This window comes from Callithrix jacchus, chromosome 7, assembly GCF_049354715.1.
Source record: "Callithrix jacchus isolate 240 chromosome 7, calJac240_pri, whole genome shotgun sequence".
Lineage (NCBI taxonomy): Eukaryota > Metazoa > Chordata > Mammalia > Primates > Cebidae > Callithrix > Callithrix jacchus.
In genome coordinates, this window is record NC_133508.1 from 24878701 (window position 1) to 25167058 (window position 288358).

At 40.8% G+C, this 288358-nt stretch overlaps 3 protein-coding genes and 1 long non-coding RNA gene across 15 annotated transcripts in view; 1 reads left to right on the top strand and 3 right to left on the bottom strand.

The window, feature by feature from the left end:
• Positions 1-73696, top strand: part of KIAA1217 (KIAA1217 ortholog) — an 820488-nt gene extending 746792 nt beyond the window's left edge. Inside the window, 14 exon segments of the mRNA XM_009000044.5 lie at positions 19016-19065; positions 25464-25630; positions 36996-37171; positions 42559-42689; positions 44051-44198; positions 49199-49676; positions 53387-53570; positions 57597-57760; positions 58831-58998; positions 63274-63393; positions 68559-68636; positions 68748-70346; positions 70842-70964; positions 71691-73696. Of these exon segments, the coding sequence (XP_008998292.5) occupies positions 19016-19065; positions 25464-25630; positions 36996-37171; positions 42559-42689; positions 44051-44198; positions 49199-49676; positions 53387-53570; positions 57597-57760; positions 58831-58998; positions 63274-63393; positions 68559-68636; positions 68748-70346; positions 70842-70964; positions 71691-72188 (4084 nt within the window). The 3' untranslated portion in view covers positions 72189-73696.
• Positions 37080-54062, bottom strand: LOC118143166 (uncharacterized). 2 transcript variants are annotated; one of them, XR_008482491.2, is made up of 4 exons: positions 53992-54062; positions 46862-46944; positions 38304-38485; positions 37080-37207 (listed from the first exon to the last, which is right to left on the bottom strand). It is a non-coding gene; the product is annotated as an uncharacterized LOC118143166 (long non-coding RNA). The 2 variants fall into 2 exon arrangements; XR_004727358.3 differs by lacking the exon at positions 53992-54062 and adding an exon at positions 47847-49203.
• A 35761-nt stretch (positions 73697-109457) lies between the features above and the next one.
• ARHGAP21 (Rho GTPase activating protein 21) lies at positions 109458-238113 on the bottom strand. 11 transcript variants are annotated; one of them, XR_013519590.1, is made up of 26 exons: positions 237683-238113; positions 188425-188604; positions 184478-184502; positions 158847-158939; positions 156888-156966; positions 150279-150333; positions 143244-143273; positions 140049-141945; positions 132875-133033; positions 132631-132733; positions 129576-129612; positions 127262-127387; positions 125976-126260; positions 123628-123692; positions 123129-123265; positions 122428-122570; positions 121557-121712; positions 121385-121463; positions 120802-120875; positions 120639-120728; positions 117498-117623; positions 117274-117315; positions 116856-116961; positions 115866-116139; positions 114938-114969; positions 109458-111936 (listed from the first exon to the last, which is right to left on the bottom strand). XR_013519590.1 is itself a non-coding variant. In XM_035306956.3 (25 exons), exons 1-25 carry the CDS (start codon positions 237743-237745, stop codon positions 110257-110259), a joined length of 5862 nt encoding a protein of 1953 aa, XP_035162847.1. In that variant the 5' UTR covers positions 237746-238113; the 3' UTR covers positions 109458-110256. The 11 variants fall into 11 exon arrangements, 10 of the variants coding, with proteins under 10 accessions (XP_035162847.1, XP_035162844.1, XP_035162853.2 ...); XM_035306956.3 differs by lacking the exon at positions 115866-116139; XM_035306953.2 differs by lacking the exons at positions 115866-116139; positions 237683-238113 and adding an exon at positions 221069-221185.
• LOC144577183 (uncharacterized) lies at positions 237983-240866 on the bottom strand. The gene is made up of 4 exons (XM_078333089.1): positions 240672-240866; positions 240042-240240; positions 239416-239992; positions 237983-238122 (listed from the first exon to the last, which is right to left on the bottom strand). Exons 1-4 carry the CDS (start codon positions 240864-240866, stop codon positions 238056-238058), a joined length of 1038 nt encoding a protein of 345 aa, XP_078189215.1. The 3' UTR covers positions 237983-238055.
• Positions 240867-288358: the final 47492 nt, after the last annotated feature.

Consider the following 288358-nt stretch of genomic DNA (forward strand, 5'->3'; position numbering starts at 1 on the left):
TTGATTTTGCCATGCTCATATTGAACTGTTTCCACCCTAATTCTTGGATGATAAAAACCTGAATTTGCATGAAAACAGAATAGTTTAGATGTAATATTCTTTGGGGAGTAGTGCTGAAATTAGCAAAATTTTTGGCCAACGATGGTGTCCACCTTCTTCCCAGAACCTAGCTCAGTGTCACCCATGTAATTACCACATATACACAACTTAATGTATATCCTTGAGCCTCACTTATCAAGAGATTTAGTTATGGAGAGAATAAAACAAAGAAACCGTCTGCTGACCTGTGGCATCTTCTCTGTATGGGCTCAAAGTCCTGAAGGATTTTAGCTTTTGGTACTATAGCTATTCTTTTAGGGCCTCCACTCCTTTTTTTAAAAAAGATCTGCCAACGTCAGAGGCTTCCATTTTATAAAATTTTGGAAAATTATTTGGATTTCAGTTTTACATATTAGAAAACCTTTTTAGAAAATATAAATTATTGTATCTCCAGATTAATAAATATAAGAAAAACTAACTAAATAGATGAATGTTCACCTAAAATACACTGTCATTATCACCACTGTATTCTGACATATGATTATAATTATGAATATAATTTTACATGTTCACATTTTTCTTTCCCCATAATGTGCAATAGCAGAGGAAGAATTTTATCTCATACATCTTGCCAAGGTGACTCCTCACCTATTAATCAGCTTATCTCCAGAGGGTGGAATTGGAGTGCTTGGGTGTATGTGGGCTGGTTAGATTCTCTTTTCCTAGAGACCTGCACATAGACACATAGACACACAAAGACACACACATACCACATGGACACACAAAGAGACACAGAGACACACATGCCACACACGAGACAGACACACCTACACATACCCCCATGCAGACACGTACACACACTCACTCTCTCTACATTTAGAATCAGTATTGTGGAAAGACATAAACACTCCCCACTAACTCCACCCAGGTGCATGTCAAAGGTAAAGAATAATTCTCCAGTCAAAAGAACTTGAGTCTGGAACTTTTGCCCTTAGCACTCCCATATGCTTCCCCCATTGTTTCTTACATGGGACAAAGTGACAAGGGTAGAGTTCATGCCATACTTCCTACTCCAAGGACAGCTCAGAATCTGGCCCTGAACTCTTTTAGATATCTTGGTAATTAGGCTGATGTGTAGTATTCCTGGGGAATGTGTATGAAGGAGGTGAATGGCATCTATCATTCATTGAGAGCCTTTTATGAGCCAAGCACCATGTGAAGTGATTTCTATATATTATAAGATGTAATCATTATGACAACCTAGTGAGGCCTGTACTATCATCATCTCTATTTTACAGATGGAGAAACTGAGGCTCAGAGAGGTTAAGTAACTTGCCTAAGGCCACAAAGCCAGTAAGTGGCATAAAATGTCCAGGTCTATTAATGAATCCTAAATATTCCGTACTGTTCACCACTGTGCACTATTCTGCCTTGCAAATAAGAATTATGAGCCACACTTTCATACAGCAGAGCAGTTAATTCAGGAGTGAATTCTGAACATTTTAACCAGAATTCTTCAAAAATTGTTTCAGGACTAGATGCTAAGTAACTGCTCCTAAAGGATGTTTACAATCATAAACACAGTAAAATTTGCATAATTATGCTGCTAAATATATACATGCCATTTTCAATATCACTGCCCTAGCTAGTGTATTAGCACAATTATGCAAAAATAGGGAAGAAAGAGGACAACATTCTTGATGGACTTTCCTTTCTAATGCATCTGAGTACTATGTCAAAGAAAAATGTTAAAATCAGGAACATCAGAAACAATTACAGAAGCACAAAACTGTAGTCCATTGTCTCATCAATACCATGATGTTGTTTAGAAATACTTAATCTGTGTAAGTATTGTTAAAGAGTTTTCAAGTTACGCTTTAAAGGTTAACTTCATGAGCACAGGGCCCTATAAAGAACCAATCCAATTTCTGTTGCAATTTCATAACATTAAAAAGCAAATAAATCTGAGAGTGTTTTTTATATGAGACTCTCAAATGACATTTTACATCGAAGATGTGAAGCTGCAGAAACACAGGAGGGAAGCTGAGAAATCAGTGGCTGTGCTTTCTGTTGGCACCGCTGGGTTCCTCTGCTGTTCTGAAGAGCACTTCAATGTAATAGCCCAAATAACTGCGGGACGTCAGAAATCAGAGGGAAAAATTCTTCCTTCCACATTCATACTTAGAAGACATCCAATGGTAGCTATTTTGAAGGAATATGATTTGGTAACAGCTCTATTGACTTGAAAATAGCTTGCTCAAGACTAAGTAATTGAGTCTTGAGTCATATATAGTCGCGTACCTTGTGCTAATGAATTTGGCATCTCTTCCTTTTTAAAGATGCTTCAATGAGCATCTAGTAATAATAAATTGCATCGAGACTATCTGGAGAACACGATGTCTGTGGTATAACATTCACATGATGGTAGAGGTCTCCACCCAGGAATACCAGGGACTTTGGGGTACAGTGACAGATGCTGTGACTTTCAGAACAGCCATACTAGTGTCTGAGCTTCTAGAAAAGAAAAGAATCTTGAGTAATAAAGTGGCTTTACCCAAGTGACTTCCATTCAGCTAGGACTGCAAGGAGAGAATAGTCCTAGTGACTAGGAGAGACTGCCCAAGGAGGCCATGTGTGACAAAGGGCTTAGCGTCTGAGGCTCTGTCTTCTCTAGGTTGTAAAATCACTTCATTAAACAGCATCATTATTTCTATTCATGGCACAAAAAACAGCCCTTAAGAATTGGAAAATTCTGGGACATTTATGCTTTGCTATTTTCTATTTGAAGTTTGGATCGTATATTGTATTGTAAAAGATCTTTAGTGAAATAACACTCAAAATTCAAGAGTGCTCATTGCAAAGTGACTTCAAAATGTATAGCAGATTCCTCCAAATTGACTTTTCAGGGCACAGTAAACTTGAAATTAGATTGTATTTTTACACTATTCTATAGATAGGGCAGCTAAATGCAACAAATTAGTATAGAGTTACACTAGGTAGAAAAATTTTGCCCCAGCTGGGCACCTATATATAGAGAAAAAACAAGCAACTTGAGTTTTGTTGTGATGTTTGAGGCTTGGTAGACTTAGAGGGCAGAACCTTCTGTATACTGGAGGAGGCCCGTATGGCAACTGGAAGCTTGTGTCTGCTTTTAATCATTTCCCATCACATTCTCATTTTATTAGGATTCAGTGTTACCGTGTTGGTAACATTTAGGGAGGAGACGAATCCTTGGTTAAACAGTTCATCGAATGAATGTCTAAATTCGGATTTATGTCATTGAAAAATGTTCACTGTGACTGAAAGACTTTGAAGATTTTCTAAATCACATTTTATCCTCCTAGAGGACAGTCAGTTTGAATGATGGGAAAAGAAGGATTAATTGTTTTTCTTTCTTGCTGGTGTGTAGTAAAAAGTGAGCCACATCAGAGATATCCTAAGTAGTTAGACTTAGTATCTCGGTAAAGCAGGGTTTCTTAACCTCTGCACTGTTGACATTTTGGGCCTGATAAGTTGCTGTAGGGAATGTTCTGTGCATTGTAGGATGTTGTCTTAGTCCATTCTGTGTTGTTAGAAAAAATACCTCAGACTGGTTACTTTGTAAAGAGAAGAGGCTTATTTAGCTCATGGTTCTAGAGGCTGAGAAGTTCTAGGGCATGGTCTAGCTTCTGGCAAGGGCTTTCGTGCTGCATCACAGCATGGCAGAGAAGGTCAAGGGAGAAGTGGACCCATGCGAAGAGGGAGAAACCTGAGGGTGGTCTGGTTTCATAACAACCCATTCTCGGAAGAACGAATTCATTACTGTGAGAATAAATCCAGTCTTTCAAGAGCGATAGTGAGAAATCACTCACTTGAGAACAGCATGAGGCCCTTCTTGAGGGATCTGCCCCCATAACCCAAACACCTCCCACTAGGCCCCACCTCCCAACTTTGCCACATGGGGTATCACATTTCAACATGAGTTTTAGTGGGGACAAACAAACCATATTCAAACCAGAGCAGATGTTTAGCAGCATCTCTAGCCTCTACCCACTAGATGCCAGTAGCAAATACCCACCACCAGTCCTGCCCTCGCCAGAGTCATCAAAGACATTTGTAAATATTGTAATGGCCTGCCCAGGGAGGCAAAATGCCCCAGATTAGAAACGTTGCTCTAAAGGAAATTTAAACTTTTTCTTCTTTTAATAAAATAGAGAAATGAAAGAATACCCCATGTTCAAGCAATGTAAATTCTAACATTCATAAGGCAAGGATCAGGACAGTTATTACCTCCATTCTGCCTCTTCCTCTTGGTAAAGCAACTCATTATTGATAGAACTTGCTATGACTACCTTCGGGTCAGTCAATCTGCTCACCAACCAATTGTTCACAGGCAGTAACTCGTAGTGGACTTCCAAGCCAGACTACCCGGGTTCAAATCCCAGTTCTAACACTTGCTGGCAGCTGGGACCTTTGACAAACTATTGAATCTTGCACTGCCTCCATTTGCTCATCTGTGACATGGAGATGATAATAGTGTCTACCCCGTAGGATGCAATGACTTGTTACAGGTCAGTGTGTTATACCAGCCTGGGATATATCAAGTGGTCGAGAGTTTCTAGTTGAAGCAAAGCACTCTAAGTGCTACTAAACAGGAATGTAAATACACAGAGTCGGCTAGGATGAAGAACTGCCTGAAGAAGCAGGGAGAGACGTTTTTGAATATAATATCAGAAAACACATAAAGGGAGTGAGGGTGAAAAAATTAAACTAAATGTGAACACAGAGTAGAGTTAGCTGGGCTCACAGATCCAAATCAGAATGTTTAGAGTATCAAAGCTGCTTTTAAGTTCATTTCAGGAAAGGCATCAGGGTTGCGCATCCACTCAGGTTCAGGGACAGAAAGACAAGCTGGGTTCAGGGCATCCTTTTAAAACTGCCTCTGAGCTATAAGACTGGAGATAAAGGCAGCTAAACCAGGTATGCTTCAAATCATTAGGTTATCCATGTTGATGCCTAACAGTGCCTGACTGATTCAGCTCTTGTCTGAATTGCTTTTTCATGTAGCTGTAATTATGGATCAATAAATGTTTATTGAGCTGCTCTTATGTGCTTAGCTGTGCACTGGATGATTTGCTGCACATAAAGAAACTTAGATATGGTTCCCGTGCACCAGGAACATAAACCATGAAGACAGTCATAAAATATTAAAAGCTTAATATAAACATATCAGCTTTGTCACAGTTAAGTACAGGAAGCTTCTGAGTTACAGATGCCTGCTGAATACCTGTTTTTCAGAAACAAACACAACCACAGAATTTCACTCCTGATACTTCCTTAGCTTTGGTAATGCCTAGGGATGCTCTTGTCTTCCGAGAGTGACAACGTCTCCTTGTGAGTTGTGGGGGGGCAGGGAAGGGCACATGCCAAGTCACATGTCTCCCACAGAGGCTTGAGCTCCGGAGAAAGAGCTCTTCCCAGCTTCCCGAAGTCCGGCTTGGAAGTCAGGACACGTTTTCCTTGAAAACAATGAGAAACGACGATAGGACTAATAATACATTGTAGGTTAAAGAGGCCTCCATGGGCCAGCTGGAAATCCAACTACCATTTATTCCAAGTTCTAAACAATGAAAGTACAAGTAAACTTTTCAGTGATGAGCCTGCCATAATTTGGGGTCTGCTTGTACATAATTAATTCCAAAGAAGTGATACAAACTGTAATTGCTATGAATTCAGAAAAGGGAACATTTTCCCAAAGTTACGTGGGTCTGAGAGCCTTCACAGGAACACTGAGATGGTCTAGAATTTAGGGCATGTATATAATGAAATGAAAAGATGTCATTTGGGAAAGGCCAAGTAGTCTTTATCCAAAATTTGCTATTCTTTTACCATCATGGCACCTATATAAATGACATCTTGATATGATGTTTTGCCAGTCTCAGAAATGAAGTGCTGATCAATTGAATTGTTATTTCATTCACAGGAATTGAATTTCATGGTTAAGTGATATTTGCTAGTTATTCCTTAGACTGCTGAGTTCAGGCAACAGTTGTTTAATAAACATACTTGACCAACTAACAAATTTATGAAGCTAGCTCTATGCTTGCACCAGGGATAGTCTGTCAAAAATGCCAGTGGAATGGCAGCCACAAGGTCTGTGTGCTACTTTAAACGAACCAGTCTCTCAAAAGGAAAAGCCATCATCTGTCACTAATTAGATCAAATTAAAATGTGCCTCCGTATTTCCTTTGAATATTCACGAGGTGCTGTCAATCGGAAGCCTTAAGTCTGAAGCCAGAAACTAAGCCAGAAAAACCTAAATACTGTGAGATTCAGATAACTCCTTCCTTTGCCAACTAGAACTTCAAAGAGAAGAGGAATAGCTTAGGTTCAGAGTCAGCCTCCTTAAAAGATGGCAAAGTCTACTTAATGCAGAGTCGTGGGGTTTCCACCCAACCTAAAGATGGGGTCGTCACAATAGCCCAGGAGCTCATAATCCTAGGCTCTGTTGATGCACAGGCCACGCAGTGTAGCCTCTCTTGGGATTTAGTTGTCCTTCTGTCTGGCGGAAACCGTGGAGATTATACTCGTCCTTATTTGAAGTCTGGACTTCATTTTTTCATGAACGAAGTGATTCAAAAAATATAGCTAGGTCTAAGCATGAATTCTAACTTTCAAAAATCGCAGATCTTGAAAAGGCTGTGTTGAACTGAGTACAGTAAGTAGCTCATGCCTATAATTCCAGCATGTTAGGAGGCGGGGGCGGGAGGGTCACTTGAGCCCAGGCCTTCGAGACCAGCCTGGACAACCTAGTGAGATCCCATCTCTACAAAAAAATTTTTTTAATTATCCAGGTGTGGCGGTCTGCCTGTAGTCCCAGGTGCTAGGGAGGCTGAGATGGAAGGATTACTTGAGCCCAGGAGTTGGGGGCTGCAGTGAGCTATGACTGCATGACGGCACCCCAGCCTGGGTAACAGAGTGAGAGCCTGTCTCAAAAAAAAAAAGAAAAGTCTATATTGCCCATTATATTCATGCAGGGCCAACTTGTTCCTTGTCCATCGTCAAAGCTAAAAAGACCTTAGAGAACACTGTGTCCTAATACCTGGCTTTACAGAAGGGGAAACAGCAAGGAGACTTCCCGAGGGTTCAAGGACTGGAGCTAGTCCAGTTAAATGACATTTTGCTATCATGCTGCCAGAATGGCGGCTCCAGCCATTGCTCTCGACCTCACAGCCACTGGCTGGGCCAAGCCACCTCCATGTCTCACCTGATGAGCCACAGTGGTCTCCCAGGAGGTCTCCTCACTCAGTCCCTGCCCACCTTCCGACTGTTCTCAGTGGGGAGGCGAGAGTGACCCTGTTAAAAAGTGAGACCTTTCATGTCCAACCTCAGCTCAGACCTCCTCATGGCTCCTCTCACATTGTCGTTGTAAACACAAATAACTAAGAAGACAAAACAAAAAAGAAATCTACTAGACCAGATATAGCAAATGTTTTCCTTCTTTTCCCTAAGAGTCATTATTTTATTTCCTTTGTGTCTACCCTAAGATTTACAGCCCTAAAGCAGCCAGGATTAGGGGTGTTTATTTCCACAGTCACCTTGAGATCCATTCAAAAGACAGTCTCTCCACAGCTTCTGATGCCATCTCTCATTTAAAGGTAAATTAGCCGGCCGTGTTCAGGTAGCCCGTAACATTAACCAACTGCTATTCCTACCCGTTTATACCTATGCAAAAAAATGAGATGTCACGTCCAGAACGTGAATGTTCCAGATTATCCTCAGGGAAGAGAAAGAAAATGCAAAACAGGTGATTTCATAGAGCAGGGTGTAGGCTTGCCCTGGGGAGTGGCGTTTCTAGTCACCCAGCAGAGACCCAGCAGGAAGTGAAATGCCTCACCCAGATGTGAGTCACAAAGGGAGGCAGCTCAGTGCCACAGAGCCCTGGATCTGAGAGGCCTGCAGGCTAATTTTCTCTGATTCCCTAGGAAAGGCCCCGCCTGGCTACACCTCAGTGTCTTTTGTAAGGGGATGATAATCTACTCTAGAGTTCCATGCAATTTTATATTTTTATAAATTTTTTTTCTTTTTTTTTTTGTTTTGAGGTAGTCTCACTCTGTTGCCCAGGCTAGAGTGTAGTGGCATGATATCAGCTCACTGTAACCTCCATGTCCCGGGTTCAAGCAATTCTCGTGCCTTAGCCTCCCAAGTAGCTGGGATTATAGATGCCCACCACCACACTCAGCTAATTTTTTTAGGAGAGACAGGGTTTCACCATGTTGGCCAGGCTGGTTTCAAACTCCTGAACTCTAGTGATCCGCCCTCCTCAGCCTCCTAAAGTGCTGGAATTACAGGTGTGAGCCACTGTTCCCGGCCTGTTTTTATTTTTTAATGTTTTATTATTTTACAGACAGGGTCTTGCTCTGTCACCAAGGCTGGAGCGCAGTGGTGCAATCATAGCTCACTATAGCTTCGAGCTCCTAAATTTAAGCAAGCCTCCCACCTCGGCCTCCCAAAATTTGGGGATTACAAGTGTGAGCCACTGTGCCTGGCAGAAGGCTAAGTTCTGCGCAATTTGATGAAAATCACTATTAGATCACTTTGTGTACTGGTAAGTTTTCTATGAATAAATGTCTCATTGACATAAAACCATGAAGCCATGTAGTTGTGCCAGGCCTTTGGATCTGAGGGTGGTTGTGTCCTTATTCCTGACTTGGGACTGTTTCCTGGTTCCAATCAGAACAGCCTACACAGAGAGTGAATTGTGAAATAGATGAAAGGCTGCCTGGAGCCTTCCCCAGGTGCGTTTGCTGTGCTGGGCAGAGCGCTGCTGGAACCTCGGAAACCAATTGTACATGTGGAGAACACCAGGCCTGGGCGGAACTGAGCTTGGCCCTCCTAGTTGGATCTGCCAGCCTGTTTTTTTTTTTTAATTGCTTCAGTCAAGATCACAGACCCAGAATGGGAAGAACTATAGGGTTTACATAAATCCCTTCCAACCAGAAACTTATATAATTCCAGAATTCTAAGTGAGGCTGGATTTCTGTGGGTAGTGGGTGTGAGAGAATGGGAACCCCTGCTTAACAGGGGGTGGGAGCCTTCTGAGACTGTTTCCTCTAAAGAGTAAGGGTTCCTTCAGCCTTTTCCATGGCCTGCCAAGAACTCAACTCCATGTTCCCTCACTTCCTGTCATTGACCTTGTCCGGGACTTTCTGACCTTTGAAAATTTGCCTTTGCTCATTCTTCTGCCTCGTGCATTCTTCCACTAAATGTCTACCTGACTGGCTCCTCTCCAACTTCAAGGTTTTGCCAACTCAGGCAGGCCTTTCCCGGCCATGACACTTGAAGTTGCAATACTCCCCTGCAGTCTCCCATGCCCCAAATGTAGGTTCCCTGAGGGCAGACCCTGTGCTTTTACCACTATATCCCCAGCATCTTGAACTGTGCCTGACCCAAGAAATATTTGTTGAATGAACGAATTTAAAGGGATATCATGAAGGCTTACACATCCACAGTGGTTTACAGGTTATAATGTGCTTCCCTGCACATTTTTCTCATTCCCCTCATTTCAGTGTCTCTGTATGATGATAGCCTTTGGGACAGGGAAGGCAGTTGTTTGCCCAGCTTGATGGTTAAGGAAGCGGAGAGACTCAGAGATGTTAAGTGACTTCTGAGTAGAGATTTGTATCTCCCCATGGATGTCTGTTGATGAACTTGAATTCAGCATACCCAAAATAAAGTCCTGTCTTCTTTCTATCAGGTAATGATAGCTTCATTCATCCAGTCACTCAGGTCAAAAGCCTTGATGTCCTCTTGATTCCTATCTCCCCAATTCTGCATTTGGACACCAGACCCAGAGAACAGTTAGATTGTATTTGGAGGTTTCTTGGCTCCAGCCATTGCTCTCAAGTTCACAGCTACCTGCTGAGACAAGCCACCTCCGTCTCTTACCTGACTTGCTGCAATGGCCTCCCAAGAAGTCTCCCCACTCAGTCCCTGCTCATCTTCAGTCTGTTCTCAGTAGAGGGGCCAGAGGGACCCTATTAAAACATGAGACTTTTCATGTCTAACCTCAGCTCAGACCTCCCCATGGCTCCCATCACACCCATCACACTCAGAGTCCAAGCAAGAGTTCCTAAGATGATGCATGAGTGGGGAGAATGCCCTTCTGAGCTGGACTGGGACAGCTCCAGGGTATCCCTGTTGTCCTTATACAATACTTGCAATGACCGGTGGCTCCCCTGTCCATTTTCTGAGGTGTCCTCGTGTGGAGGATAAATGATGCTATTCCCTGCCCCTGAAGCCCTGGCCAGGTCAACCCTCTGCCACTCTGACATAATGAGGACTTGTTCTCCCCAGCCTATTGCTCTGTCTCCATCATCCAGGGCACCTTATTGATAGCACTGAGCACAGAGGAACCGCACAGAATCCTGGCTGGGCTGTAGCCACTGTGCCCACCCAAGCCAAATCATCAGAAGCCTGGAATCAGGAAGAAAGGCATCGGCATCACTGACCCTCAGCGCCCATCGTGGTGCTCACACACAAAGTGATGGTGGAAGTGAACTGAAATTGCCATGATAATCAATTGTCTCCTGAGGCCTTGAAGAAAATAAACAACATCCCTAGGAGCATGTGAAGAACTATTTATTAGAGAGAATTTCATCTCCACAGCATTCCCTTTTCACATCTCATTGTCAATTTTCATTCTCTCCACACTTCAGTGAATTTATGAAGAAAGATTAGAAATAGCTTTTTCCTCCAGATCCTTGTAAATGGAGGAATTTTTGCCTGTACTTTTACAGGTATTCTTAAATTGTCTATCTTCATGCATCATAAGTTAAATACAGAACATTTAGATTAGCCCCTCTTGTTGGGTTACAGTCTCTTTCCTGACTTGGGAAAAGTGCCTAATAAGAAAATCTCCCCCAACTCTGTCTTCTTGAAGATTACCAGAAGGAGAGGACATAGGAAGAAATCAAAGGAGCACAGGGGGCCTTTTCTTCTCCTTTATTGCCCTTGTCTGTCATTCAGAAAGCAATGTCCATGTAGCATGGGAATAGCAAGGCTGAAAAAGAGCCCAGATGCAATGGGGTCCAGTCGGGATAATGTTGAAAGTATTTGGGGTCCAACCTGGGTAAGAGGCAGGAGAAATGACAGAGACTCTCTAGACAGTTTCAAAGGTGGAGAAAGTAAGGCCAGGCTGCAGATAAAGAAATGGTTTGTATGAATAAGAGAACTGAAGACAACAAAACATTGCTATACTTAGAGGTGATCTTGGAGTTTCAGATCGTGATTACACCATTTGGAGTTAGAATTCAAGGTCAGAGGCTGGCTGTGAAGATTTTGAGGCTCTATAGTGCCAAATTTCTGCAGGGTTTGTAAGCACGGACGTTGAAGCTCCGAAGGATGGCAACTGGGGTGTGGTAGATGGGAATAGAGTTCCATGCTGGAGCCATCCAGGGATGGGAGGGGATTTCCTGGATAATCGTAGAGAATTTAGGGATGAGATAGTCAAGAATTCCAGATGGGTGCGGTGGCTCATGCCGGTAATCCCAGCACTTTGGGAAGCTTAGGCGGGTGGATCACAAGGTCAGGAGATCAAGACCATCCTGGCTAAGACGGTGAGACCCAGTCTCTACTAAAAATGTAAAAAATTAGCCAGGGGTGGTGGCAGGTGCCTGTAGTCCTAGCTACTCGAGAGGCTGAGGCAGGAGAATCGCTTGAACCCAGGAGGCAGAGGTTGCAGTGAACCGAGATCGCACCACTGCACTCCAGCCTGGGAGACAGAGTGAGACTCTGTCTCAAAAAAAAAAAATAGTAATCCCAAAGCAGGGGAGATGCTGAGACATTAGACAGAACACAAGATTGAAGTGCTTCTTAGGGGAGACAGAACATACCCAGTCTTCTTGCTCATGCCATGAGCATAGGACCCAAGGAGAAGAAATGGCATCACTGACCGCCAGCTACACCAACATCTCCCCAATAGATCTAAAGGCCTCAATGAGAAGTTAAGTGTGTTGGGAGTTTGGAGAACAATGTCTTTAGTTACACAGCTTTTCCACCAAAAGGTTAACATCAGGCAGAAATAGAAAGTTCATTGCTCAGAGTCACATTTGAAGCTTTACCACAAATTCAGACAATTTGAATTCCATTGTTTTGTTGAACTCATCTGCAAACAGAATCTTTAATTACGTTGGGGTTTTTTTTTCCTCATACCGAAGAGTCAGGGCATGAACAAACAAGGGCATAGCCTCACTTTAAACCTGTTCACTATTGCATTCTGGAAAATGCCTTCGGCACTGCCAAGACTAAAGAGTTTAGTTCAGATAGACTTCTCCCAGAAAAAAAAGAAATAGAAATTGTGGGAAAAAAGACACTGCCTGGGAAAGGCGATGCTGTGTCCACAGGGCCTTGCATGTTACCCAGCACGTATTAAAGGCTCAAAAATATTTGTTGATTGGCTCATTGACCATGCTACACTTTGTGGGGGGAGAGAGATGAGAGGGAATGAGGAGGAATACAAAGAAAAAAATGCAAAATTTAGAACTAGAAGCAAATGGAGGAACCACCTAGGAGGGACTCTCAGAAGGCCAGAATACTGTCGTTACTGACTATAGTGGGTTGAGGCCACAGTGAGCTATGATCATGCTCACTGTACTCCAGCCTGGGGACAGAATGAGTCCCTGTCTAAAAAAAAAAAAAAGTTCTATAAATGGAGTCACTGGCTAAAAACCATCCCCTAACTGGTTAGGAAGGTTAATGCTTCAGACTAGGGGCTGGTCACATCAGCTCAGCTAGCTGGTTTCAGCCACCTCCTCTTATATGTCTTTGGATATTTAAGAACAAATTCTTTGGGATTCTTAATAGGGAAATCGCCAGCCTCATGCGTGTTATGCTATTGACTTGTTTCTTAATAGCCGTTCATTTACTTAGGTATACAATAAGGACTTAATTCAGGCTTAGTGAAGCCTCCGTCAGTACAAAGTCCCTAGTCCAAAAAAAAAAAAAAAAAAAAAAATCAAAGGTGAAACTTGAATCAAAAAATTATATAAATGGGCCAGGCATGGTGGCTTACACCTGTAATTCCAACACTTTGGGAGGCCAAGGAAGGCTGATCGCTTGAGTCCAGGAGATTAAGATCAGCCTGGACAACATGGCAAAGCCCCATCTCTACTAAAAATATAAAAGAACCAGCCAGGTGTGGTGGTGCATGTCTGTGATCCCAGCTACTTGAGGGGGCTGAGGCAAAAGAATCTCTTGAGCTTGGTGATTTGAAGCTGTCATGAGCTATGATCATGCCACTGTACTCCAGCCTGGGGACAGAATGAGTCCCTGTCTAAAAAAAAAAAAAAAAAAAAGTTCTATAAATGGAGTCACTGGCTAAAAATCATCCCCTAAACACAGAATTGTATTGCCCTCCCTGTGTTCCAAAGGCAGAGAGAACAGACCAACACAGTATGAAGTTTGCTTCAGCTTCACAGACCGACATGGAGCCTGCAGGAAAGTTGTAGCTGGACTTTTAACACTGGAAACAGCACTTCCTGAATTGGACTTGCGTTTTTTTATTAATGTTGTGTTTGGATCATAAGAAGACTCAATTCAGCCAGGCTGACTTAAGACATTAAATGACTAGTTAACCATATACACTGATCACATAAACATGGTTTGTGGAATGATAGAAAATGGTTTATGAAATCATTTTTAAGCCATCTTTTCAACAGTAATTGTATCAGTCCTGTCATACTTTAAACCAAGCGATATTGGCAAGAATGAGCCTGAGGGTCTTTAATATTCCGATGATCATCATGCAAAATTGCCACTGCAATAAAATGACAGGGTCGTGTTCATTTCCTTCTTCCATTGCACTTTGCGTTCTTCCCTTTCAACATTACAACACGCTTCCTAACATTTCATCATGGGAGAAGGCTGCATAAGTTTCCAGTTGCTGTAATTCAGTTAAACCATAAAATTGTTTCCAGATTACCAACCATTAAACGGAAAGACAATCTTATTTATGAATTTATAAATCAGATAATGTTCCCAAAATGAATCCTGAAACCAGACACACTTTGACCATTAAATAGGGAAAATGTTTTCTCATTACCATGTGTCAAAAGAATTGCAGTTTTGTAAAGTGGCTTTGGCCAAAACAATAGAGCATACACATGTATTCAGTGCTCTGTGTACTGCCTGCTCCCACCGTGGAGAGAACTGCCCTCCTCTACTGTCAAGCATCTGAACTCTCCAGCGGGGATGTCAGATGAGAAGCCACCTGACTCAGTATCTCTGATGCATTGTCTTTTTCCAGGTGACCTTGCAGGTGACATCCCCTGCAAGAGGCCACTAAGGGAGCTTTTGCTCCCTTCCTCACAGATAAAAACTGAAGAGCCAAGCATGTGGGTAGCTGGAGTGGATTTAGCCCTTTTGATCTAAAAGCATCAAAACTCTTATCCCAGGCAGTTCTGCAACTCTGTCAATATCAGTCCTAAAGAAGAATAGGATGTTGTTTGGGGGTTGTCTCTCTCTCCATCCTAAAACTGTTATCTCGTGGGAACCCAGGGTAGAAGCTGAATACTCAGAGCCAAGGAATATGCCAAAGGCGTGTCTGCAGCCCCATGGACTCCCACGTGCAGATGACGTGGTCTGTGTTGTAACATTCTATAGTTCTAACCTTGAGGATGAATCGGAGGACCAATGTTCTTTTCTTTATCCAGAATGATTCAGGTGCTTTGTTTTCTTTTTTCTTTTTTTTTTTTTTTTTTTGATACAAAGTCTTACTGTTGACCAGGCTGGAGTGCAGTGGGGCAACCTTCGCTTACTGCCACTTCTGCCTCCCCAATTCAAGTGATTCTCCTGCCTCAGCCTCCTGAGTAGCTGGGATTACGGGTGCCTGCTACCACACCCAGCTAATTTTTGTATTTTTAGCAGTGACGGGGTTTCACCATGTTGGCCAGGCTGGTCTTGAACTCCTGACCTTAAGTGATCTGCCATTTTGGTCTCCCAAATTGCCCCAATTATGAATGTGAGTCACCGCACCCAGTTTTGATTTTTAATACTGTTGCTCTCCTTTCTTGGACAACATAATGAAATCTGTTGACCAGCCTGGGAGGAGAAAGAAGGCTGACCTAGCTCTAACCAGCCTTGTTCTTCTGGCCAGCAATGGAAACCCAGGACTCCCCTCTGCCATTTCTCTCTTAGCAGAGTCTCATTTAGTCTCTACATAAATGAGACCTACCAGCGGGGCGTGGTGGCTCATGCCTGTAATCCCAGCACTTTGGGAGGCTGAGACAGACAGATCACGAGGTCAAGAGATCAAGACCATCCTGGACAATGTGGTTAAACCCCATCTCTACTAAAAATGCAAAAATTAGCTGGGCATGGGGGCGCATGCCTATAGTCCCAGTCACTTAGGAGGCTGAGACAGAATAGCTTGAGCCCAGGATGTAGAAGTTGCAGTGAGCAGAGATTGTGCCACTGCACTCCAGCTTGGGCAACAGAGTGAGACTCTATCTCAAAAAAAAAAAAAAAAAAAAAAAAAAAAGAGGCCTACCTATTTCTCTCATCTCTTAATATTACTGTCTTCTGCATGTGCTAAGGTTGTCATCATGCCTTCCTATCCCACACTCCAGCTGTACAGAACCCTTTAAGCCACTTCCTTACCAAAGCTGTCTAGACTCTAAAAATGCCATGTTACCTTTTTTATTCTTAAAGAAATATCCTTTGCATTTGCCTGGGATTGAAGAAGAGCAGTAAACTAGTGCATCTCAAGGTAGCTCTGAATGCAACTCTGTTCTTAGGGTCATTCATTTTATTTCAGCACCACTGTGGATAGAGTCCCTGTGGGATGGATGAGGGCACTGGGCAACTTTCACCTGGGACTGAGCATTCTCCTGAGGAAATCATTCATATCTCAAGATATGAATGTGCAAGTCTGTGTCTCCCATGTGGTAGGAAGAGTGAGCACCACCACCCCCATTTTTTCTGCCATACCATTGTGACTTGGGCCAATCAGGTTGAGATTTCCAATGGATATTTACTAACCTGCTTTCCTTATTTGAATTTCTTACAATTTTTTTCCTTGTCATGTGGACTGTTTTATGGCAAAGAGGACACCAAGGTATGACTGAAATGCTGTATGGCTGAGAGGTTTAGCATCAGCTGGTATACCTGGAAACATTTGCAAGTCACTTCGTGGAGATACGTTTCCATTTGAGATTTGAGATTTCTTCCATTTATTTCTCACAATTTGAGATCTCTTCTTTCCACTTTATTACAGCAGCGGGATCATACTGTAAATACTTAAATTATTTGGGTTTCTTTTTCCTCTTTGGTGGATTTGCAACCTTTAACTATCCAGACTGTATGACTTACATACAAGAAACTTGGTATTGTGACAGACCATCAGTTTTAAACTAAAGAAAATGCATGGAGTCCTGACATCAGAAGCTTGCAATTACAAAATTAAGATCAGTGTTACATGTAGCACTGAGAGTTACATTCCAAAGGCAAAACTCAAGGCCTCAGTGCTTGAGTTGGACACAATTACCCTTGAATATCACCTTGATTGTCATAAAGTTCAGGATACAGATGCACCGTCTCTCAAAAAGAGCCCAACTAAATCAGTTGGCTTTTTGTAGTGAAAGAACAGACCATCATTACTTTTTTTTTTTTGAGACCAAGTCTCATATTGTCACCCAGGCTGGAGTGCAGTGGCACAATCTTGGCTCACTGAAGCCTCCGCCTCCTGGGTTCTGGCAATTCTCCTCCCTCAGCCTCCCAAGTAGCTGGGATTACAGGCATGCACCACCATGCCCAGCTAATTTTTGTATTTTTAGTAGAGACGGGGTTTCACCATGATGACCAGGCTGGTCTTGAACTCCTGACCTCAGGTAATTCACGCACCTCGGCCTCCCAAAGTGCTAAGATTACAGGCATGAGCCACCATGCCCAGCCAGACAGGCCATCATTACTTTTTTTTACTAAGTATCAGATAAACTTGCCAGCTTGTATTTAATAGTGTAAGAATATACTGTTTGCAGCACGGGAATCCCATCACTCACATACCCAGAGGCCTGTGAGACTGAGACCCACAGTGAGGAGTGAGGTCCCCTCTCCTATCTCAGGCTCCTGCAAGGACGCTCACTCATGAGGGATATCAGCACAGGCGATGCCACAGGCCATTTAAATTTTTCTCTCTCTCCTTTTCCTGTTTTAAACTACAAGTAGGCAGGACTGAATTCACTCAGGTGACATAGGACTCCTCTCTTCACTTAGTTGTATTGTTATGTTTAACAATGTGTTGAAAACAATGACAATAGTTCAGTGAAAAAACGTCCATTGTCTGAGGTCTAGAAATGTGAGCCTTTTTCCAATGCCAGTTAAACTGTAAAGAAGCATCGGAGAACCCTGAAGCGAGGAATGGTATCTGTACATAGGAAATCATTGGGAAATCTTCCATTCACATCTTCAGACGACCAAGCTGTTAGGGATATTCATTTTCCTGTGTGATTCTGTGAAAGCCTCCAGGCCCAAGCTCCTATGACATTAGATCCAACATCATCTACCTTCGATACATGTGTTTCCTTTGTTGGTTGGTTGGTTGGTTGGTTGGTTTTTTTGGTTGTTTTTTTTTTTTTTTTTTTTTTTTGAGACAGATTCTCACTCTGTTACCCAGTCTATTGTTCAGTGGCGTGATCTTGGTAGTAGAGAGAGAGTTTTACCATGTTAGCCATGCTGATCTCAAACTCCTGACCTCAGGTGATCCACCCACCTTGGCTTCCCAAAGTGCTGAGATCACAGGGTGAACCACCATGCCCAGCCAGATTTCAGTCATATTTCTCCATGGTCTAAAGAAGAGATGTGTTTGTGTTGCCCTTCAGCCGTAACACAAGTGTTGCAATCCACACAGCAAACATCTTCACCATTTACACCAAAACCACTCAGCAGCCTTCCAGCTGTGGTATATAGCATAGAAATGTGTGCAGCTAGGCAAGACCTGGCCTGGGACACCACCATGCTAGGGAACAGCCCTGTTGTGCAAGGTGAAATAAAGAAAGCGGGGCAGAAAGACTCAAAAACACAGGATGCGCAAACAGGAGTGCTTCCGAGGGAGATGGGGTTTTCATTTTTCCCAGAGGCCCCTGTTGGTCCATGCTGTCTTTTCAGGGAAGTTACTTGCTTGATACAGAGCAGTGATCATGAATCCTGACCTCAGCTGGGGATGTGCAGGTTCTTCATGTTCCTGAGCCAGGTTAGGTGAACTTCCATGGCCTTCTAGATGGTACCTTTTATAACCCTCAGGTGGTTCATTCACCTGGACAAACCGGTCTGAAAGTCAATAGAGCTTTAACAAACGATTCTCTTGTTTTACAGAGAGAGGATGCAAGCCATGGAGAAACAGATTGCCAGTTTAACTGGCCTTGTTCAGTCTGCGCTTTTTAAAGGGCCCATTACAAGTTATAGCAAAGATGCATCTAGGTAAAAAAGAAGAAAGCCAATGAAAAAAGCAATTCAATCTGTTTCTCTTTTAATCATTAAGATAATTCATTCATTCAAATCTGTTTCCTTGTAATCATTTCAAGGCTGAAAATATTCACATCTCTAGGAATCATGGGCATTTTGTTTTTGTTTTTGTTTTGTTTTTTTTCCTCCTTCTGGTAATTCTTGGTCGAAGGTAACACTTTGGCCCAAGAAGGTAAAGGGGCTTCCCAGTGCATGTGGCTTCATGGACCACTCACCGTGCAGTGCCTGCAACCACCAGCCTTGCGTGTCCATGTCGCCATCATCTGAAAGTCACGAGTGAGCCTGGCTGCATTCCACCCTCAGTGTCAGGTGCACACCTGGGAAGCCTTTTCCATCCTGGCCAGTTGTGATGCTGATGCTAAAAGACCTTCATTGCTTAATCCCATCACTGCCAATTGCTTCAAATAGTGAACGGAATGGGTTTTAAAAAAAGGCATTTTGGAAACTGCATAGCTGACTCTCTTTTTCTTTTATTCAGCGAGAAAATGATGAAAACCACAGCCAACAGGAACCACACAGATAGTGCAGGTAAGTGTTTTTGGAGCTGTAGGAGACCCGTGGGCTGCCTGGGATGAGCCGTGGCTGGTCTCAGAAATGTTTAACATTTCCCGAAGTCACTTCTTTGGTATGATGTCAGAGGATTCCTGGATGCCCACACCTTTCCTGCGAATGCCAAAATTCCAGATGTATTCATTACTTCAGGGGGCAAAGCACTGTCTTCTTCCTTCAGTTTTCATTCATTCACTCACTTACTCATTTGTTCATTGACATGGCCATACAATGGACATCTTGCAGACACAGGGTGGCCTACCTAGAACTTGGATTCAATGGGGAAGAGGAAAATGGGACAAGTAGTTTTATGTGTGTTGAGTGTTTAAAATTGCAGGATAAATATTTCAGCAATAGGACTAGCCTATACTGAGGACATTCCCTGGAGGAAGTGACACAAACTGAGCCCTGAAGAGGACTTAAGGGAAAGAAGCGGTGGCCAGTCAAGGGAATTTAAAATTGTTCTAAGTGCAAAGTGCAGCCCTTGGAAGGTTGTACACTGGGGAGGGACATCAGCCCAACTGCAGTATGGGGTTGAATGAGAAGGGACAGTAGCAATAAAGAATGACCAGTGTCCAGATGGGAGAAGAAGAACTACTTGGTCTAGGGTCTGCTTTTTTTTTTTTTTTTTGAGACAGAGTTTCACTCTTGTTACCCAGGCTGGAGTGCGATGGCACAATCTCGGCTCACCGCAACCTCCGCCTCCTGGGTTCAGGCAATTCTCCTGCCTCAGCCTCCTGAGTAGCTGGGATTACAGGCACATGCCACCATGCCCAGCTAATTTTTTATATTTTTAGTAGAGACAGGGTTTCACCATGTTGACCAGGATGGTCTCAATGTCTAGACCTTGCGATCCACCTGCCTCGGCCTCCCAAAGTGCTGGGATTACAGGCTTGAGCCACCGCGCCTAGGGTCTGCTTTTTATTTTATCTCTTTAATGTCATGACAGATGATCAGGCCTGCTTTTTAAATGCCAGCATTCCCCAAAAAGAGAACTCAGTTCCATTAGTAGTGGCGTTCACTCATATCCAGGTCTTTGCAATGAAAGTTTCATCTTGCAGTCTCAAGCCAGGCCTCTGCAAGAAGATGAGGTCTTCCCTCCCATCGGGTTAGAAATAGAAATCCTTAACAGGAACACATTCAGATACTAAATTACACAGAAAGCATATGGCAAGTTGGGTGAAACCCCAAATTTAGGGAAGCCACGTGTACTGGTTTTGTGCAGCATGGTAGAGTAGACAGAATTTGTGACTTAAGTTTAGGGTGCTGTTGGTCGTGGTTCTCCTCTGGCTGAGCACAGTTTAGCTACAAGGCCAACAGGGCCGCTCTGCCAGCACTCCTGATCCTGACAGGATTTGTTGTTTTGCTTAGAAATCAATCAGTGGCCTTGGCCGAAGCCAGAGAATTATTTCACGGAAATTGCTAAACTTGTCTTCAGAGCAATTGCCAGTTTGTTTTGGAGATACTTAATTCATTCATTTTTTAAAATTTATTGTAAACTTAGGGAGAAGAAAGGAAACTACTAAATACGAAAACCTCCCATCCTTCTGTAATCCCTTCTAGAAATGATTCATATGGGAGCGCACTGCTCTCATCAATATGTACGTGATATTTTTCCTTTTTTTCTTCTTGCTTTTTAGAAAATAATAATAAATATGTAGTGAGTGCTTCCTGTGCACTTTTCATGCATTCACTCATGAACCCCTTACCGCCAGCATCCAGGGAACGGTACAGTTTTTATCCTCACTTTCCAGAGGAATAAACTGAACACAGGCCAATACACGTGACACACATCATCACAGTCCACATGCCTGTCATTTTAACTCCTCCTTTTGTGTTAAGATGCCCTAGTCCCTTTAAAGATATATAGGTTGTTTCATTTCTTTGTTCTAAAAAATCTTGTCAATTTCTTTTGAAATGTGGAGAAAGGAGCCAGTGTCATTTCCTCAGATACATTTCCCAAAGTGGAATCGGTGAGTTCAAGGGGACAGTTCGGTGACACCAGCGACACGCTGCTGGTTTCCTCCTCTGAATGGCTGGGCTGATTTGCAGCGCCGCTGGCAACATGCCCATGGACTCACTCCCCACGTCCCTTCTAGGTTTGGACTTTCTTACTCTAACAGATCAGGGCGAGATACTGTCCACAGGGGCTTCGTTGCCATAGCAGCCTTGTATAGTGCACAAAATATAATACTTCCAGAATCCTAGGAAGTAAGCTACAAGACAAGTATTATCCCTGTTCTGTAGACAAGTAAACGGAATTATATAGAAGTCAAGGAACTCATTTGGCCGAGGGTAAAGGAAAACCCAGACTTTCTGGTTACTGTAGGAATGTGAGGTTTACTGTGGAAAGAGAACAGAAGAAACCTCCCATCTCAAAGGCTTTTATACTGTGCATTAGATCATTTAACACAAAAAACCCTATAAGGAAGATGTCATTACCCATATTTTACCTATATTTTACTTGAAAGGAAACAGAAACTCAGGGAGATTAGATTAGTTATCCAAAGCTACATAGCTAGTAAGAGTGACAGCCAGGCCAGGCATGGTGGCTCATGCCTATAATCCCAGAACCTTGGAAGGCTCAGGTAGGAGGGTTGCTTGAAGCCAGGAGTTTGAGACCAGCCCTGACAGCATTGCAAGACCCCGTCTCTCCAAAAAATAGGCGTGGCAGTACATATTTGTAGTTCCACGTACTTGGGAGGCTGAGGTGGGAGGATTCCTTGAGCCTGAGAAGTCAAGGCTGCAGTGAGCCAAGATTACTGCACTCCAGCCTGAGTGACAGAGCAAGACTTTGTCTCAAAAAAAAAAAAAAAAAAAAAAAAAAGACAGGCTGACTGGCTGATGCTTGAGTAGATGCTGATGTCATTGGCTAAAATTAGGCCCATATTATAATGCACATTGGAGACTCAGAAGCAGGGAGGGCAGGACGGGGTGAGGAACAGAAAACTACAAATGGGTTACAAGGTACACTATTCGGATGATGGGTGCAGTAACATCTCAGACTTCACCACTATACAATTCATCCATGTAACCAAAAACTACTTGTACCTCAAAAGCTGTTGAAATTAAAAAAAAAAAAAAAAAAAAAAAAAAAATTTATATATATATATATATATATATAAAATAAAATAAAATAAAATAAAATTAGGCCCATAGAGACAGAAAGGTTTTTTTGGGAAGACAAGCAGAAATATGAATTTGACTTGCTAATGGAGAAGTTCAGTAGTGAGGTGAAGGCACTGGCACATGGATCTGAAGATAATTGTGTGCTGCAGACGAGGATGCGGGAGACTTTGGCAGGTGGTGGTAGCAGAAGTGACCTCCCCATGTCCACCAAGAAAAGAAGCAGACCCAGGGACACAACACAGCAGGACTTAAAAGGTTAGCAGAGGAAGGAGTTAGAAGAGAGTGACCAAGATGGAGCGGCAGAGAGGGAAGAAGATGATGGAAAGTTTCAAAGTGACTGAAAAGAAAAGAAGTGGCTGACAAAGCTCAGTTTCACATTGAAGCAAAGTCACGTCAGGCCAGGGGACAGTCCACACGGTTGTCAACCAAAATATCGCTGAAATGAACATAAAGAGTCATTTCAGAAAATTATGGAGCTATTACCTGAAATATAGTGGATTCAGAGGATGTGCACGTGAAATGAGTGTAGATTCCATAAGGAAATTTGGTTGTTGGCTGGACATGGTGGCCTATGCCTGTAATCCCAGAACTTTGGGAGACCGAGGCAGGAGGATCGCTTGAGGCCAGGAGTTCAAGACTAGCCTGGGAAACATAGCAAAACCCTGTCTCTACAAAAAATACAAAAAAATTAGCCAAGCGTGGTGGCACATGCCCATAGTCCCAGCTTTGGGAGGCTGAGGTAGGAGAATGACCAGAACCCAGGGAGATTGAGGCCCAGAGGATTGCTCCACTGCACTTAAGCCTGGATGACAGAGTGAAACTGTGTCTCAAAAAAAAAAAAAAAAAAAAAATGGGGTCGTGAAAGATATTTTCTCAAACCAGTTATCAGAATTCAAAAACAACTGGTTCCCAGTCTTCAGCCTTCCCTCCATGGATAAAAGATTGAAGGGAAGGAGGGACCTTGGTGCTCTCAGGAGAAAGAGGTAAAGTAAGAATGCGTGACTTCCTTTGGCTGAGGGATTAGCAGAACAGATCTTAGTGGCAGACAGAAGGTAGCACAGTGTCAGCTTTGTTGGAGAAATACCTTGTTATCAGAAATGATGTGGCATGTTGTGAGTGTGTGTGCACACACACATATTTGCACACACCCACATGTGCCTATGCCTCTCTGTATAAGGAGTGATGATAAAGTAATTTGACTGATTCTATAAGGAAACTTCCAATGGAGTGTGGTGAGAATCACTGACGTTGGAAGGCACTGTTAATTCTAACATGCAGCTGTCATTGGAAATGTTACCAGACTTGTTTTGCATGTTTTGCTCGGTACTTTCACAGTTAGAGAAAATCCTTTTTAACAATGGCAGAGATGGCAAACCTTGTTCTTTTGAGAATGATTTTGATTTGAGGGTGGAGGAACTGCCAAAAGTTGGTCAGAGCCATGACTGCTGATGATATCAGTGACCATTTATGCTTAGAAACATAACATGGCCAGGCACTGTGGCTCATGCCTGTAATCCCAGCACTTTGGGAGGCCAAGGCGGGAGGATCACCTGAGGTCAGGAGTTCGAAACTAGCCTGGCCAACATGGTGAAACCCCATCTCTACTAAAAATACAAAATTAGCCGGGTGTGGTGGTACACACTTGTAGTCCCAGCTACTAGGGAGGCTGAGACAGGAGAATCTGTGGCCGAGATAGTACCACTGCACTCCAGCCTGGGAGAGAAAGAATGAAACTCCATCGGAAGAAAGGGAGGGGAGGGGAGGGAAGGGAAGAAGGGAGGGAGAGGAAGGAAAGGAAAGAAGGAAAGAAAGAAAACAAAAAGCTTGCAATCGGTCTCCTGGAGCTCCATTGTCAGCCCTTTAAAGTGCCTTCTGGCCTGCTGCTCTGCTTGCTCCCCAACGGGACCATTAGAGGGGCTGGAGACTGGCCCTATTCCGATGGTCACTCAAGGATGAAGAGCATGGGGCACGAGCAGCATCAGTGTTGCCAAGGCCAAGCAAGAAAGAGGACAGTTGCAGGGAACTCCCTGGCTCATGAGTGCACCACTATGAGCTCCACTGAGGCCTGGCTGAGTTGTGTGTGCTGGGGAGGGAAAGGTTCCCGAAATGGCTGAGGCAGGATAGAAAAACAGGCTACCACCACGCTATAACCACTCCAGGGTCTGCAAGTGACCAGCAGTGCTCTGTCCTGCAAGGCCAGCTTGTCCTGTGACAAAGCTTCCACTTGACTATTCTTGACTATTTACAGGAAAGGGAACTGGAGTGGGAGAGTTTATTAGTAACATAGATCCAGCCTTTACTCTGGGCACCTGTTCCATAAAATCACATTGTCCTTTCTAGAATCTAGCCTTTTTTTTTCTTACCAAAGGAGTGTGTGCAGATGCCCTCCTTCTTTTGATTTTGGAAATCTGAAGGAATTTGGGACAGTACCCAGTTTTTACTAATTTCCCCTTGGTGATTGGCCAAATCTCTGCCCAGAAATAAGTTGCATGTTCTTAGGTTACATTTGCCACACAGGAAATAGTCGCATAAGCATCCTATATTAGGTTTCAGAATTTTAAAATTATTTTCTTCTATTATAATATTGCAGATATTCAGTGTGCAGATTTTAAAAATACAAAAAGTGGCCGAGTGCAGTGGCTCACGCCTGTAATCCTAGCTCTTAGGGAGGCAGAGGCAGGAGGATAGCTTGAGCCCAGGAGTTCGAGACCTGCCTGGGTAATACAGTGAAACCTTGTTCTCAAAAAACTGAATAAGTAAATAAATAAAAATTAGTTTAAAATAAACCCTCATATTGGGATACCGCAGGAGGAGATACCTTTAACACTTTCGTTTTATACACTTCTAAGCTTTTATCTGTGCACACCTGTGTGCACAAGAACACACTCTTCTTCCAGAGGTTAAGAAAATTTAAAAAATTTAAAAAAAACAAAAGAGATTGATCAATTGATAGATCAATCCATCAATAGATAGGGGCATAGGCAGCTCTGCGGCCTGCCTTCCTATGGCACTTTCTTACTAAACTTCTGGATTTTTTTATTTTTTCCGCACTGCATACTATAATACTATATGATTGATACATATATATATATATATATATATATATATATATATATATATATATGCATACTTTTTGTAATGAGAGAGGTGGGCCTTTTTAGAGTTACCAGCTACCTGTATTGGGATGGGACGTATAGCTTAGACTTTCCTTTGCAGCCTCTGAGTTCTGTGCTGCACTCTTCTCATAGGAACTCCCCATGTGTCTGGTGGGAAGACGCTCAGTGCTCTGGAGTCCACGGTGCCTCCCAGCCAGCCTCCACCTGCGGGCACCTCGGCCATCCACATGAGCCTGATTGAGATGAGGCGGAGCGTGGCGGAACTCAGGCTCCAGCTCCAGCAGATGCGGCAGCTCCAGGTATTCCTCATGCATGGCGGCCTCTGTCTCAGTTGCCCTGGGCTCTTCCTACCTTCCTTTTCCTAGGGGCTCCACAAAGACCTAGAAAATGTAGAACCATAAGAGCATAGCTTCCTCTCACACACACAGTCCAGGTCTAGAGCCTTCCACTGCAACTACAGTCAATCTGTAACCACTTCTTTAAGCTGGGCGTGCTTTTACGCAGGAAAAGACTCTTGGGCATCTCCTTTTGGAGAAGAGCCGAAAGGAGAGGGACCCCAGGGAGCGCCGACAGCCAGTGAAGGCTGCCTTCTGACAGCTTGTAGGCTCCATCCGCCTCCACACCAAACAGCCACAAAGGTGGATAGTCAGCCAAGCTTTTTCTTTTCTTTTCTTTCTTTTTTTTTGCAAGGATCTGTGATGTATTTAGAACTATGAGTTTAGAATAGAAGATGAATTCTTAAGGAAGGAAGCCACCATGGTGACTTGTTAAGAAAAACATCTGCATTTCATTTGGATGTGGCCATCCTTCCCTTGCTCTGTTCCATTTTTAAGGAATATATAAACTCCAAGGAATCAGAGTAAATGACCCTTCAGGTCACGAATCTTGGTCAATAAATCCCATAAATCTTCCAAAGCAGAATAAGCTGTCTCCTGGTTCTGGGTAATAAGGAGATAGAGATGGGCATCCCTGCGTGAGACCACTCATTTGCTCTGTGCACCTCCTCCCACCTCCCTGCCCTGGATGGTAGGTTGGGCATGGAGGATATGGCACTGGCCTGGGCTCTATGCAGGCATCCTCCCTGATTTCCAGAAGCTCATAATCCAAATATTGCTAGAGGATAGGGCCAGGTGCTGTGGCTCACACCTGTAATCTCAGCACTTTGGGAGGGCAGGTGGATCATTTGAGGTTAGGACTTCAAGACCAGCCTGGTCAACATGGTGAAACCTCATTTCTACTAAAAATACAAAAATTAGCCAGGCATGGTAGTGTGAACCTGTAGTCCCAGCTACTGAGACGCCTGACACACCAGAATCACTTGAACATGGGAGGCGGAGATTGCAGTGAGCCGAGATAGCACTGCTGTACTCGAGCCTAGGAAATAGACTAGGACTATGTCAAAAAAAAAAAAAAAGAAGAAGAAGAAGAAGAATAAAAAGGAGGAGGAGGACAGAGAAGAGAGAAGAGGAAGAAAAATATATTCAGAATCTTGGAGCAGCCACGGGATGCAACCTCCTGAGCCCTTTCCTCTAATAGGAAGAAGACTTCCAGTCAAAGTTCTTCTTCAGCACAGCGATGACACAAGCCCCCTGTTGTTTAACCACCTAATGAAGGCTAAGAAAACAATTTCCCCTTGCCCTCTGCCTACCAGAGAACACACAGAAAGGCAGCTGGTTTGAGAGACCCAAGGCCCCAGCATGGCTTATGAGTGTTGCTAGAATAGCGAGTGCTCAGATCTCCAAGGGCTGCTCTGTCTCTTAGGCAACATCACAGACACCTTGGACATCCAATGCAAATTCATTTGAATCTCCTATCGAATTGCATCATCTGTGGTGGACCCGTCCTTTGCATTTGCTTTTCCTCGCTTTGCAATTTTAAAGACACATTGCAATGACGTGAAGTGTACAGGTTGGGCTGGGTTGTGTCAGGGGGTGACAAAGTCACATGTCTTCAGTGTCCAGGCAGTAACAGCAAGCGAAGTGGAGGAGAGACCATAGTAAATTGGCCCCTTTAAAGGATAGTTGCCACTCAGTTCCAACTGGCTCTTAACCTGATAGAATTAGTCTCCATTGTTTCTAGAGGTATCAATATTTCAAAGGAATTTGCAGATACAGGTTTTATATGAATTGCTGCTATTTTAAAATGTTAGAAAGTTATTAAAAACCAATTACCGAGTACACTGCAGGCCAAAGGACACAACTGCAGTTCAGAGGGGGCCTGTCCCTCCCATGTTCCTTCTTAGCTGGGACTCCCAGAGGTTAAGCCCCTCCTCCCACTGCTCCTGCCTTTTGGCACCATCTGCTGGCCATTTGAAAATTGTCAACTACTCATTGCACCCCTATAAGAAAAACATACATATCATTTGTATGGAAGTAGCTAACTGCTCTCAAAAGTGAGCATTTGTTGGCTTGGGGACGGGGATGGAATTGCTTTAGCATGAATGCCACACTTCCCCTGGGAATTTCACAGGCATTAGAGGTGAATTTCACGCCAAGGCCGTGATGTTTACAGCTGTAGTATCACCCTGTCAGTGGCAGGCGTAGTTTGGTCCTCTAGCCGGCTGGGAGGGATCTCCCACAACATGTCTGTCCTTGCAACCCTTGAAACTGTGCAGCTTTGTGAAAAAGAGTGGTTTTCTTAAACAAAGAAGGTCTTCAGTCAAGGTCTAGGAATGCTGTGTTAACCACACAAGTTTTTTTATTGTTCCAGAACTACTCAACTTTTCTGGCTTTCTGGGAATAAGGAACAGTGAGCAAATGAGCTTTTGAGCATAGGAGGCTGGGCAGTTCTGAAGTGCAGACTCGCGGGGAAAAATAAAGCACGGTGTTTCCTAACCTGGCTGTTACTGTTTCTGCCTCTGTCTTTGGAAAGATCCCATTCAACTTTCCTCCCCCTCACACTCCTATCTTTTCAATCAGGGGAGTCTATTGAAGACAAAAACAGTTTAGAATAATTAAGCTATCTCGGCATCAATTCTCCTTCAACATATGCATTATTATATACCAAAAATGAACTGCAACCCCAGAGCGGTTATAAGTCCAATAATGGAGCTATCATTAGAGATACGCGAAGCACCAGACTAGTCTCCAAAGAACAAAAATTGAATTAGAAATTCAAATGTTCTTTGAACTGTGTTATAAAATAGTGAAACTGAATAAAACCATTTGTGCTTGGCAGCCAGCTCCAGTAATTAGATAATTAAATCATTGGAAAATCCTAGACTGTAGAGCATATCCTATTTGAGCATTTCATTTTCAAAATTGATGGATTATTCTCAGGAATAGAAATTTGTTGCAGACACAGTGGGGTGCGTCGATTTCAATGGGACAAAGGGAATCTAAGCAGAAGATCAAGGAAACCACTAAAAGCCTGTTCGTGTTATCTTCTGCTCTCAGATTTCACAGGAGTTATCAGTCCAAGAGTGGCTCTCAGTCCTGGCTACTCATTAGAATCACCTGAAACCCTTGACAAAAATATCCAGGCCCAGGCTCACTACCAGAGTCTGACTTCACCGATATGGACTAAAGGCTAGACACTGGTGACTCTAGAACATTCCAGGGTAAAAACGACTGCTCTTGGGTAATATGAATGCTTAGTCCATGAAGACACCTCCTGAAAATGTTGAGATAGCCAAGTATTGCAAATGACTTAAAGCCCTAACCTCAAACAATACACCTCATTCCCAGTGGCTAATCTGATATGTTCTCCGCTAGCTCCGATCGGTGCAAGAGCCATAGGGAACCTTTATACTGTGATATTCCCATTCCCCAATAACAGTTGAGTCTGTAATTAGTTAGCAACAATGGGAAAGGGTTTTGTCAAGGTTTTGTACCTAACAGATGTTTTCCTCCAATGATGATTATGTTTGCCTGTTACCTTTCCTGGTGTGATTTTGGGGGGAAAAAAGCCCCACTTTTTCTAAATAATGAACATCTTTTTCTCAAAATGCCACAGTACTTGGATTTTACCAAAGTCATTCTGTGTCTACAGAAGTGACTGCACTTCTGCCCATGCCTGTGGGTGGCAGAGAAGAGAGAAAAGCTTCTGGAAGAGATGGTACAGATTCTGTGGAGACTGGATAAGATTTGGCCTAAAGAGAGGCTGGAGACCTCCTACCTTTTTAATCCCCACAATTTTTTCCGAGGATCCAATCTCTTTATTCTTCTTCCTGATAAATTAAAAAAAAAATGGGTTGTTCTAAACTTAGTATTACATTTTTAGGACTCCTGAGGATTTACAATCTCTTCCCAGGAGAAGGAGGTAGAATATCAACATAAAAAATAAACATAGCAGTGCATAGAGCTCTTGTATTTAAAATGATAAAATTCAACACAGTTTCCTTAATGTGTCTTTTTATAAGATAGTGCCTCATGGAAATATTCCAGGGTCTCATTTATCTTCTGACATACATAGCAATGGTCATGGGAATGCGTATCCCTGAGAAAAGCACGTTGGAGTTTCCCATGTGTAACAGAACCGTTCCCCCTGCCAAGCAGAAATAATAAACAGAACTAGTACAGGGCTTGACATTTAGGCTACTTACAGTGTACCAAGCTCCAGTCAGATCTTCGGACAATGAGAGGCTAAGATGGGGAGACAGGACCCCAATAACATGGGTTATATAGCTGTGACCAGGCATCCCTTGTCTTTTTCCCTGAAGCCTGAATGAATGCATCCAGGTAGGATTGGGAGTCATTCTGAGGTCTGGCTTTCCTCCTGAAACTTCCTGATTTGTGGTATAACCACTGCTCCATGTCACTGCTACACAGCAAAATCGGTCCAATTACATTAGCCATTGTTGATAAAACTGATAGTCTTAGATTTTACCTAAGAAATCAAAATTGAGTATGTGAGACATAGGTCTGTTTTCATGCGGGTAGAATCAGGTTTAGGCAGTTTTCTAGTTTCTCCATGAAGTGATTTGGATAACTTATTTGGTCCAATTAAAATTTTAATGACAAATAGCATTATTTCTGTCTTAGAGTGCTTTTTAAAATGTCAAGGCGTTTTCATAAATTATGTTTCCAGCTATGAGGAATAACTACAGCTCTACTTGCCCTCCTACTACTGACAACTAGAAAACGGAAAAATAAGCAAATGTATGAAACAAGTATTTTCAGAAATTAGACAACACAAGACCGTGATCCTTAGGAGAATGGAAACAAATCTACAGTTGACCCAGTTTTCTGCCTAGAGGCACTTTTCAGATCTTGGTACAGGACGGAAAAACCCAAGCATGGCACTGACAGTGAGTCGGGGAGATAAGACCAAAGTTTAGAGAGCTGACACGGCTAGAATTAGTGGACCAGAGTACCAAATACAAGAAAACTCTGCAGAGAAAGAACTACATCAACAAATGGGTCCATTATTGGATCTTAATTAAGCCAAGCATGTACAATATGAAAGCAACCGCTAAGCCAGGCAAAACCAAGTCAGAAGGGGGCTGTAAGTCAGAAAGTTTCTGAAGTTCACACAGGCCTGGGAGATGTGCAGGTTTTGAAAAGCAAAAGTAAAGAGACCTTGTTGAGCAACTGGGCATTTAGTAGAGATTGGAAAAAGACTATGCCTCAGTCTTAGGACTAAATTAGCCCCAGAGTAAAGACTACCCTAGATTCAACCTAAGAGCTTATAAATAAGCCTTTAAAGGGCAAAGTTGATCCATGAATAACTGGACTGTCTGCCAGAGAAAGGCCAAAATCTGTAAAGGAAAACAACAAAATTCAAAGCTCCATGCCCAACATCCACTCAAAAATTACTAGACGTGTGATTATGCTGAAAACTGTAATCTATAACCTTAAGAAAAATTTCTCAAGAGAAACCAACCAGAAATGACAGCAATAATGAAATCAGTAACAAGGACTTCAAAACAGCTATTATAATTATCATCAAGGATGTAAAGGAAAACATAAACATAATGAGGCAAGAAATGGAAGATATAAAAAATATCCAAGTGGAGCCTTCATGAGCTGGAAAACAGTATCTGAATGTGCTTACCAGAAGATTAATCACTGCCCAAGCAAAATGTCAGTCAACCTGAACAAAAGCAACGAAACTGTTCAAACTGAAGTATAGAGAGACAAGAAACTAAAGCAAATGAATAAAACATACTGACCAGTGAGACAGTATTAATAAAAGACCAAGTAGAAAGAGAAATATATTCAAAAAGAGAATGACAAGAGTTTTTCCAAATTGATGAAAGCTATAAATCCACAGACCAAAAAAGTTCAATGAACCCCTAGAATGGCAAGCACAATGGAAACTATGCCAAAGCACATGGTAATCAAATTGCTGAAAACCGGGGATAACTGGAAAAATCTTCAAAGCAGCTGGAGGTGGAGAGAAACCTCATTACATACAGGGAATAATAATTTAAGAATTAATTCCAACTTCTCATCAGAAATAAAAGGCAATTCAGAAGACAACAAAATGACATTTTTAAAGTATTGAAAGGAAGAAACTCTTTTAGAAAACAGAGAGTACTTCCTAACTTATTTTATGAAGCCAGCATTACCTTAAGAGCAAAACCAGACAAAGATATTATAAGAAAAAAAAAAAACCCACAAACCAATATCCCTCATGAAAATATATGTAACAAATCCTTAACAAAACATTAGTAACTGAATCCAGCAATATATAAAAAAGATAATACATTTTCCTGGGGTTTTATTCCAGGAAGGCAGGATTGTTTTAATATGAAAAAAATCAATGTATTTGACCTTATGAACAGAAAAAAAATCATATCATTTCAATGAATGCAGAAAAAGCTTGTGACAAAATTAAACATCAATGATAAAAACAGCAGTCTAGAAGTAGAAGAAATCTTTGTTACCCTGATAAACAACGTTTGTGAATGCCCTACAGAAAACATAGTTAATGGTGAAACACTAAACACACTCCCCATAAAAGCAGGAACAAGGCCAAGGAACCTACTCTCATGTCTGTTTAACACTGTACTGGGGATCCCAGCAAGCTCAGTAAGGCTAGAGAGAGAAACAGAGGCATGCAAATGGAAAAGTAAAATGTCTAGTTGGCTTTACTCACAAATGGCATGATTGTGTACATGTAAGATTAAATGGAATCAACAAAACATGCTACTAGAAATAAGTGACTTGAGCAAGATCATAAGAATCAAGTCAATATACAGAAATAGGAAAATTTTGGCATATCCATTTGTACAATGAAATACCACTCAGCAATAAAAAGGTTGAATCACTGGAAAACTCAGTAACGGGACTGGATCTCAGAAAACAGTATTCTGAACAAAAGAAGCTGGACACAAACGAGCACATATTGTATAACTCCATCTGTATAATGTTCTAGAACACAAAAGAACTCATCTACAATGACAGCAGGCAGGTAGTTTCTTCCGGCAAGGTTATAAAATATTTAACTGTCTTTTCAGCAGTGGTTACACCAGTGTATACATTTGTGAAAACTCATTGAGCTGTGCACTTAAGATGGATATGTTTTATTGTTTTTAAACTGTGCCTCAAGACAGCTGATTTTAACTATTAAATGCAGATAGCACCTCCTAAGCAAAAAACCAACTTAATAATTTGAGTTTCCAATAACTAATTTGCTTGAAGCATTTCAAGAAAGATGTTGATCCACATCCTATCTTTAGCACTTTTTTTACACTCTGCCCAGTGGCAAGAATACCAGGCAGGGAGGGTGGAGGAACTGGGAAAGCGGACGGAGAACCTATGCAGACCTCGCTCATTCATGACTCACTCCTCATTGCCCACGTGCCAGCCGGTGAGCTATGACAACTTCCCTCTTTAGTGATAGAGGGAAGTACCCTCAGCAGGATCCTGTAAAGCCCCTCTTTCTAGACAGGAGGCTAATAAGGCCTAGAATTGAAACAGAGCCTTTCCCTCTCCTTCTCTTCTAGTGGAATAAGTCTAGTTGCATTTAAACATTATGCCCGGTTGTATTCTTCCAATATGTTCTTACCCTTCACAGAAATGTTATATTTCAATTTATTCATAGAGCAAATACAATGCCCCCTGAATAACATTGGGGTCAGCAAATACAGCTGACCCCTCACATAGTCAAAAATTCATAACTTTTGGTTCCCCAAAACTTAGCTACTAATAGCCTACTATTGAGTGGAAGCCTTACCAATAATATAAACAGTTGATTAACAATGTTTCGTATGTTGTATGTATTTTATACTGTATTTGTTTTTTCACATGTGTGCTATGTCAAATATACACTGTATTGCGACAGTAAAGTAAATTGAAGAACATGTTATTTAAAAAAAATCATAAAGAAGGGAAAATATATTTACTATTCATTAAGTGGAAGTGGATCATCATAAAGGTCTTTCTTCATCCTCATCATCTTCTCACTGAATAGATTGAGGAAGAGAAGAGGTTGGTCTTGCTGTCTCAGTGGTGGCAGAAGAGGCAGAAAATCTACATATAAGTGGACTCATGCATGCAGTTCTAACTTGTGTTGTTCAATGTCAACTGTATATGTTAGGTACCTACCATGTGCCAGAAAATGTGCTTGTAGCTGTGAACAAAATGGCATGCTCCTGGCCTTGATAGAACAACTTGGGGTGGTGGAGAAATTGATGAGTTGAATTCAGAGACCTGGTTCGAATCCTAACTGTGCCCTGTAATTGCCAAGCAGACCCTCAATGTGTCCTTTGACTTCTCAGAGTCTCACTTTTCCCATCTTTCAATTTTATGAATTCTAAATATTCCAGCAATGATTTCTAGCATGATATCATTGTTAATCTCCACTATCTAACCAAACCCCAGCTTTATGTAAGCTTGTTTTAGGATTTGGGCAGGAGGGTTAGGTGCCCCTTAGCCCATGGCATAGTGACATCATCTGTCTATTCAAAAGCCCTTTTCTTAGGCCATGAAATCATCCTTGGTTGCAAATCAGAATCATCTGAGGAGTTTAAAAAATTTCTAGCCACCAGACAGTACCTCACAGCAGTGAAATGAGAATCTCTCAGTTGGGACCCAGGCATTGGTAACTCTTAGACCCATTTAATTATCTACTCATTTTCCTTCACACACCTGTCATCACTCATATCCCCTCCCCTTCAAAGGTGGGAGCTCTGTGGGACTGGACTCAAGGACTGAAGTTGAGCATACCATCTTGATAGCATGTACTGTTGCTGTGTGTGGTTAATTGACCTATGTGAACAGTGCTGACACATCCCTGCACTGAGAGCAAGACAAGGCACAGGGAGAGCTGATCCTAACGTGTATCTGAGCCCATGGGGCACAGCAGATTTCAACCATTTAGAGAAGAATTTTAGATTCTTCATTGTTGCCTGTTCTTATCAATGTTACTGTTTCATTCAGTTCATTCATTCAATAGCTGTATTTTGAGTTTTCTGCTAATGCCAGACATACTGTCCCAGAGACTCTGCAGAATGCAGAAACTAACCAAGTGGAGGGAAGAGCATTCGGGGAGGTGGGAATAGCAGGTGCAAAAGCCTGCCAAAAAGGAGTCTGGCGGAGGTCGCAGTGAGCAGCAATCGCGCCACTGCACTCCAGCCTGGGTGACAGAGTGAGACTCTGTCTTAAAAAAAAAAAAAAAAGAGAGAGAGAGAGCTTGGTCCCTGGTCCCCTGTCCCTAAGAAGAACTGAAATGATGTTGTATGGCTGGAGCAGAATGCCAGGGACATGCAGGGAGGGAGATTAGCTACAAGGGAAGGGATCAGACTGCCCAGGGCCTGGAGGATAGGCTGTCACCAGAGAGAACTTGGGAGGATGTTGTTCCCTGTGCACCGTCTCTAAAAATGGTGCTTTTTGGCCAGACGCGGTGGTTCATGCCTGTAATCCCAGCATTTTGGGAGGCAGAGGCAGGCAGATCACCTGAGGTCAGGAGTTCCAGACCAGCCTGACCAACATGGCGAAACCCCGTCTCCACTAAAAATACAAAATTAGCCAGGCATGGTGGCACATGCCTGTAACTGGGAGGCTGAGGCAGAAGAATTGCTTGAACCCGAGAGGCGGAGGTTGCGGTGAGCCAAGATCATGCCATTGTACTCCAGCCTGGGCAACAAGAGCGAAACTCCTTCTAAAAAAAAAAAAAATGTTACCTTGTAGCAAAATAGTGACTGACTGCGGTTTTTAAAGACCACAGTAAAAAGACATTAGCAAAAGTGGTGTGAGAGCATGGTCATAAGTCCTATAGAGAACGTAACCAAAAGTGGCACATTTCTATGTGGTTCCCACCCAGACAAAACCGCAGGCTCCACCCGCTAGTTCACGCTGCCTGACCGCCAGGGCTGGTATATACTGAGGTCTAGATGGGTGCCAGACACTTTATGTTATTGTCTCACTGAGTCTCCGTGACCAACCTGCGAGCTCTGGGATATTACTTCCCCTTTTTTGGAGAGACACAGAGGTTTTTGGATAGACACGCCCATGGTCACACATCTATTAAGTGGTGAAACTGGAAATTGAACCCAGGCAGTCTCTCCCCGCAGGCCAGTTCATCGCCATGCAGTGCTGATGTTGGGACTTAATGGTGGTTCTGCTTGTGGCCTGTGTTGAAATGTTTTATCTTCATTTGGGGAAAACGGAAAGCATGATGTGGTTTTAAGCAGCAGTGACATGGTCAGATTGCATTTCCCCTCAATTTACGTGGATAATGGACAGCTGACAAAGATATCATCACCCCCATGAGATGATTTATGTTTGTTGTAAACCAGTCCATGAAGCCAGAAAACAAAGGAAACCGTTGAAATTTGTTAAATGATATTTCAGGGGAACTTTAGGGCTAATACACTAGTCATAATATAATTAGTGTTATGAAGGCTGATTGAGTGAATTCACTTGATGGATTTGCTGTTAGAAAACTGTCCAGCTCCAGGGACTCAAGTAGTCAGCTAGACTCCTGTGAAGCCTGAATAAAACTCCCACCTCCTATATTCCCTGGGATGAGAAACAAGAATGTTCTGGGAATGGTACGGAAATTGCGAGCCTCTCTATACAGGTAGCCTACCGCCAATCTAGAGAAATTCATGAATTGCCAAGAGCCCTGGGCTTATAGAATCATTATCATTGCCAACATCAAAGTCCTGTGTTTTAAGGGTCTGTGATTTTGTGGTACTTGGTACATGGAACCATATGAATGAAAAGGACATGGACCCTCTGTGAACTGATACTGATGTATTTCATAGCCAAATCACCACGTGTTGAGTTCCCATTCTATACCAAGTGATATTTCATGTAACCCTCAAGAATGGCCAAGGAAAGTAGATTCCCCATCCTCAGAAGTAAGAAAACAAAGACCAAGGGAGTCTATATAATGGGCCCAAAGTCTCACAGTGGGCCAGGGAAAGAGTATGGGATTTGACCTAAAGTCTTCTTGGCTCCAGAGCAGGTGCCCTGTGCTGCTCCCAGTAAAGATACGTCAATGAGAGCTTATACCTGTTGTCCATGATGCATTGACCAGAGTAGATCCTTTGTCTTGCAGGCAAAGTCTGGCTGTCAGTTGGCTGCTAAAACTCAGATGTTGGTGAAGAAGCAATATATGTACAATCTTTGCTTCCTTTCCTTTCTCACTGAAATAAGTAAAGATTCAGCTGCAGGACTGTCTACCCAAAGTGCTCTGAAGACTTCAAGGCATTCAGTCACCTCGATGTCAGGCAGGCAGAGCCCACTGAGGTTCATTTCTTTCCATTCACAGCTGCAGAACCAGGAGCTGCTGAGAGCGATGATGAAGAAGGCTGAGCTGGAAATCAGTGGCAAAGTCATGGAAACGATGAAGAGACTGGAGGATCCCGTGCAGCGACAGCGCGTTTTCGTGGAGCAAGAGAGACAGAAATATCTTCACGAGGAAGAAAAGATCGTCAAGAAGTTGCGGTGAGTGCCAGGCACTTGCGTGTTGAGCTGTTTCACCTGCAGAGGAAAACAATCCTTGCTGAGAAGGAGGTTCTTCCCTGTTGGTGATCTTGCCCTCTCATTATTAAGCACCTACTGTGTATAAGTTAGAGTTCTGCTGATGCTGGTACACGTGGACACTTCAGCTCTTGTCCATGGAGGCCCAGGAAATTCAGGGGTCCTCAGGTGATGGAGTTTTTTTAAACGTTGCAGCATTGCTGGTCATGGTCATTTACACCTGTAGTCCCAGTTACTCGGGAGGCTGAGGCAGGAGGATTGCTTGAGTCCAGAAGTTTGAGACCAGTCTAGGTAACAAAGTGAGACCCTGTCTCTTAAAAAAATAAAATAGGCCGGGCGCGGTGGCTCAAGCCTGTAATCCCAGCACTTTGGGAGGCCGAGGCGGGTGGATCACGAGGTAAAGAGATCGAGACCATCCTGGTCAACATGGTAAAACCCCGTCTCTACTAAAAATGCAAAAAATTAGCTGGGCATGGTGGCGCGTGCCTGTAATCCCAGCTACTCAGGAGGCTGAGGCAGGAGAATTGCCTGAACCCAGGAGGCAGAGGTTGTGGTGAGCCGAGATGGCACCATTGCACTCCAGCCTGGGTAACAAGAGCAAAATTCTGTCTCAAAAAATAAAATAAAATAAATAAAATAGAGAGAGAGAGAGAGAGAGTTGCAGCTTTATACTCTCCTCCAGGGCTCAGCAACACAAAATTAAAAGGAGTAAATGGCAAAACCCAGTGAAAAATGGAAAGCCTATATTTCATCTCAATAAATTAAAACTAATGGCCAAAATAACACAGCACTAAAATTATCTTCCTGTTAATCAACTGTAGTTAAAATCGCAAAAGAAGAATGTAAATGTAAAGTGTATCTGGCCCAGAATGAAAGATGCTTCCTCGGCTGTTACAAATGCTATTTAAGGTTCTTATTGAAAGCATCTATCCAGTCCTATTATTGAAACGAGCAGAGCTTTATAACTGCCCCCCCCCCCCGTCACCAGGCAGCCACATCTTTGATGGTAACTGTATGTTCTGTGATGCAATGAAGATTTATCATAGAACCATCTCACCTTTTAGTATAATGAAGATTTATCATAGAACCATCTCACCTTTTAGTATAACGAATAGCAATTTTGAGGGCTTTCTCCAGTGTTGATGATTCTCTTGTTTCTTGGAAAACTTAAATCTCTCAAATTGGGATTATAAGGGAGCAGTTTGTGAACTCTTCTCATGGCCATAATGAGCGTTGTCTTCTGTCACCTCTCCCATTGGAGCTGTGGCTCATATCGTCCTGGATGCCAACACAATGTGTTTGATTAAAATTAGAGTGTCCCTCTCAGTAGTCTGGAGGGATAAAAACATCAATTTGAGTTATTCTTTTCCTAATAAATTAAATTAGGCCGCTGTTCATCCCAATCTCAAAATAGCTTCCAAAATTTGACTTAGTTCACACATTTATAGACAGAGCTAATCACCCACCATGAGTGGGTAAGGCTGTTATTTGTCTGAAATGTTTTTGTGACAGCCCAATTATCTAAAACTAGGTCTCCAGATTCTTCTTTAAAACTTCTTTAAAATACATATCCTGGCCGGGCACAGTGGCTCACACCTGTAATCCCAGCACTTTGGGAGGCCGAGGTAGGTGGATCACCTGAGGTCAGGAGTTTGAGACTAGCCTGGCCAACATGGTGAAACCCTGTCTCTTTTAAAAATACAAAAAAGATTAGCCGGCCATGGTGATGTGTGCCTGTAATCTTTAAAACACCTTTTGAAATATATATCCTTTTGGCTAGGTGCAGTGGCTCATGCCTGTAACCCCAGCACTTTGGGAGGCTGTCAGGGGAAGGATCACTTGAGCCCAGGAATTCAAGACCAGCCTGGGCAATATAGAAACCTAGGGAGACCTCATGTCTACAAAATAAAAATTAAGAATAAAAATAAACCCTAGCCAGGCATGGTGGCACACACCTGTGGTCCCAGCTACTCAGGAGGCTGAGGTAGGAGGATGGCTTCAGCCTGACAGATGAAGGCTGCATGATTGCACCACTGCACCTCAGCCTGGGTCACAGAGCAAAACCCTGCCTCAAAAAAAGTTAAACACATCTATGTACACACATATCCTTTTAATAATAGTAGTGTAAATTTCATTCTATGATATAAAGTAGGTTAACTGATTGGATGGATAGGTCTGAATGGCAAGAGAGCAGTTTATAAAAGACAGCTGGAAATAGCTAGAAGAGAAGAACTAGAATGTTTCCAGCATGAAGAAAAGACAAATATTTAAGGTGACAGATAGCCCAAGTACACTGATTTGATCTGTACAAATTACATGTACTAAATTATCACAAGTACCCCAAAATTCACATCTGTTGTGTATTGATATTTAAAAAGAGCTTATTTTTAAAAAGCCAGAAATTTCAACTCTGAAATATCAGAACAGCAATATCTCTCTTTCCTTCCCCTCTCCCTCGTTCTCCTTTTCCTCCTTCTCCTCCTTCTTCTTCTTCCAGGCCCTAGAATATAAATCTTCTTGTGGAGCATGTTAGGTTGAATTACTGGGAGCCATTCAGAAGACAGAGAGATAATATTTGGGTCTAAAACTATGAAGAGATGAGGGCTGAGATTATAGGCATGGTGGTTCACGCCTATAATCTCAATATTTTGGGAGGCTGAGGTGGGTGGATCACTTGAGGTCAGAAGTTCGAGACCAGCCTGGCCAACATGGCAAAACCCCATCTCTACGGAAAATACAAAAATTGGCCAGGCATGGTGGTGGGTACCTATAATCCCAACTATTCAGGAGGCTGAGGCAAGAGAATCACTTGATCCAGAGAGATGGAGGTTGCAGTGAGCTAAGATCAGGCCACTGCACTCCAGCCTGGGTGACAGAGAGAGACTCTGTCTGCAAAAAATAAAACTATGAAAAGAAATTGGGTCTAGATAATTTCTACATGAAAATAATAATTGGTCTTCTAATAATAGTCAGGAAATATATTCCAACAAACTATGTTCTGCTTTTTAAAAAGCTAGGATGAAAAGCAATTTAAACAAATAGAATGCTATAAACTCTCATCTGTGACTATTTGACATTCTGTGGTGTGTAGTTGATATTTCAAAAGTCTTACTGATCACCATGTTAAAAATGTATTTCCAGCATTCATTTTAGCCCCATGTCTCTTTTAATGTTTGAATTAACAAATTTGATTTGTAGTGTTTTATCTAAGGTAAGTATCACAAACATTTGCATAGAGGTGGCATGGTTGTATACAGTCATGTCAGTATACATTTCTGTACATTCCATAAAGCTGTGACATTTAAGAGTCTCTGTGTGCAGGGTTATGAAGCCCAAGAAGCATATTGTGTAGAAGAGATGACAGCAGAATTCTAGGTAGACTGACTCTGAGTCAGATGACAGCTTCTTGAAGTATTAATTACACACTGACAGACATGCTGGTTGTTAACGGAACCAGGATAATATTTGGATCTTAGCTCTTCCAGCAAAGCTTTGCAAGACTGGACACTGTGTCGGGTCAATGCAGGGAAGTCATTCTGTTTGGTCATGCAATGGAAAAGAACTTTTCCACGTGATGTTACCATATTCAGAGCCCTTCCATGGGGTAGCACAATCTCTTCATGTCAAGAATGCATTAGCTGTAGGAAGTTTCCCATGGGTGGGCTCACAGGACATTGGACCCCTTTCCATAGTTCACACACGTGGACAGTGGGCAGATGAGGCTTTCCCCCTCTGGTCCTGAAGTAGCATCATTTCATCTGAAATGGCCACAAGCAATTTTGGTTGATTTTTCATAGCAGAACGAAAGGCAACACCAAAAACTCCATCCCACTTCTTGCAAGGGAGGAATTTGTCATCTTCCCTCGGATCCTGTTGAACACATGTGGCATCCTGCCTGAACCCCTCCCGCAGCTGCCATGCGATCCTGAGCTCCATCCACTTGCCCACCTAAGTGAAAGGGGCCTTTGAGGGCCATCTGTTTGCAGATGACACCATGCGTTTCTTTTTCTCTTGCTGTTTCTGGCTGCGCACTCTGGGCTCCAGGAGGTGGAATCGCTGTTCAGCTACTGCCCCCTAGTGGTTTGCATTTCCGAAAGTTCTTTTTTTTTTTTTTTTTTTTTTTTTTTCTTTTTTTTTTGAGACGGAGTTTTGCTCTTGTTACCCAGGCTGGAGTGCAATGGCGCGATCTCGGCTCACCGCAACCTCCGCCTCCTGGGTTCAGGCAATTCTCCTGCCTCAGCCTCCTGAATAGCTAGGATTACAGGCACGGGCCACCATGCCCAGCTAATTTTTGTATCTTTAGTAGAGACGGGATTTCACCATGTTGACCAGGATGGTCTCGATCTCTTAACCTCATGATCCACCCGCCTCGGCCTCCCAAAGTGCTGAGATTACAGGCTTGGGCCACCGCACCCGGCCTTGAAAGTTCTTTTTCCTTGTTTCCTTGAGAGATTTTCTCTTCGTAGATTTATAGGTGTTTAGGATGGGGTTAATAATGCACCCAAGGAGATGGTTGTTTTCTCAAGGGTGAGACCTCGAGCTCTTCTCTTAGAGCTAGCATCCCCCTCTATCCACAGACACTACATCTGTCGTCATTTTTATTTTCTGCAGTCATTCTTCTCTTGGAAGCTTGGAGAAGAAAGTTCGTCCTTGTTGATGGGACAGTCAGTGTAAACCAGAGGTTCTCATTCAGGGGCAGCTTTGCTCCCCATTCCCCAGGGACACTGGACAGTGTCTGGGTCTGGAAACATTCTGGTTTGTCACAAGCTGGGGTTGGTAAAGTTGCTACTGGCATCTAGTTGATGAAAGCCAAAGGTGCTGCTAAAGATCCCACCATGCACAGGTTTCCCACACCCCAACAAAGAACTACGCGGCCCCAAAATGTCAAATGCCAAAGTCGAGAAGCCTGATATTAACTAATATGGGCTGCTCATTTTGCTGCACCGCAGGTCGGTCTATTTCTCTCTCTCTCTCTCTCTCTCTCTCTCTCTCTCTCTCTCTCTCTCTCTCTCCCCCCCCCTTCCTCCCTCCCTCCCTCCCCCTCCCCTTTTTCCCCCACCCCACCTATCCATCCACTGAATATAAAGACTGAGTCCTCTGTTAGCCAGGCACAATCATCCCTTGGGCCAATGTAGAAGATTCCCTGGAAAACCCTCCTTGTACCTGCCCCACACCACTGCAAAATGTTCCAAGCCACTGTGCCAAGATGAGCACCTGCCCCTCCATGTGAAAGGCAGGGGAGGGGCTGGGGCACTGTACAGAATCAGAGGCTGAGATGGGCACTTGGCCCCTGCACTTCCCCTGTGAGGCCTCATGTTCACCTTTACGTGCTGGTGTCCTTTCTCCCGCAGTGAGTTGGAAGAATTTGTTGAAGACTTGAAGAAGGACTCCACATCAGCCAGCCGAGCAGTTACTCTGAAAGACGTGGAAGATGGGGCTTTCCTCCTGCGTCAAGTGGGAGAGGCTGTAGCTACCCTGAAAGGTAAGCTTTCTGCTAGGGGTGAGGAGTCTGAACTTCCTTTCCTGGGGTGTTTAAAAGTGTGTCACATAAAGAAGGATTCATTCATGTAACTATTTACTAAACACCTTCGCATGCCAGGTACTGTTCTGGGTACTTGGGATAACTCACAGCACAAAGTAGGCAAACATCTCCATCTTCTTAGAGCTGATAAGATAGTGGGTGTTATAAGATTTCACACAAAATGATTCTCGTAACAGTTTCTATTTGCGAGGCTCTTGCACGGGTTGCACGGTTGCGAGGCTCTTGCACGGGTTGCACATGCCAAACTAATCAGAAACACGAGGAGGGAGGATCACTTGAGCCCAGGAGTTCAAGACCAGCCTAGGCAACATGGAGAGACCCCCCCCCCATCTCTACAAAAGAAAAATAAAAAAGTTAGCTGGGCATAGTGGTGCATGCCTGTGGTCCCAGATACTCAGGAGACTGAAGTGGTAGGATCTCTTGAGCCTGGGAGGGCAAGGCTGTGGTGAGCCATTCTTGTACCACTGCACTCCAGCCTGGCAGCCTGGGTAACAGAGTGAGACCCTGTCTCCAAAAAATAAACAAAAAACCTATAGCCAGGCATAGTGGTTCACACCTGCAATCCTAGCTCTTTGGGAGGTCAAGGCAGGAGAATTGCCTGAGGCCAGGTGTTCAAGACCAGCCGAGGCAACATAACAAGGCCCCATCCCTAAAAAAAGAAAAAAAGATTTTTTTTGCCAGGTGCAGTGTCTTTATGCCTGTAATTCCACAAAAATTAGCTGGGCATGGTGGCGCACACCTGTAGTCCCAGCTATTCAGGAGGCTGAGGCAGGAGAATTTCTTGAACCCAGGAGACAGAGGTTACAGTAAGCCAAGATTGTGCCACTACACTCCAGCCTGGGTGACAAAGCAAGACTCCATCTCAAAAAAAAAAAAACTAATTAGCTGGGCATGGGGGAGTGCAGCACCTAAATCATCCCAGCTATCCAGGAGGCTGAGGCAAGAGGATTGCTTGAGCCCAGGTGTTTGAGGCTCCAGTGAGCTCTGATCACACCACTGCACTCCAGCCTGAATGACAGAGTAAGACCTCATCAATCCGTCAAATGAAAAAGTAATAATAACCCTAAGGGTCAATTGGCTTTATCCCAAATACACAGACAGGAAACAGGTCTAGAAGAGCTTTTGCTCTTACCCAAGGGGACTGTCCAGTGTTCTGTGCTCTAAGCCACTGCCACCTGGAGATATGCGAGCCGCCCTGTGGCCTGTGAACTCGGCATCTCTCTGTCCAGCATCGGAGCGTGGGATGAGGTGGTTGTTCTGGCTTTTTCTCCTCCAACTCACCTGCTGGTTTGGGCCTGCAGGAGAATTTCCAACCTTGCAAAACAAGATGCGAGCAATCCTGCGCATAGAAGTGGAGGCCGTGCGGTTTCTGAAGGAGGAGCCACACAAGCTGGACAGTCTCCTGAAGCGTGTGCGCAGCATGACAGATGTCCTGACCATGTTGCGGAGGTGACCGGGCCCTTATTGTGCTGGGGGTGGCCTGCAGAGGGGCGTGCTGGGAAAGCGAGAGCGGAGGGTTTGGACTTCAGGCTTCCACCATGCTCCCGGGACCTGTTCTCCTTGTTGTGACGCCATCACCAGTGTCCTGAGGAAAAGCCACAAGTCCTCCTCACCCTGGAACTTTATTGCAATATGGCTTGAGGTTCTGATTCTTCAACACAGGCTAGCTAGGTGGAGCTCATCCTAGGGTTTCAAATTAATAGACACAGTAAGCATTGTTTTAAAATCATCTGAAAGGCCAGGCGTGGTGGCCCCTCAGGAGGTAGAGGCAGGAGGATTCCTTGAGCCCAGAAGTATGAGGCTGTAGCGAGCTATGATTGAGCCACTACACTCCAGCCTGGGCAAAAGAGAAAGACTCCATTCTTAAAAAAAAAAATCAGCTGGGCACAGTGGAATAATCCTAGCACTTTGGCAGGCCGAGGCGGGTGGATTACCTGAGGTCGAGTTCAAGACCAGCCTGACCAACATGGTGAAACCCCGTCTCTACTAAAAATACAAAAAAAGTAGCCGAGTGCAGTGGCGTGCACCTGTAATCCCAGCTAGTCAGGAGGCTAAGCCAGGAAAATTGCTTGAACCTGGAAGGCGGAGGTTGTGGTGAGCCGAGATCATGCCACAGCACTCCAGCCTGGGTAACAGAGCAAGACTTCATCTCAAAAAAAATAAAAAATCATTTGAAGGTGGATTTTTGAAAGCAACATTTTGAAGCCACAAAATGGATTGAAATAGTTTATTAGCCTCCTTCACTTCAGGGGCATAGATGGCATCAGTTCAAAGAAATTGAATAGAAATAAACAGTCTTTCTTAAATTAACTCCTGAAGGAGTTTCTGTGAGATTTTGTTGGTCCCACCTAGAAAAGACAAACAAAGCCTTTTGAGTGGCCTGGGCCAGGCTCCCTTACTAAGGACAAACCTGCTCATCAGAGAGGTCACAGTGGAGGAAAAACCAAAAGAAATCCAGGACTTTCACTGAAAAGAGAATTCCAGAACTCCACACTCACTGAAAACACATATGTGTGCAAAATTTGTGTCGTCAAAAGCACCTCATGGGCCAAGCGTAGTGGCTCATGCCTGTAATCCCAGCACTGTGGGAGGCCGATGCAGGTGGATCACTTGAGGTCAGGAGTTCAAGACCAGCGTGGCCGACATAGTGAATTCCCATAGTAATTACAGGCAGTGGCGCATCTGTAATCTCAGCTACTTGGGAAGCTGAGGCAGGAGAATCACTTGAACCCAGGGGGTGGAGGCTGCAGTGAGCTGAGGTCGTACCACTGCACTCCAGCCTGGGAGACAGAGTGAGACTTCATCTCAAAAAAAGAAAGAAAGAAAGTCCCTTTGTAAATAGCATCTCATACTATGATATGCTCTGTATTTTGGTTACAGTTAGATGTCTTTCCTCTCAACATGATAGTAATAGTAACTCCCCTGTGAACTCTTTCCATGTGTCAGGCACTGAACTAAACACTCTGCATTTATTTGCTCCTTGAGACTTCTCCTTGAGACTTTATAGAAAGCCCTATAGGGCAGACCTGGTTTTCATATTTTATAGGTAGAATCTGAGGCTTTAGGATATTCACTGCATGTCAGAGGTGGAGCTGGGATATGAACTGACAGTTTGACTCCAGAGTTTTTATTGGTGCTTGTTCCAAAGCCAGGCAGTTGGTAATAGTTAGAAATCTTCTCTGTGCCAGCCCTGGTGCTGTGTATTCAGAATACCATAATAAACAAGACAGACGGGAACCATGCCCTCTGTAAGTTGCTGTCTAGCATGGGAAACAGACACCAGATAATGACCAAAAATAAACCACTTCCCAACAGTGGCAGGCCTGAGTCTTCAGTTCTTTAATAGACTAGGAAATTGCACGGAGTTTACCCTTTAGATCTTGGATCAGATTTGAGAGCAGGTCACCCTCCGAAGTCACCTACAAAAAACTTACTTGTGAGATTTTAATTGCTAACTGTAATCATTGGATCAGATGGATAAAAGAAATCTGTTGTGTGCGCTTAACTTCAAGACAAATTATTAACCATAAGGATCAAGTTAGATTTTTCTAGTAGTGAATAACCTCAAGAAACCGCCCCTTTTAAGATAACATTCCAATGCAGCTATATAGTCGCTTCCATAAGTTCCAGGATGCCAGAGGAATTCTGATTTTTTAAAAATGCCTCCTCATGCAGAGTCCATATCTAACTGTGAACAGGAAGAAATTGTACTTGTATTACATTTTCTCATGGGTTCACAAATTTTTTTTTTTTGAGATGGAGTTTCGCTCTTGTTACCCAGGCTGGAGTGCAATGGTGCCATCTCGGCTCACCGCAACCTCCGCCTCCTGGGTTCAGGCAATTCTCCTGCCTCAGCCTCCTGAGTAGCTGGGATTACAGGCACATGCCACCATGCCCAGCTAATTTTTTGTATTTTTAGCAGAGACGGGGTTTCACCATGTTGACCAGGATGGTCTCAATCTCTTTACCTCGTGATCCACCTGCCTCAGCCTCCCAAAGTGCTGGGATTATAGGTGTGAGCCACCATGCCCGGCCACGTTCACACATTTTAAGTTGCCAAAATGAATGCCTTCTTCCAGTAGGATAAAAAGAATTCTTCACTGAGTTCTTACCTAAAAACACACGATCTATTTGTGGTAAGCAAGAATAGATAGTGAACAGGCAGGTATAACTGCCCCATTCTTCTTTCTCTTCCCTGAAAAACAATGAAAAGGTATTAATATTTTTACAGCCAGCATGGAGTGACGAAGACCAGCATATGTTTTATCTTCAGTGAGTGCAAGTGCTAAAAGATTAGATTATGTGTTTTGAAAAAGTTATATGACTCTTTGTTCCATAAATAGTGGTGAGAGTGATACATAAAACTAGTAAAGCAACTTTAAAAATAAAAAAGGCATGGTGGCTCATGCCTGTAATCCCAGAACTTTAGGAGGCCAAGGTAAGCAAATCACCTGAGGTCAGGAGTTCGAGACCAGCATGGCCAACATGGTGAAATCCCATCTCTACTAAAAATACAAAAACCGCAGTGGTGGGCACCTGTAATCCCAGCTACTTGGGAGCTGAGGCAGGAGAAATGCTTGAACTCAGGAGGCGGAGGTTGCAGTGAGCTGAGATTTCCTCACTGTATGCCAGCCTGGGCAACAGATTGAGACTCCGTCTCAAAAAATAAATAAACAATAAATAAAACATTTTTTTAAAAAAGAAGTTTAGCACCATTAGGCTACCCATCACAAGCCTTAATATAATTAATGTTGTCTTAGCATCTTTTGTTCATAATGTGCTGTACTTGTCACTGTGGAACACGCATGGAAGAAGGTCGTCATTATGCATGCCCCAGGGACATGCATATGTCCTCGTGTCTAGGCAGGAAAGGTAAAGCAGGTCACAGCCACAGTCACAGATCGGAGCAGAATTAGGGGCTTGGAAGGATGTGGAAGTATGTGGTACATGTTTCATGTGAGGTGTTGGAAGGGCACCCAAACGCAGATGCCCACTTGGCACTTAGGATAGTGGACTAGAGTTTATGAGACAGACTCAGAGGGGCTCTCTGCCTATGTGGAGGGAGGAAGGAAAGACTGATTTAGAACTGGAAGTTACCTTCATGGAGATGAGTATTGAAAATGGGAAGGATCACTGGGTACAGTGGCAATCCCAGCTACTCAGGAGGCTGAGATGGGAGGATCACTTGAGCCCAGGAGTTCGAGGCTGCAGTAAGCTATGATCACATGACTGTACTCCAGCCTGGGTGACAGAGCAAAACCCCATCTCTACAGCAAGTTATTTTAAAAATTAGCCAGGAAGGGTGGTGTGAACCTATAGTCCCAGCTACTTGGGAGGCCAAGGCAGGTAGATTTCTTGAGCCTAAGAGTTTGAGGCTACAGTGGGCTATGACAGCCACTGCACTCCAGCCTGGGCAATAGAGCGAGGCCGGGGCTCTTAAAAGAAAAGGAAATGGAAGAGATGGCTAATGCAGAATGATAGGGAAAGGAGAGAACAAATCCCTGGGGATCTTTAAGAATCTAAGGAATTGGGGTAGAAAAATAAACAGCAAAAAAAAAAAAAAATAATAAAGAAGTGAGTAGCAGAAGAGTTATAGAATGCAATGTCTTTTTTAAAATAAAAAAAAGCAATATAATAAAAAGGGGAAGAGGGAGTAATTAAAAATTAGAGGTCAAGTAGCATGTTTGACATTCTCACACCTAACTGTACAATGTTAATGTTAACCCTAAAACATCGGGCCCTGAGGAAGTCATTCTCATCATCATCACCATCCCCATCTTCATCATTGCATGTTATGCAAAAGTATCTGAGGTTTAAAGAGGTGATGTTCTCAACATTATATAAAACATGAAAAAACTGATAACCAAACACACAGATCCGACACCGAACACCCTGGCTTTTCCGCTACATCATGGGTGGGGAAGGACATAGGGCTCCACATGACTCCCCAAACCAGAGGAAGTTGAGGAGTAAACACAACTGTTAGATGTGGAGTCACTGTTGACTTTGCGGCAAGCCTTGGTTGAATCCAGGTGGGGAAGCCGGTGAGCAACAGGTTGAGATACAGAAGAGCAAACAGAAGGCATTAGAATGCGGCTGCCTGCCCAAGATGCTTGGCAGTGACAGGAGGAGGGGTTAAGGAAACGTTTGCCTTAGAACTAAGCATATTTGAGGGCTGCATAGGCCAGCATCGGGTGGCGGAGTTAGAGAGGGTGCTGGTAGACTCATGTTCGTTTTCTTCTGCCCACCCCCCAAACACTGATGGAGTTGCAAGGGTCTCAGGACAACAGCACCCGCAGGAAGGGATATTTTCATAGATGTCTCTAGGCTGCTACTCCGGGCGTTGGGATGTGTGACTCTCACCTGTCTTTGGGATGGCATAGCCTGCAAGTATAACACAATGATAAAGTGGCACGAGGGTTAATGCTGCTGTGCATGGTTTCTCCTAGACATGTCACGGATGGGCTCCTGAAAGGCACGGACGCAGCCCAAGCTGCACAGTACGTGGCCATGGAAAAGGCCACAGCCGCGGAAGTCCTGAAGAGCCAGGAGGAGGCAGTCCACAGCTCTGGCCAGCCCCGCCACAGCTCAGGAGCCCCTGGCGATGCAAAGTCAGAAGTGATGCCCTTGTCCGGCATGACAGTTCACCACGCGCAGAGCTCCCCCGTGGGCATGACAGTTCACCACGCGCAGAGCTCCCCCGTGGTCATCCAGCCCTCCCAGCACTCCGTGGCCCTGCTGAACCCTGCCCAGAATTTGCCTCACGCAGCCAGCCCCCCAGCTGTCCCCCCGGAAGCAACCTCTACCCTGCAGACGTCACAGGCTCCGCAGTCCCCACAGACACCCATGAATGGGTCTGCCATGCAGAGCTTGTTCATTGAAGAAATCCACAGCGCGAGTGCCAAGAACAGGGCAGTGTCTATCGAGGTAGAGTCCTATTTCCATTTCTCATAACCCCATAAAGGGGCCTTTCCCTCAAAGCATTTATAGGCCAGATGAGGACGTAATCGTGTATGGACCAGAGATAGATTTTTGGAAGTGAAGTGAGATTCAGTGGCCAGGTTAAGAGATAGGTGTTCTGGTTTCTGAGAAAGGTGAGACGCTCAGCCTGTAGGAAAGTGGGGTGGGATGTGCTGGTAAATGTTTAACAACCAGCTCTCTGGTAGGGCAGTGGTTGTGGTCGGGGTGGCTCTATTTGTGGCATTTGCCAATTTCCATGGTGTAAATATCACAACCATGGCTGATTTCAAGTTATGACATGACACTGCTGCTGCTGAAGTTGGGAAGAAATGTGACCATCAGCTCTCTGGGGCCAGCACAAGCCTGCTTCAAGCACCCCACTGTGGTGAAGGCAGCCCAGGGAGGGTTTGCCACTCATCTAGGCCATAAGTGGAACCTGATGAGCAGGGGAAGGTGGTGAGGGCATCTTAGGATAAAAAAATGCTGGTTCAAAGTCTGGAACCATGGCTAAGCCTGTCTAAGTGGAACAAGAAAGAGGACCTATGCCTGGGGAAATGGACTGGAAACTGACCTGAGAGCTTGGAAACCAGTCCATGATGTGTGGACTTTATTTGGTAGATATCAGAGAAATGCTGCAGCTTTAATCCATGATGTTTTTTAAATGGCATCTTATGAAAATTAATCTAGAAACAACACACAGAATTGATTGAGGTGGGGGGGTCCAGGATTAAGAGAGCTGGATGAGCAGTTATTATACTCATCTAAGAATGAACAGTAGAGCAGTCAGAATGAAAAGAGAAAACTAAGTCTTAAGATCAAATGGCATGAGGCCACGTTTGGTGGCTCACACCTGCAATCACACCTTTGGGAGGCCGAGGCAGGTGGATCACTTGAGCAGGAGTTCAAGACTAGCCTGGGCCACATGGAAAAACCCCAGCTCTACCAAAAAATATACAAAAATTAGCTGGGAGTGGTGGCTCATGCCTGTAGCCTCAGCTACTCCGGGGTTTGAAGTAGGTGGATCACCTGAGCCCGGGGAGGTCAAGCCTTCAGTGAGCCAAGATCACACCACTGCACTCTAGCCTGGGTGAAGAGTGAGACCCTGTCTTAAAAAAATAATAACATAAGATCAAATGACATACTATGTTTTTTTTGGTTTTTTTTTGAGATGGAGTTTCGCTCTTGTTACCCAGGCTGGAGTGCAATGGTGTAATCTCGGCTCACCACAACCTCTGCCTCCTGGGTTCAGGCAATTCTCCTGCCTCAGCCTCCTGAGTAGCTGGGATTACAGGCATGCGCCACCATGCCCAACTAATTTTGTATTTTTAGTAGAGAAGGGGTTTCACCATGTTGACCAGGATGGTCTCGATCTCTTGACCTCGTGATCCACCCACCTTGGCCTCCCAAAGTGCTGGGATTACAGGCATGAGCCACCGCGCCCAGCCACATACTATGTTTTTAAATATTCTTTTTATCAAGGGCTGGTACCAATGCTCAGATAAAATACATTTTGCTTTTCTACTCTTTCTTCTTGCCTCGTAACTTTTCCTCCACTCATTTGCTTTATCCCCAGCAACCTTGTCCTAACCCTCCTGCCTCTACTGAAAGTCATCAGTGGAGAGCTCACATTGGGTATATTGAGACCACCTGGCAAAACTGCCATGGCCATGGTCACGGCCTCGGGGGCTCTGAACACCAGGTGGTTTCTCTGTCCCAGCGTCCCTGGCTGTGCCTCTCATCAGAGTCAGCTATTTAAAATATGCTTATCTCAAGGGTATGCAAATGTGATTGATGGCGTGTGATTCTATTCCCAGTGTCTAGTAGGGCAGGGGAGGAAAAGATGTTTCCTCCTGAGAACTGGCAGATCTGTCACTTAAGAGGTCTTGCCACTTTAGACATCTCAATATTGAAAGGATGTCAGTATGATGGCACTCTTAACAAATCTCTGTTGAGAATCTAGTGGGTGTGGTTATCACTGTGATGTGTGTATTTTACGCTTTGAGAGGAGACGTGAGTCCTCTCTGAAAATGTCCTGATCCACAGGTATAGAGGGTTGAGTTTTTCTGAGAGTTCTGCCACAGACAAATGGGATGAGCTTTATTCATTCAACAGAGATTACTGGGCCCCCTACATAGGCCCTCGTAGGCTCAGGGGAAAGGTGGTAAACAGAAGAGGCAAAGTCTCTGCCCTAAGAAACTGACCTACTTGTAGGAAGAGACAGAAAAAAAGCATATGCCAGGTGGTAATAAATGTTAGGAAGAAAAAATAGAGGGTTAGGATGGTGGAGGTGGTGGCTGTTATTTATATGTAATGAAACTTGGGCAAATTAAATCTTCATCTCGCTGGACCTCAAAGTTACCAAATGTTGATTCAGTGATGATTGCCAATTCTTACATTACAGGCTTCCACTCATCTTGGTGTAAATTTCCACTCTGCCGTCTTGGAATTATTAATGTGCTAGCTCAAAAAGCACAGGAAAAAATGTTCTTTTAAAAAGTGTACAGATGTCTTAAAATGCATTTTATGTGTATCTGTGTTGTGGAACTTCAAGGAGCTTATAGGTCATCTAAAAAATACCTCCCCACTCATAAGTAAGACAGTGTGACCCAGAAGGGCATATAGCAATTCTCTGATAGACCTGGTACTGAGACACGGGATTTTTGTTCTTAGTGTTGAGGGTTTTGTTTGCTTGCTTGAGCATCTCTTCTACAATGAAAACTCAATTTTTAAAAAAAGTTTAGGTTGGGCACCTGGTTCATGCCCGTAATCCCAGCACTTTCGATTATAGGCATAAGCCATCATGCCCAGCCTAAATTTTTTTTTTAATTGAATGAGGCTCATGTCTCACTCAAGGCAGAAGGATTCCTTGAGGCAAATTGTTTAAGACCAGCCTGGGCAACCATAACAGACCCCACTGCTACTTTAAAAAAAAAAATTAGCCAGGTGTGGTGGCTCACACATGTAGTTCTAGTTACTCAGGAGGCTGAAGCAGGAGGATTGCTAGAGCCCGGGTGTTGGAGGCTGCAGTGAGCTACGATGATGCACTGCAGCTTGGATGACAGATTGAGACCCTTCCTCCAAAAGAAATAAATCTTGGAGGTAGAAAAAGTACTCTCAAAGGCATCTTCTGTGTCCCTTTTTGCTTAATGTGGGTAAGGAGTATACAATCAGTGCTCAGTAATAATTTAATGAATGAATCTGGGTATCCAAGCTTGCTTCTCTGCGAATGAATCGCACTTGGCCTTAAGTGGCAGCCCACGTAAGTATAGGTGGTGTAGCAGACAGCAGAAGGTCGGGTGGCCTGGACTTGGCAAAATCTGTCTGATGTGCAAAAATGTCCCTTAGCACAGAAACCATATTATTGCACCAATACCTGAATTATGCCATGTCCCTTCCTCACCCCAACATGAAATCTCTGAACTATTCATTAGCTTTTCCCTCTTTTAAAAGACTTTTACGTTCAAGGGTACATGTACAGGTTCGCTACATAAGTAAATTTGTGTCATGTGGGTTTATTGTGAGGATTATTTTGTCACCCAGATATTAAGCCCAGTACCCATTAGTTATTTTTCCTGATCCCCTCCCTCCTCCCACCGTCCACTCTCTGAGCGGCCCCAATGTGTGTTGTTCCCCTCTCTGTGTCCATGTAACTTTCTTTACCTGCTATCTTCCTCCAGAAAGCAGAAAAGAAATGGGAGGAGAAAAGGCAAAATCTGGACCACTATAATGGGAAAGAGTTTGAGAAGCTCCTAGAAGAAGCTCAGGCCAATATCATGAAGTCTATACCAAATCTGGAGATGCCACCAGCCACAGGCCCACTGCCAAGAGGAGATGCCCCAGTGGACAAGCTAGAACTTTCAGGTAAGGTCCAGTCCCACAGCAGGTACATATGGAGGTACATGGTCTTGGACAAATATGGCGCCGTCCACCACAGCATGTGCTCATCAACAGAACCAGTGTCTCGGTTCTTACAAATCATACAAAATGTAAAACTTGGAAGAGCAAATCCTCTGGTGCTCTTTAGGTCTTTACTATTATCTCTCTATTTTTTTTTTTTTTTTGAAACGGGGTCTTGCTGTGCCACCCAGGCTGGAGTGTAGTGGTATGATCATAGCTCACTATAACCTCCAGCTACTGGGCTCAAGCAATCCCCCCACCTCAGCCTCCCAAGAAGTAGCTAGGGCTATAGATGTGCACACCACTGCACATGTCTAATTGTTTTAAAAATTTTTTGGAGACAGGTCTCTCACTATGTTGCCCTGGCTGGTCTCAAACTTCTCACCTCAAGAGATCCTCCTGCCTCAGCTTCCAAAGTAGCTAGGATTACAGGCTTGAGCCACACCTGATTCCACTGCTGCATCCTTACCCTAGCCACAGTAGAGAAGCCGAGTTCTGTGTGAGGATTCTAGAACAATGGTCAATAAAGGAAATTTACATTCCTAGCATTTGCATTTTCTATGCATTTGTGATACTTCACAGCATAAGCTGGGAAAATATTAGGCCTGCATTTAAGACGAGAGCTTTTTGTATGCTTGCAGAAAGAAAATGGTAGCTTTTATAGCTCCCAGGGGACATTAGATCACAAGGCAAAATTGCATTTTTAATCAAAATTATTAGAATATATATTTAACCAATTCAACTATGGAAGTTAAATGTCAATATGTCAATAATAATATAACCTCTAAGAATCTCAACCTATTAAATATCCCATGTGTTACAAGCCATGCGTCTTACTCTGATCTTAAAATTATGGACCCGGGTGTTATTTTACTTGCAGCCTAATGTCTCAGCAGTGTCACATTCCAGGGTGCCTTATCCAGCAACTGAAATTAATTTGAAAAGGAGTCCCCATTTTGGCTTGCATGTCAAGAAACATGAAGGTAGATTCCATTTATAACCACTGTATAGTCATTCCTTGATATCCGCGGGAGACTGGTTCCAGTTATCCCCTTGGATAGCAATATCTGAGGATGTTCCAGTCCCTGGTATGAAATGGCACAGTATTTGCATGTAACCTACTCACATGCTCCTATATACTTTATGGGAGCAGCATGCTTCTGCTGTGTGACTCTGCTATCTGCCTCCATATACTTTAAATTACCTCTGCATTACTTATGATACCTAATACAACACCTACACATTACTTCATTTGTGTGGATTCAACATAGGACTTGGCTCAAGGCAAATTCAAGTTTTATTTTTTGGAATGTGGAGGGAATTTTTTTTTTAATATTTTCCATCTGCAGTTGGTTGAATCTACAGATGTGGAACCCACGGATGCAGAGGACCAACTCCACTTATCTCCTCCCTGGTTTTCATCCATTTCATCCCTGAAGCTCCACTCACTGCAGCCCTCCCCCTCAGTCTGTGCTAAGAGGCTTTTCTTATGCCTTTCCCCACCTGCCATCTGTGTCAGGTCTGTCTAGGGCCCTGGCTGGGGCGGCTCTTCTCACACAAAGGTGACTTTTCTCCCACAGTCCTCATGGAGAATTTCTGATGGAGAAAATGCCCTAGCTCATCACATTTTTTTTTTTTTTTTTGAGACTGAATCTTGCGCTGTCACCTAGGCTTGAGTTCAGTGGCATGATCTCAGCTCACTGCAACCTCTGCCTCCTGGGTTCAAGGAATTCTCCTGCCTCAGCCTCCCAAGTAGCTGGCATTTACAGGTGCCACCACCATGCCTAGCTAATTTTTATATTTTTAGCAGAGACAAGGTTTCACCATGTTGGCCAGCTGGTCTCAAACTCCTGACCTCAGGTGATCCACCCGCCTTGGCCTCTCAAAGTGCTGAGGTTACAGGCGTGAGTCACCACGCCCCACTAGCTCATCACATTTATATGTTGCCTAATGCTGCTCTCTCTGTCCCATTATTTATCTTGTTATAGAGTCCTTTGATGTTTTATGTGGGTCTCATATATTGAACAGCAAAATCCTCATGATGGAACAACAAAAACATATTACATTCTGTTCACTTACCTCACTTGGCTCTTGATTCTATCCGATTTTTTAAATTTGCATAAATTATTTTTAAAATTACTCCCCAAGATATTTTTACTTAGTAAAAATGTTCTTGTTTCTTCTTTTCCTTTTTTTTTTTTGAGATGGAGTTTTGCTCTTATTGCCCAAGCTGCAGTGCAATGGTGTGATCTCAGCTCACTGAAACCTCCGCCTCCTGGGTTCAAGCAACTCTCTTGCCTCAGCTTCCTGAGTAGCTGGGATTATAGGCATGCACCACCATGCCCAGCTAATTTTATATTTTTAGTAGAGACAGGGTTTCTCCATGTTGTTCAAGTTGGTCTCGAACTCCTGACCTCAGGTGATCCATCCGCCTCAACCTCCCAAAGTGCTGGGATAACAGGCATGAGCCACACCCGGTCTGTTTTTTTATTTTTTAATGCATCTCTGACTTGGTCTCGGAAAGAGTCCAGTGATGCGTAGGCTACCAGAAATGTGTATGGGTAGCGTCCGTGACTTGTAAACATTGGTTTCTGTCATTTTAATTTGTCATAGAATTATCATTTTTAATGTATTTTTGTTTATTAATGAGGCAAACTTCTAAGCATGGAGTTTTAAATACCATTTTTATTTCCTCTTGTGTGAATTTGCTGACTGCTTAGATAATGGAGGAAGATGGATAGCCATCAAAAATTGATAAAGGCCGGGCGTGGTGGCTCACACCTGTAATCCCAGGGCTTTGGGAGGCCAGCTGAGGAGGAATCACTTGAGGCCAAGACTTCAAGAGCAGTCTGGGCAACGCAGTGAGACCCCATCTTTACAAAAGTTAAAGAATCACCAGGACATGGTGGCACACACCTTCAGTTTCAGCTACTCCGAGCTGAGGCAGGAAGATCGCTTGTGCCCAGGAGTTTGAGGCTGAGGTGAGCCGTGATGGTGCCACTGCACTTTAGCCTGAGTGAAAGAGCAATACCCTGTCTCAAAAACAAAACAAAAAAAGGCCAGGTGCAGTGGCTCACACCTATAATCCCAGCACTTTGGGAGGCCGAGGCAGACAGATTGCTTGACCCTAGGAGTTCAAGACTAGCCTGTGCAGCATGGCAAAACCTCGTCTCTACAAAAAACAAAAACAAAAACAAAAAAAGAAAATTAGCTAGGTTTTGTGGCGTATACCTGTAGTGGCAGCTACTAAGGAGACTAAGGAGGGAGGATCACCCGAGCCCAGGAGGGTGAGGCTTCAGTGAGCCGTGATCACACCACTGCACTCCAGAGCGGGTGACAGTGAGACCCTACCTAAAAAATTTTTTTTAATTTAAATTTTAATTAAAAAAATCAAATCCACTTCCTTTCCAACTTTGTTCTTTGTTCTCATTTGCACCTCATTTTTTCTCTGGCCCTCCCTAGGCCAGATTCTACTCTAATGTTGACCTTCAGCAGAAACCCCTCTTGCTGATACTATTTTTTCAGACTGAGGGATGAAGGCTTTGGAGGCCCAGCAGGGGGCTATGGATTTGCCTTTGAGCTCCAATTTTTTTTTTTTAATCTCTCCAAGTAATACTCAACTTTTTTGCATAACAAGAATGTTATTTAATAATGTTAATAATAGGTAATACTTTACATAGCATTTACACTAAGCCAAGCTCACCATGCAAGTCATTCAATCCTCATGACACCCTAAAGGAAAGGATATGTATACCCATTTAAAAGATGAGAAACTGAGATGGAGAGAGGTTTAGTAACTTGTGTAGGGTCTTTTTGGGATTTAAATCCGGTCAGTCTTTAGGGTTTACACATTTATGCACTTAATCCTTGCTCTATGGAGAGAACAGAAAATTTTTGAATCAGATTGCATTAGGTTTGTAGCAATATACCAGACTTTCTAGAAGTTTTCTTGAAAAAAGATTATTCTTGTGATGGTGTGCTGTTTTCCAGAAGATTCTCCAAATTCAGAACGGGACTTGGAAAAGCTGGGAGGAAAGTCGCCCCCTCCTCCTCCCCCACCTCCTCGGCGAAGTTACCTGCCAGGATCGGGGCTCACCACCACGAGGTCAGGCGATGTGATCTACACCGGCAGGAAGGAGAACATCACCGCTAAGGTCTGATAGGCCTAGCCCTGGTAAACGGGCCTCTGGGTTCAGATGATACCCTTAGACAAGGTTCTCTCTGTTAGAACACAAAAAGTAGTGAGGCAGAGAAGTAGCAACTCGGCCATACCAGATCCCCGGGAAGCACCACAGATGGGAAAATGGCAGCCAGAGTGACTGGACTAGACCCAGACCATGAGTTTTATCCTTATGTGACTTTTACCTGCAACCATGTGAAGTGGAACTCACAAGCTATTTCCCATGTGGGCATCCTAAGATTGGAAATGGGTGTAGAAGGGAGAAGCAAAAGAAAGACTGTATGCCAAAGGTAACTGCAGAGAGCCGACACCGCTGCGGAGTCTATACAGAAAGATGTTCAATGAGCTTTAGATTCCTCCTAACGAGCCAAGTGTTAGCTTTTATGTTAAATGTAAAACACAGTTTCCAAGGTGATGAAGTATGGGCGGGCCCTTCGTGAGGACTCTATTAGTCTGTTCCCATGGTGCTAATAAAGACGTGCCTGAGACCAGGTAGTTCATAAAGTAAAGAGGTTTAACTGACTCACACTTAGTTCCACGTGGCTGGGGAGGCCTCACAATCATGGCGGAAGATGAAGGAAGACCAAAGGGATTTCTTACATGGCAGTGGGCAAGACAGAGTGTGTGCCAGGGAACTCTACTTTAGAAAACCATCAGATTTCGTGAGACTTATTCACTACCACTAGAACAGCATGGGAATTTCCCTGTGATTCAATTACCTTCCACCTGGTCCCTCCAATGACACGTGGGAATTATGGGAGCTACAATTCAAGATGAGATTTGGGTGGGGTCACAGCCAAACCATAGCAAAGACACTGGATGTCGAGGAGTCACAATAATTATTTAATTCATTCACCAAAATGACAACTTATGGAAATAAAAACCCAGACTGAATGAAAAGGGATAAAATCGCCTTTCAGCTATTTTTTCAGCTGAGACCTAGGAAGCCAGTGTCTGAGGCAGTGAGGGACTGTGCGATCTGTTGCTTTTTTGCTAGCATTTAGGCTATATTAAGCCAATATCTGTGGTTTCAATCTCCCATAGGCAAGCAGTGAAGATGCGGGACCGAGCCCACAGACCAGAGCCACAAAATGTCCAGCAGAGGAGCCCGCTTCAGCCTGGACCTCATCCCCACCCCCTGTCACTACCTTCTCCTCAAAGGATGAGGAGGAAGAAGAAGAAGAAGGAGACAAAATAATGGCAGAACTCCAGGTATGTGGATGAGGTGATTGACGTTGGCTCCCTGCCTCCCGCCTGGGTCTCTCCAGCCACGGCACTCTCAGATTTGTTAGTGACAGGGCCAGGGAAGCACATGGACTGGGACCACAGAAGCTGTGTCTTCTGGCCTTGGCCTGTGCTTTCCCAAGATGGCACTGAACGAGGCTCTCAGGATGCCTGTAAGATGTGCAAGGAATGAGCATTTCACAAAACGACTCACGCTTTCCTAACCCTGGCTGGTAGGACTGACTTTCCTTTCTTTCCATCTTAAGAGACTCTGCTTTATTTCAAAAGCAAGTCAGATAAGGATTAGAAATACCAGCCATGGGAGCTGCGGTGGCTCTGGCCAGTTGTCCTGGCACTTGAGGAGGCAAGGCTATGAGTTTGAGGCCAACCTGAGCAACATACGAAGCTCTCATTCATTAACAAAAAAAAAAAAAAAAAGAAAAGAAAAGAAATACCAGCCATTGTCCTGTGTGGATAAGGACAGACTGAAGCACACAAGGTGGGTTTCGTTCCTTGGCTTTACCACTTAGAACCACTGATCTTGGATCATGGACTCAAGGCCAATGACTGGTCTCCTGTGGTCCATACCAGGTTCCTGTTCAAGATCAATGTCATCTTTTCAGATATTCTGAAAAGCTGAATTAATTTGTTTTCCATTTTCCTTGGTCTGTTTGAGAAATGATACTGTATTGGTTTTAGATATTTCTTTTTTAACCATGACATAGTCCAGTCATAAGGATGAAGAATGGGGTGCCAAGGCCATGCCCAAAACTGGTCCCATATTCCCATCATGGATGTGACTCTCCCCCAGGTCTGTGTCCTGAGACCTTGTCTCATCAGAGACATGGACACAATTCCTAGAACAAACTTTGTGGAGAGTATTATATTTGACTCATGCATCTTATAGGATTTTTCTGTCGATCAAATAGTTGGAACACCAGCACCTTGTGGCTGGAAAACGTGTTCCCTTTTTACCAATGTACCAATGGCTTTGTGCCAACCTGTAAATTTTCCTTTTTTCTTTGGAGTAGGGAGAACGTTCAATCCACATTATTTTCACTGTACTTGTTCTACTCTGGTTTCCATGGTAATAACTGCCGAAATTGAGCTGCCTGAATTTTGCAGGGAAAACAGAACTGCTGGCTGATCAGTCGCATGTGTGAGCCCTTTCACGCCTCACTGAAACTCAGACTGTCCTGGGACATCCCCACAACCAATCAGGCTACTTGCAGGTTTTTAGAAGCCTTGGATAATCTCCTTCATAGGAACCACAGATTTATAAAGCTGGTATCTTTTAGGCTTGTGAATAAATTTTTACACCTCTCTAAGACAAATACTAAATGTGTTGCAGCCACTTACAGCTCACCACTGAGGGACACTTTTCTCCACTGAAGTCTAAATACCTGATGCTCTTTGACCACTTTACAAACATTGGCATATCTAGCTTCTTGCCATATTCTTGGTGGTTAGATAATAATAGTGGTGGCCTGGCACAGTGGCTCACGCCTGTAATCCCAGCACTGTGAGGGGCTGAGGCGGGTAGATCACCTGAGGTCAGGAGTTCGAGACCAGCCTGGCTAACATGGTGAAACCTCATCTCTACTAAAGATAGAAATATTAGCCAGATATGATGGTGGGTGCCTATAATCCCAGCTACTCAGGAGGCTGAGAGAGGAGAATCGCTTGAACCCAAGAGGCAGAGGTTGCAGTGAGCTGAGATCATGCTGCTACACTCCAGCCTGGGCAACAAGAGCAAAACTCTGTTTCAAAAAAAAAAAAAAAAAAGAGTAGTGAATGAAGTGCTCTAACCTTAACTTAACCAAACTCTACTAGCATTCTGGCTGGGATGAAAACCCAGCCTGCTACATCAGCAAGTCGGTTAGTGGCCACAAGTGATTCCCTTGTTTTTGCACCTTCTCGAGGCAGGACGAGGAGCAGCTGTGGCTCTTCTAAGGACAGTTGTAGAACCACTTCCTGTGCTCCACATCGCCAGGCATCAGAAGAAAACACAGGCTCTGAAATAGAAGGCCTAATATCCTAAAGAGAATGGCCATTGGCATTTGTGAGCAGTGCTCTAAGTAAGCAGATAAAGCAAACACATCCAGGGCAAGCCAGGACTGGAGTGACTAAGGAACAGCAAGGAGGCCAGGTGCAGCAGAGACATGGGAGCAAGCAGTCATGGGAAAAAAGGCCAGAGAAAGCCCCTCATTAGCCACCTTCAGAGTTTAGGCCCAGTGCTGGAATGTTTACTGAAGGAGCACGTGCAATTATTCTTTCTGCCCGCAGAGATATCTCCAAATGACATTTGACATAAAGAAAACACTAGGCAATTATTTAGAATGATTCATTTAAATATGTGGTCTTTGCCCAGGTGCAGTGGCTCACACCTGCAATCTCAGCACTTTGGGAGGCCTAGGCAGAAGGATCGCTTGAGGTCAGCAGTTTGAGACCAGCCTGGCCAGCATGGTCAAACCCCGTCTCTACTAAAAATACAAAAAAAAGAGTCAGCCAGGTGTGGTGGTGGGCGCCTGTCATCTCAGCTACCAAGGAGGCTGAGGCAGGAGAATTTCTTGAACTCAGGAAGCAGAGCTTGCAGTGAGCTAAGATCTCACCACTGCACTCCTGCCTGGGTGACAGGGCAAGACTCTACCTCAAATAAATAAATAAGCAAGTAAGTAAGTAGGTGGTTTTTAATCCTACCTGCACATTAGATTTACTTTGGGAGTTAGAAAAAAAAATTCCTACATCTCAGAGATTCCGATGTGTGTATTCTCTGAGTGGGGTCTGAGCAGCAGTATTTTTTTTAACCTGGGTGAACTACAGCCTGGTTGAGAACCACTCACGTCCACAGGCACGGGTCCCTGAGTTGCCCGTCTCTCCTTCTCTCATGATTGTGTCATCTGGACATTGTCCGCATGCCTGCTTCCTTTTTAGCCCCATAGACACAGGCTGTGTCTACACTTTCTCCCTTTGTCTGACAACTGGCCTCCCTGACTTATGTTCACAAGAGCCAACTGTTGGCTCTTTTCTTTTTTTTTTTGAGACTGAGTTTCGCTCTTGTTACCCAGGCTGGAGTGCAATGGCGCCATCTCGGCTCACTGCAACCTCCGCCTCCTGGGTTCAGGCAATTCTCCTGCCTCAGCCTCCTGAGTAGCTGGGATTACAGGCACGCACCACCATGCCCAGCTAATTTTTTGTATTTTTAGTAGAGACGGGGGTTTCACCATGTTGACCAGGATGGTCTCGATCTCTTGACCTCGTGATCCACCTGCCTCGGCCTCCCAAAGTGCTGGGATTAGAGGCTTGATCCACCACACCCAGCCATTGGCTCTTATCATTAGTTTTCAGAGTGAAAGCTCTAGGGTTCAGGCAGCTCCTAGGCCACTCGGAATGACATCGTTGCTTAAAAGCATCACTTTATTCAAAATGAGCCTCAGAACACCTGGGAGCACAGTAGTACCTGTTACTGTTTCAGAGCGTGGATTCGTAGAGTACTTTTATTGTAAGACTCAAAGGTTTAAAACATCTTGTGAGCTTTTTTCCTATAATTTTAATAAAGATCATTTTTAAAATGAGGAAGAAAAAAGAGATTTTTGTTTTATTTACATATTGAGCATTTTTAAAAGGTCATAGAAGCCCTCCTAAGTACCACTTAGGTTCAACACAGATAAGCAGAAAAGGTAGTAGTGTGTGTTTTGCCTTGGCATTCCCTGAGAAAGGAAGGCAGCCAGCCGGGTGCAGTGGCTAACGCCTGTAATCCCAGCACTTTGGGAGGCGGAGGCCGGCGAATCAATCACAAGCTCAGGAGATTTAGAGCATCCTGCTAACACGGTGAAACCCCACCTCTACTGAAAATACAAAAAATTAGCCAGGCATAGTGGTGGGCGCCTGTAGTCCCAGCTACTTGGGAGGCTGAGGCAGGAGAATCACTTGAACTCAGGAGGCAGAGGTTGCAGTGAGCCAAGATCGCACCACCGCACTCCAGCCTGGTGACACAGTGAGACTCTGTCTTAAAAAAAAAAAAAAAAAGAAAGAAAGAAAAAGGAGGGAAGGAAGGCAGTCTTTGCCCTGGGCTCAGTCTCCAAGCCAGTTTTGCTGACATGAGAGCACACGGGGAGCAGAATTTCAGGGTGCAGCCTCCCTGGCCTAAACCTGCATGCAGGACCCGGGCTGGAGTCCCATGCCTCTGCTTGTTCCCTGCCTATTTTCTTCCATTCTCAGCACACTTGGTTCACTGTTAACCTCAGTATTTTAATTCCTTAGGCATTCCAGAAGTGTTCCTTTATGGATGTAAATTCAAACAGTCATGCTGAGCCATCCCGGGCTGACAGTCACGTTAAAGACACTAGGTCGGGCGCCCCAGTGCCACCCAAGGAGAAGAAGGTAACGTGGCAACTGTACTTTTGCCACACCGTTGGTCACTCCTTCCTTCCTTGCTCTGACACTAACACAGCTCTTGTACTCGACCTGTGTCCCCTCTGTCTTTTCTCTCTCTCTGTTTTTAACTGTTGGAGACACAGGCATACATTACAATCAGAGATATCTTGCTCAGGTTTTCAGAGCAAACACTGTGTGCCAGCCCACAGCATACAATAGCATATACAGAATTTAGACACTGTCTTTCTAAATTAAGAAGTATATACCTTTCAGGACTTTCTAGAACAACTCTGGACAGAAATATATGGAAACAGCAACCAAGTATTTAGGAGTTTTTCTAATTTGTAACTTCCTTTGGGCAAAAAAGAAAAACATCTATGTTAAAAATAGGTAAAAATTGGCCAAATGTGGTGGCTCACCCCTGTAATCCCAGCATTTTGGGAGGTCTAGGCAGGTGGATAACCTGAGGTCAGGAGTTCAAGACCAGCCTGGCCAACGTGGTGAAACCCCCTCTCTACTTGAAGTACGAAAAATTAGCCTACCCTGGTCCGTTACTTGGGAGGCTGAGGCAGGAGAATCACTTGAACCCATGAGGCGGAGGTTGCAGTGAGCCGAGATCACACTACTGCACTCCAGCCTGGGCAATAAAAGTGAGACTCTGTGTCAAAAAATATATATATTGGTAAAAACCTTTGATTTGGGGAAGCAAATGCATGGTAGAAAGTGTCTGCCACCATGCACAGGTGTAACCTCATGGGAATATACAAATGTGTATTTGCACAAACGTCCAAGGATGCCAAATAGAATTTTTGCTAAGTATTATCCATTTTTAAAGTGTACCTTCCAAAATAGTAAGTTCAGTATAGTTTTAGTGTTAAAATATATTGTGTGGCTTCAAAACGGATGTCCAGGCTCTGGAACAAAGTCTGCTGACGTTGTGTAAGTACTCTGGGAAATGGCTCTAGCCTGAATGTTTGAAGTGAAACTTTAGGTTGCATCTAGAGCATTTATGATTTTTAGATATAGAGACATCTTATTTGAATTAAGCCTCCATCTCAATTTCAGGATAAAAAGCTAGCAATGACCAATTCAAATCCTAACATTTTTCTCCAGGGACTTATCTTTCAGAATTCAAAGATTCTAGCTTCCCTTAAATAAAGTCTAACAAATCAGATGCAGGATAGCCCAGAATAGCTACTCCAGATGGGTACCTCGGTCCACGTATGACAGCTCCGGGAGGCAGATGTAGTATCACAGAATTGAAAGGCTATTCTAACACAGCCATTCAAGAGACACAGTTTTGGGCTTACAGCTCAGAGCCGAGAGGCCTTGCCAAAGAGGCCAACCCTGGCTCATAGCCACTGTGGCGTCTTTGTATAAACTCTCTGCCACATAAACTAACATATAACACCATTAATAGGGAGAAGAGAATCTCGCTCTATACCAAGGAGGGTTATTGTTGATAAATCTTTCTCATGAAGAAAACCTGACTAGGCATGGTGGCTCACACCTGTAATCCTAGCACTTTGAGAGGCCAAGATGGGAAAATTACTTGAGGCCAGGAGTTCAAGACCAGCCCGGACAAAATAGTGAGACCTGTCTCTATTTAAAAAAAGAAAGAAAGGAAACCTACTACTCTGAACTGAACCCATGAAACCATGTTGGAAATATATTCTTTTTTTCAGTATGTGGAATTTCTTTATGAGGGCTTATTGAAACCAACTCATGGAAGACCTAGTGTAGCATATTATACTTGGGCTAATGTGACCATTTCTGTGTAGAACACTGACTGAGAACTTGGAATTTCTCAAAGATCCCTCTGGATACCGTTACTGTCTCATTGTAGAATTTTTCTTTATTTTTTTAATTGAGATTGAGTCTCACTCTGTCACCCAGGCAGTGGTGTGATCTCAGTTCACTGCAACCTCCACCTCCCAAGATCAAGCAGTTCTTATGCCTTAGCCTACCGAGTAGCTGGGACTACAGGCGTGCACCACCACATCCGGCTAATTTTTTTTGTATTTTTAGTAGAAGTGGGATTTCACCTTGTTGGCCAGGCTGGTCTTAAACTCCTGACCTCAGGTGATCACCGGCCTCGGCCTCCCAAACTGCTGAGATTACAAGCATGAGCCATCGCACATTTCTAATTGGCTAAAAAGTAGCATGAGATTTCTTGCACCATAATTAGATATTCATATCCCGTTGGTTTCATTTATCTCAATCGAGGCTCCATTGGCTAATAAGCAGGTCTTTATTGAGTGCCCGACAGGGGGTTTAGTCACAGGTGCTTATTCTGGATAATTAATCTCACTAGATGAACCTACTTCAGAATGACCACGAGTATCAGACTTCTCTTATCCCCAATTTTTGGTCTTTATTAACCTCTTCCAGGGCTATGTATTTCCCTTTCTGTAAATCAGATGTTTTCTTAAGCATTTTTTCTCTGTCATCACTGAAACTCCAGCCTAGTTCTCCACTTGTATGCAGTTCTCCTGTAACCCTGTCTCTCGTTGTGGATTATTGTTCATATGTCTACTGAGTGCTTTTCCAGTTGTCTTCGTGATCCAAATCTCGGGGCCTGTAAATACATGTTAAAGAGATGTAATTACCTTTCACACAGAGTCTTGACCATCTAAGACTAAGAAATCATTGTGAGTTTACATGACAATTATGGCCAAGTTCATGCACTTGCTTTAATACATTCAGTTTTTTCTAGCCCAGTGATAAAAAGTATAGGTTGTGTGAAACCCAAACTTCGCAGTTTTATCCTCATGACTTTCTGCTGGAGCATTTGTGCTACTACTCAATTTTAAAGTACATATATTACAGAGGGGACTTTTGAAAAAAAATTTTTTTGAGACTGAGTCTCGCTCTGTCACTCAGGCTGGAGTGCAGTGGTACGATCTCAGCTCACTGCAACCTCCACCTCCCGGGTTCAGGTGACTCCTGCATCAGCCTCCTGAGTGGCTGGTAGAGACAGGATTTCACCATATTGATCAGGCTGGTCTCAAACTCCTGACCTCGTGATACTCCTGCCTCGGCCTCCCAAAGTACAGGCATCAGCCACCACACTTGGCCTAAAATATTTAATGATGGGAATGGCATGGGCCATGACCAACCAGTACAGACACCAGCCCTAAACCCTAGTAAATGGACCCCCAGAACATCAGCCACACATGTGTCTTTAGATCACAAGACAATTCCATCCCTGATTTAGTGGGCAAGTTCTCATTCGGGTCCCAGCATGATATGCTGACTCCATATTTGGAGTTGCAACCTTAGGCTAAAACCTTGTTTTTAATTTTTTTTTTATTTTTACTCATATATATTTTTAGACAGAGTCTTGCTCTTGTTCTGTCGCCCTGGAGGCTGAAGGGCAGTGGCACCATCTCAGCTCACTGCAACTTCTGCCTCCCATGTTAAAGTGATTCCCCTGCCTCAGCCTCCCACATAACTGGGATTATAGGCACCCGCCACCATGCCCAGCTAATTTTTGTATTTTCAGTCGAGATGGGGTTTCACCATGTTAACCAGGCTGGTCCCGAATTTCTGACCTCAAGTGATCCACCCACCTTGGCCTTCCAAAGTGCTGGAATTACAGGTGTGAGCCACTGCACACAGCCTATTTTTATTTTTATTTTTGTGTGTATGTGATAGAGTCTTTGCTGTGTTGCCCAGGTGGGTCTCGAACTCCTGGACTCAAGCAATCCTCACATCTCAGCCTCCCCAGTAGCTGGGATTACAGGAAGCTCATTTATTTTTCTTCTTTAAGACTTTTCACTTGACATAGTCATTGTATCATATTTTAAATTTAAAATCCCACAAAAGAAGTCATGTGGTTCCAGTGTAGCAGCTGAATCATTGCACTTGTCTGGGGCCTTCCTGGGGAGCAAGCAGAAGTAAAACAGGCGGTATCTGGTGGCTCCTATATCTTGTATTTTGCACAATATTTCCGAGTGATTGATACTGACTGCGTTGTGTGTGTGTCATTCCTTGGGTGCGTATGAACAGTCTTTCCATTCTTAACCAAGGTCAAAGGGTTGCTCTGGGTTGACTTTGGCTGGGTCCAGGTATTCCTGCTTTGTGTTGACATTGCTGTAACCAAACAACCTTCATGGGAATTGTGCTCCGTCCTGCTGTAAACAACCACCTCAGCAATAAGAAAGGGCAGCAGTGCCTTGGAACAGACGAGGCATCACTAGTGTTAGTGTTACATCAGGGTCTGTGGCTACTGATACACCCTGGGAAAGGCCAGGCTTCCAAATGCAACACTTTGAATACCTGGGTCCTTACCACTGGGTCCTTCAGTCCTGAATCTTGGCGAGACCCTGAGAAATATATCTTCACTCTACACTGGAAAATATAGAGAATGAAAGCTGAGTCGTGATGTCACCATCACCAGTTTAACCTCAAATACCTGCTTTGTGAATGTTTAGGTAATATTGTAACAGCATGATCAATATGAATTTGGACTTGGTCATCTTGGCCATGAGGAGCGTGAAAGTAATTTTGGTACTTTGACACCTGCAGTACAAACTGCAAGGACATTTCAGTCTGTCATCTGATCAGGGGAAAATGATGTTCCCAAAATGCCAAACCCAAGCAAAGGAGATGTCTTTATAGGAAAATCTTCATGATGGAAGCAGAGAGAGGACTCGCTGGAAGAGAAACCAAACTTCTTCTGGGCTGGCTCCTAAGTTTATAGCTGAGGAGCAAAAAAAAACAGGCCAGAGAAGTGCAGTGACTTATCTAAAGTAACACAGTTTAGTGGCAGATCTGGATTAGAATCGAAACGTTCTGCCAGCCCCTACATTGCGCTTTTCATAATCCTTCAGGTCTTCGATTCTGCTAAGCTGATGATCTGAGGTAGAAAAAAGGATATGTTAGTAGTGACTCTGTCCCTTTATTCTCTTCGCTGCTCCCCCACAAAATTTTAAATGCTTGAAATATTTTGCTAATTGAGATTTTCATCTTGTGCAAACACAGGGCATTTTTGGCAGTTGGAGAACAAAGCAATCCAAGGTAAACAGCTCTAGGTTTCGGATTGGTGTGTAACAAATATGCGTGGCCCGCATGTCTTGGAAATGTAATTAAAGGAACGATTTAGTTATAGTCCAACTTTTGGGGGGGTGTGGTTTTGTGGAGTAACATGTCCTACGCTATTCTACCAGAATTTGGAATTTTTCCATGAAGATGTACGGAAATCTGATGTTGAATGTGAAAATGGCCCCCAAATGGAATTCTGAAAGGTGAGTTCAGCAAATCTGTGTTCAACCGACACCATGCACATTAATTACCTGCCTCTGCAGAGCCATTGCTGATTAACGTGTGTGGTTTCCCTCCTCCATTCTCCCTCTCAGGTTACCACAGGGGCTCTAAGACCTAGTGACCCTCCTAAGTGGGAAAAAGGAATGGAAAATAGCATTTCTGATGCATCAAGAACATCAGAATATAAAACTGAGGTCATAATGAAGGAAAATTCCATATCCAATACGAGTTTACTCAGAGACAATAGAAACTATTCCCAGAAAAGCGTGCCTAAGGTCCATTTCAGTTTCTCTGGCATTAGTTCATTAGAAGATGAAATAAACAAGGGGTCTAAAGTCTCAGGACTCCAGTACTCTACACCTGACACCGAGAGCCAGAAGCCGAATTATAGAAAGACAAAGGAGGTGGAAAAGCAAACTAGAGATGCCTGTCACATTTCCTCTCCCACTAGATTAACAGAACTGAGTGGGCATGATTTTAAAACAGAAGATCAAGAGGTTATCATGACAGATTTTGGCCAAGCTGTTCTAAGACTCAAGGGGCCAAGGCATGCTAACCTGAACCCTCATGAGAATGGAGAATCAAGTCCAAGTTCTCCCACTGAAGAGAATGCAGCTACTGACAATATTGCCTTCATGATTACCAAAACCACTGTCCAGGTTCTTTCCAGTGGGGAGGTGCATGATATTGTTAGCCAAAAGGGAGAAGACATACAGACGGTTAATATCGACGCCAGAAAAGAGATGACCCCTCCACAAGAAGGGACTGACAATGAGGAGCCAGTTGTGTGCCTGGACAAGAAACCAGTAATCATCATTTTTGATGAGCCCATGGACATCCGTGCTGCATATAAGAGACTTTCAACTATCTTTGAGGAATGCGATGAGGAATTAGAGAGAATGATGATGGAGGAAAAGATAGAGGAGGAGGAAGAGGAGGAAAATGGAGATTCTGTAGTCCAGAATAATAACAGTTCCCAGATGTCTCCTAGGAAGGTTGGCCCAGGCAATATTAGAACAGGACAACACGTGGAAACAAAGTCACAGCCAGGCTCCCTGGCAACAGAGACCAGAATCCCAGGAGGACAGGATATGAACAGAACGGAGCTGAACAAGCTCAGCTATGCGGATTCTTCAAATTCAGAATGCAAGGGTGATGACATGACTGACGACCAGTCTGAAAGCCCCAAGAAAAAGTTTAAATTCAAATTCCCTAAGAAGCAACTTGCTGCTCTCACTCAAGCCATTCGCACGGGAACTAAAACAGGGAAGAAGACTTTGCAAGTGGTGGTCTATGAAGAAGAGGAAGAGGACGGCACCCTGAAACAGCACAAAGAAGCCAAGCGCTTCGAAATCACTAGTTCTCAACCTGAAGACACCCCTAAAAACATGGCGAGGAGGCCAGAGCAGCCCAGCATTGAGAGTACATCTCAGATTTCAAGAACTGATGAAATTAGAAAAAATACCTACAGAACGTTGGACAGCCTGGAGCAGACCATTAAACAGCTTGAAAATACAATCAGCGAAATGAGCCCCAAAGCCCTAGTTGACGCCTCATGTTCTTCCAACAGAGATTCTGTTGCAAGTTCATCCCACGTAGCCCAAGAGGCCTCTCCCCGATCCTTGCTAGTTCCGGACGAAGTCCCCACTGCCCTAGAGCCCCCTACGTCGATACCTTCAGCTTCACGTAAGGTATCTTGGTCTGCTGGAAAATGAAAAGACCCAGCTGCTTTCTTAAATCTGCCATAATCACCATTAGCAAAGTGTCTTGTGACTTAATTGCTTTCTTTCAGGTGGCTTTTTTTTTTGTCTGTTCATCATGAAACCCTTCTTTCATACTTTCTCCCTCACCTTCAAAACAACAACAACTAGGTGTCTAACAGCTAATCGATCCTGTTTTTGCCTCTGTTGCTGACTGGTGTTGGGTAAACACGAGGCTGCTGGGTCAGCCATGTGCCGTTGAAATGATTGCTCTGATACTCACATTAAAATCCGTTTGATCAGTAGTGAGCAGTTGATTCTGTTTGATTCTTCTGATTAACCCCAGTTGGTGTCTCCTAGATCTGTCCTGCATGTAGGGCTGTGGCTTCTCACCTTGAGCTTCTCTGCACATAGTGGGGCAGCCTCACGGATGACCTACTCACGCGCTTCTCCTTCTCTTCCCCCTCTCGCTGGTCCTTCCCACAGGGCTCCAGCGGGGCCCCACAGACGAGCAGGATGCCCGTCCCCATGAGTGCCAAGAACAGACCTGGAACCCTGGACAAACCCGGCAAGCAGTCCAAACTGCAGGATCCCCGCCAATATCGTCAGGTAGTTTTACCTTAAACCCAATTTTGGATGGACGCTGTTTCAGTTAAGAAGCAAGTCACTGACTTAGTTTATACCAAATATTCTGCTTTCTTTGTAAGATAACGGTTTACATAGACATCCTGGATCTGGGGGCATGAAGAAAGTCTAAAAAAGCCTTTGTTAAACTTTTTCACCACGCTTTTGCATGCTTGCAATAAAACATCTTTTACTTTGTGACTCCAAACTCCAAAATTTTCACTGTTAACACACAGTGCCAGACCAGGTGGCTTTTCTTTGGTGAATGTAGTGTTTCATCAGAACACCTCGGGAAGCAGAGACAGACCAACCTGTGGTTGAACTGCCCTTAACGTCACCACTACTAACGTCTGTGTTGACTGTATTTTGTTAGAAGCACATTAACACTCCGTCACAAGGCCCGACCCCCACCCTAGTAATTATCCAGATGCATGGCCCACCTGGCACATGGGAAATGGTAGCGCTGGAATGATGGGACTCCTCTCACAAACGCGTTCTTCCTTTCCTCCTTTTCTGTCCACCCTTGGCTATGTACGTGGGGGTTTCTACCAGGTCCAGTAGAGCACAACAAGACTTAGCTCAGGCCTTGAACTGTGTATGGTTGGTTTTCTTTGATTGAATTGTTCTCAGAAGGGCTGTGTTGCCAGGCCCTGTGGGTTGATCATGTGACCACCTTTCTGACAAAATGTCTCCCGCCATCTTTATTTGCAGGCTAATGGAAGTGCTAAGAAATCTGGTGGGGACTTTAAGCCTACCTCCCCCTCCTTACCTGCTTCTAAGATTCCAGCCCTTTCTCCCAGCTCTGGGAAAAGCAGTTCTCTGCCCTCTTCTAGTGGTGACAGCTCTAACCTCCCTAATCCGCCTGCTACTAAACCATCGATTGCTTCTAACCCTCTCAGCCCCCAAACAGGACCACCTGCTCACTCAGCCTCCCTCATCCCTTCTGTCTCTAATGGCTCTTTGAAGTTTCAGAGCCTCACTCACACAGGTAAAGGTCACCATCTTTCATTCTCACTGCAGAGTCAAAATGGCCGAGCACCCCCTCCTTTGTCATTCTCCTCCTCCCCTCCTTCCCCCGCCTCCTCCGTCTCACTGACTCAAGGTGCCAAGGGCACCAGGACCATCCATGCTCCCAGCCTCACCAGCTACAAGGCACAGAACGGAAGTTCAAGCAAAGCCACCCCATCCACAGCAAAAGAAACCTCTTAAAGGTCAAATCCTATTAGGCACAAGTCGGAGTTACATTAAAAAAAATAAAGTAACAGTCTACAACAACCGTTTTCACAAGAGAATGTAACATATTGCTGTATCGTTTGAGGCTTCTTGCTAAGTATGTGCTAAATACTGGATAAATAGATTTCAGCAAAGCTCGTTTGTTTTGTTTTTACCTAGTCGCTATAGTGTTTACTGTCTATACTCAATACCTATAAAATGCGGTAAGCATGTGTTACAAAAAGAGCTTGTGGTGGGAGAGAAAGGTGCGTGTGAGACAGAAGAATTGTCTTAAGCATATAAAACATGTATGATTCCAGAATTTTAGTATGTTTTGTATAAAACTATTTTTCATTACGGAGACTAGAAGTGAACAGAGAACTACACAAGTGTGACTATACAAATTGTAAAACAGATACTATAATATTTTCTTTTATTTTAGTGTTATTTAGCTTTATTACAGATTTCTATTTTTGTCAAAACTTCATGGTTCCTTTCAAGATCTTTTTTGCCAAAACATTTTGATACTGTAGCATTGTACATTTGAAAGTAGTGTGCTAGACTATAAAACCAATGAACTTCCACGCAAGCCCTACAGACAGGCATGTGTAGAAGGCAATGTATCAAACCTATTGCACTGCCATGAGAAGTATATATAATGATTTGCTAGCCCAAGCAGGCTAGTTTTCTTTGCTTGCTTCTTTTCTTTCTTTCTTCCTTCCTTTCTTTTTTCTTTCTTTTTTAACATGTTGAGATTCTCTAGTTGATTTCTTTGCAGTATCTAACCCCTTCTTTTATTTTCTGAGACCTGGTAAGCCACGCTATTGCATTGTGGATTTTAAAATGTACACTTCTGTACGGTTCTGTAAACCGAAAAACTTTTGTAAATATATAAATATAAATAGACATTAAAATACTGTATGTGACAGCACATAGAGTAGTTTTCCCACACCAAAGTTAATTTTTATGCATGCTTTAAAAGTATATATCCAGACGGGCAGAAATGGACGTATCCATACATTTTTAAAAAGCAACAAGTTTGCACAGCTAGAGTGTTTTTGTAAATAAATGTATTTGTATAACACAGTCATGTAATATACAGAACTATAAGCAGAGACTTTGCAAAACTAAATAAAGGGCTGCATGCTTATTTTTTGTACCTTGTCACTATAACTACTTCCTAGTCAGAGAGCGAAATGTTACTGTTCCCGAGTTAAATGTTTCTCTGCTTTGAGGGATGTAACCACATCCACTCAGAGGACAGGACTTTTCTGCAAGCTCTGGGGTGACTAATGATGAGTTCCTAATAAATTAATTGCAAGTGTGGTGCCTTGGATGTGACCCGTTGGCTCTCTCTCTTCTCTGTGGCTTATCAAGGTATGGATGACAGAAACCAAACCTGTATACAGAGTTTCCACCCTCAGTTCCTGGAGGGGCTCTTATTATTTTCTGTCTCTTTTTTAAAAAACATCCAGTAGAATTAAAGTGGAAATAAAATGTCTTTATCACTTGGCTTTTTTTTGAGTCCTTAACCTAAAAATATATTGTTTGCCTAGAGGGAAATATGCTAACATTATACCATATATTTTCATTTTTAAAAATGGGAAGAAGCAAGGCACAGTGTGTCATGTGTGTAATCTTTGCACTTTGAAAAGCTGAGGCAGGAGGATCGCTTTTGAGGCCAGGAGTTCCAGACCGGCCTGGGCAATAGCGTGAGACCCCATCTCTACCAAAAAAAAAAAAAAAAATTTAAGTTAGGTAGGCATGGTGGTGTGTCCCTGTAGTCCCAGTTACTCAGGAGGCTGAGGCGGGAGGATGGCTTGAGCCTGGGAGGCGGAGGCTGCAATGAGCTATGATCATACTGCACTCCAGCCCTGGTGACAGACCAAGACCCTGTCTCAAAAAAAAAAAAAAAAAAAAAAGGAAACTTAGTGAACATAACACCAGGATTATGAATTAACCACAGGAACAAGCTCAGAAAACTACTAGCATTTTTCACCTCCAAAATGTTTCATTTGGTGATTTGATGTAAAAGGCAAATATTCTCGGAACTCAACTGTTCAGTGCTCCTGAGTTTCAGGCTTGGTTATTTCAGGATGCCTTCACCAGAAACAGTCATATGTCTGCTCATTACGTTAATGGCAGTCATGTGTTGCAGACAGCACTTAGCAAAGTACTGAGGGTCCAACATTTCAGTCATGTCCTATAATCATCTTCATGACATTTTATTTGTTTATATATAAATAGATCTCATTGCTAGCTACTTCCTGCCAATTTATTTGCTTCTGTTACGTACAAGCTGAAAATTCTTTATAAGCAGCAAAAGAGCAGATAGTGGGCTCACTTTCAGTTTAGCTTCAGACTTCCCAGAGCTCTGGCAAGGTCCCAGAGGTGATGGTAATTTCAGCCAACGTCATGAAGCATGGGACATTTCACCAGGTAAGGGAGGACTCCACACAGATCCATCCACTGCCCTAAGATCTGGCCCAGTGCTGCGCGCCTCTTCGGGAAACTGGAGGAGAAACTAGCAGGATTGGAGGAAACCAAAGTCAGGTGTGCAAAGACTTCCTATCTATCACGGCACAGACCCAGAAGATGCCTGTCTAAATTAGTGCAATATAGGGGCTGCCTTGGTACCCACTTTTAGGCCTGACCTAAGTTGTTTGAAACCCTGTTATACCCCGCCCTCTCTGGCCTCATTAAAATCTCCCCTCCCTGTGTGGTTGTTTGAAAAATACAGCCCGGGCTCCTTCCTCAGCTCTCCGACAGAAAACCCAACATGTCCCACAGCTGCGGGCTCGCAGTAAAACCTGATGAGAAACACCAGAGTCGTGTCAATGAGTTTCCCCTGCTCACGTGTTTTCTTGAAACTAACCAATCCACTACCCCCACGAGAAAGCCTAAGGGGTAACGCCCCTAAACCCTGATAAAAGCGTAGCCCCAGAAGCATGCTAGCTCTCACTGGCCCCCCAGCTGCGGTTGAGCTCTACCACCTCCAGACCTCTCATGGCTCCTACGGCCCCCACCCCCACCTTCTCCGGAATCTGTAAGTAAGACATTTCTTCTGTTTCATGCATTTTGGTTTCACCTCCTCGCTGTGCCTTACCCAACCAACACATACAAGCCTAACTACACCACCCCATCAGCGCTTCCCTAAAGAGGGGCTATCTCAGCTTATGGCCTCTGTCGACAGGGAAACCAAGACCACATTAGAAAGAAACTAAAACAATAAAAATCACAAAAGCACCTCAGTTCTTTTAATATCTACAGTGGATGATGTTGGGTAGGATGAGCTGAGCTCTTGGGTTTTCAGATTTTGTTAAACTGCATTTAACAGAAACTCTCACGATAGCCTCTCACTCTCTCTTCCCCGCCTACCCACTTTTAAGACTCAAGGTCGTGCTCTGTCCCCCAGGCTGGGGTGCAGTGGTACAACCACACCTCACTGCAGCTTCAAACTCCGGGGCTCAAGCTATCCTCTTGCGTCGGCCTCTGGAGTTGCTGGGATTATAAGCATGCACCATCACACGGACCTGTCTTTTAAGTTCACCATTCAATTCATCCTTTCATCTAAAAAGATTCTTAGAAATAAACCATGCAGCCTCTTCCTTTCATTCAGCAATCTGTCAGTCCATGCATCCGGCCCTCACTGAGCATCTTCTTCACATAGGGTGGGTTGGGGAGGGCATGTGGCCATGGCATGCCCTCCAGTGCTGCTTTCTGGTTGTGCCACTGGGGCATGTTTTGGCTTCTCCACCTGTTCACAGAGAATAATAACAGAACCTACTGAAAAAGGATCGTTGGAGGATTAAATATGACGTTCGCAAAACTCTGAAGACAGAGCCTAACAAACGGAGCACTCAAAAGTTAATGAGGGCCGGGCGCAGTGCCTCCCAGCACTTTGGGAGGCCAACGGGGGTGGATCTGAGGTCAGGAGTTTGAGACCAGCCTGGTCAACATGGTGAAACTCGTCTCTACTAAAAGTATTTAAAAAATTAGCCAAACATGGTGGCGCGCACCTGTAATCATGGCTAACTCAGGAGGCTGAGGCAGGAGAATCGCTTGAACCTGGGAGGCGGAGATTGCAGTGAGCTGAGATTGCGCCGCTGCACTCCAGCCTGGGCAGCAAGTGAGACGCCATCTCAAAAACAGAAAAAGTTAATGAGGATGATTATTACTGCTGCGGGGACCACTGGGACACTGTTCTGCATCAGTCTAGTTGTGGAAAGCATGGCACACATACCAGGGAGATCAAGTCACAGTTGACGCAGGCGCGGGACAGCAAGCAGTCCAGGCAGTCGGCTACGAAAGTGCAGAGCAGCAGGCTTGTCTGGTGCTTCACGGAGGTGGTGGCATCAGGCGCAGACAGGTATAATACAGAACTTCTAACAGTGTTACAGCATTTTTAAAGAAGCTGGTTTTCTTTTAATGATACTTGTGGCTAGATTCTTTTCCAAAGTAAAATAGACATTTACACAGATGGAAAAAAGCCCAAGCCCTGGGAATTATGGCTCAGAATTGCGGTTCCTTTTGTGAAGTTAGATTTGCAGTCTTGGGAGAATGTGTTCCCAGGTCACCCCAACCCAGATTCCCCAGATAATGCTCATTCCTGGGCTGGAGTGCCAGGAGCAAGACCCATGGGGTAAGGAGGACACATCCACTGGGTGCTGAGAGCAGGTCTGGCCACTTCCCTCCCTCACCCAGGCCAGATTCAAAGGTAACTCTGGCCTCTTCCAGAATCCCTGACCCTGTAACTCTAGCTAACATCCTCCCACTCAAGGCTCCGTAAATACAAAGGCATTTCGAAGCAACCAGGAAATTTTTTGGAGGAAGTAGCAGAATGACAGCTGCTTCAACTGAAAATTCAAAAGGTAATTCTGCAAAAATAGCCAGGTGACATTGTCCAGGGAAACATATCTCTGGCACCAGGCAACCACTCATTCCTTGATGTATGCTCCTAAGGAATTAATGTCCAAATGAATCAAGCGACCCGAAAAGTACCTCTGAGAAGAGAATTCCAGACCCTCCCAGGGTGCATTCCCATCTAGCTCCAAGTTAGGTGCCCACCTTAGAAGCAAATGTTCACCGTGATGGAACCGGAAAGGTTAAGTCATGCTCACCACTCCCTGCCCAGAAGGCAGGAGAGCTCACAGTGCCGGCCTTCCATTTGCACAAACTGCTTACTATTTAAATTGCCCAACCTGTGGGGTGGTCCTTCATCTTTGTGAACACATCAGCAATAACTGCCATCTGTGGCCTATTATGGGCTACATATAATGCTAAGGTGTTTTGCATCTATTGCCTTTTAATCCTTACCAACACTGAAAAAGTTCCTGTCATTTTTCCCTCCTTGCTTCACTGTAGAATGCTAAGAACAAGGAAGGGGGGACAAGTGCAGGGTGCACCTCTAGGCACCCGGCCACTCTGCTTGCCTTGGGGGCTGCTCAGGTTGGCCCTTTGAAAGAAGGTGGCTTTTAAGGCGGTGGGGGTGGGGGGGGGCGCGGGTGGAGCGTTCATTCCTGGATCAAACAAGCACAAGCACAATGCAGAAAAGTATCCATTTATAGAATTATTAGATGGCAAATTTTGGTTGCCTCACTTTTAAAAGATGCATAAGTAGAGGCGCCCTCCACTCAAAGGGCTAACATCCTCATCTAGTATCACTGTGGGAAAGGAGGTGAATCTGGATTGGAACCTGGGATCCTGGACTCCTCTTCCCCTAAGCACCAGGTGGTTAACTACAACTCTAGGGCCCTGGGCTGGGACTGCAGAAAAGTGGCTTCACCTGCTAGAAAGGCCAAACCACGGACAAGCCAAGACAAGCCCAGGTCCTACCCATATCAGGCCCCGCCTCCCCGCTGGCCTTGCCTCGCCCCTCCAGGCAGTGCCTCTTCCTGCTGCCCCAGCTAAGCCACGCCTCACTCTTCTGGTCACGCCCCACCCAAGCCTCACCACGCCCCTCCAGGCTGTGCCTCTTCCTGCCCCAGCTAAGCCACACCCCACCCTTCTGGTCACGCCCCTCGAGGCCTCACTGTGCCCCTCCCACTGGTGCCTTGGAGAACTCGAGCAGCTGGAAACCCGAGTAAGCAGCCCCCAGGAGCTTCCAAAAAGGGTTTTCTCGAAGTTGGGCTTCTCAGCAGGGACTTGTGAGTAGGCACCTCAGCTTCTCAGAGTGAGCCTTTGAAACTCAAGGATAGAAGTCTCAATTCCAATGGATCCAAGCCCCCTTTTAATTACAAATGTTTTGTACAAGATGAAATTTATTATGACATCTCCTACCTACTCACCTAGTTTCAAACATCAAATGCAATGCCCTAGTGATACTATAACAAAACTGTCATTATGTCCATACCCTGCACGCAGCCATCGGCAGAATTCAGTAACACGTACAGAAGTGAGTTGTACCGGGTACTTGAATACTGAATTGGTCTGGTAATGTGACTTTTCCCGAATAACAAATGGCTCTCTGTTTAAATCTTTGAACAAGGGGAGGCTTTTAAAATACCCCCAGGTGATTGTAATGGGAAGCCAAGGCTGAGAACCACAGTGTCACACCAGAAGGTGGAGCCCCAGGAGTAGTGCGAAGATGCTGTTTCTTAAAAATAAAGGTGACTCCACATGTTCTCACTTGTAAGTGGGAGTTGAACAATGAGAACACATGGACACAGAGGGGAACATCACACAACAGGGCCTGTTGGTGGATGGGGGGCTAGGGGAGGGATAGCATTGGGAGAAATATCTAATGTAGATGACGGGTTGTTGAGTGCAGCAAACCACCATGGCACGTGTATACCTGTGTAACCTGCACGTTCCGCACATGTAGCCTTAGAACTTAAAGTATAATAAAAATAAAGGTGACTTACCAACTACAGATCTACATTTGAAAAAGTACAGCTCAGCCACCACTTTTGGATTTGTTTAAAAACTTTCCAAGTGTTTTTAAAAGAAACAGTTGAAATGTATGGACTTAATTTTTGTCCTCTAGATAGAGTCACTTGGGCATTTTAGAGTTTGGCTTTGTGTTTTGATAACTCCCAACTGCCTGGAGCTTGTTTTGTTTGCCAGGAGCTGATGTGTTTATAAGTGCCCTTGAACTCGGAGTAGGGATTAGATTTCAAGAAAGTACAGTTGTAGCCCTTTCCTTTGCCTCTAGAAATTCTAGAAGTCCCAAAAATAGTTCCTAATACTTGGCTGAATGAGACATTTCATGCACATTTGTTAGAGAGGTCCTATTAATGGTGTATATCGTTTTAGTGATGTATTTCAAATGTTCCTCCAGGTTTCTATTGGACATAGTGTCAACAGCGAAAGCCAAAAATCTGAAATACAGAGCCACTCCTTGAAGGAGAGAGATTCAAGGAGGGTGGCTCATGCAGCTGTGATTTGGGATCTGAGGATAGGGCAGGAGTGTGGGTAACCCCCAATCTGGGCACAGAGGCAGGAGAGCTAAGCAGATCCCCGGCAGCTGTGATTTGGGATCTGAGGATAGGGCAGGAGTGTGGGTAACCCCCAATCTGGGCACAGAGGCAGGAGAGCTAAGCAGATCCCCGGCACAATTAGTGTCTGAAGAATATCTCAGTTTATAGTGTTATTACTCAGTTATTTCCTTTATATAATCATTTACATATAATCATATATTAGTTTATAGAATTAGTGCCTGAAGAATATCCTACTACTCAGTTATTTTCATATATATATATATATATATATATATATATACACACACACACACACACACACACACACACACACACAATTATATCTTAGATCATAGTTGGAGGAATGCCTAGAGCAGATGCGGCACAGAGCATGAATCAAGGGATAAACAGCTATACATATATAAGCATATCTTGCCTATAGTCGGAGGAACGTCTAGAGCAGACACGGTGCAGAGCATGATTTAAGGAAATACAGTTACACCAGGACAAGAACACGGCCCATGCGTCAGCGTTCAGTATTGTAAAGATACTCGCTGTATGGCAGGCTTGGAGCAAGAGCCCCTCCTCCTGAAAAAGGAGCTGTAGTACATTGTGTCCAGTTCTTGTGGAAGGCTGACCTCAGACCGGCAATCCCGCAAGCCTCTGAGGCTTCAAACCCCTCTGGTATAATCGCGCCTTGGTGACTCGAGTAGCCTCTTGAGCTACTGTGCTGCTCAGAGCATCCTCCTATAGAAATCACTGGAAGCTGCCAGAAGGTGGCTGTAGACCTGGTCAGCTCTGCTACTATGTTGGCTCAAGAGAATCCTCTAGAATTCCTTAAAAGTAGCCCACCCCTAGTTAAGAGATAGTGCACACTGCACTCTTCACTGTGCACGACCCACCTCCTAGCCTCGGTGACCTAATGGGGGTGGACCCCTTAAGATAGATGGAGCCCATCTTAAGGACAGTGATAGGATCAAGACAATCACGTGGACCTACGTCTTAGGGACAGTGGACCTTAAGATGTGGGTCCACGTGACTGTCTTGACCCTAGCACTTAAGACATTGGTCCTTAAGACATGGAAAGTGGACCACATCTTAAAGACCCATGTCTTAGGTGCCAGGGTCAAGACAGTCACGTGAACCACATCTTAATGATAGGGTAGGTGAGGTGGGTCCACATGATTGTCTTGACCCTATCACTGTCCTTAAGATGACCTGACTCACTACCCTTTCCCCATCTGGTACCCAATAAATATAAACACTCCTGGATGTCTATATGTCAGGCTCCTAAGTGGTGGAGCCCCCCCAAGCCCCGCTGCTCTTTTCCAGTCCTTCTGTGTCCTGTCTTTTTTTTTTTTTTTTTTTTTGAGACGGAGTTTCGCTCTTGTTACCCAGGCTGGAGTGCAATGGCTCGATCTCGGCTCACCACAATCTCCGCCTCCTGGGTTCAGGCAATTCTCCTGTCTCAGCCTCCCGAGCAGCTGGGATTACAGGCACGCACCACCGTGCCCAGCTAATTTTTTGTAATTTTAGTAGAGACGGGGTTTCACCATGTTGACCAAGATGGTCTCGATCTGTTGACCTCGTGATCCACCCGCCTCGGCCTCCCAAAGTGCTGGGATTACAGGCTTCAGCCACCACACCCGGCCTGTGTCCTGTCTCTTTACGTCTTGGATCCTGTGCATCAGCACAGCGATAGGGGACACCCCATGACCCTGTAGGTAGAGTGAAGAAATCAATACTTATAGTTCCAGGAGAGGAACCCCGGGCAGGAGAGAGCCCGTCCCAGTCTTCAGCCTTGCAAGGCAAGACCAGGAGTGGGGTGTGGAGGTTCCCTGCCCATCAGGTTATGAGCATAGGCAGCCCAGGCCAAAACCAGGAGGTCTCCTCTCCTCTCCTCTCCAGTAGCTCTCGTGTGTCCCTCCCTGCTCAGAGGTTTTGTACTTTCAGTGAGTTCCTCCCTGACACTGCCAACATCCACTCAACGGGTGATCCTGCCCATCGGCATGTAGACAGGCTGCTTCCACTGCTTCAGCACCCCCAGTCCTTTCTCAGTCTCTGTTTTATATGCCTGCCTGGTCTTCACCTCCTGCTTCTCCTACTTCTCCTGGTACTTGAATGTCCCTGAAATGATTACATCTAGTGTCACCTACATCTCTGTAGCTCAATACCTGGGACACGTTTTTATTCCTTGTCTTTGGCTTTATTTAAAGCCTTTACTTACAAGTATTTTATATGAAACAAATGAGATGAAAGCCCCTTTCTATGGATGAAGGACCGTAGGGACCAACCTTGCATCCTTACCAGTCGGCACACCTCTGCAGGCAACACGAACACAGATGATCCCCAATGCTGGGAGGTGACATTTGAGCCATCCTGTCTGCAGAACACGTTATGTCCTTCTCTGCAGCATGTCGATTTGATCACATTTTGATCAAATCAACATGTTAAAAATGATGTTCAGGACCTCTCCTTAAAGAGATTGGATCTAAGACGGCACATTAGACAGATTTAGGATTGCAGATGGACTCGACTGTCTTAGTCCATTCTCAAATTGATAGAACTACCTGAAATGGGTAGTGTACAAAGACAAGAGGTTTAATTGCCTCACAGTTCCACAGGCTGTACGGGAGGCATGGCTGGAGAGGCCTCAGGGAACTTACAATGGTGGCAGAAGGCAAGGGGGAAGCAGGCACGTCATATATGGCTGGAGCAGGAAGAGAGCGCGAAGTGGGAGGTGCTACCCGCTTTTAAACAGCCAAATCTCGTGAGGATTCTATCATGAGACAGCACTGGGGGGTGGTGTTGAATCATTAGAAACTGCTTCCATGGGCCGGGTGTGGTGGCTCAAGCCTGTAATCCCAGCACTTTGGGAGGCTGAGGTGGGTGGATCACGAGGTCAAGACATCGAGACCATCCCAGTCAACATGGTGAAACCCCGTGTCTACTAAAAATACAAAAAATTAGCTGGGCTTGGTGGCGCGTGCCTGTAATCCCAGCTACTCGGGAGGCTGAGGCAGGAGAACTGCCTGAACCCAGGAGGCGGAGGTTGCAGTGAGCCGAGATCGTGCCATTGCACTCCAGCCTGGGTAACAAGAGTGAAACTCCATCTCAAAAAAAAAAAAAAGAAAAGAAGAAAAACTGCTCCCGTGACCCAGTCACCTCCCCCTGCCAGGCCCACCTCCAGCATTGGGGATTACAATTCAACATGAGATTTGGGTGGGGACACAACTAAACCATGTCAGAGAGCTAAGATGTCTTAGCTCTGTAAGGAAGGCAGAGTTTGTCTTTCACCTGTTTGGTCTCCTCTCCCGAGTGTTCTCCCCTTTGTGGTTTTGCGCTCCCTCATCTGACCACACACACCAGGGTCTGAGTCCGGGGCCTCCGCTGCCTCGTCACATCCCTGGTCTCCTCTGTGCCAGAAAAGGAGGTCTCTACTTCTCTCTGAGAAGTGCTTTTCTCACCTGACATCAGCTCCAGGAAGCTAAGCCAGAAATGTGTGTTTGACTCTGAAACAGTTGGTTAACTCACCTGGAAATGGAGTCAGGGAAGAAAACGTTCAGGAATAACTAGATCATTTATGAGACTGACGACTGTTGTGCATAAATGATCTACATATATAGAATCCATTGCACTGTGGAAGATGCCCTGCTAGGCCTGACATAACCTTTCCCATCCTGCAGAAAGAGTACCTTCTCACTGAGTAACTCTAGAGAAAGGAGCCACGACCTCCTTCTGCCCCTTCTGTCCAAAATCCCTCAAGGGAGACACTCCCAAGGGCAAGCGCAGCAGCTCTGCCCCACGGAATGCATCTGGGTTCTCCCTCTCTTTCAGTGGGCATCTCACCCACCTGTCCTGTGGTTCACTCCGGCCCAACCACCATGTTCTTTGTTCTGCTCCTCAAGCCCAAGCCACAAGCTGTTTCCTGTGCCTGGAATGTTCACCTCACCTCCTCCTCATCCTTCTGATCTCCACTCACATACTGTTCACGTCAGAAATCCTGGATCTCAGAGTGCCCTTTATGAATACCCCCTCCTTCACAGCCCTTAGTGGAGGACGAAGTAGGCAGTGGGGGTCAGTAAATTATTAATAAGTACAGGAATCAATGTCTGTATTACATGCAGAGAAGCCCAAGGCAGGACCTGCCAAAAATTCAGGAAGGTTCACATTCTTCTGTGGGATGCAGGTTGGGGGACTAGGCATGGGGGCATGTGGTTCCTACTGTTCACGCCATCCGCATTTAACACTCTTTAAGACTTGAGGTTGAAGGCTCCTTTAAGAGGCTGCGGCATCTCAGGAAAAGATTGGTCACCTGCTGCCATCTGGTGGTCATGTGGAACTTCTGCACCTCATTGACTTTCTCAATTTCTTTATCTCAGTTTTTGCTGCAGCTACGTTACATAGCATCAAATAGCTAGGAGGAGGATCACTTCCCCTCTCCCCACTCCGAGATGGAGTCTGCTCTGTCACCCAGGCTGGAGTGCAATGCTGTGATCTCAGCTCACTGCAACCTCTGCCACCTGGGTTCAAGTGATTGTCCTGCCTCAGCCTCCTGAGTAGCTGGGATTACAGGCACCTGCCACCACACCCAGCTAATTTTTGTGTTTTTAGTAGAGACGGGGGTTCACCATGTTGATCATGCTGATCTGGAACTTCTGACCTCGTGATCTGCCCACCTAGGCCTCCCAGAGTACTGGGATTACAGGTGTGAGCTACCGCACATGGCCAAAAGGAGGCTATTGAACGCTCCTAACACAAATGAGAAATGTTTCAGATGATGGATAAATTAACCCATTTCTGATCACTATACCTTATATATATATAACCATCACTATGTGTCCCATGAATATATATATATCATTTGCCAATTAAATTTTAAATGTACAACGTGCCAGCCATATGCAACTGTAACTCCAGATGAAAATGTGAGGCAGGTGGCATTTGTCCTCAGCTTGGGGTCTCTTTTTGGAACTCTGTGCCTTCCATCGTTTCTATCTTCAGGAGAAGTGAAATGATAAACTGAGACACTAGAAAACTGATATTCCCTTCTAAGCATGTTAGGGCAATAGAAAGATGACAGCAACTTAACCAAAGGGTCAAGGGTCCAGTGGTGGAATTCCAAGTGTGAGAGGGAAGATCCAAAGTAGAATCTTGTGGGAATTCAAACTCCATGGGCAGGAATGGGAATCCCTGGCAGGCAGCACTTTCCCCTGCCTTTTATACATTTCACTCTGCTGACCATGAGTTTACTGTTCTTTCATTTCCACTTGTGGAATTTCTGGAGGAAATCTTGCTGTTCATCACAGGGCTGAAGGACCTAGAAGCTGTAAACATGTGGATTAAAAAGCACTTTGGGAGGCCAAGGCAGAAGGATCACTGGAGTGTAGGAGTTTTAGACCAGACCAAACAACATAGACGTTGTCTCCAGAAAAAAAAAAAAAAAGAATGTAATGGTTAGGCTTGGTGGTGTGTGCTTATAGTCCCAGTTACTCAGGAGGCTGAGGTCGGAGGATCACTTCAGCCCAGAAAGTTGAGGTTGCAGTGACCCCTGATCACTCCAGCCTGGGCAACAGAGTGAGACCCTGTCTCTAAAGGAAAAAAATGTATGAACTGAAGAAGTCCCTGGCTCAGGTAAGCTAAGCAAAGCAATGGCTCAATCCTTTTTTTTTTTTTTGAGATGGAGTTTCGCTGTTGTTACCCAGGCTAGAGTGCAGTGACACAATCTCGGCTCACTGCAACCTCTGCCTCCTGGGTTCAGGCAATTCTCCTGCCTCAGCCTCCCGAGTAGCTGGGGCTACAGGGGCGCACCACCATGCTTAGCTAATTTTTGTATTTTAGTAGAGATGGGTTTTCACTATGTTGGCTAGGATGGTCTCAGTCTCTTGACCTCATGGTCCCCCCTGCCTCAGTCTCCCAAAGTGTTGGGATTACAAGCCTGAGCCACAGCACCTGGCTTTCAATTCAGTTTTAAATGGTAGTTAGGAGCAGATGATGGCATATTTTATGAAAATCTGAGCAAGTGTCTGCAGGCAGGGCCTAGTGGGTGTGTTCCATCTCTTGACCTGCACATTGTGTTTCTATTTGAGCACCTATGGCTGTATGAAATTCTGAGCAGCAGCCCATGGTTCACTTGAAAACAGCTGTCACCGAAAGCCCCCAAAACTCTTCCACCTGTGTGAAAGCTAAGCCATGTAGCCACTGTTCTGTATCTGTGTAATTGCTATTTTGGACTCAGAGAAAAATTTATATGTATCCTTGTCCCTGTCACATTTCTACCTGTTCAATTCAACAGACCATTCCAGGTGCATTTAAATAAAATCTGAAGCCTTTTCTAAAGCCTGCTGGCTCTGTCAACATCTCCAACTTCACCCCATTCTATTCAGCAGTAACTTTTTGCCTAATGAATAAGCAAAAGCATTACATGTGGATCAGTAATTCTCAGCTTATAGGTAACCCTTATTCTCTTTCTCTCCCAAAGCCATAGGATGGTCGGGGGAACTATGCAGAATCTTTTTTTTTTTGGAGACAGGGTCTTGTCCTCTCACCCAGCTAGAGTACAGTAGGATGACCATAGCTTACTGCAGCCTCAAACTCCTGGGCTCAAGTGATCTTCCTGCCTCAGCCTCCCAAGTAGCTGGGACTATACGGGCACACTACGTTTTTTATTATCATTATTTGTAGTCTCACTGTGTTTTCCAGGCTGGTCTCGGACTCCTGGGATCAGGCTGTCTTCCCTCGTTGGTCTCCCACAGTGCTAGGATTACAGACATGAACCACCAGATGCACCCCTGGAATTTTCATCTCTAACAAAAGGTCTCATGCTACCAAAGAAGGTAGATAAATTCTGCTTGGGCATCTTTTTGAAGTTCTGTTAGTTCTTCCCATGTCCAGGTTCTCAGATGCTGGCACTATGTGAAGGCCCTGGCCTGGGGTTTTGTCATTTCAGATGTGCTCTGAGTTCTCTGCGGAGAACTCTCTGTTGATTTCCCCAGCAGAACTGACACCTCCATCTTCCGGAGATCACAGCTCTACCCCAGAGGTTCTTAACCTGATGTGATTTTGCCCCCACCATCACCCGCAGGGGACATTTCAACAGAGTCTATGATATTTTTGGTTCTCACAGCTGGGGTGATGGTGTGCTACCAACGTCTAGTCCATAGATCCCAGGGGGGCTGCAGGACAGCCCCCCACTCCCACAGCAAGAAATGATCTGGTTCAGGGCATCAGGTGTGCCCAGGCCGAGCGGCTCTGCCTTAATTCCACACCGCATTTGTTGGGTGTTTACATCTTTCGCTCAGAGCCCTGTGAGGACGGGGCCTCCCCATCGTTTGCTCTGTCTTAACAGGATCAGCATTAGTAATTCCAAGATGGCGCAGATGATGAGTTACTGGGAAGACAGGCTTTCATACGACTGATTTAGTTGTATTTTTTTATTTAAAAAAAAAATTCAGTGATTAGTTTGATTAGAAGGAATATCATCTTGGGTGTATCCCAGGTCCCAAACATCCATGTCAGTTTTCTCATGTGCAAACATACCTTTTAGGTTGTTTACCTGTTTTTAGAGAATGACATTTGCTGTGGACTAAACGTATCTCCCTCAACTTCTTAGGTTGAAATCCAGACTCTCGGTGTGATGGTATTAGGAGATGTGGCCTTTAGGCGTAATTAGGTCACAAGGGAGAAGCCCTCAGGTGTGGGATTAGTTAGCCTTTATGAACGTGATACTGAGCATTCCCTTACCCCTCCACCATGTGAGTACACAGTGAGAAGACAGACATGTATGAACCAGGAAGTGGGCCCTCACCATACAAGAAATCTGCCAGTACAAGCCTGTGTCTTGATTTTGGATTTTTAGTTTCTAGAACTGTGAGAAATCTTCTCCGTCCATTTTCTGTAAAGCATAACATAGATAAAAGTACAGTGCATGGATGCCAAGTGCCTTGTAAATTCTAAAATCCCATATAGTTATGAGGTATATTGTTTTTTATATGAATCAGTTTTCAGTCCAGTTTCTATAACGTCTAACATACATAGAAGTTTACAACTCAGTTTTTACAAAGTACACATATCTGGGGTACCACAGTACATCAAGAAATAGAAAGTTACCAAAACCCCCATGCAAACCCTTTGAGAGACTTTGCAAGTAACTGATTTCCTTGCTAGTGAGTCTATAACCATATATTAGATTTGTTTTCTACCTTAATTGTGTTTTTGTGTTTTGCTAATTTCACCTAATTATGGTTCAGAGATCAACATCTACGGTGTTGGTTTTATCCATAGTTGATTTCTCATTGTTGTACAGCATTTCATTGTATGAAGATATCATCATTAATCTATTTTCCTGCTAATCAGACCTTGGCTTGCTTCTAGTTTGGCACTATTACTAACAGCTTTGAACATTATTGTACATGTTTTTGGTGCATATATGGTTGCATTTTTGCTGGGTCTGTCATTCAGAGAGGAATTGCCAAACCATAGAATCTTCCAAAAACGCAGCACCAGTCTCATACTCCAGTGTATGAGACTTTAAATTACTTCACTTCCAACATTCGGTATCATCAGTATTTAATTTTAGCTAGTCTGGTAGCTGTGTGGGTACTACTCACTGTAGGTTTTTGGTTCTGTTGCTTGCTTGTTGCCCTTTAAAAAAAATTACATTGGTTATTTTTTGCAGTGAAACAAATTACTACAAACTTAGTGGCTTAAAACAACACAGTTTATGTTGGTTGGGAATCCACATAAGCTTAGCAGCGTTATCTGCTTTAAAAATCTGCCAAAAAAAGGCTTGAATTGAAACTGGGATCTCTCCTGGAATCTAGACTGGGGTAGGAGGAGCTTCCAAGCTCAAGTGGCTGATGGTAGGGGTTTTGTTCCTCGTGGGCTGTTGACCAGAGGCCATCTTCAGTTCCTTTCCCTATGACCTCCCCAATATCGCAACTGGCATCATCAAAGCCAGCAGGGCATAGAGCGAGCTGGCAAGAGGGAAGTTATAAACTTGGAACTGTGATCCCCTTAACATGAAGGTAACATTTTGATTAGAAACAAGTTTCTCAAGAAGACAGGGTTACTCAAGACTGTTACTACCAGCAGGTGGGATCACTGCAGGGGCATCTTAAACTTGGCTCACGACATCGAATAGCATTGATATACAATAAACTGGACACATGTATAGGATGTGATTTCCTGAGTTTTGACACCCACAAAAGTATGACAATAAATGTAGCAAACATACTCTTGACTTCCTACATTTCTCTCATGTTCCCTTCTAATCCCCTTTCCCATCCCCCTTTCCCAAACACGGATCTGCTTTTTGTCACTGAGTGTTGAGTGTTGGAGTGTTCCCGATTTTTAAATACTGAAATATTAGACCCTGTATTTATTTTTGGCTTCTTTCGTTTTAATTATTCTCAAATTCATCCATGTTCTATAAATAGTTCGTTTCTTTTTATGACTAAATAGCAGTTCACTGCAGAGACATACCATAATTTGTTTATCCACTTACCTGTTGATAAACGTGGACTGTTTCAGGGTTTTGGTTATGACAAAGGTACTTTGAAGATTTGTGGAGAAGTCTCTGCATGGTCATATGCTTTCACTCCTCTTGGGCAAATACTTAGGTATGACATGTCTGGGTCACGGGGAACTCTGTTTAGTGTTTTGAGGAGCTACCAGGCTACTTTCCAAAGTTGTCGGATTAAATAGGTTTTACATTCCCGTCATCGGTCTGAGATTTCGTGTTCCTCTACAACCTCATCAACACTTGATATGGTCAGTCTTTTTGAATTTTAGCCACCCTAGAGCAAGTGTTTAGTCATTCAGTCTCACTTTGATTTTCATATTTCCTAAGTTACTAATGATCAGAGCCTCTCTCTGGTGCTGATTTGCCATCCACCTGTTTTCTTTGGTAAGGGGTCTTTTAAAATCACTGATGTTATTTTATTGAGTTTTTCATTTTTCTGAGTTTTAAAACTTATTTATGTATGTTCATTTTTTTTATATCAGATATAAGCTTTGAAAACATTTTCTCCCAGTCTGTAGCTTGTCTTTTCCGTTTTTTTTTTTCTTTTTTGAGACCCAGTCTTGCTTTGTTGCCCATGCTGGAGTGCAGTGGTACAATCTCAATGCACTGCAACCTCCACCTCCTGGGTTCAATTAATTCTTGTACCTCAGCCTCCTGAGTATTTGGAAATACAGGTATGCATCACCACACCCAGCTAATTTTTATATTTTTAGTAGAGACGGGGTTTTGTCATGTTGGCCAGGCTGGTCTTGAACTCCTGGACTCAAAGGGTCCTCCTGCCTTAGACTCCCAAAGTGCTGAGATTACAGGCATGTGCCACCATGCCCAGCCTTCCATCCTTTTAATGTTGTCTTTTGAAGGATAAAAGTTTTAATTTTAATCAAGTTCAATGATTCCTTTCTATTAGACATTGCGTTTTTGAGATCATAAGAAATGATTAATTCTTGACCAAAAATAATTATGCCTATGTCTTCTTCTGTAAGATTCGTAGGTTTAAGTTTTACATTTAGGTCTATGATCAATTCTGCATTTTTTTAAATATGGTGTGACATATGAAAGAAAGTCCACTTTTTGCATGTAGATATCTAATTGTTTCAGGATTGTTTGTTGAAAAGGCTGTCTTTTCTCCATAGTATTGCCTTTGGTCTTTGTCAAATCAATTGAAGATATATCTGTGGTTCTATTTCTGGATTTCTTTCTGCCCCATTGCTCTGTTTGTCCAGCATTACATTGGTGCCTTACTCTTGTTTCCTGTAGCTTCGAAGTAAAGTTGTTTTGGCAATTCTAGGTCTTGTGAATTTCAATATGAATAATTTGTCAATTTATATGATAAAGTGTTCTGGAATTTTTATCAGGATTCTGTTGAATCTGTAGATCAGTTTGGGGTGAGCTGACATTTTAACCTATTAGGTCTTTTGACTCATAAACAAGATGTGTGCCTCTCCATTTATTTAGATGCTCCTTCATTTCTCTTAGCAATGTTTTTATAGTTTTTAGTGTATAGGACTTTCATATTTTTCATCAGATTTATCCCTGAGTATTTCATATGCACTGATGCTGCTATAAATGCTGTTTCTAAAAATTTAACTAATTTCTAGTTGTATTTAGAAATACAATCTATGGCCGGGCACAGCAGCTCATGCCTGCAATCCCAGCACTTTGGGTGGCTGAGGCGGGCAGACTAGGCGGGCTAGTCTTAGGAATTTGAGACTAGCCTGGCAAACATGGCGAAACCCTGTCTCTACTAAAAGTACAAAAATGAGCCAGGCATGGTGGTGTGCACTTGTACTCCCAGCTACTTGAGAGGCTGAGGCAGGAGAATGGCTTGAACCTGGAAGGCAGAGATTGAAGTAAACCCAGACTGTGCCACTACATTCCAGCCAGGGCAATAGAGCAAGACACAGCCTCAAAAAAAATCAAAAGCTCACACCTGCAATCCCAGCACTTCGGGAGGCCGAGGTGGGTGAATCATGAGGTCAAGAGATCAAAACCATCCTGGCCAATATGGTGAAACCTGCCTCTACTAAAAATACAAAAAGTAGCTGGGCGTGGTGGTGCGTGCCTGTAGTCCCAGCTACTTGGGAGGCTGAAGCCAAAGAATCACTTGAGTCAGAGGTGGCAGCAAGCCATGATCACACCACTGCACTCCAGCCTGGTGCAGTGGAGCAAGACTCTATCTCAAAATTTAAAAAAATACGATCTATATTTGCATATCAACTTTTTATCCTGCAACCTTGCTAATTACATTTATTAGTTCTAATAGCATTTTGTAGATGCATTTGATTTTCTACACAGTCAACTATGTTTTCAGATAAAGACTTTTTACCTCTTCCTTTCCAATCTGGATGGTGTTTTTCCTCTTATCTCATTGCGATGACTAGAGCCCTCAGTACACTGGAAAGTAGGAGTGGTGCAAGTGAACATTCCTCTCTTGTTCTTGATCTAAGGGAGAAGGTGTTCAGTCTTTCACCGTTAAATACGATGTTGGCTCTAAGTTTTTTCATAATGTTCTTTATCAGGTTGAAGATGTTGCCTTATATTTCTAGTTTGCTGAGATATTTTACAGGAATGGGTATTGGATTCTTCCAAATAACTTTTTGATATCTCTTGAAATGATAATATGGTTTTTCTCCTTTAATTTTTTAATACAGTAAATTATATTAACTTTTTAATGTTAAACCCACCTTGCATTTTTGGGATAAACCTCACTTGAACATGGCATATAATTCTTTATTTTATATATATATATATGTAGCTTGATTCAATTTGCTTTTATTTTGCTGGACACCTGGGGGTTATAAGTTCATGAGGAATGGTCTGTTGTATTGTTATTATATGTTTTTCTGGTGTTGGTATCATTCAGGGTAATAGTGGACTCTAGAATGCACTGGGAAGTATCCCTACTTTTTCCATTTTCTGGAAACTCTGGAAGTAACTTGGATCAAATGGTTTTTTTTATTTTCTTAAATGTTTTGTAGAATTCACCAGTGAAACTATCTGAACCTAGACTTGACTTTGTTTAATGGTTTTAAACTACCTCTTCAATTTCTGTATAGATTCAGGGCTATTCAAGTTATCCACTTCCTGAGTAGTGTTTTGCTTTGTTTTGTTTTGTTTTGCTTTGTTTTGTTTTGTTTTTTTGAGACAGAGTCTCTCTCAGGTTGGAGTGCAGTGGCGCATCTCAGCTCACTGTAAACTCTGTCTCCTGGGTTTAACCAATCCTTCTGCCTCAGCCTCCCAAGTAGTTGGGATTACAGACGTGCACCACCACACCTGGCTAATTTTTGTATTTTTAGTAGAGACAAGTTTCACCATGTTGGCCAGCCTTGTCTAAAACTCCTGACCTCAGGTGATCTACCCACTGTGGCCTCCCAGAGTACTGGGATTATTGATGTGAGCCACTAAGCCCGGCCTCTTGAGTAATCTTTAGTAGATTATTTTTCAAGGAATATTTTCATTTCCCTTAAGTTGTCTAATTTATTGGCATAAAGGTGCTTATATTTCCTTATGTCCTTTTGATACCAGTATCAACTGCCTTGTCCCTGGTATGGATACTTCGTATCTTCTCTCTCTTTTCCTACACAGAATTGGCGCATTAGCAGTTACCCCTTTTTTGTTTCTGCTCTCGGGTTTACAGCTTTCAATAGCTTTCGAGAATTTGGATTCTTCCAAGTAACTTTTCAGTAGACATCTCTTGAAATGTTGTCTTACGGTTTTTCTCTTTTAATTTGCTAATACAGTAAATTATATTGGATTTTTAAAAAATGTTAAACCCACCTTGCATTTTTTGGGATAAACCTCACTTGATCATGGCATGTAACTCTTTTTATATACATTGCTTGATTTAATTTGTATTATTTTGTTGGACTCTTGAGGGTATAAGTCCATGAGTAATGGTCTGTAGTTTTCTTGTATCTTTTTCTGGTTTTGGTATCATTTCAGGTAATGGTGGCATTACTGTTACCTTTAATGTATAGCATTAAGTATAAAGTTTGCTATAGGTTCTATGGTAAAATAATCTTCATAAGATTATATTCTATTATCAGATTATATTCTCAATTTGCTCAGTTTTTTCTTCCATTTTATGAATATGAAATCTTATTAAATGTTTTTTCCTTATCTATTGAGATGACCACCTGATTTTTCCCCTTTTTTCTGTTAATGTTATTAATGACATTGATTAGGCATAGTTATTGATAAGGTACACTGACAAAGCAGTATATATTATAGCGTAAAGAACGGAGCTCCGGGTCAGGCGCGGTGGCTCATGCCTGTAATCCTAGCACTTTGGTAAGCCGAGGCAGGCAGATGAGGAGTTTCCAAGCCTTGGGCACTTTTTAAACTCTCTGTTCCTAAGATTCCTCCCTCTCTAGAAGGAATATAAATCATAGTCTGTCTCATGAAATTGTTTTGAGACTAAATCGGGTCACATGTGCAAAGAGCTTAAAATGTCTGTCACTTAGTGCTCAGTAATGTTTGCTATTTTTATTATTAGATCCTGGCCTCGATTATTAAAACCCGACAGCAAAAAGAACTGTCCTGAGACTTAAGCAAGAAGGGCCCAGGCCTCTACTTCAGAGAGCTCCACAGGGCCCTGCTCAGGTGGCACTGCCCCTATAGATGAGGCATCTTCAGGGCCCTATACCTGGAAGAGGGTCCCCGCACGTGGAGCATGGCCATTGTAAGCACACACTCTCCAAGTGTGAGGACAGACACGTGGTCCAGACACCTGTCCATGTATACTGGCCATGTTCCACGTGCAGGGGCCCTGGAACTCTGCCCAAATGACCCAAACCTACCCTCTGGGACTGCAAGGGCTATCCAACCTAGGTCCACTGTCCATATGGTAGAGAGCTCTGGAGTAGACTCCGAGGCTGGAGAGGTTTCCAAAGGATGGCTGTCTATGGTAGGATGTTGATGGAATTTATGAAAATAGACTTATCCAGGCAGAAGCATAAGATAGATTTTGTTTAGCAGTACATCAGCTTGATGTGTAACTTTTCTATATGTAGACGTATGGTGTGTATACGTCCAGTTTTACCGTTGTCTTGAGCCCTGCCAAAGTCAGGTTCCCAGCCACACTGGCATACCATGTCATCTTACTTTGGAGAGTCCAACCTGCTGCCTCCTCTTGGCCTAGGACTGTGAGACACATGTGCTTATCTCCAGGCGAAAGACCTGATGTCCCCAGATGTGTTGATTCATTGTTCAGGAAGCAGGAGGAGAGGGGTGGGGGTAGCTGTGGGAAGGGGGTCTTCCTGGGATAGCTGTGAGGACCCTTTGAAGAGCAGGGCTGCCATGGAGGCTTTGATTAGCTCTGCAGCAGAGAACTCTCCATGTCTGCCAGGCTGCAGCCTTCTTGCAGGCATAGGGGTCAGGGCATCAGCAGGAAGTCGACCGCACCCCCAGAGGATCAGCATGGGTGAGATTAAGAAAAGGAGCATTGGCTGGGCAAGGTGGCTTGTGCCTGTAATCCCAGCACTTTGGGAAGGTGACGCGGGTAAATTACCTGAGACCAGGTCTTGAGACCAGCTTAGTTAACATGGCAAAACCCCATCTCTTCTAAAAATACAAAAATTAGCTGAGCATGGCAGTGGGTACCTGTAATCCCAGCTACTGGGAAGGCTGAGGCAGGAGAATTGCTTGAACCTGGGAGGCAGAGGTTGCAGTGGGCGGAGATTTGTCTCAAAAAAATTTAAAAAAAGATAAAAGGAGTGCGAGGCTGAGTGTCGTGGCTCACATCTGTAATCCCAGCACTTTGGGAGGCCGAGGCGGGTGGATCACGAGGTCAAGACATCGAGACAAGCCTGGCCAACATGGTAAAACCCTGTCTCTACTAAAAATACAAAGATTAGCCAGGCGTGGTGGCACAAGACTGTAGTCCCATTTACTCGGGGGCTGAGGCAGGAAACTCACTTGAACTCAGAAGGTGGAGGTTGCAGTGAGCCAAGACGGTGCCACTGTACTCCAGCCTGGGTGACAGACTGAGACTCTGTCTCAGGAGGAAAAAAAGAAAAAAGAGTGCAAGGCCCAAAGGGACCGGGGGCAAGAGCATCATGCAGATCCCCCATGGCCACCCTCACCAGTTCGGGGCCCTGAGACCCACCCTTCAGAGTCCTGTATGGATGCGGGCTGAGGGGCAGCTGACCCAAGAATACTCCCTCAGCAGTAGGGTGGAAGCTGAAGGCAGCATTTAGAAACGGGAGTGCAGGGAGTGCTTCTAATTTTATGTGGCCTCAGCATCCAGTTTTTAATGTAAGTTTACCTTTCACCTACCAGGAGCATAGCTCAGTTCCCCTGATGGGGTTTCCAGTAAGAACTCTGCCCCACCCAAATGGCTCTAGCCAGTGGCCAGAGATAAGAACTTGGAGGTACCTCTCCCCTCTGCCAGCAGGTGGGGCTCCCTGCTTGTGAGGTCGCAGTGTGGCTTCCTAGAAGTTATGCTTGCCTGCCTTAAACCCACCAAGAAAACATCCCTATGGCAAACCTGTTTGGAAAATCCCCTGGACACAACAAATGCCCTGCTCAGATAAGGGGTTCTCTTTCCCTGTCTGTGCCCCCTGGCCTCTGTGTGTGTGCATGTGCATGTGTGTGTGGGTGCATGTGTGTGTGTGTGCACGCAACCTCCAAGTGTGCCAAATACCCCCCAACCCCAGGGTCTGTAAGAACTAAAAACTCTTCAATATTTTCATTGTCACTGAAGTCTCATTGAAGCCCTGCCCACAGTCCAACCCCTGATGGTCGGACAGCCCCAGAGGGACCTGCACAGGTAGGTCTCCAGCTGTGCTCTTCTGTCCTGGCCTCTGTTGGCTGCTGGGGACAGAGGCTGCCAGCTAAGTTGATAAACTCAGTTTCATTCAAACCTGGTAGTTAGGCCCCTAGTTAGCCTGGAGTTGGCTGCAGTTAGGAAGGGACCAGAAGAAAGAGAGAGGAAGAAGGCAGGTGTCCCCAGAGAAGCTGAAGAACCTCTAGGGGGTGGGGCGGGGGTGGGAGAGAGGGAGAGAGAAAGGGAAGGAGAGACAGACACACCTGGTGCTGCTCCATCTCTGCCAGCTTTGAGGCCCAGGGCCAGATCTGAGGTACCCTCAGCTTTGTTCTCTAGAGAATCCAGGGCTCTTGCTTCGAAAAGAACATCCCAACGCAGTAAGGGCCCCGTTGGAGATCCTTTCTGATGCGCTCATGACTTCTCAGAGACCCTATTCCTGGAAAAGCAAGACTGTCACCTAGAAGGAGTGACCTGGGATTTTGAAATCTCTCACCTATCTCCCCCCTCTTCTAAGAAGAAAGGGCATGAGAAATGCTGGCACCTCGAGGTAAAGAAGAGGTGCTCTGGGCTGGAAGGAAAGCCTCCTGGAGGAGCTGTCCTGAGCAGAAGCTTGATGGGCAGGGAGAAGAGGAAAGGAGCTGGCAGGCAGAGGAGGGATCCCCGAGGATGGCGAGCCATCTGCTCACCAGGACTCTCGGGAGCTGCCAGCGGGTGCAGGAGGAGTGGGCCTACTGTGTGTTGGAGGAGCTTTGCCTAAAGATTTGCTCCAGCTCAACCAGGCCCTGTCACTCTGGCTGTCTTCCCTGGAGGAGGTGCTGGCCCTGCGAGCTGTGCTGTAGAGTGTGTGGTCTCCCTGCTGCTCACCTGCCTTGAGGGCACAAAGCCTGCAGTGCCACCAGATCTCCTGTGTGCCTCCTTAGCCAGCAGTGTGGGTAACATTCCACCCCTGCCCTGAAGGGTCTGAAAATCCAGCAGGAAAGGGAGCAAATGGACACACAGTCACGGTGTTGCCGGTGCGAATGTTCAGGGCAGCTGGAAGTATAGAGAAGAGAGGGCCCACTTTTAAGGCAAGCCAGGGACACATGTCATCAGGTGTGTACCTATAGTTCCAGTTACTCAGGAGGGTAGAGAGCCTTGGCGTAGAAGTAGTTAGAACTAAAATAAGAAGAACTTTCCATGCTGGGCAACCAAGCTAGTCACTTGCTTTGTAGGCAAAAGGAAAGTATTAGTGGATTTTAAGCAGAAAAATATGTTTTGAAAGCGTTTTGGAAGCAGTGAGGGGAGTGGTGAAAGGGAGCTGGAGGCTCAGAAAGAGTTGAAAGGGGCCAGGTGTAGTGGCTCACACCTGTAATCCCAGCATTTTGGGAGGCCCAGACAGGAGGACTGCTGGAACCCAGGAGCTTGAGACCAGACTGGGCAACGTAGTGAGACCCTGTCTCACAAAAAAAACTTGTTTATTGGTGGCCAGGCGTGGTGGTGTGTACCTATAGCTCCGGTTACTCAGGAGGCTAAGGCAAGAGGATTACTTGAGACTGGGAGGTCAAGGCTGTAGTGAACCACGATTATGCCACTGCACTCCAACCCGCATGACAGAGCAAGACCCTGTCTCTAAATAAATGAAAGAAGGAAATAATATAAAGTGGAGGAGGTTCCTAACTCTGATTTGTGGCTGTGCAGAAGCTCAGGGGACAGTGGCCGAGACTGACAAGGTGGTGACCCCACCCGATGCCTAACCAGCTGAGTGGGGTGACTTGCTGCCCATTGGTCCGAAGCCTCACTTCTCCACCCCTTCCTTCCACCTCCACCTTCTGCAGCATTAAAGCACTCTGCTTGCCCATGGGTGACACTGGGGGGACATTTCTAGATTCCATCATGTCAGTCAATGACCAGGCAGCCGGGCAGATTTCCCATATTCTTTTGCTATTGCAGTGTCAGGTGCTTCTGGCAAGGTGGAGGCATTGAGGAAAATGGACAAGATCTTTACATTTTTGGTTTAACTGGAGACCAAGGTTTTGAAAATTGAGCTGAATTCTGTCTCAAGGGCAGTCACACCATAGTCTGAAGGGCTAAAATGCTTCCCCTAAACACCCCTTCCTGTGTGCAGCCGGACCATCTACCACGCCTGGGCTTTAAAAGCCCCCTTTGCTTCCAGAGAAAATGCCATCCCACTTCTGGTACCCCCTGAGGTGGTGACAGCAGCTTGATCTGGGAAGAAGAGCGCAGTCCCCTCAGATGGACCTGGGTGGCACGTGGCCCAGCTGAGAGAGTTCCATACCCGGGAGTCAGCTCCAGGCCTGCTTGAGGCTCTGGCTCCTTTCGCCCCTCAGTGCCAGCCTCTGTGGGAAGGCTGCCCCAGGGAGGAAAAAATGGCTTTCTGCTAGGCTGTCTTCTTGCCACAGCAGTAGGAAAGACTTGAGCATGGCTTTGAGGAAGTGAAGTGACCCGATCAGCTTCTTTCTCCCAAGACCTCTGCTCATGGCTTCCCCAGTGGGAAACAGGGCTGGAAAATGGCACCTGATTGGAGGTAGCATTGTTGCCTGGAACAAGGAAAAGGAGGGGGAGAGAAGATCATCAGGGATAGGAGAAGGTGCTGAGGAGACAGTGACATTGCGAGTGATGTGATGGTGGCAACATAGCTCTGAAGTCAGGGAGAGTGGCCGTGATATGTGAGTGGCTTCCTGAAGCCAAGAACCCCCGAAGAGGCAACAGAGGTTGAGGGAAGGAAGAATCCGGGCGACATCGGCAAAGCCAGTGCTGGTGGTGGGAAAGCTCCGGGGAACCAAGTGGGAGCAATCATCCTAGAACGTGGCAGTGGAATCTTTGCAGACCTGATAGATATTTTAAGAACAGAACTTTTTTATTTGAATTTCAAGTAGCAATTGGGTGTGTAGTATGTTCACCTTGACTCATTGCAAATAAGTATTTTGCCTCTCTCAGAAATGACCTTTGATAGCAGAAAATGAAATAAATTTAAAGAAATCAAAGCATCTTTCCTTGAGGGAGTTTTGTTTCTCACAGCCCTTACTCTGAGCTTCATTTTCCTGTGAGAAACTGAGATTCCTTATGAAAATGGCTGAGTTAGCAATTAAAAGCATGTTTAAATTACATATGCAAGAGAAGATAAACACATTTAAACAGACTTCTATCTTCTATGTGTTCTATTTTTGATGTACTTCACCTAGTGAATTCTGTTTTAGAAAAGCTGTATTTCTTGTTGTAAACTTGGGGCATGGAAAAAAGAAAAGAAAAATCTCATTTCTAAGTTACATAAATAATACATCATCATCTAAAATCATCAAGTGGGCCAGGTGAGGTGGCTCAGCCTGTAATCCCAGCACTTTGGGAGGCCCAGGTGGGCAGATCACTTGAGGCCAGGAGTTTGAGACGAGCTTGGTCAACACAGTGAAACCCCAGCTCTACTAAGAATAGAAAAAAAAAAAAAAATAGCTGGGTGTGGTAGCACGTACCTGTAATCCCAGCTACTCAGGAGACTGAAGCATGAGAATAGCTGGAACCCAGGAGGTGGAGGATGCAGTGAGCCGAGATCACGCCACTGAACTCCAGCTGAACTCCAGCCTGGGTGACAGAGTGAGACTGTCTCAAAAACAAAATAAAATACAAAATCCTCAGAAATTTTATTAGATTTTACTCAAATACATAACACTAACCTGATGTTCCCATTTATTTTTGTGTTCTTAGTATATTATAAAGTGGTAGAAATCTCTCAAATTTTTACAAGTTCTAGAATTCGGGGTTATCAGAATGAACACTGGAACCACTAGAGTCAATCTGACACATCCCAACACCATCACTAGGCATTAGGACATTCTGGGGGTGGGGGCGGGATCTGATCTAGGTGGAGACCTCAGATTTGCCATTCCTAAAATTGGCCTGGGCTAACCTTGGACAAATGGCTAAATCTCTTTCTCTGCCTGAGTTTCTTCATTGCAAGACAGGGATATTGTACTTCTGTGTCAGCTGGGGCTAGGTTTAGATGTGAATGACAGAAAACCTGAAGTCATAATGGCTGAAATGAGAGAAGGTGATTTTTCATCTCCAAACAGCCCAGAGGTAGGCGGCCCACAGTGTCATCTACTTGGGATCCACTGTGCAAGGCTCTCATTTTGAGATTCCTGCATTTCAAGGGGATGTGGAAGCTGGGCTGTGTCCAGTCTGTGGAAAGAGGAAAGTATGTAGAAGCCCGTGCCCCTGCGTGTGCAGGCAGAGGCTGGAGTTTACATAAACCACTTCTAGACTGTAGGCACGAACTCAGTCCCATGGCCACACCTAGCTGTGAACGAGGCTGAGAAGTGTGGTCTCTAAGAAGCAGTACTGGGAAATAACCGGGACTCTGTGTCACAATTGGTTTTACTGGGCAGTTGTGAGACCTCGTGTATTGATGCATATCAAACACTTGGGACAGGGCCTGGCACACAGTATGTGCTCAGTTAATGCTAGCTGTTATACAGGAAGTGGTGGAGGCAGGCAGTTTGGCAATAGGGAAATGCATACGTCCGAAGGAGAACTGCTTCTCAATCGTCCTTTCCTGTTCTTTCTTATCCCTGATGAGTCACTGGATTGGGTAGAGACATAGAATCAATTGGGTAGAATGTATTGACACAGGATAGAGAGTCCAAAGCGTTGTTGTGTTTCTAATTCAAGGATATCTCATTCATGCCAGGAGTGAGGGTAGTAATTTGGGGCTTAAAGCAGTGATTGCAATACTGCTGTGCAGCAAGTCCAGGCAGGTGGTGGGGCTGAGAAAACTGGGGAGCACACAAGCACTCTCTAAGGGATGACCACCCTGTACTGGGATTAGCGCTGCTAGACCTTCCAGTTTTTAAAAAATCTGGATTTTTATATGACATCTTTTTGCTTGCCTTGAACACTGCCTTCTCATTATGGCCACAGGCAAGCAATCAGTTCACTAAGACCACATGAGATGAAAATAATTAGGTGAGAGAGGGCTGGGAAAAGCTAGCAGGAGCTGCAGCTGGAGGGCATGAGCATAACAAATTCCAGGACACGGTTACATAAGAAAGGATGTTGGGGTGAGCTTCAGTTTTCAGGCCCTTTTCCGCTGGGGAGGAAACCCAAGGAAGAAAGAAATGCTAAGGCTACACTCTGAAGACTTGAGTTTTGCTTGCATGATTCCTGCTAAAATAGGCTGGAGGAATGGGATGATGACTATTTACCAACATTTAAAATGCTGTCAATACTAGAAATATAATATGGCACTTTTTAAACAAGAAAAAGTCACATTTCTGCTTTTAAGGTTGACTACCTGATTTAAGTTTTTGTTCTGTTTTCTCTCCATGAAAAATCTCCAAGCATAAGATGATTTTGCTTGTCACTTCTTCCACTGAGGATGAATCACTCTGTTTGAATGATGTTTTCTCATCATTCAACGGGGGGATGCGAAGTGTCTGCTAATCAATAATAATGAACCACCAGGTACCACGAGGGTCTGTAATCAAAGCTGTGGCTCCCCTCATTATCCCACAGCCCAAGTGTCCTGTGGGGTCACATGTAGGTTTCCAGAAGAGCTCACTCCTGGAAGTAGGAAGGGAATAATTGGGTATTTGTCCTTCTAAGAATTCATGAGAAGGAAAAATGTGGACTATTTTAAGAAAGTCAATATAGCCTAAGGAAAACTTTAACAGGCTTTCTCAAGCCCGTCACTGTGGCCAAAATAGAGAGAGTGATAAATTAGAGATGCAAGGTGCTCTGGCTGCTTGAAACATGAAATATAGGAGACTTTTTTTTTTTCTTTTTGCTAAAACAGTATAGTCTAAAAATGTCAAGGCTTATTGCCCAGGTTAACGGTTTTTGATTTCTTGGTATCTGAGGTTAGCCACAGAGGAGTGTAATATTATAAAGTCACCTGGCTTCACAGCAGGTCTCAGTTTTACTTACGAATAGACTTTTATTCTCAGATTAAGGTAAGAAATCCTCTAAGAAAACCTTCCATGAGACTCCTGTGTGACTGAGCTACTAGGAATCTGATGCTGACTTGCAAAGTCACTTTGTAAATATGCACTTAGCAATATGATTGTATGATTCTTCCCCCCTTTAGTCTTTAAAAAGCACTCTTTGGGTATTCTCAAAGATCTATAAAATACCATTTGGGTATATTGAACTATGTATACCATGACAAATGTTTACTCTTCTGGCTCAAAGTTGATAATGATAAAAGAAGTCTATTATCCTGATTCGTAAAAACTGTGAACACATGCTTTACCATACAAGAAAACAGATCACCTTAGGCACCAGGCAGTAGAAATATCCAATTAAAGAATCACACCTGCTAAAACTAAAGGTATGATAGCTATTGGATCCAAGCATAAAATAACAGAAAACATAATAACCGAGAGGAGGATTATTATTTCTCTCATTTTACATATGAGGAAGACTAACATGTAAGTTGGGTGGCTTGTCCAAGTGCATCCACTCTGTAAATGGCAAGGTCTAGATCTGGAGTCAGGCAGTCTGGTCCTGTGATTCTTATAACATGTGTTTATATTTTACAGAAATAAAAGGGTATAAAATATGATGCAAGCAAAAGAGATCTCAAAATTGAGATCTTTTTTAAAAAACAGCTAAATAGAACTTCTAGAAGTGAGAAAGAGTGAGATTTAAAACTCGCTGAACAGATTAAACTACACATTAGACATAGCTGAAAGTAAAAAAGCAACTTGGAAAATAGTTCTGAAGAACTTACCCAGAATGCAGCACAGAGAAAATATGAGAAGTAAAATATAAACAATAAGGTAAAAAATATGGAGGATAGAGTAATTTCATTAAGCATATGTTTAATAGGAGGAGCTCCTAAAGGAGATAACAGAGCAAATGGGGAAGAGCCAATGTTAAAAGTAACTGAGACATTTTACAGAATTGACGAAAGATACCAATCCTCAGTTTCAGCAAGCCAGACAATCCTAAGCAGAATAAAAAGAAAACCACATCTAGACACAATTGCAGCAAAGCATCACAACAACCAAGACAAAGTCTTAAAACAGTCTGAGAATAAAAATATGCAGACCTAGTTTGAAAACTGATTCGTAACAGTAACACCGGAAGCCCAGAAAAAAGGGACTAATATCTCTAAAATGTTGAGGGAAAGAGATTGCTGTCTACCTATTTGTGTATCCACCGAAATAGTCTTCAATGTGAAAGCAAAATAATTACATTAAAGATAAACCAAAGCTGAGAATGTTTATCCCTAATGACTCTCACTAAAACTTCTGAAACACAATTTAGGTAGAAGGAACATTATCCTAGAAGGTAGGTCTGCAGTTCAAGAAGGAACAGTGATTACTGAAAATGGTGAAAGTGTAACTAAATCTAACTATTGGCATTGACTGTATAAAACAACAATGAGAATATGTAAGTTGGGAGAGGATGACTGGACTTAAAGTAGGCTTAGATCTTTGTGTTGCTTGTGAGAAAGGTACAGTTATTTGATTAAATTTGTTTGGTATGCATATTAAATTTCCTAGGGTATGCACTAACAGGATAGAAATTAGGTAGGGAGGAAATGAAAAGTGAAGGAAAAATCAATCTAAAAGTAAGAATGAAAAACATGTCATCAAAAAGAGGTCACAGGAAAAAAATACTAAAAACACTATTCAACAGATGATGAAAACAGATCAGTAAGTACTATCAATGGAAATGACTAATTACTGGGGAAAATTAAATGACATACTTTGTAAGACATTTAAAAACAAGAGAAAGGAAAAGAAATGCAGCTACATAGCACTTAATATACAAAGACAAGAGATATTGAAGATTAAAGACATATACTCAATAGTGTGTGCTTTTCAACTGGAGAGTACATATCTTTTTCGAACACACCTACAACATTAGTTATAATTGATTGAAATGGAGATGAAAAAATAAGACACCAAGAATGGAAAACATACAAACCAAAATGAAGCTAGTGTAATGAAATTAACATCTGTCAAAATACAAAATAGACTTTAAGTAAATGTAGAAATGAAAAGAATCACTAAAAAATAAAAATTTAATCATTATGTAATCATAAGTGTCCTATAAGAAACAGGAAGTTATAGCCATTCTAAATGTGCAAAACAACAGTAAATACAACCCCTCCCCGCAAAAGAAAGACCAACCGGGAGAAAGTGACAAATTCATCATTCATCCTGGGGGCAGCCATGCTCAGTAAGTGATAGACTCCTCAAAATGAGATGGATTTTGATCCATCAGATCAGGTATGGATTTGAAATTACAACAGACATATGCTCAGTGGTGTGTGCCTTTCAACTGAGAGTCCAGATCTTTCTGAAACACACATATAACATTAGTTAGAACTTACTAGCCTCAACAAATTTCAAATCATAGACCACATACTCTACCACAACGCAGTTTCGAAAACTACCAGAGAAACTCTGGAAAAATCCTGTATCTCTGGAAAATTTAAAACATACTTCTAAACAACCCAGGTGTCAAGACAATCATGATAGGAAATATAAAAATACTTAGCATTAAATCTTGTTTGACACAGCATATATCATTTACAAGGAAATGTATAATCTTAAATAACTGATACTCAGCTTAAGCATTCAACTTAAGAAATTAAACAGAATAATCTTCCCAATAAAAAGTAAAGACAACATACTGAGATATAAAATAAATTCATGTGGAAGCTCATAGGACCTGCAATGGCCTGGATGAGAAGCAGCAGTCAGGGAAGCTTTCCTATCAAGGTTGATAAAGTGTGTATTAGGACCAAGGGACTAAAACCGGCCAATGGAAGAGAGCCCCACACAGTCCCACACATATGGGAAGTGACATGGCAGAGCTGGCATTGCACACCAGTGGGGAAGCAAGATACTTTCAGTACAGGGTATTGGGACCACAGAGGATAAAAGATACAGATCTCCACTTCCTATTACACACAAAAATCAGTACCACATGATCAAGGCCCTTTATTCTCAGGTGTCCGGTGTTAGGCAATAAATTACACAGTGGCCTTACTCTTAACCAGGTAATTCTTTTTCTTAGTCTAGGCTTTCAACAAAACCCCTATTCAACAAATATTTTCAATGTACCAACTATCTTCCTTCTCTTGTTCTAGGCATTTGGAATACACCAGCAAACCAAACAAAGACCTTCACTCTTGTAGGGTTTACATTCTTGTGGATAATTGACATACATAGCAGTTACTACGTATCAGGTACTTTATTATCCCTGACATATTAAATCCTTGATGGATACTACTACCTGTAAGTGCCAGAGCTAGGATCTGAAGTTAGCCTGCCAGCGCTCAGAATCCCAGATAACTACTGTGTTACATCTACTGCCTTCCTTACTGCTTTGTTGAAGAATGTGCCGTAACATGCTTTTGCTTAAACTTGTGTGTGATGATCCCAAGACATTGGTATGTATAATGAATTAACTTTTCTTCTGCAAATCTAACGTAGTGGATAGGTATCATCCATCCGTGGAAGAATTTTGAGAATAGCTTCTCAAATCATTTTCTGTGTTGTGTGGTTCAGTTGAGAAAGCCTGAGTGGTACAGAGATGGCACCAATGTGCTCCAGCCTGGTGACAGAGACTCTGTCTCAAAAAGCAAAATAAGCAAAAACAGGTACAGTGATTCCACCTTCTGGGGAAGCTTATCCATACCTTAAAACCTAATGCTGACTAGGTGAAATTCGGACAATGTAATACATGAGTACCTAGTTTTTTGTTTTGTTCTGTTGGTAGATTTTTATAACTGCCATCTTCATTCGACTCTCAGAAAGTAAAGCTTTCAAGACATCTGTTTTGTGTCTGTAAGAAAGCATCGTCAGGACCCCACGGTCAATGAATTTGGCAATCGATAAATCTTTATCTCCAATTCCCAATATTTTCCCTTTTGTAACTGCTTCATTGGAAGCTTTGGGTACATCTTATACTGTCTCAACCTTCTTGGCTGGACAAAACTAAGCTTCCTTCTGCTTTGTATTTCCTTCTACTCTGCTAAGATGCTGTTCCAGCTCTCAGTATTTAGCTTTCATAGCAGGGATGCTGGGAGGTCTGTGTAACTGATGCTCTTCCCCTAGTGCAACGCCCCTCCTTCCTTCCTGGGCAGCCAGCTGAGATGCCTGAGTTACAACTGGCTCCTACTGTTCTCTGGTGCACAAATCAGTCAGCTAAAGCAGCCCTGCTAGTGTTGTACAGTTTAACCTTTCTACAGTGAAATGGCAAGTAGCGACATTTGATTGTCTTGTGTAGGAATTCAGGGTTCTGACATTTTGTGGCAAAAAGCTTGTCAAAAACTACCACAGGAAAAGATAATGCTGCCATTCTACCTAATATCAGTCACAAAACAAATCCCAGCACATGAAAACCAACTTTATTTTACTAGAAAAAAGTATATACCATATGTCTATGGCTAGGGAAGTATTTTTTAGTGGTTGTTAAAATACACATATAAAAGCTCATCTGGATAAATAAAATGTAAAACTATGCAAAGAAACATCTGAAACAAAGTTTAAAAACCATAGACTGAAAGACGGAATTTGAAATTAAGATTAGTATCCATATCTCGTAAAGATCTGTGAGAAAAAGACAACAGGAATATGGTCAAAGGTTCACATAGCTGGATGCGGTGGCTCACGCCTGTAATCTCAGCACTTAGGGAGGCTGAGCGGGGTGGACTGCCTGAGCTCAGAAGTTCAAGACCAGTCTGGGCAACATGGTGAAACACCGTCTCTACTAAAAATACCAGAAATTACCCAGGTGTGATGGCACGCGGCCATAATCCCAACTATTTGGGAGACTGAGGCAGGAGAACCACTTGAATCTGAGAGGTGGAAGTTGCAGTGATCTGAGATCATGCCCCTTCACTCCAGCCTGGTGACAGAGCGAGACTGTGTCTCCAAAAACAACAAAAAAAAGTTAACATGATTCAGAATTGGAAACCAGAATAGCCAATGAACATATGAGACATGGTATCTTGCCTAGTAATGCAGGAAATACAAATCAATGAGATGAAAAATCATCTCATACCCATTGACGTTGTCTTAAAAACAAAATTTTTAAACACTGACAGTACCTAGTGTCCTTGAGGAAGTGAAGAGATGAGAACCTCACACACTGCTGGTGAACTCTGGAGATTAATTTGACCAGACCTACTAAAGCTGAAAATGTGCCAGGTCGGTGCAGTGGCTCACACCTGTACTCCCAGCACTTTGGGAGGCCAAGGCAGGCTAATTGCTTGAGCTGAGACATTTGAGACCAGCCTGGGCAACATGGCAAAACCTGGTCTATACAAAATACACACACAAAAAGACTGGAATCCAATTTAAATTAGATGAAGTCAAGGATATCACTAAAAGAACACATAAGTATGCTAACAGAAGGGGGAAATGGTATAATAGAAATATTAATCCAAAAGAGGCAAGAAACAAAGAGGTACATAAAATGCCCTGGTCAAAAAATGATTAAGATGTAGATGTAAATCCAAATATATAAATAATTACATTAAATGTAATTGGGTTACATATTCCAATTAAGACTTATGTTTAAAGAAAATCAATATGCTGCTATAAGAAAAATAGAAAAGGATTAAAATGGATGAAAAAGATGTATTATGCAAACACCAAAAGTAACTGATATAGCTACATTAATGTATAAAATAATTGTAAGGCAAAAAGCTTTGGTAGTAATTATGAAGGACATTTCATAATGATAGAAGGGTCAATTTACCACAAAGACCTAACAATTCCAAATTTATGTTCACTTAGTAAGCTAACTTCAAAATAAAGACTGACACAAGATATGCAAATCAACATTCATAGCATAATATTCTACCATTTCTCAGAAACCGCTAAGAGCCAGGTAAGAAATCTACAATGACACGTCTGTAAAACGTGATTAAACTTGACCTAATAAACCAAAAAGCATCCAATAAGGATAGAATACATATTCAAGAAGACATGTAATATTTCTCAAAATTGACCATATACTGGGTCAAAATGGATGTCTCAAATTATGCAACATTATGTTGGAGTCAATATAACTAGAAAGTTTTTAAATGTTTGGAAATTAAGCAACACATTCCTCAACTCACAGGTTGAAAAAATCAGAAGGGAAACTAGAAAATGTTTTAAAATGAATAATAAAAATACAGCATGTAGCCCTGAAATGCAGATTTTAGAAAACAACTAAAAATCAATTTTCTAGGCAATCATCTCAAGAAGTTAAAAAAAAATGTCCAGCAAATTAAATCCAAAGAAAGGCTGGGCATGGTAGCTCATGCCAGTAATCCCAGTACTTTGGGAGGCCAGGGCGGGCAGATTGCTTGAGCCTGGGAGTTTAAGATGGGCTTTCACCATGTTGCCCACGCTCATTTCTTAAAGCACAAAAAACCCAAAAAGTTAGCTGAGCATGGTGGCACGTGCCTGTAGTCCCAGCTCTGCAGTGAACTGTGATGACCACGCCACTGCACTACTCCAGCCTGGGCAATAGAGTGAGAGTGAGACTCTGTCTCAAAAGAAAAAAACAAAAAGAAAATTAGGAGCAACAACAAATAATAGAAAAGTATTTGAGCCTTGAAAGTAACTTTTAAAAGATGTAAGTAAAAAGTGTTTTTGACAGTTTTAATAATACACTGACTTTTCCAAGGATTCCCCTTCATGTAAACTAAGGAAAGTGTGTGTTGTTTAGTTCAAAACTTTAAAAGCAGGGCATGACTCTTGGTAAAATTTCATCACCAGCAGCAAACTCTTCAGGTATCATCTCCATGGGTAGCTACTATATTGTTAGTGATTCTATATATTGGTGCAAACCACTGACTGTTCCATTATATTATTTTCATGATGTAGTTGTACCTGAGCATTCACATGTTGAAAAATTTATTATAAATCACTTTCATTTTTCTACTGTAATAGGGAATTATAGTCTGTATCATACTGGATATAGAGTTACATTCAGATATTAGGAATTTCATTTCATGATGATAAAGGGGAAATTTCAAAAAATACTTTTGAGAAAAAATTGTCAGGTTTGACAGTTGAGAATCTCTGGATTTGATGACTGTTAAGGTCCTCCTTAGCCTTAATGGTCTGAGTTTTTTTGTAACCATTACTTCCAACCACAGCTTTGATCTGTTTTGAAACTAGTGTGTGGCAGGTGCTGTATGGGGAACAGCATCTCATTTAAATCTACTAATCACCCTTATACTAGGTAGTAGTATTGTCACTGTTTATATGAGAAAACAAATTCAGAGAAGTTAAATAATGTGTTCAAGTTCACATATCTAGGAAGTATAGAGTTGGACTGATTCCCAAACCTCTGTTTGTTTCACTCACGCAAAGGTCATTAACATACATTACTTTACCTAGAAGAGTTAAATACTGTTGATCTACAAGAGTGAGGTTAGGCTAATGTAAGCATTTGTAAGAGTATCTACCCACAACAGCAAAAAAGAGGAGGAAATGAAATGTATCTAGTAGGTACCTTTTTAAAGTTAGGACCAATTAATCCTGTAAGGTAGTTATAAATGGATGACATCTAAAAATATATCAGAATAAGTTTCAAGCCATGCAAAATTCACCAAAACAATTTTTATTTCCAGTGTTTAATGGGTATGCACACAGGCATGACACAGGTTTGGATTCAGTAAGTCCTCATGCAGAATTATATTCTTTCTGATAAAGAAGCCAGTTCCATCCAGGATCCACTATCTACACACCTATGTTACAACATTTATATCAAATCTGGTATCTGAAGAAAAGATACACATTTAATATGTTCATTTAAGTTACGTATTTTACAGAAAGATTAAAAATTCAAGTCACACAAAACTCAAAAACTGTATTAAAAGTTTGAATATAAAACTCAGATCCACCTGGAATGACTAAAGAATGGAAGTTCTGTATCCACCTGTGTTAAAACTGGTAAATGTAATGAAATTTGTTACCGATAAAATGCATTCATTTCTTCAATGTAAGTTATCTAACAATATGGCACCCTAAAAACCAAATGTATTTTTATGATGAGGCACTTTTGTTAGTGATGAAACCTAAAGAACAAACTTGCTGCACACGAATGCCAGCGATTTTCTTCAGTGATTTTGGGTATATGCTATGTAGTAAGTTGCAACAAATACCTTGCTCATTTGTATACAACTATCCGATATATTTTTAAATATATATATATATATATATATATGTTCTTCTGGCTGTAGTAATGCACTGTAAAGCTATTTCACAGTGCAAAATGATGAAACCAGCCCAAATGAAGGCTGAATAATAACAATTCTGGTACAAGAAATTATTGACAGAGTTACTGGAACGTGTAACAGTAGCTTTTTACTTGCTAGAGTGGACATACCCCCCACCCCCCAGTTTAAAGACAGGGATGAAACTGTGCTTTATTGCCTGGGGTTTCAGACAGTTTATGAGGTTGGGCATTTGCTGCAGAACTAGCATTTTTGCTCACGTCCTGGAAGCTTTCTCCATTTATTTGGTCAGGTGACTGCGGTGGTATGGAAAGAAGGGGCCTGTTTGTTGAAGCCAAGGTGCTGGAAGAACTGCCTGTGTCGGATTGAAAAGACAAAGATGTGTCGGTCGTGGCTGTTTCTCGTGTGCTAGGGTTCTCTGTCTGGGGATCTCCGCTTTCTCCTCTGCTAAGGTCAGAGGTACTGGTGCGTAGGCGTTCCCTGGCCAGCCAGTCTGAGATGGAAAGGTCCTGGGCTGAGCATTTTGGTTTTAACCGGTTCACCGCTGAAAGTTCAGATTCTCTCCCCCCGCTCTGCTCATGCACTTTCCAAAAGTTCAAAATGCTGATTTCAGTAGCATCTCTGTGCCCTCCTAGCGTATGTCTGCGCCGGATGCTTTTCCTTTTAGCAGTCTCAGCATTTGCTTTGTGACTCCCTACTCCAAACATGTCATCTGCAGGGGCTCTGGGTTTCAGTTTTAACCGATCTGCTATTTTCGTTTTCCACGTGGGCTCCTGTTTTTCAGATTCACCTCTGGTTGGTGTCAGTAAACTCCCAGTTGACTTTCCTTTTTTCATAACATCAAACACTTTACTTATTGAAGGTGCTTCTTTCTCATTCTTGGTATCTCCTAGACTTCCACTATCTGACTTGAATCTAGCTGATTTTTTCCTGGAGAGCGTATCACATTCGATGAGTTTATGGGAACTGAAGAGCTGTCTCCGGCTATCTAAACTTGATGTTAAACTTCCCTCGGTGCAACTTACTTCACTTCCTTCAGAATTTCTCCGGCTGCTCTTAGTCACTTCTTGCAGTTTTCCTCGGAAAAGCCTCTCTGATGTCAAAGCAGTGGGGAAAATGGGAAACTCGCTCTCACTGTCAGTTTCCACAGGCCGCCCTTCGCTGATCAGTTCACTTCTCTCGTCATCTGCCTCGTCCCCCCTGCTCTCTGCCATGGATTGCACCTCAGGGCTCAGTCGACTGGAATCCAGGCTAGTCAAGTATGTAGCAGACGATGTGGTGGAATAATCTGAGGTGATGGTGCTGACGTTGGCCAAAAACTCACTATGTTTAGTTTCTGGACTGGTTGATTTCTTCATGGAAAACCTTGCCAGGGAGGCCTGGGAAGACGTGCTGAGCAAAGTGCCAGAGTCAGAGCCTGTCTCTTCAAGGTGGGAGGACTTCTGTGCCAGAAGTGATCTGGGGCTCTCTTTCAGGATGGCAAAGCGACAGCTGAGAGTTGGTGACTTGTTATGTTTTGAGGGTTCCTCAGAAGGCATGCTCTCTTTTCCGAGTGAAACCTTTTCATCTTTTGTTGTGCTGGGGTCTTTCCTAGTGCCCGTTTCTTTGGCAGTGATGATCCTCTGTTTTCTGCCCAGCGTCTCACTTTCTTTTTTGGACTCTTCTTTAGTATCGTTGAGACACTGTTCCACATTTTCCTTCTTAAAAAATACATTGTCCAGTTCGTCTTCTGAGCTGCTAGGCTGTGCTTTTTCTTTTGGCTTCTTCCTCTTGCGACTAGCAGCTGCAAAGATGGAGGACACAAGCAGTTCCCTGCTATACTGATCCTTTCCAGATCCCCAAGAACCCTGAAAGCAACAGAGAAGAGAGACTCTGAGCATAAGAACATAGCTGAGTTCATTTTCTGACAAGCTTGTTTCTGAAATATTTCTTATCAAATTACAGCTACTAAAGCTCTGGAAGCATCAACAATGCAATTAGCTTTTTTCTTTTTTTTTTTTAAACCTTGTACCAAAGACAAATTTTTATTTAATGAGTCCAGTTTCTTGCCTGGTGGAATTTAGCTGCCAATCCACAGGTCATACACATCTGCCTTTCAGGGAAATTAGTATGTGCTTAGTGCCAATTCCTATCAATATCCCCCAAACACCTGACCTCCTTCCACAGTGCTCAGGCATTCTTCACTTAGGAACACTGGGACAAGACAGGTTAAACAATATTGTGACATGGTCAAACATCATATTCTGATATTATTAAATTTTTATGACTGCTTTCAATTTTCTAATTACAGATACCACAGGATATACTGTTACTAGATAAGCTCACTGAGATAAGGGAAGTCTGGTGTTTCATTAGCTCAGGCTGGATCTTCAAGGATCTGCCTTAAGTAAATCAGGTTGGTAATGTCTTCATTTATCTCAGGGTAACAACGAAATCAGAACATTCGGAAAAAAAAAAAAACAAACAACAACAAAAAAAAAAACACGCCAGGCGTGGTGGCTCATGTCTGTAATCCCAGCACTTTGGGAGGCCGAGGAGGGCAGATTGCTTGAGCCCAGAAGTCTGAGAACAGCCTGGGCAACATGGTGAAGCCTTGTCTCTACAAAAAATTAACTCGGTGTGGTGACGCATGCCTGTGGCCCTGGCTACTTGGAAGGCCAAGGTCAGAGAATCACCTGAGCCTGGGGAAGTTAAAGGCTGTGGTGAGCCATGAGGGTACCACTGCACTCCAGCCTGAGTGACAGAGTGAAACTCCCATCTCGGGAAGGTAGGAAGAAAAGATCAAATAACATACATACAATTAAATCCTTCCCACAGAAACACTGAAGTGTACTGTTACTGGGAAAGTTACTTGTTATATATAATGGGTTATTTAAAAAATAAGGTTTTTTTTTTTTGTTTTTGTTTTTTTTTTTAAGATGTAGTTTCACCATGTTGCCCAGGCTGGTCTAGAACTCTTAGTCTCAAGTTATTCCCCCACCTCAGCCTCCCAAAGAAAGTGCCAGGATTATGGGCATGAGTCACTGCACCTAGATATAATAGGTTCTTGATTGTATGTTTTAATTTGTTCCTAAATATCTGCTGGTTTACTACACACTAAGACAAGCAGGTAAGCAGGAGGTATGTGAGTAATAAAAGCAGGCAGTACATTTCTCCACTGCCTAAAAATCTTAAGTTAAAATTGCGCTATTTAAAGTCTTAAAGTAAAAATTTAGGCTGCTGTTCTATCAAAAAGAATTCACCAAAATGAAATTAAAGTCTTTAAAAACAAAGTGCTATTAATATCCAGTACATTTCTAATGGTTATTTACATTTTCCGACATTCTACTGAAAACTGTAGGGGATAATGTGAATGGGCTCTGAATTGGGAGACCTTGATGTTCATCCTCTCTAGCTTGCTGGGTACAAGCAAGTGATTCACTTTTAAACATCTCAATTCCATGGCGAGAAGCAGTATATTATACTGTCTTTATGATCATGTATGTGTTGGAGCAAATTACTTTTCTACAGAAAGTGTTATAAGTAGTTATACCACTGGGATATCCATTATATTTCAGGCATGGTATAACACCACTATGGTTAAGATGAAAAGGCTATTGTAGTAACAGGTTAAGAAAAATGCATCTAGAGACAGGAAAAGCAGGGATTTCAAACAGGGCTTTCTGATTTAAAATCTTCTCTGCTAGCAATAGAGTTTAGGAAACTGTTCTAGATTAAAGAAGTCTAAAGAGATTTGACGATGAAATGTAAGGAATGATCCCCAACTGCATTCTGCATAAGTAAAGAATATTACTGGGACAATTGTATAAAACTGCACATTAGATGATGATGTGTTGTACTTACCTTAGTTTCCTGAGTATGATAGTTACACTGCAATTATACAGGACAGTGCCCCCAGTTCTCTTGTGATACATGCATTAGTATTTAGGAGTAGGGTTGTCTCTACAAGTAATCTCAAATGATTCAGAAAAAAAGTGTGTGTTTGCATATATAACACACACCCACACCAGAATTTACAACTGATTAATCTAGGGTAAAGGGTTTGGGCGCTATTATCTTAGCAGGTTTTCTGTAGGTTAAACATTTTCAAGATAAAAAGCTGACCAAAAAGATGAACATCACAAGTAATAGAGACATGATAAAATATTTTTGTAGAATTAGAATTTAATCATATGGAGTCCTATTATGATATTTAAACATAATATGTGATATTCATATCTTGTTATAAAATATAACAAAGTTTTAAACACTGACAATTCTAGTTGCTACTGGCTCAACAAAGCAAAATTTAGATACACTGATTTGACAAAAAACTTTCTAAGAACTATAAACTTCCCACAAAAAGTTGTGTAACTGAGGAAACAGATTGTGTAAAAATATTCTAAAAACAAAATTAGTGATTTTGCTGAAAAGGCAAGACTATACTATCTATAAAAATGCATAACACTTCTGAAATATTTAGAGATGGTATGTTTTGGATTTGTGTAAAAATGGTCCTTGAGGGAGGGAAGCAGGTGGCTTGCAGAGGAAACAGAATTGGCTGAGTGCTGATAATTATTGGAGAAAGAGCAGGGAAGCTTCTTGTTCTATTATTCACTTCTGTATATGTTAGGACTCAATTTTCACATTAAAGAATGGCCTAGTTCTTTGTATTATGCTAACCTGCACAATGAGAAGAATAAGAATTTCTGAGTTCATATTTTCACTCAAAATCCATTATTTTTCTATCATATGTTGTTTCAGGAATTAATTTTTTGAGACAGAGGAACGCATTTGTATATCAACCATGACAATCAGCCAAAAACCAACTCCCCCCTAAAATATTTTAAATTGTATGAAACAGTGTACCTTCGATTTTGTTGAGTCACTAGTAGCTGAATCTGAAAAATTAAATAAAACATGGTCAGTATTAGTCAATCTTTACTGCTTTCCACAAACAATGCAAAACTTATGGAAAGACAGGCACAGAACAAAATGTGAAAGCAAAACTCAAAACAATAGAACACAGTGGATAGTCAGAGCTCACAAAGATGCAAGCTGCACCACAGAAAGCCACCGCCATGAAAGGATGCTGTGAATTGTAGGCAGAACCAGCTCAATGATAGAAATGGCAAAGGAGCCCTGTACTAAACAAAAACAGAAATACTTGTGTTTATTAGATTCTCTAAATAGTAAATCTAGCAATAAAGAAGCTCCAGGATAATGTAAGAATTTTTTTTATGTACCACATCCTGTATCTGAAACTGATACACAATGTAGGACTTTTAAGAGTGTTGGCTGCCCTAGCTACAATAGAGACACTCATACTGGTGTGTTTACGTTGATTTTTGTCAGACTTAAATTTTCTAAGCAGTATACTGTATGGGTATGGATGCAAAAGAGGCATTAGCATAATCCTGCTTCCAGGTCACTTTGGTTTTACATTAAATAATGTTTATCTTTGTGCTTCAGACCCCAGTTCCATAGCGGTGCAGTCAGGGATCCTTTTGACTAGTTTTGTTAAATTGCTACCAGTTTTGCAATTATCTATTAACAAATGCTATTATGGAAATGGAAAAATGGAGACCATAATTTTACTGTCTGGCAAAAACTCAGATTATACAATTATAAAGAGGGTAGGAAGGGGCTAGCAAGACTCAGGATAATACCAATTTTGACGTTTCATCTTTCAACTTTAGGGAAATTGATTTTCAGAATTAATGAGCTGAGCCCCATGCCACGCCCCTTTTAACACATGGCTAAATGCTTTATGACTTTAAGAACTGGTAGACCATACCATGCTATTTCTCCTCAGGGTCTGCTTCAGAAATAACAAGAAACAGCAGAAAAACTTTTAAGAAAGTAGTATTGATCTGTTTACAATAATCTTAAGAGAAACTTTACACCACAGATCAACTATGTTTGCATTTACAAGAATCGGGGGTTTCTGCAGACAAGGCAGCTACAGTGTGGACAACAATCCTCCTTCTTCCTACAGTTCCAGCTGTCCATCAGGGACATCACAGAATCCACTAGTGACATTACCGTGTGATAGACTCCTCCCACTTCGCCTGTTCAACATCAGTATAGATTTGCCTGTGTCAGTAAGAGCTGAAAAAACCCTTTAGGACTAAAACAAGAACTAGAGACAAAGGGAGAACATTGTGTAAAAGAACATGCTAGATTAGTGCAACAGTTCGGCAGGAGAAAGTTTTCATCAAAAGAGCCTAGAAGAGCTAATACTTAACCAAGCATTAGGGTGGCAATAGGAAACAGAAGAATATAAATGTCAAATAGGTTGGCTTTTACTGTGACAAATACACTGTATTTATGAAAATGGTGTCCATTACCAGTTCAACAGATTTAACTTGCAGCTTGTAAACAGAACTCCTGGCTCAAGAACTACATATACAGCCTAGATCATACTTTCTGCCATCACAGCAACCACATATTCAGTAGCATATATCTGTTTTACCTTGTGATGACTATTACATGGAAACTGTGAATTAAAAAAAAAAAGAACAGAACAGTGGTTTGCATGCTCATTTCCCTCATATTTCCATTCTGACAAGCATTACAACTGCATGCATTGCCAATGGCATTAGAGTCACTGGAAGATAATTAAGATCAATAGGAAAAGGAAGATTAAGGTTTTTTATTTATTAGTAGAAAGGAAGAGAAAAAGAAAAAAATCATAAGTAACAATTCACTATGATTGATTTGCTCTTTCATATTGTAAGAATGTAGCTTTCAGCCTAGAGGTCAAGACTGCCCAGGCAAGAGTTACCTGATACATCTCCTGGGGAGACTCCTGTCCTTCCAATGTTGGTGAGTAAATGATCTATGTTTGGCACTGGCTGGGAGTCTACCGTGCTTTCCTCCTGCACTGTTGTCTATGGTTAATAAACAAAGATCTCTTCATCATTTCTTCAAAGATACTTTCTTCAAAATTTAAACAATGTTTAGTAAAAGACACATTACTGAATAAAGCACCTATGCTTAATGTTTTTACATTATTTACGCATAATTAACTGCAAAATAAGCACCATACTTGTATATTCATTAGATCAGAAACTGAGCTAGAGACCTGCTTCCGGGGTGCAAAGCGGACAATGGCATACAAAGCAGGAAGTTGACATTGTTGGTGCGCCAGGATCTAGAGTCCCAAAGGAAACTGAGTACAAATGCTGACAGACAATACTTACAAGAGGCTCTTCAGCACCTTCTTCTGTGAAAAACCAGTCATGCTAAAATTTAAAAAGGGTGAGAAGAGAAATTAAACAAGAATTTAAATATATCTAGAGCTTGGAGGATGGCATAGAAAAAGGGTAGTTTTCTTAGAAGTTGGTTCTAATATTTTTCCCTATCTGACCAAACAGTGGCTGCCTTTAAAAATGAGTTTTCTTGCAGAGATGAAGCATGAACTTACATGCTGGATGAGCGTTTCTACAATCTTGTACTGGTCAGGCATGTGGGTGACCATGTGGGTCATGTTATCTTCTGATGTTCGAACAAGGGTTGGACCAAACACTATTGCTAAGTTTCTTGGTTCCATCTGAAAGAAAGGATCACATTGGGATATATCAGAATTTTTCTTAAGGAAGTAGGCTGAAATTCCCATTGTAGGATTTTTCATAAAAAAGAATAAACAGAAAACTGGCTTTGATGTAGATTTAAAAAATAATGCTTTCTAGCAAGGTTTTAAAAAATTTTTTAATTTTTTGAGACAGGGTCTCACACTGGCACCCAGGCTAGAGTGCAGTGGCACGATCATAGCTTACTGCATTCTCGACCTCTTGGGCTCAAGCAGTCCTCTTGCCTCAGCTTCCTGAGTAGCTGGGACTACAGGTGTGCACCACCATGCCTGGCTAAGTTTTTAAAAATTTTTTGTAAAGACAGGATCTTACTATGTTACCAAGGCTGGTCTTGAAATCCTGGCCTCAAGCAGTTCTCCAGCCTCAGCTTCCCAAAGTGCTGGGATCCCAAGTGTGAGCCACCATAAGTGGGTGGCCTAGTAAAATTTTCAAAGCAAATGTGTACAAAACTCTTTTTTCTGCATTAATGATAATATGCAATGCATAATTAGCATTCATCTTTTCCCAAGAAGTCTTTGATTGAAAACAACTGATTTGGTTCAAAATGAGTATTACCAAAGCACTGATAAAAATGTTAAAGTCAAAGGAAAAAAACTTGCAAAAGGTTACAGGCACACCTGTAATCCCAGCACATCGGGGACTGAGTCAAGTGGATTGAGCCCAGCAGTTCAAGACCAGCCTGGCCAACATCGTGAGACCTCATCTCTACTGAAAATTTAAAAAGTTGGCCAGGCATGATGGTGTGTGCATACAGTCCCAGCTACTCAGGAGGCTGAGGTGGGAGGATTCCTTGAACCCAGCAGGTTGAGGGTGCAGCCTGGGTGACAGAGTGAGACCCTGTCTTAAAAAAAAAAAAGAAGAGAGAGAGAGAAACTCTCTTCCCTTGAGAAATGAAAAGTAAAATAAGTGCTTCAAGATACATCAAAGCTTCCAGATTTTCCCTCTAGTACATCAAAATCACTAATGTGTCGAAACCCAATGTTTGGAAATACTATTTTTGACCAATTTTTACTTGAAACCAAACTTGTGAAACTCTTGGGTTAGGTTTGCTTTGATCTGAATGTCTCATTATTGCATACTTCTCTGTTTATACGTTAATTTCCATATTCTGTATTCCTTGTTTAATTATAAAATTATCAAAGGGATGGATCTTTTGTTTTCCTTCGTTAAATCTTATAGTGTCTTTAAAATAACTGTAATCAACCCTATTAAGATATTAAAATAACGTTAAATAACTTTAATCAACCCTAATAACATACCAGGGGTAAAAATCACCACTGAACTCACAAAGTTATACTGGAAAAAAGGGGAAGCAATTGCTGCACACTTACATGTTAACTAGCATAGCACATACATAACGATGCCACTGCAGAGGAATAAGGAGAAATTGTATGAAGTCAGAGTTTTTCCAGAAGTTGGCTTGGTAAAAAGAAACGATGTGTGGCAAAGGTATATTTAAAACTGGCCACACAGAAATGTTTCTGGTCTCCCTCTAGAATGTGTACTCATCTACTCTTAAATCTATGCTGGTGTTGGTGGCTCAGAAAACATAAGTCTACCATCTCAAAGGCCTTATGTAAAATTTCTACTATATTCTTGTGTATGAATATGTTTTTAGACTAATGATAACATGCATTAATATTTATATGTATATATGTTATGCAAGTATACAGTTTTAGCTGGTTCCTATATAAAACTGAAAAACAGTCTACAGTTTATTCATAAATTATTTAAGTTCTATTTTTATTGAAAGATGTTCCATAAAATACTTCAAAACGAACTAGACCATCAAACACTCTTTTCTCGGTAACTGTTACTAACACTCATCATAACTGAGGAATGACTGATGTAATAGACTTTAGGAAAAACTGAAATTAGAGACTGTTTCAGCTAAAGTTATGCTGAACTCTTTGGCTCCTACTGTATGAACTTCTGGAAACAGTCTAGGCTGTCGTTTCCTTTCTCTTTTTTTTTTCTAACTATTTTGTAGCCCTATCACTAGGAAGAATATTGAGCATCTGAAGGGAGTTCTGGAACCTTGCTATAAGCTTCCTGATTTGCAGGTAATAGAGGTTGACACTGTTCTCATAATCCACCCTCACTAAAACTGTGAACAACTGTCTTCCAGAATGTGCACAACCACTAAACTGATCTGAATGAATCCTTCTCTACTTTAAGGAAAAATGACATTCTTCAGAAAAGAATGTCAGCAGTATTCCTGAGCTTGTGGTGGTTCAGTTTTCTTCTCTAGAAGTTAAAATGACTGTTTCAGTACTTTAGGAGGAAGTAATGGTCTTGACTTAGAAAGTCATCATTTTACAATCCCTGATGCTGTAAAAGATTTAGGCAATAACAATAAAAAAACTAAGACTATAACCTATCTACCAAATACCATGTGTAGACGCTGTGTGGATATTGACTTAAGCAAATAACCCTATAGATACACTTTAACAATCAAGAAAAACTGAATGGGGCAGGTGCGGTGGCTCATGCCTATAATGCCAGCACTTTGGGAGGCAGGTGGATTGCTTGAGCCACGAAGTTTGAGACCAGCCTGGCCAATATCCTGTCTCTAATCGAAAAACTGAATGTGAACTGATTATTAGACAATATAAAGAATATATTTTTGTTTTGTTTGACAAAGATAATGTGGTGTTAAAAAGGAAGAAAATGACTTACCTGTTCATGTCTATTTTCCCTTTTGACTGTTGTAGCATATGCATATGTTACCTCTTCAAAATACTAATATACAGCTAAAAGATCAGAAGTAAAATTTCTGACTTTTTCATTTTTCTTACTGGATAACCATAAAAGAAATGTTTTAAAATTTGGGAATCTTTTGCTTTTAAGAGCAATCTTAAGAAGGACTTACCCAGTTTGATGCTCAATTATAAACCTTTTGTTAACTAGCATGAAGTAAGTCTTTTAAACTAAAGCCACTAGAAGTGCATTTCTTCAATGTGCATTTTACATACCTTATTTTTTTCTGAATTTTCTGCCACTGTCTTCAGATGAGCTGAAAGGAACTTAAGTGTTTCGTAATGATGTTCGGGCAAATCGCGAATCTGAAACATATTTTCACGATGGATTTAGAGGCTGAATTTGAGTTGTACCCCCAAAATATAAAATAATACCTACTAGTCTTTTTAATGTTTTCAGACGATCTAGAGGATCTTCTTTACGATTGGCTTCAATAAAATCAGCATATTTATCTGACAATAAGAATGATATAACAAATTTATCTTAAATTGCTTAGGTGAATTGTTTCCCTTTAAGGCTCAATTTTAAACCACAACATGGGAAAAATTTCTAAATAGTTTTTGAGATGTAAATCTCTAAAATGTAAGTTCCCTGCAGGAACCACCCTATATTTACACAGTCTGTCCATTCCTCCGCAACCCTCCAACAATATCTAGTAAAGCATCTTACATGGCTTGATTTAAATATTTGGCTTGACTGAGCAAACATTTTTCTACTTATTGTACCTTATGTGGAAGACTTTTGACTGGAAACAATAATATTCATAATTTGGCTGCAAACATGTCTGAACAAGGTAATACATACATATTTCACTGAACCTAAACAACTTTTATGTTTTTAATATTATGAGGGAAAACTAAACAAAACCTCCTGTTTCCTTTGACCAAGACATTTTTTCCTGGTTTAATAATAATCTATGATTTTCTAATAATTGTAAGTTGAATCACGGGAGTTAACTCACCATTTGTGAAGAGAGGCTCAGGAAGTTTTCTGAAGAAGGATTTTAGTAAACTGCTTATCACATTCAAATCTCGCCATTTCTAGGTGTACAAAATAGAAACAATACAGTATTTTTGTAGTCAGTACCACCAAAGGGAAAAAAATGTTATTCAAATAAAAATAAGCAAACTTACATCATCTTGTATATCAATATCAGCCATTCCCTTGTTGAGTTCTTCTTGCATACTTGATATGGCTGCATTATTTCCAGGAACTCTATAAATACCTGTATATTCAAGACCTCTTTCTTCAACTAATTTGCAACATATGTCAACTATTAATGGAATATACTGCAAAACAAGAAATAAACATTTTATTTAATGCAGCACAAATGTTTAGTAGTTGTGTATCACAGCTCAAATGCTCCTTTCATCCAAAAGGAAACACATAAATTGCTGTTATGCAATATACAGAATACAGACATTACAGATCTGGGAATAGATAAAACCTGTAAGATATTTGAGACAGTAAGAAGAGAATGAATAGACCAACATAGAAAGAGGAGGACCCCCAGAGAGATAACACTCTAAAAAGAAGTAAGAACAGGTAAGGAGAATGTGGAAACCATTCAGCTGAATAAAGAGACAGTCAAGAAAAGAGGAGGAAAGAGTAATATCAATGAATTCATGATATGAATCCTAGCATGGATGTTTTAAATATATGCAGACACATTTACATTTATTATACGTTCTTAGGTCCTTGTGCTAAGATGCTAAAAACAGAAACACAATTTGAAGACGAATTCTTACTGATCATTTCAGACACATTCCTAATGGTTGAATAATTATTCAATTTCAGAGTCAATACATTAGGAAAAAAGTATTACAGATGAGATTGCAACACACATTGACAGGTCAGAAAACTTAGGAAAACTAAGGTCTGTTATAAAGAGGAAAAAAATAGATTGACAGTCTCTGTTGTCTTAAAGACTATATACTCAGATTCCACTGTAATCACAACCAAAGTAATGACTTTAGGAAAGCCAGTTGGGTTGGTGTCTCCTACCCGATTAGTATGAGCTGGTGGGCAGTCATCTAGTCGGACACCAAACGTTCCTGTAGCAGTTGGCTTTTTCTCAAATGTCTTTCTCATGATACTTGGAATGCCTTTTCTCCATGTACCTTTGTCTTTTGGGGGACTGGTATCATCTTCCAATTGCCATTCAAAATAAAACAACATATAAAATGAAAACAAGTGTTTAAATCAAGACTTTAAAAACACTCTCTCAATGTTTAGATAATTCCAAGTCCTGTAATATAAATAATATATCCTAAATTAACCAAAAATATTATGTTCTCTTTCATATAACTTCATTCTTTTATAATGTGTGCTACAATTTTCTTTAAAACAGCAAAAAAAAAAAAAAAAAAAAAATCAGTTGTCATCTTTACAGTGAGACTTCAACAAAGGGAAAAATAGTTTTATTTCAAAATGACAGGACCGGAATCCTCCGAGTCATTTAAATTTGTAATGTGTCTGATTTAAGTATTGTTTGTATTTTCCTTTATTTTGTCTTTACAATGAAACTGGTATCTTGGGCCTCACAAAGGGAAAGGCCCAATGAGCCCAGACCATGCCTATCATGATCTTTGAGCTAGTTAACAAGGGGCCCAGGTGAGTAGAAATGATGCAGAAAACTTAAATGTACCTCTACTATGCCAATTTTTAATCAGCCTATTTATTTGTTAGAAAGCTAACATCAATACCTTTGCTAAGAAGTTTCCTTTCCGACTCTTCCTTCGGAGAGTGTGGGCTCTGAGTCTTTGGCTCCGATTTAGCACCAAGCAAAGTTTGCCTGATGCTGAGACTCTGGCGAGGTGTTTTTGGCAACTGTTCTGCTTTGCTGTTGAAGGAAATGACATTTCTTAACAATTACAGTAATTCCCCTCTATTTGCGGTTTCAGCTACCCATGGTCAACCATGATCTGAAAATATTAACTGGAAAATTCTTGGAATAAACAATTCAAAATCTTTGAATTTCATGCAGTCCCACCCAGAATGAGAATCATGCTTTCGTCCAGACAAACCACACTAGATACACTATTCGCCCATTATTATAAGGGAAAAAAATATAAGTGTATATATCATTTGGTACTATGGTTTCAAGCATTCACTGGGGGTCTTGGAATGTATCCTTGCAAATAAGGGGGGATGACTATACTGATTTAATATCCAAATAAACTGTAGGTAAGGTGGGATTCTCACCTCATCAGACTGTTATATTCTTTTATTCTTCGACTAATTAGGTCCCTGTTAGTGACTCCAGTGTCCTATAGAATAAATAAAGTAAAATTAGAAAATCAATTCTAAACATAAATAAGTGATCCCTACTTTTTTGAGGCTTTCTATTGTACTGCTTTGCTTATTTAACACAAACATCACTGTCATCTGTTCTCAGTGGAGCTGTTTCAAAGCTTCTATTCAACATCACCATGAGACAAATGTTCCAAGTGCCTCCCAACATTGTCAAAGGGTTTTGTTTCTTTTCTGTATCCATGCAATACCTAGGATAGTACCAGCGAGTAGCAAGTGTTCAATACTTACTGAATTGATCTGTTCATAAAATCAATGACTAGGAGGCAGCCAGTTTTTCTCTAATACTAGAAACAATGATCAGCATTTTAAAAATGTACATGTAATTGATTAAAAAAAATATATATATAGGAGGATAAAAGCTGGAAAGCGATTGCCAGAATTTGTTAGTGACTTTACACTTAAAGACAGTGAAACCAAGTATCAGCTAGTAACACAGTGGCAGTTAGATTATCAAAAGAGAAAAGCTCAAAATTTGCTTGTTTTTTTTAACCTCTGCGAGTTAGCTTGTATAAAATGCTATATGGTAAACCCAGAGTTAAACATAACATGATGCCTTTTTTCTATTCATTCCAATTATACATTGATACTGACTTGGGTTCTCAATTTTTTTTTTAACTTGCCTCATTTTGATTACAGTGAATGATAATAGTTTACAAAGAACACTATCTTTAAATACTGAAGTAAAGCAATCTTGAATTTAAATAGATCTTGAAGTTAAATAGACTAATAAATAACTTACCAGCTAAGAGACTGTACAATTAAGATCTAGAGTAAGATTGTCTGGATTTAAATGTGACACTTAAGTCACTATGTGTCCTTAGGGAAATTACCTAGTCTCTCCTTGCCACAGTTTCCTTGTTTGCAGAATGGTGATGGTGATAATAGGACACATTCATATGGTTGCTGAGATTAATGCATGTAAAATGTTTAAAATAGTATCTGCCATATGCTTATGTGCTCCGTGAATTATTGTTTTCTCATCTATAAAACTGGGAAAAATACTGTGTACCTGTGTCTTAATGGTGATAATAGCTCACATTAAGTAAATGTTTATTACCTGGCAGGCATTCTTCATATGAATTATCTCAATCAATCCTAAAAACTGCCATGAATGTGTCACAGAACAAGTCATCTGAAGGAGCTTTAACAATCACAGTCTACTGCCAGAGAGAATGCCTGACACATAGTAGGTGCCTGTTACACTGATCTCCTCTGAACTATTATTTAAGCTGTAATCTACATCTAAGTTCTTATTCTCCCTGTTTATTTTGCATAAATTCAGGTCTGATGCTCTTTATAAAGGGTAGTTGTACAACATAGGTTGCACTGATAAAGATCTGGTGTTAACCACAAATAAGGCAGACTATAAACTACTGGGGGAAAAGAGCACACTTTTTCTATGGTGTACATTTTAATACTTTGAATTGGATATAATGGAAGTGACCAAATTTACATAAGTTTACATTTAATGTAAGCATTCCAGGGTACTATAAGAGAACTTTGTGCCCCTTTTTTGGTTATAATAGTGTACATGAAAAGTGAGAACACTGAAGAAAAACAAACTGTTAATGATAAGAAAATACTCAAGCAAATGCTGACTTAATCATTTCTAGATTTGCTTGATAAAATTTATAGTTATATATGCTTTAAAAACTATCTTTACTATTGAAATTCCTACTGTAAAAATATCTTGATCATAAGTGGGAAACCCTCAAATCCCTAAATACTGTTCTGCATGAAAAAGCAAAGCTGTTTTTATAACATGATTTTTGAAAATTCAAGTGTTCTTTGAAACTAATTATTGTATGACAGTAGGCTATATCGTATTCTGGACTGTATAATTCCATTAACGAAAATCACCAGCATCACTTTGCATTTATATAGTTGTTTCTACTGATAAGCCCTAAGACAATCCTGTCTTTGAAAAACAGAAATGGATCTGGAATAACTTGGTCACAAATGACCAGGACTAAAAATGTAGGTATCCTGTATGTCGTTCATTGCTTCTGAGAAGGTATGCAGAATATATGAATAACCTATTTTTCTAGTTCAGTGATGGTAATTTTCCAATATGTGAAAACAATATAAAATAGGTACGTTTAAGTTTTCATGAACTGTTTTAAATGAAAATCACATACACTAATTTTTTATAAAAAAGATGTATCACATTCCTTCAATCTATTTAAGAAAGTGTTGTGAAAGGGTCAGATTTCTCCAGCACTCCTTTGAACACTCACCTCTTCGTTTAGGTTGCTGCTCTCCTGGATCGTCTTGATCCAAGATAACATATCATCTCGGTCTTCAGCCTGAAACAGGCATTCACAGTCGGATGTGGTGAGTCGAAACACATTTTTCCTCTTAGTCTCACTGTAAGAGATGTCTATCAAGCAAGCATTAACACTGATGGGCTGCTCTTCCTCAGATGGAGTCGTCTGCTCTCTTTTATCTTTATACAGGTAAAGTGAATGACCCCGAAGGACAACGTACATCTGTTTCCATGGCCGAATACTTCCACCAACTCGCTAGAAAACATGCAACAGTTCATGAACAGTCAATATTTGCCTAAATCTTTGTGACAGGGCAAGCACATTAAGCAATAACCTTCCTCTGCACTTACATATACCTAGGGTAGCAGGTGGCTGATTTACATGACTACATATTTGTGAAGAGAGGAAGGATAAAAATTGTGGAGCGTAAACTGAATTAGGCAATGTATTCATATTGAAGTCAAGGACAGTAAAATCCCAACTTTAGTTTGGAAGGCAAAATAAACAAAGCAATTCAAAGAAAATAAATGTACCAAAATATATTAAAACAGTAAGGGAACAGAAAATTTAAAATCAGTCCAAAAAACCTTTTGAGTAAAAGACTTAAGTCTTAGAGGACACAAATGACAAACACTGCAGAAGTTCTCAAACAACTGTATAAATCACAAATTAGCAGAGTTCATCAACTTTATATGGTTAAGCAACAATATCCACATCCAAAGTGAGTTTTCTTAAAAATTTTAAACTCTTTTGACAACATTAAAATGTTCTTACATGCTAGCTTTTCAAATATTATAGAACATTTTTATGGCAAGGTTTTTTTCTATTGAAATCTACTTGATGCATATATTGTTATTTTTGTATTTAACTCAATATTTTAAAAATGAAACAAAGTTATACAGGCAATTTAAAATAAAAAAATGAGAAGAGACAAAAAAATTTGAAACTGAATTGCCACTTTCTAAAGGACCACTCTGGGATACCCATGGCTAATAAGAAAAGCAGAGTTCCTTCTTAAATACTTTTCTTTTTCACATTGCCAAAACACAAGACAATATATTCTACATGTAGCTGATACACAGGACTAAAAGTATTAAAGCAATAATTAAAATTTTTTCAAGGAATACTTTTTCCTTTATGTAGAAAAATATATTTATAAATGATTTTTTCACTCTTTAATGTGGATATGGTGCCATTTTATATATATACAGGCTTTATGGTTTGTCAGGGCCTGCATTTCTTAGAAAACACACTACCTTGCCCTTATCGGTGACAAGAGGTCGGAAATGGAGCCACCCTTCCTTGGCAGCATCGCTGAAGACCTCTGAGGAAGAATCTTTTCTGGATCCAGAGTCTTCTGATGACTTTTGGCTGTCTGGGATCTATAAAAAAGACCAAGAAACAGTACAATATCAGCATTTTCCTTTATAAACATTTACACATTGAAACTGCTTTGTGGAAAACTGTTTCAAGTGAAGGACTATTTTTGAAAAATCATAACTTTATATTTTTAAAATTGTCTCATTTAAAAAATGTAAAGTGACTATCATTTTTTTTATCATCTGAATGAACTCTTTTAAACCATTAGAAATAACAAATGTTATAATTTTCCTATTCTCATGAGTTCACATTTTAGTGAAAAACGAGAAAATGGTTGGTGATTTTTGTCATCTGAAGAATGAAAACAGTAAGATGCAATAACGAATGGCTGAGAAGCAGCTATAAACTGGGGATACTGTGGCGCGACTTCTCTGAAGAAATGTTTTGTTGAAATCTGGAGGAAAAATGAGCCAGCCATGAAAGGTCAGGGAGAAGAGAAGTTTGGGAGAATGTTTAGTTAATGACTGTGTATCATTATCACTTTCACTGTTCACTGATTAATGTGATCAAAAAACAGCTAATTCTAGACCATTAAGGGTCTTTTAGGCCATGGTAGGAAGTGTGAAAGAAGCATTAAGTGATGAATCGGGGAGTAACTGGTACCCCAGTTCAAAGCTCACTCTGGGTACTCTGTCGAGAGTGGATTCTAAAGGGACAAGCATGAAAAGAGCTGCGACTACAGGAATCGAGGTGAGAGATGATGGCAGCTGAATTAAAGCAGCATAGGTGAAGACAGGAAGATTCAGGGTAGTCTAGAATTGATATGAGGGAGAGTGAGAAAAGAAGAAACAAGGCTAGTTCTGAGATACTTGGCTTCATCAAGGTGAATGGAAGTCAACTTTCTGAGATGGGGAAAACTAAGTGATAATGAGGTCTGTGGGTAACTGGGGTCTAACTGTCACGTAAACCTTGAATTGCTGATTAAACACCAAATGATAGCAGCAGCTAACATGAGCTGTAGTCCAGGAAGGAGGTCAAGGACAGCCATGTAAACTTTGGAAGACCTCTGCATAAGATCATTGAGAAAATGGGGTAGATAAAGAAGGGTCAAAATAAGCTCTGGGGCTTCCAACATTTAGATATGAGGTGTAGCAGAAGAGCCTGCAAAGGGGATGGAGAAGCAGTCTTCAAGCCAGAAGGAAGAACAGGAAAGTGTGGCAAGATGGAAGCCAGCAGAATTAAGTGTTTCAGGAAGGGAGCCAGCAATTGTGTTGAATATCACCGAGGGTTCAAGTAAGTAAAAAACCAAAGTTAACCATTAGTTTCAGAACCTAAATGGCAGTGCTGTTCTGATGTGTGTAGGCTGAGAAGCAGAAACTATAGTTTTTTCAAGGAGTTCTGCTATGAAAAGGAGTAGTAAATAAAGGGGGATGTAGATTCCAGGGAGGTTTCTATTTAATGCAGGAAATAGAACATGACTGCATACAACACTGACGAGTCACTGGAAAAATGATGACTGTACAGAAGTGCACTGAGAAAGTGAGAGGCAAGAGAATCCAAAGGAAGGCAGAAAGTGTAGGTATAAAGGCAAGAGACTGGTTGACATGGTGGCTCACGACTGTAATCCCAGCACTTTGGGAGGCTGAGGTAGGCATATCACCCGAGGTCAGGAGTTCAAGACCAATTTGGCCAAAACGGCAAAACCTCATCTTTACTAAAAATACAAAATTTAGCCAGGCATGGTGGGTCCCTGTAATCCCAGCTACTGGGGAAGCTGAGGCATGAGAATTGCTTGAACTTGGAAGGTGGAGGTTGAAAAAGCAGGAAACTGATATTTTTGGAGATAGTAAATAAGGAAATTCCTATTTAATCGTTTCTATGTTTTCAATGAGGTAGAAGGGAAGGGGAGAAGAGAGAGGACAGGGGTGGGCTGGGGTGAGGGGTCTAGGGGGAAAGGCACGAAATAATTTCCAGGATAGAAAAACATACAACACAATACAAAAAGGACTACGGGCAGTTACATTTCTGGCCTTTAACTGATTAAAGTCAGAAAAATCAGCACAAGGTGTATCGAGTATTACATACTTGAAGAGTATGTTTGGAAATTAGAACATTTTATATGTAATATTTTCCAAATGCACTCAATACTTACAGAATAAAAGTTTATAGTATTTATTAAATGTCTACTGGATAAAAGTACTTCTCTACGAAGAGATAAACTAAGGTAAGTAGAAACACTCTAATACCAACCTTGATTCCCTTCAGACTAGATACATGTTTAAAGGACCTGTTGGGGGAAAAATAAATAAATATTTTCAATAAGTGCAAAAAAAAATCTTAAAGATGTAAGAATAATTTGAATATTACCGTTAATCTTTCCATAATAATCTGACATTTTCTTACTATGTTAAATGCCCACTATTCAATGGAAGTGAAAAAAAACCTAATTATATAAATTCTTAAACTTTCCACTCAATATTTAAAACTTTCTTAATTGATCTGGTAATTAAAGTAGTTTCAGCTTCAAGTGTGGGATTTTCTTACACTGGGTTTATATTATTAGTTAACCATAGCTACAATGCTATATTAAGGATTTCCATAATGTTAATTATGATCAGTAAGCAGTTGCCATCAGCAGCCAGCTTCAGGGAGACACCCCCTATCATCTTCACTCATCCTGCTGGTGGATACCCTGAACTGGAAATGTGGCAGGAAGGGCGCAGTCAGGGACAGTCCTGGCCCCTCACTCTTGTGCTCAACCCACATTATGATTGCTTTTCAAAAAGGAAGACAACTGTTGCCATGGAAAGGCTTAGTGCTTCAGGAGACAGATTCATGTTAATTAGTCAAAAATAATTTAATTTTTATTAAGGGACAATACATTTTTTGAAACTCAAAATTCATTTAAGAAACTTAGAAGATGTTACTAAAGATGTCACTGTTCTCTCAGAAACCACCTCCCCAACAACAATGTAATCAGTTATGCAAACTCAATCTTGAACCGTATCAGGAGGCTCTATGACTCTGAACTATGCTATATAAAGAAGGGTGGCTAATGGCAGTGAAGTAAACAATAGATACAGGAAGAAAGAAGAGGACACCATTACGTGCAGTACGGAAAGTGCACTACACTAATTTCTGAGAGACTGAAACCAGCCATCCTTGTTTGGAACAATGGAAAATAGCATGCTGAAGCTGGTGACAGGAGCCTCGTTTATTACCATGGAGTATCAGAGGAGAATGAGGAAACATACTGCTGCCATCTTTGCAGGAAACTGTGTGTAGTTGGTGTAGGCAGTTTTTGATATAGTGAGGAAGTAGTAAAGGCCAAAACAGCTCACAAATCAACCCTGTACCTTTAGGAAAATTCCTGCTAGCCTGGATATAGGCCCTGCTAGCTTCACAGAAACCTCCCTCAAGTAGCTGCTCCAGAAAGAACTAATTTTATTGGAATATAAGTAAAAACCAAATGGAACCCACATAATATTGTATGCAAAGATAACCAAAAAGACAGTTTTTTGACATAAAGTTCAATATCATAAAGATGTCAATTTATAAATTTATCATGTGTCAATGAAAATGTACATAAGAATTTAAGAACTAAAAAGTCTGATTTTAAGGTTCAAATATCAAAATAAAAATAGCCAGGAGAATTCTGAAAAGTAAATTAATGATGGACAATAGCCTTATCAGATAAGAAAGACAATATAAAACTACCACAATAGAACCCAGTGTACATTAATACATAGATAAATCAACTGAACAGAATAAAGCCCCAAAATAAAATTAAATATGTACGACTTAGTATGTAATAAAGATGATGTATCAGTGGCAAAGGATTCAACAGGTGCTTTTGGGACAACAGAGATATCAGAATATAAAGTTGTCTCTCTTGCTCACTAATTAGAACAAATCAATTCCAGTTAAGTCAAAGTTGTAAATATACAAAAAATAAAATGTGTTTACTTCTCTAATTTTGTTATAATTCTGGAGAAGTGAATTTTTCAATACGACTCAAAATTCAAAGGCTACAAAAATATTTCCTAAATATAGCCACAGAAAAAAATTTAAATATTTTTGCATGGTTTAAAAAAATGAAAAATACTGATTTAGGAAAGACTTGCAACACATCACTGAAAAATGTTAGCTTCCTTTATATAAAAAGGATGCAGAAGTCAGAAGAATCCATAGGAAATGCCCAAAAAATATATCTTAAATATACAACATGGTGTTCAACTGATAAGAAAGTGTCAAATTAAAAATGCAATATGCCATTATAATATTTGAAAATATATATATCAAAGGCTAAACAATACACTGTTAGAGTATAATAGCAAAGACTTTTGTGTATTGTTGGTGGGAATGTGAGTTGGTATAATTTTTATGGAGCGTAATTAATAATATTAAAATTAAAAATATGGCTGGGCATGGTGGCTCATGCCTATAATCCCAGCACTTTGGGAGGCTGAGGTGCATAGATCACCTGAGAGTTCAAGACCAGCCTGACCAACATGGTGAAACCCTGTCTTTACTAAAAATACAAAATTAGCCAGGCGTGGTGGCGCATGTCTGTAATCCCAGCTACTTGGGAGGCTGAGGTTGCACTGAGCTGAGATCACGCCACTGCACTCTGGCCTGGGTAACAAGAGCAAAACTCTGTCTCGAAAAATAATAATAAATTTTAAAAATAAATAAAATTAAAAATACACATACTCCTTGATGTAAGAATCCTGTTTTACATTTATTCGCACATGTGCTAACTGAACTAGGTACAAACATAGTCAATGAAGTATTGTTTGTGACAGCATCAGATTCTATCAATATAACTGTCTATTACTATAGATATAGAATATTGGTTAAGTATATGATGCCAATAAGCTATTCAATGGAAAATTTAAAAATCATGAAACAGCATGAGGCAGGATTATATATATTTAAGGATCTCTAAATCAGTGTCTTTTGTAAAATAATTAGAATACATACGTATGCATATTTAAGTTGTGTATACATGTTTATGTTTAGAATAGCTCTAGAATTACACTAAAAGAAACAGTAATATTATGTCTTAGTACTGAACAGCTGCAGGTCTTAAGGTAAGAATATTTAACATATTTTTCTACCATGTTTGTATGTTACTGATTTTTAAAATTCAATTTAATGTTACCATGTAACAACTTTATTTTTTAATTTGCATTTCTAATGTCAAAGTTAGAAAATGTAAGACATTAAATTCAGTACTTAAATGTCAAGGTCATGCTAAACACCCACCCACATACAAATATTTAATAATACACCCAAGACTTACAATTTTGCATCTTCTTTGTAATCATCCAGACCCTCATCATATGATTTTGATCTTTCTGTCTTTGAGGTGGGCTGAGCATCCAGGCTAGGCGGGCTAACGGACTCTGAAATTAAATAAAATCCAGTATTTAGACATTTACAAGTGGTTCCCAAATTCTTTCAATGGTAGAAAGATCAGTTTATCATGTTATTCTAAGTGGAAAACAGTATGAGATACGGTTTAGAAAACCACCCTTTAGACATACCGTGGTCATGTGAGAGTTGACGGCGAATTAAGGGAGCTGAAGTTGTGAGGCTGTGAGGAACTGTTGCTATGGAGGGGACTTGAGAGGTAGAGGCTGATATAACAGCAGAAGCAGGGATATGTGCAATATCATGATCAATGCTAGGGCTAGTTGGTTCATCTGTAAGAAAAAAAGAAAATCAGTAGAATATTCAATGACCTAATTGTTATTAATAATAGAACTCCCAGTCACTAATCATTAAGAGGGTCTGATAAAAATTTTAACACTTCACCACCAAAGCATCACTAAATGACCTATTCAGTCTGTTAAAAATTGATTTACAGTTATTACTCTAGTAATTTTAAATAATTCTGAGAGTATGGCATAAAAAATTAAGTCGCTTTACCAACCAATTAATGCCTTCCCTAATGATAGTCAAGGTACTAACGTTTATAGGTACTTCAAACTGAAACCTATCAAACCAGAGCAATAACATACCACCCTGAAAGAATTACTTTTCAAATTTTAAATGTATCACAGATTATCACGTCAGGAAACTAAGCAAGGTGACTGGTTAAGGCTCAGTTTTCAAACCATTAATTCCTAAAACTGTATCGCCCCTTTTCCCCACACAAGTGTATCTCATTTTTTGTAGAAAGACAAAGTCCAGTCGACAGCTTCCAAAATAAGTTTCTAGGGCTATTTGTACAAAATTCTTACCTTATAAAAACATTAGTGATTTAAATTCCAATACTTGAGGCCAAGAAATATATCGATAGGATGCTGGAACTATAATCCTTAAAATTAAATGCCCCAGAATAAAACCCATTAAAGAATATACTACAGTGACAAACCAGGATTTTAATTCCTTGATTTAAAAGGTCCAGCTATTTTAATTTTGACTACCTAAGAATACTGTACCATATCAGTTATCAGAATTTTAATCAAGAGGACTGATAATATTACAAAAATATAACGTTTCCATTTTATGGCCAAAATCAGTAAATTCTAACTATCTTGAGCTCATTTTCTGTTCTTACAACTTTCTCTTTACATTTTAGCAAAAGAAGACATTTTGAACTATATGACGGTTGACTATCATGTAAGAATGGAATAATTATTTTCCCAAAAGTAAGATAACGGAAGTTTTAAAAATTCAATGAGGATAAAAACTTAATTCCACTAAAACTCGTGTTTAAAACTGATTTTGATATTTAAATTGGTACACGTTTAACAAAGTTTGTTCAGATGATACATGATATAAAGGAGCCTGATCTTACAGAATCTGCTGATCCATAATTCTGTTACAGATCCATGAATACTGATGTGAATGGGAAAATACTGTATTCTTCAGAAAGTATCTGGCTCATGCAATATTAATAAATCTTTAATTATACTGGTACAGATCTTTGAGGAGAATCATTTTATGCCTTGCAAAAGTAACTGAAAACATTTTAATATGTAAAATACCAGAGAGTGAAATCCAAATTGTGCAAAGATTAAGCATTATTGCAAAGCATTAAATACAATTTTCAAATTTTGTATCCCTGGATTTCCTGGTGGTATTCATTCAATCTCTTCTGACTATATTTTGGAGAAAATTTCTGAAACACACTAGATCAAAATAATCAGTTTCAGATATGTCTGTAAAAACAGGTGGAAGGAGAGATACTCACCTGTTCTAAAGTACGCTGAATAGAGAAGGCATGGGAGAAGAGACTGGACTTACTCATTTCAGTATTGTTTGCATTCTCTATACTAAATGCCTTTTACTGGTATGTTAAAGGGAGAAAAGGAAAAGCTAAACATACATTTAAAGTAAACATAATTATATCACCTCATATTTAGAGACTATACTAATCTAATTCTTTATTCCCTTTGAAAACAAAAACTTTTCTACTGGTTCAAAATTACTGTGTTTTGTTAGGAATAATTCCAATTCAAAAACTAAATTTTCACATGCACATTATTACCAATGTGCAGATTATGTAAAAACAATAATTCCAACTTATTTTCCAATGTAGAAAAATAAACATTAGTTAGCTTTGGCAACATTAGTTACCAAAGGAAAAACCAAAATTTTTTATCTCATATACAAATATATTCAAAAGCATCATGCTGTCACACTTTCAAATGACCTCTAAATTTTTAAATAAAATATATTCTATCAGATGAAAATAACCAATCATCTTTATCCTAGGCATATAATATTAAGACATTAAATAATGCATTCAAAACACATTTATGAACTACTGGGACAACAGACTTGTTATTATCAAGTGGCATAAACATTCATGTTAAATAAAATTACATAATCAAAGAACTGACTTTAGAAATAAGGTCTTAGCCAGGCACAGTGGCTCACACCTGTGATCTCAGCATTTTGGGAGGCCGAGACCAGCAAATCACCTGAGATTAGGAGTTCAAGACCACCCTGGCCAACATGGCAAAACCCTGTCTCTACTAAAAATACAAAAATTAGCTGGGTGTGGTGGCATGCACCTGTAGTCCCAGCTAATAATGAGGCAGGAGAATCACTTGAACCCAGGAGGCGGAGTTGCGATGAGCCGAAATAGTGCCACTGCACTCCAGCCTGGACGACAGAGCAAGACTCTGTCTCAAAAAAAAAAAAAAGGTCTTAATTTAGACTTTTCACTAGAAGACCCATAGTGCCATAGCTCTTTATAATAAAAAGAATGAATGAAGGACACCAAAGTTGCTACACATCAAAATTCAATGTGGTTATTGTTTCGTAAAAAAATTTGGGCCTATATGTTGAAAAATTTTGCTTTGGAAAATAATGTTTTCCAAAAGGAAATAACTAATCCTCACAGATAATATCTACTCCGTTATTCAATCTGGATTTTTTCCAAATGGAGACTATTCCAAATTATGTTTCTATTGATTATTCATATCTGAATAGGAAGCTTTCACTATGTTTATTGGTCATCAATAACCTTAAAGATTTCAAAATCAAGAAAAATGTGGACATGTACAAAAATTAAGCAGCTATAATGTAAAACTTCACACATAACTGTTAAATAATTATTTTTCAGATATCAGAGCAGGAAAGAAGGGAAGCCCTCATATATGAAGAGCTCTTGTAAGGACCACTAAAATCACAGCACAGAGAGAACAAAACACATGACAAGACAACTCACGGAAGAAATACAAAAGCCTAATGAAAATGTAAAAAAAAACTTGTGATAACGCATTACTGAAATGATCAAACAAAAGCAAGATGAAACAGTGATTTGTAACTGTTTTTCATCTCGCATCTTGTAAAGTGACAAGCATTTTCACTTTAGGATGTTCTCATCCTATTTGTTCCTCTTTGTGTTCTGCAACATAACTACAGAAAGTGTGTCTATGCCTGTCTATCCCAGAGGTTCAATGGGATTCACTGGAGTGGCTGACCCTCCTGTGGGTGGGCATGACCTAGGCCTGACCAACCAACCATCCCTCTTAATCCAGAGACTGGCCAACGGGTGAGAAGCATGTAGTCAGGGCTTTTGTATTAATAGTATCTCCAGGATTCAATAGATTGACAGTGAGAAAACTATGGACTTTCTCTTCTTTTCCTTGGAATACAAAAACTGTAGCAATTAGTTAACTGTTGAGTTGCTACCAATGGCAACCTTTTCTACCACGTGAAGAAAAACTATCTAAGAATGAAGAAAGCAAAACAAAGACTCACAGGCTGGGCATGGTGGCTCATGCCTGTAATCCCAGCACTTTGGGAGGCCAAGGCGGGAGGATCAGTTGAGCTCAAGAGTTTGAGACTGGCCTGGCCAACATGGTGAAGCTCTGTCTCTACTAAAAATGCAAAAATTAGCGTGCTTGTAATCCCAGCTATTCCAGAGGCTGAGGCACGAGAATTGCTTGAATCTGGGGGGTGGAGGTTGCACTGAACTGAGGTCGTGCCACTGCACTCCAGTCTGGGCAACAGAATGAGATGCCATGTTGAAAAAAACAAACAAACAAAAAAAAACCTCACTTGATATCATCACTTGGGTATTTGGATCCAGCCATGCATGGAACCAGGTCTACCACAGTTCAACCCTGTAAGCTAACATTACTTCATGGCATGAGCTAATTTGAAATAACTGTCCCATCCCTGTAACCAAGAGAACTGAGATGAACATAAATGCGGAAGACAAGCATTTCTAGCACCCTGACAAATGTGGATCTCTTCTCATAACACCCAACATCCATTGCTACAGGTTAGGGGACAGAGCAAAAAAAAAATAAAGTCCCTTCTAAGATGGGCTAAGTTATGAGGAACCTCATAAACAGTCATCATCAGTTGCTTTCTACAAAACATCTACTCTAGATTATGTGTAAGATTCCATCTACAACGGGATTCTACTATTTGCTGAGCTTGGCCTTAGGGGTATCAATATGAATATCGATATGAATCTTAGATTGCGATTCCCCACAATGTTGACAACTGGAATATATCCTATGTATAAAAAATACATAAGTTGTGTGGAACTTTAAAAAAAAAAAAAAAGCTATTAGTGTCACCTACCCAATTAGGTATTTTCTTAAGAAACATTTTTAAAGCTATCAATAGATTTAAAATTGATAGCTTTAGGCCAGGCGCAGTGGCTCGCACTGTAATCCCAGCACTTTGGGAGGCTGAGGCGGGCAGATCACAAGGTCAGGAGTTCGAGACCAGCCTGCCAACATGGTGAAACCACATTTCTACTAAAAATTACAAAGATTAGGCCAGACACTGTGGCTCATGCTTGTAATCTCAGCACTGGGGGAGGCCGAGGCAGACGGATCACCTGAGGTCGGGAGTTCAAGACCAGCCTGACCAACATGGAGAAACCCCATCTTTACTAAAAATAAAAATAAAAAATTCTCTGGGTGTGGTGGCGCATGCCAGTAATCCCAGCTATTTGGGAGGCTGAGACAGGAGAATCGCTTGAAACCGGGAGGCAGAGATTGCGGTGGGCCAAGATCACACCATTGTACTCCAGTCTAGGCAACGAAAGCGAAACTCCGTCTCAAAAAAAAAAAAAAAAAAAAATTAGCAAGGCATGGTGGTGGGTGCCTGTAGTCCCAGCTACTCGTGAGGCTGAGGCAGAAAAATCACTTGAACCTGGGAGACAGAGGTTGCAGTGAGCTGAGATCATGCCACTGCACTCCAGCCTGGCCGACTCCGTCTCAAAAAAAAAAAAAAAACCTGATAGCTTTAAAAATGTTAGTCCTCAGTAGCTTTAAAAATGTTCCCCTAAAAAAAGAAAAACTAAACGAGTACTCAGAGAGAAGCATATTATATTGTAAAATAATGGAGAACTCATAAACCTATGGGGCACCCGGGGAAATAGAAGTATGGGCCTTGATTAACGGCAAAAAAAACGAAATAAAGAAGTCCCTGCATCGTGTGCCTCCAGGGGGCGCCCTTTCACAGGCATTCCATATAAATGGCGCCTTCCAGAGCTGTATTCTAAGATGAGGCTGAATCAGGCAAACCTAGAGACCCTGTCTCTGTCACTAACTGTGCGATTTTAGAGAAGTTATTTAACCTCTGTATACCTTAAATTTCTCACTTATAAAATGAAGATAATACCAAAGACATATGTCATCACCTGTTAGCAGATGATGTTTTAGAGCTGCATAGTAATTATGATGAGAACTATCTTGTTATTTTGCTATACATTTAACCAGCATTTTAAAATTGTCTTTCAGCCATCTCAACAAATACTTATTACTGAGTGCATTCTTTAAGCCAGGCAGCGTTTGAGACACTAGGGACACAAAAGTGAACTAAATAAAATCTCTGCTCTCATGTAGTTTTAGTTCTACTGAGAAACATGTAACAACAAAAAGAAAATGTCAAGTAGAAACAGTAATATGAAGATAAATAAAAACTTAAGGGGAAGAGAATGTCACTTTCTGTGTGTGGAATACTTGTTTTAGATAGGTGAGTCACAAAGGCGGCTTGGATAAGATCTCTGAGCAGAGACCCAAATGTCATGAGGAAGAAAGAGGCTTGTGACTATCTACGGAATCCAGGGTTGGAAACCAGCAGCACCTGTCCCTGTAGCAAGGCACGCCTGCCATGTTTCAGAGCAGCAAGGAGGCTGGGGAAGCTACAGATGGAATGCACATGGAAGATCGTGATAGGAGATGACAAAGTAGGACCTCTCTGACCCCATCAGAGAGGGAGCTGTGAGGCAGGCCCTGGAGGGCCTTTCAGACCATGGGAGGATTTTGTAGGCTATTTTGGGTAAGATGAATGGGAAGAAAACAGAAGGTTCTGCACAGAGGAGTGGTGTGATCTAACTGACATTTTTAAAACATCACACTGGCTGCTGTACGGAGAACAGATCTGGGGTGGGAGAGAGCAGATAGAATACTCAACAGGACAGGTGCCAGTGACTGTGGCACACGCTTATAATTTAAGTAACTTCTCCAAATCCATTCCAGGATTTATACTATGGCAAACGAACTTGACAACGAAGGTCTTTTCTCTCAGTACACATTAAATTTACAAAGAAATATGCTTTAGAAAGTAAACCTTTAAATTAAAGTATCAACCTTTAAATGAAAGGTTGATAACTAATTATCAAAACTGTTCCACTTGGTTTTTGATTCCCATGAATCAACAATTAGGTACAATTTGCTTTGCCGATTTCCTTAATCTCAAGATTTTGTTTCATCAAAATAACAATTTGAAATGGGTACTAGATATATAGGGCTCTTTTGTTTTGTTTTAAAGAAAAATTGGTACTAGAAATAATTTTTTTTTTTTTTTTTGAGATGGAGTTTCACTCTTGTTGCCCAGGCTGGAGTGCAATGGCGCCATCTCGCTCAACACAACCTCTGCCTCCCAGGTTCAAGCAATTCTCCTCCTGCAGCCTCTTGAGGAGCTGGGATTACACCATCATGCACCATCATGCCCAGCTAATTTTACATTTTTGGTAAAGACAGGGTTTCTCCATGTTGGTTAGGCTGGTCTTGAACTCCTGACCTCAGGTAATCTGCCTGCCTCAGTCTCCCAAAAGAAATAATTTTTAAGGAGGGTAAAAAGCTCTGGTTGAAGCACAGCTTATGAGATTCACTAAAAACATTTTAAAATCACAGTGGAAGATTTCTGTGCCTACTGAACTAGAAATAATACTTTTTTGGAAAGATTTCTTATACATTTGACATATTAGCCAATGACTCTAAATGAGCTCACCTATAAATGGGATGGAAGCCAAGGAATCGCCAGGTGGACTGGTACTCGAGGCTTTTCTTTCCTCCATTCTTTTTATGTGGACCTCTCGACGTGCATCATTGGGCAGCCAGCAGGTAGTGTCTGACCCGGTCTCCTGGTCATTTACTGCCAAGATGTAAGACTGATGCCTTAAAGGCTGCGGTGTCTGGCGTCCAGATGGAGGTTTTTCCCTTAGGATGACAGCTTCTTTATTATCTAAAGTATCTGATTGCTCAATTTCAGCCTCTTGTAAACTTAAATCTTGATTCCTTTGACTGACAGGTAGTTCTAAATCTGAAGTACCAGCGTTTTCACTTGACTGAGGGGCAGGCTTTGCAGAGGCTCCAGATAAAGAGGGGGATTTCCCAGTCTCCACTTGCTGATCGGGGGTGCTGTCAGTCCTCACCCATGTCTGCTGATTCAGCAGACTGTTCTGATGCAAGTGATTTACTGGTCTTTGGTCTTTGATAGAAACAAATGATTTCTGGCTAAATGATGGTTTTGTGACATGCGTTGAAGGAGCTTTCTGAGAATTACTTCCGACTTTCACAAGAGGTGACCTGTCTTGTGAAATACCCCGAGGCAGTGACATTCCACAAGTAGTCTGAAAATGTCTGTTTGACTGCAGTGTTTTGAGATCTGGTGGAACTTTTTTAAACTGCGACACAGATCCCACCCCTCTACCACTCATACGCCTGTTATCAGAATTAACAACACTTGGAGCCACAGTAAAATTGGAACCTCGAAAAGATTTGTGAATTTCTTGCTGCCTAGGTCTTTCATAAATACCTCGTCTATCATCCTGTTCAGTAAACCCACTCCACTTGTAAGTCTGTTTTCGCTCTCCATTTGAATCAGGTATTGGAGTTCCAGAATTGACATTTTCTAAGGTTTCATCTTGTCCCTCAATATAATCCCATGAACGAGTTCTATGATTACTAAAACTAACAGATGGAGACGTCAGTGCTCCTTGAGATGCACTTCTTGGACAATACTTCATTAGCACAGAATCTTCCAGTCTTTCTTGGGACACACTGCGTTGCCGTATCTGGACAGACTGCGGCACTCTATCATGAGAGGTGCTTCGACGTCGTCCCTGCAAAGTAGTGCGGTTGGGGACGACCTGGTTATAATCCGCCGTGCTTTGAGATGCTGCTCTTAAACTATCTAATCTTTCTTGTATTGTCCGACAACCTATGTGCAATCGTCTGTTATCAATATACTCTTTGTAGGTTTTATAGTTTTTCCAGTCTATGTGCTGATGGGAATTTGGTGAATAGTGATTAACAGCTACAGAGGGAGACTCCACAGCTTGAGATCTGCTGCTTGAGATTCCATCAGAATGTCCACTGTAATTTCCAGATTTAAGTAAAATTCCAGAAGGTTCCAATGATCTGGAGCCTGCAGTCTGATGAATTAGATGAGCAGTGGGAATTGATAATGGTGGTGATGTGGTTCTTGACAATGTTTTTAAAGAGGTCTGCTCATTCGTGCCATACCTCACTTCTTCAGTTCTATGTGAAGGACCTGTATGGTTGTTTCTATTGGATAACATATCTACAACCTTCTCAGAAGGTACAATGACAGTCCTTACACTTTCATTGCAAACACACACTGCTGTGTTTGATTTTGCAACATCTGTTGGTGATGGAGGCACTTGGATTTCCATTTTATAGGCCCTGCCAGGTTGTGTCAGTACTGGTGTACTGGTTTGCTGTTTGCTCAATGATGAGTCAGGAGGAGATATTTCAACTGGCTGTGCCATGGCTGATGGGGCAGATGGCAGCCAGGGATAGCAGATTGGTGGAGGTTCAGGTATATTGCGGGCATTGCCGCTATAAGCTTCATTGCCTTTCAGGTAGGCATCTTGAGAATATGCCTGTATAGAAATGAGAGAACGGTGTCACTGGAAATTCATAAAAAGAATAATTTCCATTTTTGCAGTTCACTATTTTATCTGACTATGCCCTACCTCATTCCTGAGTGACATTCACTATAGCATGCACGCAAACACAACATAAGGTTACTCTACAAATCTAGAAACTGCTAGTCTCTCAGAAATCAAATAAATTGTAGAATTTGCAACACATACAAATTACAATCACCTTTTTGCTCAAAACATGTGACACTCATCAAATTTCCACCCAGCCAATTAGATGTACCCATATTGCTTCTAAAATTCTCCCCATTCAAGCCTTCTGATTTTTCATCAGTCGACAGGTTAAATGGCTGCCAAATAAATCCCAGCAAAAGATGCATATATTTTGCCAGAGAAAAGCTGGAAATATTAAAATCTTTAATGCATTTTAAGTACTACTGTCATAAATTAAATCTAATTTATTTGAAGCATCTTGTCAATTAGCCATTACAGAGTCCCTCAGAATAATCATTTTGACAAATTAAGCCCTTCAGCAGCCATGTTAAGTATTTTAATATTTAAAGTTAGAGAATATGCAAGTTTAAGAAATAAAGCACATATATTAAAGGCACAAACATATGAAAAGGTAATTCTTCTTTCTGTATATAATTTATATTTTTATTTTAAGCTAATGAAAAGGTATACTGTACAAATTTATTTGGTCTCTTTTACTTATTTAAGGAGACATTTCTCTATTACTAACAGGCAGTCATGCAGCTCATGTTGTTTTTTACCAACTATTTGTAAAATTATTCAGCAATTCTTTAAAGGTTTAAGAATAACAGAAATTAACTACAGAGACTTTACAAAACAGAGCTTATCAGTGCAACACAGGGACTATGTGCAGTATCTGAGACAGGTGTGGTAACACATCTTCCCCTAATCAAAACAAACTTAACTCAAGACTATCATCATATCCTGTCTGCATTCGACAGTTTGCAAAGCTCAAATGCAGCCACAAACATTAACAGCAAAGTAGTAGGGAAAGGAAGATGGTGAGATACTTAAAAATAAAAATACTGATGCAGATAAATATTATGCTGTAACATGAGTTATGCAAAGGATACAAAAGAAAACCAAACATAAAAATAAAAAAGATGGAAAACCATCTATCACAAACACATTCTGCAAATTAGTAAGATTCATACCATACAGGGATTTCTCTAAGCAAACTCAACAGTTTTAATAGATTGGCTTATTACAAATCTCTACCAAACATGATTTAAAAAGCAAGGAAATGGCTACTGTGCATTTCTTACCAGTGCTGTGACATCCTTTGTAAATTGTAGCTAGCAGAAAATAGGAAAACATAGAAGCTGCTTACTGATATAAAGACAAAATCATGTTGTCATATTGATGCTAGAAACGGCAAGCTAAAAATACATCTATACTTGTTTCTCTGGAAGGTACCAAGAGAGGTAAAGGGCAGTGAAGCATAAAGAATAACTCCAGTATTCTTCTGAACATCATTTTCTCAGACTTTTATCTGGTTCTTGGTTGATGTGTCTACCATTCTTGAAAGCAAAATACATCTGGTGACATGCATTCCTAACAGATATTTTCTTCAATATGCACTGCTGTCTGATAACATGCTACAAAGCTTCCCTCCACAAGAGCAACAGTGATGCCTCTCATTTCCCCTGAGCTTCTTCCATCTCTGCTTCCAGATGACGAAACGAATGCTCTATTATGCATTTAAAATAGTACAACCTCCTCCTTCCCCAGTAAGTCAGAACATAACCACAAGCTGTCAGCTGACTGCAGCTGCCTTTACACTAAGATTTGGGGTGGGGGGGGGAATGATATTAAGTTTCACTCAAAAATTAAGATCTTTCAACACTGTGCCTTTTGTACTATTTTATTAAGTTTGCAAAAATAACTACTGAATAAACATAAAAATATTACTTCCAGAGTAATTCTTATTAACCTATAATAAATATTACAGAACACAGACTAGAATGCAGTGAGAAACTAAAGCTAGGCATATAAAGGAAAACATGTTTACATAATATTTTTATAGCAGGAATCCAGTTAATCCAAATATGCATTTTGGGTATGTGCATTGACACACCAAGCCTATCTTTTCCATGCTGATTATAATCCATACGAATACTTTTTTGTAATAGGAAAAGTGTGTCTAAGTGAAAGAATACTGAACTGTCTGGTGCAGCATTTCCCAGAGCGTCCTTGTGTACTTTTATTATATATCATCTGAAGAGGAGGATGGGGGAGAGGAGGTCCCCATGATCGATGATGTAGGGTCACTTGGCAAACTGCCTGACTTCTCAAAATCACTACTACATTAATGTACTTTGTGAATTCAAAGGGAAAGTATAAATTTATTCACTATAGAGGTCATTTTTTCCAAAGGTTTTAACATGATTAATATATCTACTTGGGAAATGCTACTCTAGAACTAATATTTTAAAAATAACTCCTTTATTCAAATTTGGGGAAGAATATCATCTTTTAGTAATAGAACTCTATAACTGGAACTATCAAAACCTGAGAAAATATTTTACATACTTCAGACATCTCTAATATTTCTGTGTAGTAATTCTAAATGCTAAGTAGTCTACATTACAGTCACAGGTCCCCACTTCTGGGTTATCACAAGGGGTCCTTAAATCCATACATATGCATGCATTAACAGTGAACTGACTCAATGGAACATCTCACACATACAGTACTATTATCTAATCTAAGCAGACATGGTTGAGAAAATATAAAATCATTCAAGAACATTTTTGACAAAATGTACATTGTGAAACTCAAAAGTACAAACTTATTTGCCAGGGAACCCATTTTTTTTCCCCCAGAGGTTTTAACATAATTAGAAGATCTGCCCGGGAAGTGCTGGTCTAGAACTTTTTTTTTTTTTTTTTTGAGACGAAGTCTCGCTTTGTTGCCCAGGCTGGAGTGCAGTGGTGCAATCTTGGCTCACCAAAACCTGCGCCTCTTGGGTTCAAGTGATTCTCCTGCCTCAGCCTCCTGAGTAGCTGGGATTACAGGACTATGCCACCATGCCCAGCTAACTTTTGTATTTTTAGTAGAGATGGCTCCACTAGGTTGGCCAGGCTGGTCTTGAACTTCTGACCTCATCCACCTGCTTCAGACTCCCAAAGTGTTGGGATTACAGGCGTGAGCCACTGAGCTCAGCTGGAACTAATATTTTTAAGATATCTTCTTTATTCAAATTTGAGGAGGAATATTTTTGAAACCAATGTCATAAGAATTACATGTTCAGTATTAACAATTAACATAATAATTTTGGTTATGTTTTAAGCCCAAATGGATACTTTACAACATATGAAGGTGTTTTGATTTACATTTTTCCCAATTGACTAGCTCTTGTGAATTCAACAGAATATGACAAAACATTTTTAGCTGTTTTCTCCATTCAGCCCTTTTGTACACCACTTCAAAGTCCTTCTTGAGCTTTCTTTACCCTTGTACTTAAGTATTACACCTTACAGGAGTTTAATAACTTGTGTTTTAAAACTGAAGCCTTCCCTAATGAAAACAGAATAGTAGCAACCCTGTTTTGCCTATTGGATACAAAAAGCTCTCAAAAAGGAAGGAGGAAGAGGAAGAAAATAAGAAAGAAGATCCAAAGAATTCTTCCTTTGGAATTAGAACTCCAAAGGGCATTTGAAATACAACTTAATATTAACAGCCTGGATCTTGATTATATGTACCGTGCCTAATAGTAACTAAATAATCCTAAAATAATCTTCTAGTTCATTTTTATATAGTCACATCAAAATCACTATGACTGTACCTATGATACTGTCTATTAAATGGTAAGCAAAACGAAAAAAGAAACCTAAAGAATAATGTGGTAACATTAAAATTCCTGCCTTTCAATTCATCTTTAACAGGTTAATTTATTAATTTAATGTCATTACCTATGAAAAAAGCAAGAATAACTTCATGTTTGCTGGTAAATGCCAACCATGCCAGCGTAGGGAATGGGAGAAAATAATGGTGTGGATGGAGGACTTTCTTTTTATTATACCTTTCTGCATTATTTCAAATTTTTTCAACCAGTACATACTATTCTTGTAATTATTTAAAAATACATTAAAAAAATAAAGTAACTGCTGCTAACCTGCAGAATGTGAAAGTACCCTCAAGAATTCATACTCTTGCTTCCCTTACTCTAGGCAGGACCACCTAGACGTACACTTGACAAATGGCTACTTAACCTTAAATAGGATAGTATACCGATTACAGAACATATAAAATGCTTCAAGTAATTCTAATAAACCTCAAGAAAAACTTAGTTTAAATTACATTTTTCAACTTATATCACATATCCATAGAGCAGCAAAAAAGAATGCTGGACTCAGAATCCAGAGCTTCAGGTTAGAATAACAGCTATACCAACTGGCAGGGTGACTTACGGTAAGCCACCTAAACAATTCATCTCTATTCAATGGCAGTATAGGACTGCGGTACCATCTCAGACCCGCCTGAGTTCAAATCCTTATACCATCCGCTTTTTTTTTTTGAGACGGAGTTTCGCTCTTGTTACCCAGGCTGGAGTGCAATGGCGGGATCTCGGCTCACCACAACCTCTGCCTCCTGGGTTCAGGCAATTCTCCTGCCTCAGCCTCCCGAGTAGCTGGGATTACAGGCACGCGCCACCATGCCCAGCTAATTTTTTGTATTTTTAGTAGAGACGGGGTTTCACCATGTTGACCAGGATGGTCTCGATCTCTTGACCTCATGATCCACCTGCCTCAGCCTCCCAAAGTACTGGGATTACAGGCGTGAGCCATTGCGCCCGGCCTGCTTTCTTCCTTATTATACCACACAAGTTATTTAACTTTGAACAGCACAAAGTAGGCTTAAAATGTACTAGTCAAACGTTAGACATACCCAAGAATCTCCAGAGTTATAAAAGCCAATTAACTTAAAATTTAATTTTTGAGTCAATGGAGCCAAATGCTTAACAAAATATCTTGGGTGAGGAAACAAAAAGAATGCCCTGATCTAGTTCTTCTATCACTATTTCACTCAGAGAAGTATTCTCTCTGTTGAGTGCTGGTCTGAATGTTTGTGTGTTCCCCTCCCCTAATTTATATGTTGAAACCTAATCACCAATGGGAATTAGTTAAGAGATGGGGCCTCTGGGAGATGATTAGGTCATGACAGTGAACCTCATACATGAAATTAGTGTCCTTATAAAAGAGGCCACAGAGAGCTGTGTCAGCCCTTCCACCAAGTGAAGACATAGTGAAAGGTACTATCTATGAGAAAATGGGCCCGTACTAGACACCAAATACACCTGAACTTGAGGTTGGACTTCCCAGCCTCCAGAATGTGAGAAATAAGTTTCTCTGTTTATAAGCCATCCAGTCCAAGGTATTTTGTTACAGCAGCCCAAATAGACCAGGAGAGTCAGCATCATTGTTTAGGTGACTGCATGGGTGTGGCTATTTCATTCATGCACAGATAACTTTTAATAGAGAAAAAAATCATTTTGGTTTTTGAAAATGAAATAAAAAACTTTTTATTATGCAATAAATATGAACCTGCCTAAGATACCACAGTTTAAAATATTACAACAAAATACTGTCAAAATGATTAAAATGAATGTAATACTATTCTTCCTGTTAAACTAGAAAATATATGCTTGTTTGAAAAATGAGGCTGCCAAGCACAGGATTACTATTACTAGCACTAGTTTAAAAACATAAATGAATTATTCTTAATTCTAACTTCATGGTTTTCAACATTCTATTACTGTTATCCATGAATTATGAAATCTGTCATTATATACCTGTCTTTACATCAGTCAGGTTTTATACCAAATTAATTTTTTTTTTTCTTTTTCAAACAGCTCTGGGCATGGATAAACCAAATTCAATTTTCTAGGTCACCTCTCAAAGGTGAGCAGAGCACTTTATAAAATAATTTGGACTGTCTATCACTTCAGGAGAGGGGAAAAAAAACCTCCACGCACTACCTAATCCTGTTGTCCAGGTAAACATATACAAACTACAACAGGTGTTTCCATGGGTAAATGATTTTTACGGTGGCTATAAAAATGTTCATACTACCCACTGCTTTTCTTTGCAACATAAATATTCAACCTCATGTGGACAGATACATCCTTAAAAGCCTATCTTTTGAATAGATTTAAGATGCGCAAAAATACTTCTGAAGGCACCTTAAAGAACATTTTAACTCTGGAATATATGTTAGAAACAGAGAATTATATATTCCTTTGATTTCTTAATAAATTACAACACATTCAAATGTGAATTAAGGATAGGTTTAAAAGTAGAGTTTTCTTTTATGATTAAAGGCATATGATTTTAAATTTCTTATCATTAAAGTAATTCAAATACCATGTTTTAAAAATAAATTTTATGTTACAGTATACCAGAACTCTTTACTGCTGAGACTTGAAGATCTGTATGCTTATGTTATTTACTGAACTGGTTTTTCTGTCTTTGGGACACTTTATATTTTACTTTAGATTTACTTAAATAAAATATAACAAAACAGACTATTTGAGAACATGAATAACAGGAAAAAAACTAATTTTTCTTTAAGTAATCTGTTTTTCCATTAATCATATCACTACAAAACTACTCCTTCCATTGCATGAAGTGATTTGCTGCTCTTCATCAATTACACTGCAGGCTATGATGCTCATTCTGCATTTAACTGCTTCCGTGCCAGCCATTCTATGAAACGAACACTGTTCTATGAGCCATCCAACCCAGAGCCTTCACCTTGGCAAGGACAGGGTCTACTGAACATCGGAAAACAGTTCACTTGCAGAAGTTGATTCTGCCTTCAAATCTTCAGATTGCAAGGAGGAAGCCAGGTAAATCCTTCACTACCATTATATATCATCTTCTGTATAAGAGCACTAGAAGAGAATTCCCTATTATAAGAGCACTAGCGGAGAATTCCCTATTTATTTCTAGTGATTTTCAGAGCCATTGGTGTCTGTGGTTACGTCTGCTACATGATCACTATGCTGAATTATCAGGGTAGAAACTCTACAACCACTTACGCATGCCTAGGAAAATTACTGCAGCTAGCTGTACCTTCCTTCCTGAGCCTCCCAACTCCAACTAAACTGTGTTCTTCAGAAGGGCAATTTGTTATCAGTAATAAAACATTCCTAAATAAAATCGACCTGCCTTGAAAACATTACGTGAAATCCCCATGGGTTTCACTTAATTATAGTTTTACATGTCAGTGAATAAGATGACTCATTAGAATCACCTTTAGCGATTTTTTTTTTGTAAAAAATATTTACTGATTATTCAGGGCCTTCGTTGAGTTAAGTCCAAACTATAGCCTTACAAATGAAGAACATTACTATACCATTTCCATTACCACCACAGAGTTCATAAGCTCCCTGCTTTCCTTGAATTTAGCTATAAGTAGTAAGAAAAAAAAAACCAATTATTCACCAAAAAGAATTAAAAAAAACAATACTTCAGTGGCCACTGCCATTTCCTAGATCTAACTGTTAGTTGTCAGTGTGTTAAAAAGTTTTTCTATTTTATTCTACTGAACTAAAAAATTAACTGAAAGAAAGTATTATTCTCTTGAATGAAATTTATATTTTTATCATCTCACTTTCGGCAATACTTAAGCGTAATAAAGGAGTTAAGCATTCCATTCAATTTATATCTTTATAAAAATTGGAAAAATATTTTAGACAAAATGCTAAATTTTTCAAGTTTCATTTCAAGATTTTAACATATTTTCTCCTTAAGTTGTAGACTCCACTCATTGTGAACATTTTAGGAATGAATTGATACAATACTGCTTGGTGTAATATTTACTGGAAAATTAGAAAAAGGCAATCATAAAATTTGTTCTTGTATTAAAAAAAAATTTTTTTTTCTGTTCATAGTGAGAAGGAAAAAAAAAAGATTCTAGTATCCTAGTGTTGCTTTCTAGTTACTCGTTGGACCAAAGACAGAGATCAGAGTTGCACTCTGCCTTTGGTCCAAGGATTAACTAGAAAGCAACACGAGGAGAAACTCTAGGAATCTCATTCTAAATGAAGACATTAAGAGTTCACTGTGGAATCGACAAAACATTTCCATGTCACTTAATTGCAAAAACTTGACAACGGTATTTTTGGTCTAGTTTTTGTAAAATGCAGAGAATTTTAGATTCTGTAAAAGGAACCAGAGGGTTTTTAAATCCTAGAATCTTTTTTCTTTATTCAATCTTTAATACTTCCATCTCAAAAATATTTTCCTAGCATTCATGACTGTAAAACAAATCATATTTGAATAAATAAAACTTACCACTTGGAGAATGTCTTCATCTTTTGGCATAACACTAAGTTCCAATGTTGTATCACTGAAATTGAATATATATACTATTTTAGGGGAGGCAGAAGTGTATCAAAAAGATTTAAAGGAAAAACAGTTAACTTCAAAGCATTTTTAAATTGCTTAAAAGTTTATTTTTGGTATTCTTGTATCTTTAGTTTTAAAACCAAACCATTAGAACGAAAACAAGTCACCTTTGTATACACAAGTTAACTATGTAGGACCCCTGACATGTTTGTGCTATTCATAATCAGTAAACTCTTCTTTATAACATGTTTCTAATTTAGAAATATAAAGTATGTTGCTTATATTAAATAGTCCTAGGACAAAACTCTTAATATCAGGATACAATTATTTATTGTTGTATTCAAGTCACAAAACAAATTATAGATTGTCATATATTCTGTCCATCAAGTTAAAAATTCACTAACATCAATCTCTGGGACACATTTAAAGCAGTCTCTAGAGGAAAATATATAGCAATAAGTGCCCACATGAGAAGAGTGGAGAGATCCAAAATTGACACCCTATCGTCAAAATTGAAAGAGCTAGAGGAGCAAGATCAAAAAAACTCAAAACCCAGCAGAAGACAAGAAATAACTAAGATCAGAGCTGAACTGAAGGAGATTGAGACACAAAAAACCCTTCAAAAAATCGATAAATCCAAGAGCTGGTTTTTTGAAAAGATCAACAAAATAGACCACTAGCCAGACTGATAAAAATGAAAAGAGAGAACAAACAAATAGATGCAATAAAAAATGATAAATCACCACAGATTCCACAGAAATTCAAACCATCATCAGAGAATATTACAAACAACTCTATGCACAGAAACTAGTAAACCTGGAAGAAATGGATAAATTCCTGGACACTTGTGTCCTCCCAAGCCTAAACCAGGAGGAAGCCAAAACTATGAATAGACCAATAACAAGGTCTGAAGTCGAGGCAGCAATTAAGAGCCTACCACACAAAAAAAGCCCAGGTCCGGATCGGTTCACAGCCGAATTCTACCAGACACACAAAGAGGAGCTGGTACCATTCCTTCTGAAACTATTCCAAATAATCCAAAAAGAGGGAATCCTTCCCAAATCATTTTATGAGACCAACATCATCCTGTTACCAAAACCTGGCAGAGACCCAACAAGAAAAGAAAACTTCAGGCCAGTATCCATGATGAACATAGATGCAAAAATCTTCAATAAAATACTAGCAAGCCGATTGCAACAGCACATCAAAAAACTTATCCATCATGATCAAGTAGGATTCATCCCGGGGATGCAAGGCTGGTTCAACATATGCAAGTCTATAAACATAATTCACCACATAAACAGAACCAAAAACAAAAACCACATGATTATCTCAATTGACACAGAGAAGGCATTTGACAAAATTCAACAGCCCTTTATGCTAAAAACCCTTAATAAACTTGGTATCAATGGAACATATCTCAAAGTAATATAAGCTATTTACAACAAACCAACAGCCAATATCATACTTAATGGGCAAAAACTGGAAGCATTCCCTTTGAAATCCAGCACTAGACAAGGATGCCCTCTGTCACCAATCCTATTCAATATAGCACTGGAAGTTCTAGCCAGAGCAATCAGGCAAGAAAAAGAAATAAAGGGTATTCAAATAGGAAAGGTGGAAGCCAAATTGTCTCTATTTGCAGACGACATGATAGTATACCTAGAAGACCCCATCGCCTCAGCCCAAGAACTCCTGAAACTGATAAGCAACTTCAGCAAAGTCTCAGGATATAAAATCAATGTGCAAAAATCATACAAGCATTCCTATACACCAATAACAGACTTAAAGAGAGCCAAATCAAGAACGAACTGCCATTCACAATTGCTACAAAAAGAGTAAAATACCTAGGAATACAACTCACAAGGAACGTAAGGGACCTCTTCAAGGAAAACTACAAACCACTGCTCAATGAAATAAGAGAGGACACAAACAGATGGAGAAACATTCCATGTTCATGGTTAGGAAGAATTAATATCGTGAAAATGGCTATACTGCCCAAAGTAATTTACAGAATCAACGCTATCCCCATCAAGCTACCATTGACTTTCTTCACAGAACTGGAAAAAACCACCATGAACTTCATATGGAACCAAAAGAGAGCCCGCATAGCCAAGTCAACTCTAAGCAAAAAGAACACAGCGGGGGGCATCACACTACCAGATTTCAAACTATACTACAAGGCTACAGTAATCAAAACAGCATGGTACTGGTAACAAAACAGAGGCATCAGAGGCAACACCACATATCTACAACCATGCAATCTTTGATCAACCTGACAAAAACAAGCAATAAGGAAAGGATTCCCTGTTTAATAAATGCTTTGGGAAAACTGGCTAGCCATGTGCAGAAAGCAGAAACTGGACCCCTTCCTGACACCTTACACTAAAATTAACTCCAGATGGATTAAAGACTTAAACATAAGACCTGGCACCATAAAAACCCTAGAAGAAAATCTAGGCAAAACCATTCAGGACATAGGAGTAGGCAAGGACTTCATGACCAAAACACCAAAAGCATTGGCAACAAAAGCCAAAATAGACAAATGGGACCTAATCAAACTCCACAGCTTCTGCACGGCAAAAGAAACAGTCACTAGAGTGAATCGGCAACCAACAGAATGGGAAAAAATTTTTGCAGTTTACCCATCTGACAAAGGGCTGATATCTAGAATTTACAAAGAACTCAAAACAGATTTACAGGAAAAAAACAAGCCCATTCAAAAATGGGCAAAGGATATGAACAGACACTTTACAAAAGAAGACATACATGAGGCCAACAAACATATGAAAAAATGCTCATCATCACTGATCATCAGAGAGATGCAAACCAAAACCACATTGAGATACCATCTCATGCCAGTTAGAACGGCGATCATTAAAAAATCTGGAGACAACAGATGCTGGAGAGGATGTGGAGAAATAGGAACACTTTTACACTGTTGGTGGGAGTGTAAGTTAGTTCAACCATTGTGGAAGACAGTGTGGCAATTCCTCAAGGCCTTAGAAATAGAAATTCCATTTGACCCAGCAATCCCATTACTGGGTATATATCCAAAGGAGTATAAATCGTTCTACTATAAGGACACATGCACACGAATGTTCATTGCGGCACTGTTTACAATAGCAAAGACCTGGAATCAACCCAAATGCCCATCGATGATAGACTGGATTGGGAAAATGTGGCACATATACACCATGGAGTATTATGCAGCAATCAGAAATGATGAGTTCGTGTCTTTTGTAGGGACATGGATGAATCTGGAGAACATCATTCTCAGCAAACTGACACAAGAACAGAAAATGAAATACTGCATATTCTTACTCATAGGCAGGTGATGAAAAATGAGAACACATGGACACAGGGAAGGGAGTACTAAACACTGGGGTCTATTGCGGGGAATAGGGGAGGGACAGCAGTGGTGGGGAGCAGGGGAGGGATAGCCTGGGGAGAAATGCCAAATGTAGGTGAAGGGGAGGAAGGCAGCAAAACACACTGCCATGTGTATACCTATGCAACTGTCTTGCATGTTCTGCACATGTACCCCCAAACCTAAAATGCAATAAAAAAATTTTTAAAAATTCACTAACATCAAAGAACACTCAAATATATATATATTTGAAAATACACACACACACACACATATACATATAAAGAGACAGACAGACAGAGAGACAGAGACAGTCTCACTCTGTCACCCAGGCTGCAGTGCAGTGGTGCAATCTCGGCTCACTACAACCTTTGCCTACTGGGTTCAAGCAATTCTCATGCCTCAGCTTCCCAAGGAGTGGTATTAAAGGCATGCACCACCACACCCAATGAATTTTGTATTTTTTTTTTAAGATAGAGTTTCACTCTTGTTGCCCTGGCTGGACTGCAATGGCTTGATCTCGGCTCACTGCAAACTGCCTTCTGGGTTCAAGCGATTTTCCTGCCTCAGTCTCCCAAGTAGCTGGGATTAGAGGCATACGCCAACATGCCTGGCTAATTTTTTATTTTTAGAGATGAGGTTTCTCCATGTTGGTCAGGCTGGTCTGGAACTCCTGACCTAGGTGATCAGCTGGGATGACCTAAGTGCTGGGATTACAGGCATGAGCCACCACGCCTGGCCAAATTTTTGTATTTTTAGTAGAGATGGGGGCTCACCACATAGGCCAGTCTGGTCTCAAACTCCTGACCTCAAGTGATCTGCCCATCTTGGCCTCCCAAAGTGCTGGGATTACAGGCATGAGCCACTGCACCCTGCCAAGTAATATTAAGCATCTTAATTTTGCAATATTCCCCCTTGGCCTCAGAAGTGAAGGAAATCGCTTTACCATCACAACTACTGAGATGACTCATTTTTAATAACTATATAACATTTCAACTATTTGCTTTCTTCCCTATGATTTACTTTTAGTGTCTTTACAGGCACAGTTCAAAGTCTTATTTTATTTTGGTTCTATAAATTTCCTGTTAAGTAACTTCCCTAGGTTTAGAAAGTTCTAAGGGGTAAACAAAACTGAATCCTGTGATCTGGAGTTACATATAGACAGGGCAAAGCCAGTGCTACTATCTCTGCCAAGTGCTTCAACAGCTAATCTAACAGTATTAGATAGATTTCCCCCCAATGCAATCAAGAGATTAAGAAACAATCAAACAACAACAACAAAAACCAGAATACTCTACTGGTGTTTTTGACAGATTTGAATCATTATGTTTAGCTTCATAAATGCTCAGTTTATGATAAACCCATGAGAACCACAGGTTCAAATAAATTTAACTAGTAAAATATGTAGGTACTTTTATTTCAATATTTAGAGTTGGTAGAAAATACATACTGATGTTGAGATAAACTCTTCTACAAGGACAAGTTTGTTTGCTTGTTTTTGTTTTGAGACAGGGTCTTGTTCTGTCACCCAGGCTAGAGTGTAGTGGCTCTATCAAGGCTCATTTGATTGACCTCCTTGGCTCAGGTGATCCTCCCACCTCAGCCTGCTAAGTAGCAGGGACATCAGGCACACAGCACCACGCCCAGCTAATTTTTTGCAGAGACAGGGTTTCACCATGTTGCCCAGGCTGGTATCAAACTCCTGGGCTAAAGTGATCTGCCCACCTCAGCCTCCCAAAGTGCTGGGATTACAGGCATGAGCCACTGCACCCAGCCTGCAAGGACATATGTTTAATTAATACACTGCAGAATCTCAAGGGCTTTGTGCTGCATTACCTACCTACTACCAGCTGCAGACAGAAGAAACACAATTTTTTTAAAATGGAAATAACATCATAAATAAATATTTCTCTAATATTCAAATTGATTTTAGTGGTTGAAGTGTTATTACTCTGAAAGATGAACTGTACCAGTAATAGAAGAACATAGATTTTGAAGAAAACAATGATTAAGTTGGCTTATAAAGCAGAGATATTAACAAATACAATAAAAATCTTTTAAGTTATGGGCTGACAAAACATATCATGTATTTAAAACACATTGTTGTGTTTATGATGATCTAAATTATGTTGAGCAAAAAAAAATTTGGTAGATCTCCTGTTATCCCTTGGAGAGGCTTTACATTCATTATCAACATAAGAGGCAATATTCAAGAGTTGTTTTCTGTTAGAATCCCATTAAATATTAAAACATTAAAGAAAACACTCTGAGATAAATTAATCACGATCATGTCATTTAATTGTAAGAAATGACAATGTATTAGGGCATTACTGTAAATAATTTAGATTCCAGAATGAGCTGATCTAGATATGGTTAGGAGAGCTTGATAAAAAAACTTCAGAAAATGAGGAACTGCAACTGAATTACAAACAGCTGAGTTTGGCCAACAGAAACCATTAGATCATCCAAAAGTTCCTGTGTTTGAATCTGAGAAGAACCTCTTACAACAGAGTGATGATCTGATTGGGCTCAGATCCATGGCCAGCCTTGACAGAATTCAATATAGTAACAACCTCTTTGGTTTCTAACTTCTTTATTTGTAATTTGGAAAAAGTTTTCTAGTTATGTAGGAATAGGACTAAATGATCTTTGAGGTCTCATGGATAGTCACTCTATAAATATATATCTAACTTTAGAGATCAAAATCCTAACATTCTGCAAAATGCAGGCAGACTAATGGATTAAAAGGGGACGTCTTATTGTCTTAGTTAGAACAAATGAATTAATTTAGGCTAAGAAGAATATTCAAAGACATTTAAAAGTAACATACTTCAGTAACAGGTTTTAAATAAACTATATATGCATTTATTTATATATTATTAAAAATTATACATTTGTCACCTCAAATAAAAGTGGGAAACTCAGTAAATCTAAAATGTGTGCCTCTCAGCCTCTAAAGGATTTTAATCATAAATCCAATACATCTGCCAAACCAAAGCCACCAACTAAGCTCTTCTCAGATAGCTGGTCCTTGGCAACTCTCAAATGCATTATATCTATGGGAAAGTTCCACATCTCCTTGTCAGCACAATTTCTTACAAGAATAGAATACTGTATTACATCTATACGTTCTGCTGATTTTTAAAACCCATCTCTGGCCAAAATTAATACTTTAAGACTCTTACCTGTTCTGAATTAAAGCAATTACTTGGGAATAGGTTTTGCCAATAACACTTTCTCCATTGACTTTTATGATTCGGTCACCTTCAAAGAGGAGTAAAAAAAACACATGAGAAGTCTTGCAGAAAGTCACTTTTGAACACTTTTGAAATATTTATTGAATAATGTCCTTATTTTTAATGTGGTATATATTAAAATAATAAAATATAGAATTGTGAGAGAATTATTAGTATCATAATTATATTTATCATAACATATGAATATCCTAGCTTATTTTTAAAGTACCTTTTACAAAAGTAAATACAATTTAATATATCCAGCTTTTTGTGAAACTAGCCATGTTCTAAGTAAGAGTTCCAGTCATTACTGAATTTAGAAATTTCAAAAGGTATAGTCACCAGAGCTATCCTACTTACGGCACATCGGCTGTTTCCTGAGTTGCAGAACTAATTATCCCTCCACTTACTTTGTCATTTCTCGCTCTCTTTTTTTTTTTTTTGAGAAGGAGTCTTGCTCTTGTTGCCCAGGCTGGAGTGCAGTGGCACAATTTCAGCTCACTGCAACCTCTGCCACTCTGCTTCAAGCAATTCTCCTGCCTCAGTCTCCCAAGTAGCTGGGATGACAGACACACACCACCATGCCCGGAAAATTTTTGTATTTTTAGTGGAGACGGGGTTTCACCATGTTGGCCAGGCTGGTCTCGAACACCTGACCTCATGTGATCCACCGGCTTCGGCCTCCCAAAGTGCTGAGATTACAGGCGTGTACCACCACACCGGGCCCTACCTTGTCATTTCTAATAGAGAACATTATTCAACAGGCTTAAAATAGTGATTGTCTTTATTTCCCCAGTACCCTCTAACTTTAGTCCAGCTGATTTCCTTGTAGTCTCCCAAATCTATTTGGTTTATTGGTTAGTCTGTACTATAAAACTTAAATATGGGTATGCGCATGCTTTTGACTAAGGAAAAGGACATTGGATCACTCAGAAAAACTCAGAGTAGAAAGGAAAAGACAGAGACAAAGAACGACGGAAAGGACAGATGCAAGAAGAAAATAGGCAACAATGTACTTTTTGTATGCTTATCACAGTATATGTCCACTTCATCTCCCCAGTCATGTGAGGCTTAAAAGATGACAGATGATATGTTCTTTGTAAAGAAATTCCATATGCACACTAATATACATATTATACATATTAATGATACTTAAATTAGGCTTACTTTAAGTATAATAAAAAAATAACTAAGGCGGGTAATACATTAACAGTACATCCCTATAAATCTTATCCATGATGTCCACTACTTTCTAATATTTGTAGATGAAAATACAACATTTTATTTAAAAGGCACTGAAAAATAGTTTTCCAGTTATTTGCATTTTAAATTAATGTTTAAAAAACAAAAAAAAAGATTATTTTAGAGTGTTTTATTAAAATCAAAAATCATAAAACATTTCAGAACAAACAGCTACTATATCCAGGCAATTAGACCACATATACTGACACCTTCAGATGAAGCCAGGCTTACTGCAGACTTAAGCCACCTTTTGTGCAGCAAATTAATTAACTGAACTCTGGCAGATCAGGCATTTCTAGAACTTGGAAATCCAAGAAGATTATTTCACTTATATCAAATAAATACCTTCATCATTTTGCTACTTTGTAATCCTCTGTCAAAATTCAATGCATGCAAAATATGTTCCTTAAAAGAGCCTCCAAGAGGCTATTATCTGTGTGGTAATTAAAAGCGCTCACAGTTTATCAATTTATATTGTTATTTCTGTTCAAACCCAACCATATGGGCATCAAGAAACATAATTAGGTCTCAAAATTAGTAACAACAGATGTGAAGGAAAAGGAAGAAGCACACAGAAAGATAGAAAAGGAAAAAATATCGAACACAAAATATGGAATAAAGTGAAAAAGAAATTAAAAGGTATTGTTTAAAGAAGAATATTAGCACCTGTACATAATCCAGCTTCAAAAGCAGGTCCTCCTTCTTTAACTTGTTTAACAAATATGGTATCCATTGGTTCCAAGCGGTTTCTTTGTTTTCCTGTTACAAGAAGAAGCCCAAAGCATAATTTTACTTCACAATACTTCACTAAAATACCAAAATACAAAATAGTGTTTGAGACAATTAAGCAAAGATTTTTAATGAAGTATTCAATACATACCCTGAATTTGGATGCTAAAATTGTAATGTAGGGGTTTTCATTAATTCATTTATTTTGCTTCCTCCAAAACATCATGACAACCACAACACTGTAATGGTTTCCATTTACTGGCTCCATTCCACATGTCAACTGCCACACTAAATACTGTATATACCTCAGAGCTAATTTCCATAGCAAGTAAGTACTGCTACTACCATTCATAAAAGAGGAAACTGAGGCTCAGAGAGATTAAATAAAGTCTCCAAGGTCACACAGCTAACAAGTGCCAAAGCTGATTACACAGGTGGAACTCACTCTACTGCTTTATTTTTCTGAGATGAAGTGTCACTCTGTCACCCAGGCTGGAGTGCAGTGGTGCAAACTCAGCTCACTGCAACCTCTGCCTCCTGGGTTCAAGCAAGTCTCCTGCCTCAGCCTCCTAAGTAGCTGGGACTACAGGCACACGCCACTACACCCACTAATTTTGGTATGTTTTATTTATTTATTTATTTATTATTATTATTTTTTGACAGAGTTTCACTGTTTTTACCCAGACTGGAGTGCAATGGCACGATCTCGGCTCACCACAACCTCCGCCTTCTGGGTTCAAGCAATTCTCCTGCCTCAGCCTCCCGAGTAGCTGGGACTACAGGCATGCACCACCATGCCCAGCTAATTTTTGTATTTTTAGTAGAGACGGGGTTTCACCTTGTTGACCAGGATGGTCTCGATCTCTTGACCTCATGATCCACCCGCCTTGGTCCCCCAAAGTGCTGGGATTATAGGCGTGAGTTTTAGTAGAGACGGAGTTTCACTATATTGGCCAGGCTGGTCTCAAAGTCCTGACCTAATGATCCACCCACCTCGGCCTCCCAGAGTGCTGGGATTACAGGTATGAGCCACTGTGCCCGGCCTCTACTACTTTTTAATACTGCATTGTGCTAAGCATTTATAATGCAACAATGAATAAGACACATTCCTTTCCCTTCAGGGACTCTGGTAGAAAGAGAAAGACATACAAACAAATGACAGTATAGTATAAAAAACAATCAGAGACAAACACAACATACAGTCATGGAAATGAGGAGAGCATGATCAATCCCGTAAGTCAGAATTTCACAAGCTGTTTTCCATGGATCATTGGCATTAACATCTAAGGTGCTTGCTAAAAATGGATAATGGAGTCAGATCAGAAATCTGCTTTGTCAACAACTTTCCCAGGTGATCCTAATACACATTAAATTTTGAGAACAACTAGCCATATCAGTGAAATAGAAGTCAACAACAGATTCACAGATGAGAGGACATTTAACCTAAGTGATAAATAGTATAAGCATTGTTGGGGAAGAAGGAAGTACACGGTAGTTCTCAAAGTGTGGTCCCCAGACCAGCAGCATCAGTATCACCTGGGAATATGTCAGAAATGCAAATTTGTGGACCCCACCCTAGATCTCCTGAATCAGAAACTCTGAGGTGATTGTGATGCACTGAAGTTTGAGAATCACTGAAGTAGAAGACACAGTCCTGACCCGTAAAGAAGAATGTAACTGAGAAAATAAGTCATATACATGTGTTGAATAACATGATATTACTTGTTAAACAGCAATACTGGGCAGAAAATGATTGAGTGTCAAATATAAAGAATTCATAATCACTGCCATATAAAACTGAACTGTTACCAGAGTATGCACCAAGATAGCTCAAAAGAAGTTACTTAATAAAGGAACATCTATGAGTAGCTCCCCTTAAATACTTGGCTATTTATTCTGAAAGAAGACCTCTGAAGCAATGAATGACTAGATTTCAAAGGCAATGGGGCACATTAAAAATTGCTTGTTTTAGAGGCTAGTAGACATGGGTTCAAATCCCTTTCTTTGCCACTTGAAATTTTCTATGTGTGCTAGGCTTTATTTTTCTTCATAAAACTTACAACTCACTACCAAAAATTACATTTTTATTTTCTTACATGTTTGCTGTGTCTTACTAACATAAAGAGCAGGAATGTTTGTCATGTTCATTAATATCACAACAGAGCAGGCATTCAACAAATAATTATTCAATGGATTAATACATTTCTTGTTTAGTTTAAATTTACACAAGCCCTCAAGATGGGCATTATGATCCTAAAATTGCTATTTGACTGAGGAGGAAAAGGAGACTCAGTAACGTGCTAAAAGGCAGCACAGGGATTTGAACCCAATCTGAACTAAAGTGTGACAATTCCACGCCACCTCACAAGTAACTGAAAGTGATTCATTTCTCAGGCTTTACTGTATTCAAGTAGACAGTCTGCTTACAATTAATTTAACAGGAAAAATATTTTCTTATCAATTCAGATCACTTAAAATGCAAACGCTAAATTCCAATGAAGTTGGTGATCGGGTTAGGTCACTCTGCGGTCAGTCCAATATTTACCATAGTTGGCATTAAAGAAACACATGTATCTTCTTGACTAGAGATCTAAAGGCTTAGTAAGTTTTGTTGCATCAAGTCACTGCTTTCATGGAAAGATTTATGTAATAAAAGAGAAGAGACATTTTTCCTATTAATGTCTTCTACTCCACTGTGTCTCAAAGGTGATTATATCATACTTAAAAATACAAAATGTAAATGACTATCAATGAATTCTACAAAATAATAAAAAGTTGGCTGGGTAGCAATGTGGTGACTTCTGAAAATTCTGATAGAAAATTTCACTTACACAGAACAGAGGTGGTCCAATATAATGTGGTGTTAATTCTATAAAAGAAATACTAATTTTGAAATGACTGCCGTTGTAAAGTCAGACATACTTTGCCACTGACAAATATTTCAATACACTATGCCTGAAAACATACGAAGATGGAACAGATTAAAAGAGTCCAATCTTATAGCAAGCACTGTTACATCCGCTGAGAGTTGCACTTTTAATTCTTGCTCCCTTTCCTTTCTGAACTTGCTCCAAAAATCTGACTTGCTACCTAGGTACCATTCAATTCCTCCCAGAGAGAGAAAAACATTTCCCATAAGTATCCCTTAAATATAAGCAGATTTCACTAAGAAGTACATTTTTCTTCAGTTTCTAAACACCTTGGCTTTATGTCTTGAGTTAAACACTTGACTCATATATTTTTAAGAGCATCTTCTGATATGTACTCCACAATTCTGCCAGAACTGGAAATCAAAAGTATCACATTTAAAATGTATATCATTCACAAGCCCTCTTAGGTCTTTATTTTTTGTTAAGTAAATTTCTAGATACGCAGAACTAAAAGCCTGATCCTGAGTTGTGGTAATTCACCAGGAAAAATGACTCCTTACTTCCCTGTATGATTACTTAGCAGACCCAGATGGCTTCCTTGGCAATTCTTAGTAAAAGCTGCTTTCAGTTCCACATCTGCATTTTATAACTTCTCAATTTTTTGAGAACACATGGTACATGTTCAAAGAACTGCTAAATACCATATTCAAATATCATTTCCTTAACTTTATCAAAAGAAAAGTGTGGTTTTTTTGGCACATATATAGTTAAATCTGCCTATGTTTGCAGAAAAAAAGGTAAAAAGACAATTATATTACATGGATGAGAATGGCTCAAGTAACCACGTTCAGAAAAATTCCCACTTTATGTTAATTAATATATAATTATTACTGACTTAAGAAGACATACAAAGCATATATAAATTTACCTGAACTTGAATATTACACTTGAAATTAGAAAGAATGCACATACGTCTACAATGAAATACATATGATCAGCTGGGGGGAAAATAACTGGAGTAAAAAAATTAATTATATATAGATAGTAGCTGCCATCTAAATGCTGAATGTCCAGGTGGATAAGATTCTTATTCTGTGTATTCATTATAATGCAATAGTTAAGACCTTTGGCCCAATAACCATATTACATGGCTTTAAATCCCAGCTCTACCACTCATTTTCCAAGTGGGGTCATCAGATTTTACAATATTTGATATATATTTAAACTAAAATATAGTAGTAGTCTATCTGAAATTCAAGTTTAATTGAGCACTCTGTATTTCATATGATAACCCTATATCCAAGTGATTTTAGACAAATGATTTGTATGTGCCCCCAGTTTATTGATCTGAAAAAATAGGAATGATAAAAATTATTCCTACCTGGAAAGGTTGTTGTGAGGATTAAAAAAGACAATCCAGTAAAGCACTTAATAAATACCTGCATGTGCTAGATATTATATAAGTATTATTTATTATGATGATAGTCCTGATTCCTTTTCAAGTTTACAAACAGATCAGAGATAATCTTGGGTACACAGAGCCTGTCAGTCACATCGCAAGCGAGCAATAAACACTGGCTGAAAGGATACCCACAAAACTCAACTGTCAGCTGGACGTGGTGGTTCACACCTGTTATCCCAGCACTTTGGGAGGCTGAGGCGAGTGGATCACCTGAGGTCAGGAGTTCGAGACCTGCCTGTCCAGCATGGAGGAACCCCATCTCTACTAAAAATACAAAATTATGCGGGCGTGGTGGTGCGTGCTGGTAATCCCAGCTACTCCAGAGGCTGAGGCAGGAGAATTGCTTGAACCCAGGAGGTGGAGGTTGTGATGAGCCGAGATTGCACCATTGCACTCCAGCCTGGGCAACAAAAACAAAACTACGTCTCAAAACAAACAAAGAAACACCTCAACTGTCATAGGGAAGTCAAGGAATACTGCCGGGGAGGGGGTGGGGCGAAAAATATTAAAGAAAAGAAAGTAAAAAGGTAAGAAGAGATTATAGTAAAAAAAATTTCCAATAACTCTGACACAAACTATACACCTGTCTTCAAAGAGAATGTGTCTAAAACCAAAGTGCTGCATCTACAGGCCTGGGGGCTTTGTCAGTCAAAAAGGAAGAGTTAAATCTCTAGTGACCTTCTGTGGAAAATGCTAAAGAAAAATCACTTGCAGCATCTAAATTATTCAAAATTTTAAAATATTAAGCATACAAAAAAAGACTAAAGAAAATAAGATTACTTTTAAGAAGCAACAAAATTTGAACTATGCCAGTTACAAAAAGAACTCTGTAATGAAGATCACAGAAAAATAGATCATAGTAAGTAAAAAAAAAAAAAAAAAAAATCCTACAGTTCTGAGGACAAGAGAAACATATTTCTTAACAGACTGGAAACCTTATACAAAGAAAAGCTATCCCACATTGTAATCAAGAGCAAAGCAAGAGAAAATAATGGCTATCATCTAGCATAAGAACTATGAACCAATGAATTTGTTAATGGAGTCAGATGTTACATAACTGAAGTAGAATCCAGGGAAGTAAAGACCTTAAACATGCCCAATCTTGTTTAATGTCGGAAGTTTAGCAGGACTGCGGCTGGTTAATTACTTGGATGGGAGACTGCCTGGGAATACCAGGTGCCATAGGCTTTAAAAAATAATAAAATAGAAAAGAAAGAAAGAAAATAATGGTTATCACGGTGACTGAGCTTTTGTTTTGTTTCTTCTCTCTCAGAGTTCTCAAACTTGCTACTGGAGAATTTTTTTAATTGAACCAAATCTCTGCTTTTATGGCACTTATTTCAAAAAACAGTATTTTTTTTCCATGGGTTTCTTTGGTGCCAAAGAAAAATCTCTATCCGTATGCAACAAAAGGCCATTGACATGAGACTGTGCTCCAATCTGAAAGTCAGATAAGCCTTGGAAGAAGTGTATCCTCCAGAAAGGTGGAAAGCTAAAGAGGTATGTCACATACTAGAATATGAAGGCATCAAACATCAGTTATTTAAGGGAAATGAACAGCATATTAAAATTAGTATCTATTTTTCAGATAAAAAATAACTGAAACTCCAATATACATTGAAATCCATAGCAAAGTTATGTCTGAGGGATGAAAAGGAATCTTCATTTCTCTTTGATGGAGAATAGACTGCCACAGAAAAAACACCATGTAGACGAATTTATTGAGCAATAGGTAGGAACTATGGAGCTATTAAAAAAAAAAAAAATAAGGAGTAATATTTACCAAATTTAGTCTAGTAATTACCTCTAGGGGAAGGGAAGAGGAAAGGAGTGGCATAAAATGGCCTGATTATATTTGCAGTCATTTATGTCGCTTACCAAAGATGGGTGGCAAGCATTTGAAAGTAACATTTTTTTCCTTTATTTTGTATGCCTAAAATATTTCATAACTATTATTTCTTATTTTGACAACAGGCTTCTAACTTTTATTTTGGGGACATGGTTTACTGGTATCATATAGTTTTCTTAAGAATCTAACAGAGACACAAATGTCCAACATTAAAAATCCATATGTATCATATGATAAACACATCTTATATAAGTCATTAAGCAGAATCCAATTTAAGACTGCTATGGCAGATTATTAGTCCTTTTTTAGTTAGTTTTTTTTTTTTTTTGGTAAGCAGAGAAGCACTAAGAAAGATGTGCCAACTTATTAAATCTAGGTGTTCCCCAAGTTCTCACTCAAAATGCTCTCACTTGCAGAGTGATAGCTAGCACTTTAAAATTATATCTCCAAGTCTCCAATCTGCAGATCCAGCAATTACCATGAGCTCCCAAGCCCAAATTCCAATAATCTCTGGATACTGTCAGTAGAATGTTATCTGTCAGGTCTCAATCACATTATATGTATTATTAATAAAAACATACTATCTTTCTACTTTTCCTGATCTTCAAGTAGTAACAAATACTAAAAAATGAAATAAGAAAATCTGTTTAATATAAAAAAGCAAACCATGTTCTAATTGAATCATGCTAACCCTTCTTTCAACCCACACCCCTCTAGTTTTTAAAAGATTTTACTGTAGAAATGTCCAGCATACACAAAAGTAGAGAGGACAATAAGGCCCCATGAACGCAGCTTAAGTAATTATTAAAAATCTGTCAATCTTGTTTCATTGAAACCTACCCACTTTAAAACATTTTAATGGAAATCCCAGATAATCATGTCACTTCATTCATAGATACTTTGAATACATCCATATACACCACTGACAGACAAGAACTTTACATTTTCTTAAAGGAAAAACAACAAACTCCTTCAATAGTTCTTCACATGTACCATTATGCACAATGTATTTCTAGCGTAAGCTGACAAACCCAATCCATTTTCATCTTCTTTATACCTACTTAACATTAATACAAAGCAGTGTATCATGACAGAAATGATAGCCCCAAAGGCTATGAAATAAATTTAGGTTTCACATGTAAAAAATCACAATAGAATCCTAAATTAGGTTTCTTAACAAGTAGCCCATTCTCAATGCAACTGCTCTACCTATGTATTCAAGTTCAATGAGTTCATATATGCACAAGAACGTATAGCACATGAAAATCTCCAGCACACAGAACAGTGCCCGGCATATAGTAGATGCTCAAGAAATGTTTGCTAATTAAAATTAGAGCCTGGAAAATGCCAGTAGTAAAAATTCCCAAAACCGACTTGGAGGGTTGTTTCAGGAACAAAGCAATTATGCTACAACTAATCTGTACTATTTCCCTCAAATAGTTTTAAATGCTGCCACTCAATAGTAGTTTAAGTACAATACCACTAGGTGTCAGACGTGAATCAAAATTTTCTGGCATTATGAACTACTCAGGCAAGACAGACTGTGGATAGGGGTTATTCATTCAACAAATATTTACCAGGCTCTCACAAATGTGCCAGGCGTTGATTATCCTACAATGAACAAAGAATCCTGGTATATGCCTTCTGAAGTATTTGAAGTTCATGTAGCTTTGGGTTTTTTTCCCTAACATGTCACACAGTTCACAAACAATATTATCACATCTAGATTCATAGCCCTATTATTCCTGTTATGCTAGAATTGAATTTGTCTGCAGACTCAGAAAAATGTGTTATGGTACTCTAACCAACTATCTTTCTATCTCACTTTATCACCTCTCAATCCTTTAACCAATTAACCTCACTTGACTTGATCGAGACCTTCCATTCCCTTTGGCCTTCTCCATTCTTGTAAACTATCAGTCTCCCTCCAGAAATTACTTTCATGCTTGCTTCAGCAACACGTGTACTAAAAATGAAACAAAAATTTCTTTTTTTCCTATTAAGATTACCCATGGATCAGTATTTCAACAAAATTCACCAGCACCATCAACTTACTTTCCCCTTAACCTTTCAAAGCATTTGGTTTGCCAATCTCTAACTATGGAGAATTCCAAAATACACCTGCTCTGTTCTTGTTCTTGGCCTGCTACTACAGCTGAATAAAACTGCATAACAACCACTGATTTACAATTTCCAAGTTCAGTTCAGTTCTTGACACTGCTCAGAAGTCTCTTGCTTGCATTTTAATTCCTGCTCCTTCAGGGTTGCTGTTTCAAACTTCTAGTAACCTTCTTTTTTATTTTTTTATTTTTACAAAGACAAGGTCTTGCTATGCTGACCAGGCTGATCCCAAACTGACTTCAAGGGATCCTCCTGCCTCGGCCTCCCACTCAAAGTGCTGGGATAAAAGGCATGAGTCACCACACCCTGCCACAATACCCTCTTTAACTTGCTGTTCCATGCTGATTTCCTCACACTAGTTGGATAACCTTGCCTCCCAGTTCACTCAACTGCTGTATCCTCAACTTTTTTTTCTTTGCCTGTCCTCATTTCCTTTGTCCTATTTCAAGTAGGAATTTAGTCATCAGCCTCCTTCAGGACCTTGCCCCCATAATTATCCCTTCTCACATGTAAAACTTCATGTGGGACAATCTCTATTCTTACCTCCAAATCTCATGGATATACAAAAGATTCCCAAACTTAAAACAACAAAGTTCTCTCCACCCTTCCACATAGCTTCATCTCTATCCCTTGTTTTTCACACTTCTCACAAATGTAGTGTATACTCACCTTCAGTTGCCTCTAATTCAGGGTTTCTTAGAAATTAACAAATATCTCCTGCGGGGCAAAATCACCAACTACCCTACCCTGACCTGGTCACAGTTGGATGCTCTAATGTTTATGTTTTACCCACTCCTACTTGTCTTCCTCCTCCCTTCCGTCCACTGCACTGAAACTGTTCTCAGTAACTTTACCAATCCGCCATTTGTCAGGTCCAGTCCAACTGTACCTCTTTAGTCTAAATCCTCATGAATTCTCTATGACAAAGGACAAGTTTTCCACTCCGTGCCCCACTTAAAATTATCGCCTCCTAATAAGCAAATTACCAACTATTCCTGGTTGTCCTCAGAACTTTCCACTACTTATTCTCAGATTTCCTGATTCTTCTTTCTCTGACCATTTCTTAGAGTCCTATCTTTATTCTACATGTCTTTATGCTCTGTGTATGGTTTCATTTATGCTTAAGACTTAATTATAATGTATAAAATGATGACTGTCAAATCTATTTTCAACCCCTTACCTCTTATTTAAGAACTCCAGACACAAATTTTCAACTAGATAGTAAACTCTCTACAGGCATCAGAAATACAACTTATCCCAAACTAAGCTCGTTTTTCCGGAGGAAGGAGAGATATATTTCACTTGGATGTCCTTCGATACTTCATTTAATGACACCTCCATCTAACCAGTCACTCAAGCCAGTAAAGCTAAGCATAATGCTCCAAAGCCATCTTTAACTGGAGACATACACTCCCATCCTCAAATCCTTCCACCAAATCTGGGCAAATGCAATTTCTAAATACCTCTGAAATCTGTTCTGGAATGCCGTTTCTCCTTCCTCCTGATAAAATGCTATTCATCTGTCAACAACCCAATGGATACCCCACCTGAGATCCCCTTTTCTGGTGGTTAAAACTCTGACTTCAAGAAGTTCCAGCAGGTGTAGTGGCTCACACCTGTAATCCCAGCACTTTGGGAGAGGCTGAGGTGGGTGGATCACTTGTGGTCAGGAGATCAAGACCAGTCTGGCCAACACGGCGAAACTTCATCGCTACTTAAAAAATATAAAAATTAGCAGGGTGTGGTGGTGCATGCCTGTAGTCTCAGCTACGCGGGAGGCTTAGGCAGGATAATTACTTGAACCCAGGAGGCAGAGGCTCCAGTGAGCCAAGACTGTGCTGCTATGCTCCAGACTGAGCGACAGAATGAGGGGCTCTGTCTCAGAGCGGGGGGAAAAAGATAGTTCCTAGTCTGGCGGTTGGTATTAGTATAAAATAATTACGTAAGTACAAAAATAAAGGCATATGCAGTTGTTGCAGGATCATGGCACAAGGAATCAGAGTCTGTGTTGTATACATATATATATATTCATTAGATGTATATATGCCAGGAACTGTTCTGTGCTTTAAGAAACAAAGTAAGAGAATAAAGTCGCTGCTCTGCATTCCAAATGAGGGAGAAAAATGCTCAAGAAGAAATATGAGAAAGGTGATAAGTGCTATGGAGAACAATAAGCAGAGTGAGAAGGAAAGGAAGAGGGAAAGGCAGGGCTGTTTTTCTGAAGTAGTCAGGGAAGGCCTCTCTAAAAGGTGACATGTGCACAGTTATCTGAAAGAAGTGAGGTTAGAGGCCACCCTGCTTCCCAGCAATTAGTTTAGTGGGTGGCTCACAGGACAGACTCAATAGATGTTTGCTAAGGGAATAAATAAAAATTATATTTCTTGATTTAATGTATTTGGCATTTACACGTAAATATTTCTGTTCTGTTTTTATAGCAAAGGTGAAAAATTATATGTTAAACATCAAAAACAGGGACTGTAAATATTATAATTAAGTCTTTACTAAATTATGGATCATGTACTTTCAATGTAGGCTACCTAGCTGGAGAGCAATCAGGAAGGAAAATGGGACTACCCAACTAGGGGATGTCTATGATTAAGGTCTTAAGTTATGGAGCAGTTTTAAAAAAGACAGCTCAACTTCTATAAAATCAACTTGGCCAGGTGTGGTGGATCACACCTGTAATCCTAACACTTTGGAGGCAGAGCCGGGAGCCCAGGAGTTCAAAGCCACCCTACACAACATGGCAAAACCCTGTCTCTACAGAAATTAAAAAAATTAGTCAAGCATGGTGGTGCATGCCTGTGGTCCCAGCTATTCCAGAGGCTGAGGTGGAGACTGCAGTGAGCTGAGATTGAGCCACTGCATTCCAGCCTGGGAGACGGAATGAGAGCCTGTATTTACAGAAAAAAAAAAAAAAATGGCTTAGCATGGTAGCTCAGACCTGTAATCCTAGCACTTTCGGAGGCCAAGATGGGCAAATCTCTTGAGCTCAGGAGTTCAAGACCAGCCTAAGCAACATAGTGAGAAGTCATCTCTAAAAAATTTTTTTTAAATAAAAAGAAATCATTATACTCATTATACAATGTATACATGCATTAAAATATCACACTGTATCTCATAAATATATATACTTGTCAATTATAAATTTAAAAATTTAGGGGAAAAAAGCTCAAAATCACTGAATTACAGAGTTACCTCTAGAACATTTCTATAAAGAAGTTCTTTCCAGAGGAGAAATTAATATTCTGGAGAGCATTAATACTTTGTCATGTATTTTTCTTCTTGTTTTTACCTGTATAGCCCTATCTGTTCAGCATCTCCAATTATTTCTCTGAAATACTAAATTTCATGTTATTTTTAAAACTTCCATTTATTTTCTTGGCTGCCAAATTAACTTTCAAACTCTTAAAATCTATTCCTAGAAATGGAATTTCTGACAATGCTTCTTTAATCCAATCGAATTCCTTGCATTTTAGACCACAGTAAGCAAGGTTTCCGGGGACTTGAAATAAAAGGTTTTTTTTTTTAAATCTTTCATCTAACTTGACCCCCTTATTTTACCAGTTTATTTTATAAAGAGAAAGTCCAAGTTTTTATATAAATCCAAGATTACCATATTTTTGTTATTGCTGTTCTAGCTGACACACATAGCAGCTACAGGAAACTGATTTCTAAATCAAAAGAGTGTCACTGGCACTTTGTGTTAGAGAGGTTGATGGGAAAAGACCAAAGAAAAGTAGGAGGGCAGTCGAAAATCTGCTTTTCTTCTTCAATAGCAGAGGTTAGATCTAACATACTAAATTTTGCAGCTTGGGAGTAGTCATTTTAGAAGCTTGTGCCAAATCAAGATGGTGGTCATTAGAAAGATCCCAGTGTACCTCCCTTAATTCAACACATTTACTCAGCAAACATCTGAGCTCCTACTGTATGTACCAGGTACTTACTAGGCACTAAAACCTCAGCAATGAAAGACAATTTCTATCCTTAATGATCTTTACTCTGAAAGTAATACATAAAAAATATTCTTTTCCATAAAAATACTTAAAAGTCTAAGTATATAAGGAAATTTTATTTTGCATATTCTTTTTTTTTTTTCCTTCAGAGTCCCACTCTGTCCACCAGGCTGGAATGCAGTGGAACAATCTTGGCTCACTGCAACCTCCGGCTCTTGGGTTCAAGGGATTCTCCTGCTTCAGCTTCCCAAGTAGCTGGGATTACAGGCATGCACCACCATACCCAGCTAATTTTTGTATTTTTAGTAGAGGCGGGGTTTCACCTTGTTGGCTATGCTGGCCTCAAACTCCTGACCTCAGGTGATGCATGCACCTCAACCTCCCAAAGTGCTGGGATCACAGGCCTGAGCCACCACACCCAGCCTGAATATTCTAATATTCAGTCTTTGCCTTTCATTTCTCTATTTGCCTTCATCAAGTTCGTGCTGCTGCCACTACCTCCCTAGAATAGGTACGTAAGGAGGAGGAAATTTCCTACTTGTTTACCACATAGCATGAACAATCACTCAGATTGTCTCCAAAATAGGAGTAGGAATTTTCCAGTAGAGAATTAGGGGAAATGTCTATCTGTAGCTTTTAAAAATTGTGAAACATCAATCTACTTCATCTTGTACAAAATATCCTTTCAAACATTTGAAAGCAGCTTATTACTTCCTCCCCAGGCACGTCTCTTTCAAGCAAAGTCAATCTTTTTTAAAAAATACATATCATAGGTCAGCCAGGTACAGTGGTTCACACCTGTAATGCCAGCACTTTGGGAGGCCAAAGTGGTGCATCATCTGAGGTCAGGAATTAGAGATCAGCTTGGCCAATATGGTGAAACCCCATCTCTACTAAAAGTACAAAAATTAGCTGTGCATGGTAGCAGGCACCTGTAATCCCAGCTACTCGGGAGGCTGAGGCAGGAGAATTGTTTGAACACAGGAGGCAGAGGCCGCAGTGAACTGAAATTGAGTCATTGCACTGCATCCTCCTGGGCAACAAGAGCTAAACCTGTCTCATTTTTAAAAAAAAAGTTAAAAATTATATATATTTATATTCTTGCCATCACAGCCCTTTATATCTGAGGTTCCCAAGTGTTTTAACCATGTCCTAGTTAGTCCAAAGACAACCCTGGAGATCTCCTTTCCTGTATTTTCCCACCTGTCCACTAGAGAAGAACAAAATAAATATTTTGAAGTTACTTTGTTATTAGCAACATTCAGAATCACTTATTACTTTGGTCTGTGTTTATGTAGGCATATGTATATATGTGTATACATGTATATAAGTGAGTTTATACATTTCACATTGGGAAATATTACCCATAATAGGAAACTACAAATAACTTGGTAATTATAACTACATCTTAATAGGACAAATACATGGGCAGCAAATTATCTAATGACTTATCAGTGTACTAGCTAACTGGGCTAATATAGAGAGATGGGTACTTTATATCTGAACCGTAGTATATATATATACATGCACAGCCTAGTTGCTAGAAAATTACATCCCAAAATACTAATGATACCAGTGAAACAATATATGCCCAGGCCACTGAACATGAGCATCCATTTTAAGAACTTTTCTACCCAGCAATCAGGAAAAAAAGCCCAAATCTAGTTACAAATCTATCACGGATTCTCCCACACTTCAGAGGAAGGGTAACTACAAATAATGCCCCACCAACCCAGAGGCTATCTTGGGGGCTGAGCAAAGTAGGAAAAAAAAAAAAAAAAAAAAAAAAAAGAAGGAAGGGAAAAGACAGCTCTAAAAAGTGGCTATGGTCTAAACTGGACATGGACATGGATTTGTAGGTTAACTCAGGTAACAGCCTGTTCCTAGAAAAGCAAACACCAATCAACTTGGAGAAAAGATTTTTCATCTTAGATCTCAAAGAATCCCCAAGTAATAATTTTTGAAGGTCAAGAAACACAAACTAGTTAAAAAATTCATGGAAAACAACATTCTAAGCTAAAGCTACCAGAGAAAACAAGAAAAACAGACTCACAAAGACTAATAAAAGAATCACCAGACAAAGATTATAAAAGAATTCTGCTTATCACGTCTGAAGAAATAAAAAGATAAACCTAAAAGTAGTATTGGTGAAAAACTGTAAGAAATGATCAAACATATTTGCTGCAGTACCCTAAAAAACTTCTAAGAACTAAACTTTAAAACTTAACTAAAAAGAAATTTACTGAACGTATATTGGAAGAAATTATCTAGGATGCAAACCAGAAAGATGAAAGAAGAAAAATAAAAACTAGAGAATTTAGTAGCTATGGGAGATGGAGTAAGAATGAAATATCATCCTCAATATTATTGAATAACTGTGTACTCAGCAAAAATGCCTTTCAAAAATGAGGGCAAAACACAGATATTTCAGGGGAAAAAAGGAGAGAGAACTGCATCGCAAACATATAAGTAACATGTTGGAGCCAGGTACAGTGGCTCATGCCTATAATCCTAACTACTCAGGAGACTGAGGCTCTGGGTAGTGCCTGAGGACTGCCTGAGGCCAGGAGTTCAAGATCACTATGGGCAACATAGTAAGACCCCATCTCTTAAAAAATAAAAATAAAAAAAGCAACATGTAGGTAGGAAGGAGATAATGGAGTTAACATGTTCTAAGGTCTGTATATTGTATAAGAGTAGAACAGAATTTTAAGTAGCATTAGACTTTGGTGAGCTTGTGTATTATTTCTAGAATAACCATTAAAAGAAGCATAATGTCATTTAATCTTTCAAGTAGAAAGTATAGAAGAGAAATTATTTTTTAATCTCAGAAAAGAGAAAAATATGTCTAAACCAACAGAAAGTTCAAAATAAAAGTGAAGATTAAACAATAAATACATAATTAATTACATTAAATGCAAAGGTGAAAATTTCTAAATCTACCTATGGTGAGTTAGCTGGTTACAGAATCAACTCTTCCACCCATCAACAACCAGAAGAGCTAGACGATGTATAATCATATTTGTGTGAAGGTACCAGAAAGCAACCAAGGCAGAGATGGCTTAATGGGACAAGCTTCCCAACGGAAGTCCAGAGAGGTGAGTCCAGTGCTTTGCATAACCGTTCACCTTGAGGCATTTCCTGTTCCCGAGTAATGGGAAAGAGAGACTGAACAGCTGCACAGAGCTTCCATCAATCTCAAAAGGCTGGGGAAATTTTTTTTAAAAATGGAAACTTCAGGGCCAAAGAAAAGAGCTCTAGGAAACACCATGTTTTCACTTGGGGGGGTCCCCAAAAGAATACAGTCTGTGAACAGGGGTGAAAAGAAAAAGCCCAACCATGTCAAGCATGGACGTGTGCTGTTCCCATTTCCTTCAGAAAAACCTGCCGCAGGGAAGACAGTGACTGACAGCCCCAGCTGCCACCCTTTAGATCCATCACCATGTCCACACAGAGGCCACATTTCCCCATTCTGGCCCAAAGCAGGATTCTTCTAAAAGACAAGTGTTTGCCTGGGGGTTCTTCACTGGCCTGGCAGAGGCTTTCTTAGATCTGTGCTGCAGTATGGGGCCCTTCCTACCAATTCTTTCCTTTTCTCTTTTCTTTCACAGGGGTCAGACCTGTCTCATGGTCTGAAGCTTTCCCCTGTCCTCTCTTGCTCTCATCTTTATTCTTTACAGGCATTGCCCCCAATAAGTCGTTGCATATTTCATCCTGTCTTAGTATCTGCTTCCATCTTGATGTCTGCTACTCAACACCAATTGTCAAAAAAACCAAGGCCCACCTTTAGGCGAAGGCAATCCTTGAGCAGAGATGCAAAAATTCTAAATGAAACAGAAAACCAAATCTGGTGATATATAAAAAGCATCACATATTGTGAACAAGCTTGGTTTAGCCCAGTAATGCAGAGATGGTTTCACATTTGAAAATTGTACCAACATGATCTACCACATAAAGAGATTAAGGAAGAAAAATCAAAGGATTATCCCAAAAGATGCAGACCAACTCAACACTCATTCGTGAGAGAGAGACACCACTTCCATAGATCAAAAGATTTAATATTTCAAATATTCTAATATTGTAAACAATATAAAACCAAACAAAATTCCAGCAGAATTTTTTCTTGTGGGTATAGAAACTGAAAATTCAATTCTAAAACTTAGATGCTGCAAATGGAGAAAAATAGTCAAGCCAATCTTGAAAAGCAAAACTGGAAGACTTATTATACCCAACAGTAACACTTATTATAAAGCCACATTAGTTAAGATAGTGTTGTCTTTGTATAAAGAAAGTGATCAATGGAATAGAACAAAGGTTGGCAATTTTTTCTTTAAAGAGCCAGACAGTAAATATTTTAGGCTTTGTGGGACACATACAATCTCTGTCGCATAGTCTTCTTTTTTTAACAGCCCTATAAAAAAATAGATCTATTCTTAGCTTGGAGGCTGTACAAAAATGAGCCATGGGCCAATCCCTGGAATAGAAGCAAGTCTAGAAACAACACATACACTTTATGATCAAGGTGGTATTACAGAGCTGTAAAGAAAGTATGGACTTTCCACAAAATAGTGTGGGTCAAATAAACATCCAAATAGAAAAAAAAATTCATCTTGAGCTCATACCAGATGCAAAAAAAATCAATTTCAGGTGAATTTTAGGAATTTTAGGCTTGTGAATAATGCATCTTGAAGATAACACAGAAGGATATGACCATAGAGTCGTAAAAATACTTCTTAAATAGAACTCATAAAGTATTAACCATAAAAGAGAAGACTGATAATTCTGATGATATTAAAATTAGAGACCTCCCTTTATAAAAATTACTAATAAGAAACTGAAAGGTGAGTCATAGGTTGAATTACCTGCTAATCATATATCACTAACAAAGTATACATCCACAGTATTTAAAGAATGCCTACAAGTCAATAATTAATAAAGAACTGACGGGTAAAATCCAAATAAAAGGTAATCAACCTCATTGGTGTTCAGGAAATCCAAATTAAAGCCATAGTCCATACCACTATACCTCCACTGCAATGACTAAAATTACAAGACTGACAATATCAAGTGTCAGTGAGAGATGGAGCAAGTGAAACTCTCATACACTGTTGGAGAGTGTGTAAATGGGTACAGTCCCCTCAGAAAACTGTTTAGCAGCATCTACTAAATGTACCCATATGCATACCCATGACTTAGCAATGCCCAGACACACATGCCCTCTAGAAATGAGTACATATGTGTACAAAAGTACACATACAAGAATGCTCATAGCTGCATTGTTTGAAGTAGCTAAACACTGAAAACAATTCCATGTCAATTAATAGTAGATTGGATAAGTTGTACATAATTTTTTTTTAAATCAGCTTTATTGAGGTACAACATACCTAAGATTAAAAAATATCCATTTTAAGTGCAGGGTTTAATAAGTTTTGACAATGGCATATACCTATGTAACCACTACCACAGTCATGATACAGGACCTTTCTACCATGCTAACAAATTCCCTGGTACCCTTTTGCAGTCGATTCAGGCAACCACAGAACTGTTTAGAAGAGGATTTTGTTTTGTTTTATTATTATTATTATTATTATTATTTTATCCAGCCCAAAATATCAGTTTTGTTTTAAGAGACAAGGTCTCACTATTCACTATGCTGCCCAAGCTGGCCTTGAACTTCCGGGCTCAAGCAATCTTTCTGTTCTCAGCCTTCCCAGTAACTAAGTCAACAGGTGCAAACCACCATGACACCTCACAGACCTGTATAGAGTTGTCTTACCTAGGATTTTATATAAATGGAATCAGATAGTACTCTTTTGTGCTTGGTTTCTTCCACTAATCAAAAAGTTTTTGACAAAAAGAGCATCAGCAAAACAATACAAGTAGATAAATTATATTTTATCAAAATTTAAAACTTTTGAGCATCAAAGGACATTATTAAGAAAGTAAAAAAAAAAAAAGTGAAAATACAGACTACATAATGGAGGAAAATATATGCAATTCATATATCTAATAAGGACTTGGTAACCAGAATATATAAAGAGTATTTATAGCTCAACAACAAAAAGACAGACAACCCAATTTAAAAATGGACAATGGATATAAACAGACATTTCTCCACACAAGATATACAAACGGCAACAAACACACAAAAAGATGCTCAAATCATTAGTCATTAAAGAAATACAAATCAAAACCACAATGAAATACTACTTCACACCCACTGGGTTGGCTATAATACAAAAATGGAAAATAACATATGCTAGTGAGGATGTACAGAAATTAAGACCCTCATTCATTGCTGGTGGAGACATAGAAATGGTGTAGCCACTGTGGAAAACAATTTGGCAGTTCCTCAAAACATGAAATATAAAATTACCATGTGACCCACAACTCTACTCCTAGGTATAAACCCCAAAAATTAAAAACAAGAATTCACACACTTGTACATGCATGTTCACAGCAACACTACTGTTCAAAGAAGATATATAAATGGATCTTTTATTATTATCTAGCTTTCAAGAGAACAGAACCCTCTTTCTTACACAAGAATGAACTATGTGAGAGTAAAGAGCTTTCTTTTTTTGTTTTGTAGATAACAGGGATCTTGCTATGTTGCCCAGGCTGTTCTCAACCTCCTGGCCTCAAGTGCTGGGATTACAGTCCTGAGACACTATACCCAGCCAAGAGTAAAGAACTTTATGAGGCTATGGTAGAAATTTAGAGACTTCCTGAGTTGCAGCCCAGCTCTGCCACCTGCTAGTAACTTAAACATTCTGCATTTTAGTTTCATCATCTGAAATACGGCAGTGATGATAATATCCACCTTAGAAAGCTGTTGAGAGGGTTAAATAAGTGAATCCATGCTAAGTCTTGAGATGCAGCTAGTACATTGTTAAATTAGTTGCTGCCACCACTACCATCATCATTATTGTGGTCTTCATCATCATCATTCTAACTACTTCTTAAAGTAGCCTCAAGAATATTTAAGACACCTGTGGTTGTTCTCCTGACCAGCATTAAGAGTTCATAAAAACATAATTAGTATGTTTACCTAACAACCAGAGAAACTCAAATCATTTAAATGGTCAATATAGTTAAAAATCATTCTGGAAGGCAGTGGGGCACACCTGTAGTGCCAGCTACTTAAGGAGCTAAGGCAGGAGGATCGCTTGAGCTCACACATTTGAGGCTGCAGTAAGTTAACATCATGCCACTACACTCCAGCCTGGGTGACAGAGCAACACTCTCTCTCTCTCAAAAAAAAAAAAAAAAAAAAAGAAAAGAAAATTTGGTGAATGCTTCTTCTCAAATACTTCAAAAAAGAGATCCATGGAGGTTAGTAACACTGCTACATTTTGAAAGCAATTCCAAACATGCTTTTGATAAACCACCCAAAGTCTTAGATTATGAACCATGCTTGAAAAGTCTCCCATTAGTACAGGAGGCCTTTACCAAATGAGGTTTCACCAAGGTTACTGCTGAGTATCACTTAGCGGTAACACTGGTGGAAACTCAATTTCTAATTGTGTTTTTACAATATGCAGATCTCTTTCATATTATATCTGATTTTTTTTCCTTCATTCCCAATATAACATCATACATTTCCTGCACTGAACAGCCTAAAATCCTCCTCTCTGAATATTTTCTTTGGTTTATTAATGATGCAGCAATTGTGAAGAAAGTTCCTGCACATATCTCCTTAATCAAAATTGATGTATGAGTGGATGAGGTCTGCTCATCAGTATACCATAGGAAGCTAAATATCTGATGTTCTGCTCAGGCCCTCGTGCTGGAGCCAGGGCTCTGACTGCTGTCACCAACTTTGGATGGCATCCCGAGACCAGCCTTCTCGCAAGGCCATCTGACCAGCCCAGGCTGCCGAAAGACACGCTGAAGCTGGTTGCCACCTCCTACTATTCTTTTTTGAAATTATTTTTATTTTTTTAACCCACAGGAATATATATCTCATTTCTTATTTTATTTATATTCATAATTTTAAATATATTATTTATAATTATATAATGTTAATATATTGTTATATTCACTATCTTTATAAATATATATATTATAAATTATTATATTCTCCAGAGATTTAAGGGAATACAGATGTCAGCAAGGTATTCATTATACACAAGCAACTGTTACCATCAAAAAAAATTATTCTACTTAAATAACATTTTACTTATAAAAAGTCTGCATCATAGTACAGAAAACTAACCAAGAAAAAATACTACTAAAATATAAGAGAGTGCACACATAAAGAATATGAGAAACATAACAAAATGCAAACAATGGGTAAATAAAATAATCAGAAAATTAAATGGCTCAGTACTTCTTGGCTGATAAGAAAGAAACAAGAAAATTAAGTGGCAGAAGAGATTTCACTAAATTGTCAAAAGGAAAGACGACCAAAATTGTTCAGCTGTTTAACAGAATTTTGGCATTACAACAGCATCTCTTAGGAGTTTGAATAAAATCCTGGTAATTATTTTCTCTCCAGTGATTCTAGGCTTTGACTCTGATCATTCCACTGGAAGCTCCAATTCTATTAAACTAGCACAAAATTCTACATAAAAGAATTTCATGATCTCAACATGCTCAAAAATAAGTTTTCAAAGCAAATGAGAGAGTAAGATAAAAATCGTAACATTCTATTGAATTAAAATACTAAATTATTTATAGTTTATCTCTGAATAGGTTGCATTCTAAAAACTGACTTGTAAATAATTGTCTAGAAGTTAGAAGAAATTTTTTTCACATACAATATGGTGTAATTGTGGATCAGGTTATCTGAAATGGTATCGTGACTATTATACTGAGGGCTAAGCAGGCCTTCGTGAAATAGCCTGTGACCCCAACTATCAGTTGGGATGCCAAGAGCAAACTCACACTTGGAAAGCAAAGGTGCAATCAAAGTGGTAGGGCACTAAGACTCCATAACCTCATTAAGCTTTGCAGGTCCACTGCTGGCCAAATACTAAAACTGAGTAACAGGTGATGGTTGCTCCTGCAAAGTGTTCACAGCCTCTGAACTTGGGATCTCCTTGACCTTTGTCAATGCAGAATTCACAGAGTTGATTTCATAACATACTAAATATACCCTATTTTTATTTATTTTTATGTATGTACTAATCTTCACACTCTATAGGTCACACCCTTTTTTAAGCCAGAATTATTTTTTAAATGAAATTAAAGAAATGAGGAAAGAGACTTAAAATGATGACAATGGAAGTAAGATGGCAGATTTATAAGATGGACTTAAGATTTAAGACACTGATGTGGAAATCCAGTTACTAACACTTACTAGCTGTTTAAATGTAGGCAAGCTATTTCTCAGCCTCAGTTCCCTCATCTACAAAATAGGAATATTATCTCATACCTCACAGGGTCAGAGTGAGGTTTAAAGAAGATAAAAATATATATTATGATGCCTGAAATATATGAGATTAAGTTCTCAGTCACACGGTAATTTCCACCAGTCTCCCAACCTACTCCCCCAAATCAAGGAGTTTTTCCAAATATATATTACAATTATATTGTAAATCACTTTCTCCAAATATTCTCATACCTTTTCATATTCTTCTTTGCTTAGGAAGAAAAACTACAGATCTTGTGGACTTAATTAATATCCAACTTCGTTGAACTTCACTTCAGAAGAGGCAAGGTACTTGAATATCTGTTTCTCTCATTTTAAAGCCTTAGTTTTGTGGTTTTAAAAAATATCTTACTAGTCTTTTAACTAACTTGATTTACCTTTTTGTTAACCTTGCTTATAATTATTTTCTCCCTCAATGTGTTAGACCTCTGATAGTAAATTTTTACTACATTTCAATTACATTTGTCCCTTGAACAATGGGTTTGAACTCTATAGGTCTGCGGATTTTTTTTTTTTTTTTTTCAGTAAAAATACGATATTCACAGTAACACAAGGATGCAAAATCTGCGTTTCCAATACATGGATTCCATTGGGTCTACTACAGGACATGAGTGTGTGGAGATTAGCAGATATGCAGGTGGTCCTGAAACCAATCCCCTGCGTATATCAAGGGATGACTGTATTTACATTCTTTATGAACTTTTTCTTTTATCTTCCAGTTATAATACTGACTCTATATTTTCTTACAATGTAACTTTCCTTCCTTAGGATTATCCCTTAATCAACATCATACATGGCAGTAGAACAACCAGATAATTTAACCTCAAACGACAGCAGTAACTCAATTCATATCTCAAATTTAGTTGTAAGGGATAATAATCACAAAAGATCACTAGATATGCAGCCTTGAATATCCATTCTTCTGAATGGTTTGACTGTTGTCACTGGATCAGACTCATGGGGACCTAGACACTTGGAACACAATGCTTTGGTGCCCATCCCTTTAAACCAGGGTTTCTCACTCTTGCACTATTAACATTTGCGGCCAGGTAACAGTAATAATAACTATTATTTTGAGACAGGGTCTTGCTCTGTCAGGAGTGCAGTGGTGTGTTCTCGGCTCATTGCAACCTCCACCTCCCAGGTTCAAGAGATTCTCCTGCCTCAGCCTCCCAAGTAGCTGGGATTACAAGTGTGTGCCCCCATGCCTGGCTAATTTTTGTATTTTTAGTACAGATGAGGTTTCACCATGTTGGCCAGGCTAGTCTCAAACTCCTGACCTCAAGTGACCCGCCCGCCTTGGTCTTCCAAAGCGCTGGGGCTACAGGAGTGAGCCACTGTGCCTGACCCAGATAATTCTTTGCTGTGGGGGGCTGTCCAGTGTACTGTTTCAAGAGCACCTCTGGCCTCTACCCACAAGATGACAATACACACTCCCCCTCTCCCAATTGTGATTAAGATGTGTATAAAGAGGATACATTACCATATACCTTCCAGAGAGCAATATCACGCCCAGCTGAGAAGCACTTAAAGCTGAATGAGAACTTAAGGTTTTGTAGTTGGCTTACACTGAGGAACCACTTTAAAAACAGCCACAGGAAAAAATGGTCTTGACAATATTATCTGCTGTATCACTCCTTGTTTTCCAAGGGAGAAACCTGTCTCAGACCTCAGTGCAAACAGAATGTTGTTCTTTAGGAATAATGCGTATCCTTAACTGATCATATTCTCATCTTTTCTATGGCCACTGGCAAGCTCAAAAGCAAACTTATAGCCCATATTCAATAGAATAGGACCTAAAGCATGAATGTAACCTGTAATAGATCTTCTAGTTTTCCCTTATAAATGTTCAAATTTACTCTCTAGCCAAAGCACAAAACTAAATCCATTCACTTCAGCGAGCTATGTCAGACACATAATGATATGCATGGTTTTATAATGACGTCTTTCTACATTTATAAGAAGTATATTCCCCCCCGCATAAGAGGCATGAATTCTAGATGCTGTGTGTCCAGTAGGTTGTCCAGGCATCAGCACATCAGCCTTCAGGACAACGGGAAGATGGAGAACCTCCATCCTCTTCTCTCTTGCTGACGCCAGCTTTGTGAGTTTTCCCTTTCCCCATTAAGGCTTATTTCTAACCCATGCCAAGTAACATTTGGAATTCATCCTGAACCCTGGTGCATGACAGATGGTGATGCAGGAGGGGCTCATCTTGTACCTGTGACAACTATGAAGAGTCCTGCCTGGCCCTACACCCTCTGATTACCTTTGAGAGTACTTAAAAAAAGAAAAGCCATTTCCTTCACATTTTAACCCATAACCTTTTCAAGACCTCAAATGGTTATCACAAAAGTCCATCAACAGGTTGAGTGGGTAAGCAATTTGTAGTATATTCATGAAGGAAAAAATAGTAGTACTATCAGCACTCATACATATAATACAGTGAAGGTCGAGAATATTATGCCTGGCAAAAGACACAAAAGAGTACATGCTATATTATTTCATTTAAAAAAAAAATTCTAGATGAGACAAAATTGAGCTATTAGTGATAAAAATCAGATTAGTGACTATCTAGAGACAGCAGAATAAAAAAAATAAGGGAACTTTATGGAATGATGGAAAAGTTGTTTTAGATATCATATCTTAATTGGGATAGTGATTTCACAAGTTATACATCCATCAAAACTTACCAAACTGTACACTTAAAATAGATGAAAATGTGGTATTCTTGCTAAACATGTATGACCTTGAACTAATAATGAGAACATGTCATATAAATTGAAAATGAAGGAAACTCTATAAAATAACTGATCAGGCTGGGCGAAGTGGCTCACGCCTATAATCCCAGCACTTTGAGAAGCAAAAGCAGCCAGATCACAAAGTCAGGAGATTGAGACCATCCTGGCTAACACGGTGAAATCCCGTTTCTACTAAAAATAAAAAAAATTAGCCAAGCATGGTGGCGGGTGCCTGTCATCCCAGCTACTCAGAAGGCCTTGAACCCGGGAAGCGGAGGTTGCAGTGAGCTGAGACTGCGCCACTGGACTCCAGCCTGGGTGACAGAAAGAGGCTCCATCTCAAAAAAAAAAAAAAGAAAAAAGAACAAAACAACAAACTGATCAGTACTAGTCATAAAATACAAGGAAAGACTAAAGGGACACGGCAAGTGAATACAACATGGGATTCTGGAAGAGAACAAGGATACTAGTGGAAAACCAGATTACATCCAAATAAAGTCTGTAAAGAGTAGTATTGTACCAACGCTAATCACTTAGCTTTGTTGATTGTACCATGGTATTGTAAGTTTTTAATACTAAAGGAAGTTAAATAAAAGACACATGAAAATTCTCTGTACTATTTTTGCAACTTTGTTTCTAAAATTATCTAAAAATAACTTTTTAATGGGTGCATTTTGTTGAGTGTGAATTTTAACTCATTAAAGTTGACTTAAAATCAATTATGAAATAATTTATCTTCAGCTTGATTGTCCTTTTAAGTTCATTAAAAAATGTTTAAATCAACAATAACATTAACTAGAAGAATAACCCAAATTCTCTTTTCAATATTGGAGTCAATAAACCTAATTGATAAAACACATAGCATTCTTTATTAAAATAATCACTTCATTTAGAAAGATTACTATAATTGAAATAAAAATTTTAAATACTCTCCTTGGAATTATCATGACATATTTCTCAACAAAAACACATAGAATTAACAACAAAATTATTACATGTTCAAATTAAGATGAGACAATGGAATTCATAAAACTTTGAAGTCTGCAGTAAAATACATTTAATTCTATACCTCTCACACATAAAAACTATTATATTTGAACACCAAAAATTATATCTCATTTAATATCACTTAAAGAACAGAAAGAAATGGGTAGACAAAGATTCAGAGACAAATTAAAATGTTTATAGCATACCTCCTCTGTTTCCATTTTCTTCATCCTACAAATAAAAACAATATATATATATATATATATATTCATTTATGAATACACATTTATAAACTCTTGTTAATCACGGCAAGACTCAATTTAATTCAAACTGACCTCCCCAAATTGTGGCAATTACAGTCTCACTAACAGTATTAACTGATCTCTCCTACAGCCACTGGCAAGCTCAAAAGCAAACTTATAGCCCATCTTCAGTAACAGTATAGGAAGTGTCTTTTACTGGAAAAATAACAGTTTTTACAAACAGAGATAAGAAAGCTGTGGGTGAAGCCAATTTAGGGGTAGGGCATCAGGAGTTCAGTTTCTGGCATTTGAGTATGAGACTTCTAATAGAGATAGCCAAGTGAAATTGTAAAGTAGGCAATTGGACAGATGGAAAGGCCAGGTTATCACTTATCGTACTACACTTAAATGTGCCTTAAGAGATATTACAGGATCCAGAGCTGTCTATATAAGTGGACTGGTCCCAAATAGCCACATATTTAAGTTCCTATATTCAATTTTGAAGTTTGCTTATCTACTTGGTCTCTTTCATTGTTACCACACTGTCTTGCTGCCATGTTATCTACCTCTAGCTGGGAAGTAGAAAAGAAATGTTTAAAAACTAGAAAGCCCGGGCATGGTGGCTCACGCCTAAATCCCAGAACTTTGGGAGGCCAAGGCAGGAGATCATGAGTTCAGAGCTTCAAGACCAGCCTGATCAACATGGTGAAACCCCGTCTCTACTAAAAATACAAAAACTGCTGGGCATGGTGGCTCAGGTCTATAATCCTAGCACTCTGGGAGGCCGAGGCAGGCAGATCGTGAGGTCAGGAGTTTCAGACCAACCTGACCAACAAAGGGAAAGCCTGTCTCTACTAAAAATACAAAAATTAGCTGAGCATGGTACATCGTGCCTGTAATCCCAGCTTCTCAGGAGGCTGAGGCAGGAGAATCTGGGAGGCTTGAACCTAGGAGGAGGAGACTGTGGTGAGCCACTGCATTCTGGCCTGGGTGACACAGCAAGACTCTGTCTCAAATATATATATATATGCCAAGTGTGGTGGCATGCACCTGTAATCCCAGCTACTCAGGAGGCTGAGGCAGGAGAATTGCTTGAACCTGGGAGGCAGAGGTTGCAGTGAGCCGAGATGACGCCACACCACTCCAGCCTGGGCAACACAGCAAAAACCCATCTCAAAACAAAAACAAAAAAAGCTAGTATAAAAATACATTTTTTCAAATATTTGCTGAGCCTCTACCATACTGAAGCTACCATGTATCTTAGAAAGAAAAACAGACATTGGGTGAAGGGCTGATAATTTATTACATAATTCTTTGACATTTACTTTGGCTGGCCAAATGTTTTTATTTCCTTCTTCTGATTTTAAGATCTGTTCTAAGACTGAGGTTGCCAGATAAGTAATAAAATAAGGACACTGTTATATTAATTACACATTTTCTAAAAGCTAGACAATATTAAAATTTTTAATTCCTTTGAAGTGAACTGACAAAGTTTCATAACTAAAATAGAAAAGATTCCAATATATATTTTCCATGTAAAATTTACAAGACAGAGCCCTGTTCGCAAGAACATTTGTATTAAATAATAGCATTAATTACTAAAATTTATTGAGTAACTATAGTGTCAATTTCCATGCTCAGTATGTTACAAGTACTGTATCATTTAATCATCACACAGCCTGTGAAGAAGGTCTGTTAGCTGACTTATACAAGGTCACAGATCAAATAGGAGGCAGAAATGGAACCCAAACCCAGGCTCTTGTGATTCCAATGACCATGCTGTCAACAACTGTAAGCATGTTCTGGAATAACATCATTTCATTTGAAGTTCTTTTGTTTTAACATTCACAAGAAAAATTAATTCCCCACTGGGACCCCATCTGTGTGGAGTTTGTACATTCCTCCCCCTGTCTCTGTGGGTTTTCTCCAGGTACTATGGCTCTCTCCCACAACCCAAAGCTGTGCCTTTTTGATGCACAGGTGTGTCCACATTGTCCCGGTCTGAATGTGGGTGGCTGTGTGTGTGCGTCCTGTACACAGGATGTACAGCATCCTGTCCAGGGTTAAGTCCCACCTCGTGCCCTGAGCTGCATGAGCTGCCGGGAGAGGCTCCAGCCACCCTCAATTCTGGACTTCTTATAACTCTTTCTTAAGTGTATGAACACCTCACATTTATTTCAATATTTAACACTCGAAGTGTTTTGGTTTTTATTTACAAGTTCCGTGATATTTTTATGACTAGAAATATGCCCAGTAAACTCTAGCCAATATAAGATCTGTTATCACTTAAATCTGTTTCACTTAAAGTTACAGTTTCCAAAAATCTATTGACAATGTTAAGTGAGGATTTATTGTACTGTGCTACTAAAATTTCTAGAAATATTTTCCAATAGAAATCATATGTTTATATAAGTTCAGTAAAATTATCTTATAAAAAATTGTACTACCTATATGTTCATCATGATCCAAAGCTCTTATTCAAAAAAAATAAAGACAAAAAATATGCAATCCTAATGTAATTATCCAGTGTTCTTATATGTGACCTAATGCACAAGTAACACTACTGGAGACTTTAATATCAAATAGATTCTTAAGGAATCTAGTCCAGTTGTTTTACACACATTTCAGAAAATCCAAACAGATAAATTTCATTCCAAAGGTGGCAATTCTTTACAATCCTTAAAAGCTATTCAGTTGTTTCCTGTTATCTCAGTGTTCAAATAACCAAAAATATAAACAATTAATTTAAAAAAAGAAAAAAAAAAAGCTATTCAGTATTTCAAAAAAGCTATCTTGTAAGAAACTACTAGGAAGACATACTTAAAAAAACATAATTTAAAACTGTGGTTCTAGATACAAATACAGGCACTACTTTTTTTTTTTTAATTGCATTTTAGGTTTTGGGGTACATGTGCAGAACATGCAAGATAGTTGCATAGGTACACACGTGGCAGTGTGTTTTGCTGCCTTCCTCCCCTTCACCCACATTTGGCATTTCTCCCCATGCTATCCCTCCCCATCAGACACTACTTTTTAAAAGACAGTTTTGGATTCATAGATATTTAGAATTAGAAAACACTTTCTAATCCCTAGTTCAATTCCTGCAAATGAAAATGGAAATCTAGAGGTCAAAAGAAGTGGCCTGGCCAGGATCTCATAACTCTTCTGAATATCATCATTTCCATTATATTATTGTGTATAATTAACTATCGTTGAGCATCGAGCATGAATATTGGTCAAGAGCAAATCCCAGATCAACTACGTATCTGTTTTATGACTCAGATCAGCTTCCACATCTGGTATATGGGGCTAATAATACCACCATGCTCCACAGGATTGTGATGTGGATGAAGTAAGAAATGCTCATAACGACTGGTAAGGAATACAGAGCAAGTACTCAGTGTGTCGACTGCACTTATACTTATTTCAGGCTGCCCTTTTCAGTTCGCGTTACTGTCCACTGAAGCCTGTCAATGTAATTCATTCTGATGAGAAGCTGTGTTTTTAAATTCTAATATGATATCATATTACATATCTGAACTTTATATATTGTCCTAATTCCACTAAAACTCTTTGAATATTTTAGTGAACCATTTCCTCTGCATAGTCAGCCCAGAAAACGTAGTATCTTTCTAGCATATCGGAAAATGTAGAATAAAGTCTGGAATTAGGAGTCTTTAAAAATATAGATTTGGAGTTTAGAATCACTATGATCTTTCAAAGAAGACTCATTGTTTCTGCTCTGTTGTTGATAGTGGAAAAATACCTAAAAGAAGAAAAATCATATAATAAAAATGCAAATGTAATGCTTAATTCTTTTAAGTTAGAAAAAAAAAGGCCAGAGGGAAGGGTAAGAAGAAGACAAGAAGGAAATAGGAATGGCCTCAAGTTGCTGTAACTATTTCTCTTACCTTATAAGAAAACTGAATTGCAGACTCTGGGGGATAAACAATAAAATGTCTTAATGTAAAACCAAAGCCTTGAGATGTTCTTTTCAACATAACTGTTTTGGGACCTGGCCAGGAGAATGTTTCATCTTCGGACAGTGATACAGTTTCACTTTGTTCTTTTCCATCTTTACTTTTTGAGACCTAAAGTGAAAAGATATTTAAAAGTTAACTACATAACACAATATACTTCCTCACCTAGAAAAAATTCTATGTAAAAATGTTTTAATACCTAAATGCCAATATGAACTATCTTCTGATGCAAATTATCTGTATTATAAAAAAGCATGCAATTATTAAAAACTAAAATATTTCTCTAGAAAATAATGCCATAAACAATTAGCCAGAAGCAACAAAAAAACTCTCAAAATACATAAATAATTGCTAAAATTAGAAATGCGATAGAAGGAATGAAAGATAATACCAAAGAAGTTTTAAAGAGCACTATGGACTAAGAAACAAAGTATGAAAGAAGAGACATAAAACTCTTACCAAGAAAGAAACCTAAACCTTATCAGATAGTCCAACAGCAACAAAGGACATTAGAAAACAACAGAAAAGGTCTTCAGGTTCTGAGTACAAATTCAGTATCCACACAGATAACCCTTCTGATACCCTGGCCTTCCTGTTCTGTGACCTCCTCTCTTCCACTCTCAGCTTTCACCTGGTCATAACTGAAACCCCCTTAACAAGCCCAAATCAAGAATCCTACCTAGAACCACCATCTATTAGTTCACTATTTAGTTCATTCCTTCTCATTCCACAACCCTTGCAATTCTTCAATCTGGAGTTGACCCAACCACCCGTTCCCTGTCCCTCATCACTTCCTGTTCTGACTTTCCTCTTAAGCCAGCTTCAATTCAACTCCTTTGCCCTCTCCCACTTCCTCAAAGTTGCCTGACAAAACCTAACCCTGGATAAATCAACACTGCCTGCTCTGGGCTTCCTGCACCTATGCAGGGGGAACACAGGTGGAGAAAAACAAAAACGAAGCTATATTCTAAGTTCATGACCACTAACCTCAAGAGAGCCATTAGTGTTGTCAGTCCTTCATCTCTGACAGAGACGACTATTCAGAGAGACTTCATCTCTCCAGTCCTTCATCCTAGATGACTTTTTCATCCCTTTTCCCCCATCCTCACCTGCAGCAGATAGTCCTGCTTTCTATTACACTAAGAAAACAGGAGCAATAAAATGAGAACTGAATTGCCTCTCACATCCACCCCACCAACCTGCAACTGTGTCCATGTTCCCCTGCCTTCCCTTCTGCTATGATAGATGAGCTCTCCATTCTCCCAAGGTCCCAGGAGTTGAGACTAGATCCCATTCCCTCCCTCTTATTATTCCAAAACAGAGGTCCAACAATTCTCCCCTCTCTCTTTTGCATCACCTATTCTCTCTTTACTTATATAGCATTCCCATCTGCATACACGTATTTTGTAATTTCTTGAATCTTAACATAATCCTTTTTTGTTTGTTGGTTTGTTTTTGAGACAGGGTCTTGCTCTGTGGCCTGGGCTGGAATGCAGTGGCACGACTGTGGTTCATTGCAGACTGGACCACAGGGGCTCAGAAGATACTCCCACCTTACCATCCCAAGTAGGCTGGACTACAGGTGAATGTTACCAAGCTAATTTTTTTTTTTTTTTCGTAGATATGAGGTGTCACTATGTTCCTCAGGCTGGTCTTGAGCTCCTGCACTCAAGTGACCCTCCTAACTCAGCCTCCCAAAGTGGCAGGGGATTATAGGTGGGAGCCATCACACCTAGCCAAAATCCTCTCTTGATCACACACAGCTCTCTCCAGCTATCATCTCGTTTGCCTGCTTCTCTTTGAAACAAAAGTCCTTAAAACTTAAAAGTTATCTGTACTTGATGTTTCCAATTCTTCTGCTTCTATTTCTCTGAAATCCTTTTAAATCAGGCTATTATCTGCCTAACTCCCAGAAACTGCTCTTGTCAAGGTGACCTATGACTTCCACACTTTAAACTGAATGATCAATTATCTGTTCTCATCTTAGGTGTGCCTTATTGGCACAGGGGTCACTTCCTCCTTGAAGACTTTTCTCCACTTGACTTCTCACACTGATTCTTCTTCCAACTCACAGTCGACTTTGTCTCAGGCTCCTTTGTTTTCATCTGCCAAGTTTCTGAACCTGGAGGTACCCAGGGCTCAGTCTACGGACTTCTCTAGCTATACTCTGTCCTTTGGTGATTTCATTCCATTTCCTGCCTTAAACACCATCTATATGCAAATGACTCCCAAATTTGTATTTCAAGCCCAAGCCTCTTCCAACCTGATAGGTATCTTAAACTTAACATGTCTAAATAGCTGCTAAAATTTTGTTTTAAATTACAACTCCAAGTTAATCCCAGCATTTTAAAGGTGAAAGGCCACCTTTATTGAATTGCAAATATGTGAATAGTCTTGCTTCTATTACATTTTTTATTATTTTCCACTGTGAGTCTATCCACTCTGCCACAATAATTTGCTTCATATAAAGGTAAAAAAATAGATAGGTAGCAACACTGCCCAGCCAAACTTGCAGTAGGCATGGCCATATGATTGAGTTCTACTAAATAGAATGTTAATGAAAGTAATACACAGTATACAAAAAAAAAAAAAAAATCAGCAGTATTTCCATATACTAGCAATAATTGGAAATTTAAAACTTTTAAAAATACAATTTATATTAAAATAAAATTTTATTAGAATTTATATTAAAAATATAAAATATTTAGGAATAAATCTGCCAAGATTTGTAAGATCTATAAACTGAAACTCCACAACATTAAGAGATATTAAAGAATAAATAAAGGAGAGATATACCATGTTCATGATTTAGAAGACTCAGTACTGTTACAATGTTAACTCTCCCCAAATTATCTATAAATCCAGTGCAATCCCAATCAAAATCTAAGGAGATTTTTATGTGGAAGCTGCTATGATATTTCTAAAATTCATTTTATAATGCAAAGAACCTAAAGTGCCCAAAACAACTTCAAAAAAGAACAAAGTTGGTATACTTAGACTGCAAATCTTTAAGGCTTATAAAGCTACAGTAATCAGCACAGTACAGTATTGGCATCAAGACACACAGATTCACAGAACAGAATATAGAGTTCTGCTACAGACCCACAACCACATGATGCTGCCATTCTACCCCTAGGTATTTACCCAAAAGAAACATGAGCCCATGCCAATATTGTACAAGTACAATACAAATACTTGTAAATACAAATCACCCTGGAACAATTGGCTACCTGTGTGCAAGAAAAGAAATGAACTTTGATCCGTAAGTCATATCACAAACAAAAATTAACTCAAATGATCATACACCTAGGCTGGGCGCAGTGATTCACACCTGTAATCCCAGCACTTTGGAAGGCCGAAGGAGGTGGATCACTTGAGGACAGGGGTTCCAGACTAGCCTGGCCAACATGGTGAAACTTTGTCTCTACTGAAAATACAACAATTAGCTGGGTGTGATGGCACATGCCTATAATCCCAGCTACTTGGGAGGCTGAGGCAGGAGAGTTTCTTGAACCCGGAAGGTGGAGGTTGCAGTGAGTCAAGATTGCACCACACACTCCAACCTGGGTGCAGAGCGACTCTGTCTCAAAACAATAAAATAAATGATCATAGACCTAAATATAACACTTAAAACTACAAAACTTCTGGAAGAAAACGGGAAAATCTTTATGAACTTAGGTTAAGATTTCTTAGCGATAACCCTAAGGAACATAATCCATTAACAACAACACAATATTCATTGGAAGAACATAAATGAATTTTTTTAAAAAAAGATAAATGAAACTTCATCAAAATTAAGACCCTCTGCTCTTTGAAAGACACTTCCTGGCCAGCCATGGTGGTTCACACCTGTAATCTCAGCACTTTGGGAGGCTGAGGCAGGAAGATCTCAGCCAGGAGTTTGAGACCTGCCTGGGCAACACAGGGAGACCCTGTCTCTACACAAAATTTAAAAATTAGTCAGGTAGCTGGTCACGGTGGCTCATGCCTGTAATCCTCTCCTTTGGGAGGCTGAGGCAGGAGGATCACCTAAAGTCAGGAGTTCAAGACCAGTCTGGTCCACATGGTGAAACCCTGTCTCTACTAAAAATACAAAGATTAGCCAGGTGTGGTGGCCTGTGCCTGTAATCCCAGTTACTCGGGAAGCTGAGGCAAGAGAATCATTTGAACCAGGGAGACAGAAGTTGTAGTGAGATGCTACTGTACTCTAGCCTGAATAACAGAGTCAGACTCTGTCTCAAAAAAAAAAAAAAAATTATCCAGGTGTGGTGGTGCATGCCTGTAGTCCCAGCTACTCAGGAGGCTAAGGCATCAGAAGCACCTCAGTCCAGGAGGCTGAAGCTACAGTGAGCTGTGATCACACCACTGCACTCCAGCCTGGGTTACAGAATGAGACCCTGTCTCAAAATGTACATATATATTATGAAAAGTACACACACAGACACACACACACATATACACACACACACTTTGATGAAAATGAAAAGGCAAGCCATAGTAGAATGTATTTGCAAATCGTGTATCTTATAAAGAACTTGTATCTAGAATATATAAAGAACTCTCAAAATTCAATAATGGAAATGCAAACTAAAACCACAATGAAATACCACTACACACATAATAGAAGTGCTATATAAAGATTAAACTAAGTGTTGGCCAGGATGTGAAGCAACTAGAACTATCAGACACTGCTAGTTGGAATGTAAAATGGTACACATTGGAAAACAGGCTGACAGTTTCTTAAGTTAAACATACACCTACCATATGACACAGCTATTCTACTCCTGGGGAAATTGAAAGCATATGTCAATATAAAGACTTGTACATAAATGTGCACAGCAACTTTATTATAGCCACAAACTGGAAAACAACTGAAATGTTTCAATAACAGATGAATGGATAACTGAACCATGACAGAGCCAAACAATAGAATGCTACTCAGCAATAAAATGAAATGAACTATTGATATACATAGCAATATGTTCATTATGCTGAGTTAAAGAACCCAGACCGAAGAAGAGGAGGAGGAGGAGGAAGAGTACATACTGTATGCTCCATTTATATAAATCCTAGAAGAATTCCAAAAACTAGTCTATACTGACTGAAACCAGATTAGCAGTTGCTCTGGGTGGATGTAAGGATGGAGATTATTACAAAGGGGCATAAGGAAATGCGGAGGATGGTGAATAATTAACCTTGACTGTGGTGTTTCCACTGGTGCATACTTTTGTATAAACTTACCAAACTCTACAGTTTACACATGTACAGTTGATTATACATCAAAATACCTCAATAAAGACATTTAAACAAAAGAAGCAGCAACAGGATGCTTATCATGAAACTCAAGAAAGTGGTTATCCTGGGGGCATGGAAGTGTGTGAACAAGGAAGCATGGGGCTGAGATCTGGGGAAAACACACATATTACTCCAACAGCATGGATAATTTATAAGTTAAAATCTGTGGGGAGTTCTTAGGGTTCATTTAATATGCCATATAAAGTCAATATGATAGACAAAAGGATACATATACGTGTATTTTTTCTATATAGAAAATATAAACATAAAAAGTAGGCTAGGTGCAGTGGCTTATGCCTGTAATCTCAGCATTTTGGAAGCCTGACGCAGGTGGATCGGAGTTCAACATCAGCCTGGCCAACATGGTGAAACGCTGTCTCTACTAAAAACACAAAAATTAGCTGAGTACAGCAGCACATTCCTGTAATCCCAGCTACTTGGGAGGCTGAGGCAGGAGAAACACTGGAACCCAGGAGGCGGTGGCTGCAATGAGCCGAGATGGCACCACTGTACTCCAACCTGGGCAACAACAGCAAAAGCCACCATCTCCCAAAAAAAAAAAAAAAAAAAAAAAAAAAACCATAAAAAGTAAAAATGATTCTAGAATTTAACATTGTAAAAAATAATTTATTAATCATTGTTTCCTATCTCCTATCATTCTTCAAGAACCCAAGATTCTATTTTGATTCTCTTTTTTTCCAACTTTTATTGTAGGTTCAGGGTGTACACGTGCAGGTTTGTTACAAAGGTAGATTGCATGCTGCTGAGGACTGGGATAGGAATGTGATTCTCTCTTTTTTTATCTGACCCAGCATTTTAATTTTCAGTTTAGCATCACAGTTCAGAACATAGGCTAGCATTCTTGCTTACAGGCAGGAATTAAACAATGGGTACACATGGACATACAGAGGAGAATAATAGATACTGGAGACTCCAAAAGTGGGGAGGGTGGAAGGGGATGAAGGTTGAAAATGTATAGTGTTCACTATTCAGGTGACGGTTACACTAAAAACCCAGACTTCACTACTACACAATATGCCCATGTAACAAAACTGCACTTGTACTCCCTAAATCTATAAATATAATTCGAAAAAAAGAATGTAGGATTTGGAGCTTTGGAGTCAGCTGAATCAGGCACTAATTCCAGCTCTGCTATAGCAGAGAATTATTTACTATATATTTTTATAGTATAGCAGACAATTATTTAACCTCTCTAAGCCTCAGTTTTCTCATATTAAAATAAGAATAAAAACACTTCTCCCAAAGAATGTGTATTAAATGTGAAATGCATGTGAGGAGCTGAGTATATAATCATTTAATAAATATTAACTCTTCATTCTTTCTCTGCAAGCACTATTGTCTTCAAATCTATTTTTTCTGATAGCTCTTTAAATCACAGTATCTCACAATACTTTAACATACTTATATAAAAATACTTTATAACAAACATATATAAATATTTTAACATACTTGTGCATAAAATGCAACTGGAAAGATGCATCAAAGCAAATAATGGAGCACTGGAAAAAACTGGGTAAGCAATCAATAGTGTAAGTCAGAAATAAGAAAAAACTGGATCTTGGATGAACAGCTTTTTCCTCCCTATTTTTAGCTATTTGTGTGAACAAAGTCTCTGAAGTCATCTAGAGAGACTATGTATATTTGAAACTAATGTACCATAAATCCATTGTAGTTTATCCCCCACTTCTAGGATTTAGGGGAGCATAACAAGGGATACTCAAGCAAATTCCTAAGTGGCTGCAAAAGCAAGCATATGGTTAGGTAGTCTGTTTAAGGTAAGAGTTATTCTAGGCTTAATTAACCCAATAGTCTAGTTAAGCTGTAAATAATGACTGGATTCTCCTTTTGAGATCCAAATTAGAGTTCACTGGGCACATGCAGATCTTGGTCTGACTCAGTGGCACACTCTTTCTTCATTCATTCAGTAAATAAATATGTATTGAGGACCTACTTTTTACCCAACCTTGTTCCACAGAGATACGTGGATGAATAAAATGGTCATTAAAATGTTAGTTCTTTTTGTAATTAAGCTTCTCATTTTGAGAAAATTGTAGATTCACAGGCAGGTTTAAAAAATATTACGTAGCCAGGCATGGTGGCTCATGACTGTAACCCCAGCACTTAGGGAGGCAGAGGTGGGAGGACAACTTGAGCCCAGGAGTTTGAGACCAGCCTGGGCAACATAGTGAGACCTTACTCTCCACCAAAAAGAGAGAGAGAGAGAGAGAGAGAGGGATCCTACGTAATCTTTATGCAGTTTCCTTCAACAGTAAATTTCTTAGAAAACTACAGTATGTATCTTAACTAGGTTACTGACACACATACAATCCACTCATCTTATTCATATTTCTCCAGTTTCTCCAGTTTTACTTGTACTCACTGTGTTTTTAGTTCTATGCAGGGTTATCACATTACAGAAGTGTATACATCCACCACACCAGTCAAGATACAGAACTGTTGCATCCCCCCAAGGATCTCTCTTGTTGCCCTTTCACAACTATACCTACACCTACTCTCTCCCTCCTACTTGGGCCCTAACCCCTGGCAACCACTAATCTGTTTTTCTTTTTGTTTCTGGGTTTGTTTTGTTTGAGACAGAGACTTGCTCTGTGGCCCAGGCTGGAGTGCAGTGGTGTAATCCCGCTCAATGCAGCCTCAATCTCCAGTAATCAAGCAATCCTCCCACCTCAGCCTCCCAAGTAGCTGGGACTGCAAGTATGCATCACCATCATATCTGGTTTGTTTTAAAGGTTGTTTTTTTTTTTTTTCTTGTAGAGACAGGGTCTCACTGTGTTGCCCAGGTTGGCCTCAAACTCTTGGACTGATGTTATCCTCCTGCCTCGGTCTCCCAAATTAGTTTGTTCTATATTTCCATCATTTTGTCATTTCAAGAATGTTATGCAAATGGAATCATACAGTCAGTAACCATTTGGGATTGGCTTTTTTCCCACTTAGAATAATTCTCTGGAGATTCACCCAGGTTGTTGCATGTATCCACAGTTCATTCCTTTTTATTGCTGAGTTGTATTCCATAGAATGGATGTACCACATTTTGTTTAACCATTTATCTGTTAAAAGACACCTCAGTTGTTCCAAGTTTTTGGTTATTAAGAATAAATATACTATGACCATTCATGTACAGGTTCTTGTATGAACACAGTTTACATTTCCCTGGAATAAATGTCCAAGAGTGCTATTGTTGAGTCACATGTCATCTTAGTACATTTGGACTGCCATAACAAAATACCATAGGCTGGGTTGCCTATAAACAACTGACATTTATTTGGCATGGTTCTAGAAGCTGGGAAGTCCAGGATCAAGGCACTGGCAGATTCAGTGTTCAGTGATGGCCTACTTCCTAAATAGGCAGCACATTCTTGCTCACTTGGCAGAAGGGCAAGGTAGCTTCCTGGGGCTTCTTTTACAGAGGCATGAATCCCATTCATAGGACTCCACCCTCAGAACCTAATAATCTCCCAAAGGCCCTATCCTCCTAAAACCATCACCTTGAGGGTCTGGGTATCAACATGTGAATTTCAGGAGGACATTCAGATTACAGCATATGATAACTGCTTGTTTAGTTTTATAAGAAACTGCCAAACTGTTTTCCTGACTGGTTGTACCATTTCACATGCCCACCAGCAGTATGTAAGTGATCCATTTCTCCACATCCTTGACAGGACTTGGCCACTATTGTTTATTTTAGCCATTGTGACAAGTGTATAGTGATAACTCATTGTGATCCTAATTTGTACTTCCATTATGGCAAATGATAATGAATATCTTTTCATGTGCTTAGTTGTCATCCCATTATATAGAGCACAAAATAATCTTTTAAGATTTAATCTAAATAAGTGAACCCTTTACACATAAGATCCAGATTTGCTAAATGATTTGTCCAAGATTGTAGGCTGCTTTACATCACAATAAGAATTAAAATAATGGTCTCCTGAATTCAATGCTAAAATATTTTGTCTATGTTAAATTGTTTTTCATCATCCTTTATTTCATAATCTACATAAATTCTTCCCCCTAATAGCTTTTTGATCTAATTTATTATCTTTCATAATTTCCTTTGCTGTAGGATTCATATCTGAACACTTTAAAAACTATACAGTATTAAATTTATTTCTAGTATATTATTGTGACTTGGCCTCACACCTCCCCAAGTTAACCAAGTTTTCTTTCTTTTTTAAATCATATAGGTAACTCTTTTGGATCATGGTTTCATGCTTCCCATTTCTAAATTGAGCCTGCTATGTCTTGTTTTACTGGGCTCTTTACACGAACAGAGAAGATGGGGTGCAGAGCAGGCAGTTTCTTTTTTGCTCTCTGCAAACTAATTAAGATTTCTTAATGTGACATAGCTCAGTTATCTCAATCATTCCCCCCCGCAGAACATCACACTGAAGGTCCTCTAGTCTCCTAAAGGGTTATATTTCTATGGGCCTTCACAGAAAAAGAATATGAAAAGAAATATACATAGGTGCCCTCTTCACTCCTTCTACTCACCCACATTGCTGCTGATCTGTTAGATCTTATAACAAGGGCAAGCTATAGGCATACACAGTAAAGTAGCCAACTGTCACGGATTTCTCCACCTAAGAAAACCCCTAATACATATCCCTCTTCATACATCTTATTTCCCTAATGTGAGTGCCAATTCATGTAACATCAGAGTGCAAGAAGGCAAGACATGACTGGATAATAGCAGTTACATTCCTGTAGACTAAGAACTGTCATTTGACTCCCTTAAAAGGCTTCATAACAAGGTCATTTGATTGAATAATAACTCAAGGTTAAAAGAAACCAAAATAAAGGATTAAAAACTAATTCCATAAAAATTAGCTATAACAACTAGACAAAGCAAACTCAAAGGGTGAGAGAGAATGTAAGGGGAAATCACTAATCATAAACCAAATAAAGGTGATAAAAACCTCACATAAGGGAATGCAAACCAGCATTCCAAACTAGAACAATGGAAACGTTCCAAAAGACTGTGATGAAAGTTTCACAGCTATATAAATTAGCTAAAAACCACTGCAATGTATACTTACAATGGATGGATCTTATATTAGTAAGTTATACTTAAATAAAAATATTATTTAGATAGATATGTTATATCTGTTTTCCACAGATAAAAAGTACAAAGTCTAGATGTTCGCCAGAGATGAAAGAGATAGGGCTGTCACAAAAGTAAATGCAAAAGAATTATAAAAGAGTGCCCATATAAACAATATATAAGTCCTAAGCTATCTTTTAAGTAGAACAGGGTCCTAGTAGATTCCAGGAATCATTCATAATAAAATACAAGAAAGCATTTTATACCATGTTCCTCTTAAAAGATACTGATACTGATTCTATCATGTATCTAAGATTGTAAGCTTAACTCCTAAGGACTTTTGGAAAGCACTTTGTCTTTTTTTTTTTTTTTTCCACCTTACCATCAATATTAGTAATACCAGTTACTTAGAGTAAAATTTTGTTCCTTATTTTAGGGCCAGTTTCATGGTGACACAACACCTTTTTATGATGTCATTGGTTGAGAAAATATAAGACAGGATTCGAATGTGTGCAGCCACATGACTTTTTCTTCTTGTATGGAGTTAAACTGTTGGAACTAGTAAGGTATGACTGTTAACTGGCTCATTTTTTCTTTTGTAACACCGGAAGATGGCATGCTTCAGGGGAAGGACGTGGACTCTGGAGCTAGGCTGCCTGGGCCTGGATTCTTGATTTGTTAAGTTGTGGCTCGTGGGCAAGTTCCTTAACAATCTGTGCCTAGGTTCCTTGCCTTTAACAAGTAGATGACAATGAAAAAGTACTTCATATTCTTGTTATGAAGATTAAATGAGTTTGTAAAGTGATTACAACAGTACCATGCATATAGCACATGCACTATTTAACTACTTAAAAAAAAAATCACAAGGGTCACAGATACATAAAAGCTTATTTCAAAAACGTATTGTGGCATCACTTTTGAGACACTTGGGAAAACAGTATATGAAATATCACTTTGTCTGAAGGGAAAAACAACTTGAATATCCATAAAACTTTTAGCATATCTTTGCAGATATCACAAGTCTGATGAAAAAACAGGCTTACTGTGATTAATTTGTCAAAAATATACAGCTAGTAGTGAGTGATGGAGCTAGCCTATGCTTTCCTCTATATGCCATAAATAGGAAGGAAATAATAATACGTTTTTCAACATTTAAATATTGCCTATCTTTAAACTACTCTATCCATAGGCCTAATGCCACAGAGATCAATCTTACTATAAATTATTCCTCACCTACTGGGGTTCTTTGACAGGGCATTTCTCTGTAAATTTTTTCAACATGTCAAAATGTGATGTTGCAAACTAAAGTATTGTTCAAATTCCAACTGAGACAGAAGACTCTTGAATACAATTTTTTACATGCTACATATGCTTGAAAACTTCACAAGCAGCTTGGTTATGGAGTTTCTTTCCAATTTTAAAGATTTCTTTCTCCTTTTTTGCCAATAGAGGTTGACACTAACGGGAAATACTTTGATGTTGAACATCTAGATGTACCTAGATGTTTTTTCCAGAAATAATTCTGGTTTGCAGTGGGTATTGAACATTTAAGAGATAAAAGATGATGACTAACAAAACTCTAATACTCTCACAACATGAAGCTGAACAATCTAAATGCCATTAGTCCATAATACTTCTAATTAAACATTTGGGCTTAATTTTTTTTAATGTAACTCTCAATGTTCAAGTTAATACTTTATTGATAGAATTGTCTTCTTGGCCAGGTACGGTGGCTCACACTTGTAATCCCAGTACTTTGGGAGGCTGAAGTGGGCAAATCACTTGAGGTCAGAAGTTCAAGATCAGCCTGGCCAACCTGGTGAAACCCTGTCTCTACTAAAAATACAAAAAGTTGTCAGGCATGGTGGCAGACGCCTGTAATCCCAGCTACTCAGGAGGCTGAGCCAGGAGAATCGCTTGAACCTGAGAAGTGGAGGTTGCAGTGAGCGAAGATCATATCACTGCAGTCCAGTTTAGTTAACCCACCCACTAACAGTATTTTCAGTAAGCAGAGGACACTGAAGGAAAGACATTACTCTAAAACAAATCAAGAAAAACATAGTACCACAGTGTTAAAGAAGATGGAATCAAGTGGGAATTCACATATACTTACACTGAAAGCACATTCTTCCTATAAACCTACATGGCAATATATTAAGAAACTTCAATTTTATACTTGTTATGCAAGTAAATAATGAAATAAGACATAATGGCAAAAAGTCATATTACAAGCTATTTATTCCAAGGTATAATAACACAAATTGGAAACTATTTAGGCCAGACATGGTGATTCACACCTATAATCCTAGCACTTTGGGAGGCCAATGCAAGAGGACTGCTTTAGCCCAGGAGTTGAAACCAGCCTGTCTAACATGGTGAGGACTTGTCTCTACAAAAAATTTTAAAAAATCAGCCAGGCATAGTAGCATGCATCTGTGGTCCAAGCTACATGGAAGGCTAAGGCAAGAGGATCCCTTGAGCCCAGGAAGTCAAGGTTGCAGTGAGCCATGATGGTGCCACACCCCTACAGCCTGGGTGACAGAGTGAGACTCCATCTCAAAATAAATAAATTAATTAAAATAAATTAATTCAAACTGGAAATTATGTTAATGTCTGACAGCAACAAAAAGGAATAGTAAGTAAATTATGATATAGCTCCTAAATTCATGATTGTGAACATTTTTCAATGGTATGAGAAAATGCCCCAAATACAATGTTAAGCAAAAATATAAGACATAGAATGCCACAATATGATCAAAATTATTTTAATCATACATACACACTCTTTGGAATTAGGAGTTGTTTAAATTTTTTCCTAAACAATTCATGGATTTCCTATAATGAACGTGCACACAAGCAGTTGTTACCTTTCACATCCAGTTGCAATATAAGGTGGCACATCCATGCAGAAGAGTTGTGACTGTTTTCACATTTTTCCATGTACTAACTAAATAAACTATTCCTTTCTCAGTGCCAAAGTGCCTTACAACACAACTTCCCAATTAGTGTACTTCAATACTTCAAAACTACTTAAAAGCAGTTTCTGAGCTAGGTGAGACAACTCACGTCCATAACCCCGGCACTTCAGGAGGCTGAGGCAGGTGATGGTTTGAGCCCAGAGGTTCACCTGCTGTTTCCAGGAGAGCAAGGGCTTCCTGATGCCAACCTGGGCAACATGGTGAAACCCCATCTCTACAAAAAATACAAAATTTAGCCAGGCGTGGTAATGCATGCCTGTAGTCCAAGCTACTCAGGAGGATGAGGCAGGAGGATCTCTTGAGTCCATGACGTCTGGGTGACAGAGAGAGACCCTGTCTCAAAGAAAAAAAAAGGTGGTGGGGGGGTAGGGGGCAGTTTCCCAGGCCCTCTACTGTAGTGTGCGCCCTTACTGACAGTATTATAATTGCTTGTTCATACACCTATATTTTTAATCACAGAGCAGCTTCGTGACAAGAGGTCCAAGTCTTACTCTAGTGCCCAACACACAAAACCTGAAAGAAAGTAGGACCTCAAAAATGAACAAAATTTATATAAAATGAGTAAAGTTTACATAAAAGAAGGATAACAAAAAATGGAGACTTTAAAACTTTGTTGGGGAATTGCTCCTATTTCCTTACTTCTCTATTTTTCTCATTTGAGGCAGTGTGCATATAGCACATTTCACAACTAGACAGCAACAGAGAAACAGACATAAACTCAAATACAGACATGTCTATTTTTTACACACATTTTCTTGTAAAGAAGTCTTACCGAATAATATGAGATATTTTCAAAAGCCACTTACTTTATGAAATGAATAAAATCTTGTTTACTCTGAATTAAGGAACAGATTGCATTTTTTTTTTTTTTTTTTTTGAGACGGAGTTCCACTCTTGTTACCCAGGCTGGAGTGCAATGGCGTGATCTCGGCTCACCGCAACCTCCACCTCCTGGGTTCAGGCAATTCTCCTGCCTCAGCCTCCGGAATAGCTGGGATTACAGGCATGCGCCACCATGCCCAGCTGATTTTTTTTGTATTTTCAGTAGAGACAGGGTTTCACCATGTTGACCAGGATGGTCTCGATCTCTTGACCTCAGGATCCACCCGCCTCGGCCTCCCAAAAACAATTACCTCCCTTCCCTTAGGGTAGACAGGAATCACCAAATTGAAAATCAAGCTTAAATTTCAGTTCATGCTAGCTACCAATGAAATAATGCAGTCCCCTCTGAGCAGAGAGATACAATACCAAGCATGTATACAGGCTACGAAGATAGAGGTACAGACAGATGGTCAGACACTATCATGTGGTTTCACTATTTTGAAGAACTATGATTAGCTTGACCATGATTATCAGAGACTCACCTTATTAAATGTATGTATTACTAGGTTTTTATAAGTTAATTTTGAGTCATCACTAATACTATCATCAGGAACCAATGTTAATGATGGACTCATTTTCATTGGCAACACCTGAGAGACTAAGTAATTTCACAGAAATTTACAGCTAAAAGAAAACTTAGAGACTATAGAGTTCAATCTGGAACCCACGTGTGGTGGCTCACTCCTGTAATCCTAGCCCTTTGGGAGGCGTAGGCGAGTGGTTCACTGGAGATCAGAAGTTCGAGGACAGCCTGCTCAATACAGCAAAACCCCGTCTCAACCAAAAATACAAAAATTAGCTGGGTGTGGTGGTATGCATCTGTAATCCCAGCTACACGTTACTATGAAGGTTGAGGCAGGAGAATCCCTTGAACCAAGGGAAGTGGAGGTTGAAGTGAGTTGAGATCGCACCACTGCACTCCAGCCTGGATGACAGACCAAGACTCTGTCCTAAAAAACAAAAAATTCAATTTGGTCATGCACCATTTTATAGAGCAGAACACTGACACTCCAAGAGGTTAAGTGATTTGCCAAGTGTTACACAAATATTGGTGACTAAACTGTTGATTAGGATCCAAATTAAAGCAGAACAGACCATTAAGAGTAACTGCTCCAAAGGGCCAAGACTGCATGGGGAAATAACTCATAGAAGATGCTGAAATGGTTTTTCACATGTGCAAAAATATTGGGTCTCTATGTATCAGCTAGGGTGAAGGCACTCTCATATCAGACATGAATCATTCATTTACTCATCAGTTCTCAATGAAGGCAGACTGTCATAGTCTGCTATTTCCAGGAGAGCTAGTGCATCATGATACAGGAGTTAAGCTCTGTCCTAAAAGAACCCATGCCCCAGAAATAGGAAGAAAGACAGAAGCTTAAAGAGAGTAGCCTCAAGCATACCTAGAATTACTGAATCTCACAGATGGGGTTTTCTTTTTCTTTCCCTTCCTCCCACTCCAAATCTGAGACCTTTTGCTGAAAGATGGCTTTGAACAGAACTTCAATATATAAATATTCAATACTGTATACAGAGCTGCTCTGTTGGGAGAGTTTGTACTGAAACCTACTCTGATAATTCCTTGGAAACACTAACAGTCTGATAAGAACTTTTAAAATCATAGATCTAGTTCAGCCAATTTATTTGACAAATATAGTCACTGAGGCCCTGAAAGACTCGCTGATGGTCTCATAGCTAATTAGTGACACAGCTTTGGACTAGAACCTAAGTTTCCAGTCTTCTGATCTTGGAACTTTTCCACCACACCACTAACAAATTGTTTTAACAATCTGAAGATAATAGCTAATGGGTAACATATTCTTTTTTTTTTCTAATTTATATTTATGAAACACACAATGTATGTTCATTAAGGATAAACCAGAAAATAAATTTAAGCAAAAAGGAAATAATTTAACTTATCTGTCATTCCTCCTCTAGAGGAAATTATGTCAATACTTTGAGACATATACATATTCTTCCAGACTTTTTCATACATACACACCGGCTGGACATGGTGGCTCACACCTATAATTTCAATATTTTGGGAGGCCAAGGTGGGCAGATCACCCGAGCCCAGGAGTTCACGACCAGTCTGGGCAATATGGCAAAACCCCATCTCTATGATAAATACAAAAAATAAGTCCGGCATAATGGCACGCACTTGTAGTCCCAGCTGCCCAGGAGGCTAAGGTGCAAGGATCGTCTGAGCCCAGAAGGTTGAGGCTGCAGTGAGTACTGTCATGATCATGCCACTGGACTCTAGCCTGGATGTCAGACTAAGAACTTGTCTCAAAAACAAATATATGTATACATACACACACACACTTTAACAAAATCTTCTTCTAATATATATATATAAATATATATGTATACGTACACACACACACTTCAAAAAAGTCTTCTTCTAACCTATTTCTTTGTATTCATTATTTTATAAATGTCTAAAATCTACACAGTATTGCTACATCACTACTACCATTATTATTACAATTACAACTGTCTTGCAGACCAGTGTCTTTGAAAAACCACTGAGAATTACATTAGGATAAATTCCTAAGAATGGAGCTGCTGGCTCAAATATTTACTTTTTGTTTGTTTTGAGATTTAAATACAGTATTTTAAAGTCCCATCCAGAAAAACCAGGGAACCAAATCCACTGACAGCATGAGACTGCTACGTTCATATTCCAGCCAACACTGGGTATTTTTCTATCTTTGCAAATATGTTAAAGATGAATATGGTTCTTACTAATTTTTTGATTCTTTCATTACTGGTGAGGCTAGACATCTTTGCATATAACACGCTATTCTAAGTACCCTATATATAAATAACAGAAAAGCATGCTGGGCGCGGTGGCTCACTTCTGTAATCCCAGCACTTTGGGAAGCCAAGACAGGTGAATCACCTGAGGTTGGGGAGTTTGAGACCAGCCTGATCAACATGGCAAAACCCTGTCTCTACTAAAAATACAAAAATTAGCCTAGCGTGGTGGTGTGTGCCTGTAGTTCCAGCTATTCAGAAGGCTGAGGCAGGAAAATAATTTAAACCCAAGAGTCGGAGGTTTCGGTGAGCCAAGATTGTGCCACTGCACTCCAGCACTCCAGCCTGGGCAACAGAAGGAGACTCCGTCTCCAAAAAAAAAAAAAAATGCACACATACACACACACCCCTCTCAGATAAAAAAGCAGATACAACATAGTCTCCAGCTTCTTTAAGATTAAATTACAAAAGTACATAGTGTCATTGGTGTTCAGAACACAGTTCCCATATAAAATTATAAATTGGGGTTAACAGGAATGTCTTAAAATATAGTAGTAGAAACCAAGGCAAAATCTCTGGGGACTGGAAAGGAAGTTTCAAATACACAAAAATTGAGAGGTCATTGGCTGGGGTAGTGGAACCCACATCTTACAGAGGAGATAACAAGCCTTTCTGGGTAGGAGGGTCAAAATGTCTTACATTCTGCTTAGTGTGAGCACTGGTATGTACCCTAACTTTAGATGGAAACATTAAGTTGGTCCAGCTTTGAGTTGTTGGGTCCAGCAAAGGCAAATGGCATGAAGCTGAGCTAAGAGCATCCACGGTTCCCTGGGGAAAGACAAGGCTTAGAGATAGAGCTATGAGGCTGCCATCCAACTTCTATTGTGGTAATAACACACAGTTCACTCATGCTCTTTCAAATACATCGCTGAGGTCAAACTGAATTGTGTCTTATTTCAAAAAACCAGCAAAGTAAAAAATCCTGAATGTAGAAGGTATTTATCTCTTGTTCATGAAAAGTTATGATTAAATATCAAAAAGTATTTTAGATACATTTTAGAGGCATTGGTGGAACTTACTATTTAAAAACTCTGGAGGAAAGCCTTTCAGAAAGTAATAAATTGTTTTAATCCCTTCATAATTTATGTCCTATAAATACAACTCCCTTTCAACATAATGTATTTCTGGAAACATTATAAAATGGATTATTTTAATAAGCATTATTTTTACACAGAATGCTTTAATTGGCTAAAACACAGAAATGACCCAACAATACCAGAGAAGCCCAATAATACCAGCAAAGATTGAACAATTAGAACCTCTAAAGTAATTTACTAGGGCAAACTGGTATGATTTTTAAGCATAAATATATAAGCTATATATTATACAAAGAGACTCTTAAAGCATTATAAAAGTGAATACAATACTCACAAAAAATAGAAATCCAATATACCATAAATTTTACTAAAAATGTATAAGCTAGAGATAAGAAACATGAATCGCCTCAACAGACAGAGTGGAATTCTCTGTTACAAGAAGGGCAGTAATACTGCTTTACTAATAGTGCAGGTGTTCATGGCTCCATTCGATGCCACAGGGCACATCTTTAAACACTAGCCTGCTAGACCAAACAAATTCTCAGATTTTTGTTGAGAATATTGTTCTCAACAAAATATTGCAGAGAATATTGTTGATATTGTTCCCAACAATATCACATCTGTAATCCCAGCCAAGGATTTAGAGGCTGAAGCATGCAGATCACCTGAGGTCAGGAGTTCAAGGCCAGCCTGATCAACACAGAGAAACCCTGTCTCTACCAAAAATACAAAAATTAGCCGGGTGTGGTGAGGTGTGCCTATAGTTCCAGCTACTTGGGAAGCTGAGGCAGGAGAATTGTTTGAACCCAAGAGGCAGAGGATGCAGTGAGCAAAGAACAATACAGAAAATATTGTTGATATTGTTATTACTGAAGTCTAGTAGATGGAAAGGAATGGTGTTGGTAGGGAAGGACATAAATTTAGTCTGTGACATGGGCTTAAAGCACCTGTAAGGGGCCAGTGGAGATACTCAGTAGTTAAACAAATGAATCTAAGCTCAGGAGAGCGATCTGAGATTTGGGCATCATCAGTCAGACTATGATATGATACCTACAGGCACGGAGTGAATGAAAACATCCATGGAAAGAATACAGACTATGGGGGGAAAGTTGGTACAATTCTTCTCACTAAATTATATAAAATATTTAATACAAAATTTGCTTAAGTGATTTTAATTTTCACAAGAAGAAACCATTTCTAGGAGCCTGTTTTCTTATAAATCAGCCCTATATTTTGGAAACTGTAATAGCCAAAAGTTAGAAACAATCTAAATGTCCATTAAGAGTAGAATGGATTAGGCCCGGTGCCATGGTTCATGCCTATAATCCCAGCACTTTGGGAGGATGAGACAGGCAGATCACCTGAGGTCAGGAGTTCGAGACTAGCCTGGCCAACATAGTAAAACCCCATCTCTACTAAAAATACAAAAATTAGCTGAGTGTGGTGGCAGGCGTCTATAATCTCAGCTACTCAGGAGGCTGAGGCAGGAGAATCACTTGAACTCAGGAGGTAGAAGTTGCAGTGAGCAGAGATGGGCCACTGCACTCCAGCCTGGGCCACAAGAATGAAACTCTGTCTCAAAGAAAAAAAAAAAAAAGAAGAAAAAGAGTAGACTGGATAAACTGTGGTCTATTCATACAATGAACTACCATAAATAAATTTTTAGACAATTTACAGCAAATGTAACAACATGGATACATTTCCAAGATAATGCTGAGTGAAAAAAGTCAGACACAAAAGGGTGTATACAGTGTGATAATGTTCATAGGAAGTTCAAACAGGCAAAACCAGTATATGGTGAAGTCTGGAGAGGGATGATCTTTGGAGGAGAAAATAATGACTGCCAAGGGCCTAACAGAGGCTTCTGAAGTGCTGTTCATGTTCTATATCTGGGTGGCCAATGACACAGGTATGTTCACGGTGCAAAATTCACCAAACTATGTATTTATGATTTATGCATTTTATGCACTGCTTATTTCTATTTAAAAGATTTACAAAAACAAACATGAATCTGATTGTCATTGTCATGCTAAACATCCAACAGTAGAATTCCCATCACACTGGGAAGGAAATCTAAAACCTTCTCTTGCAGAGGGATTGACTGTAACCTAATTCCCTCAGCCCTCTCCAGGATTCACTGACTCCTGCCACACACATCTCCTGGCTGCCTCAAAGCTCACTATCCAAGCTCTGTCTCATCTTAGGGGCTTTACTACCATAAAGCAGGTATGTAAAAAAAAAAAAAAAAAAACATATTGAGTAAAAAATGAATGTTTTATTTTCCTGTAAAAGTTTTATTTTTGTAATTATGTTTTTATTTCTGTGTTCATTTAATATCTGTCTCCTCCACTAGACTACAATCTTCAGGAACACAGACATACATATATCCCATTTTATAGTCTATACCCAGCAGAGTAGTCACAACAAAATCAGGTGCTTAAGATATACACCAATGGCCCACTGAAACCTCTATTTTTTTCTAAATTCACCGCAAGTATACAATGTAACACCAAGCTAAGATCTAAATGTTAGGATTACTGCCCAAATTACATTCCTTTGATCTCTAGGCCCCAGAAAGTACCATTCAACTCACCCATACCCTCTTACGCCCAGGCCCAAAATAATCAAATTTAACAAAATATTTTGACTGGTCACTATTGTTTGTGGTAAGCTTAACATAAATTTCCATTCCCTATTGTACAACAAAGAATTAACACAGGAGGCCTGACTGCTATCCTTAGAAAGGCCAGCTTGGGAGGCAGCCCTCTGTGGGTGTTTGGCAACCTGAATTTCAAGAGGGTTCCCATCATTCCTAATGCTAATAGTGGCTCCCTGTGCCTAGACTGTGCAAACAATGTGGTTTATGCTGAATATGTCCTTTCCCTCTGGGCGTCTACAATGTTGATGTGTGCTGGGCAGAAGGTACCTATGACCTATGTGACCTCGCCCCAATAAACATCTTGTCTTGAATGAGCTTCCCTGGTAGTCAACATTTCACACATATTTTAACAAGCTCCTGCTGGAAAATTAAGCATATCCTGTGTGGCTCCACTGGAAGAGGACTCTTAGAAGCTTATGGGTGGTTTCCTCTGAACTTTGTCCCATACGTCTTTTTGCTTTGTTTTTGTATTCTTTCACTATAATATATCATAGCTGCTTACTAATTTATGCTGCATCCTCTAAGTCCTCCTAGAAAACAAATGAACCATGGCCAGGCACGGTGGCTCATGCCTACTGTAATCCCAGCACTTTGGGAGGCAGAGGTGTGTGGATCTCCTGAGCCTGGAATTTGAGACCAGCCTAGCCAACATGGTGAAACCCCAAATCTACTAAAAATACAAAAATAGGCTGTGCTAGCTGTCAGACACCTATAATCCCAGCTACTTGGGAGGCTGGGGCAGGAAAATCACTTGAACCCAAGAGCTGAGATGGCACCACTGCACTCCAGCCTAGGTGACGGAGCAAAACTCAGTTTCAGCAAAATAAATAAACTCCCTGAACATTATCTCCCAATTCCTAAATGGATTATCATCAATCACAGTGATAGAAAAAAGAAGAAAACCATGATACCCACCTTGCAATATTTGTGCTATATGTCATCCCCTACCCTTGAGTATGGGCTAGACCTAGTGATTTGCTTCTAGTAATTAGAGGCTGAGTGTGGTGACTCACACCTGTAATTCCAGCTATTCCAGGGGCTGAGGGGCAAGAATCACTTGAACCTGGGAGGCAGAGGTTGCAGTGAGCGGAGATCACACCACTGCATTCCAGCCTGGGTGATGGAGTGAGACTCTCTGTCAAAAAAATAAAATAAAATAAATAAATAGAATTTGGCAAATGTGATGGGTGTCACTTTCAAGATTAGGTTACTAAGGACTGACTTGTCTAGCCTGCACTCTCTCTGGCTCTCTTCCATCGTTTCTTCTTATGAATCCAGCTGCCCTAGAGTTAGTTGCCCTCTGGAGAGACCCACATGTCAAGAAACTGAGGGCAGCCTTGGCCAACAGCCAGCTTAAGAACTGAAGCCCAAGTGCCTGCAGGGAGCTAAATCCCAGCGGCAACCCCATGAGTGAGCCTGGAAGCAGACCCTTCCCCAGGCAAGTCTCAAGATGACTGCAGTTCTGGCTGATGCCGTGATGACAGCCTTGAAAGACACCCTGAGCCAGAGGACCCAGGTAAGCCACACCTGGACTCCTGACACTCCAGAGAAACTGAGATGATAATAAATATTGTTTTAGTCACTATGTTTCAAGGGTAATCGACTACTCAGAAATAGATAACTGAACTAACACACTCTACCACCAAAAACAATTAAAAAGCCAGACAATATATGTGAAACAATGGTTTCCAGGCATTGGACACATCAGGCCATAAAGGACAGTGATCCCTCAAAAAGAGGACACAAACAGTAGGCCCTATGAGCGCCCCAGCTTATTACACAGAAAGTTTCAGGGCCTCGGCACAGGGCAGGGGAACCAGGCAGGGCAGCTCAACTTCACAGCACAGAGTCCTGAAGAAGAAAGTGGCCCAGAGAGACAGGAAGCTCTGAGAATCTGCAGGGTTCCTCCCCAACCCAGTCTTCAGCTGAGCACTGATGAGGGGAAAGAATCTCCTGAAAAAAATTACAGGCACAATCCCTGAAACTCACACAGGATGAGGAAAAGAGCCCATTTTTGCCAATGAGTGGGAAAAACCTCACCATTCAGGGGCCGTAGGTTAAGTACTCAGAAGGGTACTGTGCCTCTGTAGTTGGGCAAAATTAGCACTACACTAAAGCTGTTCTTGTCTCACCTAATAAAGCTGAGAAACAAGACCAAAATGAGAAAAAAACTAAAGGGACAATATCCCCAAAGGGCTGCAGGACCTGGCTAACATACACTGGTGTAAGGGAGAGCATGCCTGTGGAGTGCTTCTAAGGGTGTTAGCTCAAGGGGGTAGAATGTGACGCCGGCTGAAAGTTGAAATGAGGCACTGTGACCTAACACAGGATTAACGTGGAGGCAAGGGCTCAGTAGTGGCTCAAATATACTACTAGGATGGCTCAAGGAAATTTGGAAAAAGTGATAGCCCACATTAAATGAAGTAGAGATGCCAGAACTGCTATGACAGACCATGGCAGAAGAGATCTGAAGGCTCAGAGAATCGGACCTGCTACAACAGGTCTATGTGCTACATGTCACACGGGAAAACTAACCAGCTAACAGCGAACTTTGGGAGGGCTCACAGGATACTCTATGTTCACAGCAACATTGAATGTGCTGATGGAGGCAGTGCCAGGTCTCTGTCCTCTTCTAGCCAGCACTGACAGTAGAAGATAATGCTACAGGTCTGGGCTTCTTAAGGACCAGTGAGGATGTTAGGATCACAGAACAGCAAAGGCCAGGAAGCAGCATTTAACATTGAAAGTCAAGGTGAAATGCAGGAATGAGTATCAAAATCAGGATGGCATCCAGAGGCCCGATCCAGAATCTACAGAGATGGGTAACAAAACATTTCCTAGGGATGGCCCTTCACTGGCTCTCACCCACCCCTGGGAAAGGTGAAAATGATGTCCCAGATGGGGCAAACTCATTATGCCAAGGGAAACAATCCATAGGAACAGAGCCATTGGAGGTATCAGCCGCTGAGAAACAGGTGAAATGGCCTTGTAAAGGGGGTCTGTGTGAAGGGGTGAGGGTATGAGGACAACATGACAAATAAAGGGATACATATCAGCAACAAAAAGAGACAAAGAGAAAGAAAGCAAGAAAGAAAATAAAGAGACACCTTTTGGTCTAGTATGTTCCCTCTCCCACTTTCCTATCCCATCTTTTCTTTTTCTCCCAGTTCCCATCATTCCCTTTCGGTTCACATTTTCTCCACTACTCCCTAAATGGGCCATCAATTTAAAGGATGCTATTTTTCTTATATTTTGTAAAGAAATTTATAATTTCTATTTTAAAACTTGATGGTCTGGCTGGGCGCAGTGGCTCATGCCTCGAATCCCAGCACTTTGGGAGGCCAAAGTGGGTGGATCACTTGAGGTCAGGAGTTCGAAACCACCCTGGCCAACATGGTAAAACCCCGTCTGCTGAAAAAATACAAAAAATTAGCCTGGCATGGTGGCATACACCTGTAATCCCTGAGAGGCAGAGATCGCTTGAACCCGGGAGGCGGAGGTTGCAGTGAGCCAAGATTGTGCCATTGCACTCCAGCCTGGTTAAGAGCAAGACTCCTGTCAAAAAAAGAATGAAAAGAAAGAAAGAAAGAGTTAAGTGGTACATTCTTTAATGGACCTATTGTATAGTTTGTATTAAATGAAGGATTTTCCCATTCATCCTCTAAATTCTAAGTCACCATGAATGAGATCCTACACTAGAAACTTTCCCCATCAATCATGAATTAAACATGGTACAACACAGGCATTAAAAATTTATTTCTAAAATATACAGTACAATGTAAAAATATATCCTGCTGTTCTAAGAATCCCTTTTTGTTAGAACTGGAATTAAGAAGCCCGGGAAATCATCTAATCAGTTTACAACATAGGAAAATGAAAATCCAGAGCATTAACAGATTTGCTCAGTCACACAACCAAGCAGCAGCAAAGTGACTAGTGAGTAGGTGCCTCTACTCTCAAGCAAACTGTTCTCCTCAAAGTTGGGGAGGAGGTAGTACTTTCAAGTGCTTTTCTCTTTGCAATTAAGTACAACTGTCATCAAGAAGCCAAGACAGATGGGTCTGCCACCCATTCTCCCACATACCATTTAGACCATTCCTTTAAATTCTTCCTTTTCCTTCAGAGGTTTTTGTTTTCCTTTTCTTGTTCATTTAAACCAGATTTCACCCATCAACCAGAGCTCTCAGGCAGAATAGCCTACTAGGGTACTCTGGCCAAGTACCTAATAGGTCTTCTAAGTTACAGATCCAGAAGCAGCTGGCTTGCTATTAACCATCGATGTGAACCAGAATTAAAGTAAATTGCTTATGATCTGAACATAACCACTTTCCAGCTAAAAGCAATTACAGGTATTGTTAAAGGACAATCATAATGCCACTTTTTCCAAATGTTAACACTGAATTCTGCTCACATAGGCTCAATGTTTATAATTATATTGCTTACATAACATTCACCAACTCACAATACAATTGTACATATATATCAGCATACTAAAGGTTTCATTGAGTAACAGAGCAGAGGAAGAACATCAACTAATCAACACTACAAAAGGCAGCTAAAACTGACAGCCATTAGTAGTTACTGCAAAACCTGATTTGCCCTTTGAAAGTGTTTTCCTACCTTAGCTTTGCTCTTCAACCTTCAGCTCTTCACTACTGTGGATCTATCATTCCAGACATTCCTCTCATCTTTTCTTCCCCTTTCTGGCTCCCACTATCTTTTTCAGTCTACTTCTCTCCACTACTCCCTAAATTGGCCAGCAATTGGGAATGGGAGGGAGTTGCACGATTTATACACATATTTGCATATTATATCCATATAATTTTATTATTTACTCTAGACGTCTGAAATATCTTGAGAATTACTAGTTTTAAAAGCTGACGACTAGAACACTACATTATATACTTTGGTAAAGAGAAGACATTAAGTGCCCAGGATTTGGAGTCCCACTCCCTGGGCTTGAGTCCGGCTCTGCAGCTTCTTAGCTGTGTGGCCCTGACAAGAGTGTCAAGCCCTTGTTTATCAGCTTCTTATCTGTAAAATGGGAATGTGATATTCATAGCATCTCTGCAGAGTTGTTAAATAATCTGACACATTGTTAAGTACTCACTAAATATTACCGATTCAACTAAAGTTCCTGTGGCATTTTTCATTATTTTAGAGGCTTGCTATGATGAGCAGAGAGAGGTGTTTTTTTTTCTCTCCCCTGCTTAAGGCCAACAGTTGTGACAGCTACAATTCTGAAGCTTAGGTCAATGGTTCTCAAATACTGCTGGTGAAATATAAAAGTGGTCTGGCTGGAGTTCTCCTAACAATGGTTAATAGGCCTCTGTGCTTTAATTTGAGCCCCCTTGCTCTCACCTGCAAACTCCACCTGTGGAAAACCAGCCATCTGTGCATTTTGATGATGCCAGTTGGATCCCCACACATATTAGTGTCTCTGTTCATCCCATATGCATCCTGCCCACTAGCAAGGTTTCCCTGTGCCACTTCCAGCTGATGTCTCCCACACAAGGCCATGAGTCTGGAAGTGCGCAGCAAGCATGTGCAGAGAACACTCACAACGCCACAACGGTACAGAGGGCTGGCCTGGAGGTCAAGCCAGGAAAAAAGTCAATTTAAAGTATTATACCTAAGCAAGGCAAAAATCCTAGGGGTTCTTAACCTGAAGTCCAATTTTCAGGCTCCCTAGCTGATTAAAATAATAATTGATTTGGGATCTTATCTGGTGGTTGCAAAAATGAGAGAGGTGGATTTACCCACTTAGAATTTTTCTACATAATTATTTACATAATATGGTAAGTGGTAACACATAATACTTTGCATTTGTCTTAATTTTTAAAAGGATGATATAATGTAAAGTAATCTTAAAAGAAAAACAAATTAAGTACCTCTCAAAAATAACCTTTAACTCTCTTTTGGTCATTAAAGGCAGAACTTTAATGTGTGGGAGAATCACCTGAAGGTCTTGTTAAAATGCAAATTCTGATTCCCTAAAGTCTAGAATGAGACCTGAATGTCTGCATTTCATAGGAGCTTCCAGGAGTGTAGATACTACTGGTTGGTTCATAAGCCACACTTGAAGTACCAAGAATTTAAGGTACCAACATGTCAAAAGACCTATTTCCAATTTCCTAGCTTATCAACATAAAGCCTCCTACTGGTGTTAGAAGCAGCTGCTGATTTTAACAGCTCTAAGGAACAGAGACCTAGGCTACCAACTGTTTCTTGACAAAAAAGGAGGGGGTGGGGGAGAAGAGGAAGGAGCTTCAGGGAGAAAGCAATAAAACTTTTTTTTTTAAAAGCTCCAGGCAGCCTCTCTTTCCCTCTTCCATTTGGTTTCCCCAGGGGGAGAGAGAACTTCACTACACTTGGGGCCTCTTTGGTGCGCCTATCTCCTTGTTTCCAGTTTGAAGGATCCAATCCAGGATTCCTCCAGCTCTTCTTTCCTGAAATGGACTTTTACGAAATGAGATTTCCATTAAATAACAAAAATTTCCAACCATTTACAACCTTCTTTCAAAGAAAAAAAAAGTGCCTTCTTTAATGGCATGGTTATTTTTTCCCTTTGTAACAACTTAAAACAAATTGGAACAGAACATTTCTCTGAGAAGGGAACATGTGAATAAAACCTTAAAGAAAGCAGGGCAGGCAGGGCACAGTGGCTCCTGCCTGTAATCCCAGCACTTTGGGAAGCCAAGGTGGGCTGATCACGAGGTCAGGATATTGAGACTATCCTGGCCAACATGGTGAAACCTGTCTCTACTAAAAACACAAAAATTAGCTGGCCATGGTGGCACATGCCCGTAATCCCAGCTACTCAGGAGGCAGAGGCAGGAAAATCGCTTGAACCAGGGAGTCGGAGGGTGCCACTGCACTCCAGCCTGGTGACAAGAGCAAGAATCTGTCTCAACAAAACAAAAGCAAAGCAGCATGCTATGCAGAGATCTGAAATGAAGGCATTTCAGGAAGTGGGAACGGTGAGTACAAAGGCCCTGAGATGAACAGCAAAGGAGGCCAGTGTAGTTAGAGGAGAATGACTAGGGTTTGAGAAGTAAGTGGAAACACGGTACTGGAGATAATGAGAGGAGGGAACGAAATCTCTTAAGGCCCTTGGCTTTTACGCTAAGTAATATGGACAGCCTTTGGTGGGCTCTGGTAGAACACTATATTCATGTTCTATGGATGTTTAAAAAGATTGTATTGGATGCTGGGCTGAAAACAGACCACAGGCTGTACACAAGTATCTACAGAAGTGATAATACCAGGATCTCCCATGCTTGATGCTCCCCAGTATTCCTTTTGAGTTCCCTATGTATATGGCTGTGTAATAACAGCTGTCATTGAACTTGAAGGATGGGATATGTCATATATACGAAAACTTAATGTACAACTTCTTGTATCTGGCTCTAGTATTAGCAAACATTCAACCTCTATTTCTAAATGATTAGAACATTTGAAATGTATCACACACCTAGGTGGGTGGGGGTGGGAGGGAGAAAATACCTCCGTTCTTAATGGTGGAACGGGAATAACCAGTGTTGTAATCTACAACTTTATTTAATTCACTTATCTGTCAAGAAGCCCAAGAACAATCACCTCTCTAAGATCTTCTGAACAAGAAATGTATTTTTTTTAAGTGGTTTTTTGAGACAAGGCCTTGCTCTGTCACCCAGGCTAGAGTGCAGTGGCATGATCTCAGCTCACTGAAACTTTCACTTCCCAGACTCAAGCAATCATTCCATCTAGCCTCCCAAATATCTGGAACTATGGCTGTGCACCACTATACTCACCTAATTTTTTTGTAAAGATGAGGTCTCGCTATACTGCCCAGGCTGTTATTAAAGTTATGTCCTAAATATAGTATCACTATGACCCAATAATTTCACTTCTAAGACTGTATCCTATAAAAATAATCCTAAACAGAAAACAGTTTAAAACACAAAGATAGTCACATGTTATAACAGCAAGACACTGGAAGCAATTTAAGTGTTCAACAAATAAATGGTTTAAGTATATATACACACATAATAGTTTATATTATAGTGTATATTATACACTGTACTATACACTCATAATATTATACAGGCACTGACAATGATGTCCTAAAATGGAAAAATGTACATGATGCCAACTTACAAAACACACACAAACTAGACGCACTGGAGGAAAAAATGACAGTAACACCATATTAACGAGTTGAATTTGAAGGATTTAATTATGTAAACCAATTTTAATTTATATTTTCCAGTTTTTTTTTTTGTTTTTTTTTGAGATGGAGTTTCGCTCTTGTTACCCAGGCTGGAGTGCAATGGCGCAATCTCGGCTCACCGCAACCTCCGCCTCCTGGGTTCAGGCAATTCTCCTGCCTCAGCCTCCTGAGTAGCTGGGATTACAGGCATGCGCCACCACGCCCAGCTAATCTTTTTTGTATTTTTAGTAGAGACCGGGTTTCACCATGTTGACCAGGATGGTCTTGATCTCTTGACCTCATGATCCACCCGCCTCGGCCTCCCAAAGTGCTGGGATTATAGGCGTGAGCCACCGTGCCCGGCCTATTTTCCAGTGTTTACAACTGACCATGCATTTTATTTGCAATGTTTAAAATTACAGTAATGGAACTTACTATCATCTCTTTAGTTTTAATATAAACCTCATATAACATTACCTGTACCAACCTAGGATATATTAATAATTATAAGCATATATTAGGCACTCAGCACCCAGCACTATGTTAAATGCTATATCCAAGTTATCTCATTTTAATCTTCACGACAATCCCTGATGTAGGTACTATTAGAGGGAAGAAGGCAAGTAACACTCAAGCCATACCATTGCCACAGAGCCAGAAACAGCTCCAGGCCTTGAATTCAGTTCTTGGGCACTAAACTCTGCACTTTCAATTGTAACACTATACTGCCTCCCTACAACAGTGGCAATATTTAATAAGTAAAGTAACCTTGCAGAATTCTCAATATGCCACCTGAGAGACATGATGGGTACACTCTCCCACTTACCATGTGATCATTTCTTTGGTCTATCTCCTTCAGTTGTTCTCTTTCCTTCCTCATCCTGCTTTTTCTGTGACTTCTTGTCTCTCACCTATGCTTCTTCTGACCTATACCATAAGCTTTCCAAGGCTGTCCAGCAGCATCCTTGATCACTGCTTAGCTTCAACAGTGAAACTCAAAGAAACCAAGTGCTGCCCTAAGTTTTCCCACAAACAAGTTACATACTAGAAACCTAAGCCACATCTGGCCAGCAGATGTATTTTGCTAAAATCTCACTATTTTGAAAATCTTGAATTAGTCATCAACATTAAAAATCAGGACAAGTTCACATAAAAATCCAAATTTTCAGCTTCTTTTGGAAACTAAATGATCTGACAACAGTGGGTACAAAATGACAGCAATCTCCTAAAGCTGAATCTCTAGTTATCCACATCTCCCCCAGCCTCTATTGTCTAACACCTGACTGTGATCCACTCACTTTCTGTACTCTTCAACTGCCTGGCCCCAAAAGCACTGATTTTGTGACCTCCACCAAATACTTGAAGTGGTGGCACAGCAACCACAGGAGATGTTATCATATGCCATTTTTAACTTTATGCTAAGTTCAACGAACTTTTTTTTTTTGAGACAGGGTCTCACTCTGTGGCCCAGGCTGCAGTGCAGTGTCCTGATCTCAGCTCACTGCAACCTCCACATCCCAGGCTCAGGTGATCCTCCCATCTCAGCCTCCCAAGTAGCTAGGACTATAGGTGCACAACAATGCCTGACTTTTTTTGAGACAGAGTCTCACTCCATTGCCCAGGTGGGAGTGCAGTGGCACAATCTCAGCTCACTGCAACGTCTGCTTCCCAGATTCAAGCGATTCTCATGCCTCAGCCTCTTAAGCAGCTGGGATTATTAGGTACACACCACCAAGCCTGGCTAATTTTTTTTGTATTTTTAGTAGAGATAGAGGTTCTGCCATGTTGCCCAGGCTGGTCTCGAACTCCTAAGCTCAAGCAATTCACCCACCTTGGCCTCCCAAAGTGCTAGGATTACAGGTGTGAGCCACCATGCCTAGAGGTAATTTTTGTATTTTTTGTAGAGACAGGGTTTCTTTCTCCACGTTGGCCAGGCTGGTCTCGAACTCCTGGGCTCAAGTGATCCTTTCAAGGTGCTGGTATTATAGGCATGAGCCATCATGCCTGGTCTACAAACTCTTCTTCTCATAGACATTAGCAACTAAATTGCCAATTATCAGACATAAACCACAAGGAGTGTAGCAACAACAATCCTAGCAAAACCCCAAGCCAAGACACATCTAAAAGCACTTGCTATCGCTGGCTTACTGCATTAATGCACCTCTAGATTCTACTGCAACTCAAATACAATTATTTTGGAATTACCCAGAATGAAGAAGCCTTAAAAAGGTCTCAGACCTCAAAGTGGAAAGTTTTCTGATGATGAGACTAACTAGTGAGTTTAGTAATAGCTGCAGACTAGTTACTAAACAATAAAAAATTTTAAATCTCAGCTTTGTTAGGGTTCCTATATCATGAATTTTACATGTTAAGATAATTGCAGTACGTATCTTCTTTTATTCTCTTAGTAGCCATTCAAAATCCATATTTTTTACGGTAATGTAAATCCATTAGGGACAGAACTAGAAAGTGCATTGAGGAATCAATCTTACGCTGAAACAAACAGACACTAAATGACCTTCTCCATCCCTGATTTCTCTAATACGTTAGCCTATTATGCCCAGCCTAAACTATGAAAATATTTTCTCACCATTCCAGAATGAAGAAGATGGGGCATAAAGAAAAGTACTGAAGTCCCACTGGGAACTAATTCCATATTATAAACGAAGAAGCTCACATCACAGCTATGGAAGAACTGAGAAATGGTGGGGCTGGGGAAAGCATGGTCAGTGTGCTTTATTTACCACTCATCTCATTCAGTAACATTTCAACTGTTTTCCTTTTAAATTTCAAACAATATTAAATAACTTGTTTTTAATAAGAAAAACAAATACCGACAAAGTGATGAATAACTTATGAGGTAAATAATTCATAGTTTTTAAAGATTCATTGATAACTGGAACAAAAGCTGTCAACCAGGTTTCTCTCTATTCTGCAAAAGAAGCCATTATGCTGAATATGTACAATATTACTTACGATTAACAGCAACAATCTGCTAATAACAACCTGGTAATAACAATGTTGATCGAGGGATAAAGGGAAAAATAAGAGTTTTTGCTTCTTAGGGAAGAACAGTCAAAAGCAGATGATGGCTATTGTAGCACATTTTCTTTACTGCAAAATAACCATTTTCTAAACAAACTATCTAGTAATAGGAAAAGTTTTAAAAAGTATTTCCATTTGATCCCACTGTAAAAGAACTCAAAAACCATATTTCACTAAAACTGAAAAACTAAAAAGCAACTCATTCCAAAATCTTGCCTACCTTCTTACAAATACAATGTCAAATGCCTTCAAAAATATGTAACATTTACCTATGTTACAATTATATTGCTTTAATTTTTTGCTAGTTTTAAGTAATTCACTCTAGCTTCCCCTCCTCCACCACTTAAAGCTCTACAAATAGTCTCATCTGTGCTATTAAGAATTAACTTAATTCTTTTAAATTCAGATCATTAGATTTATCAGATTAAACCAGTATTTTGACAAAAAAAAAAAATGGTCTAAAAGATTACTTTCCTACTCTTACAGGAAGACAGTGTTTTCATATCCTGATTTACTTTCACTTTATATATCATAGAAGTTTTGAATTAAAAAGCAAATATATACATACACATTTATGAAACAAACCTGACCACTCCATGCACAATACAGATTGCACAACAAACTCCAATTGTGGTTGATCATGCAGTCTAAAATCCTGAACTGGGCCATGACTGCCTATAGCGCAGTCTGCATCTCTTCTCTGACTCAGCACAGCAGCGGGTTACCAGAGCTCTGCAGTGATGTGGTCCACAAGTAAGATCTTCCCCTCCCTTTCCTGTCTGAGCAGCAATAGCTAACTGGCAGAACATCATCATCTTCCCAAAGGTTCTTCCCACCAGTACATTTAAATTATCTGATCAGGAAGGAAAGTTTTCATAAATTCTTATTCAGTATTTAACATAATTTAATTTGTAAAGGTTATTGCTTTTTCCTTCTTTTCTGGGCATCTTTATTCATTCCATGAAAACACAATGTGGGGAGGTGGTATATAAATCAATCAACCATGCTGGCTCCGGTCCACAGCAAACAAATTCCAATACAAGGCTACGCTATCCTCAATGACACTCATACTGACTCAATCCCAAGCGTACAAAAGGGTATTCGGTCCCTTCTTAAGCTCTCAGTAGCACCTCACACAGCTAACAACTCCTTCAACGTCTGTCATCCTGGGTTCCACAGTTCCACTCTCTTTGTTCTCTTACTATTTAACTATTACTTCTTTGTAAAAGGCAATGGAGCAGTGTGAGAAAAGCCTAGATCAGAAAATAAAAACAAACAAACAAAAAAAAACGAGAAAAGCCTAGATCTTAGTAAGACAGATATATGACCAAGGAGGCTAAAGGCTTATCCTCTGAGCATCAAATTATTCATCTGTAAAATGGAGACAGTAATACATACCTTCAAAAGGTTTGTAAATATTAAATAACATCTGTATTGCTTAAAACAGTGTCTAACAGATATCTAATGAAGGATTAATAGTTTTAAGGTTATCAACCCTTTAGATAGAATTCTAAATCAGAATTCTATCCCTGACCTCCCTCTAATTTCTTACACTTCCATAGGTGATGTCATTGCCTCAACCCATGATTTTAACTATGAATTACTTCTAAACCCCTCTTCAATGCCACCCTTTCTCCCAAGCTCCAAATCTGCATGACTAAACTCTTGCTAAGCACATATACCTACATACTACATGTTCAAAACTGAATTCATCACCTTCCCTCCAAACCTGCACTACCTCCTGTATCCCTTAATCTGCATAATGGCTGCACAACTCATCCCCCTAGTCACCCAAACAGAAACCAATGATCTTAGACTTCTTCCTTACCTCTCATAACCAGCTACCAAACTCTATCACTTCTCCTAAAACATATACTGAACTGTCCTTTTTCCATTCCACTGGCACTGCCTAAATTCAGACCCCCATCAACTTTCTCCTGGATTATCACAGGGCATGTAGTTGGTCTCCCAAACATCCTGTCACTCCTCTCTGGAATCTTTTCTGTGCAGGACTAACAAAAGCATCTTTTAAACCAAAAGCTAATCATATGACTACCCTGCCTAAATTCCTTCTGTTGCTCCTTTCTTCCTACATACAGCAGTGTTTCCCAAAGTATGCTCCTACTTGTTTTACAGGGTGCAGAATATAAATTACAGTTAAATGAATAAAGTCTTCAATAGCAAAACAAGTTTGAGAGAAGCTAGGTTAAACAATGCTGCTGCTGGAAGCTTGGCAAAGGCTAAATATAAAGATCAAATTCAAAGTCCTCAAAATCTGAAATCTGAGGCTACTGAAAAGTTTGTTTTCAACTAGCTCATCTTGAAATCATTGGCTGGTTTGTCTGCCTCTGTCTGTCCCTTAATTGGTGGTGTTCCCTCCGGTTCTGGACTTTGACCCTCTTCTCTCCCTCAATGACCTCACAAATTCACAAAACTGTAATTACTATAGATGCTGGCTTAACTGAACTTTGCCTAATTTGCCAGACCAACCAAAATTCTTGATTCCCTGGCTAGTTCTTGAATACTGGCTGATCCCATGGCAAGCTCAACTCTATTATTATCATTATTTGTATAAATGTATGGGGTATCATATGTAATTTTGTTATTTGCATAGATTATGTAGTGGTCAAGTTGGCTTTTAGTATATTTATCACCTGAATAACACACACTCTACCCATTAATTAATTAATTTCTCATCATTTACCCCCCCCACCCTGTCACCTTGCTAAGTCTCCATTGCCCATCCTTCCACTCTCTACATCCACATGTACACATTTTTAGCACCCATTTATGAATAAGAGCATGTAATACTCAACTTGCTGTGCTTAGCTTGTTTCATTTAAGATAATGTCTTAGCACACTGGTTAGGTGGGAAAAAAAAGATAATATCCTCCACTTCCATCCATATTGCTTCAAAAGACATGATTTCATTCTTTCTTATGGCGGAATAGTAGTCCATGAAGTCTTCCATTCCAAATACACCACATTGTCTTTATCTCTTCCTCCAGTGATGCACACTTAGGTTGACTCCATATCTTTGCTACTATGAATAGCAAAGTAGGTATCTTTCTGATAAATGGATTTCTTTTCCTTTGAATAGATTCCCAGGTCAAACAGTAGCTCTATTTTTACTTTTTTTTTTTTTCTGAGACTGAGTCTCGCCCTGTCGCCCAAGTTGGAATACAGTGGCACCATCTCAGCTCACTGCAACCTCTGCCTCCAGGATTCAAGCAATTCTCCTGCCACAGCACCCTGAGTAAATGGGATTGCAAGCATGGGCCACCACGCCCGGCTAATTTTGTATTTTTTGTAGAGATAGAGTTTCTCCATGTTGGTCAGGCTGGTCTAGAACTCCCAACCTCAGGGGATCCACCCGCCTTGGCCTCCCACAGTGCTGGGATTATAGGCATTAGCCACCATGCCAGGCCTTCTATTTTTACTTCTTTGAGAAATCACCACACTGTTTTCCATAGAGGTTGTAACAAAGAAGAGAAGAGAGAAGACCCAAATAAACAAAATCAGATATGAAAAGGAGGCATTACAACTGATACCACAGAAATACAAAAGATCATCACAGACTATTATGAACAGCAAATTATGCTCACAAACTAGAAAACCTAGAGGAAATGGATAAATTCCTAGACGCATATAACCACTCAAGATTGAACCAAGAAGAAACAGAAAACCTGAACACACCAATAACAAGTAGCAAGGCTCAATCAGTAATTAAAAAAAAAAAAAAACTCCCAACAAAGAAAAGCCCAAGACCAGATGAATTCACAGCCAAATTCTATCAAACATGCAAAGAACTAAAAAGAACTAATACCAATCCTCCTGAAACTGTTCTAAGAAATCAAGGAAAAAGGAATTCTTCCTATCCCATTCTATGAGGCCAGTATCACCCTGGTACCAAAACTGGAAAAGGGGCCAGATACAACGTCTCATGCCTGTAATCTCAACACTCTGGGAGGCTGAGACGACAGGATCACTTGAGCTCACCAGCTCGGGCAACACGGTGAGATCCCATCTCTACAAAAAAAGAATTTAAAAATTAGACAGGTGTGGTGGTGCATGCCTGTAGTCCCAGCCACTCAGGAGACTAGGCAGAATGATTGCTTGAGGCCAGGAGGTTGAGGGTGGGTGACAGAGCAAAACTTTCTCTCTAAAAAACAAAAATAAAAACCAATCCAGACAAGGACACAACAACAAAACCCTACAGACCAATACTCCTGATACACACAGACACAAAAATCCCCAACAAAATACTAGCAAACCGAATCCAACAGCACTGCAAGCTCAACTCTTATGTCTGGGAAGACAGTCTAGACACATTTCTGCTCCCAGCAAGTGACATTCATGCTTAACGCAGTCAGTTGTATTTTTGCACAAATTTATTTATGTCTGTTTTATTTGTGTTACTGTAATAATGTAATGTAGACTGTATAGAAACTGATGAAATACAGGTAAAAACAAGTTGTTCTATGAAAACTAACTTGAGTACATTGAAAATACTCAATAAAAGCTGTTGCTCACTTCTGTATTTTTCCCTCCCTGGTCTTGTAGCTAAATATGCTACAGCTAGGGAGAATATCCAGTATCTCTAGATATACATATTCTTGATATACTATATGTAGCATCTCTAGATATAGAGTACCTAGTAAGATACTAAATATTCTCCCTGGCAGTAGCATATTCAGAAACTAAAGTTGTTCCCTCTGCCACAACATTCTTCTCTTCTTTCTACCTAGTTAACTCCTTCCTGAGTTAGCTCACACACAGTCTTCCCAGAAAGACTTTCTCTGATCTCTACAACAGGTTGCCTTCTCTGATCTCTACAAGAGATTGGCCTGCTATATGCTTTCATAACTCCTTACTTTTCTGAAATCCTATTCATTGTATCTGTACTATAAGTACTTGATCAATTGTCTGTACTTCCCATTGCCCATGTACATCCACGAAGGTAGGAGTCAGACTATGTCTCTATTTTTATACTGCCGTACCCTCAGTGTCTGGCACTTAGAAGGAGCTCAATAAATATCTGTTGAATTCGTTAATAAATGTGGAAGGACACTTCTAAATATAACAGGAAAGTCTGGCACTAGATCAAATCTGAATTATTTTACAATTAACTTTTATCTTGGGAACAAAAGGGTCATTGTCACCAGTTGTAGGCAAAATACAAGTTGCTTCCTTCCTCAGTCTTACAAAGCAAGTAGTTGGTGCCGGGTGCGGTGATTCCTGCCTGTAATCCCAGCACTTTGGGAGGCCAAGGCTGGTGGATCATCTGAGGTCAGGAGTTCGAGAACAGCCTGGCCAACACAACAAAATCTCGTCCCTACTAAATATACAAAAATAGCTGAGCATGGTGGCGGGTGCCTATTGTCCAAGCTACTTGGGAGGCTGAGGCAGGTCAATTGCTTGAACCCGAGAGGCAGAGGTTGCAGTGTGCCAAGACTGCGCCACTGTATTCCAGCCTAGGTGACAGAGAGAGACTCCATTTCAAAAAAAAAAGAAAAAGAAAAGAAAAGAAAGAAATAAAGTACTTGGAGCACTTGGGCTTCTAGCAAACTCACTGCATACCTAACAACTGATACTGTTCCATCCCCTAAGATGCTGAAAAATTACAGAAGGAAAGGAAGGGTTTCAGGCATCTGACTTTGAAAAGTTCCCAGGTATGCCTGGTAAACCTTACTAGTCGAGAACCACTAAAAAGTTCATACCAAAAAAGACAAAAAAAAAAAAAAAATACTCAGAGACTAAAGGCCCAACTATAATCAAGCTTTTATAAATCATTCCTAAATATAGTCTACTTTTCCTATATTTACTACCCACGTGGGAACATCTTCATCTGTAAAATCCTTTAGAAAAACAGTACACCACTGAGTACAGTGGCTCATGCCTGTAATCTCAGTACTTTGGGAGGCTAAGGTGGGCACATCACAAGATCAGGAGTTCAAGACCAGCCTTACCAACATGGTAAAACCCCATCTCTAATCAAAATACAAAAATTAGCCAGACATGGTGGCGCACGCCTGTAATCCCAGCTACTCAGGAGGCTGAGGCAGGAGAATCGCTTGAACCTGGGAGGCAGAGGTTGCAGTGAGCCAAGATCGTGCCACTGTACTCCAGCCTGGGCAACAGAGCAAGACTCTGTCTCAAACAAAAAAGAAATAAATAAATAAAAGAGAAAACCAGTTTCACATGAAGGATAATATTCACATAACTATCTATCGTTTCCTTATTTAAGAATCAACATGGAAATCTCCCTGAATTCCCTTCTCCCCTCAAAAAAAAGATAGTGCAGCCTGATAGCAAGCCAACAGCAATGACAAAAACACGTGGGCAGTATTTACAACAAAACAAGGTGTAAAGGCATCCCTATGAACCCCAAAACAGACATGAGTAGAGGCAAATCACTAAAAACAACTGTAAGTTGTGCATAGCCTCAGCATGTAGAAAGGGGCAAAGAGAAACATCTGAGCATGTGACCAAACAGAAGAAACCCTAGCATCAAGGTTTGAACAGTAATCCCCCTGAAAGGGTATGTCCACCTAGAATGTGTGGGCATGGCCTTATTTTAATAAAGAGGGCCGGGCTCAATGGCTCACACCTGTAATCCCAGCGCTCTGAAATACAGAGGCGGGTGGATCACCTGAGGTTCGGAGTTCAAGACCAGCCTGATCAAGATGGAGAAATTCCGTCTCTACTAAAAAATACAAAATTAGCGAGCTGTGGTGGCACATGCCTGTAGTCCCAGCTACTCGAGAGGCTGAGGCAGGATAATCACTTGAACCCAGGAAGTGAAGATTGCCATGAGCCAAGATCGTGCAATTGCACTCCAGCCTGGGCAACAAGAGTAAAACTCCATCTCAAAAAAAAAAACAAAAACGAAAAAGAAAAAAAGAAAAAGCCTCTTCGCAGACGTAATTAAGTTAAGGACATTGACTTTTTTTTTTTTGAGACAGCATTTCACTCACCCAGGCTGGAGTGCAGTGGCTCCGTCCGGGCTCACTGCAACCTCTGCCACTTGGATTCAAGCGATTATCATGCCTCAGGCTCCCAAGCAGCTGGAATTACAGGCACACACCACCCATACCCAGCTAATATTTTGTATTTTTAGCAGAGATATGGTTTTGCCATGTTGACCAAGGTGGTCTCAAATTCTGGAGCTCAAGTTATCTGCCTGCCTCCGCTCCCCATAGTGCAGGTATTACAGGCATGAGCCAAGTTAAGGATCTTGAGAATTACCTAAATCCAATGACATAAGACCTTACAAGAGAAAGGCAGAGGGAGACTTGGGCAAGAAGTAGAGAAGACCATGTATAGACAGGCAGAGACTGGAGCTATGTTACCACAAAATCGCATAAGATCTATACAGTGGTCCTTCAACATCCATGGGAGATTGGTTCCAAGATCTCCTGTAGATACCAAAAACCATGCATGCTCACATTCCTAGTATAAAATGAAGTAATATTTGCATATCACCTAACACACATCCTGCAGTAGATCATCTCTAAATTACTTACAATACCTAATACAATGTGAATACCACATAAATGGTTGTTATGCTGTAGTTTAGGACATAATGACAGGAAAGAGAAGTCTGTACTTGCTCAGCACAGACACAATTTTTTTGCCCGAAGATTTTTGATCCACAGTTAGTTAAATCCACAATGTGCAACCCCATGGATTCAGGGGGCTGTTTATACAATCTATGGACAGAGAAAGTTGTCTATGATATATGATTAAATAAAATTTAAAAAAAAAAAAACAGTAAACAATTTCCTAAAATGATCTGAGTAACAATCTGATTTAAACGGGATGCCCAGAGCCTTTCCTTCCCGTCATATCCACTAGCACATAATGTTTCCGGAAGCCAATATGCAGAACCCAGAAAAGAATGGTCTCACTGATCAGGCTTATACAAGTTCTTTTAAATATACAATCTATATTTATTAGGAAAATACAAGGTATTACAGACGTATAAATAACTCAAGGTTAAAAAGAAAAATGGTGCCTATTAATCCCCAAGATCATAATAGCTATGCCATATCCAGAAGAAATGTCTAAATATAATCATAAATCCAGCTTTGTATCTACTGATATTTAAGGACGCTCTACATTGTGAGTAAGAAGAAAATCAGGACATATACTTTTAAGAATATAAATCTTCTCAATATATTAATGATTAGTGCAATGAACAAAAAAATAGAAGTAAAGAGGGTGTCTTCCTTAGGTTGTATGAAGGGCAAAGAAGTTGTAGGATTATAAACCGTTCTGCATACATAGCTCTACTCCTGACTATGCCAGAGCTCTCTTCAGAACAGAGATAAGCAACAGGGGGAAAAGGCAGTGAGTAACCAATTCTGAATCAAAAAATATGCCCAATATCAAATAGAAAACTCAACAGCAGCTAGTTACCAGGGAAAAGTAAATAAAGTGTTTAACTTCCCTGCTTTTTTTTTTTTACAATAATAAACAGTTTTTGGCCTGGCGCGGTGGCTCAAGCCTGTAATCCCAGCACTTTGGGAGGCCGAGGCGGGTGGATCACGAGGTCAAAAGATCGAGACCATCCAGGTCAACATGGTGAAACTCCATCTCTACTAAAAATACAAAAAATTAGCTGAGCATGGTGGCGCATGCCTGTAATCCCAGCTACTCAGGAGGCTGAGGCAGGAGAATTGCCTGAACCCAGGAGGTAGAGGTTGCAGTGAGCCGAGATTGCGCCATTGCACTCCAGCCTGGATGACAAAAGTGAAAACTCCGTCTCAAAAAAAAAAAAATAATAATAATAATAACAATAATAATAAACAGTTTTTTCTGATCTGTCTACTTTCCCCAAAATAGATGAATATTCAGAAATATCAAATTTGGGTTCTCAATCTATTCTTTTATTCACAAATCTACACAGTGGAAATTCTTGCACATTAAATGGATAACTAGAAGAGGACTTAGAAAACATTTCCATCACATCAAATTTCTTTTTCTTTTTAAGAGGTAGGGGTCTCCCTATTTTGTCCAGGCTGGTCTCAAACTCCTGGGCTCAAGCACTCCTCCCACCTCAACCTCCCAAAATGCTGGGATAACAGGCGTGAACCACCATGCCCGACCCACATCAGGTTTCTTAACCCTATAGTACAGGATATCCATTTGACTTTCGGATTATTTGAGAAGCACAAAATCCCATTATCCAGATTATATTGTGAAATAAACTATTTGCATAACGCAATTTTATGAGAATATGGCAACTTAAACCATAAAACTATTTTGGTGAAAGCAATCCAAAATTGAGTTTTTTGTATTAGATATCTTTCTACCTCAAACCAGAGACTATATGGAAGGCTTATAATATTTTAACACATTTAATTACTTACAGTCAATTAAAATTAGATAAAATAGTAGGACAATCTTTAAGTCCAATAACCTTTCGTTTTAGTAATCTAATCACATCAACCAGCCAGAAAAACAAGTGCCTACCATATGGTCTTTCTGTAACAGAAAATAGTTGCATTGAATAACAGCATCTGTGCATCTTATCAACGCTAGCATTGCCCATACTTAAATCAGCATATTGTTAACTATAATAAGATGGCAGGACCCTTCACAAAGGAAAGAACAAAAGAAACTGAGACTTATTTTTGTGCTAGATTACTTGACCTGGTAGTAACTAAAGAAATGAAGAACATCAAGGCACAATAAACTTCATAAAATGCTTAACTTTGAAGAAATGAATACAAAGGAACACTCACAATTTATGAAGAAATTCTTCAGATCTGGGTACTCACTTTGCCGATGGCTCTTATCTAGTGATAGGCCCCTCGATACATTCAAACCTAGGCTTCTGCTGAAATGCCACTTAATGATACCTGCTGCTGCTACTGCCACCATTCTCAATTCTAACAGGTTTTTTTTTACCTTTAACCCTAACTTGCAGCATAAAGCTTCTGGCATGGAACAGTATTCTGACACAAATTCAAGTATATAAAGAAACACACAATTAAAATTAAATAACAGAATTATATACCATACTATAATTAGCCTAGAATGAATCCTATGCCTCCAATGAAGAAACAGGCTTTTAAAAAATTGTATTTTGCTACTCGGGAGGCTGAGGCAGGAGAATTGCCTGAACCCAGGAGGCGGAGGTTGCAGTGAGCCGAGATCGCGCCATTGCACTCCAGCCTGGGTAACAAGAGCGAAACTCCGTCTCAAAAAAAAAAAAAAAAAAAATTGTATTTTAAGTATTGTTTTGAACAGTGCGTATACTTTTTAAGTGTTGTTTTAAGCAGCGTAGATTTTCTACAAATCAAATTTTCACGTAAGACAGATAACACAGTATCTTTTTTTTTTTTTTTTTTTGGAGACCGAGTCTCACTCTGTCACCAGGCACCAGGCTGGAGTGCAGTGGCACAATCTAGGCTCACTGCAACCTCCGCCTCCTGGGTTCAAGCAATTCTCCTGCCTCAGCCTCCCGAGTAGCTGGGATTACAGGCTCACACCACCACACCCAGCTAATTTTTGTATTTTTAGTAGAGACGGAGTTTCACCATGTTAGCCAGGCTGGTCTTGATCTCTTGACCTGGTGATCCGCCTGCCTCGGCCTCCCAAAGTGCTGGGATTACAGGCTTGAGCCACCACACCCAGCCCATAGTATCTATTTTTAAAGTCTATATAGTATTCTTTTGTTGTTTTGGTAATAAAAAGAGAAAATGTAAAAACAATATAATCCTCATATTATCCTCATCATTCAGAATTAACAACTGTTAACATTTTGTCACAGTCAATGTTTGTAATCTTTTTTTTAACTGGTTATGAAATATTTAGGACATGAAAAAATAAAAACATGTAGTAAGAAACATTCATATACTAGCCATTTGTTTTAAGAAATAAAACGTCATCCATACAGATTATCTTTTTATTTTCTCTTATCGACCAGTCTGATTGCGCTTTTGCTAGTCTTAATTATTATGATCTCATCTCTTAGTGGAAATTGTTTCAGACATTTGTACTACACATTGTCTTGGTTACTGTTACTTGGTTACCAGCTTCCCAAAGGTAAAAAAGGTACAAAGAAAAAAAGGCACCAAAAATTTTAACAGCAGAAATGGAATAGAATTTAAGGTGGGCAGGAAGTCTAAGGAAGAACATACTTCACACTGTACATATTTTGTATAAAGTGAAATAAGTATTCAGCTGGGCACAGTGGCTCACACTTGTAATTCCAGCACTTTGGGAGGCTGAGGTGGGCAGATCACTTTGCCATCAGGAGCTCAAGACCAGCCTGGGCAACATGACAAAACCCCATCTCTACTAAAAATGCAAAAATTAACCAGGCGTGCTAGTGCACACCTGTAATCCCAACTATTCAGGAGGATGAAGCAGGAGAATTGCTTGAACTTGGGAAACAGAGGTTATAGTGAGCAGAGATTGCACCTCTGCACTCCAGCCTGGGCAGCAAAGCAAGGCTCTATCTCAAAAAGAAAATAAAGTATGAATTCACATTCTACATGTCCAAATGCAAGCTCAATAACATTTTGGAATTTTTCTAAGTCTTCATTTATTCATTCAAAAAAAAATTTATTGAGAACCTATTACGTGGTAGGTACTCTTCTAGGCACAAGAAATACAATGCGAACAAAACAAACTGCACTCTTAATGCCTGCATTCTAGATATATTACCTGTCTCAAATAAAAAAGCAAAATCTAATGCATAGGCATGCCAGGTGGAGACTATGTGACAGGGAGATAAAGGAAAGAAGGAAGGCAGGGCATGGCAAAGGGAGCAGGGGAGGGGCATTTAATTAAGGGAGTGGTTGGCAAAGCTTCACTCAAAAGGTGACCTCTAAGCAAAAGCCCGAAGGAGCCAAGGAAGCAAGTTGTGCAGAGACCGGGGTGGGGAAGAGTGTTCTAAGAGGAGGGTTCAGCGAGTGGGAAGGCTCTGGGGACTCCCATGTTTTTGTGCACGCAGAAAAGCAAGAGACCAGAAATGGCTAGCACAGAGTAGGAGGGAAGAGGCACAGGAGGTGTGCTCAGGAACGGGGGAGGACCAATTCTACAGGCCTTTGCAGGTCACTGCAAGAACTTTGGCCTTCAGAGAAAGGAGAAGCCATTTGAGTAATCTGAGCAAAGGAATGACACAATTTGATTTATAAACTGTCCTGATTACTGTGTGGAGAACAGACTTCAGGCCGGCAAGGACTGAAGTGGAGAAATCAGTCAACCGAATCCACATGTCATGTATGAGAAAAAAGAGAGATATCAAACATCACTCCAAGATGCCTGGCGTGGAAGGGTGGGATTGCTACTACTTAAGATGAGGAAGACTGGAAGCAGCAGACTTGAGAAGGTGGACTAGGGGAATGGAGGCGGAGTCAGGACTGTGATTTTAGACATACCTATTTACTATCCAAATGGAGATTCTAGGCAGTCACATCAGTTGGATATAGAAATTTGAATTTGAGAGAGAGCGGGGCAGGTCAGCAGTAGATGTACACATAAAGAAATATATATCTTTATAAGTAGGGGTGTGTGTGTGTGTGTGTGTGTGTGTGTGTGTGTCAATCACCTGCATATACATGACATTTAAAACCATGAAACAGTATTGGGAGAAGAAAAGAGGGTTAAGCCAGCCTTGAGGTGCAAGGTTTAGCAGATCAGGATGTTGAGGAAACTTAAGAGACAAAAGGAGGTGACAACGAGGAAGAAGATAATTAAGAGAGTACAATGTCCTGGAATCTAAATGAACACTGAGTAAAATGTAAAGCCTTTCCTGCATATTCATTTATTCACTCAAAAAAATATCACTGGCCACTTACTATGTGTCAGTCACTGTGGAAACAAACATGGTCCCTGCTCTTATGGGGACTGCAATCCAAAGGAGACATAGATAAACTTGTAACTGGTATTCCTGAAAGCACAGGGTGTTTTGAGAGAATACACTAGGGGCAACTCAAACAGTCTTGCAGGGTCAGGGAGGGCTTTCCTGAGGAAGCAGTATTGAAGAAAAGACCAGAATTATGAGTAAAAATCAGCCATGGAGTGGAGAAAGGAGGAGCAGGGGAGAGTGGAGGGAAGGGTGGAAGAAAGGGTATAAAGGGAGTTCAATCTAGGAAGAACAAAAAGACATAACAGGTGAGACAGAAGGGCAGGCCAAATCACTGAAGTGTGAACTTTATTTCAGAGGAAATAGGAAGACAGAAAACTGTCTTACAGGAGGTAATGGAATGATCAGCTGGAGTGCAGTAGCGCGATTTCAGCTCACTGCAACCTCTGCCTCTTGAGTTCAAGGATTCTCATACTTCAACCTCACAAACAGCCGGGACTACAGGTGTGCACCACCACACCCGGCTAATTTTTGTCTTTTTAGTAGAGACAGGGTTTCACCATGTTGCTCAGGCTGGTCTCGAACTCCTGACCTCAGGTGATCTGCCCATCAGGAAGATCATTCTGATTATGGTAGGACAGAGCTGTGGAAGAGGACAAGGTTAGGTTATTGGGACACTCCACAGGGAGTCTATTTTTATGGTTCATCAGAGAAGACAGTGCTGACGTGAACTCGGGTGGGAGTAGTGGGTATTGAGAATGTGGACTCCACAAGACTTTGCATATGAGGAATGACAAGTCACAAGAGTCAAGGATGCTGACCTAGTTTTTCACTTGGACCAATAAATAGATGGTAGAGCTCCTCACTGAAAGAAGGCATACAGGAAGAGGGAAGGTCAGTGGTGGGGTGAAATCTGATGAGTTTGCAATGCCTGGGGAATATTCCCCTAAAGTGTTCGGTAAATAGGCAACTGGCTGAAAAGGTCTAGAGGTCAATCATAAAGCCTGAGACAGAGGTGTAGATAGGTAGTCACCAGCACATAGGAAAGTGCAAAATAAAACCCAGGGAGTGAAAAAGAGAATAAAGGAATGGAAAGGGCTCCGCTCTGGATAAAACCAACAATGGGGACAAGAAGAACAAAAACCCTACAAAAGAGGCAGATGGAGAAGATAGAAAGGAAGGGAGGAGAAGAGGGAGAGCCTGAGATGGAACCAGGAAGTCTGGGATAAAAGCAAAAGCAAACTGTCCAGCATTCCAGAAGGAAGAGTCAACGCATGGATTCATACAAACTTGTACCTAGAAAAATGTCTTATCATATGGTTTAGACTATTCCGAAATCAACCAACAAGTGTATTCCATCAGCATAATACATTTCAATTATGGATAATCTTAGCCCAGGTGAAGAAGCAAAACAAAGTTCATTTGCATTAGCAAAAAGTTTAATAGTAAACAGTGAAAGGGTCAAAAATCCTATTACTGGACAATAGTATGGACTACAGATAAAAAGTGAAATAAATTATAGAAATGGGGAAAAAATCATTGGTTTAGAAAGCTGAGGGAAAGTTACCTCTTCTTTGGCTAAAAAAAAAAAAGTTAATCCTTGAAAGATGAAGCTATATGGATGATATAAAAAGGCGTGATAATATCACAGAGGATTCAACAGAAGAATCTATATAAAGTGATTTTTGTGTCCAAAGTTCTCAAGGATATTGGTGTCAGAGGACTTCACAGACACACACACTCCCCAAAAATCACTTAAGAGGTTCAGACTGAGTGAAATCAAGTTTTAAAAATACACCTTGAGATGTATAAAGTACATCAATTCATGTGACTACAATCTGGACCATCCCTAAGTGTATAATGCCAAGACATATTCTACTGAACTGTTCTAATATCTTATTTGAAGAGAACTGTTTATTTGTTTTGAACCTTCCCATATATCCTGTGGTGGCAAGGCCTAAATGTATTCTTACATCAACACAATTAAATTGTAATGCTTCAGATGAACAAGAAATCTCTGACTGTTTTACAACAAAGCACAGGGCCTTAATCAGAGATCGTGGAGTTGGCTAATTAGATAAAGCATGAAACAGAGACTCCTCTTAATTCACTACATTGATTTCTTCTGTCTTACAAAGTTAGGTTTTCTTGCCTGACAGCATTACTATTAAGATATGCATCTCATCTCTTTGTTAAAAACGCAATAATAAGTGTATTATTCAAACACATTATTGATTCTAAAAATTTTTAAAGAATAATAGTACCATTGTAGAATGTAGTGCTTCTAATAAAATTGAGGACAAAAATTAAGTGCAGTCTTCAAAAACCTAAATATCAACCCAAAGTATTTCACTGGCAACTATCAGAAGCAACAATCAGCGATAAAAACATGTCACAACTAAACACAGGCAATAATTACACAAGTTCTCTTCACTCCCAACCCTGAGTTTTTAAAATGTTTTATGAGGACAGCATGTAGCCCCTTTATTTCCACTTCCACATAGAATCTAAGCAAAATATCTGTTCTTTAGAAAGTCAAATAATACTGTAGTTTAATAGCAAACCTAAGTATTGTGTATATATTTCATATGAGCAAAACAGCGATGATATTGTGTTTTCTTCATTCCCAAACCAGAAACAATATATCCATGCCAGCAGTAAGGTCCAAATGAAAACAAATTTCATAGCGTTAAAAAATACATAACTGTCACTGTTAATAAAAGCCAAGTGTGCAACAAACTGGAAACACTGCTTGCTGGCCAAGGACAAGATGTGTCTAAATTCTTGGTTTCAGGGCATCTCTTAAATGACCCCCCCCCCCAAAAAAAATTAAATAACATTAGTTCTTGCAAATAGAATGCAAATACAATGCTAATTAAAGTGTTCACAAGACAATGTCAAACAAGGCTTCAGGACTACAATACGTATTATTATGTAACTGCAATACACATTAAGCAATCACCAGGTTGCAGGTAGTCCTTCCAAAAGGAGTTATTATGGTTTACCGTGATCAGAGGATTGTGGTGCTCTACTTAATCATGCTTTTCCCTGCAAGCAGGTGTTTACAGGTGTCAAAAAGTAAAACACTGATTCTAAATGTAAACCTATAGTTCTGCCCAAGAAATTGTACAGTAATAGCACACTGTACCTCACAGCGTTTTCTGCGTAAACTTTCTAATTCAGCATGAAGCTGCATGAAGCAAGTTTCACTGCATGCTTTATGAACCAAAATTCAACTTCTGATTCACTTTTACTAACATGCCAAAACTCACACACCCAGAACCAGACCTTGTTTCAAGGACTGTGAAGGTAAAATTTAACACGCGGTGCAAAAGAAAATGAGATAGTGAATGAAGATGCATTTGGGTACGTTATTACCTAAAGTAATCCTCAACCCTTCAATGAAAACACAGGCATATCAAAAGTAAAATTTAAAGGATAACAATATTCAGTCCATTTAAAGAACAAACTACAGAAACTGCCAATAATTAACATAGTATATTCATAATAGAAGTAAACTCCAAATACTTCAATCTCCAAACACAAGGAAGAAAAAAAAGGGGTACAGCCAACAGGGGATATGGGTGTCATGAATCAATGTATTTTCTATGATTTCTGCTCTGCCTGCTCAAAAACTTTCAGGAAGGGTGAAGTAAAATCTCTGGGCCCTTGGAAAGATGGTAGATGCTACCCTAACCAGCAACGCAACCCACCTGACACCTTAGAGCAGCTCACAGAACTTCAGAGCGGTGAAAGGAGGGTATAAATGAGAGAACAGTAAAGATTTTTCCGGGAGTTGGAATTAAGACTCTTCAAGGTCGTTTTCCAAGGCTGTGCTTCAGCTGTTCACGGAAAAACACTTCTTTTTCTACCCAAATTAGAGATCCGCAGCAACAGCAGCCAGGACCCGCCTCCCACCTCGGTACCAAAGAAAGACAAAGTTCCAGGTGCAAAACCATACTAGCCGCCCTCTCTGCACCTAGGAGGGCAAATCCTGGACACAGACACACAAAACGCTCAAAGCCACCCCCAACCAGCTCTATTCCAAATATCTTGGAAGGAGACTGAAAGACAACGGATACAGAGGTGCCCATTCTCAGGCTTGTAGTATCCACAGCCACGGAGATGGGAGAATTCCTGGTTCCGAGAAGGGGTGACCAAGATGAGGACATTCCAAAATGCGGGACATGTTCTTGCAAAAGAATCAAGGGGGTCCCTGGAAACAGACGAGGCCTGGCTTCACCTCGCTACTGGCTAAGCTGGGGCGCTCCCACCAAACAGCTCAAAGCCCTGGTGAGGCCCGGTGGCCGGTGACCCCTAACTTTCAGTACGCTGAAGACCGCCCTGCCCGCCACGGACGCTGGCTCCGCGCTTACCTCGCAAGCCTTGAGCTTGTCACCATCTCCCTCAGGCAGACCAGTCCGACGCGTGGCCATCATTTCATTTCAAATGACAAAGAAGGGACAAATCCTTTGGAGTCCACATTGGAGGTGGGGGGAAATGCCACCACACACCCGAAGAAGAATTCTGCAGCAGGGCTCCGAGGAGGGGCAGGGCTGGTGACACAGACAATGTGCCAGGGAATGAAGGTTTTCCGGAAGCGCCTTCAAATGCCTTGCTGATTTCTCGTGACTTCAACTGACTTCGCCTTCTTCTTCCATTTCTGGAGACTTAAAAACAAAGGCGACAGGTCTTCTTAGCAACCAGTGTCGAGGCCAATGGCAGAAAGCGGTCCCCTTCTTCCCAGTGCTACTCCTGAGTCCTGGAAAAGTCCGAATGGGTCGTGAAGGCTCGAGTGTCAGCTCCCAAAGAGATCCTAGAAAAAGGAGAAGTTAAAGGGCGTGAACTTTCTCCAGGCGCCTATCACTGTCTTGCCCACATGTCCACACAAAATTCGCGTTTCCTCCCGTGCAAGCAAACAAACAAAAAATTACAGTAAACAAACAAAAAGCCTATAAATCCGAGCGGGCGTTAAAAAAGAGAAACCTCAGAAATGTCCAGCGGTTGCGTCAAACACACCTGGCTATTTTGCAGCCTTCAAGAAAAAACGTTCCCCGTTCAAGTGCATTTTAATTCATGTCTTTCCTGGGCAGAGCAGAGGGGTGTATATGCTCCTTTCTGCATCACCCAGACAGGGACACTTCGGGGAAGTTTTCTCCCCCAAGAGGCTGAAATGGGATCACTTTTCGAGCCCCCTCCTCGCTCCTCTCGGCTCCCCAAAAACGCAAGCACAAAGCCAGCCTGGCTGGGGCCGGCGTGGGCTCGACGGCGTCTCCGGGTGACTCGGGCGCCGCCCCTCCACCCCTCCGCCCCGGCCGGCGTCCCCGAGGAGGCCGCTGTTTTCCTTGGCCCGCGGCGGGGCTGGGTGGGGACGGCAGGGGACGGCCGGGGAGGCGTGCGCGGCCGCGGGTGGGACGCGGGCGCCACTCCCGCTCCGGGGCATGATTCCGGAGCTACACCCGAGCAACTGTGAAGTCGCGGCTGCTGCCCCAACTACAACTCAACACCGTTTCCTATGCCCTGTGGCCACCTAGGGGGAAAAAAAACGAGGAAAAAGCAAACCACCACCCACCTCCCCACGATTCCCCCGCCCCTTCCTGAGGCGGGTCGGGGACCGGGAGCTCCCGGGGAAAGCGGCCCCAATAAGGACTTTCTCAAAGGTGCAGAGAGTCCCGGGACGAGACAAAACAGGGGGCCTTACCCTTCCCGACCGCTCGGGCCGGGCGGCCGAGGCGCGGCAGCGAGCTGGAGCGGGGACGCGGGCCGGGCGCCGGGCCCGGCCGGGACGCGCTAGGCCGCAGGCTCGGTTAATATTCATGAGCGGCCCCCGGGCGCCCCTCCTCCACGGCCGGCCGGCCGGACCCCAGCGCCGGCCGGCGGCCTTTGTGCCCTTTCCTCCGCCCCGCCGCCCGCCCTCGCTCCGCACACGCGGGCGCGCCCCTCCGCCCCCGCCGGGCGCCCGCCACGGGCTCCCTCCGGCCCCGAGCCAGCGCCCGGCCGGGTGGCCTGAGGTGGCGGGAAGGGAGGAAGCCCGCGGCAAGCCGGGCGCTCCACTGCCCGGGAGCGGGGCGCCCTCCCGGCTGAGACGGAACAGAAACCAGACACGCACCAGAGGAAGCGGGACGAGTGGATCCGCACGGGGCTGGCCGGCTCCAGGACAGCGCGCCCCGCCCGCCCAGCGCGAGTCGGACCCCGCAGGAGGACGATCCCGCGCTGCCCGCCGCCGCCGCCGCCGCCGCCGCCGCGCTCCGAGGCCGCCGCCCCCGGCCGGCCGCTCCCAGGCACCGCCGCGACCTGCCCCGGCCGGCCCCGGGCTCTCGGCCGCCGCGGGAGGGCGTGGGGCGGGGCGGCGGCCGCCGGACTCTCCCCTCGCCTGGCCGGGCCGGGCCGGGGCCCCGCTCCGGCGCCCGCGAACGCCAAGTGACAGAAGCGCCTCGCTCCGCGACCGCGCGGAGCTGTTTCCCGGGGGCGGATTTCTCGCTTCTTCCTCCCTGGATCCACCTCCTCCCACTCCACCTCCTTCCCCTCCCCTCCCCAGGGGAGGCTCTGGGGCTGAATATTTTCTGTCTTGAATAACACCGGCCCGGGGAACCGACGCTGGAGAAGGGGGATTAGCCAGGGCCTGGAGGGGGGTGCCCGCCTGCCCCCTCCCCGTGCGTCGCGGGACCTACAAGCCCTCGCCCCTCCTCAGCACCCCAAAACCAGGCACACACAACCCTCCCCGCTCCTTCAGACTCCCGAGCGCTGAGTGGCAGCGGCCAAGGATGGGCTTGCTCCCGCTGAAGGGAGACCTGGTGGTCGGCGTCAGGGTGGAGAGGGGGACAAGCCTATAAGAGCGACATTTGCAGACTCGAGGGATCAAAGGTCCTAGACCGCGGGACAGAGCTTGGTGAATCGTGCCCCCCACGTTTTTAACAGCGGGAAGGCAATGAAGCTGTAACGAGACGTGGGACTTCCAGAATAAGGGAGTGTCCCCTCACGCCCCACAGCAAAATCTCTTCCCGCGGTGGGAAAGGGGAGTTAGCGAAACGTTGCTCTTTCGGTTCTTTCCCTTGCATAAATTCTGCAGAGCGGCTGAGCAAATTTGGCGCGGCTAGCGGAACTGTGGAGAGGCGGCTGCGCTTCTCTGTCCGCCACACTCCAGGTCACAGAGGCTCCACAGCCCCAGAACAACCGCCACCCTCCCCACTCGGCTCCCGGGCCTTGTCACAGACCCAGGGCAGCTCGCTCCGCCCCGCCGCGCCTCACAACATCTCCCGCTGCAAATTGCCCAATCGGGAGACGCGATGAGAGAACTGGAGCCAATCAGGGGCCGGTAAATCAGGCTGCCCTCCGCCCTCTTCCCCGCCCCCGGGCGAAGGCCACCGCCCCCTCGGCCTCCCCTTCCCATCCCGCCCAGCTCCGGGGAGGTGGCTCCCCGACTCCAAGCCTCGCGGGGCTGGAGGGGAGTTGCTCGCGGTCGGCGGCAGCATTTGTCACCTTGTCACCCGCATCCTCGCCCCCTTCCGTACACACTCCCCTCCCCTCCTCAGTGCTCCTGCTGGTGCTGTTGAGGGTCATTTTTATCCTCACTTCGGTGGGGGACTGCCAGCTATTGTGTCTGATCAGCTGCCACCACCGTCCAGAGGGAAAAAAAGAGGAACAAAACCTAGTAGCTGTAGAGTCCGCTTACCTTTTCCTTCTTCCTTACTACACTCTCCCCTGTAGACTTAAAGACACCCCATTCTCCTCCCACGCCCGCCCACCACCTGAGGTCCTGTCTCTTTTTGGGGGACAGGGTAGCGGGGACAAAAACTCCCCTCAGCTGGAGTACCTGCGCCTTAGTTTTTACATCTTCCTTAGAGTGGAAGGTGCCACACCATATCTACAACTAAATCCTCTGCTTCAATTCGAGGAAAGACGTTGACGAGGTAATTTTTATATGGCCGTGAAATTTGCATGTTCTTGACAGCCCCACACCAAACAAGTCAGCTAATAATCAAGAAAAGAAACAGAATAAAACACAAGGAGGGACTGCCAGTCAGTTGGTAATTTACTGAATAACCCACTGGTTACAGCGGTATCCAGTGCGAGATTCTATTGAGTAAATTAACAAGAAATGAATGGAAATTCAAGGTTCAAGTAGCTCACCGCTAGTGAGCTATGTCTAGAAAGGAAAAACAATTTACAGCACAAAACAACTCCTTACACTTGCAAATGTGCATGCATGGCATAAACGAAGAACCTAACAGCTGAGGATATCTGAGTTAAAATTTTTGCACTAGAAATTTTTGTAAATGCTGATTATGAAAAAGGTTTTTCAGTTTAATAAAAGAGTAAAATATGGGCCATGAAAGGAGAAGGAAAACACATTTTAAGAATTATGGAAAAATAATCTAGAGAGGCAATATTTCTATAAGAGGTAATAAGATGTAAGGATCAAGATTACAATCCAACTCTATCATTTACCCCATAACTTAGGGCAAATTATCCCTTATGTGTCTAAGTACTAGAGCTATCAAATTAACTGCCACCTGCTAGGTATTCCTCTAAAGGCTTTACTCACAACATAATGACATAGGTGGATGGTGAAGCAAGGATTCAAGCCCAGGGGATCTGGCTTCAGAGTCTTTTCTTTTATTCACACTATACTAAACTGGGTGCAGTGGCTCACGCCTGTAATCCCAGTGCTTTGGGAGGCTGAGATGAAAGGATCACTTGAGTCCAAGAGTTTGAGACCAGCATGGGCAACATAGGAAGACCCATCTCTACAAACAAAAAGTTAACTGGGCATGGTGGCATGAGCCTGTAGTCCCAGCTACTCGGGAGGCTGTGAGGCAGGAGCATGGCTTGAGCCCAGGAGTTCAAGGCTGCAGTGAGCCATGTTCAAGTGTGGCACTCCAGCTGAGCCAGACTGTGTCTTAAAAAAAAAAAAAAAAAAAGATACAACAACACTATACTACCTCTTAATTTGGGTTTTTAATATTAACAACTAACACTTAACTATGTGTTAATTATTGTGGTCTTTGAGTGCCAATTTAACTCTATTCCTGGGACAAATATAATTTTGATGTTCCAAAATTTGGAACTGTTTGTAAGAAGTGCTGTAAGTTACTATCTTAGGTATCTTAAGTATATTAGGCTATCTGGACGAAGAAATGCAAAAGGCACTTAGCTAAGACTTAGAAAACCTTTGTCTAGGGCTTCTACTGGGCCTCTGAGTTGTAACAGCACCTTCCCCATCTTGCTGGACTGTTGTGAAAATCAAATGAGATAACAGATGTGAAGACACTTAAGGCCAGGTGCGGTGGCTTATGCCTGTAATCTCAGCACTGTGGCAGGCCCAGGCAGGAAGACCACTTGAGCCCACAAATTCCAGAAGCCTGGTAAACATAATGGGACCCTATCTCTATAAAAAAAAAATTAAAAATTAGGTGTGGTGGCCAATGCCTGTGGTCCCAGCTACTCAGGAGGCTCAGGTGGGAGGATAACTTGATCCTAGGAGGTCAAGGCTGCAGTGAGTTCTGTTCACGCCAGCGCACTCCAGCCTGGGCAACAGAAGAAGCTTTTAAAATGTAAAAAACATTATTTCAATTAAAATATTATTATGGGCTGAGTGCAGTGGCTCACATCTGTAATCCCAGCACTTTGGGAGGCCAAGGCAGGTTGGATCACTTGAGGAGTTCGAGACCAACTTGGGCAACATGGTGAAAGACTGCCTCTACTAAAAATACAAAAATTAGCCTGGTGTGATGGCGCGAGCCTATAATCTCAGCTGCTTGAGAGGCTGAGGCATGAGAATTGCTTGCACCTGTGAGGCAGAGGTTGCAGTGAGCCAAGACTGCACCACTGCACTCCAGCCTGGGCAACAGAGTGAGACTCAGTCTCAAAAAAGAAAATATTATTATGAAGTAGAAGTTTACTATTTCGCCAACAGGAATCCTACTGTTTATAACATTTTATTGACACTCTTTAGGAATATATGAATCCAGTTACAAATTAGGTCTATTCCTTTCTGAAGCCATGAACAAGAATATTTAATATGGGCTCTCATTTGGATTTTTTTTTTTAACAGGATCTCACTCTGGTGCCAGGCTGGAGTGCAGTGGCACAGTCTCAGCTCACTGCAACCTCTGCCCTCCAGGCTCAAGGGATTCTTGCGCCTCAGCTTCCTGAGTAGCTGGAACTACAGGCACACACCACCACGCCTGGCTAATTTTTCTTTTTTTTTTTTCCCGCCCCCTGTAGATACAGGGTTTCACCACATTGCCCAGACTGGTCTCAAACAACTGAGGCCTCGGCCTCTCAAAGTGCTGCGTTTACAGGCACGAGCCACTGTGCCTGGTCATCATTTGGATGCTTTCTGATCAGACCAAAATATGGGTGTGGCACCCCTAGGCATCTGGAAAGAGGAGGCCCACAGCCAGTCTTTCTCCATTCCAAAGGCCAATTGGCGTAACTGATGGAAGGTGGAAGTCTTTGGAATTCTCTTTAGCAGCCTGTCCTGGACACTGCCCACCAGAGGGAAGGCAAGAGAAAGGAAAGGGGGCCAAACTTAGTCCTGCGGCTCCCTGTTAGCAGTTCCGGTCAGAGATTTGGTGAAACAATACGTTTTGGGTCATTGTAAAAGAAAGATTGAAACTAACTGGTTGCTATCTTGCTAGTTTTCTTTATCCCGGAATATCGTGCATAAACAACAGCTATCAGTAATTCTTGCTTTGTTTGCTTCGAAAGGCTATTTTCCTCCTTCGAGTATAGCTAATAAATGTGTGCGTTTCCTATAAACAAACTTCTTAGACTATCCTTTGAAATAGCCTCTGAAATTACTATAGCTATATTAATAAAAATACAAGACAGCCTTATACACTAACAATTAGGCAAGACATTTTTGAAGATGGGAACTATATCCTCAAAAGGCAAGTTTTGACTTTGCTGATGACATAAGATTGTTTTGGTGAACCATTATCAAGGGAAAAAAATGTCCAAGCCAGAAATAGAGTCAAAGTATCCCTGTCCCTGGTGTGTAAGTTCATTCTGTGATCATCTATGAATGATTTCTACTTTGAATATGTTAACAGAAGCTGCCAATTCTGAGAAGCACCAGTGTTTGCTAGTGAATTCCACAAATGAAATTTGTAATTTGGGTTGAAGCATTTGCAAAACTATACTAAGACCAATGGCCCTCCGAAGAGTAAGGGGTTTTTCTGTTGGTTTTAGGAAAATACTGTGGATTTTATGTCTTATTCATGCATTACCAAAAAGACATATTACCTACTAATATTTCTTTGAAAAAGCAAAATACTTTTTTTTTTTTTTTGAGACAGTCTCACTTTGTCACCCAGACTGGAGGACAGTGGTGTGACCTTGGCTCGCTGCAACCTCTGCCTCCTGAGTTCAAGCGATTCTAGTGCCTCAGCCTCCACAGTTAGCTGGGAATACAGGCATGTGCCACCACGCCCAGCTAATTTTTGTATCTTTTAGTAGAGTCAGAATTTTACCATGTTGGCCAGACTGGTCTCGAACTCCTGACCTCAGGTGATCCACCCATCCTGGCCTCCCAAAGTGCTGGGATTACAGGCATGAGCCACCATACCCGGACAAAAAAGCAAAAGATTTTCATGTTGAACTGAATAGCTACAGAAGTCCCACCACACTTGCAAGGCATATAACTATTGTAACTGAGAGAAGAGAATGATTCTCCACAATCAACAATTTCTAGGATTCTTCCTTTGTCGCTTTTAAACAAATAATGTAAATGATTTACTAATTTAACGTTCCGCATTGCTAAATATACATCTTATTATTTCTCTACACATGATTACTATTTTTAATTATTAATTTCTAGAAGGTAATGATATTATTTAATTCATTATATACGATACCTAATAAAATGCCACACATAAATATTCTTGAATAATTTTTCTGCCTTCAATTATGGTCATCTTTTCCTCCTCTGGACTAGAGTACTTGTGTTTATCTTGGTTTTTTTGTTTCTTTCTTTGTTTTTTGCCATTACTTGATCATAAGCAATCTTCTTTTGTTACATGTATTGTTACATGTAACAAAATGTACATTTTGTTACATTTATTATAGGAAAAAAATAACATCTTATTTAGCTAAATATTATCTTTTTTAACTAGATTATGAACTTCTTTAGAGGAAATTCCTGGAGCTTTTGGTTTTTTTGAGACGGAGTTTGTCTCTTGTGGCCCACGCTGGAGTACAGTGGCGCCATCTAGGCTCACTACAACCTCCACCTCCCAGGTACAAGCAATTATCCTGCCTCAGTCTCCCGACTGGCTGGGATTACAAACTTGTGCTACCACACCTGGCCAATTTTGTATTTTTAGTTGAGATGGGGTTTCTCCTTGTTGGTCAGGCTGGTCTCAAACTCCCTACCTCAGGTGATCCACCCACCTCAGCCTCCCAAAGTGCTGGGATTACAGGCCTGAGCCACTGAGCCAGGCCTCCTGGAACTTTTACTACTTTCCCATCCCCGTAATACCTACCACATCTTTACACATAGAAATTACCACAGAATTATTCAGGAAATTAGAGATGTTTGGGTGACTATTACTGATAAATATTTATACCTCAAGAAATTCCTGGTTAACCAATAATGGTCCAGGTCTCAGAAAGATATATGTGTAGGCCTATGTGAATATGCCTAAAACAAAGAGTGTAAATTACAAGAGGTGTCCACAAAGAGAACACTTGGTGTGGGTCTCAACTTTCAGAAATGACACACTTTATCTCCTTATCTAAACTTCTCTAGCCAAGCACAGTGGCTCACACCTGTAATCCCAGCACTTTGGGAGGCCCAGGTGGGCGGTTCACTTGAGATCCAAAGGTCGAGACCAGCCTGGCCAACATGGTGAAACCCGATCTCTACTAAAAATACAGAAATTAGCCGGGCATGGTTGCACATGCCTGTAATCCCAGCTACTCAGGAGGCTGAGACAGGAGAGTCGTTTGAACCCAAGAGGTGGGATCCTGCCCCGTCAACAGAGTGAGACTCCATCTCAATAAATCAATCAATAAATTTTACCATCCATGATTTAGCTGATTTTTGGCCATAAGGCCATCCTAAAAATTAATATCACTTGCATTTTGGCAGTAACTATAAAATTTCACTCCATAGCTTATTCATAATCATATATCAAAAGTTTTCTTTTAGATCCAAATTATTTAGCATTAGAATTTCCATAATTAAAATTTAGTGGTATGCTAGTCATAGTCATCAACAGTGTTAAGTTTACTTACATGTTTTAAGAAAAAATATGAATTTTAAAAATCCATGTGCAAGTTTTTATTTTATCCTAAGAATCGTGACTTTCATTTATAAGTATTCCAACTTTCCTTAAAAACATGAGACCAGTTTTTAAAATGTTTCCACCCACCCAACTAAATATGAGTTGGAACATTGTGAAAATACCATGCAATCTGGAGAAACCCATATTACAACTGGAGAATTGAAGTATGTTTGTTTCATTTTGGAATAGAAAGCTAAATTCCAATCATTTTAACTAGGAAACTGTGCTAGCAGTTGATTTTTAATATCATAGGCCAAATCCCAAGTAACCAAATCTTTTCATCACAAGAAAATAAAAAGTCCCAGCCTTCCCTTTCATCATCATTGGGCAGAATTAGGAGAGACACCTAAAGGCTTCTCTGTTACTTGATTCAGGAGACTCTGAATGTCTTTCAATATTGCCTAGCACTGTAGATTCCATTCCTCTCTTTCTATAATTGCCTGCATTCCTTTATTTTTCCCCCTCGACCCTCTCCTGCATTCCTTATTAATCCAAAAGTCAACTAACCAAAGTTTCTTCCCTCAGATAGAAAAAGATCGCAGGATAATATGTGGCAATTCACATCTGGGCTTAAGTAGGATAGATGAAGGCTTACATAACTTTTCTCCTCAAAGATTTTTTCAATTATATTTTAATTTTTTTTAAATTGCAACACAAAAAAGGAAAAAAACAAACACTGAAACTATGAAGGGGCCCAGTCTCATACTATACTTTATAAACCCATTCTCATGCCTCCTTCCAACTTTCTTCTGTGGCTCCTCATTGCTTGAATCCAACAAGAATCCTGGGATGCTCAAAGATAATGCATCCACCCTGTTTGTTTTTTTTTTTTTCAATATAAATAGAAATTTTAGATAGCAAATCTTCATCAAAGATGAATGAAAAGTAAATAAGACTGATATAAACATTTTAAATTGTGACATTGGGGAAGAGATGAAATAACGGAATATATTCTAAAAGAAAGAAAAGATACATTATGAAAGAAGATTAACCCCAGTAAACAGAAGAAATATGGAGACAAATGTTTCATGCCCTGAAGAAAATAAAATATATCAAAAATGAAATCACAAGAGAATGAATGAAATATAAAAGATGTTAGAAGGGCTAAGAGAAGGCATTAAGAGGGAAAAATCATACCATTGCAGAGATAATATATGAATTAGAAATACGAAGAAATAAGGAATGTCTGGTCAGGCACAGTGGCTCATGCCTATAATCCCAGAACTTTGGGAGACCCGAGTGGGAAGATCACTTGAGCCCAGAAGTTTAACAGCCTGCACAACACAGCAAGACCTCATCTCTATTTAAAAACAATAAAAATAAGAAATATCTAGCAGAAAATTGTGGGATAAATGATAGTTTTTTTTAAGCACATCAAATAAAAAGGCAAAGGACAGAGATTTAAGTGATTAGACAGGAAATGGAAAATATGGAAGACAACAGAAATCTGATTTAGAGAAATTGATGTCTCTGACAGAATTTAGAACTAATGAAACTAAAAAAATTTTTTTCAAAGATATGCTATGGTAGCCTGCTAAATATTCCCCCATTTATAATGTTCTCCCTTAATGTTCTCTCTTTCTTCTATAATTGCATTATAGAAGGCATTATAGAAGTTAGGCACCTGGTTAACCAGCAGACTTTATTTCCCAGCCGTCCTTCTATCTAGGTGTGTCAAGGTGTGGCCATGACTAAATTCTAGGCAATGAAATGTGGGCAGGAATGACTGTGTGTCACTTTGGAAGCCTTCCCTTAAAGGCTTCAATCTGTGGCTTCCTAGACCTTTCCCCAATTCATAGTCCCTAGAGAGAGGGTTGTCAAGTTTAGCAAATAAAAACGATGAGCACACAGTTGAATTTGAACATCAGATAAACGACAGATAACTTCTTAGTACAAAAAAGCCTGGTTTGAATTGGTGTTTGAAGCAAAAAAAGACAAGAAAAATGTTGCAGGCAATAAACAAATCAGATTTTAGTGTGTGTCTCATTAAAAAAAAAACATACTGTTGGGTTCAGTGGCTTACATCTGTAATCTCAACACTTTGGGAAACCTAGGCATGAGGATTCTTTGAGCCCAGGAATTCAATACCAGCCTGGTCAACATAATTAGACCCATCACTACAAAAAATTTTTTTTAATTACCTGGGCATAGTAGCTAATTTAGCCCAGGCTATTCTTGAATTCCCAGTCTCAAGCAAGCCTCGGACCTTAGTCTCCCAAAGTTCTGGAATTATAGGCATGAGCCACTGCACCCAGCCTTTCAGCTGCTTTTAAATGTGAATGACCACGTGATTCAACTTTTAAGTCACATTATTTATTTTCTTCAAAATGTTTCGTATCAATTAATGTGGCAGAAATATTTTTAGGTGAGTAACAATTTTCCTTTGGGTCACAGATCAGCAAACTTTTTCTGTAAGGGGCCAGATAGAAAACATTTTAGGTTTTGCAGTGCCACATAATCTCCATTGCAACTACTCAAGTCTCCTGTTACAGTGCTGAAACGGGGATCAACAACGTATAAATGAAATGAGTGGCTAAAACTTCATAACAGACGGAAGACTGGATTTGGTGTATATGCCACACTCAACCAACCGCTGCTTTAGGTAATTCGCTTTGATTTCTTGTAAGATTTCTTTTCTTTTTTGAGATGGAGTCTCACTCTGTCACCCACGCTGGAGTGCAGTGGTGTGATCGCAGCTCACTGCAACCTCTGCCTACCGGGTTCAAGCAATTCTCCTGTCTCAGCCTCCTGAGTAGCTGTGACTACAGGCACCCACTACCATGCCTAGCTAATTTTGGTTACTTTTAGTAGAGACAAGTTTTGCCATATTGGTCAGGCTGGTCTCAAATTCCTGACCTCAAGTCATCCACCTGCCTCAGCGTCCCAAAGTGCTGGAATTATAGGTGTGAGCCACCATGCCTGGCCAGATTTCTTTTCTTATACCAAAGTTTAGTAACTTCCAAGTCACTATTCTGTTTTCATAATTCCTGAAACATAGTAAATCCTTTAAAAAAATTTTTTTAATGTTTTTAAGAGAGACAGTGTCTCACTATTTTGGTCAGGCTGGTATTAAACTCCTGAGCTCAAGTGATCTTCCTGCCTGGGATTCCCAAAGTGCCAGGGTTACAGGCATGAGCCACTGCACCTGGCCAATCCTTTTAATCCTTGGAATTGCAAGGAAGTTTTCACATACGGGTTAGAACCAAGGCTAAGCTCTTGTACCAAAAAGATGTTTTAAATACCACAGCACTTGTGTATAGAAGTTGCTACATAGAAAGTTATGTCTTTTTCAGGTAACAGTCCCAAAGCATGCTCTTTAGGCCTGCTGCAATGGCTTGGTTGTCTTCCACAGGTGGTTTTCATCTCTTGGTCCAAGGCAGATGCTCCAGTAGGGTTCTCAGATAAAATGTAGGATACCCAATTCAACTTGAATTTTAGATAAACGACACATAAATTTCGTAGTTATTTTTGAGACAGGGTTTTGCTCTGTTGCCCAGGCGGGAGTACAGTGGTGCCGTCATGGCTCATTGCAGTCTTGACCTCCTAGGCTCAATTGATCCTCCCACCTGAGCCTCCTGAGTAGGAGGAAACAAAGACAAGCACTACCATGCCTAACTAGTATTTTTTTATTTTTTTGTGGAGACAGGGTCTTGATATGTTGCCCAAGCTGGTCGTATGTTATTTAATCTGCCTAAAATAGTGTTTGAGAGACCAAATAATTAGAAACAAAATGAAGAAAACAAGCTCCCATCTATCAGAAGATATATGCAACTGATATAACCCACCAAGGATTCACAACCTGAGCCTCCAGAAACCAATAAATAAAATAGAAAAGATAAATAGGCGATTTATGAAAGAGAAAATATATGTTTTCACTAAACATATAAAAGATGCTCAGTATCACTGAAATCAGGTTAATGCAAATTAAAATGATAGTGAGACCAATCTCAAACCCATCAAACTGGCAAAAATCAATCTGATAGCAGCAAGTACTTAACTGTTGATAAAAACAGAAGCACTTCAGGTAAGAAATATAAAACCAGCAATCCCAGCTACTCAGGAGGCTGAGGCAGGAGAATTGCCTGAACCCAGGAGGCGGAGGTTGCAGTGAGCCAAGATCGCACCATTGCACTCCAGCCTGGGTAACGAGCGAAACTCCATCTCAAAAAAAAAAAAAAGAAAGAAAGAAAGAAAAAGAAATATAAAACCAGTAAGCAGGCCGGGCCTGGTGGCTCAGGCCTGTAATCCCAGCACTTCAGGAGGCTGAGGTCGGCAGATCAGCTGAGTCAGGAGTCAGACTAGCCTGGCCAACATGGTGAAACCTCGTTTCTACTAAAAATACAAAAATTAGTGGGGCTTGGTGGTGGTCACCTGTAATCCCAGCTACTTGGGAGGCTGAGGCAGGAGAATCGCTTGAACCTCAGAGGGGGAGGTTGCAGTGAGCCAAGATCGCACCACTGCACTCCAGCCTGAGTGACACAGCAAGACTCTGTATCAAAACAAAACCAGTCAATGGCAACTCAAGTTGCTCAAGCCCCAGATCCTGGATTATATGCAAAATTGGAAATGACTAGCTCCACCTCAAAATTCAAGAGGTCTCATATTAAAGACACCCTAATCTGCCCTTTCCACATTAAGTAGCAATTCTGGTCGTACTGTTGCACCAGACCATGAACTTCAAAACAGGCTTGACCCTGTTTTCTCTCCCACCCTGCATCCCCACATCAGTCAACTCTGTCAGCTCCACCATCATATTATATCCAGAATCTGATCACCTCCACTGCGATCACCCAAGTCCAAGTGAAGTCCTTGATCCCCTGGATGAGATGTCAACCTTCAGCTGGTCTTCTGCCCTGTCTTTACTAGTGTCTTCTCTCAACACAGGAACCAGCCCAACCCTTTTAGAACCTAAATCAGGTCTTGTCTCTTCTTTGCTTAAAACTCTCTGGTGGCTTCCTATTTCACTCAGATAACAAGCCAAAATCTTTAGAGTAGTTTACTTTATCCTACTGATCCACCTCCAGGCTATACCAATCAGCTTAAGGTTCCTCAAACACCCAGGCTTGCCCCCACCACACTTGTCACTCACCTATTGTTTGCACCTGTTATTCCCCAAGGCTAGACTATGCTTCTCCCTGCCAGATATCCACTCTCCTCATGTGATTCAGGCTTTTGCTCTAACAGGTTTTCCCTAATCATCCTACTTAAAATAGCACCATAGTCACCTACCTCACTCCACCCCACCCAAATTACTCTCTCTCTCCACCTCCACTCATACCTTCTTTAATGTGTCAAAAAGCACTTATTGCCACCTATTGTTTAATATTTTATTTATTGCCTATCTTCTCAGCCTAGAATGTAAATTTCAGGACAGGAAACAAGTCTGTTTTATTTATTGCTATATTCCTAGTGCCTAGAACAAATCCTGGCATATACTAGACAACCCATAGACTATAAATTGAAGAAGTTGGACACAGAGGCTCCTGCCTGTAATTCCAGAGCTTTGGAAGACCCAGATGGGACAATCACTAGAGCCCAGGAGTTCCAGGCTGCTGTCAGCTATGATTGCATGGATGCACTCCAACCAGGGTGATAGAGCAACACCCTATCTCAGAAAAGAAAGATGAAATAAAGAGAGAAAGAAAGAAAGAATGAAAGAGAGAAAGAGAGAGACAGAGAGAAAGAAAGGGGAAGGAAGGAAGGAAGGAAGGAAGGAAGGAAGGAAGGAAGGAAGGAAGGAAGGAAGGAAAAGAAAGAAAGAATAAAGTACAATAAACCCAAAGGCCTCCTGGGAGATGGAAAATTTTTTTCCAGATCTTTAATTTTTACACAATTTAAATGTTTCTGGGGCATAAATAAAGAAATTTCCCCAAATCCTTTAAAGCATGAATGATAAATATGTGATAGAAATGACCAGGCATGGTGGTTTACACCTGTAATCTCAGCTCATGCCTGTAATCCCAGCACTCTGGGAGGCTAAGAAGGGACTACTGCTTGAGGCCAGGAGTTCAAGATAAATCCTATTAAAAAAAACAAAACCAACCAGGAGACAATTTCACATGTGAATAATTTTTTAATTCCAATTAAAATGCTATTATTAACCTCAATATTTAAATGTACTCTGATGCAAATAATATATTAAATGTACTCTGGTGCAAAATGTACGTTTGCACCAACCGAATAGTACCAATATGTTATTATTATTATTGTCATTATTATTTTGGAGATGGAGTCTTGCTCTGTCACCCACACTGGAGTGCTGTGACCTGATCTCAGTTCACTGCAACCTCTGCCTTTTGGTTTCAAGCAATTCTCCTGCCTCAGCTTCCAGAGTAGCTCTGTCTCCCAGGCTAGAATGCAGTGGCAAAATCTTGACTCAATGCAACCTCTGCCTCCCGGGTCCAAGCAGTTCAGTTCTCTGCCTCAGCCTCTCGAGTAGCTGGGATTACAGGTGCCTGCCACCACACCCAGCTAATTTTTGTGTTTTTAGTGGAGACCCTTTGGTTTTGCTGTTGTTGCCCAAGCTAGAGTGCAATGGCATGATCTTGGCTCACTGCAACCTCTGCTGCCCGGGTTCAAGCAATTTTCCTGTCTCAGACTCCTAAATAGCTGGGATTATGGCATGCACCACCACCACTACCACCCCCCCACCCCGTGCACCCCCTCCCCCGCTAATTTTTGTATTTTTCTGTAGAGATGGGGTTTAACCATATTGGTCAGGATGGTCTCAAACTCCTAACCTCAAATGATCCACTCACCTTGGCCTCCCAAAGTGTTGGGATCACAGGCATGAGCCACTGCACCTGGCCTGTAATTCTCTTTTCATGGGACAAAGTCTTGCTGTGTCACCCAGGCTGGAGTACAGTGGCATGATCATAGCTCATGGCAGCCTTCAATTCCTGGGCTCAGGGGATCTTCCTACTTCAGCCTCCTAAGATGCTGGGACTACAGGTACATGCCATCACACCTGGCTTTTTTTTTTTTTTTTTGAGACAGGGTCTCATTCTATCACTCAGGCTGGAGTGCAGTGCCACAATCTCTGCTCACTGCAACTTCCGCTTCCCAGGCTCAAGCAATCCTCTCACCTCAGCCTCCTGAGTAATTGGAACTATAGGCAAGTGTCACCATGCCCAGCTAATTTTTGTGTGTTTTTTTTTTTTTTTGTAGAGATGGGGTTTTGCCATGTTGCCCTGGCTGGTCTTGAATTCCCAAGCTCAAGCAATCTGCCCACCTTGGCCTCCCAAATTGCTGGGATTACAGGTATGAGCCAGCATGCCTGGCCTAATTTTTTAATTTTTTGTGAAGATGAGGGTCTTGGTGTGTTGCCCAGGCTGGTCTTGAACTCCTGGTTTCAAGTGATTCTCCTACCTTAGCCTCCCAAAGTTCTGGTATTACAGGCATGAGCCAGAGTCTGGCTGTAATTCTCTTTAGTTACTTGCATGACTTCAGCAAACCTCATGTACTCAGATGGAGTGTTTTGGAAAAGGACTGGGCAGTAAGTGGAAATTTGGCCTTCCCTAATCACCCCTCCACCTAGCATGGCCATAGAACCTTATGTTAAGGAAGGTCAGTAGGACAAGGTTTTCAGACTGGGCACAATGGCTCACACCTGTAATCCCAGTGATTTGAGCGGCCAAGGCGGGTGGATCACTTGAGGTCAGGAATTCAAGACCAGCCTGGCCAACATGGTGAAACCCCATCTCTACTAAAAATATAAAAATTAGCCGGGGTTGGCAGTGGGCACCTATAATTCCAGCTACTCAGGAGGCTGAGATAGGAGAATCAATTGAACCTGGGAGGTAGAAGTTGCTGTGAGTCAAGATCATGCCATTGCACACAAGCCTGGTCGACAAGAGGGAATCTAAAACAAATTACATAAAAATAAATAAATAAACAAAGTACTAGGTTTTCGGCAGCAACTAGCTGCCAATTGAACAGAGGCCTAACATAAAAGCTGACCATGAGAGGGAACAGGGAATAGCAGAGATACAGCTATGTGGCTGGCTGCATGAGTTAGGAACAGACATGAAATTAACGTGTATTTCTTTCTTTTTTTTTTTGAGACAGAGTTTCGTTCTTGTTGCCCAGCCTGGAGTGCAATGGCGCAATCTCAGATTCATCAGGCTAGAAACTGAGTTGATAAAAGGGACAATTAAGTAGTACCTGGCCTCTCAACCTGGGTAACAATCAAATGTTCTAAGAGTTTAAAAACCCTTGCTGGGCACGGTGGTTCTCACCTGTCATTTCAACATTTTGTGAGTTCAAGACCAGCCTTGGCAACATAGTGAGATGCACCCCCCCCCCCATATCTGCTATATATATATATATCTATATATATATATAGATATATAAACACACTATACTTTATACACACACACACACACACACACACACGAAATAAAAACTCCTGAGGCTCAGGCCAGCATGGAGATAGATGAATTCAAGCTCTCTGGAGGTAGGACCTGTACATCAGGATTTTTTAAATCCCCTCAGGTGATCTCACTGTGCCATCAGGGATGGGAACCACCTGCTAAAAGGCAATTAGTGGAAAAGGAAATGCTTACTTCACAGAAGCCATCAGAAACTTGACACTTCAAAACGTGTGCAAGACTGTGTATCTTGCTTTCTCTTATTCTGGAGCAGAAGGCATTTTAGGAGTTCTTTAGTCCAGAAATGTAAACTATTCTGTTTGGACTTCATTAAAGCACATGTGGGCGATTAGAAAGAAGTGTCTCCGTGAAATCACTTCAACCATCTGGCAATGCAACAGGAAGCTATTCTGGTTTTGTATGAAATGGAACAAGTAGGGTGAGGCAGTAATGAAAACTTACCCATTATAGCTTTGATTTTCTGAGGGGTATAGAGGAACTTTATTTCTCCTAAGGGATTTTTTCCTTCTCTTTTACTTCCATAGAAAATATTTCTAAAGCAAAGATTTAATTTGACTGAATTATGACTTTTGTATTAATAAATACACATACTTCAAAGGCCTTAGTAAACACATAAAGCTCAACTTTTTTTTTTTTTTAAGATGGAGTTTCACTCTGTCACCCAGGTTGGAGTGCAGTGGTGTGATCTCAGCTCACTGCAACCTCTGCCTCCCAGGTTCAAGCAATTCTCCCGACTTAGCCTCCCTCGTAGTTGGGATTATAGGCATGCACCACCATGCCCAGCTGATTTTTGTATTTTTACAAAATCAAAAATCAGACGGGGTTTCACCATGTTGGCCAGGCTGGTCTCAAACTCCTGACCTCAGGTGATCTGCCCACCTCGGCCTCCCAAAGTGCTAGGATTGTAGGCATGAGCCACCACGCCCAGCCTAACTTCTTATTTTCATGGAGAAGAATGTATATATCAAAGTAATGGGCATTTGAAATGAATATTTTTTTCCATTCCTCCTCCTCTTCCTCTGAAATGAATATTGAAGCACTACTAAAACTGAAACAAGGGCTGCTGTTACATGGTTGCTCACACCTGTAACTCCAGCACTTTGGGAAGCTAAGGTGGTCAGATTGCCTGAGCCCAGGGTTTCAAGACCAGCCTGGGCAACATAGCAAGACCCTGTCTCTAAAAGGAAAAAAAAAAAAACCCGAAACAACTTAAAACATTTATGTAGGAAGTAGCTGGCACAGGAGAAAGTTGGAAGCATTAGGCAGATGAGGTGAGAGGGAGAATAGCCTTTATAATATGCTGTTACCATCACTTAGTAGGTGTGGGGTTTTGAGGTAACCCCACAAAAGCTAATCCCTTCTAAAATCTGTGTCTGCAGCCTTGCTAATAGGCATGAGAGGACCCGCACTGAGCATAGCCAGCTGTAGATGCTACATCTCAGTCTTTTGCAAACAGATATTATTTTTTAGTATAAATATAATTCTTGATTATAGCAATGTATAAAAATATACTGTCACAATTTCTAAACAAAATAAAGCAACAATAGCAAAAACTCACGCATTTGGATGGTTACTAGCAAAAAAAAAAATTTAAATGAACAGGAAATAACAACGGTTTCGTAGGATGTGGAGAGACTGGGATCCCCGTGCATTGTTGGTAGGAAGGCCAAGTGGCTCAGTCGCTAAGGAATACAGTGTGGTGGCTCCTAAAAAAATTAAAAATAGAACCACCACATCATCCAGCAATCCTGCTTCTGGGTATACACCCAAAAGATGTTAAAACAGGGATTCAAACTGATACTTGTATACCCATGTTCATACCAGCATTATTTACATTATTTATAATAGCCAAAAGATAAAAGCAACTCAGTGTCCAGCCATGAATGAATGGATACAACTTGTGGTTGATACACAGACACACTGAAATGTAATATTATTTTATATATACACATATACCGAGACAGGGTCGCACTCTGTCACCCAGGCTGGAGTGCAATGATACCATCACAGCTCACTGGAGCCTCGACCTCCCAAGCTCAAGTGATCCTCCCACCTCAGCATCCTGGAGTAGCTGGTACTACAGACATACACCACCATAGCCAGCAATTTTTGAATTTTTTTGTAGAGACAGGGTTTCTCCACGTTTCCGAGGCTGGTCTCTGAACTCCTGGGCTGAAGTGATCCACCTGCCTTGGCCTCCCAAAGCGCTGGATTACAGGCATGCATGTAATCTTATTAATTATTTTGTTTTCTTTTTTAAGAGGGGAACTCTGATGGGGGAAGGGAAAGGGGAAACATATATTATTAATTCTTTAAAAAAAAAAGGAAAATTTGGCCAGGCACAGTGGCTCACGCTTGTAATCCCAGCACTTTGGGGAACCAAGGTGAGAGGTTTACATGAAGCCAGGAGTGTGAGACCAGCCTGGGCCACATAGTGAAATCTTGTTTCTGGTTTTTCTTTTTGGGAGATAGAGTCTCGCTCTGTAGCCCTGGCTGGAGTGCAGTGGTGTGATCTTAGCTCACTGCAACCTCCACCTCCAGTCCTGGTTCAAGGAATTCTACTGCCTAAGCCTCCTGAGTAGCTGGGATTGCATGCACCACCATGCCCAGCTATTTTTTTTTAATTTTTTTATTTTTAGTAGAAACGGGGTTTCACCATGTTGGCCAGGCTGGTCTTGAACTCCTGACCTCTTGATCCACCTGCCTCAGCCTCCCAAAGTGCTAGGATTACAGGCATGAGCCACCGTGCACAACATGAAACCCTGTTTATAAATAATAATAATAATAATAATAATAATAATAATAATAATAAATAAGCCAGGCATGGTGGCATGCCTCTGTCCCAGGTACTTGGAAGGCTGAGGCAGGAGAATCACTTGAGCCAGGAAAATACAGGTTGCAGTGAGCCATGATTGTGCTGCTGCACTCCATTCAGGGCAACAGAGAGAGGCCCTCTCTCAAAAAACGAGAGGAAATTTTGACTCATGCTACAACATGGATAAACCAGAAGACTTATTCCTTTAGATGGAGTCTCACTCTGTTGCCCAGACTGGAGTACAGTGGTGCCATCTTGGCTTGGCTCACTGCAACCTTCATCTCCTGGGTTCAAGCAGTTCTCTGGCCTCAGCCTCTGGAGTAGCTGGGACTACAGGTGTTCACCATCATGCCTGGCTAATTTTTGTAGTTTTAGTAGAGACAGGGCTTCCCCATGTTAGCCAGGCTGGTTTTGAACTCCTGACCTCAAGTGATCCACCTGCCTCGACCTCCTAAAGTGCTGAGATTATAGGAGTGAGCCACAGTGCCTGGCCTCTCTACCTCTCAATTTGAAGAACTTCTTCGAGCACCAAGGCCACCCTCTTTTGCTTCCCCATCCCAAAGGGTAACAGTGGGGCATGTCTTTTTGTTGTCTTTTTTTTTAATTTTTCTGAGATGTAGTCTCACTCTGTCCCCAAGGCTGGAGTGTAGTGGCACTATCTCGCCTCACTGCAACCTCCATCTTCCAGGTTCAAGCAATTCTGCTGCCTCAGCCTCCCAAGTAGCTGGGATTACAGGTGCACCACCATGCCCAGCTAATTTTTGTATTTTTAGTAGAGATGGGGTTTTGCCATGTTGACCAAGCTTATCTCGAACTCTGGACCTCAGGTGATCTGCATGCCTCGGCCTCCCCAAATTCTGGGATTACAGGCGTGAGCCACCGCATCCAGTCCTTTTTGTTGTTGTTGAACATAATACATATGGTTTTCAGGGTTGAGGCACATTGACTTTAATTTTAGAGACAGAGTCTCTCTATGTTGCCCAGGCTGAAGTGCAGTGACTATTCACAGGTTTAATTGTGGTGCACTGTAGCCTCTAATTCCTGGGCTTAGGCGATTCTCCCATGTCATCCTCCCCAGTGTCTGGGACTATAGGTGCACTCTACCACACCTCCTGGCTTCTATAACTTCTTCTTCTTTTTCTCATTCTTCTTTTTAGTTTTTAAGTTTATTTCTTATGAACTTTTTTTTTTTTGAGACAGAGTGTTGTTATGTTGCCCAGGCTGGAGTGCACTGGTTCCATCTCAGCTCACTGCAACCTCCACCTCCTGGGTTCAAGCGATTCTTATGCCTCAGCCTCCCAAGTAACTGGGATTACAGGTTCAGGCCACCATGCTCAGCTCATTTTTGTATTTTTAGTAGAGATGGGGTTTCACCATGTTGGCCAGGCTGGTCTTGAACTCCTGACCTCAAGTGATCTGCCAACCTCGGCCTTCCAAAGTGCTGGGATTACAGCATGAGCCACTGCACCCCAGCCTTTATTTTTATGTATTTATTTATTTAGAAACAGGGTCTCACTCTCTTGCCCAGGCTGGAGTGCAGTGTCATGATCTTGGCTCATTGCAATCTCCGCCTCCCAGATTCTCCTGGCACAGTCTGCCAAGTAGCTGGAGTAGCTGGAGGCAGAGGTTACAGTGAGTTGAGATTGCACCATCATGCCATTGCACTCCAGGCTGGGTAACAAGAGCGAAACTCCGTCTCAAAATAAATAAATCAACAAAGAATCCCTTAGGTTGCCCTGTCTTTTTTAGCCACTCCCACTTCTCTCCAAGCCCCTCCCCCAACCACTCCTTAACTCTTGGCAACCGTTACCATTCACTTGTTCTTTTTATTTCTATACCTTTGTCATTTCCAGAATGTTTTACAAATGGAATCATACAGTCTATAACTTTTGGGGATTTTCTTTTTTTCCCTCAGCATAATTCTCTGGAGATTCATTTAGAATGTTGCATGATCAATAACTTATTCCTGTTTATTGCTAAGCAGTATTCCTTGGCACAGGTGTCATAGTTTGTTTAACCAGTCACCTATTAAAGGTCATCTAGGTTGTTTCCAGCTCTTGGTTATTATAAATAAAGCTACTGTAAGACCATGTGTGTACAAATTTATAGTCCCTGAATATAAGTTTTCATTTCTCTGGGATAAATACCTAGAATTACAATACCTGGGTCATATAGTAGTGGTATATTTTTAAAGAAACAGCCAAAGTCTTTTCCAGAGTGATTGCATCATTTTATATTCCCCCAGCAATGTATTAGTGATCCACTTTCTCTGCATCCTTGCCAGTATTTGGTGTTATAATTTTTTCTTGTACTCACTCTGATAGGTATATAGTGATATCTCATTGTGATTTTAATTTGCATTTCCCTAATGGCTATTGATGTAGAACATCTTTTCATGTGCTCTTCTTATGTTGGTTTTATATATAATATATAGGTTACTTATTTATTTTTATTTTATATTTTTTTTTTTTGAGATGGAGTTTTGCTCTTGTTACCCAGGCTGGAGTGCAATGGCGTGATCTCGGCTCACCGCAACCTCCGCCTCCTGGGTTCAGGCAATTCTCCTGCCTCAGCCTCCTGAGTAGCTGGGACTACAGGCACGCGCCACCATGCCCAGCTAATTTTTTGTATTTTTAGTGGAGACGGGGTTTCACCATGTTGACCAGGATGGTCTCGATCTCTTGACCTCGTGATCCATCCACCTCGGCCTCCCAAAGTGCTGGATTACAGGCGTGAGTCACCGCACCCGGCCTATTTATTTTTGAGACAGAGTCTTGTTCTGTCACCCAGGCTGGAGGGCAGTGGTATGATCTCAGCTTACGGCAACCTCTGCCTCCTGGGTTCAAGCAATTTGCCTCAGCCTCCTGAATAGCTGGGATTACAGGTACATGCCACCATACCCGGTTAATTTTTGCATTTTCAGTAGATATGGGGTTTCACCATGTTGGCCAGGCTGGTCTCAAACTCCTGACCACAGATGATCTGGCTGCCTCAGCTTCCCAAAGTGCTGGGATTACAGGAGTGAGCCACCTCGCCCGGCCTAATGTCTGACGTTTTTCATTGTATTTAGAAGTAGTAGGTGGGGGAAAGTACCACATTGTCTCTTATGATGGGTCAAAAATAGAGTCATAGTTAAGAAATCAAGTTCTGTTCTCACATGGCTGAGGTGCAAATGCTGGCTTACCCGTGTCTGGCTTTGCATGGGTAAACTTGCAAATCTTGGGCAACCTCTCTTTCTTCAGTTTTCCAGTCTGCAACATGGAGATAACACCTAGTTTTGAGGATTTAATGAGCTAATCCACGCAAAACACTTCAAACAATATGTCCAACTATTTTTAGTTATTATACAAAATTCAAAGGCATTTCATAAAATTGATAATAGTTTCACAATATTTTAAAATTTGATTCGCTCCCTTCTGATATTTAATATTAAAGAAAACAATTTTGATGCCAACTTATTTTTGCCTTTTTAAAGTAACCTTTTCTGGGTGTGTCAGTACAGCTTGTGGGATTTTTGTTTTTCTTTGCAATTCCCAGCTGTGCTACGCCTATGTATGAGAAAGTGTCTCTTCATTCTTGATAAATACTTGACAAGCTCTTTCAATCTGAATGGCAAGTGCTTCCACAACTCACAGAATCATGAATAGATCTGGTTCAGAGTCCCTGAATTTCTAACCATGATGAAGCCACATTTCTTTACCTAATGTTTAGTTCCCTTAATCATTTCTGAACTTGGGAAGAGACGGCTATACAGAAAGGAAGAGCATTTGAAACCTGATTATTCTATTCAAAACCAAAGATTCATAAGCAAGGCTTACCAGCATTTACTCTAAAGTTCATAGTAAAATAATATTTTGAACATTAAACATTTATCTATATAGTATTATTATTTTTTTTTTTTTTTGAGACAGAATCTTTCTTTGTTGTTCATGCTGGAGTGCTGTGCCTATGATCTCAGCTCACTGCAACCTCCACCTCCTGGGTTCAAGCTATTTTTCTGCCTTAGCCTCCCAGGTAGCTGGGATTACAGGCTTGTGCCACCACACCCAGATAAATTTTGTATTTTTAATAGAGATGGGGTTTCACTATGTTGGCCAGGCTGGTCTTGAACTCATGACCTCAGCTGATACACCCTCCTTAACCTCCCAAGTGCTGGGATTACAGGTGTAAACCACCGTACCTGGCCAAAAATATACCTATATTTGAAAGTATGATATACACCCTTAAAGTATAAGGATGAAAAAATTTCTTTTGCAAGTGGCAAGGAAGAGACAGTCAAGTCACTGGTAAAATAATAACTTCAAAACACTTCCCAACCATTTTCTAATCCTTAAAAGATATCAACAAATGATGATAGAAATATCTTTATTTTTTTTACATTTACTCTGCAACAAATAGAATGAGGAATTCTAAAATGAGTTTGATTACATGCACAAAGCTATCCTTATAGGTAATGAATATTTGGCTTAATGGCTGTAAATATGGATTGGTAAATTATGGTACATACCTAAAATTAAATATTATGTGATTGTTACAATAAGTTAGATATATGTGAACCGATATGCAAGGTAGTAGTAGATACAGAATTCTATGAAAAAATATGTGGGCATGTATAATTTATATATTAAAAACGTTTATGGAAAGGCACTTATTGGCAGGAAATGATAAACAAACTCTGAAGATTGTAGGACTAAGTGCCAGGTGACAGACCAAACACTTATTTTAAAAGTTTCCATATTATTTGAAAATTTTTAACATTGCGCATTATAAAAACAATAGTTTTTCTTTCTGTTATTGTTGTTATTTTGAGACAGGGTCTCCTTCTTTTGCCCAGGCTGGAGTGCAGTGGGGCAATCTCAGTTCACTGCAACCTCCACCTCCTGGGTTCAAGCAATTCTCCTGCCTCAGCCTCTCAAGTAGCTGGGATTACAGGCATGCCCCACCATGCTCTGACAATTTTTTATATTTTTAGTAAATATGGGTTTTCACCATGTTGGCTGGGCTGGTCTTGAACTTCTGACCTCAAGTGATCTGCCCGCCTCAGCCTCCCTAAGTGCTGGGATTAGAGGTGTGAGCTACTGTGCCCGGCCTATTCCTGTTAAGAAGAAAGAAAAAAATTGATATATGGATGTTAAGATCTACCTGAATATAGAAATTAAGTGTTGGTTAGCTGGGTGCAGTGCCTCACTCCTGTAATCTCAGCACTTTGAGAGGCCGAGGTGGGCAGATTGCTTGAGCTCAAGAGTTCAAGATCAGCCTAGGCAACATGGCAAGACCCTGTCTTTATAAAAAATACAATTATTAATACAAAAATTAGCCCAATGTGGTGACGTGCACCTGCAGTTTCAGCTACCCGGGAGGCTGAGGTGGGAAGATCACTTGAGCTTGGCGGGTGGAGGTTGCAGTGAGCTGAGCTTGTGCCACTACACTCCAGCTTGGGTGAGAGTGAGATGTTCTATCAATTAAAAAAGTTATATTAAAAAAATAAAGAAGTGATGGTACCAAATTTTGTATTTATCAAAGATGCTGTGTTTTCTTTGTATCTCTTAACAACAAGCTATTAGACCAAATTAACAATAAGGAAAATAGAAATCTTGGCTGTTATTGCAGAACACTGAACCCATGTATATTAGGCTGTTCCTACATTGCTATAAATAAATATGAGACTGAGTAATTTATAAGAAAAGAGGTTTAATTGGCTCAGGATTCTGCAAGAGAAAGAGTGGGGAGGAGGTGCCACACCCTGTTTTTTGTTTTTTTGTTTTTTGTTTTTTGTTTTTTTGTTGTTGTTTTTGAGACAGGATCTCATTCTGTGGCCCAGGCTGTAGTACAATGGTGCAATCGTAGCTCACTGCAGCCTTCATCTCCCAGGCTCAAGCTATCCTCCACCTCAGCTTCCCTAGTAGCTGGGACTACAAGTGTGTACCATCACATCCACCTAATTTTTGTACTTTTAGTAGAGACTGGGTTTTGCCATATTTCCTATGCTGGTCTCAAACTCCTGGGCTCAAGCAATCCTCCTGCCTCAGCCTCCCAAAGTGCTGGGATTACAGGTGTGAGCCACCATGCCTGGCTACCATGCATTTTATACTTACATTATCCGTAGGCTACCAGGTCCTTGAGATTTTTAAAATTTATATTGACAAGTACTAGTATATAGATACAGAATAGATACAAATGTATATATTTTTTCACATATTTCATATAAAATGTCACATACTATCACAGCTTGTAGGTATGATTGCAATTATATATCACATGAACTGTAAACATAATTTAATAAGTTGTATTTGTTTGGGAAGGAGTTTATGTAATCTTAAATTTTGATGAATGCTCTTATTTTTATTTATTTTTTTTGAGATGGAGTCTCACTGTGTCCCCTAGGCTGGAATCCAGTGGCATGATCTCTGCTCACTGCAGCCTCCCGGGTCCAAGCGATTCTCCTGCCTCAGCCTCCCGAGTATCTGAGATTACAGGCTCATGCCACTACACCTGGCTAATTTTTGTATTTTTAGTAGAGACAGGGTTTAACAATGTTAGCCAGGCTGGTCTCGAACTCCTGACCTCAAGTAATCCACCTGCCTCGGTCTCCCAAAGTGCTGGGATTACAGGCATGAGCCACTGTGCCTGGCCTTATATTTGTTTCTGTAAACTATTTAGAGTGGTGGGTAACCCTCATATGGTATAGAGCATAATCTTTTAGTCTTTATAAGTATCTCTTTATCATAATAATTACTTTTAAGCATAAGCTGAAATGTTAAATGAAAGTATAGCATTATTTATATATATATAAAATCTTGTAAAGGTCATAATTCATTAAGGCTGCGCTTTTTCTTGCTTTCTTTTTTCTTTTGAAAGAGTCTCACTCTGTTGCCCAGGCTGGAGAGCAGTGGCACGATCTCGGCTCACTGCAACCTCCGCCTCCTGGGTTCAAGCAATTCTTGTGCCTCAACCTCCTGAGTAGTTGGGACAACAGGTATGCAGCACCACGCCTGGCTACTGTTTATATTTTAGTACAGACCAGGTTTCGCCATGTTGGCCAGGATGGTCTGTAACTCCTGATCTCAAGCGATCTGCTCGCCTTGGCCTCCCAAAGAGCTGGGATTACAGGCATGAGCCACTGTGCTCAGCCAAGGCTGACATTTTTCAATGAACTTGTTCTAGTCTTTAAAACAAATAATATTTAAAAGTAGACTTACATTAATACAAATATCACACTCCATCAAAATAAACTAAAAGCAACAGCAGATTAGTGGCAGTAGGTTCTAAGGAATAAGACCATTTGAAAATTGCTTCTTTGCTAGATGGACAATTATGTTTGAAGGAATAAACAACACTTTAAAAAATAAAGTTCTAGCTGGGAGCGGTGGCTCATGCTTGTAATATCAGCACTTTGGGAGGCTGAGGCAGAAGGATTGCTTGAGTCCAGGAGTTCAAGACCAGCTTAAGCCACATAGGGAGACCCTGTCTCAATTATTATTATTATTTATTATATATTAAAAAATAATCAATAAGGCTCCTCACCTTCACTAAAGAAATCAGTATAGCTAGAGAAATATATTCCACGAAAATGATTTGTAGTATCTATAAGATCATGGAGAATAGGAAGAAACTTGTGCTTGAGTAAACTAATTTTTATAAAATTATGAAGTTACAGGATTGATATGACAGGACATTGAATTATTTCACAAAATGTGAAAATTTGTAATTGCATCTGAGTGCTAGTTTGTCTTTGTAGAAAGAGAAGCCTCTAACACTGCTGCCAAGCCACTGAGATCCATGAATAAGTAAAGATCCTTGCACATCACAGAACAGGAGCAACCAGATTGGCTGATTAAGAAACTCACTTCAGGCCGGCACAGTGGCTTATGCCTGTAATCCCAGCACTTTGGGAGGCTGAGGCAGGTGGATCATTTAAGGTCAAGAGTTCAAAACCAGCCTGGCCAACATAGTGAAACCCTGTCTCTACTAAAAGTACAAAAATTAGCTGGGCGTAGAGGTGGGTGCCTGCAATACCAGCTACTTGGGAGGCTGAGGCAGGAGAATTGCTTGAGCCCAGGTGTCAGAGGTTGCAGTGAGCAGAGAGTGTACCATTGCTGCACTCCAGCCTGGGCAACAAAACGAGATTCCATCTAAAAAAAAAGAAGAAGAAGAAAAGAAAGAGAAAAAGAAACTCACTCTGCTGCAGGTTCAGTCCCTGCTTTTCCTGCTGGCTATGACATAGGGTATGGACTCATGACTACTGACTATAAAAATGGTCCCAGTTCTCCACTCTTTCCTCTGTTTGCATCCTTTGCCATGTTATTTTGCAGTTGTCACCATCAAGAGGTGGTGCTGATTTTCTCATCCATTGATCTAGACTGACCTTGTCTGCTATGTTCTTCCAGTAGAATGCAGGTGAATGACAATGTGCCAGTTCTGTCTCCACCTCATGAAACTTTATGTGCTTCCATTCTCTTCCTTGGAATGCTGCAGCCACTATATGACAAGTCTTGCCTACTGTAGGATGAGAGACCACATGGAGAAGAGATTGGTTTCCCAACTGAAAGCATCCTAGAGCATCCAGCCCTCAGCCTTTTGAATTAAGTTGATACATTTTGGAGAAGTTTGTTATACAGCAATAGCTAACTGATATATGCAGTAAATATCAAGTCATCTATTTCAAAACAAAAGACAAAATCTTCAACTGTTTACTCTAGAATAGTAATCCTGTTGTTCACTTTTTCTTCATGTCAAATTTATTATTTTTCATTTTTTTGGGAAAGAGTCTCACTCTGACACCCAGGCTGGAGTGCAATGGCACTATCTCAGCTCACTGCAACCTCCACTCCCTGGGTTCAGCTATTCTCAGCCTCCAGAGTAGCTGGGATTACAAGCGCACCACCACGCCTGGCTAATTTTTGAATTTTTAGTAGAGATAGGGTTTCATCATGTTGGCCAGACTGGTCTCAAACTCCTGACCTCAAGTGATCCACCCACCTCAGCCTCCCAAAGTGCTGGGATTACAGGTGTGAGCCACCATGCCTGGCAAAGTTTTTTAAAACAATAGCCTATGCCTTACCTTCTCTTCATTCTTTCCTCTACAATTTCACTAAGACTGGTCTTGCTAAGGAGACGAAACATTTTTTTAAATGTTATTTTAATTTTGGAGACTAAAGATCGTGTGTGTGTGTGTGTGTGTGTGTGTGTGTGTGTGTATTTGAGACAGGGTCTCAATCTGTCACCCAGGTTGGAGTACAGTGGCATGATCTCGGCTCACTGCAACCTCCACCTCCCGGGCTCAAGTGATTCTTGTGCTTCAGCCTTCCAACTAGCCAGGATTACAGGCACGCACCATCATGCCTGGCTAAGTTTTGTATTTTTAGTAGAGTTGTGTATTTTTAGACCATGTTGGCCAGGTCAAACTCCTGACCTCAAGTGATCTGCTTGCCTTGGCCTCTCCAAAGTGCTGGGATTCCAGGCACCAGCCACTGCACCCAGCCGGTTGTTATTTTTACTTTTTTGGAGAGACAAGGTCTCACTGTGTTGCCCAGGCTGGTCTGGAACTCCTAGGATCAAGTGATCTGCCCACCTGGGCTTCCCGCAGTACTGGGATTACAGGTGTGAGCCACCGTGCCCAGCTGAGACTAAAGATCTTTTAATTCCCAAGTTCCAAGTTTCTAATGCTTGTTTTACTTAAGTTTCTGCATCATTGGACACAGTCGATGACATTTTTCTTGTCTCTGTCTCCTTGTTTTTCATGACACCACTGTCTTCTGTTTTTTTCTCCTACCTCTATGGCTATTGCTTCCAATTCTCTAACATAGATCCATCTTCCTCGGCCTCCCCCATGAATGTACATGTTCGCCAATGATCAGTGCCCAACCCCTTTTTTTCTCAGTATTTCAGATAGACCACTTTGATGATATTCTGAAAGATATATTATCATAACCCTTGCATATTCTGAGAAGTCATCATGTTCTCCTCATAAGGGAAAGCCAGTTTTACTTCAACTCCGCTGTTTGTTTTTACTTTTTTGAAGTTCTCATTTCAGCCACTTTGCTTTTGGAGTCATCCTTTGCTTTATATTTTAATCCCATCCTGTCATCTTTTTCTCTTTCTTTCCTCTTTTATTTTTCTCCTCTAATTCATGGAGACAGCATCTTCCTGCATTCTACTGAGAATGTCTAAGAGATTTTCAAAAAATTATTCTGAACTTTGTGGAGATTCTTTTTTTTGAGACAGAGTCTCTCTGTCACCCGGGCTGGAGTGCAATGGCTCAATCTTGGCTCACTGCAACCTCTGCCTCCTGGATTCAAGCGATTCTTGTGCCTCAGCCTCCTGAGTAGATGGGATTACAGGTGCATGCCACCATGCCCAGATAATTTTTTGTATTTTTAGTAGAAATGGGGTTTTGCTATGTTGGCCAGCCTGTCTCAAACTCCTGGCCTCAAGTGATCTGCCTGCTGCAACCTCCCAAAGAGCTGGGATTACAGGCATGGGCACCATGCCTGGAGGAGATTATTCTTTTAATCTAGTTTGTACTGCACTTTCACAGACAAATTTTTTCTCTGTTGCTCATTCTTATAAAAGTTAGGATCATCTAGCCATTCTTTTTGTCAACAGGTAGGGGGGAAAGTTCTGGCGCTTCTGCCTTGCACACTTGGGGGGAGATTGAGATTGAGCTCCCTTCTTGGATCTCCTGTTTGAGAGGAAGGTAATCTGCTACTAGTCCAGTAGCCAGTTTTTAGGATATTCTCAACTATTGTGGTCCTATTTCATAATATCTTATCCCACTCCTTTCACTTTGAAACTATCGAGTGCTTAAATATCCTGGCCAGGTACTTGAATGTCAATATCCTGGCTCATGCCTGTAATCCCAGCATTTTTGGAAGGCTGGGATTGAGCCCAGGAATTAAAGACCAGCCTGGGCAACATATCGAGACTATATATCTATAAAAGAAAAAAAATTAATGTCCTCATTAGGTATCTGGTTAATTTTTTTTGAGATGGAGTTTCGCTCTTGTTACCCAGGCTGGAGTGCAATGGCGCGATCTCGGCTCACCACAACCTCTGCCTCCTGGGTTCAGGCAATTCTCCTGCCTCAGCCTCCTGAGTAGCTGGGATTACAGGCACGCACCACCATGCCCAGCTAATTTTTTGTATTTTTAGTAGAGATGGGGTTTCACCATGTTGACCAGGATGGTCTCGATCTCTTGACCTCGTGATCCACCTGCCTCAGCCTCCCAAAGTGCTGGGATTACAGGCATGAGCCACCACATCCAGCAATTTTTTTTTTAAGATGGAGTCTTGCTCTATCGCCCAGACTGGAGTGCAGTGGCGCAATCTTGGCTCACTGCAACCTCCGCCTCCCTGGTTCAAGTGATTCTCCTTCCTCTGTCTCCCGAGTAGCAGCCACCACCATACCTGGCTAATTTTTTTTATTTTTAGTAGGGACAGGGTTTCACCATGTTAGCCAGGAGGGTATATGGTTAATTGTATGTGTCAACTTGACTGGGCTATCATTACCCAGATATTTGGTCAGGCAGTATTCCAGGCGTGTCTGTAAAGGTGTTTCTGGATGAGACTAACACCTGAATTGGTAAACTGAATAAATCAGACTGCCTTCTCTAACGTGAGTGGCCATTATCCAATCTGTTGAAGGCCTGAATAGAACAAAAAGGCTGGGTAAGAGAAAACTTCTTCTGCTTGACTGCATTCAAGCTGTGACCTTCTTTTTTCATTGCCTTCAGAATTGAATGGAAACATGGACTCTTTCTGTGTCTTGAGCCTGTTGGATTTGAGACTGAAACTCCATATACCATTTACTTTCCTGGGTCTCCAGCTTGCTGACAACAGACCTTGGGACTTGTCAGCCTCCATAAGTGTGTAAGCCAATTCCTTATAATAAATCTTTTTCTGGCCAGGTGTGGTGGCTTATGCCTGTAATCTCAGCACTTTAGGAGGCTAAGGTAGGTGGATCATCTGAAGTCGGGAGTTCGAGACCAGCCTGACCAACATGGAGAAACCCCATCTCTACTTCATACAAAACATTAGCTGGACTTGGTGGCGCATGCCTGTAATCCAGGCTACCTGGGAGGCTGAGGCAGGAGAATCACCTAAACCCAGAAGGTGGAGGTTGCAGTGAGCCAAGATTGTGTACTCCAGCCTGGACAATAAGAGGGAAAACTCCATCTCTAAAAAAATTAAAAATTAATAAATAAATCTTTTTCTGTACACATCCTATTTGATGTAGTTTGGCTCTGTGTCCCCACTCAAATCTCATGTCGAATTGTAATTCCCGGTGTTGGTGGAGGGGCCTGGCAGGAGGTGATTGAATCATGGGGGTAGTTTCTAATGGTTTAGCATCACCCCCCCAGTGCATGATGGAGTTCTCACGAGATGTGGTTGTTTGAAAGTATGCAGCACTTCCCCCTTTGCTCTCTCTCTCTTCCTCCTGCTTTGGCCATGTAAGATGTTCTGGCTTCCCCTTTGCCTTGTGCTGTGATTGTAAGTTTCCTGAGGCCTCCCAGCCATGTCTCCTGTACAGCCTGGAGAACTGTGAGTCAGTTAATCCTCTTTTCTTCATAAATTAACCCAGTCTCAGGTAGTTCTTTATAGCAGTGTAAGAATGGACGAATACACTTTTGGATCTGTTTCTCTGAGGAACCCTGACTATTACAGTACCCTTAATGGGATTCTTCTAGTCTTGGCCCTCTGACTTTAAAACTTTACATTTGGAGTCTATATCTACAATACACTAACACCAGCTTTCCTGAGCACTACTTTCCGCCCAGTCTTTAGTTGCTACCTCTGAATCAAAAAAAATAAAACTGATAATGAAAATGGCTAATATTAATGGGAACATATTCTGACTCAAAGACTATGCTGAGGATTTTACATCTGCTGTCCTAGCCAATGTAAAAATATAGAAAGATGTAGGGGGATGGGAGAGTGAGGTGAAGAATAAGAAGAATCAGGCTGGGCACAGTGGCTTGCACCTTTAATCTCAGTACCTTGGGAGGCTGAGAGGGAAGATCACTTGAAGCCAGGAGTTCAGGACCAGGCTGGGCAGCATAGCAAGACCCCATCTCTAAAACCAGTTTGCCAGGCATCCAAAATCAGCTGCTGACAGGAAAAAAGAAGAAGAAGAATCAGGGAATCGGTGCTCTGGTTGTCACATAAGTCATGTTCTATGAGTAAAATACTATCTGCCCAATATTCCAATTACTAAAGAATCTCTGAATGCAAGAATAACAGGGCTGGTGAAAAAATGTGCATCTACATCTTTTCAGGTGAGTTAGGTATACCATGAAGCAATGTCTCAGCGATTTTCTCTGTCATGTTAGACGGTAAGCTCTGTAAAGGCCAGTAGCATGACCGTATTTGTCCGCTGTGTATTCCTAGGACCTAGCAAGGTACCTGGCACAGAGTAAGTGTTCAGAATCTCTCATTCATGTTTGCCAAATCTAATTTTCCGTTGCTAAAGATTCACTCCAGATTCTGATAAGTTGTGTGTGTCTTCATTTTTTGTGTGTGATAATTTTTCTTCTTTTTTCTGTAGTTTCATAGCCATTTTAGTGGACAATTGGGAGAATTTAAACATAAATTTATATATGTTTAAACCAGAAGTCACTTTAATAAGTTTTAAGCATGGTGTCGAAGCTGAGGAATGGCTCTACTAAAAGTCAATAATCATACACATTTCATAAATTGAATTAGTTGATGAATGCATTGGAGCTGAAAGAGGAATCAAAGAGTATCAAAGAGGAATATGATTTTGTGACCCTGAAATACTCCCATTGCTCAGAATCCATTTCCTTATCTGTACAGGGAAGAAAATTACAGCCACCCCAAGGTTTGTCAAATGTATTTGCATGGGGGTGAAGGGACTAATATAATGTATGTAAAACATGAAATGCTACATATTTTATTTTATTTTTTAAGACAGAGTCTTGCTCTGTTGCCCAGGCTGGAGTTTGGTGGTATGATCTCAGCTCACTGCAACCTCTGCCTCCTGAGTTCAAGTGATTCTTGAGCCTTAGCCTCCTAAGAATCTGGGATCACAGGCACATGCCATCATACCCTGCTAATTTTGCATTTTTAGTAGAGATGGTGTTTCATCATGTTGGCCATGCTGGTGTCTAACTCCTGTCCTCAAGCAATCCGCCCACCTTGGCCTCCCAAAAAGCTGGGATTACAGGCATTAGCCACCGCTCCTGGCCAAAAGCCTATATATTTTAAATGTTTTAGTTGCTATCTTTTTTGTTTTCTGCCTTGTGTGCAAATCTATGTGTATCGTTTTTTTTTTAAAGACACATATTTTACTCTGTCACTGCAAGAAGCAACAGGACAGTATTATACTCTCCAATTTCTCTACCAGATTCAAGGGTTATGGCCGCTTTGGCAGGGAGAGAGTTGTTGTGCAGAAAATCTTACTGTTGGATCCAGGACAAAGCATCAAACAGTTGCATAAGTCTTTGTCAGCTTGGAGTTGTTGTTCTGCAGGTGTTTTGCTATGTTGACACAGCTCATATTTGCCCTGTTTTACTTATTGCTCTTTCTTTTGGAGGAAATCATAGAGAAAACAGGACTCAAACCACAAACGGAAACAGTTTATCTGTTTAGCTGTTGAACTCCTCGGGAAAGAAGAAAGAAATCAGTTAAGAGATGCATGAGTGAATCTTTTCAAAAATCCACCTCCAAAACACACCAAAAAGAGTAATAGCAGTGATTGATCAGAGGCATTTGCACCATAGAGATACAAATGCCTCTAAATGAGGCATTAAGGTTAATTATTGGGAAAGTCCCCTCATGCTCAAGGCTCTACAGAAGGGACACAGGTAAGTAAAACAAGTCTGTGCCCTCATGGAGCTTCTTGCTGAACAGAGAAAATAGAGCAGGCAAGTGACTCTAACACACAGCAAACCATAAAAATGTGGCCATCAACTTCGTGACATCCCCCATTTTAGCAGATCTTAATTATTCATAATCAATTATATTTACAGGTCTTGTTTCTCAAATTGTATATTTTATTCTAAACACGTGAAAATCTTGTTCTCAAATATAGCATTTAATGAGGCCAATGAACCAGCTTTCAGAGAATCATATATTATTGTCTAGGAAGAAGGGAAGATTTTGGAAAATGCAAGCAGCCTGTCCCTATGCCTTGCTGATGGCCACTGAAAAGGCCGAGCATATAGGAAATAGTCTTCATTCTAATGTGAAAGGCATATTTGTGTCCCGTGGAATGAGAGGTATGCATGGCATGAGAACAGGACCCAGGGTCATTGCAGGGCTCACAGTTGTGAGGCATATTTCCTGAGTTATATTCCTCCACATGGATCATTGCTTGTTAGTTATCACATTCATTACTTCTATTCGATTAGTCCTAGCATAATTATTCCTGTAATTTTCATTTGTTCTTCCCTTTCTTCATCATTCTCTATCTTTGAAATTGTGGAATTTCATTTCAGTCTTGAAGACCATTTGATCTTATCCAAATGCTAGTTCAGGAGCATTTGCTTTCTGTTTTCTCAGAGTCTTTATACATAGCTCAGCAATTCTTACATTTCTTAAAACTTTTAACTGTTGGATGAAGTAAAGGCTCCAAACTATATATGATTTTTATAAACATGTACATTTCAAGTCTGAATAGATTATGTGTATTTGATGTTTAACAGAGTGAAAATTTGAAGATTACTTTTACAAAATTAAATACTTGTTTGTAGCTTATTAACAAGCTGTATAAACTATTAATCATGATCTATCACCTGACAAGGCTAATATTTATATAACTTTTCTTTTTTTTCTTTTTGAGACGGGCTTTCGCTTTGTCACCCAGGCTAGAGTGCAGTGTCGTCATCTTGGCTTTACTGCAAACTCCACCTCCTGGGTTCAAGTGATTCTCCCACCTGAGCCTCCCGAGTAGCTGGGACTACAGGAGTGTGCAATCACACCTGTCTAATTTTCGTACTTTTTGTAGAGACACTGTGTATTAGTTTGTTTTCATGCTGCTGATAAAGACATATCCCAGACTGGTAAGAAAAAGAGGTTTAATTGGACTTACAGTTCCACACGGCCAGGGAGGCCTCAGAATCAATGACGGGAGGCAAAAGGCACTTCTTACATGGCAGCAGCAAGAGAAAATGGGGAAGAAGCAAAAGTGGAAACCCTTGATAAACCCATCAGATCTTGTGAGACTTGTTCACTGTCATGAGAATATCATGGGAAAAACCTGCCTCATGATTCAATTCCTTTCCCCGCGTCCCTCTCACAACACACAGGAATTCTGGGAGATACAATTCAAGTTGAGATTTGGATATAGACACAGCCAAACCATATCACAGGATTTCAGCATGTTGGCCTGGCTAATTTTAGAGGGAAATTATTCTGTGTTTCAACATTAAGTATGATGTTATCTGTAGAATTTTTGTTGAGAATTTTCATCAGGAGTGGATGTCGTGTTTTGCCAAATTCCTCTGCTGTGTCCATTGAGATGATGACATAATTTTTCTTCTTTTTTGCTTATTAATATGGTGAATTACCTTGATTCCTTTTTGAATAAGCCAATCTTCATGTCTAGAATAAACTTCACTTGGCCATGATGCTCTTAATGTGTTGTTGGATTTAATTTTGATAACATTCTGTTTTGAATTTATGCTCATGGGGAATACTTCTCGCTAATGTTCTCTGACCGTATTTTCTCGTTTCTCTATTCCTCCTTGCAGATCTGTCAGTTTTTGCCTTATGTAATTAAAAGCTCTGCAATTTGGTACACAAACTTGGTTTTTGTGCTTGAGGATTCCCTTAGCTTAGTGGATCTATGGGTTAATAATTTTTGTCATATGTGGAAAATTTGGGGCCATTAAATATTTTTCTGCCCTTCCTATCTCCTTTGCAGATTCCAATTACACATACATTAGGTCACTTGAAGTTATTCCATTCATGGATGCTCTTTTCATTAAAAACAATTATTTTTCTCTTGTCTTTCACTAAAATAGTTTCTACTGGTCTATCTTCAAGTTTATTAACATTTACTTCTGCAGTGTTTAATCTGTCATTAACCCCATCTAGAGATTTGTCATCTTATACATTCTACTTTTTATGTCCAAAAGTTCAATTTGGGTCTTCTAAAAGCATCTTCCATGTCTCTATGTAAATTTCTGACATATTGAATTCAGTTATAACATGTTTTAAAGTCCTTGTCTATTAATTCTAATATCTACATCAGTTTTGAGTCAGTTTGAACTGACTCAAATATTTCTCCTCATTAAGGGTCCTATTTTCTGCTTGTTTTATGTCTGGTAATTTTTGTCTGGATGCCAGACATAGTAAACTTTACTTAGTTAGGTGCTGAATATTTTATATTCCTGTAAATATTCTTGAGCTTTGTTCTGGGGTGCAGTTATGTAACTTGGAAGCAGTTTGATTCATTTGGGTCCTGCTTTGAGTTTTGTTAGGTAGGACCAGCATAGTGCTCAGTCTAAGGCTAATTGTCCTCAATACTGAGGCAAGAGCCTTCTGTATACTCAACTCAGTGCCCAGGGAATTACAGTATTTTTCCACTCTGTCCAGTGGGAACAGGCACTATTCCTGGCCCTCTGTGTGCAATGGGTGCTTTCTTTAATTCTTTTGAATGCTGTTTTTCCCACTATCAAGTCCTTTCCTCACATTCATTCACTGCTCAATGTTCTGCTGCATACTTAAGGGTGACCTCCTGCAGATATCTGGATAGATCCTTCCTTCCTTCCTTCCTTCCTTCTTTCCTTCCTTCCTTCCTTCCTTCCCTCCCTCCTTATCCCTTCTCTTTCTTTCTCTTTTCCTCTCTCCTTCCTCCTCTTTCTTCTTCCTTTTCTCCTCCCCTCCCCTCCCTTCCCCTCCCCTCCCCTCCCCTCCCCACCCTTCCCCTCCCCTCCCCTCCCCTCCCCTCCCCTCCCCACCCTTCCCCTCCCCTCCCCTCCCCTCTTCTCTCCTCTCCTCTTCTCTCCTCTCCTCTCCTTGTCTCACTCTTTTACCCAGGCTGGTGTGCAGTGGCACAACTATAGCTCACTGAGGCCTTGATCTTCCAGGCTCAAGCAATCCCCCTACCTCAGACTCCCAAGTAGCTGGGACTACAGAGGTGCACCACCACACTGGATTAATTTTTGTATTTTTTGGAGAGACGGGACCTCACCATGTTGCCTAGGCTGACCTCAAACTCCTGGGCTCAAGTAATCTTCCTACATCGACTTCCCAAAGTGCTGGGATTACAGGCATGAGTCACTGTGTCTAGCCCGGATTTCTGTTTTTATGAAATACTCTTCTCTCCATTACTCTGTCCTCAACACTCTAGATTCCACTGTCTTTCTGGACTCTCAATTGCATCTCCTCAATTCAAGGAGTTCACTGGTTTTTGCCTGGTTTCTCTCTATGTTGCAGCCTAGAAACTCTTAAACTCTCTCATGATGGTAAAACTGGGGGCATTGGTAGCACTCCCCTTGTTCATTGACTGTTTCTCAGAAATCGCTGTCCTTCATCACCTATCCTCAGTGCCTTCGAAGGTATTATTTCATATATTTGTCTGTCTTGTTGTTGTTTGGTTGCTTCAGGTGGTAGAGTAAATCAACCTCTATTTCTCTATTTGAGCTGGAAGCAGAGTCTCTACTTTTTAAAATGCTATTTTAAGTGGATTTTGTAACATTCATTTTCTATTTACTTACTTCAAGAAATACAATTGATTTTTGTATATTAACCCTGTATCCTCCAAACAGTACGGTTTTAACAATATTATTGGCTCGTTCACATACACACACCTGAAGAGAGGTAAATCTAAAGTGGGGGATTAGGGAGCAAGAACTCACAGCAGATAGAAGAAATTACTGGAAAGGTTGCAAGGAAGAGGTGGAATGTGAAGGATAGTAAAATATGTTATAAGGAAAAGCTGCGGCATAAACAAAGCACAGAAGAAGGCCTAATCAAGGACTGAAAAGTCCAGTTTGAATTAAAGGTCAATTTTGAGCAGATGATTTGAGATAACCGAAGTCTCTACACTTATATTACATATATAAAACTTCTATAAGAGAGTCTTCTCAGACCAGGTTAAATCTTTCAAAATGAGTTTTATTTTTCTTTCATAAAGTGCTCACAATTCTAACTTGTTTAAAGCCTTTATCTGTAATATTTATTTTCCACAATAGACTGAAAATTTAGTGAGAACAGGAATCATGCATGTTTTTGCTCCTTGTTGTGTTTTTGGCATTTAAAAATAAATATTCATTGAATTAATTAATAAATGAGGCTGGATGCAGTGGCTAATGCCTGTAATTCCAGCACTTTGGGAGGCCAAAGCAGGTGGATCATCTGAGGTCGGGAGTTCAAGACCAGCCTGACTCTACTAAAAATACAAAAAACTTTAGCTAGGTGTGGTGGAGAGTGCCTGTAATCCCAATTACTTGGGAGGCTGAGGCAGGAGAATCACTTGAACCCAGGAGGTGGAGGTTGCAGTGAGCCAAGATCGCGCCATTGCACTACAGCTTGGGCAACAGAATGAGACTTCATCTCAAATAAATAAATAAATAAAATGAAACCAGGACATGAAAAAGTATGAATTTAACTTTATGTGCAAATGGGAGTCTTCAAAAGTATTTATTGGTTGGACATGGTGGTTCATACCTATAATCTCAACACTCTGGGAGGCCAAGGTGGGTAGATCACTTGAACCCAGGGGTTTGAGACCAGCATGGGCAACATGGTGAAGCTCCATCTTTACAACAAAATACAGAGATTAGCTGGGGGTGGGGGCATGAGCCAATAGGCCCAGCTACTTGAGAGGCTGAGGTGGGAGGATCACTTGAGCCTGGGAGGTTCAGGATGCAGTGAGTCGTGATGGTGTTACTGCACCCAGTAGCCTGGGCAACTGAGTGAGACCCTGTCTCAAAAAAATATTACATAAATAAATAAAAATGTTTGTTTTAGGGGGATGATATATGTAGAGTTATGCTTTAGGAAGACTTTTCTGGCAGCATGCAATGAATAAATTAGAAGAGACCAGGCACGCAGTTGGTAGGCTACTTTAATTGTTTATTTTATTTTATTTTCCAGCTTTATTAAGGTATAATTGACAAAAAAATTATATATATTTAAAGTGTGCATGTGATGATTTAATATATGATAGTTTAGACAGGAGGCAAGGTGAAATTGAACTGTGGCAGTGACCTAAAAATAGGAAGGAAATGGATACAAAAGATTCTGTAGAGAAAAAATCAGTAAAACTGAAATTGGAGATGAGAAGAAATAGAGAAATCGATTACGCATCTGACATTTTGGGAGTGGAGAACTAGGAGGAAAATGGTGCCATTTATAGAAATAGGAATCAATAGGAGTCTAATAGGAAGAGCTGCTTTGAGGAGGTAGCTGTCATTCTTGAGTGTCATTTACCTGTGCACTTTGTAGGTGAATCTATTGATCAGGCAATTGGAAATGTAGTTCTGGGTATCAGAACTGAATCGTGGATTAGAGACACTGATGTGAGAATCATGCACCTAAAGGGGATATTTAGTCCTAGGATACTGATGAGCTGAGAGAGGAGAGAGAAAGAGAGAGAGAGAGAGAGAGAGAGGAGAGAGAGAGAGGAAAATCCCAGAGGTAGTTTTGGGGCATAAGCTTTAGGAGGCAGAAAGATATCAACGAAGGATGTAGATGAGGAAAGTTTTCCAGAGTTGGGAGCAGACTAGAGAGTGTAAAGGAAAGAAAAGGACAGCATTTTGAAAGTAAAAAGGTTGGCATCTGGAGTGCCAGAACTAGGTCTACGCTCCGGTGACGTCAGTGACAGTGTCCCCTAACACTACACTACATCCTATTCTTTCTAACATTCCTCAGAAAAATGGATTTGTTTGCAGGACTATATTCTGTTTTCATTCATGTCATTGTTGTCTGTTTTGTTAGGAAACCGGTGGAAACAGTCATCTTGGGTGCTGCCAGCTGTTGTCAGTGACTTAGAGTAAAGACTCTGAATCTGTTCATCATTACAGGATAATGGTGGTTGAAATAGTACAGGTTAATAAATATTTTTAGGAGCTTTCTCTTTCTATTAGAGCAGCAGACACAACTAACAAGTACATCAATTTTTCCTCACCAATTCTTTAAGTAAATTAAACATCCTCTATATTTGTTAAGGCTTGAACTTGATTAAGACTATATATATATTTTCTTTCTTCATCTAATTAGTGATTTACTGTTATTATCTGAAAGTCATGCAAGACTATTTAAAGGTGAGTAACGTTTTATGAGTACATGTATAGTACTATAAGGCCTGGAATAGCATGTCTTTTGTTCCAAGACTGTCAAATATTCATCCTGAAAGGCAAAAGTGTGCAATGAGGGGTGCAGAGAATTCTGACTTTCTTTTACCTTTTTTAAACCCTAAGAAAGAAGAAAGACATCAGAGATTGTTAAGCTGATGGACTTGGTTTCTGCCTTAGATAAAGAACTGATATGGGACAGTCACATGTGCTATTGTCATTTCAAAAACTATAACAAATAAACAGACCGACATACAAGAATATAACTGTTCTACCCGCAGAATCCACTGTTAGAATCTGTGAGAAGAATATTGAGCCTGCTTATTTCTGTAATGGGCATTTCTACAAAGGAAGAACTGACCCCATCATAATCAAAGGGCATTGAAATGCTTCCTGTTAGTCTAGATAAGCTAGTGAGTTCATTTATTTCAGATAAGAGTTGCAATTATTGTCTTGAAAGAGCTAGTGTGTAGACCTCAAAAAGAAGGTAGCCACTTTAAGGGCAAGAGCTCTCTTTATAATACAGTCAGTAAAGGCAAAGCATGTTCTGAAATCTAAGCTTAGTTGTCTCAGTACTGTCCCTAGCATAATTCTAATGCCAAAGTTTTTTTCAAGAATATATTTTAATTAAAAAAAAATTGAGCTGGGTCTCACTATATTGTCCAGGTTGGTTTACACCCTGGGCTCAAGTGGTCCTCCTCCCACCTTGCCCTCGCAAAGTACTGGGATTATAGGCATAAACCACCACATCCAGCAAACACCAAAGCTTTGAGTAGGTTGATTCTTCTTTGAGAGGCTCTGTTCTGTGCCTATGTTAACACCTTTTTCTAGGTTTAAAATTTATTTTTATAGGGGCCAGCCACGGTAGCACACACCCATAATCGCAGTGCTTTAGAGGGTGAAGGCAGCAGAATTTGCTTGATGCCAGGAGTTTGAGATTAGCCTGGGCAACATAGCAACTCTACAAAAAATAAAAAATAATTTAGCCAGGCACGGAGGTTTGCTCCTGTAGTCCTAGCTGCTCAGGAGGCTGAGGTGAAAGGATTGCTTGAACCTGGGAGTTAAGGCTGCAGTGAGCTATGATTGCATCATTGCATTCCAGTCTGGGTGACAGAGGGAAACTCTGTCTCTAAATAATAATAAGTAATAAAAATAAAAATTTATTTCATAAACTGATACCTTTTTTTTTTTTTTTTTTCAGAAGAAAACAAGGACAATTTTAAGGCCATTTCCATGGATATTCCCTCTCCCTTGCCAAAATGTAATGAGACAAGCCTACAGGCTCAGTTCCATTTTGGTCAAATTGCAAATATGTGACATTTCAGGAATCTTGTGCTTTTTTACTCTTCACACCCATTTAATCACAGTTCGCTGACTGGGGTTTGATGGAATAAAGTAGTTCTGTAGATTCACTGCAGTTCTGTTTCTGGGATTTTGTAGCAACTATGGTTTCAGAGGAGAATGGAAAAAATAAACACACTTAGCAACTCAAAGGCCAACTGACTTAAAACTGACTTCGACATTCTGGACTCATCACCATGACTTTTACCATTTTTTTTTTTTTTTGGTTCTACATTGTAAACAGACTAGTGTGGATTCTTCTTTTGTATATTTATGCTTAAGGAAGGACCAAGTTGGAGAATTCCTCTTGGGGTATACATTTATATAACTTTTAGAAACAAAATAAGGCCAGGCACTGTGGCTCACGCCTGTAATCCCAACACTTTGGGAAGCTGAGGTGGGTGGATCACTTGAGGTCAGAAGTTTGAGACCAGCCTGGCAAACATGGTGAAACCCTGTCTCTACTAGAAACACAAAAAAATTAGCCAGACGTGGTGGTGTGTACCTGTAGTTCCAGCTACTCGGGAGGCTGAGGCATGAGAATCACTTGAACTTGGGAAGCAGTAAGCCAAGATCACGCTGCTGCACGTTAGCCTGGGCAACAGAGAGAGACTGTCTTAAAAAATAAGGAAAAAAAAAAAAGACCGAGGTTTCATATGTATTAAAACTGAAAGCAAAGACTTGAAAGAAATCTATTTATTGACCAATGACACCATTTACTTCCTTGGGTCTCTCTTCCTTGGATCTGGGCAAAACTCTTAAACTTGAACATCCATTACTATGGTGCATTCAGTAATTCCTGTGATTCTTACCCAAAGATACATATATTTTCTTTCTCTTTCTTTCTTTTTTTTGGAGATGGAGTCTCATCCTGTTGCCCAGGCTAGAGTGCAGTGGTGTGATCTTGGCTCACTGCAACCTCCACCTCCTGGGTTCAAGCAATTCTCCTGCCTCAACCTCCTGAGTAGCTGGATCACAGGCACCTGCTACCATGCCTGGCTAATTTTTAGATACATATCTTTTAATATAGCCAACATTCTAACTATTTTAAGGACTTTGACCATATTGAATCAGAATAGTTTGGAGAGCCATTGTAATATAGTTTCTAATATAGGACTATGGAAACAATTCAGGCTACTTTATGGCCTGAGTCCTGTGACAGTCAGCATAGCATTTTAATATATCCTTAGACCTTGATTTGGAAAAACAACAAAAATGAAAGTATGATGGATATTTTTATGGTGCTTACCAAAATTTGTCTTCCATTCTTTTGTTTAATGTTCTCCAACTTGTTTTCAAGGAATCTTGTTGCTAACCCATTGGATAACAGCCATGAAATTGTAGTCATTACAATGAGATTGCCCCAGGCACGAACCTGATTGGCTTAAACCAATCAGAACATCCTATCTCTCGAGCCATAAGTATTACTCAGAGATGGGTATAATCAAATTTGGAACAATGAGACATAACAATATTATGGTGAAACTTCTAGGAAAAAAAGTTCCCTCACACTTCTAACATCCCCAAAAGAAAATTCTTCCTCTAGATGGGATGAGAAGGTTTTGAACTTCTACAGCTATTGTTGCTACCGTGATTGGAGCTGACCTTAAGAACAAAACTGAGGCACTGAGAGAAGCAGGGAAGAGAGAACTAGAATGTAGGAACTAGAGCCTCGCTGTCCAATAGAAATTTCTGTGTTGCTGGAAATTTTCTGTATCTGCACTGTCCAATATGGTAGCCACGAGCCACATGTGGCTACCAAGCATTGAGTTGTGGCTAGTGACAGAGGAATTAAGTTTTAAAGTTAATTAATGAAAATTAAAATTTAAATAGCCACATATGGCTGATGGCTACTATATCAAACAGTGAATCATGAGATAGCGCACATGATACCTATGAATAGATTCATATGTTACCTAAACAAAACTCGTTGCCAACATACACAAGACATCTGATTTCCAGAGAGAATGGATATATTAGATTTACGTTTTCATTCAGAGCTGTTATGGCAGTTAACTTTTTTGAGCAAGTGACTAGAAGATCGATATCCACTACTCTTTTTTATGTTTGGTATTTCATAGCTGGGAAGACTTGGGCAAAATTTATCAAATCTCTGATAATATTTTGATGAGTAAATGAGATAATCCATATAAAGGACTCAGCATGGAATCTTGCCCATGGTAAATAGTCAGTGAACGGTAGCTAAGCCTGCTGCTACCACTGCTGCTTATCCCGAGACCAACATAATATCAATGACTGTCCACCTTTAGTACCTAGAAATGCCTATATCTATCAGTGACAGGTCACTGAGATATGAACATATCAAAGTTGGAAGAGAGTTAGAGAGCAAGAAATCCAAGAAGATATCATTGCAGAGGGGTAAATTAACTCTCAGTTGTCAAATGACCAGGAAATTAGTAGAACACAGAAGAGACATGACAGCCAAGACCTCCTACTACTTTTGCTTCACCTTTTCCCAGATTTTTCAAACTGCCTGGTATTCTCTATTCAATTTAGCAAACAGTTTAATACTAGTGACTTAGAGAAAATTCCATTTATCTTCCAGGCAGCTTTCTTAAGACCATTTAACCTCACAGTTGACTCTAGTTTCACTCTTCAAGACGTGATGGGAAGGATTTTGCTGTCAGTGTTATTGAATGCCTGAATCATAGCTGTGCCTACAAGATTTCAAAAGTTCAAGCACTGTTTTGATCTCATTCTCTATTTCTTTTGAGAAATATTTTCTTACAGCGGAACAAACGCCTTTTACTTGAGTTTATAATACTGTATCATAATGGCCAAAGGCAGAATTGGGTAAACTCCTCATTGAGGCAGGTATTTTCCTCTTTACTTCCTTCTCTTGTCCACAGGCCACTATTTTAGAGCTTTCAAACTGGAGCCAGCAATACCTACCTAAAAACCAAGTTCCTACCGATTCAACGCTGAACAACTTCATCTTTGAGTCAAGATGACAGAACACCAGGGTACCTATAATTTGTGACTACATAAACATTGTCCTATATCAACAAATTTTGGAGTTTCAAAGTCATTTCAATATGCACGTAGCACTGTAGGGATAAACTGGCTGGAATGTGGGTTTTGTAGCTGCATCATCTAATTAAAAATTATTGTTAGACTATACTCCTGTTAGATTATGATCAGTACTTTACAACTGGAAAATCTGAATGAGAAGGTGAGATCCCACTTGAGTTAATTTTGCATTATGTGGCTTCTACATGGATCTATTTCAAGTATCATTTCAGCCACTGTGTGAAATTGAGTTTGAAATGAGAAATGTCTGATTTACAAAGATCTTTTTATCTTACCATCCATCCTAAGCCATACCAGATGTTCTAAGATGCTCACCTCAATTACCACTAAAGGAAGAGGTTCCTGTACTTCCACATTCTTTGTAAAAACACATGTTAGCAGTTCATTGTTTTTATGGCTGTAAGAGACATAAGAAGCATGTTCTTGGCACTTTGGGAGGCTGAGGCAGGAGGATTGCTGAAGTCCAGGAGTTCAAAACCAGTCCAGGCAATATGGTGACACTTCATCTCTAAAAAATTAAATAAATAGAATGTGTTCCTAGGGCTTTACTTCTTCTCTCCTCCTAAGATAGGTTAGGGGTACAGACATTTTCTCCAAATCAATGTATACCTTTTGTTAATGCCAACGGATTGGTTTTCGCAAACATTGCTATAAATGGTGATTGATTAGACTTCTAAGACGACCCACACAAAACAAGGATGTCAATTCCTTTAGGGGTAAACTTAGCGTTGGATGGCTGGGATGGGAACTAATGATGAATCTCAGAATTATTATTTTTGAGAAATGTCACCCGTGCTCCAAAATGCAGACTATAAATCTTCAGAACATAACCTATGTGGAAGTTGGGGACTTCTTATATTTCAGTCAGGTTTCAAGTCTGGATGGCATTTACTCAAAATATTTTCTTAACAATATAATTTGATGTATGGGCAACAGTGAAAACTCAAATAACAGACTCTAAAAATATAATAATGAACATGTTATATGAAAAACTTCAAAATGCAAAGCATTAATGCAGATGAAAGACTACCAGACATATTAAGGAAGGCATTCTGATACTGGTAGCCAAAAATATGTCTTCTTGGAAAAATAAATGTTATGGTTAATATATGCATACAATAAAAATGCAGTGGGTCAATGTTAATCATATCACCCATTGTACTTTTATGCTTTGAAAGCACTGAAAGATCCAGTAGTGAGTCATAACTGTGACTTCCAAACTAGATCAATTATGAAGGAAACCCATTCCTGAGACTAGCTGATAAATGTCATTTGTAATGGGAAACATTTGCTTTCTGGCTAGTTTAGCGCATTTAGGTAGACAGTAATGAGCTGCAGCTGAAGGGTGGAGATCCTCTAAAAAGAAGTATATTTTTTCTTTGCCAAATATAATGAAAAAAGTATTTCTTCCAACTATCCCACTATTGATAGTCATTTAAGAGAGATTCTTGCAATATGACTCTTTCATCAAAATAAAAAACCACTGGAAAATCAGAAGAGAGAATTATTATGGCCTACTAAATAGTATGGAGCTGTAAGAAGAACAATCGACATTCACCACTATAGAAACAAGGACACAAATTATAACAAGCATAAATATAACTTAAAGTACAGGAAAATAAATGCATGATAAACCACATATTAGCATGGACTAGCTTATGTTTTAATTACGAATGAATCCCAAATCTCAGGTGCTTATGACAACAAAGGCTTGTTTTTCATTATGCTACATGTTTAGCACGGGTTGCAAACAGGCTTTGCTCTGTTATTTTTTTAATCAACATGGGACATGGAAGGGAGCAGTAAGGTACCTGCCACTGGTAGTGAAATGCCTCCCCCAAGAAGAGTCCACACATCACCTTCAATTTCATTTCATTGGCTGCTGAGAAATCCTGAGTGTATAATTGCTGAGAAATGCTGAGTTTATGATAAAATAAGTTCTTTGCTAAGAAGAACAACAGCAAGGAAAACCTAGCTGCCGCCCCGCCACAGTATATGTATATCACACACCGGTTAAAATAATTCTTTAAGCACGGGATATATGACCCTGCCCTGTGGCTCCCTCGTGGAGAATAACTTCTGGTTTTTCCTTGATCAGTGGTAAGCAAAAACCAGCTGCTATGAGAAAACCCTGAACACCTGTTTGTTAATAATAATCACCTGTTCAGAGAGACTAAATTTGCGGGTCTCAGCCTGAAAAGCTGTCAGCTCCCTGAGGCTCTCAGCTCAGAAGGCTGTTGTCCCCCAGATAGTCCCACTTTGCTGTTCTATCTGGGTGTCTGCTTCTTAATGCCTTCAGCGCTGCCTGGGTGGGGGTGTCTATGGCGGAGCTGGTCTTGGTAATTGGCCAAAGCAAATCACATGGCCATGAGCAATTTCAGTAGGACAAAGTTCAATTCTACCATATGCTGAGAGGAAAGCAAATTTGAATATCTGAGAACAGCTGTTTGACACACTTACAAAAGAAAAACTAGTTATAGGCCAAGGATCATTACATGCAAAGAGAGTCTACGGGAACTATTAATATCAACCACTGGAAGGTATTTTTTGACTACAAAAAAAGTAACTTCCAAATTTACTACTAATCAATACAAGAACATGAGGATCTAGAAAATGTATTGCTTAGGTTGAAAAGAAGGACACAAGTCATCAAGAGAAATAGTCCTAACATAAATTTCAGGCAAAACTTTACTGGTCTGGCTGGGTGCAGTGGCTCACACCTGTGATCCCACTATTGTGGGAAGCAGAGGCAGGTGGATCATCTGAGGTCAGGAGTTCAAGACCAGCCTGACCAACATGGTGAAACTCTGTCTCTATTAAAAATACAAAATTAGGGCCAGGCGCGGTGGCTCATGCCTGTAATCCCAGAACTTTGGGAGGCCGAGGTGGGTGGATCACGAGGTCAAGAGATTGAGACCATCCTGGTCAACGTGGTGAAACCCTGTCTCTACTAAAAATACAAAAAATTAGCTGGGCATGGTGGCACGTGCCTGTAATCCCAGCTACTCAGGAGGCTGAGGCAGGAGAATTGCTTGAATCCAGGAGGCGGAGGTTGCGGTGAGCCGAGATCGTACCATTGCACTCCAGCCTGGGTATCAAGAGCGAAACTCCATCTCAAAAAAAAAAATACAAAATTAGCTGGGTGTGGTGAGAGGGCGCCTGTAATCCTAGATACTTGGGAGGCCGAGGCAGGAGAATCACTTGATCCCAGGAGGCGAAGGTTGCAGTGAGCTGAGATCGCACCACTGCACTCCAGCCGGGGCAACAGGAGTGAAACTGTCTCAAAAAACAACAACAAAAAACCAACCAAACAAACAACAAAAAAACTTTATTGGTGACAATATATTTGCTGTATGAACTCAGCAAATCAAGGATGTTTTCTAACCAGTTTTATTAGGAAGACTTCTCTTTGTTAGTAGACTTCAATGTTTTATTTATTTATTTTTTTGAGACAGGGTCTCACTCTGTTGCCCAGGCTGGCATGCAGTGGCACAATCAGAGTTCACTGCAGCCGTAACCTCACGGGTTCAAGTGATCTTCCCACCTCAGACTCCCAGGTAGCTGGGACTACAGGTGTGCACCATCACACCCAAGTAAATTCTGTATTTTTATAGAGATGTGGGATCTTACCATGTTGCTCTGGCTGAACTTGAACTCCTGGGCTCAAGCAATTCACCCTCCTTGGACTTCCAAAGTGCTAGGATTACAGGTGTAAGCCACTAAGCTGGCCTTTTATTGTTTTTAAGCCAGGAGAAACTCCTTCCCCCCAACTCATATTGGGCCTCCAAATAAAATCTTATATAGCACCATAGCATATAAAAACAGAGTAGTAGCAGAGCTCCTTGAACTGGGATTGGAGGCCCAGAGGCCCCACAGTGGTTTTTAGGGTGCAGTGGCTCGTGCCTGTAATCCCAGGGCTCTGGGGGACCAAGGCAAGGAGGATCGCCTGAGGCTAGGCATTCAAGACTAGCCTTGGCAACATAGCAAGACCCTATCTCTACAAAAAGTTAAATAATTTAAAAGAAAAAAGAAATAGTGATCTTCAAGTATCAGAAAGTCGACTGTGAAATCCCATCAAAGAAGGATTATACCTGTTCCCTCTTCTCCCAGAGGGCAGAACCACTCGTTTGCTCATTCCTTTCTTCCTTTATTCATCCAACAAACATCTGTTGAGCACTTACCACATATCTCTTAGACCAGGTATCTCTTAGTAGTACAGACAACTCTCCCTGCCTCTAAGGAATGCAGTCAGTAGGGATGAAGGACAACATCCAGTTTTCTGAAACTTGTGTTGGTGTCTTTTGTGGCAACATTGTTTCCTAGGGCTGGCAGGAGCCACTGAGGCTGTGTGGCCTCCACGTGTGATTGTTTTGCTGTCCTGACACATGGTCTGTTGGCTTTATCTGATCACGTCACTATCCCATGAAAGAAAATCTTTCAGAAGCCGCCAGATAACTTCAGGATAAAATCTAAAATCCAGCCAGGCATGGTGGCTCATGCCTGTAATCCAGGTGAGGAGATCAATGAAGACAGGAGGATGGTTTGAGCCCAGGAGTTCGAGGCCAGCCTCGGCAACGTAGCAAGATTCTGACTCTACACAAAATTTAAAAATTAGCTGGGCATGGTGGTGCATGCCTATAGTCTCAGTTACTTGGGAGGCTGAAGCCAGATCTCTTGGGGCCAGGAGTCTGAGGCTGCAGTGAGCTATGATTGCACCACTCCACACCACCCTGGGCAATAGGGCAAAACCCTATCTCTAAAAACATTTTTTTTGTTTCTTGAGATGGAGGCTTTCCCTGTCGCCTAGGGTGGAGTGAAATGGCATGATCTTGGCTCACTGCAATCTCCACTTCCCAGGTTCAAGTGATTCCTTCCGACTCAGCCTCTCAAGTGGGTAGGATTA

Bases quoted from the DNA above. Each gene is read 5' to 3' on its own strand.
- LOC144577183 (XM_078333089.1), bottom strand. From the start codon at position 240,866: ATGACCCTCAACAGCACCAGCAGGAGCACTGAGGAGGGGAGGGGAGTG. The intron at 239,993-240,041 runs GTCTGAAGGAGC...TGGGGTGCTGAG, and splicing joins CTGCCACTCAGCGCTCGGGA to GAGGGGCGAGGGCTTGTAGG. The intron at 238,123-239,415 runs GTGCGTGTCTGG...TCCTTTTTCTAG, and splicing joins CACTCGTCCCGCTTCCTCTG to GATCTCTTTGGGAGCTGACA.
- ARHGAP21 (XM_035306953.2), bottom strand. From the start codon at position 221,152: ATGGCCCAGTTCAGGATTTTAGACTGCATGATCAACCACAATTGGAGT. The intron at 150,334-156,887 runs GTAAGAGTCTTA...ATTCAATTTCAG, and splicing joins ATTGCTTTAATTCAGAACAG to TGATACAACATTGGAACTTA. The intron at 122,571-123,128 runs GTATTGATGTTA...GGCAATTGGAAG, and splicing joins AAGGAAACTTCTTAGCAAAG to ATGATACCAGTCCCCCAAAA.